The sequence below is a fragment of the Chelonia mydas genome, chromosome 6 (genome assembly GCF_015237465.2).
Source record: "Chelonia mydas isolate rCheMyd1 chromosome 6, rCheMyd1.pri.v2, whole genome shotgun sequence".
In the NCBI taxonomy this organism is placed as follows: Eukaryota; Metazoa; Chordata; order Testudines; family Cheloniidae; genus Chelonia; species Chelonia mydas.
In genome coordinates this window covers 90,473,286-90,757,162 of record NC_051246.2, presented here as the reverse complement: position 1 = coordinate 90,757,162, position 283,877 = coordinate 90,473,286, and the positions used below count along the sequence as shown (strand labels likewise).

The 283,877-nt window shown below is 49.6% G+C and overlaps 5 protein-coding genes across 20 annotated transcripts; 3 read left to right on the top strand and 2 right to left on the bottom strand.

Annotated features, from left to right (window-relative positions):
- Positions 1–945: 945 nt before the first annotated feature.
- On the bottom strand, positions 946–9,090 carry FCF1 (FCF1 rRNA-processing protein). The gene is made up of 8 exons (XM_037900692.2): positions 8,949–9,090; positions 8,566–8,633; positions 8,028–8,099; positions 7,473–7,621; positions 6,813–6,885; positions 4,246–4,333; positions 3,418–3,512; positions 946–1,927 (listed from the first exon to the last, which is right to left on the bottom strand). Exons 1-8 carry the CDS (start codon positions 8,949–8,951, stop codon positions 1,879–1,881), a joined length of 597 nt encoding a protein of 198 aa, XP_037756620.1. The 5' UTR covers positions 8,952–9,090; the 3' UTR covers positions 946–1,878.
- On the top strand, positions 9,025–64,456 carry AREL1 (apoptosis resistant E3 ubiquitin protein ligase 1). 8 transcript variants are annotated; one of them, XM_043547858.1, is made up of 20 exons: positions 9,025–9,144; positions 15,899–16,165; positions 17,366–17,425; positions 18,110–18,336; positions 19,039–19,276; positions 20,311–20,480; positions 20,568–20,748; positions 21,614–21,861; positions 24,008–24,085; positions 25,078–25,219; positions 25,671–25,792; positions 27,678–27,753; positions 28,560–28,669; positions 29,371–29,550; positions 29,717–29,842; positions 30,068–30,197; positions 30,278–30,336; positions 32,382–32,471; positions 33,468–33,643; positions 63,944–64,456. In XM_043547858.1, the coding sequence occupies exons 3-20, from the start codon at positions 17,410–17,412 to the stop codon at positions 63,999–64,001; spliced, it is 2,427 nt and encodes an 808-aa protein (XP_043403793.1). In that variant the 5' UTR covers positions 9,025–9,144; positions 15,899–16,165; positions 17,366–17,409; the 3' UTR covers positions 64,002–64,456. The 8 variants fall into 8 exon arrangements, with proteins under 8 accessions (XP_043403793.1, XP_037756613.1, XP_037756616.1 ...); XM_037900685.2 differs by lacking the exon at positions 63,944–64,456 and adding an exon at positions 38,680–38,779; XM_037900687.2 differs by lacking the exon at positions 63,944–64,456 and adding an exon at positions 33,956–37,194 and having other exon boundaries at positions 9,027–9,144; positions 18,110–18,306.
- Positions 64,457–83,906: 19,450 nt separating this feature from the next.
- Positions 83,907–216,288, top strand: LTBP2 (latent transforming growth factor beta binding protein 2). 2 transcript variants are annotated; one of them, XM_027827546.3, is made up of 36 exons: positions 83,908–84,850; positions 96,383–96,453; positions 111,547–111,790; positions 139,976–140,154; positions 141,686–141,856; positions 143,338–143,538; positions 144,850–145,115; positions 147,032–147,134; positions 168,820–168,894; positions 177,222–177,344; positions 178,279–178,443; positions 179,571–179,765; positions 181,081–181,100; positions 182,693–182,732; positions 183,420–183,509; positions 185,118–185,243; positions 185,706–185,834; positions 186,710–186,829; positions 187,528–187,647; positions 187,927–188,049; positions 188,307–188,432; positions 189,075–189,200; positions 198,576–198,698; positions 199,018–199,143; positions 199,549–199,671; positions 200,064–200,195; positions 201,805–201,930; positions 202,686–202,829; positions 203,409–203,600; positions 203,733–203,816; positions 209,696–209,824; positions 211,249–211,389; positions 211,848–212,015; positions 212,895–213,182; positions 213,461–213,610; positions 215,193–216,288. In XM_027827546.3, exons 1-36 carry the CDS (start codon positions 84,327–84,329, stop codon positions 215,363–215,365), a joined length of 5,436 nt encoding a protein of 1,811 aa, XP_027683347.2. In that variant the 5' UTR covers positions 83,908–84,326; the 3' UTR covers positions 215,366–216,288. The 2 variants fall into 2 exon arrangements, with proteins under 2 accessions (XP_037756605.1, XP_027683347.2); XM_037900677.2 differs by lacking the exon at positions 188,307–188,432 and having other exon boundaries at positions 83,907–84,850.
- A 488-nt stretch (positions 216,289–216,776) lies between these two features.
- NPC2 (NPC intracellular cholesterol transporter 2) lies at positions 216,777–237,058 on the bottom strand. Of its 3 annotated transcripts, none has more exons than XM_027827550.2 (4): positions 236,843–237,058; positions 218,829–218,936; positions 218,324–218,496; positions 216,777–217,591 (listed from the first exon to the last, which is right to left on the bottom strand). In XM_027827550.2, the coding sequence occupies exons 1-4, from the start codon at positions 236,859–236,861 to the stop codon at positions 217,505–217,507; spliced, it is 387 nt and encodes a 128-aa protein (XP_027683351.1). In that variant the 5' UTR covers positions 236,862–237,058; the 3' UTR covers positions 216,777–217,504. The 3 variants fall into 3 exon arrangements, with proteins under 3 accessions (XP_027683351.1, XP_043404506.1, XP_037756611.1); XM_043548571.1 differs by lacking the exon at positions 236,843–237,058 and adding an exon at positions 231,099–231,147; XM_037900683.2 differs by lacking the exon at positions 236,843–237,058 and adding an exon at positions 226,584–226,916.
- On the top strand, positions 232,110–241,635 carry ISCA2 (iron-sulfur cluster assembly 2). 6 transcript variants are annotated; one of them, XM_043548569.1, is made up of 4 exons: positions 232,110–232,351; positions 238,244–238,415; positions 238,983–239,098; positions 239,303–241,635. In XM_043548569.1, exons 1-4 carry the CDS (start codon positions 232,344–232,346, stop codon positions 239,475–239,477), a joined length of 471 nt encoding a protein of 156 aa, XP_043404504.1. In that variant the 5' UTR covers positions 232,110–232,343; the 3' UTR covers positions 239,478–241,635. The 6 variants fall into 6 exon arrangements, with proteins under 6 accessions (XP_043404504.1, XP_037756607.1, XP_037756608.1 ...); XM_037900679.2 differs by lacking the exon at positions 232,110–232,351 and adding an exon at positions 237,197–237,337; XM_037900680.2 differs by lacking the exon at positions 232,110–232,351 and adding an exon at positions 237,251–237,762.
- Positions 241,636–283,877: the final 42,242 nt, after the last annotated feature.

Below are 283,877 nucleotides of genomic sequence, written 5' to 3'. Positions count from 1 at the left end.
GGGACCTTGCAACAGAATGTAGGTCCAGCTTACTGCAGAGAACATGGAGTCTCTTATCTACTGTGCTTTACATTATCAATTAGCTTAATGAACACAAAAAAAAGCATAACTGTTAATGGGATAAATTTACATATGTGTCAGGGGAAAGATGTGGTGATGGATCAAAGCCCTACATATCTAGCCTCTGCTTCATGGACTTGGACATGTGAAGCAAGAGATTATACGTACATTCATGAGAGGGGAAAAAGTTTCATAATAATTACACATACCATTCTAATAGAGATTATAGAGTTGTGGGTCTGGTAGTTTTGGCTACTTTGAGCAGATAGTGTGAATCTTCCACAACCCTTCTGACAGATCACTAAGAAAGGGATTTTTAAAGACAGTTCCAGAGCCAGCACTTGATTAAAACATTTGAAATCTACATGAGCTATTCAAGCCCTAATCTCATGGCTTTCAATGCCATGTTAACTAAAATGGTGCAGATTTTTTTATTATTTTAAAACTACTGCATTTATGACCAACTTAGTGAAAACTACTGCAATTGCTAATGAAGTCTGTGGGAGTTAGCCCAATCCACATGAGGGCTGAACGGGGACTCATCTTTGTTTTTCAACAGGGCTCTGTTTATACAACAATCAGTGCCTGCTGCCAGCCTAAGCAGGGCCCTGGAGCTCAGTAAGGGGTTTAATAGTAAGTGCTGCATCAGTTTGGCACCTTTTCTCCTCTGCCCCAACCCCTCCCAGCAAGAGGAGGGTAGAATGCTGAGAAGAGGTGCCCTGTGCCCAGCTATGAGTATACTGTGGAATAGTGCCTGCATCAAGCAGGAAGTGGGAGGACACACATGAAGACATGCAGAGTTTCCGGAATGCACGTAAGACACTACCATGTTTAATTCATTATGCTGACGATATAATAGTTGAAGAAAAGCTGACTAATTCGAAATAAAGACTGAACACCTTTATTATTGCCCGTTTAGTAGAGACACTGCAGTTTGCCTACGGCGCTCTCATCAACCGTCATGCTTGCCAGTTTTTCCTTCAGCAAGGACCCCAGGATGTTGATGACAAGTGAATTTAAGTTAGTTTATCCTAATGCTTGACAGTCACATCTAGACAAAGCATCTTCTTAATTTGAAACTTGATGGGAGATTTGACCTCAGAGACATTGGCCTCCACGTTCTCACATGGAGGAAAGAGGAGAACTTTGTCAGTTTTGTTCAGACCCAGAACACACAGAATTTACTTAGTCAGGGATTTGGAAGGTGGGATGGTGGTGTTCTATTTACGTCCCCACAACCCAGCTTCTTGTGTTGATTTTTTTCAGAGCCTCTATCTCCACATGAGGTATATCCACTGCCATGGCCTCATAATTTTGCTGATTCCCTACCATTCAGATAATGAAATTCGAAGTGTGGGGCAGACTTCAGCTGTGCTAGGGAAATGAATGTCCTGCTGCAGGCAACATTTTTTCAGACTGAACTGCAACTCCAGTTTCTAGGAACTTTTGTTTCCATTCTGTTCCGTTGCTGGATCCTTCCTTGGCCCTTTCCCTAAATATCCCACCTACAGAATGAGGAGGAAAATAGGCAGATGCACTCTCTGGGTCCTAGTATCCCCTCCCACGCATGCTGATGTGACAAACGGGTTTAGGCAGAGCAAGGATGAATAAAGGTAGACAGATCCAAAACGGCTTTTCATTAGAAGACCAAAGCTGCAAAGCCAAGGCCTAAGAAATCAGTCCCGTGTCATCTGCAGGCCTGGGAGCAATCCCAGCAGAGGGAGGGAAGGGGAGAATAGAAACAGAGGAGCCCTCTAACTGGGTTTAGGGTCCTGGCGCTTGATAGCAGGATGTGCTGGGAACATCTGTAGCAATGGGTTAGAATCGAGGGGCTCCATAATCATCTGGCATCCTCTCAATGTTATACCTGAAGGCAACAAAGAAAAAAAATGTGAGTATAGAACATCCTGCTTGGAAAGCAGTCTCCTCCAGTAACTGCCTTGCCATCTCCCCCTTCAGCACGCAGCAAATGTGGAGAGGAGCCTAATGCATTCAGGCCCACAACAAGCAGCTTCATGGCATTTTGACCTGCAGCCTGAATACCCAAGGAGGGCAAAGAGTGGCAGTAGTGGAACTGCAAAGAGACTTGGAGAAGTCCCCACCAGTGTTCCAGCATTACAAAGCTCCTCAAGACAGATCGATTGGGGTACAGGCACCCCAGAAAACTTATCACTGCCGTGGGAGGAAAACAGCTTCAGACCAAGGTCTTACATAATAAGTAACATTACTCCTTTCAGCCCTATGACAGAGCAGCATGGAGAGCAGAGCACTTCAAAGAGCTGCTATATTAGTCACCCAAGCTGCATTCAAGGGCACAAAAGTATGACAGCAGGAGACACTTTGTGAGAGAAACATACAAAGCTACATTCCAGTTATGGATCAATTAAGATGCTTTGTGAACTTGCCTCAGCCAATCTTGACACACTGCTCCCCTATCACATATCACCAGACTCCTCCTCTCTTCACAAAATCTTACCACTACTAGTACAAAAGCTTTCTCTCTGCTGCCCTTAGGATCTGGAATAGCCTCTCCCTCCCTCACCCCCATTTCAAATCCCACCTGAAAACATCATCTTCTCTGCCCATACCGTGTTTTCTCTCCCCGCCTCTATTTAACAGGGGGTATGAAAGATACAACTGTTGTATTTCATGCAGAAGATCATATTAAAATATTGAAGGTGCCCTACAAAGGTAAATAAAGGCCTCTTTCTCTAGGTCCTTATAAACACTTTAGGAAGGCTGGGATTGTTGCAAATCCTTGCACATTTAGATTATGTTAAAGCAGATTACAGCTCCTGAAATGTTTAAAGTAACTTTAGATTAAGCAAGCAGCCCCAAACAACACATGCTTGGAAAAATTCACTATTTCAAAGTCACTAAATCAATTTCTTTCAAAGTTGTTTTGTTTTACATCAGAAACTAGGTCAGCCACTTACTTGTGTACACTAAATTTGTGACAGACGTGAAAAAACCCTACTCTTCAAGGAACTTCTGAGTACATTTTGCTGATATTTCAGAATCAAAAAATAAATAAGCCACTTCTTGGCTGATATCAAATAATGAAAACTGACCCCAAGGAAATTATTATTCCAAATTACGAGCAACTGAATGAAATTGTTAGTAATGGAAATGGCATTCCAAACTTAGACTACTAGGTACTCCTGTTACAACAGTGTACAGTCCTTTCTTCACACAGGCAGTCATACCACTTCCGTTTATAAAGACTCAATGACACTACAGTTACAGGCACTATAGAAAACCACAAGATAGATAGAAAGACCAAACATGTTTGGGAATAAACTGCTAAGACAGCAATGGTCAAAGTCAGTGTTGTGTCCTGCTAGGGAGGTCTCCCACCTGTGGTTGGAAATATACATGATAGGGACTCCAGGAATCTTCCGGATTCTCCGCTTAAGGTCTCTGTCCACCGTGGCCACTATGTAACACTTGTGCTGCAAGAAAGGGAGGCATGTCAAACTCTAACAGTGACCCAGCCCAGTGGAAAGAAGGCCAAACAAATGATTCTGTTCACTTAGTCATAACGCTGTGGGGCACCAATTCTAAAAGAATTGGACATTACTAGGATAAGATGCTATTCTTATTCATACACAGTCCTACTACAGATTAGCTGTGCTCTTCTTCTCATCATAGTGTCCAGGTGACTTACAGATGGGAGGCATTGTTGCCTAATGGATAGAGTGTTGGACTGGAACTCAAGTACCTGGGTTCTATTCTTGGGTCTGCCCTGGCCTGCTGGGTGACCTTGGGCAAGTCCCTTTGCCTCTCTGTCCCTTAGTTTCCCCATCTGTAAAACGGGGACAGTGATATTGACCTCCTTTGTAAAGTGCTTTGAAATCTACTGAAAAAAAACCATTATATAGGAGATTGGTATTATCTTTATTGCTACTAAAGCTACTGGCCTGCCAGCTGGAGTATTCAGGAAAGAATTTCCCATCCCATACGTATTCCTTCAGATAGAATTGCACAAGGAGGTGCATGATAGGGATGTTATATCTTCCTTTGAAGCAAGTAATGTTAGAGATTGGATACTGGACTAGAGGAACTTTGACTGGCTCCCACAGTTTCTCAGAAGGTCTCAGATTTTATAGGTCATTAGTGCCAACAGGAGTTCAGCAAGTTTTCATGCCAACAGTGCAGAAGAGTAATCCTTGGAATGGGAGGTACCTGAGTGACCCTCTGCACCAAGCAGTCATCTGCATAGGTCCCTTTGTGTGTGCAAGGCAGGCGTTCAAATCGTGGGTCCTTGGCTATCCTGTGGGGTCATAAAAGATGTCATTAGGAAGACTACTGAGGACACTTGACCTATACAGAGGCATCTTCAGATAATTCCAGGGTGAGGAAGTAGGAACAACCCCCCTTCCATTCTGGGCAATTTCCAAACCTCAAGACCACAGCCAAGACCAGGGGGTTAAAACCTCTTCAGGCCAATTTCAAATGAGGAGCAAGGAAGGTCAAAAAGCACAAGTTGGATTAACAAATATTGTGGCTAATTATCGTTGTTTATGTATTACTTAGTATTTATTGCAGTAGCCCCCAGAGAGCACAATCAGGATCCGGGTTCTATACAAAACGGAAAACGGTAATTAGAAATGTCAGTTCTTTGGACAATTCCCCTACAGAACCTCAGTATCATGTCCAGGTGGCAAGAACAAGCCTCAAACATAGCCAATGTCTTCTTGTGACAGATCCAACAGTCCAGCCTCCTGGTTTTGGTCTTCCAAGCCATCTTTGGGTAAAACTCAAATCAATTTAGATGTGCTGATAGTGACTGTAAGTGGGGTCTTTGTGACGCCCCCTTTTACAGCTGTGGTCAGTTAGAAGATGTAGGCCACATATTTGCAGGTTGCATCCATGGTGAGGGCTGCCTGGTTCTATCATGGACTTGCATAATGCCCTTCCCTCAGCTACTGAGTGATTAAGACATTTAGACTAACACGCTTGCCTTGATTGTCTATGTAGATGGAATCACTACATAGATATCAGGGGTAGGGATCATATTTCCCTTTAGCACCTCATCTCAAAGTGCTTTACAAGCTATATGCAGAAATAACTTCCTCTCTCAAGAGGGCTCTCTTTTAATGGTGGGTGAACACAGCAGCTCTTTACTAGCTGCACTGCAATACTACATATTAGGTCAAGAATGGAAGTGAATAACTATGACTGATTGACAAAGCAGAGGAAAATTAGTTATCTGACTTGGACTAATGTTGTATAGACAATGGAACTATGAATATAATTGCAGGCCAGTACCCTGATTCTAGGATTACCAGTTCACATTATTATGCTGCTATAGGACTGAGATGGAACTCAGCTGATAAATCCCTGAAAACATGAACTAATCTTGAAGAAGAAAAAAAAAACCCCACAGACACCCCTCCTTTGGGCAGAGGTTTCTCTCCTACTTATTCTCAGCTGCAGGGAAATGTTCTTTTGGAGAGTTTGCTGCAAGTATAAAAAAAATATGTCACATAGATAAGAGATTTGAAAATTGAAAAAGAAATCTTTACAGGATTCACTCAAAACTTGTTCCAGACCCACACCTTAATGCTGGCAGGTGCCTTTGATGTGGTGGAAGAAATATGAATTAATTATAAGAACTGGAATGATTTCAAAATCCTCTGCAGTATGGATGTTGTAGTGGAAAGTCACAAACATGTCTTTTTTGCTGTGCTGATGTACAAAGCTCTGGAAACCCTGGAGAAGTTTCTCAATGATCATGCTAGCAAATATCACAAGTTTGCAGAAGTATGACGATGGATTTTTTAACATAAGATGCAAGAAGTATAAATGAATGCCTCATTGTCAGTGTGATCATTTAAACTGACATAAGTCAGGAAATTCAGAGTTACAGTTGGAACATCAAGGATCCAGCTGGTGCAGGCTGACGCCAGAATCATCTTTTCTCCTGCCTTGATGCAAACCAGTTTCTTTGTATCATCTCCTGATATTAAAAGGGATCAAGTTGATTTAAGAGCTCTCAGTGCAAGAACACAGTGCAGCCAGCAAGACTATTACGGGTGACCTCACAGGACTTTATAAACATCTTTTGTCCTCAGTGTAGGAACTCCTAAATGCCCTCTTCTCAACAGGTTACCCACTACAGAAAGAACAAGCACAAAGGAAGAAGAACAGAGTGCCAGTGGCAGAGATCTCATTATAAACATGGCTGATTTGGATAAAGATTTTTTAAAAAATATGGCTTGCAATCGTGGCAAAGGTGGTTTTATCATCCTCCTCCAGAATATCCATGTGGTCTTGAGAAGCAGAACTGTCCAGGATGATGTACAAATTGGCGTATATAGAGTCAAATGTTTTTCTCATGGTGGATTCCTCCAATTTAATTCAGACTGGATTGCTGCCTCCATTGTAGCAGGCCTTCTGTGAATGATCTGTTAATGTCTTTTCTGGGTGTTTTGGCCAGTCTTGCTCACAATGACTGTACATAAACTGGAGCTATGACTTGCACCATAATGACTAGATATTTTTTAAATAAAAGCTTACATTGTGCAGGAATTGATAGGCCAAGAAGATAAGCTTTTGCAAGACTTTCCACCCTAGCCCAAGCTTTGGGAACAGAACTTTCCACTTCCCCATCCCTATTTAAAATTCAACCATAATGGTTGTGATTAAGTGATATAAAGTGCTATAGTACACAATCTAGTCAGCGATGTGTCTGAAGCAGCCAGGTAGACAGATGGACTAAGGAACAGAGTTGAGTGTCCTGCACCTACCTTAGTGCCACACGGTACTTCTGCCCTAGCTTCTCAATTTCAGCCATTACGCAATCTGTGATACAGGGGATACCTGCATGAACAGATTATTATCAATATTAGTTATTACATCTATAGTGCCAAAAGTGTATTAGCTCTTACCTTACAGTACTTCACTATGACAATGTGCTCTACAGAAAATACTAAGAAACTATCAAGATCTCTGCCCTGAATTGCTTACAGTTTAATTAAACATACAAAAAACTCATGAAGGGGGAGGAGAAGGATGAAATGCAAAGCAACCTAGCAGCTAGTTGGCCATATCTTGTTAAGTTTGTTGATCTTTTGAAGGAATTTGGGGTTTAAAATTTTTGTTTTTATTTTTTTTTATTTTGTTAAGATTAGTATTTAAGACTCATCTAATTATTAACTGCATAGAGTTCTAAGGTTAATGCGGATCAAGAATCCCAGGTTCACTGAACATCATTAAGCTCCCTTGGCCCCTGTACTTGGCCAGCAGCATAAATCCTTTTAACTGGACTTTTGTTACCTTAAGCTAGTGCTATGTGGCCTGCAAAGTGTTTGTGGCAGAGTGAGGGATTGTTGCAGGCAAGAGCAGACCTCACCATACCAGGGCACCATGCTGTTTCAGGAGAAACTCTAACAGGAACAGACACTCACACTTGGCATAGAGACAGTCCATCATTGACTGCACCAGGTCCAACTTGGCTTTAATGGAGAAGTTGATGAAGTTTGTATCAATCAGAATATAATAGGGTGGGCCCAACTGCATGTTATACTGGAAGAACAAACAGGAAGGGTGCTGAGGGCTGTCAGGAAAGAAACAATTCAAATCAGTTACTTTAAACTGACACCACCAATGCATCAAATCCTATGACCTGGACAGATCTGCTAGGAAACACGCCCAGCCAGGAGCAGTTTTGAGATAATGCCTGGAGAGAAAGATGGTGGCAATTACGAAGCAGCCCACCTCCACCTCTCTTCCTTCTGAGAGCCCACTCCCCCTTTCCCAAGTATACACATCAAAAAGTTCAGGCCAGGGGTGGGGCGCAAGTTCTGACAATCTTTAGAACACTCCTCTAAGTGAAAGAGATGGGGAAAATATTCTTGCAACTGCCCAGAGCTGCCTCTCCTCTGCTCCCAAGTGCAAGGCAAGGCAGAGGGCATCTCCACTCTCCAAGATGTAAGGCAGAGTGCAGCTCCTTGGGTACTTACACCTCTCTTTCCTTGATTGCACTGGGATCATCCTTCTTTTTCACATTGGATTTTGCTCGCTCCGACTGTTTGCTAAAGCAACAAAAAATAAATTACGTTTTTGTGTGACACTCACAAGTATGTTAGTATGGAGTGTGTGTGTGGGAAAGACGGGGACAACAATGGATAGAATATTAAAACAAAAATGCCTTAATGATGTAAAAAACAAGGGAAAAAAGGAACAGCTAAGAATGATACTAGAGAGTAAAACTAGAAAGTTTGGACTGAAATTATGAAAATTTAGGTTAGCTCCCAGGAAGACTCCTTGACAGCAAAATGGATAAAAGTGGGAAAACATCTTCTAAAGCAGGAAGGGAAAGCAATCACTCGGGATCCTGAAAATAGGACAAGACACTGGAGAACATTCAACCCAGACTCATCCCGCACTGGCCTTCAGAGATTGACTAGGGGGAACCTAAGTTTCTCTGCAGCTAAATCTCCAGTACTATGAATGGGTCCCCGATAAGCTGTTCCCACACCCCATTGCTGCGAGGCTCACATGCGCTGGTCTCGGAGGTTGATCATGCGTTTCACGATGGCGTATTTCCTCGCTTTCTTTTGCTTCCCCTGCAAGGAAACAGTGTTAGAGGAGAGGAGGAAAAACAGACACCCCGCAAACCTGCCCCCCCCCGTGACTCCCCGGCATCCGCTCCCCAAACCCATCCCCCCTGCCCCCAGCGGCCCCCAGCAATGCATCCCCTCCACAGAACCACCCTGCAGCATCCCCCACCCCGCCGCGCGGGAACCCTGCCCCTCACGTAGAGAGACCCCCGAGACTCGGGAAACCAGGCGCGGGCCAGCCCCGCGCGGAGGCAGCCAAGCCCCACAGCTCCCGTCCGCGTGCCTGGGAGCAGAGCGCCGCCGCCGCCGATCACGACTCACCATCCTGCTCCTCGCCCGCCTCCTACTCGGCCCCCCGGCCCGACCACTTCCGGCGCTCGCCTCGCTCGTCGCAGCTGACCTGCCCGCGAGGAGCTATCACTTCCGGCCGCCGGCTCGGAGGCGGGGGCAGCGGGAGCCCGCGCCGGCCGCGCGCACGACCAGGGCCCAGGCTCGGAACCGCTTCCCGCAGGCTTCGGTAACTGTCTCTCTTCAGGCCTGTGAGCCGGGGGCTGAGCCCGCGTCCCGGGGAGCCCCGGTGGGGGCTCGGGAAACCCCCCGACTCGCCTGTGGGGGGAGGGAGACCGGCCTCGGGCCAGGGCGGCCTGGAGCCTGCGAGACGCAGCGACCCCCGGCAGGGGTGGGGTTGTGCGCGCGCGCCTGGAGAGGCGGTGCCTGGTAGTCCGGTTACAGAGCCCCATCAGTGCGCCTCGCTCCCGGGGAGCCCCGGTCCGGGGGGGCAGAGGAGTCCGGCCAGAGCGGCATGGGGGGCTGGGCAGCGGGTGCCGAAGTGCGAGGACATGGAGCCCTGCACCCGCTGCGGGATGGGGATACAGCAAGTGTCCACCCAGCACAGGTCTTCGCAGTATTTTTACTGACTGATTCCCCAGTACGTTAAGCCTCTGCCCAGGATGAGGTTTCCTGGCATGGCTGGGACTTGATCCCCTGTCTATTTGCGTTTAGTGTTTGTTCCTGACTTCCTAGTGCAGTGGTTCTCAAACTTTTGTACTGGTGACCCCTTTCAAATAGCAAGCCTCTGAGTGCAACCCCCCCCTTATAAATTAAAAACACTTTTAAATATATTTAAGACCATTATAAATGCTGGATGCAAAGCAGGGTTTGGGGTGGAGGCTGACAGTTTGTGACCCTCCATGTAATAACCTTGTGACCCTCCATGTAATAACCTTGTGACCCTCCTGAGGGGCCCCGACCCCCAGTTTGAGAACCCCTGACCTAGCGGGTTTGTGAGCCTGCTATCACGCAGGTTGGGAGAGGGTGGGGTCATTGGGTCAAGTGTCTAATATTATGCACAGATACTCCCCTCTGTCCTTGGATTAGAAGTCATTTCTGATCTTTAGAGGAAGTGAGTCTGCAGTGGAGCGGGAAATAATTTGGACCTATTCTGTATCACATGGGAAACTTGGTTGTTCCTTTCTGTTTCTTTGGTGCCTTATTACTAAGGCTACGTTTATGTCATGGAAGTCAGGGAATCATCCAGAGACCTCAGTGACATTCTCTGCTTCAGCCCCAGGGACTGTGGGACTGGAGCTGGCAGCCAGTGGGGCCCTGACAGGGTTCCAGTGACAGGCGACAGCCTCGTGCAGGGGAGGGGAATGCCTGGGGTGAGCGGCTGGGGGTGTCCTGTTTTCTCTTTGGGAAATGTGGGCACCCTGCAGCTTCCAGCTGCTGTGGGCAGAGGGGGAACCACACAGCTCTTAGCCATCACAGTGGCAGGGAAAACCTTGGAGCCGCAGCAGCAAAAATCACAGACAGGTCACAGCTTCCATGAATTTTTGTTTATTGCCTGTGATCTGTCCCTGACTTTTACTAAAAATAACCATGACAAAAGCTTAGGCTTACTTATTACCTCTCACTTCTGGTTTCCAATCTGTGGTCTCTGATTTTGCATTTGAGGAAGTCTGCATGCATTTTGCTCACCTCATTGTAGTGAAGTATTTGTTGGTGAGAAGGTTCTGTTTGGCATCTGCACTTGTCTCACTGGTTGTTGTAGTTTGTATCTGTCCTTAATGATTGCTATACTGTAAAGTTTTTTTAAAGTGATTTACATTATTTGGGCTTAGGTGAAATTGATTATTTCATTGTTCTGAAGGTTAGATCTTTTGTTGAGGTTTGGCTGTGCTGCTGTACCTGCAGTCATTGTCAGGTTTCTGTTTTTTCTTCTCTAGTGCTTTGTGGTGAGCAAAAAGTTTGTGGCCTTGGCTGAGGTGTCCCCAGAATTTGTCCTTATTGTGTGTTGATTAGCAAAAGGTATCTCTAGTTCTGTCCTGCTGCTGTCTGTTCCTGTGGATGCATACTATTTATTTGCAGAACTTGTAAGGTTTCTCTTGTGGTTTTGTCCTCTTCAATGAATGTTGCAGATACAGATGGGTCCCATATTTCACTTCTCTATAGTAAAATGGCTTGGATTATGTTACCAAATACTTTTCACAAGACTCTAAGCGTATGTATGTGTGTGTGTCAGGGGATATTCTATAGCTTCCAATCTCTATCAAAATTTGCTAGTGGTTTTGAAAGGGGAGCACACTCCCATTTCCCTTCTCCCTTTCTCTTCCCTCCCACCTCATTGCAAAATGGAGATATCCCCTCTCATATGGAGCTGTTTTACTTGGCTGTCTCTTGTAGGTGAAACTCTAGGGTCTGAAGAACTTGTTTAGCGTTGGTTCTGCAGGACCCTGACTCTGGATGGTCCAGTCCCTCATATAAGAGAAAGGTATTATCATCAAACATACTTCCTGGTAGTGGCCATTGCCTGAGGTCCTAATAAATGCATGGAACTTCATTGGGTCTGCCCGCAGAGAGTGATAGCTAGTGGGTTGACACATTCCCTTTTCTGGCTATAGGTCTTTTCTGAGACCTCTTACTGCCATGAGCCAGTTTGTGGCCTATGTCCCTGATGCCTTGTGAAAGGAACAGGGAGTTAAGCCTTGCTGTGGTGTCTCTTCTTCATGCACATCCTGGGATTGCTGTAAGCTTGGAGGCGGAGCTGATGGTGCCTTTCAGATGCGACCTAGTACTCCTTTTCTTTTTGCTGATTTGCTGAGGTGATCATGAAGCATGAGGAAGACAAGCATCAGCACAGGCTGAGTTACAGCTAAGCCACTTCTCCCCAAAGTACTTTCCTCAGCAGAACTGTAATTAAGGAGCTAGTGGTATGGAAGAGAATCAAAGACTGGAAGGAGAATTGGGCTTGGTAAGGAAACGGGGGGGAGAGGTAGTTGAGAGAGGTCAAAATATGGGCAATTTTACCAAAATTAATTGTTGGATGAAGAGATGCATTCTCTAGTGCTTTGCTTGTGATGTTTAGATGGTCCGAGTGACCCTGCTTTGGGAAGAGCTGGAGGGCTGATCAGCAGTGGTGAGTGGATGTTCCCCTGTGAGCAGTGGCTGAGGCTTATTTTTACTTGGAAAGTGAATGTTGTGTTATGCAATGAATGAAGAAGGCTGACCTGCTGTATCTGTGGAGGAGGTGAGGAGCACATGTGTACTGACATTGATTTAAGATCTACTTTGGAATAGAAAGAATGGGGGATCTTAGATTTTTGGTATTGATCTGGGATCTCTTGTGTGTGTTTTATTTTTTTCAAAGCCAGCATTTCACCTGGACCTTGTTTAAAGTTTCCAATGGCATGGTCCAATCCTGGAGAGAGAGTGACAGATCTGTTTGTGTTGATCTTGGCCATCGATGTGGCTTTCTGTCCTTGCTGCTTGATATTGGAACCTGCCCAGTGCCCTTGAGCTGACTCTTCTGACTTTCAGGATCATATTTTAAAATTAAGTGCATATGTGCAATTGCACTGATACCCTTGCACACATTTGATTTATGTGAGAAAATACTGGATATTCTCACTCTAAGGAGAATCATCTTCTTGTGCATGATCTGAGAAGAACTGACCATTGTCAGTGGGTATTTGTCCACAAGGCTAGGTATGCCACGTAAGGTATTCTGTTTACAAAGTTGCTGAGGTGCTCTCTCAGCTTGGTTTTTATAATTTTGAGGCAATACTCTCCTGCAGAAATGATTCGTAATCCATTTTTCCTGAAAGCTGTTGGAATTCGGGGTGGGGGGGGGAGGAGGAAACCAAGATAAATATTTATCAGTGCAGGAACAGATATCAAAAGAAGGAAAATCTGATGTGTTCTAGGGCCTCAACAAGTCTTTTTTATATAGTGTGTGCCCTCTAATGGCTCTGAAACTTCAGTTACATTAATGTACCAGTGCTGGCTAGTATTTCCCTTATAGCTGCAATTACACTTGCGCACAGCTCTCAGAGCTTTGCTGCATACTCTTCTGTCTCCACCACAGTTCTCTCTGTGGTGCCATGCACTCCATCCTGGCTCTGCAGGTAGTTCAGGAGGGAAATCTGGATTAAGTCTTCCAAATTCAAATTCTTCCTGCAGGCGGCAGGAGGCCATCACTTGCTGTGTCCTTGGATCAAGCACATAAGGCCTGTAGGAGTGCTGGGTATTTTCTCTGCCCAGTAATGAGGTTGACTCTGTACTGGTATCTTTCACAAAAAGGTTAGTTCCCCACCTTGTTAGCTGGTAGCTTTTGGCACTGCCTGATGCTCATCTAAAATAACTTGTTCATCTTGTGAATAAATTACATATCTGGGTACCAGCTAACCATGGCAAGAAGCTTACCCCACAGTACCCTGTCTGAGTAAGTATCTTTGGGGCTGGTTCTAATGTACATGCTAGAAAGAAGCTGGCTGTGAATGTGGCAGCTCCTTTTGTCTCTGCTGGCCATCTGACCTGGTGCCTTGCCTGCCATTTCATGCAGCGATAATGAAATAAGAACTTGCTGGGCTGATTAAGGGAGACAGCTTGTCAGACACAGGGAATTAATTCTGAAATTCTGTAACCAAGACCAAATGGCCCATTTTCATATTGGCATAAAACTCCTTGCTCATTCTGGAGGTTTCAGGCACCAAACTTAGAACAGACAGTAACTTTCAGCATGAGTTGGGGAAGGGAAGAAGTTATGGGCTGAGACTGGGGTAGCTTGTGCATATGGGCCCAGAGTGCCAGTTTTGTACTGAGGTTTTTCACTGTGGAGAGGGAACTGATTCTGTAGATGCTGGTGAAACATTTCCTTCGAGATTCAAAAACATTTCAGAATTGCACAGTGATAAGAGTCCCTGTGGAATTTACAAACTGCTCTTGGATGGAGTGCACTCCATATTTGGAGGGCGAGCCGGGTACAAAGGGAGCACTTATGGAATGCTAGGAAGAAATGTGTAGAGAGGTGGAGGCAGGAGTGTGTTACTGTGTTTAAAAACATTTCGGCTACCAGTGTTAGAAATAGTTCTAGAAACTATACCCTGCACTGTTTTCCTTCCTAGACTGCATTGCAGTTTCAAAACGATTTATGCTGGTGGGTGGGCAAAACCTTGTAACAAACTAGCACAGTTGGAGCAGAGTTTGAAGCCAGACATCGAGGCCATATGAATGAGCATCAAGGAGTACAGGTTTGGGGTGAAGTCACTAGTACATATGTGAAAGGTTTTGGGTCAGAGCCATGAGTCAATTACCCAGCCCACATCACAGGGCATTAGCTAGATTAACAGCTTCTGCCTTGCTGTGTTAAGAATAGAGAATTCAAAGGCCTGAAGCTGTGTAGGGAAGAAATTGAGAACTCATGGCCTTAGGGATGAGGGAAGGATCTCAGCCAGAGAGGGAAGGATAAAATAGCTGAGTGGGTGGGATTTTCCCTGAGATGACACAGCAAGAGACTGGGGTTTTCTGTAGCACATGTAAAGAACTCTACAGATTTGCTCATCTGTTTGCATATGTAGGTGGAGAGCTTTGTGCCCTGAAGGCAGCAGGCTCTGTACGGTGGAGTTGTGGGTTAAGAGGTCCTGGGGAGGCAGCAGGCACGCTGAAATAGATGGTTTGGAAAGGATGGGGTAAAGGTGGCAGACACCCTGAAGTGGAGGATGGGTGAGTGGGGAGGAGCAGGTATCTTATTGTGGAAGGTAAGGAGAACACCACTATCAGACAGCTAGCTGATGTGATCTGTTTTGGGAGAACTGCTGTAGTATGCTGTCATTCATAATTTATTCTGGTCTCCTCCTTGCACTCTGCATTCTGAAAGAACAGATGTGAGCTAGGGAGGTGCATGGCCCCCTGGGACATTTCCTATTCTCTGTGTCAGAGGTCCCCAACCTGTGGGGCATGTCCCCCAGAGGGTGTGGAGGGGGCGGGGAGTGAGTGCCCCTCAGCCCCACTCCGCTCACAGCTCTGCTCCGGCCCAGCTGCAGCCCTGGCTCCGGCCCTGGCTCCCAGCTCCACACCCAGCCTTGCCCCCAGCCTCAGCCCTCCTCCCGGCTGCAGCTGTGTCTCTGGCCCTGGGCCCCAGACCCACCCCCAGCCTCAGCCCCCTTATTACCCGTGTCTGCGTCCCCTCCCCCTACCAGGAGCCCCAGCCCCACTCCCAGCCCCGGCTCTTGGGGGGAGATGTAGACGGGTTAAGGGGTGGAGCGAAGCTGTAAAGTTTGGGAACCACTGCTCTATGAGTTACACAGATCCTATCTATTATGGGGTTTGTCTCCAGACTGAGATATTTGCTGCTTTGCAACTCAAAGAGTTTTAGCAAGGTGGACGGTGCTTAAAATGAATTGTTTTGTGAGGCCACCTGCTGTTCAGATCTGGGACACCTGTAATGTGGCAGCAGCAGAGACATTTGCCCCATATGTTTTGGGGCTCAGATTCCTTGTAAGACATATTACCTATAAATGTCCCTGCAGCTGAATATCCTTCACCTGGGATTGGTGCAGTCATATTTTGCAGGACACCATGCTTTTACTAGCTTTATCTCCACCCCACTTTCTCTGAGGGGCTCAAGTGGTGCCCAGTCCATAAAATTTACTCTTGGGTGGGAGCCAGGTACCTGGCTGCCCTGCTGAACCCCTCAGCCTGTCAAAATCTATCTGGGCTGGCAACGTTTTGTTCCATCTTGGACCTGCAGGGTTTCAGGGGCATTGGTGTTGACTGAATGGCTCTGCATATCTAGGCTGTAAAGTGAAATGAGACCAGGGTACATTCAGAGTACTGGGACATGGAGAAGCCTAGCACTTCACTCATTTTGTGGTGCTTTATAGCAGCTATGCTTGTGGCAATGACCTGGAGTCAAGTTTTTTTTAATCCCCTTCTAGGCTGTCCTTTTCATCTGACAGGTGTAACTGATTTTTCTTCTTCTTGTCCCTTCCCAGGCAGGAAGGCTAGCAAGCAATTGGTGGCTGCACAGTGCTACAGTGCAGATATCCTCTTCCCGGAGTTGGGGGATAAGTTGCTGTACTTGAGTCCCTTTCCTCCAGCCGTGAATCTAAGATGTGAGTTCCAGGAGCCTCTTTTTCCACAATGTTCTGCTGCTCGGTCCCTTCCTGTTGACCCTTGCCCCACCTCTGGAGCCAAGAGGAAGGATGTGGAGGAATGAGTGCCCCCCTGTTGGCTTTTAGAACATGGGCACTTTTGTAAAGGTATGTGACTGCCATTGGCTGGAGAGTTGGGAGGATTCACAGGGCTGGAAGGTGATAGCCATTAGATAGGGAAATGTCTGGCTTAAGCTTTCTGCATGGTGGTGACTTTTGTTGCTGCTGTTGTGATAACTGATAAGTAACTTCACCTCATGCATAAACCAGCTGTATGCACATTGTAATTCCTCATCTAATGGCTGGCAAGCTACATTGCATGCACTAGTGTGTGTGAAACTGTTATTTTCACCCCGGCTGTTGGGCTAAGTACTAGCTTCTGGAGCAGGTGGGTTCTTGCTCTGCTGCATGATGACACAACCTGAGGGTCCCTGAGGCACCTGCAAACTCCTTTGTAATAATTGAGAGTGCATGGTGTTTACTCTTTGCTGAAGTAAGATGGAAGATGTAGGTGTACTTCCTTATCCCATTGTCCCCCTGTGGTTCAGCCTCAGAAGGGCCAAATATATTTCATCCCTATGCTAGAGGGCTCATTTGGGGGAAGAGGAGTGGCGGAGGGGAAGAGGTTTATGCTCCACAACCCACTTATTCCGTAGTTTTTCTGCTGAGGCTGCCAACCTGAGGGCTAGTTGCTACCAGCTATGGTGGTGGTTTTGTGGTGTGCCCACATGACCTGTGGGAATGGAACTCAGATCCATGCAAACTCACTTCACAGAGCCGTCAAACAGATAGGAACTACTGTCAGTCATTAGTATTGGAATTGGTGACCCCAAGGTGAGTGACCGTATTGCCCAGTCCCCGAAGCCTACTTGCCCACTCCCAACACAGTCTATGAAGCTCATACTGTATTGTCTTTATTTCAGGTATCACTGGTTCAGAACAGGAATCTGTGATGTAATTGTTCTTTACAGTAAACTGGGCTGATCGGGTGTTCCATAGCCTTTTGGTATCATGCATTAGGGATCTCTTTAGGAAGAAGACTGATTTTCTCAGCTCCCACTGAAGCATATAATGTGTGTGGGGGAAGAAGAGATGGGGACTCCTGCTGGCCCCTCAGAGTTTTGGGGCACTGGGTATTTGTTGATGGGAGATGTAAGCTGTGTGGATTTGAGAAAGAGTCACTGAACTAGACATGGAGTACTTGTGGCACCTTAGAGACTAATAAATTTATTTGAGCATAAGCTTTCGTGAGCTACAGCTCACTTCATCGGATGCATTCAGTGGAGACATGGTGTGTTTGTGTTCTAGATGCAGCTGTAATCCTCAGCTGTGTGTCTCACCGAAGGGACCTGATGTTTTACATTATTGGTAAGTGGAGAGGTGGCCCTAATGTCAGTTTTCAGAGCAGCAGCCGTGTTAGTCTGAATCGTGTTAGTCAGTGCATCTCACTGTAGGATCCTGAGGGTTTCCCTAAGTCTTCTACTGTCTTGAATGCTTTCACATTGGTTTAGGGTCTATCTAACAAACAGAAAGTTTTCTTGCCACATTGCACTCTTCTTCAACCCCAAGCAGAATTATCCCATTGACCTCACTCCTGGCTCATCCCTCCTCTTTACCTTTATGGCCTAGTGGGGTTTGTTTCCTCCACGATGCATGTTTGTCCAATTTTAAATACTACAAGTGGTAGTTGCCGCATTGTTTCCTGTGGTGGAATCTCAGTAGTTTTATGTACGTATTCATAGAAAACCACTTGCAAATGTATCTAGATTCTCCTGTGCCATACTTCAGACTCTGGGCAGCTACAACCATCTCCACTCAATTCATAGTCATTCATACAGTCTAAAACTTAGGGACCTTTATGGTCATCTAGTGTGAACTTCTGAATAACACAGGCCACTGAAGTTCCCATAGTAATTTCTGCATCTAGCCCATAACTTCTGGTTGAGTTAGAGCGTATCTTGTAGAAAGACATCCAATCTCAGTGCAGGTGGGATCTCAGTGCCTTGCTGGGCCATGCTACCATAACCATCCTGTATTCTTTCCCTGCTGCAGGTGGGATCACAGTATCCATTGTAGTCTTCTTCTTCACCATTAAGTTCCTCTTTGAGCTTGCCGCACGTGTAGTCAGCTTCCTCCAGCATGAGGACCGGGAGCGCCGAGGGGAGCGAACTATTTATGACTACGTGCGAGGCAACTATTTGGACCCCCGCTCCTGCAAAGTCTCCTGGGATTGGAAGGACCCCTATGAGGTGGGCCACAGCATGGCCTTCCGAGTGCATGTAAGGGAATGTTTCTATCTCCACACAGATTGGGGGGTAGGCCTTCTATCTCTAGGAGATGAAGGGGAAATTTCTTCCTGTTTCTTCCTTTTGATTTTCTGGAGGGTGTGGGACAGGGTGAGGTCCTCTCCTGTTTGTCTATTAGGACATTTTCATGGTTGAGCTGAATATAGTGTTTGTGTCTAACAAACTCCTTTCATGCTGTTGCGTGTCATCGCCACAGACTAGGTCAACTGCTGGGGTGAGTGTCTCCTATGCACCTTCCTTTATGGTGAATTGGTGGGGGCACTACATAGTTCTCTCTGGGGACACGTGGACAAGACCTAGTGGTCTTCCTTTAAGGATGTGGCTTTCCCTGCTCTCCTTTTGGGCTTGGGTTCTGTTGATTCTGATCTGAATGCACACTAACAATTCAGGGATCAGTTGCCCTTCTTGTTCTTCTCAAGTCACTTTTTTGAACCTGAGCACAATAAGGAACAAGGGAGAGGGGTCCAGGGCTCAAAGGTACTCACTGTCCCCTCTCTCTGTAGGAGAACGGTACCCATACCATGGGGCCGTGGGGCCTTGTCCTGCATTTGCTGTCCCCTCACTCCCTTGCTGAGGCAGGGCTCCATCCTGCCCCTCTGTTGCAAGGTGGCTGGTTTCTCTCTGTCCCTGCACCCCATATCTCTGCTGACCTGGGCTTCTCCATTCCCCATGCAGTTATTCTATAAGAATGGGCAGCCCTTCCCTGCTCATCGGCCTGTGGGGCTGCGAGTTCAAATCTGCCATGTGGAGCTAGCAATGGATATTCCTGTGACCCAGGAAGTCCTTCAGGAGCCCAATTCCAATGTGGCGAAAGTGGCCTTCACTGTGCGCAGGGCTGGGCGATATGAGATTACCATAAAGCTCGGCGGCTTGAATGTGGCCTACAGCCCCTACTACAAAGTGTTTCAGCCAGGTAAGGTCTAGGTGAATCGGTAGTGAGCCTGAGTGGATATAGAGGTGTCGGACACCCCAAGGTATATGTGTTGGGAGCTGAGATAGATATTTGGGGAGGATTTACCCCTTCTGCATTCTGTTCTTCACACATGCCACCCCAAGTAGCAGAGACTCTTGGTTTAAGCAAGCTTATGGGCAGCAAACATAGGAAAACAGAAGCTGCTGTATACTGGAGTAGGCTGCTAGTGCCTCTCAGCCTACATAGCTGTTGGCACCATATCATGCCTTGTGGGTAACTTCATCCTGACCCTGCTGAGTGGTTAGAGAATGCCTTTATGCACAACGATTGAGAATTATAATTTATCTTAGGTAATGTCACTGCAAGTGCTATTTTGATTTGACTCTAATCCTCTTGGATCTTCTTAACTTTGCTTCATTGATTTCCTCTAGCAATGAATTTCACAGATTAATTATCCGTTACTTGGAAAAGTTTCCTTTTTCCTTTTAATTATTTTTTTTTCTGTTTGATTCCAATCAGCATATTGTATACCCTCTGTGCATGTACAATAAAAAATACATCCATTAAATAATTTTACAAATAGACACGGTACCAGTTAAGTTGCCCCCTTTATTGCCTCCAAAAAAAAGAGGATGCCCAAAACTTACTCAGTACCCTTCTGGCTAAAGCTTGCATTACTAGCTGAGGCTTACAGATCCACTGATCTGTACTTTATTGGACTGGCTGTGGGAATGAGTTCCAGAGTTGAGGGCTAAAGTGCTAGCATGATTGGAGTGGAGGACACTCTTTTAAATGTCCTTAATAAAGCTGAGAGTTAACCCTGTTCAGCATGTTGGGCCTCTATCCCCTGGCAAGCTCTTTCCTCCCCATTCTATGCATTTCAGTGCTTAGTGGCTTGGTTCTCTAGCTGCAGAGGTGGGGAATGTATTAAGAATTCATCCATTCTTTACAGGGCATTGTGCTCCTATCTTGTTAGCTCTCTGCTGCTGTACCTAGGGCAGTCTCTGATTCTAAATTGTCTCTCTTTGTTTCAGGGATGGTGGTTCCTTCCAAGACCAAAATCGTCTGCCACTTCTCCACTCTGGTGCTGACCTGTAGGCAGCAGCACACCTTGCAGATTGTCCCCAGAGATGAGTATGATAATCCTACCAGCAATTCTGTGTCCCTGATAGATGAGCAAAATTACAGCCTTTCCATCCATGAGGTGAGTTGGACTCCATCCCTCTCTCCCAGTCTCCTACTGAGCTAGAGAGTGTTGTCCTCTCCACTGATGTTCTCTCTCTTTGTCTAGCTGGGTCCTCAAGAGGAAGAGAGCTCTGGCATTTTGTTTGAGAAGTCCGTGGTGTCCAATCGGCAGACTTGCCAAGTGTTTCTGCGACTTACCCTGCACCATAGAGGCTGTTTCCATGCTTGCATCTCCTATCAAAACCAGCCTATTAGCAATGGCGATTTTGACATTATTGTCCTAAGTGGTGAGTTAAGAGATGTTAGGTGATCCCAGACCAATTGCACTTCCTACTGGATGCCATATGGTCTAGTCAAGTAGAGCTGGTTTTTTATTTAAATGTGGCTTCCCTCCATGCCAGCCACACTCAGTTGCCCTGGTAATGTCCATTAATTTAAAATATTATTTAAATAAGGTAAATTTGGTGCTGGCAAAGAAAGCTAGATGGAGAAAACTCTGGAGACAGACATTCCCTATCCCCACAACAGGTATAACGCAGGAGCTGTCTCCTCCCCTGCCTCAGAGGGGAATTTTTTAGAGATTGAGCAGTTGACTGTAGCCTACTCATTCCTTTGCATCTCACAGGTTAACAGTAGGGGAGCCAGTTTTGGGCGTGCTTTGCGATCTACAGATGAAGAGTAGTATGTAAAAGATAGGTGGTATTCTCATTCCTAATTGTTTTGTGATGTGGTTCTCTGTCCCACAAGGAGAGAAGCTATCAATTTATTTCACACAAGCTACTGAATGACTGTCATATGGTTATGGCTTTTGGTCACTACAGGCAGGAGTCAGGTTAGAACTGGTGCCCTAGAAGTAAAAGGTTCTGTATTCCTTCTCTCTCTCTCCTCCCCCCTCCCCCTTCCCCTCTCCCTCCCCCCCAGCCTGTCTCCCAGGCCTATGGAAAGGCTTGACATACTGATGTCCTGGAGGTGAAAGGCTCCATATCCCATTCTTGAGCCTCTTTCATTATTGACTCACTTTACCAGGTTCCCACTTAGCTGGTTAGACTCTTTGCTTAGTGCCGTTCTGTGGACTCTGAGCTTAATGTGAGATGCTGAACTTCGTTTCTTGGCTGTATCAAACTTTACATGTGTTCCATCTGTGTCCTTTAGAAAATGAAATGAACATTGTAGAACGCAATGTGTCCACGTCAGGGGTGAGTATCTACTTTGAAGCCTATCTTTACAACTCTACTAGCTATGCCAACACACAGTGGCACCTCCCACCCACTCATCTGGGCTCCTCCCAGCGCCGTCCTTCTACCGCAACTGAGGATGAGGATGAAGACTCTCCATCTGACAGCCAGACTCCTGAGAAAGTGAAGAAACCCAAAAAAGTGTATTGCTATGTGTCACCCAAGGTAAAGCCCACATGATTGCTGCTCTTTAGCTTTTGATTCAAATGTTCTTGCATTTCAGAGCTTGCCTTGCCCATCACTTTGGGCTCTGCTTCTAGACACGTCAAACTTGGCTGGTAAAGTTTGTCGAAACTAAGTGTTTGTTTAAACTTGTTATATCAGATTCCTTTGCTCTGTTTTTTTTTTTTTTTTTCTCCCCTAAAGGGTCCAAAGATGCCGCTGCAACATCTCGGGAAAAATGATCCCCCACCTAGCTAATCAATGGGAGCGAGAAACCTGGAAAGCAGGAACAGCTGAGGGAGACCAAGAGAGGGAGTGGGCAGAAAATTTAGATTTTGCAATTCAGTATCAGTTAAAAAGACTGCTTCAGTTTTAGCATTGCATATGTAGAAGCATCATATCACAGAGCAGGGGGATATAACAATATCTCTGTCTGATCCAAAACCCATTGAAGTCAATGGGAGTCTTTTCATTGACTTTAGTGGGCTTTGAATTAGCTCCTGTATGGGTCTGGTGAGATTGGGCATCAAGTGTCCTCAGTGTTGAGTACTTATAGATCGTGATCAGGAGGAGGAAAATCAGATTAAAAACAATAAAACTGATCGGGGGCTAGGAAGGCTGATTTAGGAAGAAAGATTAGAAAAACACAATCTGTTTAACAGCTAAAGTGAAGGGATTAAAATATAAAAACCTAGAACTGAGAGTGGTTGTTTAGTTTGATACCTTGAGGTATAACTAGGAGAAATGGCAGGAAATTAAGAAAAGAACAATGTAGTTTTTGCCTTTGTAACCAGATCAATATTTACAGCAACCATTGACCCTCCACTCCCCACCAAAACCCCTATCCTAAGCAGAGTGCCTAGGGAAGCCAGAAGAGCAGAAAAGTGCATTAGAGACCTCAATTTGCCAATCCATTAATTTGGGAGGGGTTCAAGTAATACAGTAATAGGTACCCATGTAAAACCCTAATCTAGGAAAAATCTTCCTGACAGAGAGAGAGATGAGGCTGTGAAACAGTCACCAAACGGTAAAGGGGAAGGCACATTGCTTGGGATATTTAAACCTAGATTGGATGCAGTATTAGAAAATGTGGAACTGGGAATGATGTCTGAGGGGGAGGGGGAATGACCCAGTAGCCCCCTCACTCTGATTCAGGGAGACAATTTTGGACTTTCATCAAGCTTCACTGTTAAATTTCCTGATATTGGAGATCATTCTGAATGCCTTCTGTTGTAGCTACTGCTTGGGCTGGAAGAGAGACCCCTTGTGCACCTATCTAATCTGTGTATTTTTTATGCACCCATAACTGTAGTGTTTGGGCACCATATACATAAATATAGACCATCATTCCTGTCCAACAGATCCAGGCTGTCCAGCCCAGCAGTCCCAGTCCCTTACACAGGGCTGTTCTCGCTTGCTCAACTCCAGGAAAATTGCTGCTGACTATTCCCCAGCCATCTGCTGAAGGAGGCCTGTGCAGAAGGGAGTCTTGTATTGTGCCCTAAAGGAACTAAAATTGGGGCTTAGCCTGCTCTCCAATGAGAGGGAGTTCCACAGCTAAGGGCCTTCTGCCAGAAACGCTCTGCATGGTGAAGACAGCAAACTGGCTTGGTCACTCCAGCTTCAACAATTGCAAGATTTTTTTTTTATTTGTTTGAACTTGATGTTCATGACATTGAAGGAGTAACAGCAATAATTTGGCCCATGCAGGATAACTTTCCTCAGGACTTTCCAGCTCTGTCAATTCATTGCAGTCCTGTACTGTAGCATCCCTTGCTATTTGAATCCTGGCTTCCACCCTAAATTCCCATACACCAACTATCTTTTTAAAAGCTAAGGTGTGCGCCGTTGGCCTGTTAATGCATGCTCTGGTTTACTGCTATATTTATGTCACATCAGCTTGTCCTGGGAGCTTCACAGACAAGTGTAACAATTAAGTCCTTTTGCCAAGTTGCTTACAATCATTCTTCTCTCCCATGTTACTGCGTAGTGGAGGTTTGAAGGGCATGCGTATTGTCACAGGAGAGGTTTTGGAAGGAGGCTTTTCCTGTGGGTTTGTTCATCCTGTGTCTTGAGTCTAGAGTACTTCAGAAAAGAGCTTTAGTAGAAATATGGCTGCTAATGATCTCTCTTCCCTACGGCTCCCCAGCAATTCTCAGTGAAGGAATTCTACTTGAAGATCATTCCTTGGCGCCTCTTCACCTTCAGAGTATGTCCTGGCACCAAGGTGGGTTTGTCTCCATCCAGTTATTGTTGCAGTTTCCACCCTATCACCCCTTGTTGCTGAATAATGAATAATAATGAATAATAATAATGAATAATGCCTGTTAGATCTGCTGTTGGCGAAGTGCGGTTATTTCCACTGAGCAGCTAGATACGTGAAATCCAGGAACTCAAAAAACACCTTTCCTACCAGAGTACTGGAAATGTGTGCGAGCAGGTGCTAGCCATGTCTCTTCTCCTCACCCTAACATCAGGATCCTAGATATCATTCTCAGTCCTGTATCACACTTCTCCTAATTGCTTTATTGAAGGAGGAAGAAGGCATCTAGTTTTGGTCCCCCTGAAGCCCATACTGTTTGAAGTGGGCTTTATAAAGGCAACATCCCAGCTGGAATCCAGACGCTAGAGCAGGGTTGGCCAACCTGTGGCTCCGGAGCCACATGCGGCTCTTCAGAAGTTAATATGCGGCTCCCTGTATAGGCACCGACTCCGGGGCTGGAGCTGCAGGCACCAACTTTCCAATGTGCCGCGGGTGCTCACTGCTCAACCCTTGGCTCTGCCACAGGCCTTGCCCCCACTCCACCCCTTCCTGCCCTCTCCCTTGAGCCTGCTGTGCCCTCGCTCCTCCCTCTTCCCCCTCTGAGCCTCCTGCACACCACAAAACAGTTGATTGAGAGGGAGGGGGAGACGCTGATCAGCCGGACTGCCGGTGGGTGGGAGACGCTGGGGGCGGGGCGGGGTGGGGGAGCTGATGGGGGGCTGCCGACGTATTACTGTGGCTCTCTGGCAATGTACACTGGTAAATTGTCTTGTATCCTTCTCAGACTCAGGTTGGCCACCCCTGCTCTAGAGGCAGTGTGCCTGTTATTTGGTTCTGTGTGAGTGTGCAGATGGGAAGGTGTGTGTGCAGAAAGTGGTCTTGGTATGTGTATACCACACTCTGTGCTTTCTGCTGCACAATAGTTTGACCCCTGTCCTGTGTCTCTTTGCTGCTAGTTTTCTTACCATGGGCCTGATCCTGTGCACAAGCTGTTGACACTGGTGGTCGATGATGGGATCCAGCCCCCTGTGGAGCTCAGCTGCAAGGAGAGGAACATCTTGGCAGCCACTTTCATTCGTTCTCTGCATAAAAACATAGGTAAAAGAGGCTGGTGGGATAGACACTATGATTGGGGGATTCAGGTTGCTGCATCCTCAGGTTGCATGCATCACGGGGTGGCAGGCAGGGAGTTAGCACTTGAGGTCATTTATTCCCCTTTACTTAGAGTTCTGTAACCCTTCTAGGAATTGTAGAGTAGTCCTCTGTCTCTCCTTCTGCTTCTGATAACACTTCCAATGAAGGATTTCATTGTCCCTGGCTTCTCATGCTCAGCAGGCTTTTCTGTCATTCCTCTGAAGGCATCTCCATGAGTGGCTGGATGTCTGAGAGACTAAACCACAAACTGTCCCATGGGAGTTATGCTGTCCCTGCCTTCCATGGCAGATCACTTGATTATAGAGCAGTCCTAATCAAATTGGGATGGGGACCCCATCCTGACACGTGAGGTGTTGGCAGCTCAGATGCAATCATAATAAGATCGCTGTTTCAGGAGGCTCAGAGACTTTTCAGGACAAAGTGAACTTCTTCCAGCGGGAGTTGCGTCAAGTGCATATGAAGAGACCTCACTCCAAGGTTACGCTGAAGGTCAGCCGCCATGGCCTGCTGGAATCGGTGAGTGAGCTTGTGACAATTGGCACCTGGGGGGACAATAGGCTGTTCCCACTTGTGCCCAGGACCCATCCCTGCACCTTTCGTTGCCACTCAGTTACTCTCTAGTGAAATCCAAGTTGACACCAACTACGGGAACAATGACAATTTTGAGCCTCTAGCTCCAGGAGATAAACTGATCACCAGCTTTGGGAAGGGAAGCAAAAAAAAATTTCCCATTTGATAGTGTTACATAATTAGATATATGCTGAAAGCCTTATACCTTCTTCTTAAACCTCTGGCATCAGTCACTGATAGTTGCTAGGACTCAGGGACAGTTGATCTCTCCTGGTATGGCAGTAGCAATGTCCAGGCTAGAGGGGCAGTTGGTTTGTGTGTGGTAGAAAGAGCCCCGAATACTGCCTTCGTCCAGTGTGCTTTGTTTGGGTTTGGTAACTGTTCCTGCTTACGGGAAGCTGTGTACCTCCCCCTTAAACTGTAAGAGCCAGTGATGCTCTGAGCAGGGAGGAGGCCATGGCCTGGCACTGTTGTTTCCTTGCACAGTTCTTTAGAAAAATATAAGAAAATCCTGATCGTTGTCCTATATCAGATGCTTACTAATCCTTGAAAAATGGGAACCCACCTTAGATACTCTGAGAATTACTGTCATGTCCGTTAGGATAGACCAAGCCAAAGAATGTGGAACTGTGGCAATAACAGCCCCAGAGCACTGGCTCACTCTGTTTGCGAAGTGTTCTGCAGAGCATTAGCAGTGAGACTTGACTCAAACTCACCTGTTATAGTCCTTAAATGACCTTCTAAATTAGATGCAATAGAGCTATCAGTTGCCATGACTTGTGATGCCATGTGTGTTTTGGGACAGAATTGTGACAGAAATGGAAAAGACCAGTTGTGGGGGAGGGAGGACTGGTTGAGATTCTCTTTGATATAGTTGGTAAATTTAGATTTGGGAATATTTTCTGTAGATTGGACAGGCTGTACATTATATGCACTGAGGCTTCAGGTACTGATTCATTATCCAAACCATTTTTAATTCCTAAAAGCATTTTCAGAGACTCCCTCTGTACCCTGTTATCTTGGAAATTGCTGCAGAGCCATTAGCTGTAGCATTGCAGGCAGATAAGATCAAAAAAATTAAATGTGGGGGTGAGAAATGTAAACACTTGAAAAATGAGGACAACACACATGGCAAATGCAACCAGAGAAATAAGCACTAATCAGGGGCTAGCATGATGCTCCAATTTATTTAATGATCAACTAAGTCTGAGCTTATTGTTGCTTTCAGGGTTCTTTCGGGTACAGGTTTTGCACTTAGATCTTTAATTGGGATTAGGAATGTGGGCCTACATATTTCCAGTCACTTGAAAGATTTTGTTAAAGTAAATCATGCTGTAACAGGTAAATGTAAACCGGCAAGTTCTCCCTAGGCTTCTTTCTTCTACGTTCTTTCTGAGGGGCTGTTTTCTAAACTGGACAGATGGGCCAGAGAGAACTAAGACTTCTTTACAAAAGTTGCTCCTAGCTACAGACGGTTTAATAAACTCTACTGAGTTGCTGCCTCTGGGTAGGAGAGGGGGCAGTTTTGGGGGAAGTGCTGTGAATGGGCAATGCTTAGGCTGTGGCTATTGAGCAAACTTTGTCTTGGTCTTGAGACCAGGAGCTGTCAGATGTGGGGAACTTTTCTCTTAAATTCTGTAATGGAGAACACACCTATGGTTGAGACTGAAAGGAAAGTGACCTGCCTAAGATTAGTTTCTGGCTCCCCATCCTGTATTCAGATTACTAGACTGGGCCCCTCCCATTCTGCTTTACTTAAGTCCTCCATGCATGGATGCTGAGCCCTGGGCAGTGACCGCTGCTGCTAATGCTTTTCCTTTCACTCTCTCAGTCTCTGAAAGCAACACGGAATTTTTCCATTTCCGACTGGAGCAAAAACTTTGAAGTGGTTTTCCAGGACGAAGAAGGTAAGGGAATTTGCTCCAGCAGAAACTTTTATGGGCTTGAGGAGGGTGTGCCAGGAGCATACTGAGAGTCACTTGCTGGTCTGGAATTCTGGCTGCCTTGCAACATATCCATCTGTGTCTAGATCCTTCTATGGCCTCCATCCCTGTAGTTTTGAACAAACGTTAATGAATTTAGCCTCCCAACCCCCTATGAGGTAGGGAAGTATTATTATCCCCATTTTACAGATGGAGATGTGAGGCACAGAGACTAAGTGACTTACCCAAGGCCATACATTTGTGTGTGTGGCTGAGTTGGTATCAGAACACATTATTCTTGAGTCCCCGTTCAGTGCCTTCATTACAAGATCATCCTTTCTTTTTTGCAACTGGGCTTCCCATTGTGTCACATGTAAATAGTGGCTGGTTTGATATTGGTCACCTGGGTGGAGAAGGGGATGTGAACGTGGTGGATAGAGAGGTTTCACCAGTCACTTGTGTATTTAAATGTGTGAAAATGAATCTCCTGCATTTCGTGCTCACTTAATGGATGTGAAATCACAGGTCTGAGTGAATGGAAAATCATTCAGCAACAGGAGTCTGATATGAGCAGTTATAGGAAAATTAAGTGAACGGCCATCTCTGTACTTATTTTCCTGTGATCCCATTCCCAGAGGCAATGCTCTGCCCATCACAGTGACTTAGAGATAATGATGCTCTAGCCAGAGAGATTATTCTGTTTTTCTGGCAGCTCTGGGTGGGAAGAAGAAATGGAAGAGAGCTGGATGTGGCCCAGAGCTGACTGGTTTTGGACTTATTTTATCTTGTAGCTCTGGACTGGGGAGGCCCCCGCAGAGAGTGGTTTGAGCTGATCTGTAAGGCTTTATTTAACACCACCAATCAGCTCTTTACCCGCTTCAGTGACAACAACCAGGCACTGGTGAGTCCTTACCTTCCTACTTCGGTGGACAGAACTTGACATGTAGGCATGCTGTCAGCTAAACAGCAAACACATCAAAACAGCCTCCGTGCCTGCCTGCTTTCCCCGGCTGCTGGCACGCCTGCCCCAAATCCTCCTAAATTGTCTCCAAATTCTTGCTTGGATGTCCCACCACGTTGCAGAGTTAAGAGCACTGGCTCATAAGCCAGCAAGGTACACCACTAACAGGGAAGTCAAGGCTTTCAGGAACTGGGGTTGGCACTACCTAAGAAGGCCTTATTGGGCACAAGATGCAGTCTGTCTGCCTATTAGAATCCCTTCCTCCTGTCATGAAGTGGAAGGCAAATTTTTGGGACAATGCATGTGGCTCATGTTGTGTCTCTGCTGGCTGGATTCTGGTTTTTAATCTCTGCTGCTGCGCTCTCCGAGTGTCATTCCTGAGACCCACAACAGCTTTACCTTAAGCACTGGGCCAAATCTATGGTCCATGTTATGAAGGAGGTCAGACTAGAAATGTGATTGTAATGATCCCTTCTGGCCTTAAAGCTATGAATCTATGTTCAGATTTAGGGTGTAGTTCAAGGGCTGTGAGGGCATCTTGCTGGATGCGGTGTGCAATGTGAATGCCAGTTGGGGTCATTGCTGTAACTTCTGTTAACTATGGCTGATACTATAGTAATTCTGATTCCCCTCCTTTGCAGGTGCATCCCAACCCTGACCGGCCCCCACATCTACGGCTGAAGGTGTATGAGTTTGCAGGCCGCCTGGTTGGGAAGTGTCTCTATGAGTCATCTCTGGGAGGAGCTTACAAGCAGCTGGTGCGAGCTCGTTTCACCAGATCCTTTCTGGCTCAGATCATAGGACTGCGAATGCATTACAAGGTAAGGCCACACAGCCTTCTGTGCTAAGCCCAGGTTGAAGTGAAACTGAATGTGAGCTTGCTCCCAGCAGACCCAGAATTCCTGCTCAACAGTGTATGTTAAATCTCTCTCTCCCTCTCCCCCCCCCCCCCCCACCCGCTGTACCTCATCTACCTTTCTTCCTCAGTATTTTGAAACAGATGACCCAGAATTCTATAAATCCAAGGTTTGTTTCATATTGAACAATGATGTGAGTGAGATGGAGCTCGTCTTCGCTGAGGAGAAATACAACAAATTGGGGCAGCTGGAGAAGGTGAGAGGTGGTGGGTGAGGGTGGGACAGTCTCCACTCCTTTCATCTGTAGTAGGAGAGGCTGGGAATTGTGTGGGATGTCCCTGCAGCAGTGGCCACAGAAGAAGAGTATCAGTAACGTAGGAGTAGGGAGAGGTTCTTCAGGTGGGGGTTTATGCTACAAGGAAGATACTGCTCATCCTCACACACTCTTACACTGACATCCTTGTGTGGCCTCTTGTTTCAGGTGGTTGAGCTGGTAACTGGAGGGGCTCAGGTCCTAGTAACCAATGAAAATAAGATCTTCTACCTGAATCTGCTTGCCCAATACAGACTGGCCAATCAGGTTAGAGAAGAGGTGGATCACTTCCTGAAAGGTGAGGTACTGTGTGCTCCCTGCTTGGCTCTAACTCCCTGTTCTGGAGGCACTGCCACTTATTCTCTTCTTGTCTTTCAGGTCTCAATGAGCTGGTTCCTGAAAACCTCCTAGCTATTTTTGATGAGAATGAGCTTGAGGTAGGTGCTGCTGATCCTGAGCCTGCCTGCCCACTGACCCTCCTTTTCAGAAGAAAGTAGGGCTGGTTGGGGATGGGAAGACTCAACACTTGCAAAGTGTGTCTTCCCAAAACCTTCCCCCCCTCCTTCCCTTCCCTCCATTGTGAGCGTATGTATCTGAGGGAGAAGGCACTGAGTGTTGTTGGGGAAATCCTTCTTCTCTCATGTATGTGCAGGCTTCAGGGATAATAATGTATCATTATTGTTTATAGTCCTAATCAATGGGTATTTGAGTCATGGGTTCAGATGCTCTTAATGTCCCCTGGGGTAGTAGGAAGGCTAGCCAGACTGTGAATGACGCTTAGGGCAGGTGGGATGATATTTAGAGGACAGGACCAGTTCCTTTAGGTCACTCTTCTACCATAATATTGAGCCCAGGGCAAAACAGAGAGGCACTGATCAATTTCTCTGCTTCCCATTTAACATCAAAGCCTAGATTCCTTGGTGCACACATCCTAGTTCCAGCTCTGAGACTCACCGCTTTGCATAGTCTGTCAAGTACTTTGCTTTGTACAGTGGTCATTTGGGCAACCAAACGTGAGTTCTTGTTTTCTGGGTAGCTGTTACCCCAATCAATTTAGGGTACTTCAAGAGGGTGCGCTCAGTAGGTGACAAGATTCTAGAATAGCAATGGGGTGCATAGGACTCTTAGCCAGTGGTGAGCTGGAGCCGGTTCGCTGGAACCGGTTGTTAAATTTGGAAGCGGGACAACCGGTTCTAAAAGGGCTTCTAAATTTAACAAATGGCCAAAAGTGGCCCCTTAGGCGCTGACTCCGTGGGTGCTCCGGGGCTGTAGCACCCATGGGGAAAATTTGGTGGGTGCAGAGCACCCACCGGCAGCTCCCCGCCCCGCGCCTGGCCCCAGCTCGCCTCCACCCCTGAGTTACGCTCCGCCCCGCTCTGCTTCTCCACTCCTCCCCCCCACACACTCCCCCCCCCTCCGGTTTCCTGCGAATCAGCTGTTCGCACGGGAAGCCTGGGAGGGCTGAGAATCAAGCAGCAGCTTTGTGCTCAGGCCCGCGGAAGCGGAGCGCAGGTGAGGTGCGGCGGGGGGGGCGCGAGGAGGGCTGCCCGTGCCGCAGCAGGTAACTGGGAGGAGCGGGGTGCACAGGGGAACCGCTCTGCGCCCCAGCTCACCTCCGCCTCCCTGGGTCTGAGAGCGAAGCCACCGCTTGCTTCTCAGCCCTCCCAGGCTTCCTGTGCAAACAGTTTATTCGTGAGAAGTTGGGGGGTGGGGGGCGGAGAAGCAGAGCGGGGTGGTGCACTCAGGGGAGGAGGCGGACTGGAGGTGAATGGGGCCAGGCGCGGGGCAGGGCAATTTTCCCCGTGGGTGCTCCAGCCCCGGAGCACCCACGGAGTTGGTGCCTAAGGCGCCACTTTTGATGTGATCAGTGGCGGGAGCGACCGCTACCCCTGCTCCCCCCCAGCTATGCTACCCCGCCCCTAGGAGCCAGAGGGACCTGCCAGATGCTTCCTGGGAGCTGCCCCAGGTAAGCACCGCCGTGACTCCCCTCCTCGCCCCGCCCGGCAGGTCCCTCTGGCTCTTAGGGGCGGGGTGGGCACCCACTACGGTGGCCCATGAGACCCTCCTGCCCGGTTCTGGAGGCAGTCAGGGGACAGGGGAGGGGGGTGGATGGGGCGGGGGCGGGCCATGACTCCCTCGTGGGGTGAGGAGTGAACTGGTTGTTAATATTTTGGCAGCTCATCACTGCTCTTAGCCCCCTCCTCTCAGTGTTGCCCCTATTTCCTGGTCTGGCAGCTGTTTTTTCCTTCACTTAACCTATCTTATATCTAACAGGAGAAGCTGGTACTGCATGAGATACCATCCTATCTCTTGATTGAGATCATGAGGTCTTACTAGATTTGCATATGTCCTGGGCCCAGCACTCTGAGCATCCTGCATGCCTCTTAAGGGCACAAAGCTGACTATTGTAACCAGAATAATGGTTGGCTTCATGGGTACTTTGTGCTCCTGTTTTTGTAACTGCAGGTCTTTTTCCTTTCAGTTGCTGATGTGTGGTACTGGAGACATCAGTGTCTGTGATTTCAAGGCTCATGCTGTGCTGGTGGGAGGATCCTGGCACTTCCGAGAAAAGGTAGGTGGGAAGTTTTCTTCTTCCTCCACTGAAATGGGTTGACTGTCTTCTGTGTCACTTGGGCTTCATATGGAGACTGCCTGCTGAAAGCAGGAGAAGCTTCCAGAAAGAAAAACTGGAAAGAACTTGGAGAAGAGCAGAGTGGAAAAGCAAGACCTGGGCCTGGAGGTGTAGAAACAGGAGAGCAAACTTTGCATTTGGAAAGGGAGCTTACAAAGAGGACAGAAGCCACTGAGGGCAGAAGAGGAATGGCGGCACTGCAGCTGCAGCAGGGGAAAGTTCAGCGTTTGTATTGAGAAAAGAAAAGACAACTGTAAGGGCATTTCAGCATTGGCCCAATGCTGATGTTGGGAATCACATCAGTGAAGATGTTCAGGATGATATGCCTATATATCAGGGATGGTTTGAGGATTTTTCAGTCCATATCATTGTGAGGTAGAAGGTTGGCAGCCAGTAGAGATTCCTGAGCAAGTGACCCGGGACTTATTCCAGGAGCACATCCCACCCTGATGAGGGGGGCACATGAGACTGTCTAGAGAAGTGATGGGAACTGCCAAAGTGTCCAAGAGGGAAACAAATTACATTAGTGACAGACACTAGAACTGTTCCCCCCTCCAACCTGCCAAGGCACCAGAGGATGTGGGAGAGCAAAAGATTAGCCTAGTGCAGGAAGCAGATATGATTTGTATCCTAAACCTTAATTAGCTTTCCCATTAAGCATTTCCAATAGAGAGGAGGACCTATGGTGTGGGAGATGGATGAGACATTCCTAGTGTAATAGAGGTGGGTGTAGCAACAAGGGGTAAAGGTGGCTGGTGAGAAGTGACTATGCAATTGTTCCTTTTCTGGTTTGCCCTCATAATAGGGGTGGCTGTGGCAGTTGGTAGAGCTACTTTCTTGCAAGACATTTTGCCTGCTCTTCTTCTGATAACCTGCCATTGTACTTTTGTGACTATGCTTCCCTGACCTGGCTCTGCCATTACTGGTCCCTATCAGGTCATGAGGTGGTTTTGGACCGTGGTCTCCAGTTTCACACAGGAGGAACTGGCCCGGCTGTTGCAGTTCACAACTGGTTCCTCTCAGTTGCCTCCTGGAGGGTTTGCTGCACTCTGTCCATCTTTCCAAATCATCGCAGCTCCAACTCATAGTACTTTGCCGACAGCCCACACCTGGTGAGTGCCCTGTCTGTTGAACTCCCTGCAGCATGCGTGTGGGATTACACTATGTGCTTCTGAGTGGCAAGTACTTCATCTAATGGCATGCCTTGTGGTGAGCTGCCAACACTGTATGCCAGGTGTGTTGGCCCCTCTGAACTGTGAGCTGCTGGTAGCAAGCATGTGGTGGGTAGCCTGTATATAATGGGTGACAGACGTGTGGAGGACACCATGTCATCTCACCCAAGGGCAGTGAGCAGCTGGAGGTGCCTGTGGTGGGCATTCCCCCACTGCACAAGTGGTGCGTATTAATTATTTTTCTTTTTTCAGTTTTAACCAGCTGTGCCTCCCGACTTATGACTCTTATGAAGAGGTGCACAAGATGCTGCAGCTGGCCATCAGCGAGGGATGTGAGGGCTTTGGCATGCTGTGATTCCCTTTCCCATCCCAGCTTCCTGGCTCTTCAGGGCAAGGCGTAGCTTGTGTCCACTGCTCATTCTTCTCTTCACAGAGCAATGGAGACAGAGCACAGACTCTGTGCAAAGAGGACTGTTGTGTGGTCTTTCCATGTCCAGAGTACATCACCAAGAGCTCGCCTCACACTCTCCTCTCACTCCCATCTCAGTTCAGAGTGGTACGGCAAAAGAACTGTGGTACATTTGTCAGGGTGGTGTGGCACTGGGATTTCCCAGGACTCTGTGCCTTTGTCCCTCTGGAAGGGGAGAGAGTCCGTGAGCAGGAGTTGCAGTGTGGCACAGGAGGACGTCTATGTAGCAGCCAGTACTGTAGCTGTTTTGGGCGAGGACCAGCTTGAAGCTCTGTTGGAGATCTGGCATGTGGGAAGCCTTAACACCTTTCCATGCTTTGGCTCAAGTCCTTCTGCTGATGCTCCCCTGTAGCTTATGTAACTCCCCCTGAATTGCATGTCTCAGAAGGGCACAGGCTTGTTTTCCTATTCAGTACCTGACCCATTAGGGCTTCCAGTTCTCTTCCTCTCGCTTGCACTGGAAGCTGCCATTTCTTGCCCTTGCTGGAGAGGAGGGAGAGCAGCATCTGCTAGAGAGAGCAACCCAAAGGAACGCTCTCTCTTTAGAGCACAAGCGCTGGCCCAGGCAGTGACACTGTACTACCTCCGCCAAGGGCTGGCAGCAGGAGCGTTCTTCTGTACTGACAGTGGCTGGTACAGGCCTCTGCTACTAAGCTGGAAGAGGAGATTCTCCTTCAGTGAATGTTTCTGATGGTGGTCCTAAAGTTACACAGGAAGCTGTCCCACACCCCTTGCCTTCCTTTCCCTTCCTCAGGAGAGGGGATGGGTATGAGAGTGTGAGCCCTCAATGCTGAGCACAAATGCCTCTCCAGCGTTCACCTTTATGGCACGTATGTAGTATGTGATAGGCCAGCTGGCCAGCAGGCAGCTACTACTGTGTGCAGTGGGCTTCAGAATTACAGTTGGGGTAATGGTATTGGATAGAATCCCGTACCTCAGCCCCTGACATTCCACAGGGTCTTGGCTTCTACCTCTATCACATGGCAGCAGGAGGCACTGCCTGAAGTATGCTGGAGGAAGAGGAGAGTGTTTCCCAAAGGGGTGTTGGTGCCTGGAGAGCAGCTGGCCTTCTCTCCTCCCAATCCTCTGCTGTTCTCTCCCTGAGCGCTGTTCCTTCTAGTGTTGCTGGCTTTCCAGCACACAGGGTACGAAACTGGAGCGTCTCCCAGACAGACACTGCGTAGCCCATCAGGTGGCATGTTGCACTAACATTGTCCAGATTACAGTTTGGGAGACAGTATGAGCAGCAAATTTATAACTACCAGGTTCTGTTACCTCTGACTGTCCGCTCAGCTCCTCTCATCCCAGCGAAGTAAAGGGGTGAGGAGTCAGGGATCCTGGCTGGCAATCTTTCCAGTTTCAACAGTGAGGCCAAAATCTGAACAGATAATTGAACTCCCAACTTGTCCCTAAAGTACATCTCTTCAGGTCAAGAGTGGAAGCTCATTGGTGAGTGGTTGGTGTGTGAGAAGAACCGGCACTGCCTGTGCTGAGTGCAGTCACTGGAATGAGGAGGATTCAGGATCCTGGGTTGGGATTTCAATCTAGCATCTCTCCCAAGAGCTAATTTTAGAAAAATAGATAAAACAAAAAATTGTGCCATCACCCTCAGTCCCTTCATTCTGCTGGAGCTGGAGCTGCCCTGAACTGGGCAGGACTTGTGAGGTGTGGCTTTTAAGTTGGCTCTTCACTTTTCCAATACAACTTACTAAATACGTTAGGAATCTTGGGAAATATTATAGAAAAATGTCTTTTTTATTAAAGCAGTGTCTTAACCATTCTTAGGGAGCGTGTGCATCACGTCTTTAAGACGTATAAGCCATTGTGGTGCCCAACACAGCTGGAACTCCAAGCACTGTCATGGCTCATTGGGATTTCTCAGTCTTGTGGGTTAATTCCCTCTCAGGCACTGAAGTGCTGGGAGACAGCCTGCTAAACAGCTGGTGCATTTCATCCCTGACTGATCACTTCAGCAGTGGCTGACTTGTCCCTTTTTTAAAACAGGCTCCCTTTTTGTAAGGTTCTGACCTCTTCTGGGGTTCCAACTTATTTGCACTCTGGATGGCTTCTGTGGTCAGTGCAATTGGGGCTCTTGTATACTGTTCCACCCATTCACTGCTCTCCCTAGGGACCAAAAGAAGGTGGCGGTGTTCTTCCGCTCAACTCCTGTTGGTTGGGGAGGCGCAGCGTGGTGCTGTTCCCTCATTGCTATCTTATGTCTTGTTCTTTGGCCTGGCAAGGGCCTTTCGAACCTTGTGGTTATAGGCTTATTCTGCCAATGACATCTTCCTCAGGAATCCTCTCCCTCTTTCTCTAGAGCTGGACTGTTTCCACATTGAGGACTGGGAGGCTGAACACCGAGTAGCTTCATCTGCTTGAAACAGCTCCCTAATCCTCACTGCGGGGCAGCCAGCACCCCTCGCCTCTCTGCAGTTATACAGATGCCAAGGATTTTCTTTCAACACAAGTGCAGTCAGAACTGTGGTGGATGCTGTTAGTTCTTATTTGATAACCTTTCTTTATTGTTTCCATAAGCTGTTAGCTGGTCCCATTTCCCCAGGGCTCCACCACTTCAGTGGTAGAGCCTCTTTGTCCTTAAATCTCTTCCTTCCTCTTCCAAACACATCCACCTTATATGCTGCCCTTACAATGACACCAGTGTGGGGGCAAGGTACAGAATGCACTGTGGTCACCTGTACTGTATGTTTTCTGCTGCAGAGGCTCCTTATTTTAGTTGGTCCCTTAAATATTCCCACCTAATTGAGGCGCTTCAGTAGAAAGTTTTTGATGCATGGTACTATCTCAGACAGATTCCTCACTCTCTGGAGCTGCTGTGGACCTCACAGGGCCTGTCCTCTGCCTGTATTTGAGAGTCATGTTGCATGTTTTAGAAACCAGAGACTAAGAGAGAGAGGCCAGGCCCCAGTTCTAGCTGGCAAGTTCCAAGTGGAGTTCAGCAGGTTCTGGAAGCCCATGGATTTTGTAAATAGTTTGTATAATAAATAAAATATTTTAAAAATGCTGTCTTGGTTTGGAGTTGTTCCTGAGAGGCACAGAGATGACCTAAACTGGTTAGCCTTAGTGGTGAAGAGTCCTCTTCAGATCTTCTAGTTTCTCACCAAGTATGTCCCCAGGATTGGGCAGGGCATCTCACCCATCCCACTGATTTCTGGTAGGACTGACTAAATCAAGGACCTGGAAATTGAACTGAATTCTGCAGCAAGACTAGCTGGCTTCTGTGGTGCTTCAGGGCAGCAGGCTGGAAATTCTGCAGCACCTTCTGGTAAATCCAGAAATGAGATTTTTAGTAAACTTACTATACAAATGAATAATAGGGTCAGCTTATGAGTTAATTTTTATATAAATGCATTTCATTATATTTTGTGCTGCTAGTATTTGCACTGAATTTGTTTAGCTGCATTGTAGAAGTTGTCAGGGGAGAAGCTGGAGGTTTTGGTTGGAAGGGTGGACAGTTGGAGTTTATGGCACCTGGGAAGTTGTGGCCGTTTTGGAATGTGGGATATAAACTTAGCATCTGGAGGTTTCTTCTAAATGATCAACTAAATAGTTAACAGTAGACAAAATGTTTACTATTAGGCCTCAGGGTCAACATTCCTTTACCATGAATCTGAGTGTTGTTTTCAGGCTGTCTGCAGGCTAAGATTAACAGCACTATATTTGTCATTATGTTCGTGTTTGGAAGATTTTTCTTGTCAACTATAAGAACTAGAAACATAACTTGAAAAATGAAAAGATTATGGAGGGAGTGGATTCTGTGGCAACTGCCTTGTGGGCTTCTGACATCAGTATTGCTGGATGTAATGCTGTCAAAGTGTATTTTGGAATCAGCCCAAAGGCTTTGGTTGAGTTCTTCCCTCTTCTCTGGTAGGTATAGCTCTGATGGTTTGTATAAGTCCTACTATGTGCTGGCAGGTATCCTAATGTGTAATGAAATCGGCATTCCCTTCTCTGACTTTGGCCAATATTTGCCTTTTAAGCTGTGAGTGAGTGCTGGCTGCTGGATAGTGTGTGAGCAGAAGGTGTGGATCCCAGAGTCCCAGCTGTAGTATTGCACTACAGAGTTCCATCTGGCAGCCTTCAACAGGAGCAAGCTCTCATTTTGTCTGGTTCAGAGAAATCTGAGCTCAGTTACTGCAGTGATGGGTGCCATGAAGAACCTAGAGAGACTGAGAGTCACAGTATCCCCTTAAAGTGGATAAATCTGGGGTTCATGGTGTTCGATCAAGGCTCTCAAAAGTGGGTAAATAGCCCGAATACCCCCTGTGGAATGATCAAAATGATTTCCAGCAGTGACTGTATTCATGTTCCAGACAAGCACATCAGCAAGCCACATGCATTATAACTAGTGTGACCATGCGAAAGGATCAAAGTGGAGGGAAGAGCTTTTTGAAACGCTACCTGTTTGGCTGAACATGAAGGAAAGGGAGCAGCAGTCTGAATTATTTTAGCATGAAGTAGGTTCTAAAGTTTCTGCCCCTCTTTGCAGCAGGTGGTGTGATGTCATCTGGCCATCTCCATTGTCTTGTTCACCAATTCCTTATGATATCATGGAGATGGAATGGTGCCAGTGACCTATAGCCAGGTCTGCAACCTCGGTTCATCCCAGCATCTGTGAGTTTGCCTGGACCTGGGACGGGGCCAGGAGACATTCTAGCTATGCATGCATCTCACAAGTTCTGCACGCACTAGCCTGTGTTCTTTGTGCCTACAGGCAGCTGCACAAAGGGAAATACTGCAGGCTCCCTGACTGTCCACATACACAGCCCCTTGGCCTGGTATGCTAAAGAGTGAATGTGTTGCTTGGGAACTGCATTGTCTGCAGCATTCTCTCCCCCTCCTAAGTTTTGTCTGCAGCACTAGAAGCACAAAGCACTCACAAGGCATCAGGAGTTTTTTCAGCCGTACTAAGGGAGAGACTGGTTCAGGGAGGTGCTGCTTTGGGGGATTCTCACTATATAAAAGGTTGTTACAAGGAGGAGGGAGAATAAGCAGAATAATTTATCTCTGAGGATAGGACAAGAAGCAATGGGCTTAAATTGCAGCAAGGGCAGTTTAGGTTGGACATTAGGAAAAATTTCCTAACTGTTAGGGTGGTTAAGCACTGGAATAAATTACCCAGGGAGGTTGGGGAATCTCCACTGGAGATTTTTAAGAGCAGGTTAGGCAAACACCTGTCAGCAGACATGCCAAACCCGTGAAAAAAGCATGGAAATTGGGCTTGTTTTTGGCTTAATTGGCTTGTGAGTTGCTTGTTGGCTAGTAGCTTGTTGCTTCTTCTTTTTGATCAGCTCCTGGCAAAGGGGGTCAAGCAGGGGCAACGGGGAGAGAGAGGGGTGCACAGTGGGCCCACCACAGTCCCAGACTGCACACTGGGGGGATCTAATCACATAGCGTGTTGGGGTTCTTAGGGATTGGCTTGTTTTGGCCTTGTTTTGAAATGGGATTATTGATTTTTGGCTTATTGTAAAAGTTAGGGTGCTTATTTACCGCATGAAAGTTGGCAACTGTGCCTGTCAGGGATGGTGTAGATAATACTTAATCCCGCCATGAGTGCAGGGGACAGGACTAGATGACCTCTCAAGGTCCCTTCCAGTCCTACAATTCTGTGATTTTTCTGATTTTTATAATATATTAAGACAGGTTTCAATCAATCTGGCAGGCAGCTGTGCCACCTCCTAATGATGCTGTTTGTATCTTCTCTGCTGTGCTTCCATCTCTTCTCTGTGACATTGTGCCAGAAAGAAAGTAAAGGGGGAGAGCCTCTGACCTTACCTTTCCTGAGGATGTGTCAAGGTTCCTTCCCCACTCTGAACTCTAGGGTACAGATATGGGGACCTGCATGAAAGACCCCCTAAGATGATGATTACCAGCTTAGATTAAAAACTTCCCCAAGGTACAAACTTTGCCTTGTCCTTGAACCCTATGCTGCCACCACCAAATGTGTTAAACAAAGAACAGGGAAAGAACCCACTTGGAGACGTCTCTCGCCAAAATATCCCCCCAAGCCCTACATCCCCTTTCCTGGAGAAGGCTTGATAATAATCCTCACCAATTGGTACAGGTGAACACAGACCCAAACCCTTGCATCTTAAGAACAATGAAAAATCAATCAGGTTCTTAAAAGAAGAATTTTAATTAAAGAAAAGGTAAAAGAATCACCTCTGTAAAATCAGGATGGTAAATACCTTACAGGGTAATCAGATTCAAAACATAGAGAATCCCTCTAGGCAAAACTTTAAGTTACAAAAAGACACAAAAACAGGAATATACATTCTATCCAGCACAGCTTATTTTACCAGTCATTAAACAAAAGGAAATCTAACGCATTTCTAGCTAGATTACTTACTAGCTAGCAGAAGTTATGAGACTGCATTCCTGATCTGTTCCTGGCAAAAGCATCACACAGACAGATGAACCCTTTGTTCCCCCCCTCCTGATTTGAAAGTATCTTGTCTCCTTATTGGTCATTTTGGTCAGGTGCCAGCGAGGTTATTTTAGCTTCTTAACCCTTTTCAGGTGAAAGGGTTTTGCCTCTGGCCAGGAGGGATTTTATAGCACTGTATACAGAAAGGTCGTTACCCTTCCCTTTATTTTTATGACAGCATGTGATTATGGGGCCTGTAGAAGGAAACCCCTTAGACTAGAAAGCAGAGTCTGGTAGATTCTGCTCAATTTGCCATGGAATCCATCCTTTGCTGCAGAATTCTGTGCCAGAATCTGAGTTTTCCGCTAGAAACTTTTAATTTTTTTTAATTTATCCCCTTCCCCTCCTCGATAGGTTCTGGGCCCTAATGTGCTGTGCAGTTACATGAGAAGCCATTATCTCTGCTCTGAAGAGTTTACAATCTTATTGTAAGATGGGAGGGGTCACCATACTAATTGTGTTACTCATTTCAGGCCTAACTGATTACGAATCTCCATTTAAAAAAAATGTAGCTGAAGCTGGTCTTGGAATTTTCCAGGTGCTGGACCCGCTAGGAACTTTGGAGTATGCCATTGCCTGAGTCTTGGGGTACTGCACACCAGATCCAAACTCAAGGGAGAAAGCTTTGGCAGCCTTTTGCTTCTTTTGTAAGGCGTCAAACAATGTGAACAAAGAAATTTGAGTCCTTGAACTCAATGAGAAGCTAGAATTGGCCTAATGTTGCTCAGGAGAGTTTTCTCAGATGTCAGTAGAGGCCAGGACGAGATGGAGGCAGTTCTTTGGAGGAGAATCTCTGGCTGTATCTTTGGTGGCCACCACCTGACTTCTCTCTCCCTCCCCACTCCAGAGACAACTCTCCAAATAAACTGGAGGGTGGTGCAGCTGTTCAATGAATTTTCGGGTTCTGTCATACTAACATTTTTTATTTTACAGAGACCTCAAAACTAATATATTTTTTTTAGGCTGGTCTTAAAGACCTTGTGGACTAAATAGCTGTCAGTGGGGTCATCCTGTGCTCCACTGACTGAATTGTGATGATGCGTCAGTGGGTCATGCCATTTGTCACAATGACGAAAAAATACACAGGAGAGCTATAGAAACTCCCTACAGTCACTTTGAGGAAATGCTGCTCCTGGGGGAATTTTGCTCCACTGCGCATGCTCAGAATTCATGTCCCCCACAGATTTCTTTGCTTCTCCGCAGAAAAATGACTTTCTGACAGGGAAGTAAAGGGAAGCTGCAAGAGCAGTCATGCACCACTCCCAAGCTGCACAGGTACATTGTTTCAGGCACCCGGAGGAGCCGGCGGAGAGGTAGATCACCACAGGGCTGGGGTACCCCAGCCAGTGGCTCCTACCCTGAGCTCAGATCAGCTGCTAGTCCTGGCTGGGCTGGAGGCAGGAAAGGACGGGACTTCCTCTTCCCCTGCAAGGAGTGGCTGGGGCTGTGTCAGACCCACCCCCAGAAACCTCCCACAGCTGCAGCAAGCTCAGTATCCTCCCCTGCTTCCTGCTCCCATCACTCCTCAGCTGTGGGGGGAGAAGTCACTGTACGGGGAACTGCTCCTCCATCCGCCCAAACCCCATGCATCTGGATCTCCCATACCCAGACACCCTCACCAAGCCTCGCCCCGTACGCCCAGGACTGCCCTAGCCCTCCATACCCAAACTCCACCCCACTGAACCTCAACCCTTGCATCTGAAGCCCCCCTATACCCAGACCCCCTACCTCCACTCCTGAACCCAGACCACCCCCCACTGAGTTCCCTGCACTTAAACCCCCACCATGATGAGCCCCCTACACCACTGACCCCCAACTAGCTGCACCCAGAGAGCTTACCCCACCAAGTCCCACTCTCCTAGCACCCAGAGCTCCCTGCTGAGCCCCCCACACCCAAACCCCTCCACTGAGCCCCAACCACTTTCAGCTGGAAGTCCCTGCAGAGTACCATTGCCTCTGCACCTGGGAAAAAACACCCCCCAACGAGTCTCAGTGCATCCAGATCATCCACACACGCCTAGACCCCCCACTGAGCTGCCTGCACCCAGATTGTCCCACACAGAATCCTCTCACCCCATACCTGGATCCCCCCACACTGAGCCCCTTCCACACTTGGATCCTGCCTGGTTGAGCCTGCCTGCCCCACGCCTGGTGTGCTTGGCGCAGAGGGGCAGGGCCCCAAGGTGTTTCTGGGGCAGGCTTAGGTTTTGTGCTGTGTCAGGGTCGGGTGCAGCCTCACCACTGAGTCCGTGTGGGGTGCGGAGGCTGTAGGGTGATCTCCCACTTTTGTGTACCCAGTGGCCAGTGCTCCCCACTGCCATGTTGGAGCCTCTGCATTTATTTATTTATTGACAAATAAAACTTGCAGAATTTTAAAATATTGTGCACAGAATTTTTAATTTTGTGGTGCAGAATTTTTAATTTTTTGGTGCAGAATGCCCCCAGGAATAATTAAATGGCTGTAAAACAAGCAATGGGAAAACCCCAAATGTGAGACGCTTGGGGTTTGTTTAGAGCAGAAGCCTAATGTTCAGGTACTTATTCAAATCTATGGAAGCCCCTGTCCTCACAACCCTCCCCATAAAAGGCCCTGACTCCTTCCTGCTATTTACTTTGTGAAAACCTGGTGGCCTGCTGCCCTCAGCAGGTGTGATTGAAGTGACCAGCAGGCCCCTTCCCACCCCCATGCCAACGTCCCCTCCAATCCACCATTGCCTGACCTCACATCTCTTCCCATTCTCAGTCTCTTCTATCTAGATACTTTATGGCCCTGTGACAATAATAGCAATTGTCTAGACTAGAAATTAATATTAGGAAAATATTTATTTTTTTTAGCACCTTTAAATGTGATTTTATAAGCTCCCTTTGTTCTCAGCCAGCTCTCTGGACCCTCATGGATCTTATGCTATATGGACCACCGTTTGCTAGTCACTAGCGATAAAGGGAGAAGCAGTGGGTGGAAGAAGAACATCTCTCTAAGATACAGCCTTTCTTGTCCATCCACAGAACTGAAATTTGTCCAGATTCTCATCGTGTGTCCTGATTGCTGCAACATCCTTTTCTCTGGCCCTGACAATTGCAGTCTTGCCCCACGCATTTCCATTTAGAATGCTGCTACCAAGATCACTTTCCCATTCCGTTGCTTTCACCATGTCACCTGTCTCTTTGCATCCCTCCATTGGTTCCCCTTCTCTATTGCATCAAATGTAAGCTACTTGTCATTTTCCAAGCCCCTTCGTGACCTATCCCCACCTTACCTGTCATCTGTCAGTATCAAAACCTCGACTCCCACCTCCAGCTGACCCATGATACCAACCTCCATCTCCTACTTGTTAAATTTTCAAACAAGGACCATAGTGCTTTCTCCCGTACTGCCACTCATGCTTGGGAGGAGCTCTCCATAAACATCTTCAAAGCTATCTCATTATATTCCTTCAAAACCCTCCTTTGCCATGATGCTTACAGAACCCATATCTATGGTTAGATTGCTGGTACACTGGGACCGCAGCTTCTCATGGTGACCAGTATAGTTTCATGTTTCCTTGTACTCCCCCAATTGTCTGTCTGTACCCATTAGTGTTGGATGGGCCAGTGTGGCCCGTGCCCAGGCGCCCCTGGAAAAATGGGTGCCCTGGCGCCCCGACCCGCTCCGCTCGCCCACTCGGTGCTCATGCTGGGGAGCAGGGTCAGGGTGTGGAGGCTTCCCCCGCACCCTCGGCGCTCCTGTCGGGGAGTGGGGTCGAGCCATGGGGGCTTCCCCCGCTCCCTGGCAGGAGCGCTGGGTGGGCAGAGCCAGGCAAGCGCCCTGACCCCGTTCCTCGGCAGGAGTGACTGCAGGCAGAAGGGATGGGGAGAGGCCCTCTCTTGCTCAGGTCCAGGACCCCAAAAATCCCTAATCCACCTCTGGTACCCATCTCTTTGTAGCTTGCTTTAGTCTTAAGAGTGTAAGCACTTTGGGGCAGGGACCATCTTCTTATTCTGTTTGTAGAGTGTCTAGCCCAATGGGGTCCCGGTCTATGACTAGGTCTCTGAGGCTTTGTGGTCTGTTGAAAAGATAAGGTATAATACAAACCTCAGTTAAGCAGACTTTGGAAAATCTGGCAAAACCTTGCCATTGGACCTTGAATTTTTATTCTCTCAGGTCTCTGTCCTATCTCATCTAAAAAACTTTGATGCCTGGATAATTCTTGAATAGTAGTAATTCATAATTTTGGGGCCTTTAGTTAGTACAGGTCATAATAGTATTAACATGAAGAACTGAGTTGAAGATGATTTTAAAGCTTAGGGGACAGGGACAATGAGAGATTCTCCTAGTAATGATTCAGCCTCTTCTAAAGTGACTTTCAGCACAGCATTAGGAAGTTTGTGCCTTGGTACTCTAACTTCTCCACTTTGACACACTTCCTTCCCTGACGGCACAATAGAATCCTAGAAATGTAGGACACCGAGCACGAATGTCTACCAAATTAAGAGCTCTATTCCCCTGTGCTGAGGGCCCATACCTGGACCATACCCGTCAGGTGTTTGTCTAACCTGTTCCTAAACACTGTGAATGACAAGGATTCTACAACCTCCCCTATAACCTATTCCAGGATTTAACTATCCTTATAGTTAGAAAAATTTCCCTAATATTTCATTTAAATCTCCCTTGCTGCAGATTAAGCTGATTACTTCTTGCCTAATTTCAGTGGAAATAGAGAACAGTTAATCACCATCCTGTTTATAACAGTCCTGAATCTGAGATTTTTGCAGCTGTTATCAAGCTATCCTGCCTCAAGAAGGAATGCAGCAGTGAGCAGAAGGATGGCCAAAAGGGGATGCAAGAAGGGAGTGATAGTAATATCCCCTAAAGCAGGGGTGGGCAAACTACGGCCCACCGGCCATTTTAATCCGGCCCTCAAGCTCCCACTGGGGAGGGGGTGTGAGGCTTGCCCCACTCTGGCGCTCCAGCTGGGGAGCAGGGTTGGGGGCCGCTCCACGCAGCTCCTGGAAGCAGCGGCATGTTCACTCTCCAGCTTCTACGCGTAGGGCTAGCCAGGGGGCTCCGCACTACAGGCAGCACCTGCGGACGGGGCAGCACACAGCAGAGCCGCCTGGCCCCACCTCCGTGTAGTAGCCAGAGTGGGGACATGCTGCTGCTTCTGGGAGCCGCTTGAGGTAAGCGCTGCCTGGAGCCCGCACCCCTGAGCCACTGCCCTGTGCCCCTGCCCCGTGCCCAAGCCCTGATCCCCCTCCTGCCCTCTGAACCCCTCAATCCCAGCCCAGAGTATCCTCTTGCACCCCAGCCCCATCCCAGAGCCTGCACCCCCAGCTGGAACCCTCACACACACCCCACTCCAGCCCGGAGCCACCTCTCGCACTCTGAATTCCTCATTTCTGGCCCCATCCTGGAGCCCACACCCCCAACTAGAGCCCTCCCCAATCCTGAAACCCCAGCCCCAATTTTCGTGAGCATTCATGGCCCGCCATACAATTTCCATACCCAGATGTGGCCCTCTGGCCAAAAAGTTTGCCCACCCCTGCCCTAAAGTATCATAGCATATCATTTCACATCTCATGGAGAAGCGCCCATTGCAGCAGCTTGACCACCAGAGGGCCACCTGTGATTGACTTGAGATGGTGTAGTTCATTCATTTGGAAGGATTGGTTATTGGCTATTTCCCTTTTAATAGAGTTCTTGAATTGGTAGACATTCATGCTTGGTTTCTTACCCCCAATCTAGAGAAGAGTGACTCTAGCAGAAGTACACCCTGTTCCAGCACAGTCCCCTTTTACATAAACCCCTCTGTTTCTAGCTGAACAAATTTAAAATGCATCAAAAGGAAATTATCTTTGCACAATATACAGTTAACCTGTGGAAAATTTTGCCCCATTTTGCTGAAGGAAAATAGCTTTAGTAATTATTTTTAAAAATTTAGAATGTCATGTAAATAAATAGTATCCGCAGTAATTCTAACCAGATGAAAACGATCCCTCAGGCTTCAAGGCACAGACTGGTCACTAGTTTGGGGAGGAAGAAGGAATTTAATCCAATCAGCCAGGAAAGCTCAACTGATTAGGTGCGTAGGAGGTGAAATATTCCACCAACACGAGACAGTGTCAGCATTTTAGAAGACAATAAGGACTGAAGGCATTTCATTTTGGAGCCACAGAAGAGGCCATTTGAGCATTGCAGGTCAAGGAATTGTAAGGAGCCAAGCATAGGGAACTGGGCACCAGAGGATGCTCCTCACCATAGCCAAAGTTGGACCTGATCCCATTCTGCCCTGCTGCCAACCACAGACCTGTTGTTCTGAAGCAGCTAGTATACCAACTCTGTTGGTGTCTAACCCTTCCTGCCCTCATATGCTACAGCTTCCTCGAATACAAAAGGTGTGACCTGTCTGATCCAGCACATTTACTGTAAGTAACTTCAGTGTCCCCAAGCTTTGGAAGAAGATAGTGCCCCGGCTTCCAAAGTATGTGTGTCCGAGTGGGCCCTGATATTCCTGAGCCCTTTCTAATTGTCCTCTTCCTGGGCTGAGAACAGTTGTGATTTAAGTGAGAAGTGACAGATTTTCAGTGGAGCTGCATACCAGGATTATTAGTGAGGTGTAAATCACTTGGTGCTGCCATGCTGTCCACAGGCCCAGGACTCTGACCTTGACAGATCTGGTCTTAGACAATCTGAAGAACAGAGGGAGAGACACCAGCTCAGACAGCTAACACCAGCTAGTGGGAGGTGACAGGTTACAGTGGGAACAGTAATTTTGGACCCAGGAGCTCCTCACAGAACCAGGGGGCAACAGTGTGCAGTCTGGAAGGAGTTTTGTGGTTCGATTTTCAGTTGCGTGTTTCTCTTATTATTGCCCTTGCTGAGACTCAGCGGTGCATTCTCAACGCTGGTCATCTTATAAGGATTATAGCAAACATAGAGGGGGTGGGGCTTCTAAAATAAGTAACAAGAATAGGTGCAGGCCTGGAAAGATTTTAATCTGAGGAGAGGTTGTTGCTATTTAGAGAAGAGACAAAGAGAGGGATAGGATAGAAGTATGCAAAATAGTGAACAGTACAAAGAAGGTAAATCAGGTGCCCCTGTCTGTGATGCAAGAGCAAGAGCACAATAAATTAGACAGGCAGCAAGTTTAAACTTGATCCAAGGAAAATATCCTTTTCCACAATGAGCCTGTAGCAATGAGTTCCACAGTCTAACAGCACTGAGGCCAAGAGCTTAGCAGGATTAAAAAGGTGTGACATTTACATGGATAATGACAACAGCTACAGTTACATTAAATAGGATTCAACGCAAACCCCAACCAAAAAAAACCCGTCCTGCTTCACAGCATAGGCCAGCCTTTCTGATGGGAGGATGAAACTTCCTCTGCCATTTTCTTTCACCTTCTACTGAAATACCGTAGACTAAAGTCATCGGGCTCAACAGAGGTATGTCTGGGTGAAATGTAATGAGTGGCCTATGCTATACAGGAGGTTAGATCTGCTCATCTAATGGTCCCTTCTGGCGTAAAACTCTGTGAATCTGTGAAGCATCTGATACTGGCCACTGTCAGATACAGGATATTAGGCTAGAGGAGTTTTGGGCTGGGCTGGTATAGGAATTCCAGTGTTCTTAGGTAGAAAGAAGAAAGCCAAATCTGGCCACCTTGTACTTCGATCCCATCAGATCTCTCATGCTAATCAGGGTTGGGCCAGTTTAACACTGCTAAGAAACAACTAGGTGCTTCAGGAAGTGGTGCTGGTGACTCAGTAAGGGGCACTCTCCTCTATGAGAAAGTACTGACCCCAATACCCCAATGCTATGGTAAGGGGTGCTGTGCTGAAAGATGTGTGGGCAACAGAATAGCAGGCACTCTCCCCTCTGACCTAGTGTCCCATGCTGATGCCCAGTGTGCTGCTGGAGGTGCTGTCTTTTGAATGAGTGACTAAATGTAGATCCTGACTGTGGTCATTCAGGAATCCTTGGCACATTTCCAAAGTGTCTAGGTATTAAGCTGAGTCTTGGCCAAATTTGGGCAGTTTCATTCTATCCCCCTGCAGTTTCTACTGGACATGGTGTTTGCCTTCACAACCTGCCTTTTGTGTAGTGTTGCTATGTGCTGTGAAACAGCTGCCACACCGCACCCCAGAAGAGGCTGTATTTCAGTGGTGAGTGAATAATCCCTGCATGTATGGTTTGTAAAGTGGTTTGCAATCCTTCGGGATGAAAGGCACATGGAAGGGTGAGAGTTTATCATTCTAAAAGTGCCTTGCCATCTGTGTCCCCCACTGGGGAGGGGCTGCTGCACTTAGGGTCAGCAGACATCGTCCCCCATTGACCTGCATGATGTGCAGTGTAGAAATGTGTCTCATAGGCTTGGAAAGGTAAGGAGCCCGCCCTCTCTAAATTCCTCTTTGGTACACCCCGTGGGGAGCCCCTCTTATCACTTTCTTCTCTGTCTCTTCACCATTTTCACTTTGTTTGTTTGTATCCCATACTCCACAGCGATTTTTTCAAGGGGGCCCCTATAGCATGGGTTCACAGCTCACTGGTTACTGCTGCCCAAAACACCTGCTCCCTCTTCTTTCCTCTCCCACACTATTCACCTGCATCCCCATCCCTTCAACTAGTGTTCCTCACTTTTTCTTCACCTTTCTCTCTCCTGCCAGCATGGCTGCACAGAGGTCAGAGTTCTTTACATTTGGCTGTGGTGGGGATGGAGCTGGGTCTGACATGGCAGAGCGCAAAGCACTAACCGTGGCTGCTCTGAGGTTGTCTATGGTTTGACTTTCTCTATTCTCCAGGGTGCTGGGCAGAGTGTGCTCCTTCTCCAGCTCTTCCTGGCTGCCTTTTCCCTCTCCAATCAGTCATGGTAATTCACCCTGGCACTGTTTGGCAGGGACTCTGTCTTGGCATCACGAACAGCCAGGGTCAGCTGTCAGCCTCAGAGCCATGAGCCTAATTCAATACAACAGATGTAGGTATTTTTTCCAAATTCCCTCTGGGCCACAGGATTAAAGTCTCTGTTCTCAGCCGGGGTCCCTATTGCAGTCACTTCCCTCTGTGTTACACAACACCCCATTAGGAGGAACAGCACAAACAGATCTGTAGGGGCCCCTCCCTCAACCTGGAAAAGCCAGGGGGCCAGATTTCGAAAGGCTGAGGAACAGATTGTGTTAGTCCCAGGGGCTCTGGAATGGTTCTGCCTTATCCTCTCTCCCCCTGCCCCCCATGAAAGGTCTCTACAGCACCCTACTGCCTCCATTCTAGCCAGGGAGGAGGCAGGATGTGGAGGACGAGGAGTGTGAAAATACTGGAGCCTTATTTTCCATGACCTCTCTGGCTGTGCATAAACCTGAACCTCATACAGTTGGTGTGAGAGTGGCCAAGGTGCAATGTGCCCACCTGACCACATCCCTGGGCCAGGGCACCCATCTGCTTGCATGCTCATTGATCAGGAGGCTTCTGTATGTTTGTGTACAAGTGATACTTGTGATATCTCAGTAGGAGCCCCAGTCAGGGAAGGAGTGGGGTGTAGCAATAGCACTGAAAGGCCGATTGATTTCCAGAAGCCTCCAGTGCAAACAGGAGGGAGATCGGGTAGTGAAATAATCCATCACATAAAACAAAATAACATGCGTGGTAGAGACCAGAGGGGACATGCCCTAACAAGCTGCTCCCCAGAGCTGGGCTGCAGGACTGAGGAGACTTTGGTCTCTTTCTGCTGGCTGGGAGGATGAAGCTGGAGCTTGCTGAAAGCCGAGGAGGCTGCATACTAGGACATGTCTTTGTCCAGCTGCAGGCTGAGTGTGAAGTGAGTCTCTGCTACTTCATCTGATTCTGAAACTTTTGGGAGCAGGAGTAAGGGCACCGCTTGTCTGAACATGAGGCACTGGCCTCACTGACAGACATGGGGGAGTATTCAGTGCATTTCCATGTGCCCACGGGGAATAAAGATTTAGGAGGATAGATGTCCGTTCAGTCCTGTCCGATGCCTGAGGTGCTGCTGTGTTCAGCTCTGTGAGAGCCCTCCCCACCAGCTGAAGCTCCTTGCACCAATTACAGTACTGGCTTTAGTGACAGAAAACCATAAATGAAGAGGCAGCTAAGTAAGTACCCAGCAGGCCAATTTGGAGCTCTGCAGGGCTGAAAAGACTAGAGCTGGTCCAGGTGAGCTGAGGAAGGAGAAGATTTTTGGCTATGTGACAGGCAAAGGAGCTGCTGGTCCTTCATGGTCCATATTGGGAAGTTCCTTGAGGAACTGTCCTCAAACCAGAAGGACCAGGCCCCATGAGGGGAGAGATTCACCCCTGGTTGCCTCTGTTTATTCAGAACCTGGATGGAGGGCTTAAACAGCATGTTAATTCACTCTCTTGTCCAGCTGCAGAGTGTTAGTCACTCAGAAAGAACTTCCAGGCCAGTGCAGATATTTAGGGGCTGGCCCCAACTACCTCTGTGCTCTCTGGGTGCACTGCACAGTTCAGAAGGGAGTCGCACGGTCTGGAGACCCTTCTGATTTAGGCACAGCTTCCTTTCCCATCTCCATTAAAGTGCTTTATGGCAGGTTCTCTCCATCTGCCGCTTGGTGTTTAGAGTGGTCACAACTGCTGCGGTGATCTGAGCGGGCTCCATGCAACTGATTGGCCTTGGCCTGAGGGAGACCTGCAGCCCCCTTGCTGTGGCAGTTGCCCCAGCTGTGGATGGGGAAGGCTGTTTGAGAAAGAAGTGATTGAACTTGTATTAAAGAGATATCCTGACCCAGTAGTGCCTCTGGCTCTGACACTTACAGAAGTGGGGTCCTTGTGGTACCATCTGTCCACTATGTCTTTTCCTGTGGGGCTCTCATCCTCACACATCCCTTCCTCCCCCTCTCCAAGTACTATTTATTCCTCTATCCTGAGCTTGGGCTGGAACTTTGGAAGGGATCCAGCTGGAGGAGAGCCTGCCCCAGCTATGCAGTCTAAGTAAGAAAAGGGCATCAGCACTGCAAGGAGGCCCCCCAATGAAGAGAGGAGCACAGCACTTGTGTTCCCAGTAACAGCAACAGGGCCCTGTAGTCTAAGAGCCTGGGGCAGATGCTCTCCACCACCACAGGAAAGGTCTTTCAATGACCTGTTAGAACAGCTGCTGGGTTTGGCTCCCATCAGGTACCATGCTCAGAATGGCTGTCTCTGGGAAGGGTCATCATCTCCTTACTTCAGATATTTATGTTCTGAAGCAATTCTGGGGGCTGTGGGAAGACAGGAGTTTGGCCCACTGGTGAAGAAGTTTCAGCTCAGTGAGGGTGTTTGGGGTAGGGGGCAGGTCGGACAGCTGGGCTGTGTATCACCCACCAGGCCCAACCAGCTGCTTTGGAATCAGAACTCAAACCACGAGGAGACTGGGTTAGAATTCCAGACTTTTCCTTCACCTCATTTGTAAGCAGTTTCAGATATGGATGCTGTGGCCGGGACACAAAGACCTGACTAGAATGCAAGGCACCGATCCAGTTGACCTTGTTCAAACCTTGTCCTCTGCAGGCCTGTGTGGATGTGAACAGTGAGAAGGCCTCTAAGAGGGAACTCTGGATATCATAATGGACTCAGTTCATCACCATGTAAGGGCAGTGGTATAATTTAGATGTGTGAGATGGACATGTTCCTGCATGCTGGTGCAATACAATGATGTAACACAGCAGCAGTTTGGCCCCAACTCAGATCAGGGCCCCATTGAGCTAGGTGCTATACAAATGTGTAGCAAGAGACACTCCCTGCCCCAAAGAGTTTACAGTCTAAATATACTTTCTTACCTTCTCTGTTTGTTTCATCCCCATTTTACAGATGGAGAGCTGAAGCACAGTGAGATTAAGTGATTTATCCAAGGACACACATCCAGTCTGTAGCAGAGCCAGGAACTGAACCCAGAGTTCTAGGGTGCTAGAGCTTCCTGACACAAGTAATTGGGGTCTTAGTCCTTTAGTTGGATGGTAGGATGTAGATAGGGAAAGAATGTCCTACAGGCATGTACAGTGGCCACTTCAGAGCAGAGCCCCTAGATGTTAAATGCTGCCTACAGTTCAAACCTCTGGTATCATGTAGTGAGTTGGCCCAGCCTTTAAAGGACTTTGTCTCATTTGCCTGGCTTGGAGGTACGGGAAGCAGTTGTTGTGATGTTCTGAGTATTAATGTAATTGTTGTGTCTTAATCCCCCCAGGAAGGTGTTTGCATTCAGGCGTGTGTGTGTGTGTGTGTTTGTAAGTGAAGTGTGTTTCATGCCCCAAGGTATGCTGGGTTTATTGGCAGTGACAGTGAGTGATAAGCATGAGGTGCTACTCAAACCCCACACCCAGCTCATTTTTGAGCCAGTTTCTAGAGAGAGCAGGACTGGAGCAGGGTAACCCATGAGCATTGTCTTCTAGCAGCAACATGGCTGAGTAACCCCAACTCTGCTAATACATGCCTGTAGGGCTTGGGGGGATATTTTGGGGGAATAGGACTCCAAGTGGTCCTTTCCCTGATTCTTTGTTAAATCACTTGGTGGTGGCAGCGTTTACCTAATCCAAGGTACAAAGGAGAATTTGTGCCTTGGGGAAGTTTTAACCTAAGCTAGTAGAAATAAGCTTAGGGGGTCTTTCATGCGGGTCCCCACATCTGTACCCTAAAGTTCAGAGTGGGGAGGAACCTTGACATGTTGGCAGAGCGGAGGGATCATTTTGAACCAGAGATCATTTTGAACCAAAAGCACAGACCTGAGGAGTTTTTCCTCTCTTTGCCTGGATGCAGAGGTGTTAGGTTACAGCCAGGAAAGTCACAAGCAGTTTCCCCCCCCCCACCTCCCTTTCTAGCTCTCAGGTAACCTAGGTAAGCAGGAGCTAGGATGACGAAAAGCAATGTGCAACAGAAACTAAAATTAGCCAGATCTGAAGCTGAAGAGAAACAAAAAGAATATGACAGATAGCCTTAGAACGCTTGGAGATGGAGGCAGAAAAAGCCAGGGTGGAGGCAGAGGAAGCTGACCACAAGAGAGCTATGGAGGAGAAAGAAAGAGGAAGCATGCACTGGAGTTGGAGATGGCAAGGGATAAGGAGAATATAGCAGACAACCCTAGCAATCCTTCTCCAGGTACCGCTTCCCATCCCAGAAAGTTCCCCAACTACAAGGCAGGCGATGATACTGAGGCTTTCTTAGAAAATTTCGAAAGGGCCTGCCTTGGGTACAGCATCTCTACAGACCAGTACGTGGTAGAGCTGAGGCCGCAGCTCAGTGGACCCTTAGCAGAGGTGGCGGCTGAAATGCCTAAGGAACACATGAATAGCTACAAACTTCTTAAAAACAAGGCCAGAATTCAAATGGGGCTAACACCCGAGAAGGGCTGTCGGCGGTTCAGAGCCCTAAGGTGGAAAACAGACGTGTCATTTACCCGACACGCCTACTACACTGTGAAACATTGGGATGCCTGGATATCAGGAGCAAGTGTTAAATCTCCGGAAGAGTTGCCCTTCCTAATGCAAATGGGGCAGTTCTTAGAGGGTGTTCCTGAGGAAATAGAAAGGGACATCCTAGATGGGAAGCCCAAAACTATAATTGAGGTAGGGGAGATTGGAGCCAAATGGGTGGAGGTGGCAGAAAAGAAAAAAACTAGTAGCAGTTGGAGCGAATATCAGAAGGGGCAACCCGAAACAAAACCCTATCACCGGGGGCAACCCAAGGTCCCACCTACATCCCAAGGAAAACCCCAGACAACTTATCGTCCCACCACACCATTCTCCAGCAACCCACCTCACCCCAGTGACCAGTCAGCTGGACGATGTTTTAAATGTAACGAGCTGGGGCATGTAAAGATCAACTGCCCCAAGAACCCCAACAGATTATGGTTCATTGCACCGGGGTCACACTAAAGTTCCTCAGGCCCAGATGCCTCCCAGATACCCTCAGAGCAAAGGGAAACTGTGAGTGTGGGCGGGAAGAAGTTTACAGTGTGGAGGGACACTGGAGCACAAGTGTCGGTTATCCACCAATCCTTAGTGGACCCCAACTTAATCAACCCAGAGGTCCAAGTGATGATTCAACCCTTCAAACTCTTTTGACTTGCCTACAGCCAAGTTGCCTGTCCAGTACAAGGGCTGGTCAGGAATGTGGACTTTTGCGGTCTACGATGATTACCCCGTTCCCATGCTGCTGCGGGAAGACTTGGCCCACCATGTGAAGCTAGCCAAGAGGGTGGGAATGGTCACCCGTAGCCAGACTAAGCAAGCTGTCACACCTAGCTCTGTTCTGGAAACTTCTACCAGGGCCCCTGTCTGTGTTACCAGAGACCCAGATGGAGGTGATGGAACCAGACCCCATGCCAATGTCTACAACAGCCGTAGTGGATCCAGTCACAGAGACCCAGCCAGAGCCAGTCCCGGAACTGGTGGAGCAACCAGCACCAGAACCATTGCCAGCACTGAATCCAGGGCTTGCAACCCCAACACCAGAGGGCACCACTGAGCCTGCCCTGGCAGCAGCAGCTAAACCTACACAAGAGGCTCAGCCAGAGCCTGAACCCCAACATAGTGCACCAGGGGAGAGCGGTTCACAGTCAACGGAAACAGCCCCATCACCTGCATCGCTTCCAGAGGGACCAAGCCCAAGTCCACAATCCAGTGAGGAACTGATGTCTCCAGCATCAAGGGAACAGTTCCAGGCCGAGCAGGAAGCAGATGAAAGCCTCCAGGGAGCTTGGACAGCAGCATGGAGCAACCTACCGCCTCACAAGTCTTCTAATCAATCCCGGTTTGTTGTAGAAAGAGGACTTTTATACTAGAAAACTCTTTCTGGTGGGCACCAGGAAGACTGGAATCCTCAGAGACAGTTGGTAGTTCCAACTAAGTACCGGGAAAAGCTCTTGAGCTTAGCCCACGATGATCCTAGTGGCCATGCTGGGGTGAACAGAACCAAAGACTGTTTGGGGAAGTCCTTCCACTGGGAGGGAATAGGCAAGGATATTTCTACCTATGTCCGGTCTTGTGAGGTGTGCCAAAGAGTGGGAAAACCCCAAGATCAGGTCAGAGCCCCTCTCCGGCCACTCCCCATAATTGAGGTTCCATTTCAGCGAGTAGCTGTGTATATTCTGGGTCCTTTTCCGAAAAACACACCCAGAGGAAAGAAGTACATACTGACTTTCATGGATTTTGACACCCGATGGCTGGAAGCAGTAGCACTAAGCAACACCAGGGCTAAAAGTGTGTGCCAGGCATTAACAGATATTTTTGCCAGGGTAGGTTGGCTCTCTGACATCCTGACAGATTCGGGAACTAATTTCCTGGCAGGAACCATGGAAAGCCTTTGGGAAGCTCATGGGGTGAATCACTTGGTTGCAGTCCCTTACCACTATCAAACGAATGGCCTGGTGGAGAAGTTTAATAGAACTTTGGAGGTCCATGATACATAAATTCATAAATGAGCACTCCAGTGATTGGGACCTAGTGTTGCAGCAGTTGCTCTTTGCCTACAGAGCTGTACCACATCCCAGTTTAGGGTTTTCACCATTTGAACTTGTGTATGGCTGCAAGGTTAAGGGGCCATTACAGTTGGTGAAGCAGCAATGTGAAGGGTTTATGCCTTCTCCAGGAACTAACATTTTGGACTTTGTAACCAACCTACAAAACACCCTCTGAACCTCTTTGGCCCTTGCTAGAGAAAACCTAAAAGACGCTCAGGAAGAGCAAAAAGCCTGGTATGATAAACATGCCAGAGAGCGTTCCTTCAAAGTAGGGGACCAGGTCATGGTCTTGAAGGCACTCCAGGCCCATAAGATGGAAGCATCATGGGAAGGGCCATTCACAGTCCAAGAGCACCTGGGAGCTGTTAACTATCTCATAGAATCCCCCACCTCAAACCTAAAGCCCTTTTATTCCAGAGAATTAAAGGTTTGTCACTTTACAGCCTAGGGAGGAGATGACGCTGAGTGGCCTGAAGGTGTCTACTACGAAGGAAAAAGTGATGGTGGCTTGGAAGATGTGAACCTCTCCATGATCTTTGGATGTATGCAGTGACAGCAGATCCAGGAGCTGTGCGCCAGCTTTGTGCCGATGTTCTCAGCCACCCCAGGATGAACCGAACGGGCATACCACTCCATTGACACAGGTAATGCTCACCCAATTAGAGCCCAACCTTAACGGGTGTCTCCTCAAGCAAAAACTGCTATAGAATGGAAGATGCAGGATACGCTACAGATGGGTGTAATCCACCCCTCTGATAGTGCATGGGCATCTCTAGTGGTTCTAGTTCCCAAACCAGATGGGGAGATATGTTTTTGCGTGGACTACTGTAAGCTAAATGCTGTAACTCGCCCAGACAACTATCCAATGCCACGCACAGATGAACTACTGGAGAAACTGGGACATGCCCAGTTCATCTCTACCTTAGACTTAACCAAGGGGTACTGGCAAGTACCGCTGGATGAATCCGCCAAGGAAAGGTCAGCCTTCATCACCCATGTAGGGCTGTATGAATTTAATGTGCTCCCTTACGGGCTGCGAAATGCACCTGCCACCTTCCAAAAACTTGTACATGGTCTCCTAGCAGGATTGGGAAAATATGCAATAGCCTACCTTGACGATGTGGCCATTTTTTCTGATTCCTGGGCAGAATACCTGGAGCATCTACAAAAAGTCTTTAAGTGCATCAGGGTGGCAGGACTAACTGTTAAGGCTAAGAAGTGTCAAATAGGCCTAAACAGAGTGACTTACCTTGGACACCAGGTGGGTCAAGGAACTATCAACCCCCTACAGGCCAAAGTGGATGCTATCCAAAAGTGGCCTGTCCCAAAGTCAAAGAAACAGGTCCAATCCTTCTTAGGCTTGGCCGGATATTACAGGCAGTTGTACTGCACTACAGCCAAATCGCCGCCCCACTGACAGACCTAACCAAAAAGAAACAGCCAAGTGCAGTTCAGTGGACTAAAGAGTGTCAAAAGGCCTTTAACCAGCTTAAAGCGACACTCATGTCTGACCCTGTGTTAAGGCCCCCAGACTTTGACAAACCGTTCCTAGTAACCACAGATGTGTCCGAGCGTGGTGTGGGAGCAGTTTTAATGCAGGAAGGATTGGATCAAGAATTCCATCCTGTCATGTTTCTCAGCAAGAAACTGTCTGAGAGGGAAAGCCATTGGTCAGTCAATGAAAAGGAATGCTATGCCATTGTGTACGTGCTGGAAAAGCTATGCCCATATGTCTGGGGACGGCGTTTCCAACTACAAACTGACCATGCTGCGCTGAAGTGGCTTCACACCGTCAAGGACAATAACAAAAAACTTCTTTGGTGGAGTTTAGCTCTCCAAGATTTTGATTTTGAAATAAAACACATTTCAGGAGCTTCTAACAAAGTGGCTGATGCGCTCTCCCGTGAAAGTTTCCCAAAATCAACTGGTTAAAATCGTCCTTGAGATGTGGGAAATATTGTTAGTTTTTATATAGTCAGTAGTATATCTAAAGGTACATGTGTCTTATTAACTCTGTTTTCTCCTAAAGCTCCAGGAAGAAATCACAGCCAGTGTGGAACTGGCTGTCCAGCACTATCTGTGATTTGGGGGGCGTGTCATAAAAATAAAGGGAAGGGTAACCACCTGTCTGCATACAGTACTATAAAATCCCTCCTGGCCAGAGGCACAAAAACCTCTTACCTGTAAAGGGTTAAGAAGCTCAAGTAACCTGGCTGGCACCTGACCAAAAGGACCAATAAGGGGACAAGATACTTTCAAATCTGGGAGAGGCTTTGTCTGTTCCATGTGGCTTTTGCCAGAGACAGAACAAGAAAGCAAGCACTCCAACTCCTTAGTAAGTATTTAGCAAGGAAATGCATTAGATTATGTTTTGTTTTGGCTTGTGATTTTCTCTGTGCTGAGAGGAAGGTATATTCCTGGTTTTTCTTTTTGTAACTTTAAGGTTTTGCCTAGAGGGAAATTCTCTGTGTTTTGAATCTAATTGCCCTGTGAGATTCTCCCATTCTAATTTCACAGAGGTGCTTCTTTTACCTTTTTTCTTTCTAATAAAGTTCTGTTTTTTTTAAGAATCTGATTGGTTTTTTTAGTGTCCTAAAAAAACCCAAGGCTGATCTGTGCTCATCTTGTTTATTCTCAAGCCTCCCAGAAAAGGGGGTTGTAGGGCTTGGGGGGATATTTTGGGGGAATAGGACTCCAAGTGGTCCTTTCCCTGATTCTTTGTTAAATCACTTGGTGGTGGCAGCGTTTACCTAATCCAAGGTACAAGGGAGAATTTGTGCCTTGGGGAAGTTTTGACCTAAGCTAGTAGAAATAAGCTTAGGGGGTCTTTCATGCGGGTCCCCACATCTGTACCCTAAAGTTCAGAGTGGGGAGGGAACCCTGACAATGCCACTAAGCTTGAGCCAGGAAGCTGGGTTTGTGAAGCCCTTTTTGCTCGTTGGGTGGAATGGGCTAGTGACCATTAGGGTTCTTGTTAGCGTTTCCTGTTGATCACTCATAGGGTTTGTTCTTATTCAGCATCTGGCCCTGGACCCGTCCTTTATCGTTATTTGTATTACCATAGTGCCTAAAAGCCTTAGTCAAGGTCCAGAACCCTACTGTGCTAGGCACTGTGGCAGGTTCACGTTAGCTGGGAAAGTTCTGCTTTTGAAAGGAGCTGCAGTGATTAATGACCAGGAAATAATGTTACCAGCAATGGAGATGCCCTGCAAATGCTCCCACATCTGGGAGGAGGGGCAGTGGCCCTGGCTGTTGTGAGTGTCCTGCTTGCTTGGGATCCCCGTGGGTTTTCACAAGCTCGAGGGAATGGGGCATCCCAGGTTTTCAGACTGACAGAGTGTTAACAGGTGAGAGACAAATGCAGGTGCTTAGCACATCCATGGCTGCATCTCATAAATCAGATTTAAAATGCCAGAACCTGATCTGGGAAGGAATCACCAGGGAGATGATATGTCTATGTCATCGGCTCTTCAGAGATAATTAGAACCAGAGAAACATCAGGAAGTGAAATGGCACAGAGAAACCCTGGGCCTGCCTGGGAGAGTGCAATGTCTCTGAGCTGCCACTGGGGACAGTGGGGGTCCAAAGTGTTCATGCGAGACTGGGGTGTTTGGTTTTTGAGGGGATTGAGAGGATTGCTAATGTTGAATCTGAGAGGCAGCTGAGCCTAAAGGAATAATGTCTTCATGCCCAGTGAAGGCCCCTCCCTCCACATGGACCTTTGGCTCCTTACAGCAGGAAACAATAAAAACCACTAAGGGTCCAGTTGCTCCATTCCTATGCTCAGCCAAGCAGGTGTGGGAGACTCCCCCTACTCTGGACCAGGCCCCTGGCCTCAGTTCATCTGCATAGGTAAAGCACCGTACCTGGGCATTAGTGATAGCATTCACTGTAGATGTGACTGGGGTGTTTTAGTCGAGCACAGGAGTGGGGGTGCTCAGGCCTGGAGTAACTGGCTTATGAGTAAGACTAAGGTGAGTTAGCAGGTCTGTGTGCTGTGGGGACCCAGGACTGAGAGCAGTGGGCTCTAAAGGATGGAACCGAGGAGATTCAGCAGAGGTGGTGCGCACAGGCCTGGAATAGGTCAGGGCATGGCAGGTCAGGATTGAGGGGCACTGGCGTAGTAGGTCTGTGAGGAGTAGCGTGCTCAGCTCCTGTCAGCAATCCAGCAGTGCAGTTAGTCCCTGAGCCTCAAGACCAGCAAACTCCTTTTCTCCCTCCATCTCTTCATCTGACTCTGTGTGTTTAGTTTTCAGAGTAGCAGCCGTGTTAGTCTGTATTTGCAAAAAGAAAAGGAGTACTTGTGGCACCTTAGAGACTAACAAATTTATTTGAGCATAAGCATCCGATGAAGTGAGCTGTAGCTCATGAAAGCTTATGCTCAAATAAATTTGTTAGTCTCTAAGGTGCCACAAGTACTCCTTTTCTTTTTGTGTGTTTAGTGTCACCAGGTTTCCATGCTCTGGGCATCCCAAGTCTAAACTACAGGGGAGTCCTAGTAAAAGCCCTGCTGTGGCTGGAGTGAGCCTGGAATGCGAAGAGTTAAATTCCTAAATGTGGCTCGAGTTCCTTGCAGACCAGAATGTCTTTGCCTGAGGGTTCCTGACTGAGTGGCTTGAGATGTTGGTTTCCCAGGTTGCTACTGCTTGTTGTTAGGGTCAAGTTGTGATGTGTGTGCACGTGAAAAGGAGCTTTGGTGCGTGCACATTGTGCTGGATTCTATTGTACTGAACATGGCCTCCCCTTTCTCAGCTGCAGCATGAGACAGGGCCTCTCTGGGAGCTGGGAGAGGAGCTGCTCCCAGGGCCACCCAGAAAATTGTGTGTAGAATAGAATCCTCACAAAAGCTCCCAGCCTGGGATCCCTGCATTCCTCTGCCAGCCTCTCAGGGGTGGATTGTTTTCAGCAACGTCCCTGGTAGACAGGCAGCTTCCCAATACAATGAGTTTCCAAGACGTTAAAGCTGCTCTGTCCTCAGAGAAGGGACCTGTCCCCCTACTCCTTCCATTGTCTTGTCAGTGCTCCCCCTCCACTTCTGTATTCCTCTCCATGCCTCAAGGACAGAATGCCTTGAGGCCCCTCCTCCCAGGGAACAGGACTGCAAAAATGTGAAAATGGGCATTTCTAGCTCAAACAGCGACAGGTTGATGGAAGAGCCCATGCTGCATGTAAATCAAAGGCAATGAGATGGACAAGACCATTTAGGTCGTTAGTCCATTCCCAGGGGACAGGGCAAGATGGTGCCCTGCAGTACTTGTACTTGTGCTTTTAAATGGCTCAAGGGAGGAGATGATTCCAAAATCTAATAGCGCTCACCAGCAGAGTTTTCTGGTATTTGCCCTCTTCATTTGCTGTTGGATCCAATCACATCCCTTCCCCCTGGGTGTTCACACCATCCAAGGGTTAGCAGGCTGTTCCCTGAGGCATTGCTTAACCAGGACATACTGAGAGCATTCTTCAACCATTCTCCTAAATAAATCTAGCCCGTCTGCTAATTGTTTTGGTGACCTTTCTGGGTGCCCAGAATTGTGCATTAGGTCATGTCTCACCACTGGGTCATGGAGTTGCCCTCTGCATAACTGAGAGACCACCTTGACAGTCTGTTTATTTGTATGTTTCCCAGCAGATGCCTGAGTAGTTAAAGTCCCTCTTGTCTGTAATATCCTTGCACTCCTCTATAGATGGTGCAGGAATTGCTCTCTCTCTCCCCCTGTAGTGCTGGGGCTTTGCCCACTGCCTTTATTATTTTTTGTTTATCTTGTAGTTCGCTGCTACCCAACTCAGTAGTAACATATGGGATTCATATAGTATGTTCCTTTGGACTCTGTGTTCCTTGGACCAAATGTAGGCCTGGTGAAAATGCAAGTTCACCAACTGAAAGGGAGCCACACTCAGCTAGAGTGGGCACTGAGGGGAGCCACGATGAGGCACTGTCATCCCAAAATTCTTTGCACCACAAGCACAAGGGGCAAGGGTCATGCTGGCCACCTCCTGGGGAAAGCAGAAGCTGGAGCCAATGGGAAGCCCTTTCTTTATTGACAAAATCTAAATGGTGGCATCACTTCCCTCAGTGGTTCCCCCAGGCCTGTAGTGACACTCACTGGACACCAGCCCCATCTCACGGCTGTCCCCTGGTCTTATGAAGTGTGATGTCACCATGCTGTCATTCCAGCCAGGTCACTAATGGCACCAGAGGCACTCTCAGCACTTAGCTCAGATCTCCTAGGTCAAATTGAACCTGATCCAGCCCCAACATAAGGGCCACAACTCCGAATGAAGTCCAGGAGAGATGCATCCATTTACAGCAGGGCTGAGCTTCACCCAATAAGGATTCTCTGGCCTATATTTTTCTCCTTGGAAAGGAGTTAATTCTGGAGTCACAAGAGGGACTAAGCCCTGGTCTACACTAGGAGTTGAGGTCAAATTTAGCAGCGTTAAATGTATTTAACCCTGCACCCGTCCACACGACGAAGCCCTTTTTTTCGACTTAAAGGGCTCTTAAAATCAATTTCCTTACTCCACCCCCGACAAGGGGATTAGCGCTGAAATTGGCCTTGCTCGGTCAAATTTGGGGTACTGTGGACACAATTAGACGGTATTGGCCTCCGGGAGCTATCCCAGAGTGCTCCATTGTGACTGCTCTGGACAGCACTCTCAACTCAGATGCACTGGCCAGGTAGACAGGAAAAGGCCCGTGAACTTTTGAATTTCAATTTCCTGTTTGGCCAGCGTGGCAAGCTGCAGGTGACCATGCAGAGCTCATCAGCAGAGGTGACCATGATGGAGTCCCAGAGTCGCAAAAGAGCTCCAGCATGGACCGAACGGGAGGTACGGGATCTGATCGCTGTATGGGGAGAGGAATTCGTGCTATCAGAACTGCGTTCCAGTTTTCGAAATGCCAAAACGTTTGTCAAAATCTCCCAGGGCATGAAGGACAGACGCCATAACAGGGACCCGAAGCAATGCCATGTGAAACTTAAGGAGCTGAGGCAAGCCTACCAGAAAACCAGAGAGGCGAACAGCCACTCCGGGTCAGAGCCCAAAACATGCCGCTTCTATGATGAGCTGCATGCCATTTTAGGGGTTTCAGCCACCACTACCCCAGCCGTGTTGTTTGACTCCTTAAATGGAGATGGAGGCAACACGGAAGCAGATTTGGGGGACGAGGAAGATGATGATAGCTCACAGCAAGCAAGCAGAGAAACCGGTTTTCCCGACAGCCAGGAACAGTTTCTCACCCTGGACCTGGAGACAGTACCCCCCGAATGCACCCAAGGCTGCCTCCCAGACCCGCCAGGTGGAGAAGGGACCTCTGGCGAGTGTACCTTTTAAAATACTATACATGGTTTAAAAGCAAGCATGTTTAATGATTAATTTGCCCTGGCATTCGTGGCTTTTCTGGATATACTCCCAAAGCCTTTGCAAAAGGTTTCTGGGGAGGGCAGCCGTATTCCATCAACCATGGTAGGACACTTTACCACTCCAGGCCAGTAGCACGTACTCGGGAATCATTGTAGAACAAAGCATTGCAGTGTATGTTTGCTGACATTCAAACAACATCCGTTCTTTATCTCTCTGTGTTATCCTCAGGAGAGATATATCATTCGTGGTCACCTGGTTGAAATAGGGCTTTTCTTAAGGGGACATTCAGAGGTGCCCGTTCCTGCTGGGCTGTTTGCCTGTGGCTGAACAGAAATGTTCCCCGCTGTTAGCCGGGGGGCGGGGAGGGGCTAGCTATGCGCTGCGGGGAGGCAAAATGCGACCTTGGAACGAAAGCACATGTGCTATGTATGTAATGTTAACAGCAAGGTTTACCGTGAAAGAGTGTACCCATTGTTCTATAAAATGTGTCTTTTTAAATACCACTGTCCCTTTTTTTTTCTCCACCAGCTGCATGTGTTTCAAGGATCACAGGATCTTCTCCTTCCCAGAGGCTAGCGAAGATTAGAAGGTGAAAAAAATGCACTCGTGATGAAATGTTCTCTGAGCTCATGCTATCCTCCCACACTGACAGAGCACAGACAAATGCGTGGAGGCAGACAATGTCAGAGTGCAGGAAAGCACAAAATGACCAGGAGGAGAGGTGGCGGGCTGAAGAGAGGGCTGAAGCTGAAAGGTGGCGGCAGCGTGATGAGAGGAGGCAGGATTCAATGCTGAGGCTGCTGGAGAATCAAACTAATATGCTCCAGCGTATGGTTGAGCTCAGGAAAGGCAGCAGGAGCACAGACCGCCGCTACAGCCCCTGTGTAACCAACCGCCCTCCTCCCCAAGTTCCATAGCCTCCTCACCTGGATGCCCAAGAATGCGGTGGGGGGGCCTCCGGCCACCCAGCCACTCCACCCCAGAGGATTGCCCAAGCAATAGAAGGCTGGCATTCAATAAGTTTTAAAGTTTTAAACTTTTAAAGTGTTGTGTGGCCTTGTCCTTCCCTCCTCCATCACCCCTCCTGGTGCTTCTCTCCTCCACCACCCCTCCTGGGCTACCTTGGTAGTTATCCACCTATTTGTGTGATGAATGAATAAAGAATGCATGAATGTGAAGCAACAATGACTTTATTACCTCTGCAAGCGGTGATCTAAGGGAAGAGGGGAAGGTGGATAGCTTACAGGGAAGTAGAGTGAACCAAGGGGTGGGGGGGTTTCATCAAGGAGAAACAAACAGAACTTTCACACTGTAGCCTGGCCAGTCATGAAACTGGTTTTCAAAGCTTCTCTGATGCGCACCGCACCCTCCTGTGCTCTTCTAACTGCCCTGGTGTCTGGCTGTGTGTAACCAGCAGCCAGGCGCTTTGCCTCAACCTCCCACCCCGCCATAAACGTCTCCCCCTTACTCTCACAGATATTGTGGAGCGCACAGCAAGCAGTAATAACAGTGGGAATATTGGTTTCGCTGAGGTCTAACCAAGTCAGTAAACTGCGCCAGCGCGCTTTTAAACGTCCAAATCACATTCTACCACCATTCTGCACTTGCTCAGCCTGTAGTTGAACAGCTCCTGACTATTGTCCAGGCTGCCTGTGTATGGCTTCATGAGCCATGGCATTAAGGGGTAGGCTGGGTCCCCAAGGATAACTATAGGCATTTCAACATCCCCGATGGTTATTTTCTGGTCTGGGAATAAAGTCCCTTCCTGCAGCTTTTGAAACAGACCGGAGTTCCTGAAGATGCGATTGTCGTGTACCTTTCCCGGCCATCCCACGTTGATGTTGGTGAAACGTCCCGTGTGATCCACCAGTGCTTGCAGCACTATTGAAAAGTACCCCTTGCGGTTTATGTACTCGCCGGCTTGGTGCTCCAGTGGCAAGATAGGGATATGGGTTCCATCTACGGCCCCACCACAGTTAGGGAATCCCATTGCAGCAAAGCCATCCACTGTGACCTGCACATTTCCCAGGGTCACTACGCTTGATATAAGCAGATCTTTGATTGCGTTGGCTACTTGCATCACAGCAGCCCGCACAGTAGATTTGCCCACTCCAAATTGATTCCCGACTGACCGGTAGATGTCTGGTGTTGCAAGCTTCCACAGGGCTATTGCCACTCGCTTCTCAACTGTGAGGGCTGCTCTCATCTTGGTATTCTTGCGCCTCAGGGCAGGGGAAAGCAAGTCACAAAGTTCCATGAAAGTGCCCTTATGCATGCGAAAGTTTCGCAGCCACTGGGAATCGTCCCAGACCTGCAACACTATGCGGTCCCACCAGTCTGTGCTTGTTTCCCGAGCCCAGAATCGGCGTTCTACTGCATGAGCCTGCCCCATTAGCACCATGATGCCCACATTGCCAGGGCCCGTGCTTTGAGAGAAGTCTGTGTCCATGTCCTCATCACTCTTGTCACCGTGCTGACGTCGCCTACTCGCCCGGTTTCGCTTTGCCAGGTTCTGGTGCTGCATATACTGCTGGATAATGCGTGTGGTGTTTAATGTGCTCCTAATTGCCAAAGTGATCTGAGCAGGCTCCATGCTTGCTGTGGTATGGCGTCTGCACAGAAAAAAGGCGCGGAACGATTGTCTGCCGTTGCTCTGACGGAGGGAGGGGTGACTGACGACATGGCTAACAGGGTTGGCTTACAGGGAATTAAAATCAACAAAGGGGGTGGCTTTGCGAGAAATTGAATGGCCCCCTCAAGGATAGAACTCAGAACCTCAAGGATAGAACTCAAAACTGGGTTTAGCAGGCCGTTGATTTCACAGAGGGAGGGAGGGAGGAGAAAACGAATACAAAACAAATCTGGTCTATTTCTTGTTTTGAGCCACTTCATCTATCTTTATACATCTTGCTGGCAGCAGACTGTGCAGTACGACTGCTAGCCAATGTCAACACCTGGGTGCTCGGCAGAAGACAGTGCAGTATGACTGCTGGCCATCGTCTTCTGCTAGCTGCAGATTAAAAGACAGTGCACTGCCGGTAGGACTCAATCGCCATGAGACGAAACTTGAAAGGGAAATGACCTGGCTGAGTCACTCCCATGTTTGCCCAGGTGCCCGGTTAAAAGAACACCCAGGACTACGTCGATGATGGCTACCAATCATACTGCACTGTCTGCTGCTAAAAGGCAATATACTGCTGCTGTGTAGCAATGCAGTACCACGTCTGCCAGCACCCAGGAGACATACGGTGATGGTGAGCTGAGCGGGCTCCATGCTTGCCATGGTATGGCGTCTGCGCAGGTAACTCAAGAAAAAAGGCACAAAACAATTGTCTGCCCTTGCTTTCACGAAGGGAGGGAGGGAACAGGGGCCTGACGATATGTACCCAGAACCACCCACGACAATGTTTTAGCCCCATCAGGCACTGGGATTTCTACCCAGAATTCAAATGGGCGGCGGAGACTGCGGGAACTGTGGGATAGCTACCCACAGTGCAACGCTCCGGAAGTCGACGGTTGCCTCGGTACTGTGGACACACTCCGCCGACTACCTGCACTTAGAGCATTTGTGTGGGGACACACACAATCGACTGTATAAAAACGCTTTCTACAAAACCGACTTCTATAAATTCGACCTAATTTCGTAGTCTAGACATACCCTGAGTCTCTAGAGTCTTCCTTCTGAGGCTCTCAAAATGCTTTCAACCATTACTGCATTCAGCTCCCTGCCTGCTCTCAGGTCCATTGGGGCGCAGGAGCCTGTTACAGTGTGGGCTTGCCCCCCCCCCCCCCCTTCCTGAAGTCTGTGAGTGAGGGTAGCCTGCTCCATGAGCATTAAGCAGTTTGTAGGGTGTCAGAAATCTCTGGCAGAGGGTAGTCACGTGGGAATGAAACCTGTGACTTGGAAGGACACTGATAGCTGTATCCAGCCTTCCTGGCTGCAGGCTCACCAGGCTTTATTCGAGCAGCTTGTCCTCTGACACTGGCCCCAGGAAAGCACAATAGGAGATGGAACGACCTCCGCTTCAGCTGCAGGGACTGCCCTGCCCTTTAGCCTTGACTCTAGAAGGAGAGAGGCATGAAAGGAACTGGAGTGTCTGGCACCAACTCCCTGGAGCTCACTGTCCAGTCGTTGCCCTCCCTGCTCTCCATCCTGCAGCTGGAACAATCCCAGGCTGCTGCAGATGGCCTCAGACACAGAAGGAGCTAATGAAAGTCAAAGGATCAAATGGAGGAGGGCTGGCAGCTGGAGCAGGGGTCTCCAGGGTGAGTCCCAGCTCTGCACAAAAGGGTTTGGTGAGTGTGGACAGCTCCATGAATGGAATGTGACTTGTGGGGAGAGGGGAGAATATCTCTGCACAGTCCCCACTGCCTGGCATGGTTTCATGCCTGCAGTCTGGACGGAGCATAGGATCAAGGTAAAGCCTGGGGGAAAGGGAGACTGCTAGGGGAGCATACAGGTGTGATAGCTTTGCTCTGGTTGTGCCCTCTCCACCTCTGTGGGGAAAGGCCAGTGGAACTATGCAGTCAGGGATCCACCAGCCCTGCCCTGCTCCAATACACAACTCCAGCACCAGCATGACAGGATGAGCCCTGCCCTCCAGGGCTCAGAGGGCATATCCATCCCTGCAAAGGGTTCTGGCCTCCTCTCAGGAAGCTGCATGGGTTTCCAGGCAGGCAGGCAGGACCCTCTGTGCTGTGAGCATTGGTGGGGGTAAAATTTGCCCCTTCAAAGAGCTGCCACATTTCAGCCCTGGCCCAGGGATGTATCTAGTAAAGTTAACTGCATGACGCCTCAGGAAAATATTGCTATTGACAGTGGGTAACTTGTTGCTAATTTTGCATCTGATCTGTGTTCCCAGGGATTGTCTGAGCGGGACTGTTAGCTCTTTGGGACCAGGACTGGGTCTCTGACTGGATTCTGGGAACTTCTACACTGTCTGATTATTACTAATTGCAGTATATAAATATTGAAGTACTGGCCAACCTGCCAGGGGGCTGTACAGACACTCAGGAAAAAATGCTCCTGGCCTTAGAAAAATTACAGTCTTAGGCCTTAATCCTGCAAACAAGCACATGTCTAATTTGGAGCCTCTGAGTTCCATTGAAGTCAATGATTTGAGGACCCTTTGAAGATACCCCTGGGAACCTTCCTCCCTATCCTGGTAAGAACACTGTTCTTGGAGACCCTGAGCATTTTGCTCCTGAAGTTGGTGCCCCAGTGGCTGTGATGATGGTGGCTTCATGAGATATGTGGGGGCATTTATGTCATGGTGGCATTTGCTTTGTGGTCTAACTAATGCATCTCACCTGGCTTGGGTTGGAAGAATGAAAGGGGGTGTCATTAAACGAATCTGATAGAAAGGCTGGCAGGGACTTCCTAATCCCACACTCCCCATGTGAGCGCGCTCTCATATCAATGGCCAGAGCTGATGCTCTTGCAGCTCTGTAGAGTGTGAGCACTCTTGGGAGCATCGGAGTGCCGTTCTAAGCCAGCTGGAGCACTGCGTTAATCAGACCTGCTCAAAGGAAGTCTTAAAGCTACAGCGCTGCAAATAGCCTTAATGGAGTTAGGCCCTTAGGTAAAGTGGTGGTGGAGCTGAATTGGTTGGTTTTAGACAATATCCCTTCTGTAGGTGTTCGTTTTTTTGTTACTTTTTAAAATTGTGGCTGTCTCCACGGCTGGAACCCTACAGCCTGGTGGTGGGGAGAGATGTTCCACTGTCTAATCATTCTCACCTTTGGAAGGGTTTCCCTTCTCTCTTGCCTTGCCCCTGCTTCAGGGTAAGGCTAATGCTGTCTGTCTCTCTCCCCTGACCCCACTCCCCATTTCTCTCCTGGAGCCCGTGGTGGCAGCTCTCCTATCTCTGTAAGGGAAGTGTCTTTCCTGCATTCCCAGCCCCAGGAGAGGCTCAGAAATCTCTGCCCTGTTAAGTGGTACAGTGCGTGAGTCCTCAGCTTTGGGAAGGACACACTTGACCTTTGTCCCCTCCGAGATATGCTTTCCCTGGGTAGGAAGTTTTGATTCAGCCCTTAAACAAAGCTCTGCCTGTAGGGAGCAGGGGGCCTGACCCTGCCTCGGAGATTGATGGATGGGAGGGTGGGTCAGCTTCACCCTCAGTGAGAGTGAAGAGACAAAAGGCCCAGTGACCAGCAAGCAAAGAGGACCCAGCTCAATTTATCAAGTAGCACAAAGCCACATCCCCTCCCCCATTGGCAAGAATAAGCTGCCCAGGATCAGTCAGATTGTGCCTCTGCCCAAGGGAGAAGCAAACTTGCTGGATAGGAGCAGATCAGAATGATGCCTTGAAGGTCCCTTCTTTCCTTTGTATCTGCAACCCAGTTCCCTTTTTTAGGGTTGTCTCCTGTTCCACCCACTCTGTCTGAACCAATACTAACTTCTCTGCAGATTCTCCAGGCGCCGTGGAAGCTCCTGTGCTATGTCTAGTCCAGTTCACTGCACCTGTAGCAAACTTGGCCCAACCGTATCCATTAAGCAAACACATACCGGCCCAGTGTAACGTGCAGCTCAACATCTTCATTTCTCCTAAGCAACTAGCAGCAAGGCATGTGGGACCTATGTGCACAGTAGCACAATTGTCCTCCTCTGTAACACACCTCTCCTTTACTATAGGTTGTGTTATGGTAGTGCCTAGAGGTGCCAGTGAAGATCCCAAGGCCCCATTGTGCAGACACTGGGGAGGAGAAAAGAAGTGATGATATTGCCATTCTGTAAACGGGGACCTGAGGCACAGAGAGGAGGTGTTTGAACCCAGGTGCCCAGTGCCTTACCAGGAGACCACCCTCCATCTCTATGGGATCTAGGTGCCAGAGGTGCTATTTAGAAAGGAGCAGCTCCGCTTGGCCCAGGCTCTTTGTTGCACCTCTGACGTTGGCATTCCCTTAAGTGGAGCGCCTCTTGCTCATTGGTTTCCGCAGGGAAGGTCCGCCACAGTCCATTCTGTGCTTATTTGTGTTGTGCTGACCGTACTTAGTACTACCCAGCATACATAACGCAGAAGCCAGTTCCTGCCTGGAAGCTGTCTGAACCTAAAGGAGAGACCTAGAAGACGGGACCCACTGGGAGACCTACAGCGTGGAGTGACTCCGGCTTATTTTTCATTATTTGTTTCTTTAACGTGTAAAGCTCTTTTCTTGTAGGAATGGTGGCAGAAGTGAGTTTCTGGAAAGGGTTTGCATGAGAGAGAGGGTGGCCTAGAACCCTGCTTGTCTGTATGGTGGGGAGACCTGTGCAAAGAGGTGAATGTCCACCATGTTCTGGGAGGCAGGCTTACCAGATCGCCAGTGCATGAGTTCTCATCGTTAGACTCTCAGATGAGGATCAATTTCCTCACCCCTGCTCCTGTGTGTGTTTCCCCTGAGTTCTGTCAGCTTCCCTCAGTGATCACAGCACTCAAGATAAGTCTCACACAGTGAGGCAGCTCTGTGAGAGCTGGGGTCAACCCATGGGGAGCTTTAAAGATTAGCACCGCGACCCTAAAGCAGATCCCGTAAGGACTGAGGAACTGGTGTTAGGCACAGGCCACCGGAGTGATGTGCATGCACCTTTTTCTATTGCTGCAGGTTGCTGAGTGCTGGGCTTGTTGAAGCTTTTATTTGGCCCATGACCTTCAGGTCTCAGCTTCTCCAACACCGTCCTTTAGAGGATCTCAAAGCACTTTACAAACAAGTTAATCCTCTCAACTCTCCAGTGAGGTAGTTTGGAATTATTGGCAAGCTGAAGCCCCGAGGTGGTAGTGATGTACTTAGTATTGCACAGTACCGATGGCAGAGCCGGCGCTAGAGCCCAGATCTCCACAAGATGCATTTAAAAACAAGGCCGAATATGCATCTCTGGAGCGTCTCAAAGTAAATGTGGTGGGACCCATTTATAGTCCGATGGGTTATAGAGAAATGGGGAGGCAATTCTAGATTATTTCCAAGGCTAATCCCCTGGAATGGCAGCCTGGTGTGCACAGTGCTGCAGTCTACAGACATTATCTTCACCTCCTGAGTGAGCAGAGAAGGGAGAGGGTGAGAGGAGAAATTGCCTCTATCCAGTCAGGATGAAGTGAGGTGGGGTGGGGTGGGGGATGGATAAGGAGTGACTTCTGATGTGTGCAGTAGCTGCTTCTGGCAGGGAATAGATAGGAGCCAGGCTGGCATTGCTATAGCTGGGAATGAGGAGCTGGACTTCCAGAGTCTCCATCCTCACTGCACTTGCCATGTTCTCAGACCTGGTATGAAGGTCATGTGCACCCTGTTACAGTGACAATGTGCTTCTAGTTACCCCGTGTATGGGGAGGGTGAATGAGTATGCTACTGGTGCACACCTGGGGTCTAGCCGAAGGCACTAGGGGAAGGGTACAAATCAGTAGCCTGTAGATATACAGTATGTTGTGGGTCCTGGCTATATTTTACTTCAGCAACTAGTAGGTCTTTGAGTTTGTTATGTGTATGGTAATTAAAACATCAGCTATCAGCTGTTTCTATAGCTAGAAATGCCTGGGAAGAGAGGAAATCCAATAGTGTTACAACTAGTGTTCTAGCTTGCACCTGTGTCTGGTTAGCGCGGGTGTGACTGCACATGTTGTGACTTCTGAGATACTACTGAAAGGGGAGGGGCTGTGCTGCTGGAGAGAGCTCCAGGATGCCATACTGTGTCTTGCTCTCAAATCTCATTGAAGTTTCAACACTGAATTAAAGTTTCGTGTTTGAGAAGGAAACCGGAGCAGGTGTGCCTTGCAATCCTGTAGTAACGAGAATAATTAGATGCAATTCCTATCAGAGCCAACAACCCTTAGCTCCAGCTTGGCACTGTCTCTGGTAATAGGTTACTGGGAGTCGGAGCCCAGACCGTGGCTCTTTGGAGGTTGAAAGCTGCATGTAAGTGATCAGGCAGACCAGGCCCATCTCCCCGAACGCACCCCGCACGGCTGATTTGTTTACAGTCCTCACCCATTTCGTTTCCCACAGTTGTTTTGCTACAAGTGGTGCTGCTGAATCAGCTCTTCTGGATGTGGCTTCTCCTATCAGTGAATGCTGCTGGAGCTGGGGCCTGAGAGACCCCACTTTGCTGAAAGAGCCTCACTGGTAGGGTGGAGCGGGATTGGTGTCAGGAAGTGACTTGGACAGGCCATCTTGTCTCTGGGGGTTCCCTGTGTGTGAAGCCCAGCCCAGCTTGCTGTGGTGTGTAAGAAGGGCACTGACCATCCTTCCAGCCCTGCTGCTTCCTCCACTACAGAACTGAGACTAATTCGCTGCCATGTCCAGACTGTTTGAAAACATTGTGATAAACTTCCAAACATCTGTTTTACAAACCAGATGTGCGAGCCCTGTCTGTGAATTCTCTTCTGAAGAACAGGTGTGCAGTAATAACTCTAGCAGCAGCTCCAAAGCCAGCGGGGTCATCAAACCGCATATGAGCTCAGAGCCTGGTGCCTTCCCAACCATGCAGCGTAGGAGAGATTTGCTGGGAGCGTAAAGCACGTTAGGTGTTTGCATGCCAATAACGGTTAAGATCAACACAGATTTGGTTTGTAGGAAGATTGAGGACTGGAATGAGCAGGACACAAAAATCCACAGCTCCAAAGCACCCTGCTCTAATTTGGGGTCAGAGTGCCCCCTGAAGGCTCTTTGCCCTGGTTGCTAGGGCAGCACAGTGATGTCCATGGGTACATTTGGTTGGGAGGGCCCTATCACTCTCATGGATGGAGCACTGAGCTAGGTTTGGCCAGCATCCTCGGTGGTAAGTGGTATTCTATATGGGTGTGATTCTGACACCTCCAGTGGCTGTGGGGTTTGGGAAGAGATCCTATGTCTCAGATCTGCTCCCTGTTGTTTCTCACCAGCTCTGAATCACCATCAACTCCAACTCTGCTGCTGCAAGAAGATGTATGCTAAAGTGAGTCAATTTATTCCAATGTCCCCAACCCCTGGCAGGCCCTGTCCTTGAAATCTGGGAACTGGGGTGTGGAGGAGGGAAATGCCTGAGCTTGTGTCCTCTGTGGGGAACTGTACCTTTAAGAGGCTTGGGCAAGGGCTAGTTGGAATCCGTTTTATTGTTATGCACAGTCTTGTGTTACACAATGCTGATCAGTTGGAACTCAGACATTGAATGAAGTGGACCTCCATCAGATTCCTTGCCTTGGCATGCTCTCCTGCTGGGTCTGGATCCCCAAGGTCTGCACTGTTCTGGGGAGGAGCAAAGTCCAGTCCCAGGGAGAGAGTGAGATGTAGAATATGGATTGGCAGATGAGCTCCTGGGAAGACAATGCAACACAATGGTGTGTGTATAAGTATTAGTGCCCTCTGTTGGAAGGAATGACAGCCATGCTCCAGTGTCAGCAAGTGACACTTGGGAAGTGCTTGTGTTGCTAACCAGCTCCTGTTTGACACACATGAGCTAGGATGCAAGGAACAAAAGAAGGGAGACCTAACTGTAGACAAAAGCTGCAGCCCCAGAGGACTGGAGAGGAGAAAGCATGCTTCCCAGACCATCTCCCACAATACCACAAGATCCTGCACTCTTGAGTGGATTTTAACTCCCGATACACCATTGGGTGACAAATGTAGCCAGCCAGGCACTGGCAGTGATGCTCATACATTCCACAGCCACCTCCATAACCAGAAAGGAGAGAGCTGAGCTAGAGGTGGGAGGCGAGGACTGACTGAGAATAATAGGGCTGTTTGCAGCCATGCCCCTGGAGCCCTTAAATGCTGCATGGTAAGTCTCGAGGAGTGCACTACACCATTAGCATTTAGGAAAGCAGATGTGGAGGAATTAAGAAATGTAGGGTCATGTCAATGCCTCTAGTCCTGCCCACGGAGGAGATGAAAGGGACATTAAATTGGGGCTGGGAAGGGACTGAGCCAAAGTGATAGCACTGTACCCCCACCCACTGGAAGCCGCTAGATGTGACCTCCGCACAGTTGGGGCTTTGAGGTGCTGCTCTCGTTCCTTCTGATCAACCCAAGACAAGCTGCCTTTTGGTGCCATTCCATGGGGTGAGTGCTTTGATCTCCCCAGGCTGTGTCCCTGGCTTCTGTGAGTGCCCTTCCCCCAGGCTGATACAGGACAGAAGCTGCCCCACTCATTCAAGTGTAGCAATTGCTGTCTGGGGATTAGCCTAGTTCAGGCTGCATTGGAGTCCAGTGCTCTGGCTTTGCATTGATGTGCATTAGCAGGGATGTCCCCAGTTGTGTCCTGATAGCTCCCCCCACCTCCCTGTGCTCTGCTACCTCTCGGGAGTTTGCCCCACTACGCAATCCAGGGCCTTAGAGTAGGGTATGTTGTGGGGAGGGGTGTTACAAGGAAGGTGGGGAGGGAATGTCTCCTATCCTCACGGCTCGTGCTGCCCTCTTGACTGCTAGCCCTAGTTCTGGCACCACTCCCTACTGTGCTGGGCTTGCCAGTCTCTCGGGATTTCACACAGTCACCTGGGCTGTTAGCATTGCTTGTGTGCACTTGGCTGTGGAAAGCTGCCTAGTCAGCTGGACAGAAAGAGAGTGGGAAGAGGGAGGAGGAAAAGAAAAAATACTGTGAAATGGATGGGCTGAGAGTGTCCGAGCCCAGGACAGGGCTGGGGTAATGACCAGAAAACATTCTAGGCCACTAGGTGCAATTCAGAGCTGTGGTATGAATATCCCTGATTCCACCTCATATCCCTATTGTCCGGTTATTCAGTCGTCTGAGCCAGGGTGAGGGGTGGGGAGGTGGCTCCCATCTACACGGGAAATGCGTGCTGCCTCTCTGCAGCTTCTAGCCCTTCGCAGCATCTGGTGACCAGACCCTGTGCAGAAGTGCAAAGCGGCTTTGCACCTCACATAGCAGCTGCCCATGTTTGCCATGTAACTTGCCATTTCTAGGTCCTTCATGCTAAGTCCAGTTAACTGTGCTTGAAGATTAATCCATGGATAAACCATAACAGTCACTGGACCTTGTTTCAGACCCTGCAGGAGTGTGCCACACACACATGGGTATACAAAGGGCAACAGCAGAACCCTTTGGCTGCTAGCAAGAGAGTCCTTTTGCATTAGTGTGATGTCGCTGGGCAGCTGGTTCCCCAGCCTGTGAAGTCACAGCTGGGAAACTGGAAACCCAGCCTGGTGCCTCCACCTTTTATCCAATGGGATTGTAATATGCAAATGAACTACAAACTCCCTAATTGCATGACAACTGACTTCCTTACCTCTGATGTCACAAATCCACCAGCCAATAGCAATGTTGTTGTTTGCTCACCCCCAGTATTAATTTATTAATGAGCTCTTAGCAGTGACTCAAAATCACTCTGCCATTAATTGTCAGCTGAGATACTGGTCTGACCTTTCATTCTGCTGGTTCAGCTCCCAAATCGGCAGATCAGCTAGGATTCTGCAGTGGGGGTGACTGATAGTCCCAGGCTGGCAGAGTGCATGAACAAACTAAAAAACATGGTTAGAATCAACCTGCTGAAAATCCACCTTGTCAACAACCAGCTTTTCTTTTAACCTGAACCTGCCATAGTGGTGACTTACGAGCTTCCCAATCTAAACCAAAACTGGTGGACAGCCAAGCGGAGTGTTTTACTTTAAGGGAACTGGAAAGCCGTCACTCCTTGTTTGGTAAAAGAGAAAAGGAATGAAACAGCTTTAATCTGAAGCACGAGTTCAAAAAGTGGTGAATGGTGGTTTTGTTCTTGTTTTTAATAATACTTAAGATGGTACTGAAGAAATTCAATGGTTTTTTTTAGAAAAGTTTAATATAGTGAAACAGAAGAAGACTTTCCACCTGAGCCCTGACTTTCCTCCTGTTTCTTCTCTGTCACTGATATTTGTCCATCTTGCTTGAAGTCCTTGGGTCTGTTCTCTTCTGAGTGTTCTTGTTGCCTTGGAGAGCTGCTCCTCAAAAAACAGATGGGGAAGATCAAAGGGGCCAGGCTTCCACTAACACAGGCTGTCTGGGTCGCTGCATATCCTAAAATTGGTCTCCTGTTCTCAGGCCTCTTGAGAGTTAAGGCTCATTTCCCCCTCTCTTCCCTCCACCTGTGCAATGAATATTGATGCTTCAACTGTCCTCTTGAGGCAGCCGTCAGAGTTAGCACCCTACCGAGATGCAGAAAAAACAAATTCTTTCTGTCCTTTTCATGGTCCTTCTACAGGCAGTGCAGAGACAGAGATGTGCTGCTGTCCATTCTTTGTCCTCTCTATATACATACCCTGCTAGAAAATGGGGAGCACACCCCTCTCTTGGAACTATTGTTTCAGGCATGTTCTCTCTATACTGCATTGGTTACATTCGAGTCACATTCCAGCTGCTGGTGGGAATAGTCAGTGATGGAGCAAAGAGGCTCGAAATAAACATCAGTGTGATCATTAAACAAGGAGCCCGCTGGATTTCAAACAGCAGCCTCACCAGCGCCTTTCTCTAGCCATATCACATGGCAAGCTCCTATCTGACTTGCTCTTCACTCTTGTCCCTAGGGGTCTCTCATCTGTTCCTGCTGCCCAGGTTTCTCCCTCCTTTGTATAGACATGTTTATGTATATTTTCTTGTGTTCTAACCTCCTTCACTGTGTGTGGTCTGAGCCAGTGTTAATGTGAACACACATTTTTAGACAACAGTATCCCCAAAGTGCCGGGCCATGGGGCACCCAAATGGTTGGCCTATGCCTCCTTCCTTCCTCCGTCTTGGGGCTGGTCCTGTTTAAGTGAAAGCAGAAGGAACACTAAAGCCAACAAACCCAGCTCATGACTAAGAGCTGCTGGACAGCTTCTCTCCTCTGTTTCCTGACAGCAGCCCATCACGGACACATACGGCTAGTCTGCCTGCTGAGCTCTTCCCCAGGCTGGAGTGTGCTCTGGGGCTCTCAGAGAGCTGGCGGATGTGGCTGCACTCTCTCTGTGTGGAGCTACTCCCCTATTGCTCAGTAGCTGCCCACCTGCCTAGTGGGAATGTCGTGTTTCTAGTGGAACAGTGTCCCGTAATCCAAACACGCTGAGCTCTGTGTTTCATGGCAAAGTCAAGGGGCTGGAGTTCTATCCTTGGAGGCTTTTCTGGATGCTTTATTGAGTCTTGAAGCTGTCTCTGCTGCTTGGTGATGTCCTCTCTGCAGGGTCCTGTCCAACTGGCTCTTGGGCTTTCTTCATTTTGTACTTTTGTCTGATTGCCATGGCCCTGGCCCTGGCCAGCTCCCCTGAGGTTGCATCTGCTGTCTCTGTGTGAGACATCTGTTCTCTGAATGGTCCCATAACATCTTGAATGCCTCTAATGCTGTATGGTTTCAGAGTGGTAGCCGTGTTAGTCTGTATCAGCAAAAACAACGAGGAGTCCTTGTGGCACCTTAGAGACTAACAAATTTATTTGAGCATAAGCTTTCGTGGGCTAGAACCCGCTTCATCGGATGCATGCAGTGGAAAATACAGTAGAAAGAGATATACATATATACACAGAGAACATGAAACAATGGGTGTTGCCATACACGCTATAACGAGACTGATCAATTAAGTAGGATACAAGCTCACCTTCTTGTCAACTGTTGGAAATAGGCCATCCTGATTATCACTACAAAAGTTTTTTTTCTCCTGCTGATAATAGCTCATCTTAATTGATCGCTCTCATTATAGCGTGCATGGCAACACCCATTTTTTCATGTTCTCTGTGTATATATGTATGTATCTTCCTACTGTATTTTCCACTGCATGCATCCGATGAAGGGGGTTTTAGCCCACGAAAGCTTATGCTCAAATAAATGTGTTAGTCTCTAAGGTGCCACAAGTCCTCCTCGTTCTTTTTTCTAATGGTGTATGTTACCTACCGCACCCTAAAGAAGGTCTGAGCGTCTCCATTTGCTGAGGGATAAAACCTCGTGAGACGTGTCAAAAGGCTGATTCCACTCCCTACCAACAGTGGCAGCGTGGGGGGGTTCCACCAGAGGGAGTGCAGGCTGTGACTCAGGGCCCCCGTAGGCTTTGTCCAGCCCTGTACATAGTAAAACATTCTCCTTTTCCTCTCAGCAGCCAGCTCCCGAATCTGTGGAATGCATCCCATCTGCAGTGTGTTATGGATGTGCTCAGCAGTGGAGGAATAAGCACATGTGGGTTCTGAACCTTTCTGCAGAGAATGAAAAGGAGCTAATTAATCTAAAGAACGTGGCACCAGGAGCCACATCTGGGGGCCAACTGTCCCTGGGAGTGGGAATCCCAGGTGCTATATAGCTTTAGAGTCAATTTGCAGGGGTGATGCAGTCACAAAGGGCAAGAATGTAGTGGCACTGAAATATGTAAACTCTGTATGTCTGAATCCAAGGCTAAAGGGACCCTGGCCTCCACCATCTCTGCCCTGAAGGGCCTCCCTCCCACAGGCCTGAGGGCTAAAAGGGAATTGATTCTTCATGCTAATCCCTCTAGGGAAAATTGAAGTTCAGGATTGGACCTTGCCCTCCTCAGCTGGGAGGTGAATCCGGCCTCCATGTTCTTCCTGTCTTGAGTTCCCTAACACTTCACGCACCCACATCACTCTGTTCTAGCAGTGGCCTTAACTCTGCCCCTTGAGCAACCCTCTCTCCTGTAGGAAAAGGAGAATCGCAACACTAGCATAGCTACACTCTGCTCCATCTGTCCCCTATGCTGCTCTGAAGAACGCACTCATCCAGTGGTGTCTCCATGGTCAGTCTTGTCCTCTGCTTCGTGGCAGCTCATCAACTGGGACTTGGAAAGCATGTGGGTTTTTTGGGGGGAGTGGGGGGGTGGCCATCTAGGTCAGCCTCTGAGCTTGTTCTTTCTTTAGACACTGCCTTTCTGGGTCTAGGAGCTGTTGATCTTTGCAGCTAAGCTGAGCTGATGCCAAGCACTACTACCTAAGTGTTTGTCTACATGGAAAATTAACAAATAACTAAAGGTGTGAATTTAAAGTGAAAAAGTGAATTAAGCTGAAATGAACTAAGGCTGCTTTACATCTGTATGAGAGCATCCACGCAGGGGTTTAATGTGTTTTATCTAACACGCAAAATTCACATCTTTAGTTAATCTGCCTTAACTTCCTAGAAAAGCCCTCTGTTCCCAGCAGCAAATGGCCAGATGGCCCAGTCACCAGAGATCATCTGTCAAATTCAGGGTTGTTGTCTAACAGTGGAACGATGATGAGAAAGCAAATCTCTGCAAGGGTTTGATCTTGTAGGTGCATCGTCCTGAACTGTCCAAGCTTTGCTGTCTGGGGAGTTCCTGAGAACTGAGCTATTTCATGTTTGTCTGCTGAGCAGCACATTGAAATCCAACTCCTGTTGCAATTCCCCATGGACTCTGTGCTTCCCCATTTCTGACAGACAGGATGAGTACGAAATGAGTCACTGCAGCCAGAGAAGTGCCAATGCCTAGAGGGCAGCACACGGAGCCCTGCGCTGAATGTTAGCCTGCAGCGTGGGCTGAAACAACACTGCCTCTCGACCCACACCTACCAACCGCTGTGGCTGTAATCAAGGCTTCAGGTGTTTGCATAGCACCTGTGCTAGAGATGTGTAGAGAGAAACAGCTTGCCTAAGCAAAATGGCAATAACAAGCCAGGGGGCTCAGCCTCATGCTCCCAAGCACCCCCACCATAGCCCAGGGTGCCCAAAAGCAACTCTGCAGTAACAAAGCAGGAACATACAGCTTCATGTCCCACACTCATGAGCAACTCTAAATCCGAAATGGGGGTGTGTGGCTCCAGAGCATCCCTACAATAACAAGCTAGTGTTTACACATTTAACGATGGAAAGAGTTTAATGTCCAACTGCTGAGGGGTTATTGTAAACAGGGAGTAAAAATGATTTTAAAAGTTATGCAAGCTCCCTGGGCCTGGCTCCCCAGGAGGCAAAGCAGCCTCTGTGAGATGTTGGAGGGATGGGACCATTAATTGCTTTGCTTGCTTTATACTTCTCTCTCCTTCTCCTTCTCAGAAAGGAAACTGATCCCCTCACCCCCCTTAACTCTCCCTGGCCCATTGGTGGCTCTGGGCTGGTACTGGCACCCAGAGAGGTTTAATCAGCTGGGCAAAGAGCAGATTTATTCTTTGATACAAATGGGAGCAGCGGTGGCAGCACCTCCTGTGCTCATGCCCCAGCAGGGCAGGAGCTAGAAGAATGTCTGCAGTCGTTTCAGCAGAATCTAGTTTTGAGCAAAGCCTTGGGCTCCAGCTCTTTGTTTTCTAAGCCTTGTTTATGGCACTGATAATTCTTTAGTGTCAGGTTTAGACACTAAGCATTTTTTCCACTGCTGCATAAGAAAGTAATTAGGTGAAGATGGAGAGGAGGTTCTCCCTTAGAACAAAGAAACCAGCAATGGCTTTTATCAGGCTGGGCTCTCTGGATCCAATAGCTACGTACATGCTATCACAAACTGCTTCCTGGGCAGAGACTCAGCCTCAGCTACAGAGAGGGAGGGGTTGATTGCGCATTGGAAAATCCCAAAGCACCCCTTGGATTTCGTCAACAAACGGCTTCACTGATAAACCAACAACTGCCAGCAGGGTCAAATGCCAGTCCAGCCAGCTCCCTTTGCTCCTCACAGACTTGGGTGGACACAGGTAAGTGCTGTAAGGTCAGCTGTTATAGCACATCACTTCGTCTCTCTCCCTGGTAGTTTGGGCCAAAAAGAAAAGAGACGCTCCTATGGACTCCAGCTTAGCCCATGTGTTTCCACTGCCAGCTCATTAACCCTATAGTGGCTGGATGACTCGATAACATCCTGCCCAGAGCACTCTGGTTTTCTCTGGCCTAGCTTTAAGATGAGATATGAAGAGAGGATGTGACTCAAGGGCCTGTAGGGAGCGGGTAGGTGGGTAGAGAGAGAGCACCAGCTACAGAGAGCAGCAGAAATGAGCAAGCGGTTTTCCTCCCTTCTTTGTCTGGTCCGTCCTCCCTTGCCCACACCATAGAGAGGGGCAGGAAGGAGACTAAGCGCAGGAAAGTGGTGAGAGCGGGCAGCAGAGCAGGTGGCTAGGAAGGCAGTGGTGGAGAGCAGAAAGGTAAAGTGGAATCAGGAGAGTTCTGAAAATGAGGAGCAGGCATTAGAATTGGCTGTAGAGCTGGGTGGGCGGTGACGGTGGTTGATGGAGGGTCTGCAGGGGCTGTGTGGGGCGGTAACCTGGCCCCACTTCCTGGCTTGAGGGAGCTAGTAATTAGCTTTGACTGCACAGGAGGAGATGGATGTTCAAGGACTAGGATGACTTGAAGCTTATGGCCTTAGGGGCAAAGTTCTGGCCCTGACTGAGGAGCTCTGAGAGAGCAAAGAGCAGGGGAGGGCAGTGCTTAAAGTGGGTTGTGTGTGTGGGGGGTGTCCTTTATTCTCTACAGCAATGAAAGTGACATCCCATGTGCCTGTCCCTCTGCCTCCTCCAGTCCCTACATCTGTTCCTCCTAGCCCTACCTCTGCTCCTGGTGCAGCTCCAGGGATTCTTCACACCCCTTTCCACTACCCCTGAGGGCTGCAGCAGAGGAGGAGCAGAGGATCCATCCCTGTTGCTCACTCTAGGGGGAGGGAGGAGCATGACTGCCCTGAGCTATGGGCACCTGGGCAGGGCTGAAATGTGGCCCTGCAGAGGCCAGGCTCAGCTGTAGAAATGTCACTTGTTGGGTTTGCTACTACTTCAGACTGGGCTCACCTCAGCCCTGCTTGCAGGTGGCCCTTAGTGCTGGGGTTGAAATAACCACTGGCAGGGAGAACAGAGCGCTTACATCAGAAGCAGGGAAGTAGACAGCTGGGACCTCAGCTTCCATCAGGAGTTACCCGGGAGAGTGGTGGTACTGAGAGCTGCCCCAGCGTTCTGGAGGGTCCGGGCAGCATGGGGAGTGGGTGGGAGGAGAGGTTCCCTGCTCACCTGTACGGAGCAGAGCCTCTGCTTCTAGTCTGTCTGGAAGCAGTTGGAGCTGGGTGAGGTGAGAGGCAGCCCCTGCTGCTGAAACACTGAGGGAAGGAGGATGCAGAGAGGACAGGAGTGGGCGAATGAGAAGGGCCAGCTGAGGTGAGCTGTTGTAGGGGGAGAGGGCCTTGTGTTGGTAAGGCTGGTGATGGGAAGGGTCTGGATGCAGCTCCCCTGGATCTGCCAGTTGTGCAGAGGTCACAGACCTGCCCGGCCATCAGAAGCAGGTGGATGTTCAGGGCGGGGTGAGTCAGACTCTGGCATGGGCTGGCAGGAGCTAGTCCTGGGGTCCAGTGGGGTAGTTTTTCCCACTGGTGAGTCATGTAGGAACAAAGTGGATATAAGGGTGGTCAGGTGACCTGCTGGGATTTGTTGAGACACTGACCACCTGGAGCTGCAGTGAGGTCTGCCCCAGATATTCTAACTGGCAAACACCCTCAGCAGGTCCCTCCCAGCGGCAAGTACTAAACAACGCCCCTCTCCTCATGGGCACACGCCACTCTTCTCTCTGTCCTCCTTGTGTGCTGAGATACCACGAGATCCCAGTATGCATTTATCAAGCTTGTGCCCGTAAGTGAGGAGAGAAGTCAGACCACCGCTAATACTGCGTGCCGCCGGAGCCCCTTCCACCACTGGATCGCCAGGGAACTGAGTTCAGCTTCAGACCCTCCTGGGAGGAAAGTCTGTCCTTGTCTCCGTTGAGGGATGACCACAGTGAGCAGAGGAGTGGGGAGGCGACCTGGCGTGGACGCAGTCAGTTGGTAGAGCTGAGATCAGGACCCTTGGCTCTGTTTTCCCGCTAGATCAGTCCCATCTCTTGGCAGTAGAGGTGGTCTTTTCAATCACTGCTTAATTGAAAACACCAGCTGCTCACGTTGGAGGCAGATGAGGAGGAGGCTAGTGCTTCTCTTCTCCATCCTGCCTGGTACTTTCCCTGCCCTCCTCTCCTGGTAAAAAGACTGGTCTCGTAGCTGAAGGACGTAGAGCTTTGGCTAGTCTTTTTTTGGCCTGGCACCATGGATGTGAAGCGATGAAGACAATGAAGCACGGAGCTGGGGACTTGGGGGATCTAGCTAAGAGGCTGGTCCACTGTGTGACCTTCAGCAAGGCAAACTTCCCCGCTCTGGGCTTCAGGTTCGCCTGCTGGGAAATGGGACTAACACCCCTGCTGCCTTCTCCGGGTGTGCGGGCTAAATGTGTTGGGGTTCATTCAGAAGATCCTAGCCCCTGTGGCATAGGGGTGAAGGGCCCTGGCCCGGGGTATATTCTGTCGCCGGGGCTCCCCCAGGTGCCCCTCCCTGCCCACCTTCTCTGAATGCTTACAGCTGTTGTGAAATTCTAACACTTGCTGTGAGCTGGGGAAGCTGAGCCACAGGCTTGTTCAGCAGCAGGGAGGCTGAACACAAGCTCTCTGAGCCGGCGGTGGAAGGGCCGCCCTCCCCGGTCGCTCATGGGTTAATGTTTCTCTGTTGTAGTTTGTTTCCCTTTGCCAAAGTGGGTGTTGCTGGAATGTCTCCTCTGGTAAGGAGGGGGCCGAGCTGTGTCCTCTGCAGAGGGGCGATGTCAGCATCAAAAAGACACAAAAGGGGGAGGTTTCCAAAAATAAAACCCTCCATCCCCTCCAGACTCTGCCAGTGCCAGAGGCAGGCGAGAAGGTGCTTGGAGCTGTCTGCAGAGAGCGCAGGCTCTGACAACCAGGGGAGAGGAGGGATTGGGAGTTCTCCTTTCAGTGGTAGGAGGGACGGCTGCAGCCGCTCTGTGCAGCCCACGCTGTTGGGTTTGCTGTGTTACCTTCGCCCCAGGCTCCCCTGCTCCTGCAGGCAGCAGGTACTGATTAAGTGCCCCCCGCACCCCCACCCCTCAGCACATGGCAAAGTGAAGGACTTGGAAGGCTATTTCAGGGGACTTGCTCAAGGAACTTTGCCTAGACTCCTTCCCACAAACTCCCGTTGGATACTTGGCTTCATGGGGCTATCAGCCACACGCTGAGCGCTCTCTGTTCCCTTCAAGACTGGCCTTTCCTCTCAGGCAGGCACCATGAGGGGCTCCTGGCGCAGTTTTCTCCCTCTCACTTTAGCTCTTTTCCTGGGGCTTGGGGATTCTCAGAGAGACTTTGCCGGAAGATTTGATCCAAGTTCTTCATTCCGAACCGAAGCTGGGAGCAGAGTCACAAGTCGGCTAAGGCTGCGGAACCCGGGCAGTAACTTGGGACCCACGGGCAAGGTGTACAGCCTGTTCCGGGTACACAGCCCGCCTTCTGCCTCGGAGCACCTCCCAGCAGCCTCTCCTATGGATCGCCCAGCCCGGATGAGGAGCTTGACAGGAGGGGACAACAGGGAGCAGCCGTCTATTCCTCCAGATCACAAACTACCTGCTCCCCAGAGCGCCCGAGGCCAAGCCAGCAACCTGAGGGCAGCTGCAGACTCTCCAGATGGGACCCTGCTTCAGACCCCTGTGCAGAGGCAGAAGACTGACTCCTCACGCCAGCGGCAAAGAAATGGGCTCAAAGCTCGGACAGTGCCCAGGGCAAAGGTGCAGAATGCCAGAGGCCGACTCATGGGGTAAGTGCAGCCAAAGGGGTCTCGCTGCAGGACCAGGTGCCTAACGTGACTCCTTCTATTGCATCGACTAAGAGGTCTGAGCTGGGAGCAAAAGGGACAGAAAGGTCCCATCTTCAGGGGACCTCAGTAAGTGGAGACTCCAGTCCCAAAGCTCCAGCCACAGGAGGGACCTCTGGTATTGGTCCCATATCCACCCACTATTTGCTCACTAACCAAACAATCTGTGCCCACTGCCACAGCACCTATGCAATTCCTAGGAGGCAGAGCTCCAATTGTTTCTCTCTCCCTAGGTCACTTACCCACTTTCTGTCCCATGTGCAGTAAGTAATAAGGGCCAGTCTGTGCTCAACTTCAGCTGTGCTGACCCTCGCCTGCCCCTGGCAGACAGCCCAGGCCCCAAAGCAGCTTAGGAGTCAGCTCAGTTACTTGCTGTAACAATGTGTGTATGTCCCCCACGTGCAGGAGGAGTTTGTGCTCCGTCTCAGCACAGAGAGCGTGTGTGAGAGCAGGCACTTGATGTGTTGTCTGCGTCATTTCACCTGGGTGTGTTGCCTTGGAACGTGCTGGTTGTGCTGCCCTTCTTGCGTGGGTTTGCGGCACGGCAGGGTTCCTGTGGGCCACACAACTGTGTTGCATTGCAGGCTATGGCTTTTGTCGCTCTGCTCATATGGGTGTTTTGTGTGTAGCCTTGCAGGGAGTTCAGGAGGTTGTTGAGTTGCTGTGCAGTGTGTGTCCATGGGGCAGTGCAGTGGGGTGGGCTGTTGTGGCCCCTGCTTGGCTTTGGGGAATGTAGCCGGGTTGCCATGGCCTCCGACTGTAGGTACCTGCCTCTTGGTGCATTACACCTGGAATGGGCCCCTTGTCAGTTCTGCGTGCAGTAGCTTCCAGCTTCCCACAGCTCCTGCTGGCTCAGCTGGAGGAGGCTTCCTATGACTTGCCCGGCAGAGCTGCCTCCAGTTCCAGTCCCTGGCATGGTAATGTGGAGGCGGGGGAAGGGGACATGTGGCATGCCTAGAGGCTCTGCAGAAGAGCACTTGGCCCTGTGCTTCCTCCCTCTCCTGCCATTCCCCTCCATGCTCCCCTGCCCAGGGTGCACCTCTCAGCCCGCTCTACTGGTGTAATAGTGCTCATGAAGCCACCCTCCCTAATCAGTTAGGAACACCCAAATTGCCACTCATAGCCACCCTGTCAGCATAGTCACAGGGTAATTGCAGAGAGGGCTGCCTGTGGGCTGATTGCTCAAGTGCCCTCTGACGTGTGAGCTTAGTGCAGACTCAGAGAAACGCTTTCTTCCAACACTGAACAAGAAACCTGACTAGAGTAAGGAAAGCAGCACTATTCCTAAAGCTTCCCTCCCCCAGCCTCACTGCAGAGCTCCTGCCTAGAGCTTTCCTCTGCCCCATCCTACCGGCTTCCTGCAACTGATTCAAAGTAGTAGCAGGCACAGCCTACATCTCTTCCCCTCCCCCATCGCCCCCATTGCTCTGTAAACATGGTTAACAATAGTTAAGAACAAACTATAGCTCTGGACGAGCCTCTGGCTTCCTCACTCATCCAGTTCTGCCCACCTTGTGGCCCTGAGGAGGGGCTTGTCCAGTGGATTCACTTGGATTATCAAATCCCATTCATAGAATATCAGGGTTGCAAGGGACCTCAGGAGGCCATCTAGTCCAACCCCCTGCTCAAATTCAGTCAGTTCAGGGCACTTCCTAGCAGAATGATCACCCTCCACTAAGGTTGTGGTGTAAGCATCATTGCTCTTAGGATCACATGGCAATTCAGCTGGGCTTGGGGAATCAGCTGGAGATGCTGCCTGCTTCCTCTGTAATGAGTACCCAGATCAGGCTCAACCATGTTCTTGGGCTGCAGCTACTTAGGGACAACAGCTGATGTCCAGTTTTATCAGGAGTGGGCGGCCTGGTTTAAGGTTAGGTGGTGGGTCAGGCTGCAGTCAGATGGCTAAAGAATAAAACCTGAGACCTCTTAGAAGTAGCAGCTCTCATTCTGTGAACAGGATCACTTAGGATGAAGATTTTCCTGTGAGATTGGCAGTGTTGACCCACAGGCAGCTGAGTTTAGTTTACTCTCATGACTGATGTGGGGAAGCCATATAGCTCAGAAGAGCTAATAGGTAAATTTTTGTTGTAGCATTCTCTTAGCAATCTGAACTGCTCCCTCCACCAGTCTATTTACTTGCGGGTGATGAGGGCTGGAAGTAAAATCCTTGAAATCACACTGCATTCAAAAAGCTTGGAACATGGAGCTGGCATCTCGTGGGTCATTGTCAGTGACTATTTATTTTGCCCAGATGCCAGGACAAGAAAAGTTGCCGTTGTTAACTTTTCTCTGACCTGCTCACTTTGCGGGGGGGGGGCGGGAAATATCTAGTGAGGTGGAGAATTTTTGCCTAACTGGAATAGTCAGTGGCTACCAATATGTTCGTTTTCCTAACACAAGCCTGGTGCTATTCTTTTCCAAAGCCTATTGGATATAATGTTCTGGGTAGGAAAGTGTCTTTGAGTTTTGGCTTTCTGGTCATTCTACAAGATTCTCATGATTCCATCTCATCTGTCTGATTTTTGCCTTTGTTACATCCACCGTGTTTCTGCCCAGGAAACTCTGTGATTTGAAGAGGCTTTATTTTATGGTGTTTTCTACCTGCATCACACTTGCACCCCTTTCCTGCAGAGTGCCTTTCATTTTCACTCACTCAGATGATAAGGCAAGATGAACCAGCCATTCCACAGTGGCTCAGACACTAATTCTTATAATTCTGAAAGTTCCTTGTTTAAAACCCCAGTTTCTAGATAGTGTCTTATTTGTTTTTTCTTACCAATTGCTGAGTTTCGGTGCTCTGATTCTCCATACAGGGCCCTAATACAGGCCCACCACACTTTGGCTCCAGTGGAGACATACCCTGAGGTTTAATTTCCAGCTTGGGCAGACATACCTGAGCTAGCTCTATCAGTGCTAACTATAGATGTATAATTGCAGCAGTGTGAATATCGGGAAGGTCTAACCGCCCCAGCTAGGTACCAAGGGTTTCAGATGGGTGGAACCTGGGGTGGCTTGCCCATCCCGCCGCTTGCGCTGCCAGAGCTACACTGCTATACTGTGTGTGCTAGCTTGATCAGAGCTAGCATGGGTACGTCTGCCCGACCTGGGAATGACATCTCCAGCTCCAGTGTAGACGTGCCCTCATGCTGTGACTCTGCACCCTTTGTCAGAAACACCCCATTCCTTTCTGCAATAAAATGCTCACCCTCATACTTCCTAGGAACGATGGCATAGCTGTCTCATCTCTTTTCTCTGGGACAATGATGATCCAGACGTGTGTTTAGCTTCACTCCCTGTGGTAAAAGTGAATGCAGTGACATATCCTGGGGCCTAGGCCATGCTTTGTGTTCACTGTGGCTGCAGTGTGAAAGCTAGGGAAGGGCTCCTTCCACCCAGGCCATTGAGCTAAGCCAACTTAAAGTCTTAGGGAGAGCTGAACTTTGGTATTGTGTTTTGCTGGCTTGGAATGGGTCAACTTCTGACACCATGTCCTGCGTCAGTAGCAAAGAATCACAGAAGCTGCTTTTTTCTAACCCTGAATAAGGAGCTTTATTAGAATAAGGGAAACAGAATGATCCTGAAAGCTGCAGTCGCTTTGTGCAGCTTTGCTTAGAACCGACCTTTCCTGACTGGTATCCGTACACACACCCTTCGACCATGGATCAGAGCATTCCTGCCCACTGCCAAGGATCAGCCCATGTTCAGGTTGGGTGTGTTCACGTTGATTTTAAAATGTTTGTACATCTTTTGATGTAGTCCTTGGGCTTTTGCCAGGTTCCCACCCTGGGCCTTGGTGTCCCAGAGTCGGGAGCCTCTGAGCCATTGAAATGTCTCAGATGCACCCAAGGTGTAAATATGCCACAGAGCTGGGTGTATTGCGAGCAAAAGCTGGCCAGCTCCTGACTCAAGGCTGATGTGTTACAGTGTAGCTGGGTGCATTTCCATTGCACAAGCTGCTGAGAGTGTCGGCATCCGATGAAGTGAGCTGTAGTTCACGAAAGCTTATGCTCAAATAAATTGGTTAGTCTCTAAGGTGCCACAAGTACTCCTTTTCTTTTTGCGAATACAGACTAACACGGCTGTTACTCTGAAACGGCTCTAAAACTGCGGAGCCTGTGCTCCCTACTCTCTCGGCTCCCCCCTCCCAACAGCCAGCTGGCTCCTGAGATCAGACCTAATCACACAGCTCCTATTATTAGTGCCCGCGAGGTGCTCAGTGCTTTCCAAATGGAGAACAGCATCTTCATGAGCCTCCCCCGGGGCTGTTGTACTGTGAGCCCCTCCTTCCCCCCACTCCTGGCAGCGGGAGCGGTAGGTCAGTGGAGATTGGTTAGGACATGAAGAGTGGAAGTTAGCAATCCTGGCATACATGCATGCACAGGCATGAGACTGACACACTGCATGTATCCCTCAACAGTGCTTGGATACTCCTGCCCTGACACATGTTGCTCCTGCCTCCCCTATCAACACCATAGGACTCGCCCTGTACCATGCTTTGGTTGATGCAGTTTATGCCCATCTCTTCCCTGTCACCCCTACCATGGCTCCCTCCTCCTCTAGCAAAAGTGACATAGAAAAGATAGGAACAGAGACATGAAGGTTTGCAGGGCAAAGCTTTCAGAAGTTGGGAAACACCCCAGTTAGGCTTACACGGGCAGCCTTAACTCTGCCCCTAACACGCCTGCCTCATTCCAATACGATCTTCAGTCACATAGTCATGTGCCTTTTTCGGAATAATACAATACCACTTCATACAGTGCCCCTACAATCTTAGGGCACTTTCAATATACAAGAAACTGCTGCTTAATCTTTTTTGTTCACACTGATGTCTTTGTTCTTTATTCTACAGAATCTGTTTATTCAGAGAGCGTATATGGTGTGTTCTCTCTCCAGCATGTGTTCCTTAATAATGTAGTCCGAAGGCTACTCAGGAGCTGAGGCAGTTAATGATGCTAACTCAGATGCATATTTTCAGAGGCTTGTCTATGCCAGCAGCTTTTCACTTTCACTCTGTGTTGTGTAAGAAGGGTTTACGGTGAACTTCTCATATAAAGTTGGATGAAATTCTCTGGCCTGTGCTATACAGGAGGTCAAACCCTGATGATTTAATGGTCCCTTCTGGCTTTAAATCTATGAATGACTTTAATGGAGCCTGTGTATTAGTAATACATTGCGCAGTGCCCTGTACTACAGGATGATGCCTAGAAGGTTGTAAAAAATGTATACTATTGTAATATTTGGGAAAGCATGTGATCACATAAGGAAGCTATGCACACCATTAACGTGTGCAACTCCATGATCTTATTGCTGCTTCTCTTGTCCTCCTTCCCCCTAGTGTTTGTTACACTTGCTTGAATCTGGTGTCCAATAAGACTACAGACTCTTCAAGGCTTGTGTTGTCTTAAGTGTGTGTGGAGCACACGGTGCAGTGGGGCCCTGATCCTGACTGAGGCCGCTATGTGCTCCTGCAGTACTAATAATTAATAAGGAGGGCTGTATTGTAATAAGCCAAGGGGGCAGAGTTAAGGTTGCACATTCAGCCGTGGCTGTGGCATTTCCTGATGTCGGGGTCAGAGGGGGCTTTGCTATGCAGACTGTGCATTCTTGAAGGTTTGTTTTCACTGTGGACACGTAGGAAGTTACCCGCTAACTTTGGAGATGAGGCTGTGACAGGAACTCCAGAGAAACAAGACAAGGCTTCTGTCTTTCTGTCTCCCAGCACTTGTGGACCAGGGAAATGGCATCTGGAGGAAAGACAATGACTAAAGCCCTGAGCCTGGAAAGAGAACCACATGGGTGGACCTCTGCCCCTGCACAGAGCCCTAGAGATCTCTTGGCAAGATCAGGGCAGGAATGGCTCTGTCAAAAAAGGGAACCCTCTTCCCCCTTGTTGCCCCAGATGCTGCTTGTTTCTTAGAGCACCTGGCAACCCTACTGAGTGAGGAAGGGGCAGCTTCTCTTGTGCTCAGTTTGAGTGCAATTTGGGGCTGCTATCTCCAGACTGTGTTTGGAGATAGCAGTGTTTGGAGATCACAGAGCATATCTAGCATCTCAGGTGAGAGCTGTACCCTAACAAACTCTTCCCCATTCCCCGCAGCCCTGCAGGTACATAAGTATCGCAGCTCTGTGTTACTGGTGGGGAAATGGAGATTGAAATGAGGTGACTTAGCAAAGACCCCCTTGACACTCAGTGGCAGAGCCAGGATTAGAGCATGGGCCCTCCTGAGGCCCAACCCCATGCGCATTTCTGCCATTCGCACAAGCACCTGCTGTGGCTGACCTGATAGGGCTTGGGCAGGGAGACCTGCTTGTGGAAGTGTCTTTTTTACTCTGGGCCTTTTGGGCTGTGTTGAGCTTGGTACCACCTGGTGGTGATACTGGGAACTGCTGGGCATTCCTGCCACAGAATGGCCAGGCTGTGTACCTGCCGTCTGAGTTATATTATCCGTGCGCCTCTCACCCCCGCTAGACCTGCATGCAACAGAATGGGCACCAGTCACTGCCTTTCTCCAGGGCTTGATTCCCTCCCTGCTGCTTAGTGCAGAGGGTGGGACTCCGGGTCTCTGCTTAATATTCTGCACGCAGCTGGAAATGCCATTCTAGTTTGCTTCCCTTCAGCAGGGCACAGGGAGCATGGATTACATGTGGCCAACCCACTGTGCCCATGCTGCCATAGTGGGCCTTACATACATGGTGACTGGCAGCACAGGGGACAGTGGCATGGGGTAGTCTTCCAACAGGGCTCGTGGGTTCAAAGGCAGGTGGCGCAGGGCAGCCCCCAGAAAGGCACTGTGCCTAGGCTATAGGGTTCAGAGGGCTAGTGACACAGAGCTAGTCCCCATCCAGGATCTGGGGATTGGCTGATGCGTGGTGGCCTGGGCTGGCCCCATGGCTGGGCATTCTTGTCTGTGCTCTCAGGTTTCTGGGTGGGAAGCACTGGGCAGCCCCGGCAGGACACCATATTTGAGATTGCAGGGTGGGTGGGTGCCTGTCATGCAGGCTGTGTGTTTAGCTGTGGCTGGTGTTATTCACAGAGCACTGGGGGCTCAGTGCTGCACAGAGCCCAGCATGGACCCATGTCACTCCATGCAGCCACTTCTGACCTGCTGCCTTTGCCTCAGTTCAGAGGCCCCATCACCTGCGTAGCGGTTGACTTTTCACACATACAGAACTCCTCGTTGTGGGGCAGCCCCAGAGCGACCTGGCCTAGAGCGTTGCCCCCACAGCACCGAGTTGTGAGCTGCGGGTGAAGGAACCCCAGCTCCTGCTCCATGTGAATGCCCTTGGCTGGAGAATGCCAGAGGAGAAGGCACCAACCAGAGGGCTCCTCTCTGAGTTGCGTGGTTGCTGGGAGGCATTGGCCATGGTCGCGCAGCGAGCTGCGCGCACCTGGGGGCTGCTATTCTGCCAAGCTGCAGGAAGCCAGTCACTCCCTGGAGCACCATCCCTCTGAGCTGTAAACACGCCGTGCTCCTTAAACCTGCAGGGGTTTATTTGGAATTCTTCATAAGACAACAAAAACCACACGGCGTTCAAGCCATGAAAATGTCAAGTAAATGCTTTAAATGTAACCAGATGCTCCCAGGGCTGCTTCCTGCTCAGTGAAAAACCAAGACCACTTTGCCCAGCTCTGTAGCCCCCAGCCATCCTCTCCCCCAGTCTCCCAAGGCTCCAGCACACCTGGCTGTCCATTAACACCGTCTCATCAGGAGGTGAGAGAAAAGTTCGCTCCATTGCCCACCCGTGGCCCCAGCAGTGCGGCCCATGCAGTCTGGGATAAGAATAACCCTTAGCACCTCGCTAGCATTTTACTGCTTCCAAGAGCTTCACAAATATTTGGCTAATCAACCCTCCCCACTCTAGAGTGGCACTGGGGCCTGGCGAGTTTGGCACCACTTTGGGAGTTGAGATTTTCCTAGCTCTGTTACTGACTCACTGTGTGATCTTGGCAAGTCCCTTTCCCAGCCTCAGTTTCCCCATACGCAATGTAGTGCTTATGATACTGACCTGCCTCTCGGGGTTTAGAGGATATGAGATCGTGTCTAGAAAGTGCTAAGGATTAGGATTGCCTATGAGCCTGGAGGACACAGCAAGGCTGTGACAGTGAGTCTGTCACTACAGGCAGCACCAGGTGCAGTATAGAGGAGCCTTGGGGCAGGCACTGAGAAGATCAGCAGCAACAGGACAAGCCCAGAGGGACTGGGCCGGGGGGAATGACACAAAGCACCTAGTGATCATCACCCTTTTGCATGCACTGCTTCACATGTGCTCCTCAGACGTGATTCTGCTGCCAAGATAACCATGACTCCTAGTGAGTCAGCCCTGGCCTTTCACTCCTTTCTGTGCTTGTTCTTTGTGCTTCTGCTTCATCCCCACAGCCGCTGGCTGCTCCTGCAGGCCTGGCAGCAGCAGCCTTCCAACAGAGAGTCAGACCAGCCCCCAGGGTGCTGGGGTGCAGCTGTCCCCCTGATAGCTCACAAGAACCAGGCATGTTGATGCGGTGCCCTCAGAGAGTGGGAGGGCCTGCTAGGTACTGGGCCACCTGCTCTATTCCAGTCTCGCACTCTGCACCCCAGAACGTCTTGCCCACCCTATGGTCTGGGAAGAGATCTACTCTCACCAGCAGACACTGAGAGGCGTTCTCTCTGTGTGTGCGTGTGTGTGTGAGCAAGCGAGCGAGATCTAGACAAAGATTCCGGACTTCATTCCATGAGGAATTGTTGGCTTGATCTGAGGCCAAAGCAGCTTCTCTGAGGGCGGCGCCTGCTCCTGCCTGCAGAAACCACCTTCTGATTGTGCCAGTAATTTGAGGCAAGAACAGGAAATGTTTATGCTCCTTCACAAACCTGCTGAATGTGATTTGCAAAGTGCATCTAGGCCACCTCAGGGAGGAGGGGGAAGCTGTGGTGATGTCCCACCTCACAAAGCAAGCGGAGTTGGGTCTGGTCAATAATGGAATGGGAGTCCTGCAACAATATAATGATTGGATGTTTTTAGACATCTAAAGATAGGGTCCAGCTAGGGTTGCCAGGTGTCCGGTTTTCGACTGGAACGCCCAGTCGAAAAGGGACCCTGGCGGCTCCGGTCAGCACTGCTGACCGAGCTGTTAAAACTCCGGTTGGCAGGGCTGGCAGGCTCCCTGCCTGGCCCCGCATGGTTCCCTGGAAGCGGCGACATGTCCCTCGGCTCCTAGGCGGAGGTACGGCCAGGGTTGTTCCGTGCGCTGCCCATGCCCTGAGTGCTGACTCCACAGCTCCCATTGGCTGGGAACCATGGCCAATGGGAGCTGCAGGGGTGGCGCCTGCGGGTGCAGGCAGTGCGGAGCCACCTGGCCATGCCTCCACCTAGGAGCTGAGGGACATGTCACCACTTCTTGGGAGCCCCCCGAGGTAAGTGCCGTCCGGAGCTTGCACCCCTCACCTCTTCCCGCACCCCAACCCCCTGCTCCAGTCCTGAGGCTCCTCCCACACCCAAACTCCCTTCCTGAAGCCTGCACCCTGCATCTCCTCCTGAGCCCCCTCCTGCATCCCAAACCCCCCATCCCTGGCCCACCCCAGAGCTTGCACCCTTGCCCCAGCCCAGAGCCCACTCCTGCACCCTGAACCCCTCATTTCTGGCCCCACCCCAGAGCCTGCACCTCAAGCCGGGGCCCTCACCCCTTCCTGCACCCTAACTCCCTGCCCCAGCCCAGTGAAAATGAGCGAGTGAGTGAGGGTGAGGGAGAGCGAGCGACAGAAGGAGGAGGTATGGAGTGAGTGGGGGTGGGGCCTCAGAGAAGGGGTGGGGCTCAGGAGGAGAAGGGGCAAGGGTATTCGGTTTTGTGCGGTTAGAAAGTTCGCAACCCTAGGTGAAGCCTAAGCAGACTAGATATGGGCTTGATGCAGGATTTCCTTCTATGGCCTGTGTTATGCAGGAAGTTAGCTAAGATGACATAATCGATCTTGCTTGCCTTAAAATCTATGAATATTAATAAGAGCTTGATCCTGAAGGATCGGTAAGTGCTTTACAACAAGTTACTCAGCTACAGAAATCACGCTTTCTGCCTCTACTCGCACACAGTGAAATGCAGCCCGTCCTGTGGTGAGCTATGTAGAAACAACACTCCACAACAGTTTGAAGCAGGAAATGAAGAATAGTACCGTATCCATTTGAAGCGGCATGGGAGATTTATGGGAGCAAAATATAATTATCAATGCTGGATTAGACCCAATCCTAGAAAACCATGCTGTGAGATCTTTAATGGCCCCTGATTGTCGGGACCTCAAGTTACTCATAAGAACAGACATACTGGGTCAGACCAAAGGTCCATGTAGCCCAGTATCCTGTCTTCCAACAGCGGCCAGTGCCAGAGGGAATGAACAGAACAGGTAATCATCAAGTGATCCATCCCCTGTCACCCATTCCCAGCTTCTGGCAAATAGAGGCTAGGGACACCATCCCTGTCCATCCTGGCTAATAGCCATTGATGGACCTATCCTCCAGGAATTTATCTAGTTCTTTTTTGAACCCTGTTATAGTTTTGGACTTCACAACATCCTCTGGCAAGAAGTTCCACAGGTTGACTGTGCGTTGTGTGAAAAAATACTTTGTTTTAAACCTGTTGCCTATTAATTTCACAAACCCCTAGTTTGTGTGTTATGAGAAGGAGTAAATAACACTTCCTTATTTACTTTCTCCACACCAGTCATGATTTTATAGACCTCTGTCATATCCTCCCTTAGTCGTCTCTTTTCCAAGCTGAAAAGTCTCAGTCTTATTAATGTTTCCTCATATGGCAGCCGTTCCATACGCCTAATCATGTTTGTTGCCCTTTTCTGAACCTTTTCCAAGTCCAATATGTCTTTGTTGAGATGGAGCGACTACATCTGCAGGCAGTATTCAGGATGGGGGCGTACCATGGATTTATATAGAGGCAATATGATATTTTCTGTCTTATTCTCTATCCCTTTCTTAATGATTCCCACCATTTTGTTCGCTTTTTTGTCTGCTGCTGCACACTGAGCGGATGTTTTCAGAAAACTATTCACAATGACTCCAAGATCTCTTTCTTGAGTGGTCACAGCTAATTTAGACCCCATCATTTTACATGTATAGCTGGGGTTATGTTTTCCAATGTGCATTACTTTGCATTTACCAACATACTCATGAGCAAAATGGCACCTCTGGCAGGACAGCACCTCCTAGCAACCATGCTAGGGCATTGAGGTTAGTACTGATTCAGGAGGGAGAGCACCCCCTACTGAGTCACCTTCACCACTCCCCGTAGCACCTGGATGTTCCTTCCTAGGGGGTTTCCCCTCCAAGCATTTAACAAGCCCAGCCTGGGTTGGCTTGAGAGCTCAGGCTGCAGTGGTCTGGGTGCAAGGAAAGCTCAGATGTTGTAGGAAGTGGTTCTGTTGGTGTCTCCGGAGGTGCTGGCTATGGGGAGACCTCGCCGCCTCTCTTTTCCTAATCCTGCTGTTTGTGACTGCTTAGGCCGAACGTCTGCGGGGGACAGTGCTGCTCCGGGTGGACAACTGCTCCTGGCACAAACCGATGCATCAAACGTGAGTACGAAAGAACCATCGATTAGAGATGTCAGTCATGGCACTTAATGCATCGCTGGCAGGCACTCAGCTGTCCCAGTGATGGGTGTGGCAGGAGGGCCAGAGGATGCCCTTTCCCAGTCCTTTGGCCCTGAAGCCCCCTTAGTCGTTACACTGATGTCTTTGAATTTCTCTACTGTTTGGTTGAGACATAAACAAGGAGAGAATTCCCTTCTCTGCCTGACTCACCCCACCCCCTGTTATGGGCATGGTTTGCTTCCCACGGCAGAGAGAATGGAGCGCCCACTGCGGGTGCTGTTACATATATAGTTCCCAGAGCTGGGCCGCATGTCCCCTGTTGGTGCTGCAGCACTTCTGGCCAGGTCAGCAGTCCATGCTCACATCGACTGCGTCAGAGACCAGCCCCCTTACCCTTGTTAATTTGTTATTAATCAGGATCGGGGCCCCACTAGGCTGGGTACTGCACATACACATTCAGAGACATGGGTCTGTTTCTAAGAGCTGATAAATTTGAAACAAGACCCAAGTGATTGTGATAAATTGCAGGAGGGAGAGTGGTGAGGGAGGGTAGTGGAGATACGGTCACATGGCAGCTGCTGCCCCCCAGATTGATGGTTCCAAATGATCTGAACTTTTTTTTACAAAAGCAACTAACTAGGTTGGCGAAGGGGCTGCCCTGGGAGGGGCTGGGGTGTGGAAGCCTGCTCTAAGGGGGTGTGCACACTAGGGAGACAACAGAAAATGGCTTGAACGCTCAATCAATCCCTGACCAGCTCATTACTGGGGAGCTGCTCTCCCAAGGAGGCTGTGTCCCTTCATTCTTTCCCAAAGTAGGAATTACTGGAGCTGTGTGAGCACAAACACCTTCACCCCTATCCCTCAGTTCTGATACAGCACCCAGGGGGCCCTCTGTGTGGGGAACCCTCTTCCACTCCCTGGCTGTTAATTCAGAACTCCTCTCTTGCCTGTAAATGCAGGGCCCTCTGGGCTGGGGCCTCCTGCAGGGCAGCTCTGCTCGACACAGTCATAGGACTAAAACAGAGTGCAGTGATTTACAGGGAAATAATCCCATGGAGGGGGCTCTGGTGACGTCATTAACCACATGAGCTGGAACCCCTGTGATGCAATTAATTACATTGTAAATCAGGGCAGCTCACTGGCTGCTGGTGAGTTTTCTTAACCTGTGGATCCAGCACGGCTTGCAAGTTTCCAAACACATAAATCCTCTAAAACCGCAGAATGAATGAAGAGCGGGGTTTATCCTGCAAAGGCCTCAGCTCCAGCATTCGCTGCGGCCATGCTTCGTGGACCACCCGCAGAAATCTGCCTGTTCCCCTCTGACCTGTTGCCCAAATAATCCCAGAGAGACTCTGTGCAGAGAACATTTGTAAATCCAAGCAGCAGTCTCTCTCCTTTCCATGCCTGTCTTCAGTGGGCCTGACTTCTGGAGTTGGCCACCTGGGAATTCTGCTTCACCCGTCTGTGATGCTGTAGTGGAGCTGGGTCTGCATCTGGGGTTTATAAAGTGCAGTAGATTGCAGCTGCTCTTCTTGTGAGCCCTGTAAATCAAACCTCTGTCACAAGCAAATAAGAAGAGCAATAGTAAGAGGAAGGAAAGTCTGGAGGAGACTGGGCTCCTGAGCAATAAGCAGCATTACAGGGAAGCGGAGGAGTGGCTAGTTGTCCTTGTCTCCCCTGCCCAGGCATTCAGGGTCAGCATTGTGTCCACAAACTTGTCTGGTCTCCTCATAGCCCTGTTTAAACACAACAGGACAGCCTGGTGCACACAAGCCATGAGTGACCACTGTAGGCCCACACTGGCCAAGATCTGTAGGGAGAGAGATGAGTGAAATGTGTTATATGGGACTGACATGAAGGGTAATGGCAAAGGACTGAGGAAGCGTAGGCAAAATATCCGGAAGATACTGCCTGATGGTGAAATGGGTCAGGCTGAGGAACCGTCTCCCAGGGGAAGGGATGGGAGCCCTGTTTAACAGTAGACTGACTGAGAGGACAAGACAGCTAGATGAAGAACCTAGATCTTATCCTTCTCTGGATTCTGTGACTTAATATGGAGAGGCAGCCCATGGAGACTGTAGGTCCCAAACCCAGAAATGTGGCCTGCCTTGAAGAGCTCTCTGTTGTGCACATCTCTTGGACTGGAGGCTGATGACTGCCCCCAGAAGGGAAGGGGGAGTACCTAGCCGTTATGATAGGTCTCAAAGTGCTTTACAAATGAGGTCAATATCTGACCTGAGCTGGGAATAGAACCTGAGTTCCAGTCCAGTGCTCTGTCCACAAGGAACCACTGTCAGCAGTGGTCTGGTGACTGGCCTTTGGTTTCTGGCTGGGCTAGGAGGATGCCACGGCTTGAGTCACTCTACAGGCCAACTCTTCCCAAGCCTTTCAGAGCAAGGCTTCCTCTGAACCGGTGAGAGCTCAGCCAGGACCTCGGTTGTTGCTTTGGTTGTCCTCTTTAACGTCTGCAGGCGGCTATGTCCTAACCCTGGGGCTTTTGCAATAAGGAGCCTCAAGTTTTCTATTCCCATCTCCTGCCCCAGCAATTCTTGCTTAACCTTATTCTTGCTTGAAAGGAGGCTGGACACACAGCCCCAAATAGGGTTGCTCCAGGCTCCTTACCCCTTTCAGGATCTTGCAAACCCACTTGGATTTAGCGTGTTTCCTTCAGCCCATTCAGGGTCTGATCCTTTCCCCAGCTCAAAGATGGAATAAGTGCCCTGTCCTTGGGGGAACTCCCTGGAAGTCAGGGATGGGCCAGAATCCTCCTCCTACCCACACTCCATCTCTAGCTCTCTCTCTCTGCCTGTGTTTCTTTCTTCTGTTTGTCTGTGCCTCTCCTCCCTAAACCACTGAGGTCAAGCCCTAGTGTCCCTCTGGGGCTCCTCACCTGCAGAGTGTCACACATGTGAGTGCTTTGCCCCCTTCTGGCTCATTTGCACGTTAGGTTGATCTGTGCTAATTAAATTTAGCTCTTGGCATCGTCTTGCTGCTGTTTCGCTGCTAATGAAACATGCAGATTGGAAACAATTTTCTGAACTGCAGCTGACAGATCCTTAAATCAAAGAAAATTGAGATCAGGCCTGTCGAAAGCGGAGAGGCCTGCAGATGCCCCCCACTGGCACTGCAGTACCATGCCCTCTGTTATTCTCACTGCCACACTGTGCCTCCCACGTCCTCAGCACCCTCTGATGTCCTTGATTCCTGGCTGAGAATCTCCCCTGCTCTTGCCCAGCAGGCGAAGGGGGTGAGGGATTGGCGCACTGTGGCTGGGAGACTGGTTAGAACTGTGGGTAACTGTCATTAATTTTCCCACCTGTTCCTGCTGAAGTCACTGCTCGCAAAAACTGTTTGTGCCAAATCTGGACCTGATCCCCCCCTGCATCTCCTTTTAGATGAGCCTGACGGGAAGACACATGTCCATACGGGGACATCACAGCCACACCCTGGGCAACCATTTCTGATGGGGGATGCAAAAGGTGAGGGTGGGGGGAGCCTCCTCACTAGAGACATTTTCAATAGGGGCAAAGGGAACTTGCTTAAATGTGCAGTGAGATGGTTCCTCCATCCATGCTGGGGCCCAGCATCCCTCTCAGGTGACAACTCCCTTTCGGTGAGAGTGAATCTTGGGCCTGGCTGAAGTGAAGAGAGGAGACTGACCCAGCCTTCCACAAGCTCTGCTCTTGTCTGAGCTGCCCCTGGGATCTCTTTCCAAGGGACATTTGCCCTCTGAACACTGATGTATCAAGTGCTCCCCCTCTTTCAATCTCTTGCTGGGCTGGACCTGAGCTGTTTCCATGGCAAAGTACATTCTTGGCCCCTGGGTGGTGATGCTGGAGGGGATCTGGTGCTTGCCATGCACATGGGAGCCACTTGTCATGAAACATTCTTGTTCTGCTGCTGGACACTAGTCCCCACTGCGAGAATGGGGCCCTGGAAAGGAATAGGGTTTGATTTTGTCTTACTCTGGGTGGGCTCCCCACTAGTGCCACAGAGCCTGGGGGGAAGGGCAGGGTGCTGTGTGGGCAGTGGTAGGAGCTGTAACAAAGTGGGGATTGGGCAGAGGTGGGAGCTAGTTTGAGGCCTGTGGAACGTGCAGGTGGGAGGTGAGGTGGAGGAGATCAGGAACTCCTCAGCACAGCCAACAGTATTACTAACATGCCCATCCCTGAATATCCAGGCCCCCTGTTTCCAGCTCCTTTGTTCCTGCCTGGTTCCAGTTCTAGTGACCCCCTCCGCGTAGTTCAGAGTGAAAGTATCTGCTGCTGCCAGAGCGGGGTGTGCAGGGCACAAAATGATGTGTGGGTTGCAATGGAGCCTGAGTCCAGGAGCTGTCTGTGCCCTTGCTGCATGAGGCTGTTGTAGCTGGTGGGTCTGAAGCCAGTGTGCACCAGAGTTCCCAGAAAACCTCCCCTCTGGGTTGGCACCGTCTGACTCCACGTTCCAAAGCCACCTCCAGCTAAGCCGAGTTCTCTTTCCATTGTAAACACATGTACGTTCCTTTCTTTAGCATAAAAATGCAGGACTCTTGAGTTCTTTCCTGTTCGGGGTTGAGTTTCCCTGGGCCAGCGGTGCTCCTGGCCTCTGAAATCTCTCCTCCTTCCTCTCCTGGTGAAGTGCGATTCTTCCTCTCCTCGTCTTTTTATAGCCCTCTTGCTGTGCTGTCACTTCCCAGCTCGGAGTTCCCATCGTGCTGGCTGATTAAAGCCTTCCGCTCGTGAAGTGTTCCTGCTGCTGCACCGAATGTGCCAGGACTTGTGATGGAGACGGAGACGGCGTCTGCTCTGCAAAAGCCATTTGCAGGAGTCAGAGCAAGGGCCTGGGAGAGTAGGTGCCACAGCTGTGCCTGAATCTTCCTGATTGGAAGGAACTGGAGATGGGGGCTGTACTAGGCAGCTCTGGGGCATGCGGGGGGAGCTGGGAAGGAATCTGTGCTGCTTGGCATGTCTGTGTAGCTGTTTAGATTTATGGATGAGCAGGTTAATGTATCTGTTTTAGAACATTTCAGGCTCCCAGAAGCATTTGAGTAGCAGTTAGAATTCATGAATGTGCCAGCAGCAAACAGACCAGAGGAGCTTAAACATCATCGCTGGCCCCAAGAGGTTTCAGACAAGACAGCCCAGTAACCCGCATTAAGTGCTGCCTGTGGGGCTTTCCCCCTCCGTCCCAGGCACCCCCTCCCCACCTGTTCTGTCCATCTGGCTGTAAGAGTGCATCTCAGCGCACCTGCCCCAATGTTTTTATCCTGGTCTCCAGTGGGGTCCACTCTACTGCAGGTCAGGGTCCAGAGGCGGTTAGAACAAACTCGGGCATCAGGGGAAACCTTTGTGGATAAAAGTTCAGCCTATGAAATCTGCCCAGAGTATCCCAGAGCCCCATCGACTTCACCTAGGTAACAGGACCTGCCCAGGTCGACAGTGAGAGAATGAGGCCCCACTTTGTTCACTGCAGGATCTTGTGATTGTTAATGTAATTATTCCAGAGAAGCCAAATAATTTCTGTTCTGGAACAAGGGGCCAAAGGCTGACTCACCTCCCTTCCCCACCCCACCAGCAGCCAAACAGTAGAGAGCATGTTGGGCTGCCAGACGGTGTCTGTAAACAAAGTGCGGGGCCAGCATCTTTCTCTCATTAGGGACTTTTCTGTGAGCAGCACAAATGCTATCTGGGAGCTGGGCTCCTGCCCATGTGGGCTGCCTGTGACTGCTCAAGTGCCTGACCATTGTCGGCAAAGATTAATTATAAGGACACTTTTCAGAGTAACAGCCATGTTAGTCTGTATTCGCAAAAAGAAAAGGAGTACTTGTGGCACCTTAGAGACTAACCAATTTATTTGAGCATAAGCTTTCGTGAGCTACAGCTCACTTCATCGGATGCATACTGTGGAAAGTGTAGAAGACCTTTTTATACACACAAAGCATGAAAAAATACCTCCCCCCACCCCACTCTCCTGCTGGTAATAGCTTATCTAAAGTGATCACTCTCCTTACAATGTGTATGATAATCAAGTTGTGCCATTTCCAGCACAAATCCAGGTTTTCTCCCCCCCCCGCCCTCAAACCTTCCTGGACACTACAGTGCTAATAAACAATGGTCACATAAACACCACCCTATACCGGAAACCTACTGACCGCTATTCCTACCTACACGCCTCCAGCTTTCACCCTGACCACACCACATGATCCATTGTCTACAGCCAAGCTCTGCGATACAACCGCATTTGCTCCAACCCCTCAGATAGAGACAAACACCTACAAGATCTCTATCAAGCATTCTTACAACTACAGTACCCCCTGCGGAAGTGAAGAAACAGATTGATAGAGCCAGAAGAGTTCCCAGAAGTCACCTACTACAGGACAGGCCTAACAAAGAAAATAACAGAACGTCACTAGCCGTCACCTTCAGCCCCCAACTAAAACCCCTCCAACGCATTATTAAGGATCTACAACCTATCCTGAAGGATGACCCAACACTCTCACAAATCTTGGGAGACAGGCCAGTCCTTGCCTACAGACAGCCCCCCAACCTGAAGCAAATACTCACCAGCAACCACATACCACACAACAGAACCACTAACCCAGGAACCTATCCTTGCAACAAAGCCCGTTGCCAACTGTGCCCACATATCTATTCAGGGGACACCATCACAGGGCCTAATAACATCAGCCACACTATCAGAGGCTCATTCACCTGCACATCTACCAATGTGATATGTGCCAGCAATGCCCCTCTGCCACGTACATTGGTCAAACTGGACAGTCTCTACGTAAAAGAATAAATGGACACAAATCAGATGTCAAGAATTATAACATTCATAAACCAGTCGGAGAACACTTCAATCTCTCTGGTCACGCGATTACAGACATGAAAGTTGTGATATTACAACAAAAAAACTTCAAATCCAGACTCCAGCGAGAAACTGTTGAATTGGAATTCATTTGCAAATTAGATACAATTAACTTAGGCTTGAATAGAGACTGGGAGTGGTTAAGTCATTATGCAAGGTAACCTATTTCCCCTTGTTTTTTCCTAACCCCCACCCCCCCAGACGTTCTTGTTAAACCCTGGATTTGTGCTGGAAATGGCCCACCTTGATTATCATACACATTGTAAGGAGAGTGGTCACTTTAGATAAGCTATTACCAGCAGGAGAGTGGGGTGGGGGGAGGTATTTTTTCATGCTTTGTGTGTATAAAAAGATCTTCTACACTTTCCATAGTATGCATCCGATGAAGTGAGCTGTAGCTCACGAAAGCTTATGCTCAAATAAATTGGTTAGTCTCTAAGGTGCCACAAGTACTCCTTTTCTTTATAAGGACACTGTTAACATGGGGAGGCCTGACAGGGGATGGTAAATCTCAGGCAGGCCTTAGAGCAAAACCTTTCTCTCCTTGAAGCTAAGCTAATGGTTCTGCTGTGTAAACATTGCTTGGTCCCCAGCAGCCTCCCTCCCCAATGCTGTTCTGCTGGAGTTTGGGTTGCTGGGGACACTCAGGCTGATATTTTTAAAGCTGCCTAGGGGACCCTGGCATCCTGTTCCCATTCATTTCCCAGCTATAATGTGTTTTTGTTTAATTTTTGATCTCCTGATCTCGTACATGGAGCAAATCGGGGGCTCTATCCAGATGGAAATGCAACCAGAGGCAATGTGTCTGTGGGAAAGGAGGGGGGAGGAGCTTCTGTATATGTCTAAAAGCCATAGGTTGGGTCTCAGCATTGGGACAGGAGAGAGAGTATGGCCAGAATGTTGCCCCTGTTCTTTGAGGATCTAATGCCTGTAACATACCAAGCACAGGTGTCAGAATAGCAGCCGTGTTAGTCTGGATCCACAAAAAGAAAAGGAGGACTTGTGGCACCTTAGAGACTAACACATTTATTTGAGCATAAGCTTTTGTGAGCTACAGCTCACTTCATCGGATGCATTCAGTGGAAAATACAGTGGGGAGATTTTATATACACAGAGAACATGAAACAATGGGTGTTACCATACACACTGTAACGAGAATGATCAGGTAAGGTGAGCTATTACCAGCAGGAGAGCGGGGGAGGGGGGGAACCTTTTGTAGTGATAATCAAGGTGGGCAATTTCCAGCAGTTGACAAGAACGTCTGAGGAACGGTGGGGGGGCGGGGGGGGGGGGGAAGAGGGGGAATAAGCATGGGGAAATAGTTTTACTTTGTGTAATGACCCATCCACTTCCAGTCTTTATTCAAGCCTAAATTAATTGTATCCAGTTTGCAAATTAATTCCAATTCAGCAGTCTCTCCTTGGAGTCTGTTTTTGAAGTTTTTTTGTTGAAGAATTGACGCTTTTAGGTCTGTAATCGAGTGACCAGAGAGATTGAAGTGTTCTCCGACTGGTTTTTGAATGTTATAATTCTTGACGTCTGATTTATGTCCATTTATTCTTTTACGTAGAGACTGTCCAGTTTGACCAATGTACATGGCAGAGGGGCATTGCTGGCACATGATGGCATATATTACATTGGTAGATGTGCAGGTGAACGAGCCTCTGATAGTGTGGCTGATGTGATTAGGCCCTATGATGGTGTCCCCTGAATAGATATGTGGACACAGTTGGCAACGGGCTTTGTTGCAAGGTTCCTTTTCTTTATACCGAGCACAGTGATTTTCTCCCTTCTCCAGCTCACAGTTTTCCAGGGATTTTTGTTCTTCATTATCTGTGTATACGACTGAATCCAGATCTTGAGCAAAATTCTCTGGCCATGTGGCTTTTTCCAGTCTTGGGGGTTGAAATACAATGGGGAAAAAATGAAATTTCCTGAGACTCAAAGGCTGGGAAGATGCAGAAACATACAAGTATCTAATTCTGGGACACCTGGACACTTCCTGCTAAACTGAGAATTGGGGATGGGGGTGAGCGAGTTTTAAGTTATGGGACGAAGTTTGCAACCACTTGGAATGTTCCTTAGTTCCTACCCAGACAGATCAGCAAACCAAGCTATATGCAGAGCATCCTAAGCTACGGGACTCTTAAGGGCTTTGTCCTCAGTGAAGTGCAGCAAGGGAATGAAGATGAGGGATAGTTCTTTGTACAATGCTCAATCCCAGCACCCACTCTGACTCCTTCCTCCTTGCCCTAACTCCTCATGGCCCCACTCCTCTCCACTCATTCCTAGCTGAGCAATCCTTTTGCCATCCCCGACAATTGTTTGACATCAACAATTTTGACATCCCCAATTGTTACGCTGTCCCACAACCACCTCGTCACAGCCTCTCCATCGTGTAGCTGTGGAACTCTCCCAAGAATTGCCCTCTGCCCCCCCACCAGCCCCCAGAACAGCTTTGGGAATTGGGCTACTTGCCCAAAGTAGGGGAGAGGGTGTTCAGCAAATGTAGACGTAGAAGTGAGGGAGGCAGTTTGATAGGAGGACAGAAAAAAAGTGGGATTGTCTGCCTTGTCTCCACCTTAAGGAACAAGTCCTTGCCATTCCCTGGGGTGACAGCACTAGCTGGTCAGGTACAGGGTGGGTGACGGGGACTCCCTTCTGAACTTAGCCTTTTACATTTCTAAAACACACTTTTAATTTGAGCCTCCAGGGCTTAATAAACAACTATAGGTTGCAATGTTGTGAGGCTGGGCTTAGGGTTGAGGCACTTGGGCTGAGTCTCAGAGGATCTGGGATTGGTTCTGGTTCTTCCACAGACTCCCTGTGTGAACTGGGGCAAGTGATTTAATCTCTGTGTGCCTCAGTTTTCCCTTTGTAAAATGGAGACATGCAAGGGGCAGGGGGAGAAAGTACTTTTGGCTACTCAGACTGGTGTGCTCTTTGGGGCAGGGACTCTCTCTCACTAGGGGTATTTCTTCACTGCAGATTTAGCCTGGGCTCTGATTCATTTCTTGCGCTTCTGCCCCATCCCATCCCGGCACACATGCTTCTGTCCCAAGGTTAGTGGTGCTTTGAACCCGGGACAGCTAGCATGGCTGGGAGTGTGGCAGGTGCCACATTCACTCATGCTGGTAACCTGCCCACTGTGCCATGAGGACTCAGGCTAAATTACTCAAGTGCTGATAGTCCTCCAGTGCCTTCCCACAATTTCCCTTGTGGGCCTAGAAGTTCTCCCACAGTTCATTGGAAAAGAATCATAGAGCAGCTCATCTTATTCCAGCGCAAAGAACCATGGGATATGCCCCCAAAAGCCCTAGTGACACACATGGTTAAGTGCAGCCCCAGCAACTCAAGCAGGGCTTTGGAGTGTGGCTGCTCGCACTAGGGCAGGGGTTCTCAAACTGGGGGTGAGGACCCCTCGGAGGTCACGAGGTTATTACATGGGGGGGGTCGTGAGCTGTCAACCTCCACCCCAAACCCCGCTTTGCCTTCAGCATTTATAATGGTGTTAAATATATAAAAAAGTGTTCTTAATTCATAAGGGGGTCGCACTCAGAGGCTTGCTGTGTAAAAAGGGTCACCAGTAAAAAAGTTTGAGAGACACTGCACTAGGGTGACCAGAGAGCAAGGGTGAAAAATCGGGGTGGTGGAATAGGCTCCTGTATAAGACAAAGCCTTGAATATCAGGACCGTTCCTATAAAATCAGGACGCCTGGTCACCCTAGCTTGCACCCAGCTTAGGCTAACATGGATGCTCAGATCTTGGTGCTGATCACCCAAGTTACCTCTGCAATGAAGAGTTATCATATGTGTTTTGTACAGCTTCTGGCACAGTGGGGCCCTGATCTCAATTGGGAACCTGTAGGTGCTAGAACGGGGTGGGCAAACCTTTTGGCCCGAGGGCCACATCTGGGTATGGAAATTGTATGGCGGGTCATGAATGCTCATGAAATTGGCGGTTGGAGTGCGGGAGGTCTCCAGCTAGGGGTGCAGGCTGAGGTAGGGCTGGGGATGAGGGGTTGGGGGTGCAGGAGGGTGCTCTGGGCTGGGACCGAGGGGTTTGGAGGGCAGGAGGGGGGGATCAGGGCTGGGGCAGGGGGTTGGGGTGCAGGAGAGGGCCGGGGGGCAGGGTCCGGGTGGCACTTACCTCAAGCAGCTCCCAGGAACAGTGGCATATCCCCCCTCTGGCTCCTACCCCGAGGCGCGGCCAGGTGGCTCTGCGTGCTGCCCTGTCCGCAGGTGCCGCCCCTGCAGCTCCCATTGACTGTGGTTCCTGGCCAATGGGAGCTGCTGGGGTGGCGCTTAGGGCGCGGGCAGCGTGCAGAACCCCCTTGCTATCCCTATGCATAGGAGCCAGAGGGGGGGCATGCCGCTGTTTCTGGGAGCTGCGTGGAGTGGGGCAAGCCCCTGATCCCACTCCCCAGCTGGAGCGCTGGAGCGGGGCAAGCCCCAGACCCCGCGTCTCGGTGGGAGCTCAAGAGCCAGATTAAAACGCCTGGAGGGCCAGATGCAGCCCCCGGGCCGTAGTTTGCCCACCCCTGTGCTAGCCCTACGATTATTTTGATTATGTTGCAGTGTTGTCAACTCTCATGATTTTATTGTGAGTCATGCAATATGTGTTGTTTTTCCTTAAAGCCCCAACTCCTGGAGACAAGTGATTACTGGAAAATCTCAGTTTTCATTTTAAAAGAGTACGTTTCTAGCCCTAATGGTGCAGAGAAAAGCTTGAAACGTGACCTGGGTGTAACTTAAGAGCTGGAAGGCAAATAAAAAGAATCCAATATTCATAATTTTTTTGAGAAGCTTGTGATTTTTCAGGGCCTGACTCATGATTTTTAAATTCTGAGGGTTGGCAATGCTGCTGCTGTCAGGTGATCAGCCCTCTGTTGCGCATCTGGAGTGGGTGAAAAACAGTTTTCAGAGGGCTTTTAAGTTCTTTTCTAAGCCTGCTGGGACAGCTTGGCAGGGGATAGATCCAAAGGCTGGAATATGTCAGCTATGGCAGTTTCCCTAGTGCCTGAAGAGAGAACGGGTCTGACCCCACTCCCCTCCTTCACTTGCTTTATCTCAGCAGCTCAGGGATTCCTAGAATGGCTAAAAGAAAAGGAGGACTTGTGGCACCTTAGAGACTAACAAATTTATTTGAGCATAAGCTTTCGTGAGCTACAGCTCACTTCATTTGATTCATTCATCCGATGAAGTGAGCTGTAGCTCACGAAAGCTTATGCTCAAATAAATTTGTTAGTCTCTATGGTGCCACAAGTCCTCCTTTTCTTTTTACGGATACAGACGAACACAGCTGCTACCCTGAAACCTAGAATGGCTAGTCTCTGATGGCTGGGCTCCTGATAAAGTACCAGAGTTTAAAGCTGACGTGAATATACTATATGTGGTGTAATTGTAGCTGTGTCCATCCCAGGATATTAGAGGACAAGATGGGTGAGGTAACATCTTTTATTGACCCAGCTTCTGTTGGTGAGAGACACAAACTTTCAAGACACAAAGAGCTCTTCTTCAGATCTGGGAAAAGTACCCTGAGCATCACCCCTAAATACAAGGTGGAACAGATTGCTTAGCATAAGTAGTTAGCACACATTCTAAGGGACTATTCAAGGCAGAGTGGCCTGTTAACACCTCTGCAGACATAGGACAAAAAGAGAGGGTTAGTGGGTTACAGATTGTTGTAATAAGCCATAAATCCAGTGTCTCATTCAGTCCATGCACTTAACCACCCTTTTTATACTATGACTGCAGAGATATTAATGGGCCACTCTATCTTGAATGGTCCCTTAGAATGTGTGCTAACTACTTATGCTAAACAATCTGTTCCACCTTGTATTTAGCTTTGATGCTCGGAGTACTTTCCCCAGACCTAAAAAGAGCTCTGTGTGGAATGAAAGTTTGTGGCCAGGTCTGCCCTACAAAATTATGTTGACCTAAGTTACATCGGCATACAGCTGTTGCAGTTATTCCATCGCTACGCTCCTTGTGTTGGCAGTGCGCATCCTCACCAGAATTGCTTTTATCGATGCAGAATGCAGTGCACTGTGGGTAGGTATCCCACCGTGCAACTCACGACCATCCAGCACAGGGTGTTTTGGGACGTTTTTGCAATGCCTATTGGGGCCAAAACAAGTCATGCAGGGGTGACTGGGAGCATGGGGTCAACTTCCCATAATGCAGTGTTCTGCATCCCGTAATATTTCACACCTTCTTTTCAAAATCCCCGCAAACTCGCACGTCCTTCCTCTAGCTACCCTCTCTGACAGAAGCATGGAGCCTGCACAGCTCTGCACTCTTGTCATGAACTTTGCAAGCACAGGGTGCATGATCCTCTAATTCTAAATGACATCGAACCCCGGAGTGTCAGACTTCACTGACATGGCGGAATTCTTGCCTGACTGGGACCCTGGTTGTGCTCTGGGATCTGCACTGATGGCCAATTCACTTCACAGAGGGGGTGTAATTCCAGTTGTTAGCTTTAGCCTATACAACCCTAAGTGGTTTGTGTTCTGCCCATCCCTGAGACCTGCCTCTCTCCCAGTACAGTAACAGAGCGGTCAAGGTCAACTTAAGTAACCATGCCAACATGCCGATGATCTCCCTGGGAAGGGGCTGGTGGCAGGTCATTTTCAGACAGGACCCATCCCCACTGCTCTGATAGGGCTGCAGGGCCTTTCTGTTCTGGATTCTGGGGGAGGAGGTATTTGGGAGTGAGTCAAGCTGGGTGAGGAGGTGGCATGTGTGGTCAGGTTTGTAAATGTTTTCTTCGTCCATGTGCCTTTAGTGATGAACTGGCGCTTGGATACCGGTGATGAGTGTTGTATGGGAACCCGAACAGAAGGGAGGTGCATTAAAAGTCTACGTAGCTATTTGAGAACATGACTGGTATGTCAGAATGCCTTAGACACCCGTCCCTTCTGCTTGGCTCATGGAGAAACTACACAATCTAAAATAACTGTGATAGAAACGTTCACTGCACATTTCAGCCCCCACAGAAAGGGTCCATTTCGGCTCAGGTTGAGCTGCAGGTGAAGGTTGAATTGTTCTTGCATTATCCAAACAGGTTCCCCTAGACCTAAAATCCGAACCCTCCGGCGGGGCTTCTGTTGGTTGGGGCTTCCTTTCCGTTAAGGGAGATGCTTCCATTTGGTCTCCTTTAGCCACGAGCCATGTAGCTGTTGTCCAGTGGAGAATGACTAACTTGGTCCCACTGAAGTGAACTGTGATTTCCTGACTATTACTGACTGGATTATAAGCCCAATTTGGCTCCTCTTAACTTGGGAAGCATTAGGGCCTCCAGCATGTAATTAATGGCACTTTCCTCCCAGAGTCAGAGCTGAAGCTGATGTGCTGTAATTAGGAACACACACAGGCTGTGAGAATGATTTGGGCATGAAGTTAATGAACTGTAAGTCCCTGTAACTGCTGAGGAATTTGGGCATGGTGACTTCAGAATTAGCTGGCAGGGGAAGGGTAGGAATGTTCCAGAGAGGACAAGAGAGCTCAGAGGGATTGGGGAGGGGATCCATAAAATATAACCATGAAATAGAATAATAAAGCAATATCATAAAATGAAACCTAATACAACAACTCCCAAGGGATCCCAGAGCCATATTGTCCTCCGCCTCCCGCTTTCCTTCTCCAGTCCCTCCCTGTGCTATTGCAGCTCCTGTTCTCAGTTTAATTGAGACCTCCTTCTTGCAATGAGCTCTCTGTGGGGATCAGGGCACTGGATTGTAAGCTTTTTTGAGCCCATTTCTGCTCTCACTTGTACCAAAGTAATTCAGGAGTAGCCCCTTTGTGTTCAATGGAGGGATGAGTAGCAGCTCTCAGCTCTCTCTCTTGTAGATCATATTAGTGATCCATGGTAACCACAGTACTGAGACTTTCACCTCCAGGGTGCTGGTTCCAGTCTAGCCCAGAGCTGTAGCAACCCAAAAAGATGTGACCTGTGTGAAATGTCAGTCTGACCTTCCTCTTCACCCCAGTCTTAGCAGTTCACCTGCCCTTAGGAGTTGACTGAGGGAAGGGAAGGGTCTCTCCTGAAGCTGGGATTTAGCCAAAGGGTGGTGGGGAAGGGAAGCCTCCTTTAACTGTCTGTGTCAGGGGTGGGACAGGTTGCGTTATCCCACTCCTTAAACTGCAACTGTATGGAGAGGGCAACATGGGCCTGTTGCACTGGGAGCCATGTATCTCTGTTCACTCCTTTCCATGTCCCTCCAGCTGTCTGTGACCCTCCATGCCAGAACAAGGGATCCTGCAGCCGACCCCAGCTCTGCATCTGCCGCTCAGGTTTCCAGGGTGCCCAATGTGAAGAGATCGTTCCAGAACGAGCATACCATCCTCCTGGCTCTGTGGCAGCCCTCCAGCCTCCAGCAGGCTCCCTTCCGAAGAGGGCTGGCAGTGCAGAGAGAGAAGGCTCACCCAGAGGGGCCCAGACACCTATCCTGCAGCAACCACGAGCTGGGTAAGTCACCCCAGTTATCAACAGGAACCAGGTTCCCTTGACAAATGAAAATTAACCCCAGGGTTTGTGCTGTGCTGGGCCAGGCCCTGCTTCCATTCCAGGCCCCAAGCTCTCATTCCCGAGGCCCAGCCAGTGCCCTAGGGAACAGTGATTTGCTTTGCTATGCAGAAGATCTAGCTTCCTTTCCAAGTCACAAGCTCTTCCTTGGGGCGATTAGAGCTGCAGAGTACTGGTGCAGGGGCGATTGCCCTGAATCCACTCTAAAGCAGAACTAGGTTTATCTCCATCACCATCTCCTGGTTCCTGGGAACAGGTGCGACTGTGGGGAAGAGCCTGTTGTGGAGTGTTCACCCCACACTGGCCTAGGAAGGGTTAATGAGACTGAGAAGGAGCCAGATAAGCACATAGGCCACACCTGAGAGGAACTAGGTGGCCTAAGTAGCCACAGACTGAGGAAGGAGCCCAGTGAGAAGGAACAGGCGGGGCTAGTATAAAGCCAGGAAATTGGCAGCAGAAAAAGGGCTGCAATGAGGGAGCCTCCAGCCACTCTGGTTGTTAATGAGGGAGGGAAGGAAGGAAAGCCAAGGGGGGAGAGCAGAAACCTCAGGAGATTGAGGCCCTGAAGAAGGGGTTTATCCAGAAGGGTGGTGGAGTGAAAGCCTGAGAGAGGTCGAGTAGGAAAAGGCTCAGGGAAGTGGTAGCAAGGTGGGACATTGCAGACCTTGGCTGCTGATTAGAGGGTCCCTGAGCTGGAAGCTGGGCCCGGGTTCCCCTGCCAGCCACGGGGGAAGTGGCACAGTCGGAGCAGTGGATTTGCAGCCTGCCTGGGACTGTTCATCCTGTGGGACTTTGATACCCCCATAAGGGGAAAGCACAAAGTGACCTGGCCAGACGGCCAAGCCATGAAGAGAGAGCACCCTGAGTCTAGGGTGACCAGATGAAATGGAGAAAATATCGGGACACATGGGGGAAGCAAAAAAAAAAAGCGGCTGGAGTTGCCAAAGCAAAAAAATACACCGGAGTGGCCAAAGCTGCAATATCGGGACAAATGGTGTCTCGACCGTGCATCAGTCAGGACACGAGACAAAGACCTAAAAATCGGGACAGTCCCAATTTTATCGGGACATCTGGTCACCCTACCTGAGTCAGAGAGAGAGAGAGGTGGCAGGGTGCATGAGTGAGCAACAGAAGGGAGCGTCAGACTTGGAAGGAACTAATCTTCAGGGCAGCCAGGAGGAGGCGCTCTCGTGGTGAATGTATCCCAGGACAGAGCCTCCCCAAGGTTTAATAGTGTTATCCTTTGTCCAGTTCAGTAGCATCTTTACTGGTCTCAGCCAGGAAGACAGGCTGGTGGCTTTTTGTGTGTCCAAGCAACACCCCCAGGTAAGAATATTGGTTAGAGCTGTGCTATTATTATATGCAGAGAAGAGCACAGGTACTCGGGATAGTATACAAATGTACGCAGGCGTTTCCAAGGTGCCTATCATCATAGATCCTAGGAGCAAAGGGTTGGTGTAACTGTTACGCACTTATATCACACAACTGTATACAGTTCTTATATATCGTAGTGTAATATAGTAGGTGCATGGGCATCTGGTGCAGGATTATTATGCTTAGGTAACTCTGCAGCTTTTGTTTATTTGATACTGTGTCTAAGCGAGACTAACCCCCTTCTAGATTGAGTACTGTGTGGTAGGGGCTCAAGGTGGTGGTTGTTTCTTTGTTTCTTGTGTGTTAAAAGTAGCTCATTGGCTACAGCCCAGTTCCCTCTAAGCCAAGCTGTAATCTATCCCACAGCTCGTATTTTGTAAGTCCCTGTAAGTGTAGGCTTTTTCTCTTGTAAGCCTTAGGGTGGTCATACACTTCCCAGCTACTACTGGGAATATTCCAAAAAAGTATCTCTTTGTTGTTTTGTATATTTGTGGAGTGGCGGTACCTCCTAGAGTAATGTAATGGGTGGGAGTTTTGCAGGATCCATATCAGTGTTCTTCTGTAAGTGTTTATGGATGTCTGAGCAAAGTGCTTGGCTTTGTGTCCAGCTCCAGAAAGCATGCCTGCATCCTACCTGTGTCCTCTCCAGCGGGTTTGTTTCTGTGGAGGCTGCAAGATGACCCTTTCCCCAGCACTCTGAGGAGAGCATTTCATTCTTGTCACTATTATCGCTTTCATATACGTGCATCTTATACAATTGCAATAGCTGGAGATTCATGTACGGCCAATGCTGACTGCTACCTGCAGCTGGCTCTTCCTCCAGGGTGAGGCGCCCACCATTTCCCTGGGAGATTATTCCACCACCTAATGCATCTCCTTGTTAGGCAATATGAAGTGGTACTGGTAGCTGTGTTCTGCCAGAGAGGCGTGAGGCTACTGCAGGCCTAGCTACAGACAGGCATGTGGTCCTTGCATGTGCCATGGTCTGTACTGATGTTCAGTCCTTCAACCTGGGGTCTTTCACAGAAATCTAGTAAGTGACTGATTGCAGGTGACTGTAAAGCTTGTTATGGTGATGCAGCTTCCCAAGGCTGTAAAACTGACTCTAATACTGTCCGGAGCTTCCCAGGCTGGGCCTGTAACCCCAGAGAAGCTGAAGCAAATAAATCAACCGTTGTTTGTTTAGCAAAGCCAAGTTCTGCTTGTGGGGTGTTGCTCATGTCCCGTGAGTCGAGCCAGATCCCTCAACAACTGGCTTGCCAGCACCCTTGGTTCAGAGAGAAGATATGGAAGAACATCTTAGGAGGGTCAGGAGTGAGGGGCCACTGCTGGTTCCATGTCATAGATATTGTGAGGCAGCTCTGAGATTCAAAACACACTGTCAGCCCCAAAAGTTCCAGCACAAGGTTATTGGTAATGGGGGGAGCTCAAGCAAGAGCAGGGGTTTGTAACTTTGAAGTCCAATCCTCACTACAGGAAATGCCAGGACACGAAACCAATCTTCAGACCAATTCTCACTGCAGGGTTTCCACTACTCTAAGGTGGATTATTTGTATCTAGTAGTTGTATTACCGTAGTGCCTTGGAACCCCAGTCATGGACCAGGACCCCGGAGTGTTAGGTGCTCTACAAACAGAACAGAAAGCTGATCCCTTCACCAAAGAGCTTGTGATCTAAATAGGGGTGCGGCAACCTTTGGGTGCAAGGGTTTTTGAAGTAGTTCTTGACACGTAGGCAGTGAGCCTCTTCTCATGTTGTTCAAAAACTGTCTGCACCAAATATAAAAGGAGTACTTGTGGCACCTTAGAGACTAACCAATTTATTTGAGCATGAGCTTTCGTGAGCTACAGCTCACTTCATCGGATGCATACTGTGGAAATTGCAGAATATCATTATTATATACACAGACTGAAACCTGCACCAAATATGTTCATTCTCACAGGAGGATGGACTGGTTTTAGACCATTTTCTGACCTCTCCTGTCACTAGCTGGCTGGGTTGCTGCCGCACTAACATGCTGGCTGTCAATGTAGGTCTGTAAGGAAAGAGTTTTCAGTTTCAATCTGGTGCTGCCTTGTTAGCAGTGTCCATGGTGTTCAGTGTTGTCTTTTCCTTCTGTGTGGTGAATCCCACCCCACTGCTGTGGCATACAGGAAGGGCTTTGTGAGGTACCCCAAGGAGAGGTCTCTGCTTACAGGGCAGATTCCCTCACAGGCCCCAGGTGGTGATTATAAATTCTGACTGGCTGTGTTGCAGAGTTGAATAGTGAGTGCCCAGCTGTGTCTCTGGGCTGTACTGTGGGGGGATTCCAGCTGTCATCCTAAAACAACTGGCTGGTGTTGAAATGAGGAGAGAAACCTCACTCACCACCGAGCCCATGGAGCTGGCTCTTGCAGCTTTTCGCACAGTGTCAGTGCTGGTGCTGCCCATTTCCTTTGCTGGTTACTTCAGTTTGACCTTGGATGTGCTGGAATTGTCTGCTCTGTACTGGTATCCTGGCCTCGGCTACTCTACCATGGTGACGGCTCCGTCGGGGTTCCCTTCAGGACATGCTCCAGATAGGTACAGAGCTTGATAAGGAGAGATGGCAAATTCCTTTTCATCAGGCCCTTTAGTGAAAGTTAGAGCCCAGTTGCCGCCAAGGGTGGTTATAGGCCTGTCTGAGATGAACGATGCTGACTGCGATCTAACTACGGGGATTAGCCTCACTTGCACATTTGGTCTCAGGTTAATGAGCCTTGGGAAGTTGTTGGAGGAGCCCACGTAACCACAGTCCTGACCCCCAGTTTGTGTGGGCTCCTGTTTTTGTGGTTGACTGCAGTGACTGATGCCAACAGCTGTCCTGGCAAAGAGCAAGGATGGAGTGGTGGAAACACTGTTTTTTGGGATGGAAACCTGCCCTTCAGCTGCCTGTCCTTATGGACAAGCTCCTAGTGAACGTGCCCAGACTGCTGGTCACCTCACACCTCAAGGTCCTAGCATGGGACACAGGTGCAGTGATTTCTGGGGACCAGGCCTTAGCATGCGTCCCGATTGAGTGCTCCCTGAGAGAGTCTGGAAATTGTGACCCCCAACAGTTCTGAGAATATATTATTTATGTGTATTACCATAGACCCTAGGTGCGCTAGTCGTGGACCAGGACCTCGCTGTCCTTGACCCTGTACAAACATAGCACAAAAAGACAGCCTGCCCCAGAGAGCTCACAAGCTAAATATAAGATGAGAAATGGATACAGACTGAGGGGGTAGAACAAAGACACAATGAGACCCTGTTGGTCAGCATGAGAGGCTGCGTACTATCGCAGTTATACCCTCAGCCTCAGTAAGAGGTAACTGTCCTGAACTGAGGGGATTAGAAACCCTTTGACAGACAGACAAAAGGTTTGGTAGATCAGGTGTGTTCTGGGGTAGGGTTTCCATCTGCGACTGGCAACTGTTGGAAACAGGGTGCTGGACTAGATGGACCAATGGGTTGGCCTAGTATGGCAATCCTTGGTACTTCTTTGAGTGAGGTAAGGGTCCCAGGGGGATTGGGGTCCCAGTGATCGAGGGCAGTGGTACGTCAATGGGCAATCCAAGGAGTGACTCCCGGTGATAGCCATCTGCATCCTTGATTGGAGTCTGATCAATGAGGTAAAGCTGACCTGAGCTGGGCAAAGGCTCAAATGATGTCTTGAAGGCTGAGCCCTTATTGCCAAAAGCCCCCTGTTGCGAACTGGAGACAGCAATGTTCTCTAGGATAAAGGCCTTTCCCCTCTTCACACTCACTGGCATCAAGTGTGTTTGGAGTTAAATTGTAAAATCATCTCCTAATTCCCATCCCTGGGAGAAAATTGTGTCCACATCAGGGGTAATCACATTTACCCACATCTGCTGCAGAGGGGAAGTTGCATATTGGCCTCAACCTTGAGTGTCCTCCAGTATTCCCTAATGGAACCCATCCCTGCCCTGTCAGGACAATCTTCCACGGCTTTCACTGAATCCTTGGCTTCCCCACACTGCTTATTACTGTACTCCCTTCCCCTGGAGGCTAGGGGAGAGTCCATGTTTCTGCATGTCTGGTGGTCCCATACTTGAAGACACATGCTTCTGGGAGAAGGAGGTGAGTTTTGAATTCCTGTGCTGTTTTCAGGATTGGTGGGACCAGAGCCCCCGTTCCCAAAATTCAGACTGGGAAAGAGTAGGCACTTTCCATGCCCCTTTATTACACGCCATGTTTGACAGAGGTTCAAAGCTGGTAGTGGGCTGGAGGCAGCCACAGGGAGCTCGTCCTGTACAGTGTGAGAGCTGGGAGGTATGGGAGTGGCACCCTTTGACATGCTGAGTGCTAGAGAGGAGTATTCTGGGCTTGTCAGTGACTGGGAAGCGTTGCCCTTCTGGCCTGGCCTAGTCACAGATCCTCTGTTGGTGCCATACTAGCCTGAATCCCTGCCCAGAGAGAAGGGAGGTCCTGATAGTCCACCAGGCAGGCGGAGCTGCACCTTGGCTCAGAAGGCAAACTAAATGGAAACAGTTCAGTTTTTCTACTTTTGAAGTAAACAAACAGTAATTCTTTGGATAAGAAGGAGCTGCAGGGAATATAACCCCTGCCCCTCCCCCAGGAATGGCCTGCTGCCCTGCAACCACTTGCATGTTAATTCGAGGCCAGTGTGTGAGGAGGAGGCCCCCATTGCTGGGACCACAGGAAGTTGCTTCCGTGGGAATGCGGTGCATAAATCTGTATCCAGAATCTATCTGGTGGGCTCCTGCTGCCCAAATGACACATGTGCTGGACTGTGGCTGTATATCAAGCAAGGAAGGGCTACTGGGACCTGCAGAGCAGTTTCCCAGCAGCCCAGCCATGGGAATAGGAAAGAGCTCTGTTTTAAGGTGCTTAGACACTGCATGGACATCTTGCTGGAGCTGAACTGTGGAGACTAGAGAGCTGCCTCTGGGAGGACTTTGTTTCGACAAGGTGGTTGTTAGGAGCATGCTTGGTGTTTCAGATCTAGAGGTGTGGGGGAGGACTTATTCACAACACCCTCACTTCAGTGGCACCTCTTCTTGGCCCTGCCTTCTCCCCAGCACTCACGAGACACCTGAGGGGAAAGAGTGAAGGTTCTGTCTCTACCTGTGCTCTCTGTGTTGGGGTTAGGAATACCATCTGTAGGGAGCAAAATTTATGGTAGGATCTCGAATGAGGGGAGAAGGGCGAGTGCAGCTGGGGTTGGTGGTTGGGGAATGTGTATTTTTCTCCCTCTAAAAATTAATTGAAATAATCTGTGATTGTTAAATTTCACCATAACAACACAACAAACCTAGAGATGGGTTCCAATTCTGAAGGTGAACAAAGGGCTAGAACACTTATTTGAAAAGAAAACTTAGATTAGGTGGAGGGGAGCCTGCAACAATCTTCAGATTTCTCATGGAAATTACAGACCGTGGCTCAAAGGCAGCCTCTAATAACCAGAAATTTAGAATCCCACCTTGGTAAAAAGAGTCAACTGGTCCAGGACTAGCAGATAAGATGGCTGTCAAGTTTTGAGACCCAGCTGGCTTTAGAAGATGCCACCCCAAAAGAAAATTAGACCTTCTGAAAAAGTAAAATCCTAATTTTTTTTCAAAATAACATCTCTAAAAGCTTTTGTCCAGTTAACCCTGAATTTACACATTCAGGATTAGAATGGATGCTTTCTTGCAACCTTAACTATGGTGTTGCCACTGCTGAGTGTCCATAACTATGTTAAATAATACAGTACACACAGTGCCAACTGGAATTTCTTATTTAGCCTTACAAATGGTGTACATATTGTACACACCTTATGCTGTTCTGTTCACTTAAGGCTGTCACTCAGTTTAAGTTAATGAGAAATACTGTTTAGTAACACCAAACTAGCTTCTAAAAATGGGACCTTAACTTGGCCAAAAAGCCACGATACGCAAATGCTTTTCACATGCATATTCTACTGAAGGTTTCACACACTGCTGAGTTCAAAACCAAAGCACGATATTCACAACACCACACATACCCCAGTAAATTGAGGGTAATATTTAAGGGTAAGTCATAGGGGTCCAAGCCCCACTTTACACCTGTGCGGCATGCTTATGCACAGGGCTTACACAACACAAATGTAGCTACAGTGGACATTTGCTTAATGCAGACAGGCCCTTATTCACAACTTTCTAGGGCACTTTCCTTTAGCAACAATTTTCCCGAGGCAGCTAAGCATTTAAGTTTCTTGATCCAGCGCCATCTGCAAGTGGATATTTGAAACCTTGTTAAAAACATGAAACTAAAAAGCCAATGCCAGTCTAAATGGAATGATGTGAAAAAAGCAGTTCTGCTTGGAGCAAAGAGAACTTTGAGTCTCAGATCTCAGCCCCTGTCCGGTTTTGACACAGTTGAAAGCCTTTGGCAAGCAAGCTGGGAAGCCTATAAGAAAAACTAGAGCTGCCCAAGAGATGTGTAAATGTCATTTTTCTTACATAAAAATACTGTTTTAAAATCACATGGCATGTAACCCCATTTCGGCACTATAGACAATTGCTTGGCTTTCTAACATTTTAAACCTGTCAGCACTTGTGAATTAAACTAAACTGAATTAAGGCCACTTTAATTCTGATTAACAGCATCCACCCAGGGATTGAATGGGATTTAACTAACCCACTTCAAATTTATGCCTTTTAATTAATTTGGATTATTTTTCCTGGATGTCCCTGTGTAGACAAGCCCTAATCCACTTTTTCATTCTCATTTTTCTAGCTGAAAGAAAAACTGTCAGATTATCATTTTAGACTCTGTATTGCAGAGCAGGGTGACACTGGAAATACGGCATGGGTATGCTATGTGAGGCTATATTAACAAATCTGGTTCACAGCATATTTTATGTATAGAATATTTGACATATAATCTATAACAACACCGTTTGAATGCATCCAATGAAGTGAGCTGTAGCTCATGAAAGCTTATGCTCAAATAAATTTGTTAGTCTCTAAGGTGCCACAAGTACTCCTTTTCTTATTACAGTTTCAATAGTAATTACAGACAAAAAAATCTATATTAAAAGAACATTAAGGCCACAAGGTCAAGCAGTGAAAAGTTAGGAACTGCGGAATGAAGGTTGTCTGTGCTATCTTAATTCAGCCTTCTCGTGTGTATGGCTCACAAACCCCTTTGAGTAAGCTTTGGTAAGGAACAGTCAAAGCAGAGGGGAAGAGAAGGGACTGGGAAGTGGTGAGCAGAGGTAGAGTAGAGAGGGAAAGTAGAAGGAGGGAAGAAAAACTGGATTAATTCACAGTTCATTCTGAGAGACAATACTTCACATAAAATTTCTTTTCAATTTTTCCCTACTGGGCTGTGGGGGTCAAGTGAGGGAGAACAGAAAATACAAAGGTTTCTTTTTTTTCCCTGGAAGTTTCCGGTTTTTTCCCCCTGGACCCTCACATCTCTAGCTACAGTCTTTAATTACATATCCTACTTTTTGGTTAAAAACTTGTTTAATAAAAAAGCTGCTTAAGCCAAATCAAAATGGGAGACTTTTGTTATTCCAAAAGGAGAGTTTCCACACACAGACTTGCACTGAAATAACAAACAGTGTGAATTAAAACCAATTTAGTTATTTCGGTGCAAGCTTGTGTGTAGAGCGTGCATGAGGGACCCAGAGGGATTAGAAACGTAGGCAGGAAATAAGAGAATGTGATTCAACCTGGAAAAATGGTATCTATTATGTCTGGAGGAAAAAAAATTCCCATAGCCTGAGTCTCAGTGGGAGGGAGAAACCTGGGAAGGAGGAAGACCTGAGAGAGATGGCGGGATGGTAGCAGGCAGCAAATTGAACAGGCAATGACAGTGTCATGTGGCTGTATGAAAGGCCAAGCAGCTTTGGGCTTTGTAGTCAGAGGCATAATGTCCTAGAGCCCCTCTGTCTATGCATTTGGAATATTGTGTTGAGTTTGGGGCACCTCCTTACCAGAAAGATACTGGCAATTTGGGAGGAATTCAGAGAGCAATAAAATGAGCAGGGGGCTGGAGGGAGTTATGAGGAAACATCAGTAGCGCAAAAACTTTGTAGCTGAGTTAAGGGATGGCCGTAGGGCATGGGGGGACATACTAAGCATTTGTAAATAGCTGAGGGGAGTAACCACTGAGCACTAGATTGCCCTAGTCCTGGCAGGGGTGCATACTTATTGTCCAATTGCGAAGGGACTTTTACAACTCTTTCTGGTGGCTCTGAGCAGGGTGTGAAGGCACGGTGATGAAAACACCTGAGACCTGTCTACCCTGGAGCTAGCACTGCTGGAGCTGCACTGCCTGGAAATTTCATGCCCAACTTTTGCCAGCACAGATGCAATCCTAGTGCTTGGTTCAGCTCCCTTCACCCTGGGTGATGCTGGTCCCAGCCCTGCGCTCCTTGCTGGTCCCTGAGATAAATATTGAGGGCCTGGCGGGGAAAGGAGCAAGCGCAACTTTGTGATGCGGAATCCTCTCCTTGGAGAAACTGCCTATTCCTTCAGCCAAGGGGCTATCAGGTAGAATGCAAACGGAGATACGGACGTATTCTTGGCCCAGACGCTGACTCTAATCCCTCCACTAATGAGCGACTGGAAGGATGGAGCTGGTGTTGATAACAGAGCAGAATCCCCAGGAGGCTTGTTCCCTGAATCCCAGCAATGCCGAGACTTGGACATCTGAGAAGAACATAGTGTAATTCCCCAGCATGGCCGTAATGGCCCATAAACCAAGGATGGGGCAACAGCACATTAGGGGGAGTAAGAGGAAACCTAATTAAAGCAGAGCTCATGGATCCAAATGCCAGGTTCCCTCTGAGCTTCAAGCTGCAAATGAAACTCTATTGGGGAATGTCATTTTAAATTAAAACACCCAAAGTCCTCTTCAATCTGTAGCATTTTTAGGAAGATCGGGAGATTTCCCAGCATTTCTACTTTCTAGATTTCTACTTTCCTAGATTCAGGGCAGAAAAGAGGCCACTTCCACCCCACACTCCCCTGTGTTTGTGGAGCAGCAGCCTCTCTCTGCCCCTCCTGCAGTTTGCAAATAGAGAGACCCTCTCGGTCCCAGCTGTGCCCAACGTAAATGGGGGAGGATGTTACTTATTTCCCTGCCTCCTGAGGGGGTGTGTGGGTGTGGAGATGAATCGGCTGATCTGTTTGTTCAGTGCTTTGAAGCTGGGAAGCCCAATGGAGGGGATGGGTGTTGCTAGTGAACAAGATGCAAATGTGACTAAATGTGCTTGTTTTGTCTCTGTGTGACATGGAGATGAGTGACCCTCTCCCGTGAACCCAACAGGAGCATTTCCTCTGGTTAAGGCCTCGCCTATGCAGTATGTTTTCAGCAGGGCGGGATTGGGTCCCCAGCCCACTGTCATCGGATCCCACTCTGGCAGTCAGGGTCTCTGGAATGGGATGCTCAGCCTGCTGTGTTTGCCTGCAGAGGGCCTGCACGCATTGGGTTCAGGCGGGCTTTGCTTCCATCATGTCTTTGTACTCAATCTGTTTCCTTTCTCCAGTGCCTGCCAGGTTCGGCCCCTCCTGCATGCTGTGCTGTGAAGTTTCTCATTAGGGCACGTGCTTGCTCAGAACCGTAGTCAGGAGCCATGCCTAGGCTTGGGGAGTTTAAAGTGCTGGCTGCACTAGGAGCCCACATTTGGCTTAGGCCTAGTGATCTTTATGGAATACCAGGGGAGCCCAAGCTTTGCCCATCCAAGAGCTGCGCTGGCATCGTAGCATGAACCAAGGGCCACTCTTAGACCTGGTTTACACAGTTTTTGTACCGGAATAACTATTTCAGATGGGGTGATTTATTTTTATCAGAGTAGTTATATGGGCACAGCCTCTTGCGTGGATGCTGTTATATTGGTATGAAGGTGCCTTATGCCAGTATAAATTATTCCCCTTCCCCTTCAGGGATAGCTATTCTGGTATAAAACACCTCTCTATCAGTATAACTGTGTCCACACTAGGGGGCTGTACTGCTTTACCTATGCCAGTGTAGCTAAAGCAGTACAGCTTGTGTGTGTAGATAAGTTCATAATATGCATGAAATGAAGCCAACTGGAGCAACTCATTATTAATGAATGCTGCAGCCTATGGGGACAACAGGTTCCAGCATGCAATGCCCCATCTGTAACTGAACAGCCTGGCCTGATGTCTCTACCAGCTCCATCTCTGTATTGGAGCTGAGGATGGCTGAGGACTGTGTTGTGAACCCCATCAGCAGCATTTGGACTGCGCTTTGCCTGTTGGGTTGAGCAGATTTCAGATGTCCTTGTGTTTTGTCTTCAGGGGGTCACAGTTCTGTCCATCCTGTGGATCAGCCCCAATATCCAGTAGAACCAGTTAGAAACAAAGGCAAATCCTTCCTCCTGGCAGCAACAGCTGTGTGCCATGTTCTTGAATCCCCTTCCTGTGCCACCTTCATGCCATGCAAGTGTTGCTCCCCTACTGAGGAAGCTGGGTTTCTGCTATGGGGTCAGCTCTTTTGCTCACTACTGGAGCAGCCAGCCAGCCAGAGAACAAAGGAAACTTAGGGCTTGTCTACACTACACAGCTTTTAGAGACAAGGCTGTGTCGACACAGCCTTGTCACTAAAAGTCAGCGTGTGTGAATGCTCTTTTGCGGTATTTTTGTCAGCACTTTTGCCGACAAAATACTTCCAGCCCCACGAGTGGCATAAGCTTTGTCGGCATGAGAATGCTCCTGCCGACAAAGCTGCGTTCACACTGCTGCCTGCTTCTGCAAAACTTTCGTCTTTCGCGGGGGGCTTTTTAAAGTACCCCTGAAAAACAAAAGTGTTGGCGACAACTGTGCAGTGTAGACATACCCTTAGTCACAGGCTCTCTTTCTTCCTTCTCAGCCTGTGGAAGAAATAAGTAGATTAGCAGATTTTTGTTTGCTTGTTTATGTTTAGGCTTGATAGAATTTGATTTTTTTAAAAATAATTTCAACAGATAATATGGATGTTTATTTCTAATTTTTTTTCTATTTTATCTATTTAAATTTTCACAGTTGCAGGAAATTATGGGGTGGGGGTCAGACAACAAAGCAGGTCACTCAATAATTATTTAATGACAGTAGATATTGATTTCAAAAAGTAAAAGCTTTGTAACCATTAAAACACAAAATATCAACATCACATGCCAAAATATACAAAGTAAATAGCCTTCCATCAAACCCAATGCGTTCTCACACAGCATTTCTCTCACTTTGTCATGGATCTGCAGCTGTGGGAGGGAGGCCATTTTATTTAGGGAGACATTTGTTGTTGCCTTCTTTGGTGCTTGTTGAGTGAGTGAGCGAGCTGGTGCCATTGTCAGCCACGGACAGGTCCCAGTGGGCATGGAACATAACAGTACTACTATGTTGAGGTGTTTAATGCCTATTTTGCTTCAGTCTTCACTAAGAAGGTTAATGGTGCCAGATACTAAATGCAATTAATATTAACAACAAGGGGAAAGGAAAGCAAAGCAAACCAAAATCAGGAAGGAACACATTAAAGACAATTTAGATAAGTTAGATGTATTCAAATCAGCAGGGCCTGATGAAATTCATATGAGGGTGTTTAAGAAACTAGCTGAAGCAATCTCAAAACCATTAGCAACTATCTCTGAGAACTTCTGGAGGACAGGTGAGGTCCCAGAAGACTAGAGAAGGGGAAACATAGTACCGATCTTTAAAAAGAGGAACAGAGAAGACCTGGGGAATTATAGATCAGTCAGCCTATCTTTGTTACCTGGAAAGATATTGGAACAAATTATTAAACAATCAAGTTGTAAGCACCTGGAGGATAATAAGGTGATAAGCAATAGCCAACATGGATTTGTCAAAAACAAATCATGCCAAACCAACCTAATTTACTTCTTTGTCAGGGTTCCTAACCTAGTGGATGGGAGGGAAGCTGTAGATGTGATATACCTTGATTTCAGTAAGACTTTTGACACAGTCCCACATGACATTCTTATAAGCAAACTAGGGAAATGTGGTCTAGATGAAATTACTATAAGGAGGGAGCACAACTGGTTGAAAGACTGTATTCAAAGAGTAGTTATCAATGATTTGCTGTCAGACCCAGTACTGATCTCTGCAGGACCCCACCAGAGATGCCCCACAAGTCTATTTAATATATTTATTAATGACTTGGACGATGGAGTGGAGAGTGTGCTTATGAAATTTGCAGATGACACCAAGCTGAGAGGAGTTGCAAGCACTTTAGAGGGCAGGATTAGAATTCAAAATGATCTTGACGAATTGGAGAATTGGTCTGAATTCAACAAGATTAAATTCAATAAAGACGAGTGCAAAGTACTTCACTTAGGAAGGAAAAATCAAAGCTACAAAAATGGGGACTAACTGGCGAGGTGGTCAGACTGCTTAAAGGGATCTGGGGGTTACAGTGTATTACAAATTGAATATGAGTCAACAATATAATGCAGTTGTGAAAAAGACTAATATCATTCTGGGGTGCATTAACAGGAGTGTTGTATGTGGGAGGTAATTGTTTTGCTCTCCTTGGCGCTGATGAGGCCTCAGCTGGAGTACAGTGTCCAGTTCTGGGTGCCACACTTTAGGAAAGTTGTACACAAATAGGAGAGAGTCCAGAAGAGAGCAACAAAATAAGAGATTTAGAAACTTTAATCTTTCCTCATAGGTCAAAAAAACAACTGAGCATGTTTAGCTTTGAGAAAAGAAGACTGATGGAGAGACCTGATAAGTCTTCAAATATGTTAAGGGCTGTTATAAAGAGGATGGTGATCCATTGTTCTCCATGTCTACTGGTGGTAGGACAAGAAGTAATGGACTTAATCTGTAACAAGGGACATTTAGGTTAGATATAGGAAAAAATGTTCTATGTATAAGTGTAGTTAAACTCTGGAGTGGACTTCCAAGGGAGGTTGTGGAATCCAGTGATGGGGATTCAGAGGTTTTTGAAAACAGGCAGAACAAACCCCTACCAGGGATGGTCTAGGATTAGTTGGTCCTGCCACAGTGCAGGGGGCTGGTTTTGATGACTTCTTGAGGTCCCTTTCAGCCCTACGTTTCTATGAGTCTATCTACAGGAGCAGTGTGCCTGTACTTAAGAGTCTCAAAGAGAAGAGAAGGGAGGCTTAAGTGGTATTGAGGGAATGTGCAGATAAACGCTTGTGCCCCGTAAAGTCAGTAAAAGTCTTAATAGAACTCTGGGGCCAGCAGCTGGACCCACTGTTCATACATGGTAATGGCAGTGTCTTAACAAGGTACCAGTTTGCCCCGGTACTGAGAAAAACCATACGCTACAGTTTCCAGAGGTAAAAGACCTGGGATTTTGGTAATGAGCCTTGAGCCCATGAGATAGGGTGAGACCTTGTAGGCTGAGGTCCCTACCCATCTTTCTGCACCCTCAGAGCGAGCTGAGTCCTGGGGGGAGGCTGAGGAGCGTCTGGCCTCATTTTGCTGCTGCATCCAGATCGATTCAGAATCTGACAAAGGGGAAGTTTCTGGTCTGTGGGCACTTGAGGCTTTCTAAGCCTAGCAGCCTTCGGTCCCTGTGGACGTGGACATGGACATTGGTGTGATGAGAGCTGTCTGTACTGCTCTGGTGCTTTAGTGGAAATCTGAGATTGCGAAGCATTACAGAGAGGTAAGTGATTCCCTGGCTCACCCTATGCAGAGTGGAGCTGGGAGTGTGCCTGGCTGAAGGGATGGGCAGATGGACATGGCTGATACTGAGGAGGATGTTGGTGTTATAAGACAGAGGTGAATCTGCCTGTTGTTCTGGCAGATTGTCAGGAGCTGAGTGTCACTCAGCTGCTGTCCTGGCTCAGAGCTCTTCTCTTCGAGCTGTTTGCACAGACTCTGGCCTGAAGAAGCCAGGATGGAATTACCAGCACATTAGTGGGGTGTGTCATTAGAAGGCCCTTACTCTGGGGCCTTGTGTGGGGAAGGCCATATGGCCCATCAACAGGCAGTGGTCTTGTGTGGGGGTCTGTGACCCTTGGCCTCGACAGATCTATCTGAACTGAAGGAGCCAGTTGAGTGCTCGTTGTCATACTGACTGCACAGTGCTGGTCCCATGTGTGGTTAATATCTTCTCCCCATGCTGTCCAGTAACCACTCTCCACAGTCAGTACCTCCTGCTGGTTCTGCCAGCTGCTCTTGGTTAGGCGTTGATTAGGCAGATGGTGAGGCAACATGGACTAAAATGCCAACAATACCCATGTGGTACCTGGCTCTACAAACCTTCACACGAGCTCTCCAAAGGCCTGGCCTAGATCAGCAAGTGGACGAAGAGCTGGATGGAAGCTGAATCCAGGAAAGATGGAGGTGATTGTGATGCATTTACCCACAGTGCCTCGGATGAGTCACTGCCATCTGCTTACAGTGTGAGAGCGCCTTGTCTGTGCCCCCAGGGAAGCCCTCTCCACTTACTGGCTGCTGGCAACTCAGGTGCTCTATTCTGGGCTCCATACGCCCCGCTCTTTCCCAATGCAGGCTAGCAAATTACACACCCAACTTTGTTACACTTGAGTGCCCAGTCCCTTATCTTCTGGATACCTGCAATGGTCACCGTTTCACTGCCTCCAGGGAAGCAGTGAGCCCCAGTTCCCCTGGGTTTCACCTCAGTTCAACACTCTCCTTACCTCAAGGCTCTTAGAGGTGTCTATAGTAAAACCAACTGGACACTTACTTAACAGGGCTTGAGACAGGGATTCAAACAAAAACAAGAATAAGGGTTTAAAAACATAAGGTTACATGGAAAAGAAAAACAAAATGCAATCTGTAGCCTATGCTTGTTAACAAGTTACTTCCCTGTCTGATAAGGTATTTCTCTCCCAGGGGTTAGTTCTTACAGCGCTTGTCCAGTTTGAAAAGCTGGGGTCCACCTTTCATGAGGCACCCCCCCGGCAGAGTCTCTCTTCTGTAGTGGCTAATAACTGGTGCTCTTTCTTCATCGCTTACATAGTTACAGACTACTGTCTCTTACCCCAGGGGGTGCCCTATATCAGAGACTTTTCTTGGGGGTTCTTGTGTCTCTGTAAATCCTCAAGCCTCCACCAGGCCCAGACTGAAAACAAAGTGCTGTCTCCACAGATGTTCACCGCTCTCAACATTGATTGAATTAGCCCTGAGACCTGCCTCACTCAGGAGACAAGTTTTGCTTCAACAGTTTGAACCCCAATATCCCACGTGTTATGTAACTCTACAGTTATTTCCTGTGCAAACATCTTGCAATACCCATGACAATCAGCTAGTTCTTAGGTTTCAGCAGAGGCTGCACATGACCCCTGCCGGTGAAATATTGAAGAAGCTGGTTGGACACCTGTGTATGCCTGTGTCACACTGATGTGGTGGGGAGAGGGGAAGCACTTGGAGGAATTTTCCACCTCTATGACATCGCCCTACTGAGGGCATCTACCCTCAGACCATTAAGGTAAGCCACAGCCTGGTGTCCACCTAGATTCTTCACAGCTTCTAGATACCCAAATAGCTGTGGTCATGAAAAATGCCCTCTTCTATCTCCAGCTGTTGAGAAGACTAGCCCACCTTCTGTCAGATGCAGATTCAGCCTTGGTGGTCCAGGCTTGGTCTTGTAATTCCCTATATGTCTGAATAAAATTGCTGACCTTTAAAAAAGCCGTAATTAGTTCAGAAAGCAGCAGCCTGACTGCTCAGCAGCACCAGCCTCCAGGAGCCTATCAACCCAGTACTCCGCTCTCCATTCTGGCTCGCCGCAGAATGCAGGGTCAAATTCAGGGGGTCAGTCCTCAACTTCAAAGTTTTTCATGGGATGGATCCAAGTTGCCTTGTCTATGCAAGAGACAGAGCTTTCTCGGGGCTGGTCCAAGACTGGAACAAACTCCCCAGGAGCCAAGGACCATCACAAACCTCACCTCTTTCCTCTCCAAGTGTAAGGCACGCTTCTTCGACCTGCCTTCTCTAACATAAACACAGAGCGGCATGTACCTAAGGGGGGGAAAATGACCACCAGCACAATCCTACCAAAACAAAACACTTCAGCATATACAATTCTCCTTTTGGGAGAGGGCACCAATCATATAGATGTTAGCCACCTCACTTAAAGCAGTTCATCCGGGAAGGTGCTCAGGGGCTACAGCGACACGATAGAATAAGAACCTCTATAGAATACCCGAGGGACCAGCTCTCCCTATGTTTTTATTTCCTGCAGTGGCAGCCACGTTCCACTGATGCAGTGGAGCCATCACCCTTAGGAGTGAAACTCCTGTGTTTAGGAAACTGAGCTTTGTCAGCAACTCGCCATTGGATCTGGATCCCAGGAGCGATCAGGATGAGCACAAACATCAGCACCTTCACAGCAGAATGCCATTGCCACTTTGACCCAGCCTTCCCATAATAACACTGCAAGTGTTAGCCAGGTGCTCAGATATCACTGTGGTGGGTTCCCTAAAACAACTGAGAAGGAGGGAGGCTGTCCCACGTGCTGTTTCTGTCACATGTGCTGGGCCTGACTGGAGAGTGCTGTTAGCAGCCCTGACAGATGAAGAACAGGGAAACCAGCTGCTTGGCAGCCAGTCCCATTTTGTAAGGAAGAGACCATTGTCTGTAGGCAAAGGCTCCAAGCTGCAAAGAGCTGTGCTGGCCATGTGCCTGGCTGGAAGTGTGGAAATGAATAACAGTGCTGAGGGATTCTGAAGGATTGCCTGAGGCTAAAGCCCTGGGCCTTTACTGTCTCACTGCATAATCCCTGGGGCTGTCCCATCCTCATAAGCTTCCGGGCCTGTCCTTTGAACAGGTGTGGGCACGGACAGTGGTTGCACAAGCTCCCCAATTGCCTCTCAACCCCTACTCTGGCCCAAAGCAGCCCCAGCTAGCAGTGAGAGGGTATGTCACTATTTTCAGCCCTTAGTCTCACTGCTGGGACATTCAGCAAGGGGCGAGGGGGAATGTGGTTTTTGCGATTCGGACCGCTGGGAACTGGACTGAGACTCAACACCTGTCACGTATCCAGGGACACCAAGTGGCTGCAAGAGGGTGATGATTTCTAGCCACTACTGACTCAGGCTGCATTTAAACAGATGAACTCCAGATGAAAGGTTCCATTCCCCAACCTCTCTGAGCCAGTCAACCTCCTGACCTGGGGCTTGATTGTAGCTGGAGCTCTAAAGGTGAAAAGCTCTTTTCTGTTCCCTGACCTTGAATCTGAACCAGCCAGTAAGCCTGACGGGGGGCTGGATTTGAACTGGCAAACAGAGCTGGAAAGAGACTCCCTGCTAGTTGCTTTCTGTGACTCCCGCAGCGGACGGACGTGTTACCTAGCTTAATGTACAAATCCTGGAATGCATCTGCCTATAATGGAATCAAATAAACAAGTTAATTCAAAGCAAATCAACATCCCCCCTGCCATGCACAGACACAGATCCTTCTCTGTAAACAGGATCCTAGCTGGCTGCCTTTTCCCCATCGCTTTTCATGCAGGCTGTCTTGTTCCATTTTTATTTGCCTTTTGCAGGATAGGTGCTGGCCCCATGTGATGAGCACATCTCACAACTTTTATTCCTAACAGTAACAGTCATCTCTTTTTTGAACAGTCCATTCATATGGGTGTTTTAACTGCATGTAACCCTTCTGCCCATCAGAGTTGGCAGCAACAAGGGCCGGGTTCAGTATCTAGGGTTCCGTTCCAATACCCCAATGCAAAACCAGCTTGAGCCCCCAACCAGTGACCTGGGACAAATATATACCACCACCCCCCCTCCCCAGGTGCCTCCAAGAGGCAATACTTCCCCTCTCGCAAGCACAGGGGCTGAGTGTAGCAAAAGCCTTTTAATAACAGAGAGAAACAATGTGGATTATGTTGGGGAAACACCACCAACAGGATTCATAACACAAACCATGAGCAAAAACCCACCCCAAGCAAATCGGGCTGTGTCCTTTCCCTTTGGTTCTTGAGTCCAGCAATCCAAAAGTCACCCAAAGTCCCAAAAGTCCAGCAACCCCAAAGTCTCTGTCTCTGTCCTTGTTGAGTCCAGAGTTCAAAAGTTCAGCTGCAGAGTTTTAACCCCCCCCCCCAGCCTGTGTGGAAATCAGGGGGTGGGGTGGAATAAAGGGTTACCTACGTGCTCTGACAGCCAACTGCCCCACCTCTCCGTGGGTTTCCGCTGCAGCCTTCATCACCAGCAGCCGCTCCTCTTCAGTAGCCATCCTGTAAGCCACTCACCAATATATCTTCAGGCCCCCTACTACTTAACACAGTACTCAGTGATTTCAGCTCATAGTAGGGGAGCCCCAGTGCTGGTACACCATTAGCCCAAAAATGAATTCAGCTCTGCAATCTGTAACCAGACTCCTAGTAGAATCAAAATTAGCTCTGCTATTACACAGTAGAGAAACAAGAAGGTACAGTTGCCATTTAAAACCCTCAGAAGGGGCACAAAGTACAAATATCTGTCCCCAGCCTTTTCCCCTTTGCTGAGTTTTGGAACCCATGTCATAGAATCATAGAATCATAGAATATCAGGGTTGGAAGGGACCCCAGAAGGTCATCTAGTCCAACCCCCTGCTCAAAGCAGGACCAAGTCCTAGTTAAATCATCCCAGCCAGGGCTTTGTCAAGCCTGACCTTAAAAACCTGTAAGGAAGGAGATTCTACCACCTCCCTAGGTAACGCATTCCAGTGTTTCACCACCCTCCTAGTGAAAAAGTTTTTCCTAATATCCAATCTAAACCTCCCCCATTGCAACTTGAGACCATTACTCCTCGTTCTGTCATCTGCTACCATTGAGAACAGTCTAGAGCCATCCTCTTTGGAACCCCCTTTCAGGTAGTTGAAAGCAGCTATCAAATCCCCCCTCATTCTTCTCTTCTGCAGACTAAACAATCCCAGCTCCCTCAGCCTCTCCTCATAAGTCATGTGCTCTAGACCCCTAATCATTTTTGTTGCCCTTCGCTGGACTCTTTCCAATTTATCCACATCCTTCTTGTAGTGTGGGGCCCAAAACTGGACACAGTACTCCAGATGAGGCCTCACCAGTGTCGAATAGAGGGGAACGATCACGTCCCTCGATCTGCTCGCTATGCCCCTACTTATACATCCCAAAATGCCATTGGCCTTCTTGGCAACAAGGGCACACTGCTGACTCATATCCAGCTTCTCGTCCACTGTAACCCCTAGGTCCTTTTCCGCAGAACTGCTGCCTAGCCATTCGGTCCCTAGTCTGTAGCGGTGCATTGGATTCTTCCATCCTAAGTGCAGGACCCTGCACTTATCCTTATTGAACCTCATCAGATTTCTTTTGGCCCAATCCTCCAATTTGTCTAGGTCCTTCTGTATCCTATCCCTCCCCTCCAGCGTATCTACCACTCCTCCCAGTTTAGTATCATCCGCAAATTTGCTGAGAGTGCAATCCACACCATCCTCCAGATCATTTATGAAGATATTGAACAAAACCGGCCCCAGGACCGACCCCTGGGGCACTCCACTTGACACCGGCTGCCAACTAGACATGGAGCCATTGATCACTACCCGTTGAGCCCGACAATCTAGCCAGCTTTCTACCCACCTTATAGTGCATTCATCCAGCCCATACTTCCTTAACTTGCTGACAAGAATGCTGTGGGAGACCGTGTCAAAAGCTTTGCTAAAGTCAAGAAACAATACATCCACTGCTTTCCCTTCATCCACAGAACCAGTAATCTCATCATAAAAGGCGATTAGATTAGTCAGGCATGACCTTCCCTTGGTGAATCCATGCTGACTGTTCCTGATCACTTTCCTCTCCTCTAAGTGCTTCAGGATTGATTCTTTGAGGACCTGCTCCATGATTTTTCCAGGGACTGAGGTGAGGCTGACTGGCCTGTAGTTCCCAGGATCCTCCTTCTTCCCTTTTTTAAAGATGGGCACTACATTAGCCTTTTTCCAGTCATCTGGGACTTCCCCCGTTCGCCATGAGTTTTCAAAGATAGTGGCCAATGGCTCTGCAATCACAGCTGCCAATTCCTTCAGCACTCTCGGATGCAATTCGTCCGGCCCCATGGACTTGTGCACGCCCAGCTTTTCTAAATAGTCCCTAACCACCTCTATCTCTACAGAGGGCTGGCCATCTCTTCCCCATTTTGTGATGCCCAGCGCAGCAGTCTGGGAGCTGACCTTGTTAGTGAAAACAGAGGCAAAAAAAGCATTGAGTACATTAGCTTTTTCCACATCCTCTGTCACTAGGTTGCCTCCCTCATTCAGTAAGGGGCCCACACCTTCCTTGGCGTTCTTCTTGTTGCCAACATACCTGAAGAAACCCTTCTTGTTACTCTTGACATCTATGTCCCTTGCCTAGCTCCTTAGTTAATGGTGAGTCCCTCCATCATAGCAAAAAGCCAAGTACAGTTCCACTGTCCTTGATGCACATAATCAGGATAATAACACTTTATACTTCCTGCCCCGATAACAGAGAAACTGAGGATTCCACAGCAGCCAAAGTGACCATCTAGGCGGGGTGGGTGTGCCTATGCAAATGAGATCAGCCCCTGAAGTTCTTTTCCAAAACCTGCCACAACTCACCACCAGATGTCAGGGTAGAGCTCATCCTGACTTTGCTTACATACACATATTGGTATTTCTGAAAATCCCTGGAGTTGTCCCTCAAAACAAGAGGTCATATGCCAGACAGAGAAAAGAGCATGGCCACTCCCTACTTGTGGCACATGTGCTTCCTCCCTCAAGGATGATAGGTGCTCAGTATGTTTTGAAGTACAGGGGCTGTAGTTTCTATTAGTTCATGTCACTGGCCTGCTCCTCTGTGCTACTATCCAGAGAGCCCCTGCTGCCCAGGGCTGAAATTGCTCTACAGTGAACCTATTACCAAGGCAGTGGGTGTCATCATACTTGCTTCGTGAGATCTCAGAGTGTCCCTTCTTTTGGGGTGCTCCCATATACACACCAGAAGCTTTTAGAGTTCTGGCCACACATGGCCACAGCAGTCATTTATGGATAATAAGAAGGCGCAGATATCTGTTGTTAGACCTCTAGGCACTTGCCATTGTGTGCGAGGCTCCCAGGAATGTCATATGGCTTCCAGCTCTTCCCTTGTCACCCAGATGGCCTTATTGGAAACATATGGCCTCATCTCAATGACACCTAAGAGAGCTGTGGGAACATTGGATGGGCTTTTCCCAAAAGGGCTATGTTAGCAAATTGGGGGCATTCATAGCTGTGTGCAGAACATCTGAGATCTGCAGGCTAGCCATGCCATGGCTTCTGTGGGAGATCAGGGCTGGATAGGACTGTATGAATTTCTCATGGGAGATGCTTGGAGAGACTGATGGGGAACACTAGAAGAATAGCAAAAATGCATATTTATGCAGATGTGTCAAAAAAAGCTGAGGGAAAGATTTCAAGAACAAACACTGCTTGGAAGGGCCAGCGTGTTGGTGTCTTGATATAGACTCAGTCCTGGCTGGTCTTCTACTGTCTGTATGCCACTGGCTGCTCCTCACCATGGAAGAGTCTAGCTGGCCGCAGCTCTCTTGAGCGCTGTACTGTCACATAGGGCTCCCAACTTCACTGTTGCTCTCTGTATGAAATGAGATGGAGGCAAGAAGCTGAGCCTAGACTGGATGTTAAGGGACGTGCTGACTGTGACATTGGATGCGGGGACTGGATGTTGTGGGACCCCAACTTGGCTTTATATTTCATCACCCAGCGCTCATGGAAAGAACAGATTGTATTTGTTTACATAGATTTATGAAAACCAGATCCTAGTGCTCAGCCCAAGTGCTAGGAGCCCCTCGTGGATCTGAAAACTCACAATCTTTAAAAAATCACATTAAACTACTTAAAGGGAAATAAAAACTGGATGTGGGCCTTTGTGCTGCTTCATGAAAAAGGCCAAAATGTGTTGTTAAAATATTTTTTTTTATTTTTACCTTAGAAATTCATTAGAGGTTTTGTCTGCCCTGAAAGATGCAATGGCCTTGTCTCTTTCTAGTCTTTTTCCCTAAAATTTCCCACTATTCACACTTCTGGTGAGTTCCACCAGTGGTAGCAAAGTTGGCAGCTGTAGTATAGACAAGACTCTAAGGGCTGTTGGCATTTTACCACAGTGTCAACTATGTTGTGCTTTTAAAACACTGAGGTTCCCAAAATTACTAACACAAGGGGAGGGGAACCTAGAGTAGACAAGGCTTTGGTCATCTGTTTCCCCCAAAGGATTGAGCTGAAATGGAGACGCCCAGCTAGGTATTTCCTCATATTGTGAATGCTGTCACCCATGTCTCCTTCTGAACCCTCCTAGTGGCCTCTTGCACAGAAACAAGAGAACATTTGCTCCTAATCATGCTCTGGGTCCTTCTGAAATGCTAATCATGCTCTGGGTCCAACTTCAAACCAAGTCCATCTATTCTTGCTAAGGACCACAGCCTTGGTAACACCACCTCATTGTCAACCACAGCCACAGGCTTCATAGCATAAGCACAGACATGCTGCCTTCATCCATAGCCAGGAGGAGATCATCAACCAACACTACTAGTGCCATTTCTGTCCCTTACCCAGGTCTAAGCACAGACAGACCATCTCAGGGGAATCTGAAGATTGCAGATATTGCCACAAGAATCCTCAAGAATCTTTCTTTAGAGATTAGATACCTGTCAATAGCAGGCAAGATCATTAGCATCAAGAGTTGGTTTCTTGTGTTAAGGTCTCACCAGAGCCTCCTAGAGGCCACCTGACACTAACATTCTCCTTGAACAAAGGGCCCATTGTCTTGCTGCTGGCCCTTACCAGCCCAGAGGGAGCTTCTTCCATTACACATGTAGTGACCTGAAGCACCCCAGTGCCTTTTTGACCACAGCTACACTTTGAGCAGAGGTTTTCATTGACTTGGCTATAGTGATGCCCTAGTCTCCTTCCTGAGTGGTTACAGTTAACTCAGAACCCCACAATGTGTGTGAGTAATTAAAATGACTACTTCAGACCTGCATTAATTTGCATTACTCAACACTGAATCCCATCTGCCCTGGTGCTGCCCATTCACCTACCTTTGTGAGGTCTCTGAGGAGTTTCTCACCATCCTCTGTAGTCTTGCATAACCTAAGTAATTCTGAGTTAACTACAAGTGCTGCTGCCTCTTTGTTCATTTCCTTTCCCAGATCAATGATAAATACATTTAAACAACAGTCCCAGCATAGAACCTCGGGGCACTCCACTGTTAAGCCTTTGCCATGCTGAAAATTGACCAATTATTCTGACTCTGTTTTCTGTCACTTAGCCAGTTTCTGGTCTGTGACAGAACTTAACCTCTCACTTTGTGACTACTCAGTTTAATGGCCTCTTGTGAGGAACTTTGTCAAAGTCTTTTTGAAAGTCCAGATAAACTGTGTTAACCAGCTCTCCGTTAGCCACTCTTTTGCTGACATGCTCACAGGATTCTAGCAGCTTAGAGAGGCATGCTTTTTCTTTACAGAGGCCCTGCCATTTTTCCCTATCATGTGTACCTCTGCAATTTACAAATCTATTTTTAATTACCGACTCAGCCAGTTTACAAAGTACTGACGTAAAGCTCACCGGTTTGTAATTCCTTGGATCACCTAGTGGTTTTTTTTTAAAGATCAGTACAGACGCTCCCCGGGTTATGCAAGACCCGACTTATGCAAATCCGCACTTACGGAAAAAATTCCATAAGCTAGAAATAGGAGGGGTTTTTTGTTGTTTTTTTTTGTGTGTAATACGTTCCCGACTTACACAAAATTCGAGTTACGCAAGGCGTTCCAGAACAGAACGATTGCGTAAGTTGGGGAGCATCTGTACAGCATTTGCTATGCTTCAGCCCTCCCAGTATAGAAGCTGATTCTAATGAAAGAATGCATATTTTCATTAGCAACTCAGTCACTTCATTCTCCAGTTCCTGCAAAAAAACCCAAAACCCTCTTGGGTGAATGCCATCTGGGCCTGCAGACTTCTGGCTTTATAATAAATCTGTTTCTTCATAGATTCATAGAGTTTAAGTCCAGAATGGACCATTAGATCATCTAGTCTGACCTCTTGTACATCACAGGCCATCAAATTTCACCAAGTTATTCCTATATTGAGCCAAATAAATTATGTTTGACTAAAACATATCTTCCAGAAAGGCATTCAGTCTTGATCTGAAATCAGAGAATATGGAGGATCTGCCACTTCCTTGGTAGTTTCTTTACAACAGTTTGCTCACTATTTAAAATTTTGTGCCTTATTATTCCTAACTTTGTCTGGCTTCAGCTTCCAGCCATTGGTTCTTGTTATGCCTTTCTCCAATAAATGTAAGTACACTTTGGTACCTGGAGTCTCTCCCCATGAAGGTACTTCTATGCTGTAATCAAGTCATATGCTGACAAAGGCAGCGTGCTCCTGGTGGGTTGGTGCTGTTGGTCAGCAGAGGGGAGCCAGCATGACAGCAAAGGTTTGTGACAGGAGCAGTGGGAGATGTTAACCCAAGAGCTGCTGGATGCAAGAAGCTCTGTGCTGGGGACCAGAATGCCTCTGCGATGGGCAGTAAGGAGCATGGCCTTGGAAGATGGGAGCAGCTTTGTACTCTCCCTGCTTGGCTTCTGCAAAATGCCCAAACCCATGAACCCCCAAAGCTGTAACTGCACCAGTGGGAGTTTGTTCCCTGTAAAGTTTCCCTCATTCGTGACTTTTATGGGCTGTGTGTTTTGTTTATTTCCTTGGCCCAGCTCCTCTCCAGGCCAAGTCTCTGGTCTTGTCAGTGCCCAGGACTCAGGTAGGGTTGAGGACTCATTCCCCAAGGAAGTGAGAGGAACTTACATAGAGACACTTGTGTCTGGAGTGAAAAGGGTAGATAAGAGGAGCTATAGGATTTTCCTCCATCAGCATGATCCCATCTGATATAGGCATCCCCCACCGTAGTGATGGAGCTGGTTCCCAGAGGCTCAGGGCTTTCCTTATGCTAGGAGAGAATTGCTTTATTTCATGAATGATTTATCAGAGGGTGAGTGGCTTGTACTGGGCTAACAGGGGGAGGGATAGCTCAGTGGTTTGAGCATTAGCCTGCTAAACCCAGGGTTGTGAATTCAATCCTTAAGGGGGCCATTTGGGATCTGGGGCAAAAATTGGGGATTGGCCCTGCTTTGAGCAGGGGGTTAGACTAGATGACCTCCTGAGGTCCCTTCCAACCCTGGTATTCTATGAACCCAGCTAGGCTGCACAAATGGTATGTATGACTGCAAACACCCTCCAAGGATCAGGCTGCAGATGCTCCAAGATGCCACCTCACCTGACTCTGTACCATTCATCCAGTGGATGCAGGCGTTTGTGTATTAGCCCCAACTTGGGTTCCTTATTGGAATGCTTCCCTTTTTACAAGACAGAAGAGAGATCAGGCTGGCCTAAGCAGCAGACTGACCAGCTCCAGAGGCAGCTCCCTTCTTTCTAGCAGATTTTAGGCTGCTTTTCTGCATAGCTCTCTCCAGAGCAATTCATTTAAAACAGGTGCAAGCTAGAACATCAGTTGTAACAATGTGCCATTTTTGTCTGTTTGCAGGAGCTGGCATGTGCAAGTGTGACTGACTCAAAGATAACTAGCTTCTGGGCTGCTGGATTAAACTCTAGTACACCCCATATTATCCCACAGCACTGAATCTGTTCCCTGCAACAGTCCTACTGAGGCAGGGCTGCTTCTTATTTGCTCTGCTACTGTGAGTGAGCAGTTAGTGCTGCTCTGTGTGTGCCTCTGCACAGACGCTCTGGCACACAGGTCTTAGGTCCAGAGAACTGTTTGTCTGGAGCACGTTGGATGAGAAGAACTGGGTCTCATGTTTGGTGCCCATCTGGTTGCTGTGGTATGGTCTTCCATTCCTCTGCTGGGCGTTGGACAGACAGGCAGGCAGGCAGACAGAAGGACCTGCACAGGGCTGGCACTGCAGGCGGAGAGGACAGTGAATAAGGCTGGGAGCAGCTGTTGCCTCTCCTTGCACATTTCCCAGACTGGCTTTCTTGATTACTCTCAGCAGGTTCATCACCTGGCTGTACAGTGTTGGGGCATGGTGAATGGTTCCAGCATCATCTCTACTTCAGGTGTCCCCTGTGTTCATGGCATTCAAGCTGAGTGCACCAGGAGGGGAAGAGGGTTACCTCTGAGCATGGCCATGTGGGCAACAGGCTTTGTGTGACTGCCCAGGTGCTTTTGTGGCTGGGCAGGGGGTTTCTGTGACTGTTGCAGCCCATCAGGCTCAGTTCAGTCTGCAACCTCAGACCTACTACAGTCCGTGCTGCAGCCTTCCTCGTGCCGCTGCAGTTTGCTCATCTCCTGGGGCCGTGCTACCCCTGCCCAGGGCCTGCAGGGACTCTGCAGCCCCCTGGTACTCACAGCAGCTGCATGCTTTCTTCAGAGCGTAAGACGTGGCTGCATGTGAAGTGCGGAAAGAAGCCATTGTGCCCCCTGGGTTCGGTGCCTTTATACTGAGATGTTTCCCAGGGGAGATGAGTGTAGTCTGCCCAATTAGCATCCAAACATTTGTTTAGTGACAGAACCGGACTCTGTGTTATTCTGGAGGGTGACAGGCTGCTACAACATGCAGAGATCTGAGCCAGGAAGTCCTGTGGGAGATGCATCAGGAGAGGCGCCAGGAGGTCGCTAGCATTGCGGTGAAATGGCAGGGTGGGCAGTGGTCTGGAGGGGGTGAAGAGCGGGCGCTGCTCACCCTGACTGGCAGACAGGAGGCTGGGGTTTCGAGCATAGCAGTGCGGGTTCGTATAGAATACACAGGGCACAGCTGCAGGAGCACGGCATGGTCATCTGTAGTAAATATTCTTTTCCATAGAACTCAAGGAAGAATCGGCTCCCCCGTCTCCCAGCACACTGGGTCTTCACGCACTGTCCGGCGCTACCCAGCTGGTAATACTCAGCTAACATCCAACGCTCTACCCAACGGGAATGGGCATGAACAGAGCAGCTCTGGACAACACGCAGCCTATCAAGAGCATACGCTGTCTCTCTGGGGTAAGACCTACTGGGCTGCCAGTATCTCTCAAGGGCCTCCTTGGGAGGGGCTGCATTTGCTGATGACACCAGAATGATAATCAGAGGGGTAGCAAATACACAGGAGGCCCAGATCATCGGCCTAGCACCTCACAGAGTGGAGGGGCTGCAGGCAATACACTGGGATTCAGCTCTAGTGAGTGAGTGGAAAATCCAACCCCAAGGAGAGGGAAGTAAGCAGCATGGAGAGAAACCTAGGGGTGGAGGAGGAGTCTGCGGCGAACAGCAAGTGCAGGAGATGGCTTGGGTGACAGGATATCAGCAAATGGAACCTATGCTCCTAGGAGCACAAAAACCAATAACGGGTGCATGCATGTGTGTGAACCGAGCGAAAGCATAATGCTACTCACACTGCTCTGGAGCCAGCAGCGCCCTGGGATGGTGTTGCAGCTCTAAAGAGAGAGAGAAAGCTTGAGAAATAAAGTACGAATGCTGCAGGGATTGGAGAAGCCCCATTGCACAGGGATGGACTGAGGGAGCAAAATGCAGATGGTAGGGAAGAGAGAAGGCTTTGGGGGACATGATAAATGCTCCCAGAGATAGTAACTTGGGATGGGAATTTCACACTCAGGACATTGGCTAAGTCAATTCTCTCTCAGTATAATCAGAGAGCAGGGATGCAGCAATTCTCTGCCCCCTGATTTGGCTGTGGATGTCTGATTTGTGTAACCTACAGGTGGTTATTTCTTTTGGCTGGCCCCCATAGGCCTAGTAAGGTGCAGAGGGGCAAGGCTGCTAGAGACAGCTTGTATGAGATTGCGAGGAGAGAACCCCACCCTGACACACCTAGGGAGGTTTCAAAGTGTCCTCTGCAGCTCCTAAATGGGGGCTCTCTCCTGTGGGCCTCCTGAGATGTGGGGTACAGAGTGTTCAGGTGGCGTCTAGCCGAATAGCTCCAGATTGTGGGCTGGCCGTGCCCTGTTGCCCATTTGTTGCCAGCCAGCAGAGCCCAGCAGGCTTGGAGAGAGAGCCTGCTCCTTTTTCTGGTTTGAATAGTTTAATTATTTTGTTCTATCTTTAAAAACAAACACCTAGGACGTTCTTCACAGAAAATGCTGTTAAGGAAACGAGAAGGGCGCACAGTGAAACGTCTGGAAGTCAGGAAATGCCACAGTTAGGGCTTGTCTACATGGGGAAATTTACTGGTATAATTATATCTGTACTGGTATGACCCCCTGTGGGGACACTCTTATTCCATTATGAGTGGCCTTTTCCCCGTTTAGCTTATACTGCTTCTAAAGTGACATTAGCTAAATCTGAAAAAGAAGCAATGGCCAGAATCACAGAAAGTGTAGACCCCTGGGCAGAGAATGACTCCCTCTCCCCACAGTTCTAGCAGAGCAATGGTCCAACCAGAGAGCGTGTGCAGCAGTGCGCAGCCACAGCTGCCCTGGTGCCTGGCCTGCCATGTGCAAGTCCTGCAGTTAGGGTGCAGATGCTCGTGGGGCTTGGCTGTGCTGCTTCCATTCTGCCCTGGCTTTTTCCTTCACAGGGGCCAACCTGACAGAGAAAATCCGAAAGATAAAGATTGTCTTCACCCCCACGATCTGCAAACAGACGTGCCAGAGCGGCCGCTGCTACAACAGCTGTGAGAAAGGGGACACCACCACCCTGTACAGCCAGGGGGGCCAGAACCATGACCCTAAGTCTGGCTTCCGCATTTGTGAGTATCCCAGGGCTCCAGCCTCCTCCCTGCCTGGACTCCTCCTCGTGTCTCAACAGACTCAGGCCATGGCTTCTCCCTGTGCTCAGAAGAATGTCTCACTCTCCCAATCAGGAGCTATTTCAGCTTCTCTGGGGGGCCGACCTCACCCCCCCACACACACTTCCTCCCCTGGGAGGGGGGAACCTCATCTCCACCCTACTCCTCCCATTCTGGGTGGGGGGAGAACGGGTTTCAGTCAGAGCCGCAGACAGGCCTCACAGTCTCGCTCCCAGTCAGGGCCAGCTTGCTGCTTTCATTGGCATCCAGTCTTGGGGCTGCCTTTCATCACCTAATTTCATCCCACCCTCTCCTTTCACTCATGTGGTAGCCAGGAGAGCTGGCTTCAGGTTGTGAGTTGTTTCAGTGAACAGGGCTGCTGAAATCTTTCCTCTTGTTTCCTGGATGCTGGGATTGCCTGGGAATTTTCTGTGCCATCTAGTGAGTTGGGCAGGCCGTCTGCCCCTCACACCAGGGATCCACTCAGGCTCCGGCCCCCTGGGTGGTGGGATAGGGCTTTTCATTTGCTAGCCTCGGCAATCCCGTGGCGGTGAGATGAGCTGTTTCAGAAGCACAAGAGTCCCTCCAAAACCAGGGGAATTTGAGAGAAGCCCTGGCAGAGGTGGGGACTGAGCCAAGCAGGCGGTTTGTGTGAATTACCCTAATGCCCCAACACAGCTGGGTGTCTCCTCCCAAAGGCTGACTGAGTAGTCCCAAAATCTCCTGACTTGTGAGTGATTTCTAAGTGGTGTTCTTGGAGAATGGTGGGTGCCCATCTGCCAGGCACACAGCTTCACCCCAAGTCTAACAGGCCACCAGGGGACCTGAGGCAGGAATGTCTCATCGAGCCAGGAGAGAGAGTTGCCCAGTGAGCTCCCCTGCCCCTTGGCTTGTGAATAGTAACCCCCGCCAAACCAGGTTTCTTGGAAACTCTGATGCTGAGGGCAGGAATCATGCCAACTCCTCTCCGACTCCACTGTGTGCTGTTACATTAGCCCCCAACCACCTCTAAGAGATCCTGCTGGTGCCAGCAGTATCACCCTGGCTCTGTGGGGCTTTGCAGAAGGGTGTGCGTGTGTCTGTCTGTCTCTGTCTCTCTCTCTCTCTCGGTCACCAGCCACAATGACAAAGCCCAAGGGAGAGCAGATCTTCCTGAGCCTCTGACTGAAAGAGACTTGCTCCATTCTGAGCTAAGGGAGGGTCTGTGGTTTCTCCTCTTGCTCTGGTTAGGGTGACCCTCAGTGGCGAACCCCCAGGCTGCCACCAGGCTGCTTTCAAGAAACGAGGGGCCTGCTGCTGTGCTGGACCTGCTGCTTGGTTATTGCAAGGCTGCTGCCAGGCCAGGCCACTCATCTGGGATCCCAGGGCTGATGCTGGGCCACTCCCTGGCCAGAAGGAATAGCTAGGCTCCTCTGTTAAGCCGGTCTCTCTTTGCCTTACAGATTTCTGCCAGATCCCCTGCCTGAACGGAGGGCGCTGCGTAGGCAGGGATGAGTGCTGGTGCCCGTCTAACTCCACAGGGAAGTTTTGCCACCTGCCAGTTCCAAAGCTGGAAAAAAAACAGGTGGGGAGAGTCCTGAAGACCCTGGCCAGCGGCTCCATGAAGCAGTCCATGTACACACTGCCTCTGTCCAACCAGCTCGGTGAGTGCAGGCCTGGGCCACCCACCCTTTCGGGCTGCCTGCACGTGTGGTTTAGAGAGCAGCCCTGGCTGAGTATCTGGGCCCAACTACCCTCCAGAGCATGGGCTTGCAAAGCTAGTGCCAGGCTGCTTGTGCCCTGGAGACTAGAACATTTCTGGACAGGGGTGTGTGGAATTCATGGGGAAGGGGAGGGAGGGCTCTGGTCTGGGAGATAATGGGGGGGGAAGCAGTGGGGCTAGCTCTGGAGTCAGTGGAGGAAGGAGGTCAGGGGTTGGTCCTAGTGACAGTGGATCCCTTAACCCTGACACACTCTGTGCACTTTGGACAGCCCCCTCCCTCGCACTCACCCCACATTCCACACGTGAAGTATGGGATGGAGTGATTGTTATTAGATTAAAATATTGTGCCTTCCCTTCTCTCAAGCCTGGTGCCAGTTTTCTCCCAGGAAGCCCATGACCTCCCCACCTTGCTGCCAAACCCTTCAGGTCTCTCTCTCGCCCACGAGTGAGAACACACCTCTGAGCAGGTCCAGGTATCTTGGTATTCCAGCGGCTTCACCCTCTTCTCTCTGGACCAGTCAGTTATTAGAACGTGGGCTCTTTGGGAGGGCCCAGGAAGGGGTGCAAGCGCTCGAATGTGCGTGTGGGAGCTTGTTGTAAGCACATGGTGTCAAGGCCGTGTGAGAGAGCGTGCAGATGAGCAAGTCCCGCGTGTACAAGGCCTCAGCCACCCAGAGGCAGCAGGACCTGAGTGTTGTGCCTTTTCCACGCTGTGAGAAGCACCCACAGGAATTAAACCCCACTGCTCTGTTGAGGCAATGCTCAGGGTAGGAATTTCAATGCACGGCTCTCAGGGAGTATCAAAGTTCTGGTGCCCACAGTGCCATGGGCGCAGCCACAAGGCTGAAACCAGTGGGAGCTGGGCATGTGCCTCTAAGTGTGGTCTGCGCGAAGGCTGCCATGGGAACACTGGACTCTCCTGGCTCGTGCATTTAACCCCCACCCCCACCGTAGTGTGGCATTAACCCAGAGTGTTGCACGTAAGCACCGTCCTGTGGGTTCTTGACGAGCTTGTCTCAGGTTGCGCAGGAAGGCTCTTCGGGGTTTGCCCAGCTGGGAGACTAGGCAGACGTTTTCCTTCATGACACAGGTTTTCTCTGGATTTCCCATGCGGTCATCCCAGAGTGGCCCCAGCACTCAGTGTCCCCTCCACAGTGACACACTGGCAAATGAGGAGCTGCTCCCAGTGCCAAGTAGGTCACCTGGGCAAGCGTAGCTGAACTGTCAGTGTTGGTCTAAACTCATCTTCCAGCTTCCTTAAACCCTTCCCTGGTGAACGTCCACATCAACCACCCACCAGAGGCCATTGTGCAGATCCACCAGGTGGCCAGGGTGAGGGGCGACTCGGGCCAGTCAGAGGAGAACAGTGTGGAGGCTGTACTCATGTCTCAGCTACCCACTGGGCTACAGTACAGCTACAGCAATGGGAACAGCAACAGCATCACCAGAGAGAGCGGCCAGCAGCAGCGGCCCCCGGAGCTTATGGGGAGGTGTTTCCGGGAGACGCTGCATGGACAGGTAAGGGCTGCACCTGTCCTGCTTTGGGGGAGGGGGTGTGTGGAGCCGTGAGGGTGTGTGAACATGAGTGCAGTCCATGTGGCGGAGTGCATATGCGGCGTGCTGGTATGCAGGCTGTGCGTGCAGAGTGCAGTGCCTTTGAGAGGTGCAGGTGCTGCATCCATGTGCTGTGGGTGCAGCTGCAGTGACGTAGTGGATGCATGTGACCCAAAGATTGAGAAAGAGGGCATGCCAGTGGGACCTGGGGTCGCCGCCTGGACCCCGTCACGCCCTGTGCCTGTGTTGCTCAACCCTGACACCTCTCACATACAGTCTCCTTTGAATAGGTGCCCTATTTATAGAAACATTTACAGCAAGACTCTGATTCCTGGGTAGGAAATGTAGGAAAGTTCCCCTCAATCTCACACAGTAAGTGAAAGTCTGATTTTCATGGACAGTTACCTTCCTAAAAAGAAAAGGAGTTCTAGTGGCACCTTAGAGACTAACCAATTTATTTGAGCATAAGCTTTCGTGAGCTACAGCTCAGCTCACGAAAGCTTATGCTCAAATAAATTGGTTAGTCTCTAAGATGCCACAAGTACTCCTTTTCTTTTTGCGAATACAGACTAACACGGCTGCTATTCTGAAACCAGTTACCTTCCTGTGCATCTTGGTCAGAGCTAGGGAAGCAAATGCTCCTGGCGAGTTGCCTAGCCCTTCCCCTGCACTGCCTGGATTTTATTATTTTACCTTTCCCTGTTGGAGATTTCTGGCCCCCAGTCTAACACCTGTGAATTCCCAGGGGCGAGCTCTGAGCGAGACCTATAGTCTGATGGACCAGGACTCTTCCTTCTCCCCCAACACCATGAATACAGCCCTTGCTCTCAATCTATTCCTGGGACCTTTCCCATCATTTGCTCTTTTCCATCCAAGACATTTTTAGCTGGATTTAATTCTCAGCAATTTCCTAAAGCAAAAATAAATGAGATCAGGCCCCAAACATTTGACATGTGAATACGGGGCTGGAAAAGCCCCATTCAGCTATGTGAAGATGGAGAGCTCTCTAAACCCAACCTCAGTCCCAGGGGACTCTCCCTCCGAGGGGCCAAGTTAAAGGAGGCCCCGTAAGAGATACGATGGTGCTCTCCTGCGACCCATAAATCTGCGGAGGGGAGCTCTGCAGTGGGAAGAGGGGCCACGCTTGCTGGGAACGTGCCTTGTTTAACTGGAGCTGTGGCTGAGCAGCCTGGGTGACGGCAAGGAGCCCAGGCAGGAAGCATTTGTCTCTTCTGTCTGGGTCTGAAGCAGAGGTGATTGGAATGTGAGCACTGGGCATGTGGCCATGTGTCAGATGGATGGGGGCCAGATTTGGCCTGTGGGCCGCGACATCTCAGCTCTAGTGGGGAAGCCTGTAATCCAGAGGGGGAAAGAGAATCATTAAGCAAACAAAAGCATTTTACCACAAGCTCCCCATGTGGGCTGGAGCTGTGCACCCATCTCGATGGGTAATCCCCGGGTGGCTCACTGGCCTTATCCCGGGCTTTGCTGGGTGATCATCTCTGGGTCATCCTCTGGTCTGTCTAGCACCCCCAGCTCCTCCAAGGGGGCAGTCCCGGGGAGGCTCGTGTTTTTCTGTCTGTTAGACTGTTTACTGTCTTAAACTGTGTCCCTGGCCCCGCTCTGTCCCTGCAGGGAGCTTTGCTGTGACGGCTGTGTTAGTGTCTAGCACAAGGCAGTCATCCCCTGTGCTGGCTCTGCTCCCCTCCTCTGCAGTGAGCCAGGGCTTTATTCCTCCTCCTTGCCCCCCTCATACTACACTGCTCCCACACTGCCCTCCCTTGGACACCCTTGCCCTGGAAGGGTGGAGGGGCTGGGAATGGTGCATGGCATAGTCCCACTCTGAGAATCCTGATGCCTCCTCTCCTCCTCCCTTTCAGTGTGCTAACCCACTGGCGGGCCTGGCCAAGTTCGAGGATTGCTGTGGCAGTGTAGGGCTCTTCTGGGGGGTGAACCGGTGCATCCCATGCCCCCCGAGACCAGGTAAGTGCTGCTGCAAGGGAAACTTTAATGGGGACAGTCCATGGCTTCTCAGTCCCCAGAGCTGAGCTTTCTCCACACACGCTACAGAAGGTAGGGGGATCCAGAGAGAACAGAGGGCTGCTCCACTCAGCTCAGAAAGCACAAGGCCCCTCTCATTTCAGGCCTCTTGGAATGTAGGTGTCCTTTGCTGAAGGCCTCTGGGAAGGAGGGTGCATCTAATGTGGTGTCTTCGGTGATGCTTGTCCTCTCCAGCCTCAGCCCATGCGCTGGGAGGATCGGTTTGGTTTGAGCCCTGGCTTGGAGCCCAGCACTTTCCCCACAAACCGCCTCTGTAAAAGTTCAGTGCAGCCAGTGGCTTGCTGCGTGCCAGATACATTAGGAGGGCGAAACAGGAAAACAACGGCCGAGGTTTTAGGAGGTGCAGCCCTAGATTAGCCGAGGAGGCTGCAGACTCAGCTGATAGAGTTACGGACCTGCTCTAGGTCCAGCGCGGGCTTGGCAGGGGCTCTGGAAATAACACTACATCAAACAATTGGCAGGAGTGTGCTTGGAGTCCGTTCCAGGGACACAAGAATCCAGCTCAGGTTTTTCTGCTCCCAAGAGCTGAGCAGACTGACCCAGCACAGCTATAGGGGAATCCTCAGCCACTTGGCTAGGACCTTGGACCCTCACTATGGGGCTCATTCCTTGGGGTGCTAGGGTTTCTGGGAAGGACCCCCCATCCTGGGGAAGGAGAGGGAGTTTCCCATGGACTAGGTGACTCCTGCACTGTTCAGGACTGCTGCCCTGCTTCCCTCCTTGTGGGCAGACACATCTGTGGGCTCCAGCCTGAGATGGGGCAGGAAGCTGAGCCCCCGGGAAGGCCAGTGGGGTGGGATGTGCTCCAGGATGGGAGGAGTGATGCCAGTAAGGGTGAAATAGTCTCTAGCCTTGGGGGGAGTGCTGAGCTCTTCAGCCCCCTCTCTGTGGGAACATGGAGTTACCAGCAGGTAGTCTTCGCAGCTTGGCAAGATGGGCTTAGTGTTGTGCCCCCATGCTGCTTGTGGGATGGTGGATGGGGTCTGGTGCTTGCCCCCCTCCCCCATCCTTAGTGGGACAGGGCCTGGGGCTTGCCTCTCCCCTTTCGGCATGATGGGGCCCAGTGCTCCCCACCCACCGGCAGGACAGGGCCTGGTGTCATCCCCCTTGGCAGGTACAGGGCCAGTAAGATGGTCCTGGCACTCTCTGAGTGGAGGTCAGGTTTCAGTCCCATAGTAGGGTGAGTGCATAAGCTGGTGTGCAGTCTGGGGAGAGGATTATTGCATTGGAAAGGGGAGTCGCATGTGACAAATAGCCGCTGCCAGTAACCACTCAAACCTGTGCGCAGCCAGCCGGGTCTGCCCCTGCCTCCCAGGCTCCTTCCATCCCAGCCGTGGTTAACCAGCTAGAGAGCTTGCCAGGGGAGATCGTCCGGGGCTGCTGGAATCTCTACAGCCCTCTCCACCTATGCCCTGCATGAGCCTCGCTGGATGGCAGGGACACCCTCTCTCCAGGCTCAGTGAAGTGCGATGCCAGCATTGGAGTCACAGGTGCTAAGTCCCTGCTCTTAGCATGTTGTGCATCAGGCTGCAGCTCTCCCAGCATGGCTTTACGAGAGCAGGGAGCCTGTGCCCTGGGATTCCTTATTAGGATTAGATCAGCCTCTGTTCAGAGCCCCCATAAGAGATCCCCCCTGATTCTGGGCAGGACAGACTTCATTCCCTCCATCACAGTGATCTGCAGCAGGCAGCCCCCAGGCACCATCAGCCCTACAGACAGAGAAAAGAATGGAAGCCTGGTGGTGGAGATGGCCAGGCCAGTGTGGTGTGAGCGGTCCTGAGTGCCGTGGAACTGAGGTCAGAGAGGGTGTGCTGAGAGGGGGTGGGCTTATTGGCAGGGCTGAAGCCAGACTAGAACGGCCCTGGGGTACCTAGTGTGGGGAGCTGGGAGAAAAGGATGTTCTCTGGTATTTGGTGAGAAAGGGGAGCTGGCTGTGGGATAGTCCTTTGAGTGCAGGGAATTCTGTCCTATGCCCGCTGCTCTGCGGAGTGCAGTGGGCACGGTGCTGCTGAGCTCACGCCTGCTTGCCTCAGCCAGACATGGGGCTCTCGCCTGCCTCCCCTCTCTTCACCTTGTCTGTCTGTCCATGCTTGGCACTGTAGTATCAGAGCACCTACACCTCCCCTCCCTCCTTCCCCCACCATGGGGACTAGCAGAAATAGACCCCTGAGAGCTGGATGACAGGAGTAAAGGGGAACAGTTACATGGAACAGGATTATTGGCACCTTCAGGTAGTGCCATGAGTCAGACCCACCTCCTGCTTGTGTGCATTTACATAGTCATTTAGATCTTTCTGTCTTCCCTTTGCTGCCTGTTGCTGGGATGACATTTGTCTGAGATGCGGGACTGGTTTCTCCTCAGTCATGGGCCATGCTAGCTGGAGCCGTGTTCCCTGAAATGTGGACTAGGGCCTCAGCATCTTGGCACCAATGTTAAAATGAGGTGCTCTGAGTTGCTGTGACCCTCTTGCCCTGTGGAACTCTGCTGTGGCCCCGCTTCTTGCTGCCTGTTTCTCTCTGCTGGCCCCGGTCTGCTCCAAGGGATGAGCATGTGACTATGCGAGGGATCGCATGGTTGATGGGTTCAGTACAAACAGGGAAATACACCATAAAGGCATTCTACGCACACACTTTCTCCCTTCCCCAGCCCCCGTATTTGGTTTCTAGTGATCCTCCGAACTTTATCTCCTGTGACAAAGTTCCTCCTCTGCCTTGGTGGGTCCTGCACTTATTCGCGGATTTGCTCGCCTCAGAGGTTCACGGCAGCCCTCAGTTTGGCCACTTTTGTGGCTCAAATCTGCCGTTCACTCAGTTAGCCTCATCACTGGCCAGCATGGGGAAAAGGAAGAAGAACAATCCCCACAGTCTCTGCTGATCCACCTAGTGGATCGGGGAACAGGCCAGAGACCTTCCCTTCTGGTGGAACCCACAGTCCAGGTCAACTCCTCCGGTATCAAGTAGGTAGTTGGGGGGATAGAGGGAACCTAGGCCCTGGGCCCGGGGCCCTGTGGACTGCAGCTGTCTACAGTGGCTCCTGTAACAGCTGCATGACAGCTACAACTCCCTGGGCTACTTCCCCATGGCCTCCTCCCAACACCTTCTTTATTCTCACAACAGGACCTTCCTCCTGATGTCTGATAATGCTTGTACTTCTCAGTCTTCCAGTAGTACGCCTTCTCACTCTCAGCTTCTTGCAACTCTTGCTCCCAGCTCCTCACACGCACACCACAAACTGAAGTGAGCTCCTTTTTAAATGCAGGTGCCCTGATTAGCCTGCCTGTCTTAATTGATTCTAGAAGCTTCTTGATTGGCTGCTGGTGTTCTAATCAGCCTGTCTGCCTTAATTGTTTCCAGAAAGTTCCTGATTGTTCTGGAACCTTCCCTGTTACCTTACCCAGGGGAAAGGGACCTACTTAACCTGGGGCTAATATATCTGCCTTCTATCACTCTTCTGTAGCTATCTGGCCTGACCCTGTCACACTCCGTAATTGCTGTCTTCACACCCTTCCCATCCCCATGTTCTCTGTGCACATCCTCCATTTCCCCTTTCTCTCTGCTCCCTTTATTGAGAGCAGGGCTGCACGTGGCATCTTCATTGGGTACCGAAGGCTGTAAGAACTTCCCACCTCCCTGCCCCTTGCCAGGCGCTGGGTATCCCATACCAATGAATTCTACAAGCGTGAGGCCCAGCAGCTCCCCGACCCCCCCAATTTACACCCCTGGATCTCAGAGAACTGCAAGGGCTAGGGGGACACAAATTCCATAGACTTTCAAGGGACCCTCATGGCTGGATTGGGTGCCGCCCTTCTACTGTGCATGGCAGGTGAATGTCAGTGAGAGAATCCCAGGTTACTAATGTGTGTTGAGTTTTTCACTCAGGGGGGCACAGAGTGCCCCTGATCCCTGCGTGGGAAATCTTGGCCATCAGTGGCAGCAGGGAGCAGACAGACATCCCATAGGAAGCAGGCTTCACCCCTGCAAACACGAAATCTCCATCTGTGCTCTTAGCAGATAGCTGGGGAGGGCACTAGCTTGTTAGAAATAACCATTAACTCCCAGTGGCTCCCGATTCCATGGCTTGCCACACTATGTCCCTGTAGCAGCTGGGGCTCAGGGGAGCGTGACATTGGTTCAGATGGCTGTTTGTCTGTTGATTGAGCTCAGACAGATGGATGCTTGTCTGGCTTTCATCAGATTAATTCCATGTGGACGTGAAAGTCGACAGCAAAGAATGTATCCCCCATGTTCTTCCTTCCCATGCCACCAGGAAATCCCGGCCTCAGTCCCTGGCTTTGGGCTACGGTCTCCCCTTGAAGGCCAACAGGCCCTTGTGTACATTGGCAGAAATTCAGGTTAGCTGGAGAGGCCCAGAACTTCCATTTTTCTCTCTAATTCTGTGCAAGTCTCTATCTCTGTTGAATCCATCTTAGCTTTGCTGCTCCTTAAACGGCCCTACGTGGTGGAGACCACACGGTGTGAGAACAGCCAGACAGCTGCCATGTGCTGGGGCTGGTGCAGCGGGAAGGTTGCACTGCTCTGAATGAGGGTAGTGCCACTGAATTGCTGATGTGCTTTTCCCTGGAACGTGCTCTCAGCATCTTATGCCAGAGGTCAGACAGAAATGGGACAGGGGCACAGGTTCCTCTTCCACATTCTCATCTCTCTCCTGGAGGCACCAAGTGCTATAACCTCTCTTCACCCCCAGCTTTGCTCCATGCCTCCTCTCCTCAGGGCTCTCAGCGTCTATGGAAGCTCCTTTCTCCACCCAAGGTGCTGGTATAAAGAGGCCTTCAACCTGATGCTTGGGGTGTATCACTCTGCATTGTGCCCACCAGCAGAGACTCCACATCCCATGTTCAGAGCCCAGCTGTTTCTTTCAGACTCAGACCTGGGCTCTGCACATTGTTCATGTTGTTGGGCTGTAGCTCATTGACCCGGTCAACCACTTGCGCAGCAACAGTCATCCTGCTCACATACCGCTTTCCTCTGGCACTGGGGATTTCCAAGAAAGCTCCCCTCTGTGCCCTCCTGTCCTGGGGAGCTGTGCACCAGAACCCAGTCTCGACAGCTCTTGGAATTTCAAGCATTCCAGCAACCAGAGACGGAAATGGCAGAAATTAGCTCAGCGTAAACACTTACAAATGTACGGCAGGGCAGCCAGGCGAGAGCTAGACAAATGAAGAACTTGTTTGGATTGACTTGCTGCCTGAGACACTGGATTATTAGTTGAGTCTGGAGACAGCCGGACGTCTCTGCTGACTTGCAGCTTTTATATTAGGTACACATTAGTGTGTGGGAAACATCAGAGAATCGGATGGAACCAAGGCCGACAGCTCTCTGAACTCGCCCGCCACGCCCGTCCTGCCCGTTCTTCATTCACCTAGCACCAGCAGTGGTAGGGGCACTTCATACGCCACATCTATGTCCAGTGGAGGCTGGGGCTGGGATGTGCCCAGGTGGGGTGTATTTTACTCCAGGCAGGGTATCAGCCCCACAGCTTTCATTTGCATGTGTGATTTTCAGTTGCCTGGTTTGTCCACTCTCTGTTGGGGGGACATGGATTTCTATGCCTCCTGGAAGAGGTGTGTATGAGAAGGGATTTGGAAGAGGAGGGCTGAGGTGTGGCAGAGTGCGCAGGGAGCGGCTTTTGCCCACGTTAAGTTGGTGGTAAGACATCCAGGAAGAGAAGTTGGAGACAGGCTGAAACATGGGATTGGGTGGGGGTCAGGAGATATGTCAGGAGGGGTGAGGTAGATCTGTGAGTCACTGGTGTACGGAGGGTAATTAAAGCTGTGTGAGTGGATGAGATGATCTAGAGAGAGGGTGTGAAGGGATCAGAGGATGGGGCCAAGCATGGAGCCCAGTGGGAGCCACTTGCAGAGTGGGAGGCGGGAAGGAGGATCCCCTGGAACAGTTGCTGATGGAATGACCAGAGAGGCTGGAGTGAACTGAGGCACAAAAGCCAAGGGAGGGCAAGACTGCAGAAAAGAGGATGTGTGACTGGCAGGGTCAGAAGTAGCTGAGAGGCTGAGGAGGAGGATGTTAGATTGGAGGCCCTGGGATTTGGCTGGGAAGAGGTCAACGCCTGTGGGGAAAGCAGTATCAAAGGAGTGCGGAGGGTGAGAGCCAGGCTGATGTTTGTGTCGTGTTGGAGAAGAAGCTGAGTTACAGTGATGTTGTCAGCATCCCAGCATGAGGTCAAGAGGCCTATGACAGGAGGTGGAGTGTTAGGACCATTCACAGCAATGCAGTGACTCACCTGTCTAGATGACTCCTGGTTAGCTTCCAGCTTGGGGTTGGAGTGCCTCTGTGGGGTACGAGGGCCAGGGAGTGCAAAGAGGAGAAAGCGAGGCAAAGGAGATGGCTTTAGCTGAGGGTTATATCTTACTCTTAAGTTACCAACAGAGGCAAACCCAGGCAGGGCATCAGTTTGGCCACTAACCCACTGTGGCCTCAGAGCAGTGTCCCTTGCCCACTACAGAAGCCGTGGGATAAAGGAGAACAGAAATTGAGAGGTTTTCCCTACAGCTAAGGTGTTTGCTACACCATAAGACACAGCAGAAACTAACACAGAGGCCAATTCCCCAAAGTGCTCGGTGATAGAAACTCCAAGAGAACAGAAATTAAAGTCCCGAAAGCTTCTCCAAGCAGATGGACCCCCCCTCTGCCCCCCCGCACACACACATACCTCTTTTCCCAGCCCCACTGCATTTCCTGTGGGTTTTGCCTCCCAGGGCCATTCTCAGTCTGGCAGAAACCCTACCCTAACACCCTTGGTGCTGCCTGTTTCAGGCATTGTCCCCACCAGCAGAGGCTCAGAACACTGCTTCGTCTTCTCTAGGATGGGTCCACAGAGTGGGAAGCTTAGCAAGATAGAAATAGCACCCATCACTTTTCCGGAGAGCCTGGTTAGCTCTGTGGGAGTGAGCATCCCTGCGAGGATGGGGTGCTGCTGGATTTGTCCAGGTGTTGTGTACCGTCTTTTGCACTGACTAAATGGCTGGGAGAAACCACTTCCCTTCTGCCCCTCCCAAACAAGCTTTCAAGAGTTTCTGGCTGGAGCAGTAAACTAGTAAAGCAGCCCCTTTCAGACTCTGCCCCTTCCCTTCTCCCACAGGATAGCCAGAGGTCAGCCTAGCAATGGGCCCAGATCCAGCAGTCCTGCAAACTCCCTGCCCAGTAGGGTTCACTCCTGCTGCTCTCTTTCTCCCCGCCGACCCCACCCGGGAGGAGGTTTTAACTTCATTAAGATACCGTTCTTTGAAGGCCATCATTTTATTTGTATTTCTCCCACATTTTTCAAGGTTTTGTCCTAGAGAAGAATCTGAATGTACTGGAAAGTTGGATCCTGTAGTGTCTGGCTTGGCGTCTGCAATGTTCCCCATATGGACCTCCCACCGTGTTAGGCATAGCTGGCAAATGGCTGGCAGCTCCCCCAGCTGGAGCCACAGTCATTAGATCTATGGAATGGTATTGCAAGCCGCATGCCATTCTCCCTGCTGCACCCTTAGGCATTGTAAAAGCAATTGGAACCCTCTTGGAAACCAAACTCTGGCTGGCCTCACCACAGTCAGATCAGGGATGATGCAGAGAAAAGAGATTTAAAAGATTTGATGAAGCCTCCAGAAGGACCTAGTTCTACTGGAGTGGCACAGTCTGCCATGGACACCGCTCTCACCGTGGCGATGCACATGGGCATGGCTGGAAGTGGGGAAGGAGCTGAGGCTTACACATGATTACAGTTTCATAATGCTTCTCAGCCAGAGGGATCCCAACAGGCTTGAGACACATTCCTGACTTGCTCTCTGGAGGTTTCCCTTTGCCCATCACTCAGGGGTGGCTGAGTGGGCTGCAGCAGCTGGTTCACAGTGCACAGCAACACAACACAACCGGTTAGCACATTAAATGCAGAAGAATCTTGTATCCAGTTGGAACAGCTAGTAAAGTAGAGTGGAGTTACCCGAGCTGAAAGTTACCCCAGCCACCAAGGCTAACAATCCAAGGTGGGATCTTGGTCACAGCTCGCCTCGATGACAGCACCTCCAGCAACACAGCACCCCTTGCTGGGGCCGTGGGGAATGTTGTGACTCATGGGGAAGCTGTCTGTCACAGATCATCTGGAAGCAACACATCTGGAAAGCAGGACTCTTTAGCCCAACACCCTTTGGGCAGCTTTAGAGATTCCTATTCTCAACTGTCCCAGAGTCTCTTGGGCCTTGCCATTGTCCACTGGCTCCAAGAAATGGACTCATTCCCTCGCCCCGTACCTAGCAGTCTGCCTGCTCCTAGGGATGCAGTCACTTGTGTGCTTTCCCTCTGGAGCCCATTGCTAAGGCTGAGCTGTCTGCTTTTCTGCTGGCAGTGGTTTCAGCAGCTGGGTCAAAGTTTCTCCACTTGGGGAGCAGGTCTTTTCTGCTGTGTGTTAAACCAGGCTGAGGTTTCAGTGACATGCTTGGAGCCTTTACTCAGTCCAAGGAGAAAGGATTTTGCAGTCTGGTTTCGATTAACCGCGCATACTCCAGCCTGTTTCTCTCTGGCTGTCTCCATCCCTGGGTTGTTTACTGAGGGCCTATTGACTAAAACCCAAACTAGGCTGAATGCTAGAGATAGGGTTTCTTGGCGGCAGAACACTGGGCTCCCACTAGCCATCGACTGCCTGTCACGCTGATGCCATCCCTAGGTTTCTTGGGCCCGTGCTGCACATTCTCATTGCACAGCCTTGGTTCCTTGCCTGTCTCTGCTGATGCCGCTCTGAGAGCTGTACTCTCCTTTTGTTGGAACCTGCCTCCTTTTTTCTCAGGAGGCCTCCTGTTTGCTGCACTCTTGGTTCACTGTGTGCTGACGGTTATACCTGGCTCCGCTCCATCACCTCATAATCAGCAGTGACTCATAAGACCCCCTCCCCCAGTGGCTCTCCCTTCGCCTACAGGGCTTCCTAACAATCTCTGTTAAACACCCCGCTCCCCACCCCCACCCCCCCCATCCAGTGCCTGCACCAAATCAGTGTGTCCAGCCATTCATCACTCTCAGTCTCTTCTGACTTCTGTAAACCCTTGGGCCTAACTCATTCCCCTTCCACACACAGCTGCCATCACTGTCTTGGAAGGTGCCTAGAGCACTAGAGAAGAGATGTAACCTAAAAATACGTTCATCAAAGTGTGCAGAGACCTGGCCAATGGTGCTTCCATCCAGTGCAGTGTCTCCAGAAGGGCTGGCGTTAAGTGGCTTTGTGTCCTGAACGTGGCCAAGGAATCCAGCTCATTTTTGATTCACCGCCAGTCTGGGGACCCTCTCCATCCTGCCTGGGGCAGCACTGCCCATGTGCTGTGTCAGTACCCCAGGGGCAGTGTGGTATAATGTATCTGGCACTGGGCTGGGAGCAGCTCTATCATTAACCTGATGTACAGGACGGCAGGAGCCCAGGGCCACACGCTGGGGAGGGGGGCAGTGAAAGCCAGGGCCCTAGATTCTCCTCTCCTGGGATGGTTGTAATTGGGTGGCAGATGAGAGAAAATAGTATCTCGAGTCTTTCTGGCTGCGTAAAGGTCAACTTGATGGACTGAAAATCCCCTGTGACTGATCTTCTCGCTGGTGGTTTCCTTTTTCATGCTGACAAGCTTGACTATTTTAACAGCCGAGGAGATAAGCGGCTGTGTGAGCCCTGGGAATCCAAGGCTGTCAGTCGAGTGCACTCACTTCCCTCTGTCGGAGGCTGTGAGCTAATGGCACCTGCCTCCCAATGAGATCACCGAGAAAGCACGTACCCCTTTGCCGATGTGGAAGGCAGGCCTTGCTTGGGACGCTGCTGCATTTGCAGCTATAACAAAGACTAGGCTTGCTCAGAGTTGTTAGCCTGGTTGACAGGGGTCTGGGGAAGGGCTCTTTGGAAAGAGCTCCTCTCTGTCCTGTCTAGAAGAAGTCCTGTTGCACAGCCACGTGGAGAGCACTCGCTCCTTAAATGTAGATCCTGCTGCCTGAAGAACTGGCAGGGAGGCAGGGCTCAGCAGGCACAGCATTTTAATCTGGAGCCAGACCACAATGCCTTCAAACAAGCCTGAAATCTCCCTGCCCAACAGGTGCTGCTCGGCTGCTCCCTAGGGTATGTCTACACTATGGGCACTATAATGGCACAGCTGCAGCACTGCCATGTAGACGTTTCCTGCATCGATGGCAGGGTTTCTTCTGTCAGTGTAGGCAATCCACCTCCCCGAGCAGCAGTAACTAGGTTGAAGGAAGAATGCTTCTGTCTACACGGGGGGCTAGGTAGCTTAACTTCCGTGCTCAGGGGTGTGAATTTTTCACAGCGCTGAGCGCCACGGCTACATCAGTGTAAATTGTAAGCATAGACCAGGGCTAAGCCTCACTCTGACCTTCTGGAAAAGAATCAGACACAGACACAGAGGAGCCCAGGACCTTCTGGCAGCCTTTGCTGACCGTAGCACTGCCACTATTCAATCTGAGCACCAGATCTATTTTCTTCCAGTCACTACCCACTGTTAAATTCCAAAACACTAACCTACCAAGCCTGTCTCCCGTTGCCGAGAGCTGGGAGGTTAAAAGTGGATGGTTAAGTTCAGATGCAGTTCTCCTTCACTTTGCTCGCTTTCCGATTGGCCTTTTGTTGATTTCCTTGTCTCAGTTCACATCGTATTTCAAGGAAGGAAATTATCCTCTGAGTAACCAAGTCCAAGCTGGCAGTCAGTTGACATCCTCCTGCAGCCATAGGGTCTCATCGCTTTGTGACCATATCCTGACAGAAAGAGAGCAGCCTCCATACCAATATTTCAGACATCGTGTCTTGGTTCCCCTTGGTGCAGATATCTGCTCATGTTACACAACAGTTGCTCTTTCAATGAACATGGGTTACTTTGCAAAATTAATCTGTTCGTCTACAGCAGTGGTTCCCAAACTGGGCTTCATGAACCCCTGGGGGTATGCAAAATGTTACAGGGGGTTCTTGGGAAAAAATTCCCTAATGGCGGACAGAGCTGTCCCTAGGAACCCTGGGCAGCACAGGGCCAGCAGCCTGGAGCCCCTGGACTTCCAAGAGCTAAGCAGATCAAAGCAAGCATATCTACCACACCGAGGAGATTTAAACTTCAAGACTCCTTATAAGAAATGGAAAGGGAGGCGGATATTTGTTGCTGTTTTTAAAATTAAATAGGCAGCTAGTATTGTTTTTTAAATTATTATGAAGAACAGGTTTAAGCTTTGTTGTAACGTGCGTTGTTTGCCTGGGCTATTCAAGACCTGAATGCTTGTGTAGGAGGAACTCTCTGAGTTGGCTTCTTAAATACCTTCATGCTGTTTCATATCTGATACTTCTTGATGATACATAGGAGCCTTGTCTTATAATAGGCTTATTCAAAGTGATACAAGCTACGAAAGTGAGATCTTGGAAGAGTGTTGCCGTTTTCATAATGTAATAAAAATACTGTAATGATAATTAATAATAAATAGTGTGTAACAAGCATGTCATAAAAATTTATATTTCCAAGATCACTGCTTTTATAATTTATACTCAGGTAAAGTGATCAATGGCTCCATGTCTAGCTGGCAGCTGGTATCAAGAGGAGTGCCCCAAGGGTTGGTCCTGGGGTCGGTTTTGTTCAATATCTTCATTAATGATCTGGAGGATGGCGTGGACTGCACCCTCAGCAAGTTTGCAGATGACACTAAACTGGGAGGAGGGTAGATATGCTGAAGGGTAGGGATAGGATACAGAGGGACCTAAACAAATTAGAGGATTGGGCCAAAAGAAATCTGATGAGGTTCATCAAGGACAAGTGCAGAGTCCTGCACTTAGGACGGAAGAATCTCATGCACTGCTACAGACTAGGGACCAAATGGCTAGGCAGCAGTTCTGCAGAAAAGGACCTAGGGGTTACAGTGGATGAAAAGCTGGGTATGAGTCAACAGTGTGCCCTTGTTGCCAAGAAGGCTAACGGGATTTTGGGCTGTATAGGTAGGAGCATTGCCAGCAGATTGAGGGGCGTGATCATTCCCCTCTATTCGACATTGGTGAGGCCGCATCTGGAGTACTGTGTCCAGTTTTGGGCCCCACACTACAAGAAGGATGTGGAAAAATTGGAAAGAGTCCAGCGGAGGGCAACAAAAATGATTAGGGGTCTGGAGCATATGACTTATGAGGAGAGGCTGAGGGAACTGGGACTGTTTAGTCTGCAGAAGAGAAGAATGAGGGGGAATTTGATAGCTGCTTTCAACTACCTGAAAGGGGGTTCCAAAGAGGATGGATCTAGACTGTTCTCAGTGGTAGCAGATGACAGAACAAGGAGTAATGATCTCAAGTTGCAGTGGGGGTGGTTTAGATTGGATATTAGGAAAAACTTTTTCACTAGGAGGGTGGTGAAGCACTGGAATGGGTTACCTAGGGAGGTGGTGGAATCTTCTTCCTTAGTGGTTTTTAAGGTCAGGCTTGACAAAGCCGTGGCTGGGATGATTTAGTTGGGGATTGGTTCTGCTTTGAGCAGGGGGTTGGACTAGATGACCTCCGGAGGTCCCTTCCAACCCTGATATTCTATGATCCTGTGATGAAAGGAGAAAATCCCTGGAAATATTCATTTTTAGGAGGGTGTTCGTGAGACTTGACATTTTAGTGAAAGGGGTTCACAGGTTGTTAAAGTTTGGGAACCACTGGTCTAGAGTCTGACCATTAACTTGCTTCATTAACGAGCAACAGCAGTCTGCCCACTGCAGATAAGAGTCACACTGGTGCTAAGAGGGAACAAGACTCCATGACTTTCAGTATCTTTCAGCCTATTTATTGTCTTCAGAATGGAGTCTTTCTCCCCAGCAGTGTCTGGCTGATGGTGCTGGGTGTGGTCTATGTCTCTGTAAAGGCCTTTTGGAGAAGAAGTTGAGCCTCACTCTCTATTCATGTTCCATCATCGTCTGATTGCAGGAACACCTTGCTTCCTGTTGGAGTGCTTCCGTGTTACAGTGCTGTGACATTTGTGTGTTTGCTATCACAATTGTGCCAGGGCTGACAGATGTCTCTCCAGGCACTATTGTGTCCTGCAGTCAGCCCCCAGCATATGGACTAGGCAGTGGGACTGGCCTGGAATCTCTTTAACGGTTCCAATCCCAGTGGGTAGGGTGGGGCAGAGAGTGTTTTTTTTAAAGTGTTGTAACTTCAACCTCAGTGACCATGCCCCCACCCTCACACTTTCAATGCCACACCCCCAGCCTCAGCATCCTGCAGTGGCCACACTCCCAGCATCACTAAAACTTATATTCTTTGAGCATCTCTGGTTACTTTTTAGTGCTGAACTGGTGGGGAGGTGGATGAGCTTCTACTTAGTCTTTAGTTCTGGCTGCAGCCCAGACTTGCTGGCACAGAGTGCATCTCTGCCTCCCAAAGGGTGTCCCTGGCCTTACCAGTGATGTCACATGGCTGGGGAGGTAGGTTACTGTCTCCCCTGTGTCTGTCACAGGCTCATAGACTCATAGATATTAAGGTCAGAAAGGACAATTATGATAATCTAGTCTGACCTCCTGCACAATGCAGGCCACAGAATCTCACCCACCCACTCCTGCAATAAACCTATAATCCCTAAATGCATGACCTTACACTTCTCACTATTAAATTTCATCCTATTACTATTACTCCAGTTTACAAGGTCATCCAAATCTTCCTGAATGATATCCCGGTCTCTCTCTAAATTGGCAATACCTCCCAGCGTTGTATCATCCGCAGACTTTATTAGCACACTCCCACTTTTTGTGCCAAGGTCAGTAATAAAAAGATTAAATAAGATTGGTCCCAAAACCGATCCCTGAGGAACTCCACTGGTAACTTCCCTCCAGCCTGACAGTTCACCTTTCAGTATGACCTGCTGTAGTCTCCCCTTTAACCAATTCCTTATCCACCTTTCAGTTTTCATATTGATCCCCATCTTTTCCAATTTAACTAATAATTCCCCGTGTGGCACCGTATCAAACGCCTTACTGAAATCTAGGTAAATTAGATCCACTGCATTTCCTTTGTCTAAAAAATCTGTTACTTTCTCCAAGAAGGAGATCAGGTTGGTTTGGCACAATCTACCTTTTGTAAAACCATGTTGTATTTTGTCCCATTTACCATTGACCTCAATGTCCTTAACTACTTTCTCCTTCAAAATTTTTTCCAAGACCTTGCATACTACAGATGTCAAACTAACAGGCCTGTAGTTACCTGGATCACTTTTTTTTCCTTTCTTAAAAATAGGAACTATGTTAGCAATTCTCCAGTCATATGGTAAAACCCTGAGTTTACAGATTCATTAAAAATTCTTGCTAATGGGCTTGCAATTTCATGTGCCAATTCCTTTAATATTCTTGGATGAAGATTATCTGGGCCCCCCGATTTAGTCCCATTAAGCTGTTCGAGTTTCGCTTCTACCTCAGATATGGTAATATCTACCTCCATATCCTCATTCCCATTTGTCATGCTACCATTATCCCTAAGATCTTCATTAAAGACTGAGGCAAAGTATTTGTTTAGATATTGGGCCATGCCTAAATTATCCTTATCCTCCACTCCATCCTCAGTGTTTAGCCGTCCCACTTCTTCTTTCTTTGTTTTCTTCTTATTTATATGGCTATAGAACCTTTTACTATTGGTTTTAATTCCCTTTGCAAGGTCCAACTCTACTTGACTTTTAGCCTGTCTCACTTTATCTCTGCATGTTCTGACCTCAATAAGGTAGCTTTCCTTGCTGATCCCTCCCATCTTCCACTCCCTGTATGCTTTCTGCTTTTTCTTTCTGAGATGCTTGCTCATCCAGCTTGGTCTACAACTCCTGCCTGTGAATTTTTTTCCCCTTTCTTGGGATGCAGGCTTCCGATAGCTTCTGCAACTTTGACTTGAAGTAATCCCAGGCCTCCTCTGCCTTTAGATCCATAAATTCTTCAGTCCAATCCACTTCCCTAACTAATTTCCTTAATTTTTGAAAGTCAGCCGTTTTGAAATCAAAAACCCTAGTCGCAGATTTATTTTTGTTTATCCTTCCGTTCAGTTTGAACTGAATTAGCTCATGATCACTTGAACCAAGGTTGTCCCCTACAACCATTTCTTCTATGAGGTCCTCACTACTCACCAAAATCAAATCTAAAATGGCATCCCCTCTTGTCGGTTCAGCAACTACTTGATGAAGGAATCCATCAGCTATCGCATCTAGGAAAATCTGAGCCCTATTATTATTACTAGCACTTGTCCTCCAGTCTATATCTGGGAAGTTAAAGTCTCCCATGATCACGCAGTTTCCATTAGTATTTACTTCATTAAAAACATTAAAGAGGGCTCTATCCATATCCAGATTAGATCCCGGCAGTCTATAGCACACCCCAAGCACTATCACAGGGGAGGCTCTAGTAGTTTTCTTCCCCAGTGTGATTTTTGCCCAGACGGACTCTGTCTTATCCATTCCAGTGCTTCTTATTTTTTTACATTCTACCTCATCATTGATATACAATGCTACTCCACCACCTTTACCTTTATTTCTGTCTTTCCTAAACAGCACATACCCTTCAATACCTCTAGTCCAGTCATGACTACTATTCCACAATGTTTCTGTTATCCCAATAATATCTGGTTTCACTTCCTGCACCAGTAGCTCTAGTTCCTCCATTTTGTTACCTAGGCTCCTTGCATTGGTGTACAAACATCTTAATTTTTGCTGTTTGGACTTGCTCACATTCTTTACCCGATTAGGCACGGACATTCTTCAGCCCATATGACCTATTAGACTGGTATCCACACTGCCCTTCCTCCTTATGTCCATTCTCCTACCCATGGCTGTATCCTTTCTTACTTTGTTTTCTTCCCTCTCAATGTTAAAATCCGGCGTGGCGATTACCTGGACATCTCCCAACCATCTCCCCCAAATTCCTATTTTAAAGCTTTCTTAATCAGTTGTGCCAGCCTCCATCCTAGAAGTCTATTTCCTTCCCTACTCAGATGAAGTCCATTCCGAGAGAACTGTCCTCTATCCATGAATGCCTCCCAGTGGCCATACATCCCAAAGTCCTCCTTATAGCACCACTGCCTGAGCCATCTGTTGATAGTCATAATCTTGTCACATCTTTGTTGCCCTTCTCTAGGAACAGGCAGAATTCCACTGAAGAACACCTGAGCCTCAATTTCCTTAAGCGTCTTCCCCAGCCTGGCATAGTCTCCCTTGATATGTTCCAGCGAGAATCTACTGGTATCATTTGTTCCCACATGAAGGACAATGCGTGGATTCTTTCCCGCTCCTGTTAGGATCCTCTTCAACCTCAGGTCCATATCCCGTATCTTAGCACCTGGAAGACAGCACACCCTTCTGTTCTCTGGATCAGCTCTGGTTGCAGGCCTGTCCATCCTTCTCAGTAAGAAGTCCCCAATCACGTAGACCTGCCTTTTCCTGGTGACGGTGCGATTCTTTGGTCTATCCCCTGTTCCCTCTGGCTGCAAGTTCTTTCTATTCCTATTCTCCCTTGTAATCCTCTTCAACCCATCCTGTATCCTCCTGGGGCTCATATTTGGTGTAGTCTTCATTGACTCTTCCCCTTTTCCTATAGGACTAGCCGCTCGTCTTTTCTTCCTTGCCCTTCCACCTTCAGTGACCACCTGTTGAGCCCCTTCTTCATTTTCCAACTCTGCAAACCTGTTCTTGAGCTCTATTTCTCCTTCACTACCCTGTCTTTTCCTCTGCCTGGTTCTCTTAGACACATGCTTCCACTGTCCATTTTCTTCACCTAGCAGTCTCCCCTCAGAGTTTTTCGGTCCTGCTTCCATCTGCAAGTCTGAGCTTTTCCCTTCAGCCGCCTCATGTCTTTGCTCCATAATCCGCTCGAATCCCCTTCAAAACTCAACCAGACTTTCCACTTGCAACTCCAATCCTCTGATCTTTTCTTCCATCAGCTCTATCAGACGGCACTTCAAGCAGACGAAACTCTTTCCAGGTACCCCCTCCGGGATCATGTACATACCGCAGCTTCCGCATCCAGTCATCTTCATTGTGTCTTCCACTACTTGGGTCACTACCACTGGTGAATTAGCTTTGTGTTCTCTTGCCATTAGTTTCCCTAATTCCTCTTCAGTGAGGGGAGTGGGGATCAACCTCCTAAAGGCTTAGTCCTGCCCTGCACTAAGTCTCCTGTGGTGACTTAAAGCTGCCTTAACTGGGTGGCTGAGGGCTTTCCTCAGAGAGTGTTAGGTAGGACCCAGGATGATCTTCTGCCCAAGCCCTGAATAGCCCTTGCTGTTGTGCTTTTTTTTTACCCATAGTAGGGTCCTTTTATGGCCATTTTCACAGTCCACTGCCTTGTGCGTTGTCTCAGATTTGTCCCTTATTTATTCTTGGCATCCACGATGTGCTAGGTGCCTCACAGGCGCTAAGGACAGACATGTTCCCTGCCATGAAGAACTTGCAGACCTGATACTACAAGGAAGAGCTACAAGTGCTAGATGGGGGACTAGGAAGCGGGGCAGATGAGGGGTGTCAGGATATAGCCATATGGTTACTTAGTTGTTACGCGCACGTCTTGTTCCAAAACATATTCCACAATACATGGGGAAAAAATCCGTCACCCCACAAAAATCTCTTTCCAGGACAAAGTGCCCCTTTAACCACTCCCCACCCCAGCCTGGCTCCCTCCCCAGCTCCTCCCACTCCTTGAAGTTAACTTTCATTCACTCCAAAACACGGTACCTGAATTGGGCCTCTTTGGAATTTATTGGCAGGATTGTACTCACCTATAAAAAGTTTGAGAGACTTAATTATGTAGGTTATGGACCACTTTTAAACCCACCAAACTATTTTAAGACACTATTTAAAATTCTGTGTAGTGAGAGTGAGTGAGTCAGGAAATCATGTGCAGCCAGAGCAGAGAGCTCCTTGTAAAAAGGAGGAAAAGGTAATAAATGTCCCCTCAGCTGTTATTTCAGCATCTCGTTGGGGCCTATGTCATTCCTTCCATTTCCCTTGTCAAGTGCCCATGGACAGTCCAAGCAGAGGACCCGAGACATCGCAGAGGTGGAGAGATGACTGATTGCAGGTGTTGTAACTGTGCTGCTTTGCTGGCACTTGTCAACGGTAGAAGCAACTGGAAAATGTTGCAATTCATCTGCCCAGCCAGGCCATCATCCAGGCACTCTCTGCCTGGTCTGGGTGCTCTTTGCTATTTTTCTGCCCTGAGAATCTTCAGACCTGTAGCACAGCCAGTTTGGGGGCACCTTCTCAGGTCTGAGTTGCAGGCTCCTTAACTAGAGGAGTTGGTGTATCTAGGAGCTGCCTGTTAATTGTCCTACCCATTTGCTTGGGATACTGAGGCTGTTTTCAAGGTAAATTTTCCAATAAGGAGCAAGAGGCATGTGCATGAGAATAGAAATGTGTGGGGAACCCTAGGCCTGATGGGCTGTCCACCCTCCTGTTTCCACTTAGGCCATATACTTACATGATGAATCACTGGCTGCAAGGTTATGATTCATTGGGGGTGAATGATGGTGGGGCTGTGGCTTACACATCCGCACTTGAGACCTTTGAGATCCAATAGTAACTTATTTCATAAGGAAAAAAACATTTGTTTATCAGTGGGAGATCGGCCAGCATGTTTGTGTCCAGGACGGATGGAGTAATCCCTCATCATGCTGTATGAAATTCACACTGGGTGCCCAAGTGCATCTACTGCTCCTATACATTAAAAGCCCAGCTTTGTATGGAGACCAACTCTGCAGGAGATGGCACGTATAGGGCTGAGCTTGCTGCTTGAATGCTCCTGGGGTGAAAAGGGTTCTTTGCATGTCTCCTGAGTCTGACTGGTCTAAGCCCCTCACTAAGCTCCAGCATGGTCTGTGTCGTGCCTCTCTTTACAGTTTACTCTGTGAGGTCCAGGGAAGACACTAGATGCTGTTGGTGACTTTTCCTTCCTGGTCTCTTGCATCCTGAGCCTTATAATAAGAACAGTGATGCTTTGCACTCCAATAATGCCTTCCATCAAAGGAAGTCAAAGAACTTGACAGTATAGCTTTACTGGTATCTCCATGTTACTGATGGGGAAACTGAATCAGAGAGGGAGAGTAACCTTTGCAAGGTCACACAGTGATTCAGGGACACAGCTGGGAAGAGAAGTGGACTCCTGATGCCCAGTCCCCACTGCTCTACCCAGTAGATGACAAGGCTTCTCAGTGTGTAGGGGCCTTCCTTCTGCTGACCTTAGCTCCCAAACGGCATGATGGGAGAGTGATCATTGAGTTGTATGCACTCTGCTAATTTTCTTAGTCAGTCTAATCTCTGACTTGCAGGTTTCACTCACCTGTGGTTGCCCAACATGAGTGACATTGTTGACATATTTTACTGGAAGGTGGTGTCAACAGGCCCAGGTTCATAACTCTGGTTTGTGCCCCCTCTGGATGAGCCTGGCATGTATGACTCTTCATACAGGATCCTGTGCCTCTCTGAAGGTGTTAGGGGAGCAGCAGGAGTCAGAGCCTTGCATGTGACATTAGTGATAACCAGGTCCTGCTTCAGGGAAGGTTGTTGATGGGAGTGTTTTTTTGTGGGTGATGACATTGCTCCAGAGAGGTGACTGTGTGAAGAGATTGGGCTCTTCCCTTTGGGACTCAGCATCAAACTACTATTCATGCTCCCCCCAAAGCGGGGAGATTGCATTCCTCCCTCCTTGAGGATCTCAAAGCACCAGCACATGCCTGCGAGTTGCAGCCAATTTGCATCCTAGTACCCTTACAGTTGCTTGGGTTTGGAAACCAACTGATAGAAGTCTGGGAGATAGCCAGATAGGCTGAGACCAAGGTCACAGAGGATACTCAGACACCATGGAGGTAGGTAGGGACTGCTTCAGACCACGCAAAACTCATATCACACTGAGGGCGTAGGTCAGAACTAAGGCTGATTGGTTGTTGAGGTAAGAAAAGGGCAACGTCCTTATGTTAGGATTTCTTTTGAAAAGGAAAGACATGGCGCAGAATATGTGAATTACTGTTAAAGCTGTTTATCATGGGGAAAGTATGAGAAACGTGAACTGACTCCTCTTTATTTTACAATAAAAATTGTAAAATAATTCTGATAATATTTCATAATAATTTAAAACCATGTAAAAATCCATCCAGACTCCAGCATGCTGCACATAGAGCCTGGTTTGGGAAAGTTCCTGGGGGAGTCTGGATTGTCAGCAGGCCGGCTGGGGTGACAAAGACTGAAGAAATGTTTTCGAAAGCGTTCAAGTCCCATTTTCAAAAGGGGAGTTGGGCATTGAGGAACCTATGTTTCATTGAAAGTCAATGGGATTTGGGCTCCTAAGCCACTTTGGGCACTTTTGAAAATGTTACCTGTGGGCTTGTTGTGAAACCCACTTCAGAGCCATGACTTTTGTCACATGCAGCCTTACTCCTAACCCTGCCCATGGCCTGCAGGTGTTAAAGGTGAATTGTTTAACCACTCAGTTGGAGGACAAACTTATGAAGGGATCAACTAATGCTTGGAAACGCTACATGGTGAAGTTGGGTGTCTGAAACGGCTGCTCTTGGGCCACTCCCATTCTCCATCCTGCTCCCCATCCCACCCCAGGAGGCTGGCTGTGGTGGGTTAGTGTGGTACAATCCAACTTGATCCTGTGCGGTATGTTTTATGGACTCTTTGGGCCAGGCTTTCGGAAGTGTGCAGTCTCCATTTAGGCCAAAAATAAATCACCAGATCTTTAAAAGAGCCCAGTATATTGCATGTTGAATTCTTTGGAAAATCTAACCATAAATCTCACACATAGGAGGTGCTGAGATTCTTATGAAAATCTGGCCCTAATCTCTGTGCTGAGCAGTGGGAAGTCCGGCCATGAGGACTCTTGAAAATCTGTCCTGATCTGTGTGATGTATTTCTGATGCATTGATCACCATGAGCTGTAGGTGCCTTTAATATAGACTGTGTCGCCTAGTCTGCTTTATAGATTTAACACCAAGTACTATACCATCAACGAAAGACAATAAGGGCATTGGGCACCATTGGACAGGCCCTTCACTTGCAAAACTGCTGTTGAAGTCATTGACAGTACATGCTCAGAGGGCTTGCAGGATCCAGTCCATTGTATAGTGAATAAATTGAAACATCTGGTTGTGAAGTAATGGTGGGGGAGGAAAAAATAAAGTAGTAAGCAAGGGATAAAAACATCTGAAAGGGAGATTTGAAAAAGGGTGGAGTTGATGGTGCAGGAGGCAATTCCAGATGGCAGCAGCTGCAGAGGTGAAAGCTCACACCAGCAGCAGACACTGAGTGTAGGGATGGAGAGAAGGCCAGTGGAGTAGCAGAGGCTGTGGAAGAGAGGGCTCTGAGGTGTGTCAGGAGCACCTCCCACTTCACTGTGGGACCACCGCTGAGCAATTCGGTAGCATGAGTGTGAGCTGAGTTTCTGGTGCACATACCCAGTGGTGTGGAGGTAGTGACAGGGGACTTATTGACAGAGGAGGTTGGAGAAGAAGAAAAGGCAGGGACAAGAGTACACCAAGCTCACAGGCTGGTGGGTGTAAAGGAGAGACTGGGGTCAAGGAGAGAGAAAGAGAAGATGGGATTGTGAAGTTTAGCCCTGGTCCCTAAGCTTACTGTTTGCTGTCATTCTAGCTCATCCAGTGATTGAAAACAGACAGGTGGAGTGTCCTCAGGGATACAAGAGGCTGAATCGGAGCCACTGCCAAGGTAAGGATGCCACTCTGATCGCTTTCTCAGACTCCTTATCAGGTAGAGTAACAATCATTCCTGTGTAAAATGAGTTCACTTCCTGCCCTGGGACCAACCTACTGGGAACGTTACAGTTAAAGAACCCTTGGCCTTAAAGTGTGAAAGTAACTAGCTACATTCCACTAACTGTACAGAAAAATTGCATGTCCCTGACAGCTCAGGCTGTTTCACAGCAAAACCGGTCAAATTTCCCAGATAACAACCTTATCTCTAACCCACAAGACCCACCTCTATTCTCCCAACATGTGCATGCACTAGTGATTTGCATCTCTAAATTCAGCATATACTTAGTGGTGTTAAAAACAGGACATCTGTATATTTCCTGTAGCCTGAAGCAACTTTAACTGCAAGTTACCAGTGATTGTGGCGGGGTGGAAGGGGGAGAGAGTTTGTTTGGGTTTTTCGAGAGGAGTGGTGAAAGTGAGTTGGCTTGAAAATCTGTCTGCACCAAGTACATAAACTTTATACTCTGCCAGGCTCCTCAGAGTCTGCCTTGCTCCAGGGTGGGGCCCGTCTATGCACCTTTCAACCCTAGAGTGTCCTCTGCCCCACATCGGGGGGGGGTGGCTGTGTCTGGACCATTCATCCCAGGGGTCCCCTCTGCCCCACATTGGGAGTAGAGAGTGTGTCTGGGCCATTCACCCCAGGGGTCCCCTCTGCCCCCACATTGGGGTGTGGTGTGGTGGGGGGAGCATTCACCCAAGGGGTCCCTTCTGTCCCACATTGGGGGTGTGTGTGTGTGTGTGTGTGGGCGGGCCATTCAACCCAGAGTCCCCTCTGCCCCCATTCGGTGAGTGGGTGTGTGTCTGGGCCATTCAACCCAGGGTCCCCTCTGCCCCCATTGCGGAGTATCTTATGTGGGCCATTCACCCTGGAGTTTCCTCTGCCCCACATTGGGGGGTGTCCATGTGTGGGCCAATCACCCCAGGAGTCCGCTGTACCCCACACAGGGCGGCGGGGGGGATGCCTGTGTCTGTCCCATTCATCTGCTCCACCTCAGGAGGGCGGCTTTTTCCCTGTTCCTTGTTAGAGGAATATCTGACATTTTTCCAACCGTAAAGTTTTCCATGCAGTGATTGGGAGCTAGAATTTCTTGGTCACATTGTCATGATTCCTGATAAGCCATGAGGTGTCCCTTAGAGGATGCTGTCTGGGCCTGCCCGGGCAAGCTCATGGCATGCAGTCCAGTGACTCATCTCCTCTAGCAGGGACTTTCCATCTGACTGAGTTAAGTAATGAGTCACCTGAGAGCTTCACCACAGTGTCCTAGAGGAGAATGGTCACCAGAACAGTGGCCTCAATTCCCTGTGACAATCAGTGTAGGGCTAGTGTCAGGGTTTTGTGCTGGGCCCCTGTGTGGCTCCTGGCATGGGGACATGTTGGGAGAGAGAGAGAAGTGGCCATGAGTGCTCTGCCTCCCCAGGGACCTTTCTGAGCCTGGCAGGAGACACACTGTCCTGGCAGTGCCTTGGTGCCTTGAGGTGCCATATACTTACATTCCCATGTCCTTGCTGTGGCCATGGAACGTGTGTCTCGGACCCCAGTGCTAATCCAGGACCTGAATTCAAAGGCAAAGAGACCAATTTGGCTAATAGAATGTTGGAGAAGGATCCCATGGGTAACATGGGGTCCTTCCCAGCAGATATGGAGGAGGGAGTGGGATGATGGATGAGAGCCCCTGGATGTTCTCCAGGCCTTTGTCTATAGGAGTGGAGCCCAGCTGAGAGGGAGCCAACAGGCTGAGTGATCCACTGAGCTTTGGGTTTTGTTAAAGCATTGATTAGAGATGGCAGCAGGGCCCAAGCTGGAGTTGTGGGGACCTCAGGGAGCTCTCCTACCACTGCTCTGTCTGGCTGGCCAGGAGGCCAGCATGGGTCACTCTTGTGCGCCCCCACTGCAGAGAAGCAAACCTCTTGGCTCCCTTTGCAAGAACGCCTCCTTGCCTTTGCTTACTAAATACCAGAGAACAGCCTTGCGACATCAGCACTTTTACGGAGGCCAGATCGAGAGTGGCTGGAAGTTCAAGTACTAACTGGCATGAACTCTGGCAATCCAGCTGATCCCAGGAAATGCTGTGCCTCTGGAACTGAGTTTGGCTGTGCAGCACAAATACCCCAGAGCTAATAACTGGGAGCCACAGCATCTCCAGTGGATTTGCTGATTGCCACTGATGAATGACAACCCAGGGGCCTCAGGTCCACTTCTGTTAATGAGAACAGCACAGGTCCTGGAGAGGCCACCTCCTGTTGCTCCCGGCACCCAGCTATTCAACAACAGGGAGAGTGGCAGCCAGCTTCTGAGCACGGGGCAGAGATTGTCATGGAAACTGGTGGCTGATGCTGGGTAGGGGAAGAAGATGGGGATCCCTCCCGCAGCTGGGCTGCATCCTGTGGCTGCCAACTGGAAATGCACAGGGGGACTGGGCAACATGTAATCATTAGGACCCAGAAACCCCAAGCAGCCTGATGAAGGTGTCAGTGCCAGTGCCAAAGCCAGGATCTTGCTTCAGAATACACTGAGGACAACGTGTGTGACATGTTGGGTGACCAGACAGCAAATGTGAAAAATCGGGGGTGGGGGGGTAATAGGATCCTATATAAGACAAAACCCCTAGTATTGGGACGTCTGGTCACCCTAGTGACATGCATGAGTCATGGAACACAGCATCTCCAACTCGGCTCTGGTTTCCTCTTCAGACACTGACCGTGTCGGCCCCACGGTAAACTCACTAGGGCCTTTGTACTATGTGCTCCCCCTTCCCTGTGCACCTGAGGTTATTACTGAGAAGCACCAACAGGCATAAGAACCAGCTATGTGCAGAATGGAAGAAATGGCCAGGCTGCTTGTGGTTCTGGGCTTGTGGGCTCCCCTTCCCCAAGGCACTGTGTCATGGGTCCAGCCACATCCCTGACTGGGGTGGGCAAGGATGGGTAGCGTACAGCTGGCAATGCTGCTTCTGTGTCACTTGGGGATTCCCATGTGGTGGGAGTCCTCAGCTGCACTTCGGGTAGCTTTACTGCACTGACAGAGAAACGTGAGAGGGATGGAGCAGGGGATGGGATCTAGCCTTCTGGTTTAAATTAAAAGCTCAGTCCCCACTGCCAGTAAGAACATAAGAACGGCCATACTGAGTCAGACCAAAGGTGGTCCATCTCGACCAGTGGCCAGTGCCAAGTGCCCCAGAGGGAATGAACAGACCAGATAATCATCAAGTGATCCATCTCCTGTTGCCATTCCCAGCCTCTGGCAAACAGTGGCTAGGGACACCATCCCTGCCCATCCTGGCTAATAGCCATTGATGGACCTATCCTCCCTAAATTTTTCTAGTTCTTTTTTAAACCCTGTAATAATCTTGGCCTTCACAACATCCTCAGGAAAACAGTTCCACAGGTTGACTGTGCGTTGTGTGAAGAAATACTTCCTTTTGTTTGTTTTAAACCTGCTGCCTATTAATTTCATTGGGTGACCCCTAGTTTTTGTGGTATGAGGTCACCCAATGAAACTTCCTTATTTACTTTCTCCACACCAGCAATGATTTTATAGACCTCTATCATATCCCCCCTTAGTCGTTGCTTTTCCAAGCTGAAAAGTCCCAATCTTATTAATGTCTCCTCATACGGAAGCTGTTCCATACCCCTAATAATTTTTGTTGTCCTTTTCTGAACCTTTTCCAATTCCAATATATCTTTTTTGAGATGGGGCGACCACATCTGCACACAGTATTCAAGATTAACAAATTTATTTGAGTTTAAGCTTTCGTGAGCTACAGCTCACTTCATCACTCATGAAAGCTTATGCTCAAATAAATTTGTTAGTCTCTAAGGTGCCACAAGTACTCCTTTTCTTTTTGCGGATACAGACTAACACGGCTGCTACTCTGAAAAGGATTCATGATGTGGGCATACCATCGATTTATATAGAGGCAATATGATATTTTCTGTCTTATTCTCTATCCCTTTCTTAATGATTCCCACCATTCTGTTAGCTTTTGTGACTGCCGCTGCACATTGAGTGGACGTTTTCAGAGAACTATCCACAATGACACCAAGATCTCTTTCTTGAGTGGTAACAGCTAATTTAGACCCCATCATTTTACATGTATAGTTGGGGTTATGTTTTTCAACATGCATTACTTTGCATTTATCAACATTGAATTTCATCTGCCATTTTGTTGCCCAGTCACCCAGATTTGTGAGATCCTTTTGTAGCTCTTCGCAGTCTGCTTTGGCCGTAACTATCTTGAGTAGTTTTCTATCATCTGCAAATTTTGCCACCTGACTGTTTACCCCTTTTTCCAGATCATTTATGAATATGTAACTTGTGCTGCTTGTTACTATAATCCCTTGTATCCCTCTGCTCATTCAGACTCCAGATAAGTCAGATCCATTCAGTGCCTCAGGATGACAAGTTAGATATGTGCTGCTGGCTTATGTCAGAGATGCGCCCTGTAGCCTTTGTAAGGGATAGATACACCAAGCCTCTGCCCTGGATGGGGTTTGCACCATGTTTGGGGTTTGGTCCCCACTGCATCAAGCGTCTGCCCTAGACAGGAATTCCCAGCTTGCTTGGAGTCTGGGCCTTTGGTTCTACATATCACAAATCTCTGTTCCTGACTCAGTAACAGGGTGCTACTTAGCATGGCTCTATCCTTGCCATCTCTCTCGCCAGCAGAAGGACAGGAGTGGCAGAGGGAGGATGGGCACAGTGGGTCAGGTGCCTGGCAATATGCCCGGGTTTTCCATCATCCTGGGATGGGACGTCATTTCTGATTACTTGAGGACAGAGGAGTAGGAAATGTCTCTTGGGTTGGACCTCTCCTGTCCCATGGCATGCTTGGTTGTTCCTCTCTGTGGTTCTAGTTTCTATTCTGAGGGCTCTGGCTTTCCATTGGAAGAGGGCCTGCTGTGCTTCGCATGCCACTGTGGTGAGGTTCACCAGTGAGAGGGCTCTTTTTGGCACCTCCACCTATCTAGCCAGGGTGGTTTGTGATCTGTAGGATTTTCTCCAGAGATTTGACTCTGTCACTGTGGTATCTAGCCCAGGGAAAGCTACTCCTCATCTCCGTCCTCTGCTGGAATGCAGGATCCAGGGTGCTGATTAAGATGCGTGCACCAGATGGGTACATCCATGCCTTGTGTCTCCAGTCACGAGAGCTGCATGTGCCCCAGTTACCCCCTGTGAAATATCCCACACCCCGGCCTGTGACCCCCTCCTCCCCGAACATGGCTGAATAGGGACACCTGGGGAATTTTCCCATTTAGAAATTTTTACACCTGGCAAAGATGGGGAGGCAAACTGCTGCTGCAGACACGTCCACTCAGGTACCATACACTGGAGCCCAGGTTTATTCCATTTCACTATAATGCCCAACGCAGCTAATCCTGGGCTCTGCTTCGATGTGCCATGTTCGAAGGGTGAAAAGCACCGGCTGGATTCTTCCGTGCTGTGAAGGGGGTGCTGGGTCTGTCTGAAGCATGCAGCGGGGACTCTCTGCAGCAGGGGAATCTGCTCTTGCCTGCTGTGTGCCATGTGACCGTCTGGGAGCTTACTCAGTTATTAGGACCCTATTGGATGGGAACTGTGGGGAGCTGTGGGAACAGCAAGGAAATGATGCTTGTCTGTCCTGCTGCACAGGTGGTGGTGATAACAAGTACTTAGCCAGCATTCCTGAGAGCTTCCAGTTGGTTTTAAATCATTGTCTGACCTTCCCAGCCCCCTGTCAGTATCTTATGGATGGCCCAGAGGGGAGAGGGAATTTGCTTGAAGTCATACACTGCATCAGTGGCAGAGCCATGGCTTGGACTTGGGAGCTGCTAGCTCTCACGTGTGTATCCCCAGAATCAGCAGCACCAGTGACAAGCTGGAGACATGCCTTCCACTCATCCGACTGATGCAGGGCTGTCAGTGCAAGGGCAGGTTCCCCCAGCCCTCACTGTGCACCTGCACTCTTTGATTCCTGATGATGCATCCTTTGCAGACAGTGCCCCAGTCTGGCCACACAGGGGATTTGATTGAAAGGAGGAGACTTGCTCATAAGTCAAGTCCCGCCAAGCTTTGATCTGGCAGCTTTAAAAATTACTTCGCCCGGATAGCCCTGTGAGATGCAACATCTGGTGTCCACGGGGATCCCAGAGTAGAGCAATCATTTGAGCCATCTATGCAGCTGCACCTAACAGGCTATGCACAGCGGATGTGGGATTGCAGTCATCACAAAGGTTCCTGTGAAGCAGTTTGCAAAGCAAGTGTCCTACGGGACACTGGACTAGCTGAGACTAGTGTGCTGATGCTGTATGGCAAAGGTGGGGTATGGGACTTGAGGGACTTAGAGGCCTGATCCAATGGAGCAAGTAAGATGCCTGACTAACAGTACCAGTCACCTGATCTGATAGAGCAAGAAGAGGGGCCAGTAACTTTCCCAGTCATTCCTTTCCATTAGCGAAAATCCCCAAAATAAGCTGAAGAGCAATTGAATCTGAAGGCAGCTGCAGGGAGGAACAAAGGGGACATAGCCAGGGCAGGAGGCAGGAAGCAGACTGCAGGTGAACCTGGCTAGGAGACAGGCAAGGCAGGACTCTGGGACAGAGGGGAGGAGGTTTTTGAAAAGTCTGGAATCTCCTGGCACATTATTGTACCCACCTGGGGCTCAGCTAGCAAAGGCAGGCTCCCAAATTCCTCCCTAACCCATGGCATGCTGTACAGCTTCCACATCTGGATGGCACATGGTGACTGGACCCAGCTGGATGAATCTGGAGCATCAGCAGCAGGGAAGGGGAGAGGCGAGGCAAATGAGACGTTCTGGGTTGGCTGTTTGCTCTTGACATCCCTTTTGCAGATTAACACGGCCCATGGGACAAAGTGTACTTACCCCTGCCTTGGTGTGGGAGGGGGACTAGATGGCCTGCTGAGGTCCCAGCCAGCCAGGTGAGGCCCCTAGAGAGAGCATCAGCTTGAGAGAGCAGCACTTTGTGGAGTCAGGTGACCTTGCGATACAGGACACTGCCACTGTCCCTACCAACAGACTAGCTGGGCATCAGTGTCATCAATGGCAGGTATGAACCCCTCAGGCCTGGAGCTGACTGTCCCAAGCTGTGACTGAAGAAAGAGCCAGGCCAGAGTCGAGATTGTTTCATACTGTTTTGGAAATGGAACAATTGGAAATCTCAGAGGGCACCGTCCATACAGTCAGTGCCTTGAGGGGCCCTGCAAGACCCTGGCTTCGCTCTGATATGGGGTCCCCGCCCCTAAAAGCCTATTGCTTGTTGATGGGAAAGTATGTGAGAGAGCCTGGGAGGACTGTGCTGGCCCTGGAGTGGAATCCTGTGCCAGGGGACTGAGGGGACATTCTTAGCTGACAGTATCCAGGAGGGGACAGAGTGTCTCAGGAATTTCTGGAGGGGGCCGGGTAGCACAACAGTGCCCTGCCCTCACCCCTTCTGTCTGAGGTTCCTGAAGGCTGAGCACATTTGACCCTATGCCCCTTTCAGCCTTCACTCTGATGCAGCACTCCCCCATGGAACGGCGGGGGGGGTGGTGGTGGTGGTGGTGGCTGACCCAGAAGTTACCTCCATTATCAGAGGGACAGAAATGTTAGGTGAGAACATGGGAAGCCAAATGCTACCGGCAAAATTCTCCTACCCTGTCTAGCTACAGAGAGAGACTCCCCAGCTCTCCCATGCTGCTAGGTCTCCTGGTTAATCATATTTTCTACCAGTGTGGGAGACAGCAGGTCTCCGGCCAGGGCACTCTAGGCAGACACTGATCTCAGTGACTCTGCAACGCACCCCTAGCAGCCCCTCACATGAGACCTTCCCCAGCTCTGTATGTGGGGAAACCCCATGGGAATTTACTCTGGTGACTCCTGCTGTCACCTCTCGACTGGTTTAGTGCTGGAGAGACCAGCTGTGTTGCAGGAAGGTAAAGACTTCTGCAGTTTGCTGGTTGCATGGGGGTCAGTATCAGCCCGTGGGGTGGGGGGCTGGGAAGGGTCTCAGAGAGAAAGTGCTGTTTGTGCAGCTGTTGGACACATGGTTTGATTTGTCAATTTGCTGTTCAGTGGGCTGTTCCCTGCCCTTCTCTTCGCTTATACCAACCAGGCTATGGGAAGGGAGCACCAGCGATTTGGCTACATAGCAATAGGGGACGTTACAAGTCCCTGCCCTGTTGAATTGCAGCCCCTTCCCTTGCCTGCTGCAGTTCCCTCTGCCATGTGCTGCTGTCACTGACTTCAGTTAATGGGCAGACCCAGGGCATTGTGGCTGATTCTGTTCTCTGCTTTCACCCTGTAGATATCAACGAGTGCCTGATGCTTGGCCTGTGTAAAGATGCCGAATGTGTGAACACCCGCGGCAGCTTCCTCTGCACCTGCAAACCCGGGACCATGCTGGACCCATCCCGCAGTCGCTGTGTCTGTAAGTGCTCTGGAGACCAAGCCCTGCACAGCTGCTTGGAAGCAGCTGCCCAAGGTACCCAGTGACGTCCCCCAAAGCTTCCCTGGAACTGTGAGCAGGAACCAGCAGATCATGAGCCAGATGGAAACAAGATATCACGTGTCAGTGTGTCCCAATGCCCTGAGAGAGTGTATGGGTGGGCGATGTGAGACCCTGCATGTGTGCATTCATGCCCTTGCATGATGTGTGTACATGGACGTGTACCCATGTGTCCCAGCACCCTCCTCGTACAGGGCCACTGGACTCAGCTCCCATGGGATTCTCATTCACTTCCCTCCCTTGTTCACATCGGATTGTTGAGTGTGTAACTGAGTTGACATGACGGTAGTGCTATGGCAGAGAATGCAGGAGATAGGAAGCCTGCACCCAGCTTCTGCAGAGGCTGCTGTGAAAGCAGTGACCTCTCCCCAGGAGTGCAGTTCTGAGGAAGGGGCTTGAGAGCACCTGCACTGGAGTATCTGGAATCGAAACAGAAGCCCATCTCTTCCATGCCACTTCTGTTGGATCTGCCCGCTCCACTGAAGTCCTAGGGCAGAATGCCCAAGCAGGTTTAGGCTGGGGAGAGATATACTATGGAAACCGCAGCTTCCGGGAGAGGGACCTGCAGCTCTTCACCAAAGTCCTCAACAGCCAGGGGCAAAGGCCGTGTGGTGTGAGTGCGGGGTGCTAACTTGTAGGGGCAGCATGGAGACCGTTGGGACAGAAGCGGACCAGTGGGGTGATGGCGGCTGTATGGCAGCAGAGGAGGGATGCGATAAGGCCCTGGGGCTGGGGACAGAGAGCAGAGCTGGGAAGGACCTTGAAGGCGACGACAGGCAGCACTTTTCTTTGACACTCTGTGCCCGGCAGAGGTGACAGCTTGGCCTCCAACACTAACCCTGGGCTTGTGTTTCAGCGGATAAGGCTGTGTCCATGGAGCAGGGGCTGTGCTATCGCTCAGCAGCGGGAGGCGACTGTGCCCTACCACTCGCCCAGAGCATCACCAAACAGATCTGCTGCTGCAGCCGTGTTGGCAAAGGATGGGGGAGGAATTGTGAGAAGTGTCCTGTGCTCGGGTCAGGTGAGAGCTGTGCTTGCTGCCCAGCTGTGCCCAGAGTTCTAAGCCTGGAGCCTGGCCTTCACCTTACAACTTCTCCCGACTCCTCGGCCCAGAACCATCGCAGGCTCCTTCCCACGCACTAATGTGTTGGGATGTGGGTGTAAACAGTCTATGGGGGACTCAGTGCAAGGGGCACAGGCCAGCACAGAGACTGTGGTCTGCATGGCTGCTTGCTAGAAGGCAGAGTGCACTAGCTGAGAGTGGCCTGCCGCTCTGGAGGCTGGAGTGAAGCAGAGCAGATTCCAAACCTGGGGGATCTGCAGCACAAGTGAGTGCATCTGAGCCTGGAGGTGGGGAAGTTCCTCACCAGGCAGCCATCATGCAGCACTGCCCCAGAGGGAGACCACAGCCTTTCCCATGCCTGGGTTAGCCTGACAGTCCCTTTCATCTCACTCTGCCTCCCGTAAGGTTAAAGTTTCCTCCTCTCCTAAAGTGTCAGCCTTCAAGTGCTCCAACACACCAAGCAAGGATGGGTTTGGCTTTTACCGGTGTGTTAAGTACTAAAGAGACAAGCACAGAACCCCACAGGGCTGGGAATTCCTACACATCCCCCTGGACTGGGTGGAAGGCGTCTTTGGACATGTGCATCAAAGGGCCAAAGTACTAGAAGGTCCCCAGGGCTTGCAGCATTGTAGCCATTTATCTGGTCCCTTATCCAGCCTTGGCAGGCTGTGCAGCCCCCTCTGCCCATTATACTGCTCTCTCCTGTCGATGAAGTGATAGCTGTCTTCAGATGTGGGAGAGTGTTTCCTTGGTGCTCCCCCAGGGAGCTTTGAGCCAACGGAGAGATTCAGTCTCCAGTAGCTGTGAATGCTAACCGGTATCAGTTACAGACACACCCAGCGCTGGGAGCAGATTCTCTCTGCTGGAAACATCCACCCTTCACACCATGCTCTAACGTACGGTGGCTGATGGATGGAGGGTGTACACACACACAAACACACACCTGGCCATTCTCATCTGTGTAGCAGAAGACAGCATCTTCAGTTCCTCCTTTGGATCTTGCCAGAAGGACAACCTCGTGTGCTCGCAACTGGTTTCTGCCCCTTTCCCCCACATGTCAGCCTTGCCCTGTGTCTCCCTTGCAGAAGCCTTTAAGGAAATTTGCCCAGCAGGACATGGCTACACCTACTCCAGCTCAGATATCCGTCTGTCCATGAGAAAGGCGGAGGCAGAAGAGCTGCCATTCAGCTCAGAAGAGCAGGGGGAGAGCAGCAACCGGACGCACAACTGGGCAGCAGAAAGGCCGCAGCTGCAGGAAGCCCTGAGTGGTGGAGTCACAGGTATGCTCCTCCGTGCTGGAACCTCAGCAGCAGAAGGTAGATTGGGTTGTGATGCAACATTAGTAGTGGCTATGCACACAGGTGCCCTGGATGAATTCCCTCTTTCATCCTCAGGCTGTCTCTATCCCAGGGACTGTGGTTCCAGCTGAAGTGGATTTGGGTCAGCTCCAAAGCTATGCAAGGCTCTCTTGCCCCTGTATCCCAATGGCATAGGGTATGACCTTTTCAGAGCTCCCTGGCCCTCCTGGGCAACCTTTGAGTTCCAGCCTCAGATCCTCATGTGCTAACAGGTGCTGCTACTGCCAGATGGCCATGCTGCCTCCACACTTGGAAGCTGCAGTCTGATTCAGATGTGCCCTGCTGAGTGGGGCTGTGGGTCCAGCTGAGTTTAGGGCTCAGTGTGAATTCTGGCACAAGTATCCCTGGGCGGTTATCCCAATGCACTCAGGCTGGGAATCTAAATCCAGAGAGGGGAGTGACAGTTGTCACTGGAACCAGGGTCTATTAGAATGTGAGTTCCCTGCGGACGCTGGGGGAGGAGCCAGGACTGGGGCAACTCAGTGTGCTAGGTTTGGAAGGACAAGTTCCCATCTTGTGCTGGGAGAAATGGGGGGCTCCTAGCCAGCATCAGGGAAGCAAGTGAAGTTAGTGCAGCCTGGGCTCTCTGAGGTATGTGGGGTGCTGCCGCTTCTGCTTTAGCCAGCAGATCGAGGGACGTGATCGTTCCCCTCTATTCGACATTGGTGAGGCCTCATCTGGAGTACTGTGTCCAGTTTTGGGCCCCACACTACAAGAAGGACGTGGATAAATTGGAGAGAGTCCAGCGAAGGGCAACAAAAATGATTAGGGGTCTGGAACACATGACTTATGAGGAGAGGCTGAGGGAACTGGGATTGTTTAGTCTGCAGAAGAGAAGAATGAGGGGGGATTTGATAGCTGCTTTCAACTACCTGAGAGGTGGTTCCAGAGAGGATGGTTCTAGACTATTCTCAGTGGTAGAAGATGACAGGACAAGGAGTAATGGTCTCAAGTTGCAGTGGGGGAGGTTTAGGTTGGATATTAGGAAAAGCTTTTTCACTAGGAGGGTGGTGAAACACTGGAATGTGTTACCTAGGGAGGTGGTAGAATCTCCTTCCTTAGAAGTTTTTAAGGTCAGGCTTGACAAAGCCCTGGCTGGGATGATTTAGTTGGGGATTGTTCCTGCTTTGAGCAGGGGGTTGGACTAGATGACCTCCTGAGGTCCCTTCCAACCCTGATATTCTATGATTCTATGATTCTTGTTCTGAAATTCACCATGTGCTGTTTAATTTTCCAGGTCATTCTCCAGATAGTGAGGTGAGTCAAGCCCATGCTGCTGGCAGATGATGGGGTGGGGATATGTTTGTGTTGTACTTCACTAGTGGTAAAGGGATCGTTTAAAAAAGTAACCAGAGGGAAACACTGAATGTGTTGGAGTTGGAGTAATGAGGGGAAGTGGTGCTGGAGGAGGTTAGAAAACACCCAGACAGCCAGGCATTTTCACTTACTGCAGATCAGCTGCAACGTTCAAGCCGCAGCTGATGCTTTGGGCTTGGGAGCAGCTGACACCCCATTGTTGAGGGTTGGGAGAGAATGGTGTCTCCCCCCTACTCCTGCGATAGGATTTGGGGGTTTGCCTCCTTGTGCCCTAAACCTTTAGGAATAAAGCTTAAAAGTAAGCTGTGAAGGGAAAAAATGGGGCTTGTGACTTTGTTGTGTTGGCTTCTTTGGGATGGTTTGGTTTGGTTGTTTCAGTTTGACAGCAGACGTTCACATCCAGTCTGTCTCCCCGGTGTGCTCCTATGGCCTGCATTGCCATAGTATCTGAGCACCTCACAATCTTTAATGTATTCAGACTCACAACACTGTGGGGGGATAGGGAACAGCTGTTAGCCCCATTTTACTGATTCCCCACCAATGGAGAGATGAAGTGACTAGGCCAAAGTCATGCAGGGCTCTGGGGTAGTGCTGGGACTTGAACTTAGGTTTCCCCAGTCCTGAGCTAGCCCCCAGACCGCTGGTCATCCTTCCTTTCTAGCTGGGAAGAGTCTCTGATGACTGGAGAATTAGTGAAATGATGACAGTCCGAAAGAATGAAAGTCGAGCTATTGAGGGGGAAGGAGTTTAGCCAAACTATAGGAAACTGCTTTGGTTTGTGTTTAATGCCTGGTTAATGCCAATGACTAATTAACATCCTGAATAAGGGAGTCTTTTGCCAAAGAGTCGGTACTCTTGCCCTTTGAGTTAAGGATTCAGAGCTCACAACAGGCATCCCCAGGATTTCCCAGAGGTTCTCCAGCAAAACCAGGAGAAACCACACTGACACTTTGGAGATTGTCCTTGGGAAAATCTCTGCCAAAGGATTGCCTGCCCAGTTCAGGTTCTGGAGCGCCTCACAAGATTAGCCAGGCTCCCATCTGGGGCACTAGGTAATGCAGATACCTGACTCTGAGGTTTGTAGCTATGCAGTCGGCCTGTGAAGGAGACTTGGAGGGAACTGAATGCAGAAATCTTAAAAAAAAGGATTACTTGTGGCACCTTAGAGACTAACAGATTTATTTGAGCATAAGCTACAGCTCACGAAAGCTTATGCTCAAATAAATTTGTTAGTCTCTAAGGTGCCACAAGTACTCCTTTTCTTTTTGCGAATACAGACTAACGCGGCTGCTACTCTGAAAGAAATCTAAAAGGCTCCTGGCTAGGCATAATGCTTTGTATAGGGTCCAGCACACGGAGGCTCCAGCCGTTCCACACACTAGCAGCTTCACCTGCCATTACAGTACCCTTAGTGTGAACCAGCAGCCAGGATGGGGCAGGAAGAAGCTCACCTCTCTCTTGCCGCTTGGCTAAATACATCCCTGGGCGGTCTAGGCAGAGCCAAACTTTGTGTTTGTGTTTCTCACCCACAGGGCACTGCTGATGCCACCCAAGAACCTGCCACACACCCAGGTGCGTAAGTGCTCAATTGGCTTGTGAATAAGCTACAAATAGAGAAGAGAAAGGAGGACCAGGATTGGCCCAGCTGGCAGCTTCAGGCTGTGGTGATAACCTTAGGGCCAGGGAAAGGCAGCTTTATTTCATAGGCACCTCCTAATCTCCTTCTGTGTCGCTCCAAATGGGGTGTGCTGCACAGAACCGGGAGGCGCTGCAGGAACGGGGCAGCCCCATGAGATGCAGGGCAGGGAGGGCCACACTCCATTTCATGTATTGGAAGAGCTGTTCCTCCAGCCCGGGGATGGGGCTCTGTTATTGTCTGCCCACATTCATGGTCTCTGCATGCTGGGCTCTGTAATGGGCACCACAAGGTGGGGGTGGGGTCAGGTTGCAGGGGTCTGCACCCCCAACATGCAGCAGCAAGGTTGCTGGCTGTGAAATTTCTCAGCCGTAACACGAATGAGGCTGGATCAGATGATAACTGGTCTCAAGATGTCATGTGGTAGAACATATGCAGCAACCTAGATGCTGGGCTCAGAATTGGGTCTTGGCACCCACACCTGCTGCTCCGCAGCTGATCCCTCCGTATTGTGAGGTGCTGGGACGTAGAGGTTGGGGGCTCATGAACAGGGCTTAGGCTGACACTTGCTCCTGTGTCTGACTGTGATCCCAGGCTGGTGCTCACATCTCTCTCATCTGCAGGGGATGTAGTGGAGGAGACATTCTCTCGTCCTCCTGCCCAGCCAGGCCCAGAGGCTGCAGGGGAGGGCACTGCTGCAGCACAGATCACAGGTTCGTCAGCAGCTCTAAATAGGGTTTACCTGCCTCACCTGGTAGGCCCTAAAGAGAAATGTGATCCAGTCAGAATATAGGGCCCTCCCCCCACAAGGATCCCTGGTATGCCAAACCCTGGTAGATCCTACCAGGCCTGGGTGTGTGCTGAGGGATCCAGGCAGATCCCAGTGGGTAGAAGAGCAGATGCTTTGGCTTTCAGTGCCCTTCACTGTCTAATTTGTATCACACACGACCTTGTCTGGATCCCATGGAAGGGAAGCTTAGGATTCATGCCATGAATGAACACAGCCCTTCATTGCTGCCCAGCCAAGCGCAGAGACTTGTCACCCAAGAGAGCCCTCACTTTGATTCATGTGTTTAGCATAGGTCAGTGTTATTTCCCTGACATACAGCTCCTCCTGGTGCGCACTGCGTCTGCTGTGCCTGCCCAGGGCTATGGGGACGGAGGCGGTCCGCAGAATACGTGAGGCTAGCTGGATCTCTGCACTGTGAACAGCAGGGTCTCTGAGCAGAGGGGAAAAGGAAGGGCTCCCCGGGGAAGAGAAATCACAGAGGAGGTGGCAGTGACTCCCAAGGAAAGGGACTGGCAGGGTCTCACTGGTGGCTTTGGCCCAAGCCCTGCTGCAGTCAGAGTTGAGTCATCTGGAAGCTGTGGTGGAGCGGGAAGTGTGTGGCTCCCAGGGGAGGCTTGTTTACTGCATGAATAATAGCAGTTCTGTTATTCTAGGGTTGTCTAAGTGTCTGGGAGTGCTGCCCCTGCTTGGGGCCAAAAGCACCCTCAGAAGAAACCCTGGCACAGGCACCTTGCTGTGGAATGCGCCTCCCACAATAGCCTTTTGTTTGTGTGTGTTTGTGTGTTGGTTTGGTGATGGGATTGTTTCACTGTTGGGGCGTGTGTGGGTCTCTGCTGGCCTCTCCTTGCCCTTCCTGCATTCACTGCTGCTAAGCTGCTTCCTCTGGCTGCCCTGGGATTAGTGAGACCAGGCTGGAGGCAGCAGGAAGGGAAGCAGCATGTGAATGGCCCACACTGAGCGGGCACTAAATCCCCGGGGACTGTGCCTGCCCTGCCTCCCTGCTCCCAGTGGCCAGTTACAGGGCTGCACTGGCTCCTCGGGAGCCGCTTGCCTGCCCAGGCCAGATAGAGCTGGTTTGCTGTTTTCTTCCGAGCTCTCCATGGGCTTTCCCCGCTTTCCAGCGCAGGGGTGGGCCAAGGTGTCTCAGCCTCCTGCTCTTGCTCAGCCCAGCTAGGAACAAGTAGAGACGATAGGCAATGCCTAGCTGCAGGGCTCTGGAGCCCCGGGAAGCCATGTCCGCCCTGCTAGGTGCACTGACCCAGGCCAACCCACAGGTGCTGGCCATTAGCGCACCCTCTCCATTCTTGGGCACTGGGGGTCCATTGCTGTCGTGGTGGCTGGAGGCTGCTGAGGCCCAGCTCTGGCAGCTGTCTGAGGTGCAGAGGCCTTGCAGCTGTCTCCCATTCTGTCTGTGAAGTGGGGGTGGTGCTAGTAACTGGGCGGGGGGCTGTGGAATAGGGAAAGCCCTGTACTATGTGCTGGGGGACTGGGGAGCAGGGGCCTGTGACTTCACCCTGTCTGTCTCCCTCAGAAATCGATAGATGCTCCTCTGTACCCGATCCGTGTGGCCCAGGCACTTGCGTGAACCTGCCCGGCAGATACAGCTGCATGTGTGGCCCTGGCTATCGGCTAAATCCTGGCCTCCCCCGATGCATTGGTATGTCCCTAGCTCTGCTGTTTCTAAAGGGGACAGTGGGGAGACTTCCACGTCCGGAAACGGGGCATGTGGAGAGAGGCTGGCTCCTGAGCACAAAGCCTGGCCGAGCCAGGCCCCTTGCAGGGCACCAGCCCCGCTGCCTTCCTGAGCAGAACAACCCTGTGGCTTGGGATCATTCTCTCTGTCCTGCTTCCCCAGTTTTAGTAGCCAGGGGACTTTTGTAGGGCAGAACCCTCCCTCTCTCGCCATGTGTGGGGATGCGATGCTGCCCTCCAGTGGTGGATGGCAGATAAACGGGGGGCCCTCCCATGTCATCTATCAGGCTCCCTGGGGAGGGAAATGCTGAGTGGGGGAGATGGGTCCCCTCAGGCCCTTGCTTATCCCATCTCCAGCAGTGTCTGTAGGAAATGGGAGGGCTAATGGTATTTCTCAAGTGACTCTGTTCCTCTGCTCCGGACCCAGATGATGATGAGTGTGTGAGAGATCCCTGCGCTGGGAAGGGTCACTGCATCAACAGCGTGGGCTCCTACTCCTGCCTCTGCTACCCGGGATACACCCTGCTCGCCTCCCAGGACGCACAGACCTGTCAGGGTAAGTGACACTCCAGCTGGCACACGCCTACAGCCCCGGTGGGCACCTTGCCCGCAAGGTTCCTGTGATCTCCCTCGGCTACATGTTTCCTTGGTAATGGAGGTTCCAGGCTCCTCCTTTATATGGGCTTCCCCCCCCCCCCCCCCGCCACTACTGCCCAAGCCTTCCCTAGAAGGACCCCTCATGGTGGGGCAGGGGAGATTGCATTCTCCTTGCTCGTTCCCCCAGCCTCTCGCTGAGGCGGGGCAGTGCACTGTGCAGACTGGGGAAGACTCTGCAGAAAAGAGTCAGTCAGCAAAGGCTTTTCCTCCAGAAAACCCCTCAGCTTGGGGCCTGTCTGACCCAGAGGCCAGTGGCGTGGAGCCCAACTAGCCCTGCATCCCCTGCCCTGTGTCCCAAGCACCCTCTCCGAGCATCTGGAGAGGGCAGGAGGCAGCTCGGCAGAACGTCACCCACTGGTAGCTGGCAAGCAGCCTTGCTCCTTGCTCCGCTGCTTGTCTGGGCTCATTAGCTGGGCCCTCTGCCAAGCAAACAGGAAGCCCTGGCCCTGGCTCAAACTGCCTGCAGCCTGCTTTGGCATGTGGGGGTGACCAGCAGCAGCAAGGAGGGGCTGTGGCATGGCAGAGTGGAGGTGTGAGTGACACAGACCCGTGGGGACTCTGGCCCTGAGTACAGCGTGGCACTGCCTTTCCTCCTTATTGGCATGAGGGCAGAGGTTGGCTCTCAGGAGGGATTTGAATGAGGGGAGGGGAGTGGCCATTCCGAGTGGGTTTGGGACAAAGGGACAGGGAGGGCCCTGCACACAGGCAGAGCTAACTCTGATGCCCTTAGCTGAGCCCAGTTCCCTGACGGGACCTATCCTTGGGTGCTAACAGATCTGAATGAGTGTGAGCAGCCCAGCATGTGCCTGGGGGGGCAGTGCACCAACACACCTGGATCATATCACTGTGAGTGTGCCAGGGGCTACATCATAGGCCGCAGAGGACAGTGCGAAGGTGAGTTTGCTAACCTCCCCTACATGAGCATCTCCAGCCATTTTGTGCAAACCTCAGCTCTCCACACCCCCCTCCCTCCAGATCTGCACTGAGGTACCTGCGCCTTCTCACTTTGTCACTTCAGTCCCCTGACACAGGTCTTCCCCTGCTTGCCTGGGGGAATCCCCACCCCGCTGCGGGAGTGGGGAGCTCTCTCCCCAAGTTCATTCCCCTTCAGGCTCTGACTCACCCCTCAGGCCCAGTGGGACCCATCCTGAGCCCCGTCTTCTGGACTGGAAAGGGAATGCGTTTTGTTCTTGGGCTGGTGCTTATCTTTGGAGGTTTGGCATCTGTCATTGCTTGCCCCTGTTTGAGCCCTGGGCTGGCAAGTACATTGAAGGTATGACGTCTACAGCCAGCTGCATGTACACAGCATGTCACAGTGATTGAAAATCAAAATGGGCATCCTACCAGGTGGGAGAACAGGCCACAGAGACAATGAATGACAAATGGGACTCATGAGAACGTCCTTCTGAGCCCCAAACTCAATGCACCATCAAGCCCATCCGCTTAGAGTCACAGTCACTCTTACTTTGGCCAGAGCTGGCTGAGAAGGTGAGATGCAGGTGACTGTGGTCCCAGCTGCGAGGACGTTCTGGATGGGACTCGGTCTGTCTCTCTCTTTTCCTGGAGTCTGAAAGCAAGGGGTCTCTTTGCAGATGTTGATGAGTGTGCTGATCCCAACACCTGCCCCAGAGGGAGATGTGTCAATGCGCTGGGCTCCTATGAGTGTCTCAGCTGTGCAGCCGGTTACCAGCCAATGAATGGAAGATGTGTTGGTAAGGAGATGAGAGCTGTTCCCCGCAAGACCTCTCCCCACCTTGTGGAAACTCCCTCTTGCATGGCAGCAATTCCAGCCCTAGCCAACCCCTCCTGGGACTGTAATGGGCCACACAAGCCTTGTGGGCAGGCACTGGCTATGGGAAATGGCAGGCAGGAGAGGCTAGTGTGTGTACGGTGAGTGCCACGCCCTGCAGGATTGGGTTGTGGGGAGATCCCTGGGGATTTTAGAGCACCCCTGTTCCTGGCTTGATGGGCCCCTTTGCTGTGTCTTGCAGATGACGACGAGTGCTTCGCCGTGGGAACCTGTGCTCATGGACTGTGCATCAACATGGTCGGCTCCTTCAGGTGTTCCTGCTACCATGGCTATGAGGTGACAGCCGATGAGAAGAGCTGCCAAGGTATCATATCCTCTACCAGATGCTTTTGGACCCAGTCCAACGCCTAGTGAAGTCTGAGGCATTGTTTCCATTGAACCTGGGGCATTCCTGAGTGCATGGCCTGGGTAGCTAGGTCCTGAGATCCTGTGGGGCTAGCCCCTCTCCCTCCTTATCTATTATTGATCTATTCCCTGCAACACACCTGGCTCTGAGAGGAAGCCCCCCCTCCGTGGGCTCCTCCCTGTCCAGCTCTCACTCTGATTTATGGGTTTATTTAGATATCGACGAGTGTGCGACCCACAGCACCTGCCCCATGGGACTCTGTATCAATACCGAGGGTTCCTTTTCCTGTGCAGCCTGTGGTGCTGGATACACCGTGTCCAGAGATGGCAGCATGTGTGAAGGTATCTCCTGTGGATGGTGAGATGTGCGGGTGCCAGGGAGACAGGATTCCGTGGGAGGACGTGCTTGCAGTTAGGAGCAGGCCATTGGTGGTGTCCGGGGCTGGCTTTCCAGCTGTGGCTGCAGAATCTTGCAATGTGCGTGGCACTCGGGTCACTGGGGATCCCTCAGCCCAGCTGAGGCAAAGCTGCCAGCTTGTGGCACAGTATTTGCAGGCTGCAGTTGTAATCAGTGCCCCTAAGGCTGAGTCTCTGGCCCTGGGTCTGCATCACTGGTGACCTGAGCTGAGCCACTCTTCCTGCAGCAGCTCCAGCTGAGCTCCCTGCACTCAGGAGAGCTTCTGGGGAAAAGCCCCCTGAACCCCAGCGAGACCTACTTGGAGAGCAAAGGGCCTGCCTAGGAAATCTGCTTCAGCAGTTTAGCTTTTGCAGTGCAATAGAGAGCAAGAGGGGGTTTTGAGGGGAGGTCACTGGGGGTGACAGGTGTTCAGAGAGGGACCACTGCAGCTTTGGAAAGGGGTCTGTGAGTCACAGAGCTAATCCCCCTGCTGGCTTTGAGTACCTGGCGGGCAGGGGAGCGGGGGAGCAGAGTAGGCACGCCCTGTCCTTTATCCCATCTGGAGTTCCAGTCTGTGCTCTCCCCAGATATCGATGAGTGCAGCTCACCCGCTGCCTGCCCCTTGGGAATCTGCACCAACATGAATGGCTCCTTTGCCTGCCGAGCCTGCGATGCTGGCTACATGCTCTCCTCCAACAGACTCACCTGTGAAGGTAAATCACCCGGACTGCTCTCTGCCTCTGCTGGGAGCTGTGGCTGCAAGTCAGGCAGTAATAAGTGTGTCTGTAGTGTCAGACTTGGAAGCTAAGGGTCTTGCTCCTGTTGGGTCACACCCCCAGTCGGATCACGCCCCTGCTCAGGTCAGCTTAGCCCTGCACATTGGCAGCACATAGTGTTTGGAGGGGCAGTGGGTATCTGAAGGGAAATGATCAGATCTGGGAAGGGGTACAGGTACAGAACTCATTAATGAGATTCTCAGATGATACTAATTTAGGGGGAGCTGCAAGCCCCAGCGAGGACAGTGTAATACAAAGAGGCCTTGAGAGAGCAGAACCACAGGCAGGGAATAGCGGAATGGGATTCTGTTCAGAACAGCATGGCTAATATGTCTGGAGAAAACAACCCCGAGCCTAGGTAGTCAATGGGAGGGGGAAGGCTTGGAATCCGGAGTGTCTGAGAAAGGCATCGGGCAGTAAATTAGGAATTTCTGATGCAATGTGGAAGCAAACAGGGCCCATTTGGGCTGCAGGCAGAGCTATTGTGTCTCTGAACAGGGGGAATAGCCAGGTCCTACTTTGTTTAGCGCTGGTGCATTTTGTTGTGGGCACCTTTTTATCAGAAAGATATTGGCAAATCAGAGGGAGTTCAGAGAAGACCAACCAAGGTGATCAGAGGGCTGAGCTATAGGTAAGGCTACGATTATGTCGCAGAGGTCGTGGAAGTCACGGAATCCGTGACTTCCAGAGACCTCCGTGACATTGGGGCACCATAGCAGCCCAGCCACCGCCAGCAGTAGGGGGCCTTCCTGCAGCAGCCAGCTCAGCTCTCTGCCCTCGCGGGTGGCAGAGGATCCCCAGCAGGCGGCAGGGGATCCCCCCCAGCTCCGTGCCCCCACAGGCGAGGGGGATTCCCCCGCAGCTCCCCAGCCGCCGCCGGTGGAGGGACCCTGGCAGCTCCCCAGCTGCCGGCGGTGGTGAAGGATCCCTCCCAGTTCCCAGGCCCCGCAGGTGGTGGGCCCCACTCTCAGCTCCCAGCCCTGCAGGGCACTGGGGGATCCCGCTCAGCTCCCAGCCACTGGGCAAGGAACGGGGGCCACAGCTCCCAGCCACTGCAGTGGGACAGGGTGCTGGACCCTCCTCCCTCCCCATTTTGTCAGGGATACTTTTAGTAAAAGTCAGGGACAGGTCACGGTTTCCGTGAATTTTTGTTTTTTCCCCATGACCTGTCCATGACTTTTACTAAAAACATCCATGACAAAATGGTAGCCTTAGCTGTAGAGAAGTGTGAAATGAGTTAAACCTGTCTAGTTTGGCTAAGCCTCAACTCTGGGGGTAGGGGGACCTGGGCGGAGTTTATAAATGTCTGCCGGGTATAAGCTCCAAGGCAGAGAGGAATTATCTAGGACCATGGTGCAAGGGTTCAAAACAAAACAAAACAAAAATAGGCAGAGGGTTAACAAAGACACGGGCAAGCCAATGAAAGAGAGAAAGCTGGCAAAAGGGTGATGAAGTAATAAAGGCCGCAGTTCAACAAAGCAGTGAAGCACAGACTTAACTTCAAGCATGCAAGTGGTGGTATTGAAGTCACCAGCACCGCTCTCTGTGTTAGGGTACATCCACACTGCAAGCGCTACAGCAGCACGGGTGGGTTTCCGTTGCTGTAGTAGCTGGGCAGTAGCAGTACGCCCTGAGCAGCATTGCTAGGTGGTCTACTTAAGCTTTAGGTGCAGGCCTGCCCTGAGAGCGCTTTGCTAAATAGGGATAGGTAAGCATGTGGATAAGTGTTTGCAGTGTCATGGGCAATAATAATAACAAAAGTAATAAGGGGGTTAGACTAGATGACCCTTGCAGTCCCTTCTAACCCTGTGGTTCTATGAACCAGGAGGACTGGGATGAAATTGAGGAAGAGAAACCAAATGCTGGGCCTCAGCAGAAACTCCCAGACAGTGAGATCTGTCAGACTGCAGCAGACCTTGTGGAAGAGAACTCCAGCCTTCCCTAGTAACTGCTAAACCTGTGGTTGTTAATTGTTCTGTTCCCTAGGCCCTGTTGTAACTTGTGTGGGTTTTTTTTTCAAGTGTAGCTCTAAGGCTGTGCTCTGTTGTGGGTACCTGAAATTGTGGTGTAGAACATGAGTTATGTTGCTAAGTTACCCAGGAGTGGCAGAGCCACATGTAAGGTGTGCAGAGACTCCTGCCAACCGGTCCTCTATACCCAGCTACACCAGCATATGTTCTGGATCAGCCACATATTCAGCAGGAAAACTGCCTTAGGAGTGTGACTGAGAGAGTTTAAGGTTATTTGTTTCTCCCCTTTCTGCTATTCACCCAGCTGTACAGGCCTCGGAGGAAAAGAAAAAATAGAACTAATATTATTTAGACCACCCCCTGAAAATGACCTAAAATGAAATTTCTGTATCTCCTAATGCCTGAAATCCTGCAGCCTGCTATGGTCATAACTGTGTGCTGCATTCCATTGGGGATACCCTCCCCCAGCACCTTTCTGCTAGTATCAGGGTCACCTTTAGGATCCGAGATATTGGACCTTAAATCTGTCTCTGCCCCAGTGCCTGTCATGGGTCTTCAGCAGGGATATTTTTGGAGAGAAATCCCACATTTGAGGGCAAAGAAGGAAACATTTTTGTGGCAGGTTTTGTTTGTTATGTGAAGCAGTTCGGATGGCTGGAATGGTGGAGAAGGGCCCTTCGGAGATGGATCAGTGGGCAGAGTGCAGATGTAGTCCAAGGTGCTTGATAAAGACCCCCTGGTGATGAGCATGGCATGAAAAGCTAGTGAGGGAGAACTGTAGCTTCTCTCATGGCTTGGCAGTGGAGTACTTGGGAACCACCAGCACACAGATGGTAAATAAACCCACTAACAGGCTGTTTGTTTGGGGTAAAACTCATGGGCAGAGGCACACTGCAGCTGGTGATTCCTCATAGAGAGGGAGAAGGCGTCTTGGCCACTTTTCTTCTTCCTCTAGGTTTACAGCTGGGCCTGAGGCACAGGAAAATGAGGTAAAGTTTCCATGCTCCTGATGGGATGGAAGGATTGCACATTTTGTTCCATTTGCGGGCTAATCATGTGACTCCCTCCTTAGATGGGTCTTTCCCGGCATGTCACTTCCCCATGCTCGCCGCTAGAGCAATTGCGGGAGAGAGCACTGAGGGAACATTATGAAGTGTTTGGTGACTGACCCCAGGAGAAACTGTTCCAGTCTTCCCTTGCTGGATTGGTGTCCATGGCTCTAGATTTTGGGTTTTGTGTATAAAAAACAATAAGGGTTTTGTGATGGCTTACAACAAATGAACTAGGGCATGGATCATCTGCTAGGGAACTGGTGGAAGCTAGGGATGTTTTAGAACTGAGTGTGGTAGGAGTAATCTTGCCCCAAGGCATAAATGAATGGTGCCCTGTTGTGTACACCATGTGCTTGGCATTTAGCAGCGGCAAGGTCCCTGCTCTGCCCTGAGGAGCTTTCAGGCTCAGTGTTTCCATCTCTAACTTCTGTGATGGGAACAGACAGAGCAAGGGAGATAGGGAATGTTGTTGGTGCCCTCTGCAGCCCGCAGGCTGGTACTGACGGGGAATCAGTCATAGAATCATAGAATCATAGAATATCAGGGTTGGAAGGGACCTCAGGAGGTCATCTAGTCCAACCCCCTGCTCAAAGCAGGACCAATCCCCAATCAAATCATCCCAGCCAAGGCTTTGTCAAGCCTGACCTTAAAAACTTCCAAGGAAGGAGATTCTACCACCTCCCTAGGTAACGCATTCCAGTGTTTCACCACCCTCTTAGTGAAAAAGTTTTTCCTAATATCCAACCTAAACCTCCCCCACTGCAACTTGAGACCATTACTCCTTGTCCTGTCCTCTTCTACCACTGAGAATAGTCTAGAACCATCCTCTCTGGAACCAGCTCTCAGGTAGTTGAAAGCAGCTATCAAATCCCCCCTCATTCTTCTCTTCTGCAGACTAAACAATCCCAGTTCCCTCAGCCTCTCCTCATAAGTCATGTGTTCCAGACCCCTAATCATTTTTGTTGCCCTTCGCTGGACTCTCTCCAATTTATCCACGTCCTTCTTGTAGTGTGGGGCCCAAAACTGGAAACAGTACTCCAGATGAGGCCTCACCAATGTCGAATAGAGGGGAACGATCACGTCCCTCGATCTGCTCGCTATGCCCCTACTTATACATCCCAAAATGCCATTGGCCTTCTTGGCAACAAGGGCACACTGCTGACTCATATCCAGCTTCTCGTCCACTGTAACCCCTAGGTCCTTTTCCGCAGAACTGCTGCCTAGCCATTCGGTCCCTAGTCTGTAGCTGTGCATTGGGTTCTTCCGTCCTAAGTGCAGGACCCTGCACTTATCCTTATTGAACCGCATCAGGTTTCTTTTGGCCCAATCCTCCAATTTGTCTAGGTTCCTCTGTATCCTATCCCTGCCCTCCAGCGTATCTACCACTCCTCCCAGTTTAGTATCATCTGCAAATTTGCTGAGAGTGCAATCCACACCATCCTCCAGATCATTTATGAAGATATTGAACAAAACCGGCCCCAGGACCGACCCCTGGGGCACTCCACTTGACACCGGCTGCCAACTAGACATGGAGCCATTGATCACTACCCGTTGAGCCCGACAATCTAGCCAACTTTCTACCCACCTTATAGTGCATTCATCCAGCCCATACTTCTTTAACTTGCTGACAAGAATACTGTGGGAGACCATGTCAAAAGCTTTGCTAAAGTCAAGAAACAATACATCCACTGCTTTCCCTTCATCCACAGAATCAGTAATCTCATCATAGAAGGCTATTAGATTAGTCAGGCATGATCTACCCTTGGTGAATCCATGCTGACTGTTCCTGATCACTTTCCTCTCGTGTAAGTGTTTCAGGATTGATTCCTTGAGGACCTGCTCCATGATTTTTCCAGGGACTGAGGTGAGGCTGACTGGCCTGTAGTTCCCAGGATCCTCCTTCTTCCCTTTTTTAAAGATTGGCACTACATTAGCCTTTTTCCAGTCATCTGGGACTTCCCCCGTTCGCCACGAGTTTTCAAAGATAATGGCCAATGGCTCTGCAATCACATCCGCCAATTCCTTTAGCACTCTCGGATGCAACTCGTCCGGCCCCATAGACTTGTGCACGTCCAGCTTTTCTAAATAGTCCCTAACCACCTCTTTCTCCACAGAGGGCTGGCCATCTACTCCCCATGTTGCGATGCCCAGCGCAGCAGTCTGGGAGCTGTCCTTGTTAGTGAAGACAGAGGCAAAAAAAGCATTGAGCACATTAGCTTTTTCCACATCCTCTGTCACTAGGTTGCCTCCCTCATTCAGTAAGGGGCCCACACTTTCCTTGGCTTTCTTCTTGTTGCCAACATACCTGAAGAAACCCTTCTTGTTACTCTTGACATCTTTTGCTAGCTGCAGCTCCAGGTGCGATTTGGCCCTCCTGATTTCATTCCTACATGCCCGAGCAATATTTTTATACTCTTCCCTGGACATATGTCCAACCTTCCACTTCTTGTAAGCTTCTTTTTTATGTTTAAGATCCGCTAGGATTTCACCGTTAAGCCAAGCTGGTCGCCTGCCATATTTACTATTCTTTCGACTCATCGGGATGGTTTGTCCCTGTAACCTCAACAGGGATTCCTTGAAATACAGCCAGCTCTCCTGGACTCCTTTCCCCTTCATGTTAGTCCCCCAGGGGATCCTACCCATCCGCTCCCTGAGGGAGTCGAAGTCTGCTTTCCTGAAGTCCAGGGTCCATATCCTGCTGCTTACCTTTCTTCCCTGCGTCAGGATCCTGAACTCAACCAACTCATGGTCACTGCCTCCCAGATTCCCGTCCACTTTTGCTTCCCCCACTAATTCTTCCCTGTTTGTGAGCAGCAGGTCAAGAAAAGCTCCCCCCCTAGTTGGCTCGTCTAGCACTTGCACCAGGAAATTGTCCCCTACGCTTTCCAAAAACTTCCTGGATTGTCTATGCACCGCTGTATTGCTCTCCCAGCGGATATCAGGAAAATTAAAGTCACCCATGAGAACCAGGGCGTGCGATCTAGTAGCTTCTGCGAGTTGCCGGAAGAAAGCCTCATCCACCTCATCCCCCTGGTCCGGTGGTCTATAGCAGACTCCCACCACTACATCACTCTTGTTGCTCACACTTCTGAACTTAATCCATAGACACTCAGGTTTTTCTGCAGTTTCATACCGGAGCTCTGAGCAGTCATACTTCTCCCTTACATACAGTGCTACTCCACCACCTTTTCTGCCCTGCCTGTCCTTCCTGAACAGTTTATAACCATCCATGACAGTACTCCAGTCATGTGAGTTATCCCACCAAGTCTCTGTTATTCCAATGACATCATAACTCCTTGACATCACCAGGACCTCCAGTTCTCCCTGCTTGTTTCCAAGGCTTTGTGCATTTGTATACAAGCACTTGAGATAACCTGCTGATTGCCCCTCCTTCTCAGTATGAGGCAGGAGCCCGCCCCTCACAGACGTTCCTGCCTGTGCTTCCTCCCGGTATCCTGCTTTCCCACTTACCTCAGGGCTTTGGTCTCCTTCCCCCGGTGAACCTAGTTTAAAGCCCTCCTCACTAGGTTAGCCAGCCTGCTCGCAAAGATGCTCTTCCCTCTCTTCGTAATATGGAGCCCATTTTAGACTCATGTGCTTTCTCGCAGTCAAAAGAGCTGCACTCGAAGGTACCGGGCCCTGCCTGGCAGGCTGGGGGGACTGAAAATGTAGCAGAAATGTTGTTTCCTTCTGAGGGCCTGGAGCATCACACCTCCCCTGGATGGACCCGTGGAAGGGTGGGAGTAAGGAGCTTTCACTGCCCTGTGGGAGGGTGGAAAGCTGCCTCCTGCCCTTGCCCCCAGCATCCATTAGCTGAACTGAATTGTGTTCCAAAAGAGGCAGGTGAATGGGACAGTCCAGGGTGACAGAGCCAGGTGAGGCCGAGGCTATGTCTGGCTTTCTGCAGTGGACATGGTCATACTGGGATATGGAAGCCCATTTCCCTTAGTGTTACCTGCACACTCTAGGGCACCCCACCTTTACTATTCCATGGGCTCATGGCGTAACCCAGTTAATTTAGGCACCCCCACCCTTTCCCAGGTTCTAGGGCTCTGGGTGAAAGGCACCTACCCTTATCCAGCTCCTATGGCTCAGGGCGTAATTTTCTGCGGGTTTGCGGCGCCATTTACCAGTGAAAGAGCCTTACACAGTAATATTCTTAACCTCTGTTTATTAACAGTTACCAAAACAGAATACACATGCTAAGCATACAATGCTTCCAATAAGGCAGACAAACTTTTCCTGGTGGCCAGTCAGGATCAGGTCGTCTGGGGCTCCTCCAGCTTCTGCACAGTGTGATTGCAGGGTGTTGAGATCTGGCAGCTCTGATCTTGGGCTGTGTCCTGGAGTTAGGTTCCAAAGAACTTCCTTTTAGACCCCAGTTTATATACTTAAACTTGAGTCCTGCTTAACCCAATGGTTCTCAATCTTTCCAGACTACTGTACCCCTTTCAGGAATCTGATTTGTCTTGCGTACCCCAAGTGTCACCTCACTGAAAAACTACTTGCTTACAAAATCAGACATAAAAATACAAAGATGTCTCAGCACACTTACTGAAAAATAGCTTACTTTCTCGTTTTGGCCATATAATTATAAAATAAATCAATTGGAATATAAATATTGTACTTACATTTCAGTGTGATACTTGAGCCTGTTTTTCACTTGTGAGCCTTGTCTGAAGCCCGAGCCCCACCACCCAGGGCTGAAGCATGTAACTTAGCGTTGTGTGGCCCCCTGTGGCATGGGCCCTGGGCAACTGCCCTGCTTTCCACCCCCTAATGCTGGCCCTGCACTTGCAACCCCCCTAAACCCATCCCATGATCCCCCTGGGGGCTACAACCCCCAGATTGAGAAACACTGATTTAGATGAGTTGAGTACTCCCTGAAAGACCTCTGAGTACGCCCGGGGTACATGTACCCCTGGTTGAGAACAATTGTCTTAAACAATCATTTTAAACTAAAGAACTACAAAATAACTCTTTGACCAATCCTAACATACTGTGAAACAATTATTTAGCCAATCATACCCCACCACCTTAGTTGATTTAAATCTTGCAAAATTAGTTATGGACCAGACAGAAACAATCAAAGAACCAGACAGAAACCATGCAGATAAACAATAGAGAAGTAGGGACCATAAAGACAAAACAATAAAGTATAGCTTTCACAATCACAACTGTTGAAAAGTGATTCCTTGCCAGACAGAATGCTATCAAACAAAGTTTTCTTTAAACATCTTAAGATCCGTTTCTTTATCTGGTGATCTGGTGGTGGTCGGTACTATTAGGACAGGATTGCCTTCTTAACAGCCCGATATTTCATTGGTTTAATATAATTTAGATGGAATGTGAGGATGTGACTTTCTGCTTTTTAGCTCATGGCTGCTGCTGTCTTAATGTGGCTGCAGAAAAAGGCCTCAAACCTTACATTAGGGTCATCCCATCCCTCCTCCTTACACCCCCACCCCCGTACCATCACTCCCTCCTTAGAGCTTACATCCTGCAGGTAATAGCTGGTTGTTGGCCTGTCCCCCAGCCACATCTTAGCCCAAAAGAACAGATTTAATTCCTTCAACCTTTCATTATTAGTGAAACTCTTAAAGCACTTATGACAGCTGGGGGAGGGCCCGGACAGATTAAGGGATGACTGGTGGGGATGAGGGTGGGGAGTTTCCACAGACGGGAGAGAATGAGGGGCGCCTGTCAGGGAAGGGTTAGGCAGCCAGGAGAGTGGGGTCTGATGGGGTGTTTGGGGGTGTTGGGGCACTTCACTGACATACACTCTTGTGCCGTTAGCTTGACCCTTGTCATGGCTCTTCTCTGGTTTCGCTTCAGTTTGTGGCCCAGTTCTGAACTAACTTGGGGACGGGCCCAGGAAACTGGGGCCTGGGTTTGGTTTAGCAAAACCTCCTTGGTTGGTCCTGTTTTGCCAAGGCAGGACTAGCTCAGATCTGGGATCCCTGAGTAAAAAGGCACCAGAGTCTGAGGGAGCGCTGGAAAAGGTGCTGCTGTAGCTCCTCTAATCACAGCATTCAAGAGCTGTATAGAGCCTCTCCGCTCAGCACCCCTTGACGGGATCCCTCTTTGTAGGCAGCCCCAGGATCGCACTGTGGGCTGACAGCCAGGGGCTCTGCGCTCAGCGGGCAGGAAGGTCTCTGAACACTGACCTGCCTGCGGCTGTCAAAGGCCTGAACGGCTGCTGCCCTCGGCCTCTGTTTGTTTGTAGCAGTTGCTCATTGCACACCCGTACTGGCCCTGACTCTTAATTCTGTGCCTCTCTACCTGGGCAGATATTGATGAGTGTGAAGACCCCACCGTTAGCTGCCTCGGGGGAGAGTGCCTGAACACACCGGGCTCCTACGGCTGTCACTGCCGCCCTGGATTTGAGCTGCTCAACGGCACTGTGTGTGAAGGTACAAGCACCTCCAGGGCCTGTCCATTCCGTTCCCCTTTGGACTCCACCAGGGAGTCTGGGGCATCTGCTGGGAATTCCCATTTCTACCCATGCAGCGGGCATTGTAGTGCAGCCTGGGACGATCAGCCTGTGGAGTGCTGCCCCAGAGCATTAACCAAACATGAGGTCACCACTGATGCACTCCCTGTGCCTGCGATGAGAGGGCTGGATGGGGCCCTAAACCCGCCCGGGGCCTGCCCTGTGTGGACGAGGGGAGGGGCCCTCCTGCCATCTGCCCCCAGCCGATTGTGTGGAGCTAACTCACATTTCCCCTGCAGACATGAACGAGTGCTTGGGCAGTGAGATCTGCGGCCCCAATGGCGAGTGTCTGAACAGCCACGGATCCTATTTCTGTATTTGTGCTCCTGGCTTCTCAAATGCGGCTGGGGGAGTCAGCTGCCAAGGTGAGGGACTGGGAGAAATGGCAGCAGCTAAATGTGCCTTGGACCCTGGCTATCGCCCTGGGCTCTCCCTTGCCCCTGACTGTCCTCTGGCTCTGCCCCGTAGCTATCCCCCTGGGCTTTCCCCTGCCCCCTGGCCCTCCCCTTGCCCATACCCCTGGCTCTCTGCCTGCCTGACTCTGCCCCGTAGCTATCCCCCTGGGCTTTCCCCTGCCCCCTGGCCCTCCCCTTGCCCATCTCCCTGGGCTCTCCCCTGCCCCTGACTATGCTCTCTCCTTTCCCTGGCTGTGCTGCCTTGTCCCCTCTGCCGTGATCCCTGCCCGCTGTGAATAGTATTCATTGTGCAGGGACCAGTGTACACCCATCAGACAGCCTCTGTGCTAATTCTCATCATGTTGTCTCTTCCAGATGTGGACGAATGTGCAGACAAATCTCGGTGTTTGCAAGGCCAGTGTTTCAATACGGAGGGCTCCTACAGATGTTTGTGTGAAAATGGCTTCAGGCACTCGCCGGAGACCGATGACTGTGTAGGTAAGCAGTGGTTTTGGGAGAACACAGGGCTCTCCTCAGATCGCTGGTGTATGTATGAGGGTCTCCTTCCCCACACAGAGGGAACACCTCTACTTCAAGTACCAGTGACACTCATCACTTCACTCCTGCTCGAGAGCCATGAGGCCTCTGCCCCTTCATTGGTTCTCCCACTAGCTGTGCCATGACAGAGGGCCCCAGGGCCCAGAGTGGGTTTGTGGGTTGGGAGGCCTAGTATCAGATCATTCGTGGGTTTGTGGGGGCAGTTGCCACAGGACCCCAGTGTGGTTGGGGTCTAGTCGCACGAAGGCTCTCTAGTGGGGTTGTGGGGTTCCCAGTTGACTGTCCCATCTCTTTGCCCTTCTCCTTCTGTGTCTGTTGTCACCGGGTGACAGATGTGGACGAGTGTGCAGATTTCGGGGACACTGTGTGCGGCACATGGAGATGCCAGAACACTGTGGGTTCGTACCGCTGCATTATGGGCTGCCAGCCTGGCTTCCACCAGACCCCGCTGGGTGACTGCATTGGTGGGTACCGCTGCGTGATCTGTGCTCTCTCGTGGGGGTGGGATGGCTGGCTCAGTTGGCATCCTGAGGGTAAAGCTTGCTGAGGTGCCTGTGGTCCTGTCCCCGGTTAGCAATGGGGAGGAGGAAGTGCTTGGCCAGTGTCAATGTAGATAATGCTGAGTGCTTGTTTTCCTGGCTGTTTGTGTCTAGACTTCTCTCTTCTTGGCATTTGATAACAGACGCTGCATTGTGCAGCTTTTCCTCTCAGGGAGATTCCTGGGGAGGTTACAGTCCATTCCAGGACTAGGATTGTATTGCAGCACAGAGTCCACCAAGAGGCAGCTGCCTGCTGGGGTTCCTGGCTGTGTCTAGCTGCCTCCCTCCCTCCCTGGAGCTGCTGGATGAGCTGTGCTCTGACAGAGGCTGGTAGCTTGGCTCTGGGGTTGATGCATGGAGATCCCCCCTGCAGAGCCCCGGGGTTGGATTTAGAGCTCCCAGCCAAGGGCAGCATTGAAAGGTGACACTACAGAGGGATTATTGTGGCACTAAAGAATCCCCCAAACTCTCATAAGATTGTGAGGGGGAGCTGTCACCAGCCGGGGCCCAGTGTTGCTGCTAACACCATAGGTTAATGCCATCTGAGCTCAGCTTCCGCTCCTTAATGTCCAGACAATGCCAAGCTGCAAACACGCAGCTTCCTCAGCTGTTGTGAGGAAATCTCACACCCCATGCAGCAGTGCATCCGGGTGCACTGTACAGCCCGGCAGCCTTCTTCTGCAAAGTCACACCCCCTACCAGGCGAACCAGCCCCTGCAACCCTGACTCCTTCCAGCTTTGGGGCACCCCAGATGTCTGTGGGTGTAGTTATGGACAGGTGAGGGGTCCCAGCAAGCCTCCGATTATGCCCGAGAGGCCATAAAGCCAAGGTTTGGGTGCTTGTGGGGTCTATGTGTGCGAGGAGCAGGCTCTGCACAGCTGCAGGCAGAGCTCTCCATGGGTCAGGGTGTGGAACTGAGGAAGGAGAAAAAGTGCAAGTCTGCCACTGATCAGCAAGGAGGTCAGGAGCAAGAGAGCAAAGTCCCTATCTGTGTTCATGGCCCCCATATGCTCCCACATTCTCCCATAGGCCCCTATATACCGGCCCATAACACCTCATATTCAGCTTATTCTATCCTGTATCAACCCAAACTCCCCTATCCTTGTCAATAACCTCCATATTCCTCTATACCTGCCCATGGCCCCATACCCATTTGCACTCCCCCTGTCTCCTATACTTTCCCATATTCATCCCCTATACCTCCCTTTATCCATCCATATCGCCTCTCCCCCTAATTCCCCAGCCCTGCCTGTGTCCCCTGTATATTTTTCATCCCATCTCTACCCAGTTGGAGCACTGAATTATATTGGAGGTTGCCCTTATGGTGGCTCTTCCCCTGTGCTAAGTTGTTCCCCTTCCTTCTTGCAAATTAGGGAGGGGAGCTAGGCAGGCCTGGCCCTGTGATCTTGCGGCAGCAGGTGTTGAGAGCTTTCGCTCTGGGGCTGATCCAGGTGGGAGGGCTCTGGGAGTGTGATGGGGATGGCCTGGGGAAGGGAGGTTCTGCAATGACCCGGGCCCTCCTCTCTCCTGCAGACATAGACGAATGTGCCAACGAGACGTTGTGTGGGAGCCACGCCTTCTGTGACAACACCGATGGCTCATTCCGCTGCCTTTGTGACAGTGGCTATGAGAACTTGCCCCCAGGCCAGGATTGCGTGGGTAAGAGTCACTCAGTGCTTCTGGCACGCTGCCTTCACGCTGACTCTGTGCCTGTGCCTGTCTCTCCAGCGCATGGGTCCCTGCAGCCTTTGTGCTGCACAGATCAGTCTGTCCACATCTCAGTGGGGGTGTCCCTTCCCGGCAGGGGATGGGAAAAATCCTTTCCCTGTGGCTCCCTCAGGATCCCTAGTAATGGAAGGTGTTCACAGGTGGGTGGGGCTATGAGCAAGGGCAAGAGAGGAAAGTAGCTACCAGGTGAGTCTCCAGGACATGGGCCCTTTTCAAGCAGATGGACACAGGGGCCCCTGGAGGTCAGAGCAGCTCACTTGGGGGATCGAAAATGGGCAAGGCCAACACCTTCCACCAGGGAGGGGGCTGCAGGTGAATGGCGAAGAGATCGATTATTGGGTATTTACATTGGAGTGTGCCTGAATTGCAGCAATTGGAGGAGGAAATGCCCTGTCAGATCCCACCTAGTCCATTCCGGAGGGCCAGGGCAGGGTCTGTTCCCAGCACTGGGTCCAGGTGAAATTTAAATGCTCCTGGTGAAGGTGCTTCCTGCATTTCATGGATAGGGAGTCCTCTTGGTGTTCAACACTGTGCAGCCTGTCCACAGCCTTGTTCCCTCCTACCACGGACACACATTGAGACACAGCCCCTCTGGGGCAAAGAGCATCCGCGACTCTGAGGACTCAGGTGGATGCACTGTCCCACTCTGGAAGCCCTAAAGCCGTTTCCTTTGCCTTGTGTTACAGACGTGAACGAGTGTGAGCTGATGGTAGCTGTGTGTGGGACCGCGCTCTGTGAGAACGTGGAGGGATCATTCCTGTGCCTGTGCCTCAGTGACCATGAAGAGTACGACACGGAGACAGGACAGTGCCGGCCACGAGCTGGCATGGGTGAGATCTCACTGGGGCTTGAGATGGGTGCTAACAGGGCAGTGCCGGCCACGAGCTGGCATGGGTGAGATCTCACTGGGGCTTGAGATGGGTGCTAACAGGGCAGTGCCGGCCACGAGCTGGCATGGGTGAGATCTCACTGGGGCTTGAGATGGGTGCTAACAGGGCAGTGCCGGCCACGAGCTGGCATGGGTGAAATCTCACTGGGGCGGGAGTTGGGTGCTAATAGGGCAGTGCTGGCCATGAGCTAGCATGGGTGAGATCTCACTGGGCAGCAGCTGGGTACTCAGGGGGTAGTGCTGGCCAGGAGTTGGCATGGGTGAGATCTTGCTGGGATGGAAGCCAGTTGCTGCCTAGGCATTGTTGACCATGAGTGGGTGTGGGTGAGATCTCACCTGTGGGGATCTGTTCTGAAGGCTGAAGAGTCGTGCCAGGGAGGCCACATTGCCAGTCCTGTTTTCATCCTGGGAGATTCTGGATGTGGGGTGACCTTCCCTAGGGCTCCAGAGTTCAAGCTGAGAGCCCGGCATGTCATCGAGGCCTTCCGTTGCACATCTCTTGTGTTGTGTTGTCTCTCAGGGGACCCTGAGCGGCCCATAGCACCACGTCCCCCTGGCTCGGAGCGGAAGGAGTGTTACTATCACATCAGCGACGTCCAGCTATGTGACAGCGTCCTGGCCAAAAACACCACCAAGGAGGAGTGCTGCTGCACCGAGGGGGCTGCTTGGGGGGACAACTGTGAGACCCACCCCTGCCCTATCCTGGGCACAGGTAGGGCACCAGCCCCAGAACTCCTCTCCTCATGCAGATCAGAGCAAATAGCGTGCTCGCCGTGTCCAACCTAATCATAATACAAATTCCTGGGTTTTTTTCTCTCTGCCCCCTTCCCTTCCTGTGTGCCAGTGGAATACAGCGAGATCTGCCCGAGTGGGAAGGGCTATATCCCCGTGGAAGGGACTCTGCTCTTTGGACAGACGTCATACACAGGTACCAGCACCTTTTCTCCTCTGCGGGGCCTGGGCTACTAGAATGGTCGTCTGTACCCCACACTGGCTCTGAATGGGTTCATGTGGGCCTGAGAGACCAATTATGTTAACTGGCTGCACCTGGAGGGTAGGCCAGGCTCACTTAAAGAGGTGTCCCAGCTGGGAGAAGCTGTTGGTGGTTGCTATAAAGGCAGGAAATCTGACACAGAAGGGAGCTGGGCTGGAGCGAGGGAGGATTTTCTGACACCAAATGAAGTCCCTCTGGTCACTGAAGAAGAGTCTATTAGAGAGAGAGAAAATGGACACAATGTGGGAGGGGGGGAAAGAAAAGAATAGAAGCAGAATCAGGGGATGATCTCAACAAAAAAGCAAAGCTGAGGAAGGAAATAAACCAAAATGCTACAATTATAAGATCACTAGTCAAAGAACAAGATTCGGTAATGTTAACCCTTTGAAAGTAGCTGACTGAATTAAAAAAAAGCATAGGGGATATTGTAAGAGCCAAGAGGCTGTGAGATGGAGATTTTTTTAGTTGAATGTAAAAACAAAGAACAAGCTGATATAAAAACTAAAATGCTAGGGAAAGTTAAAATAAGTTACCAGAAGGTAAAGTATGGCATGCCATTAGAGCTGACCAGTGATGAGAAAACCAAAAGCAGAGGAGAAGATAAAATGTTAGTAAGTAAGCAACTAATCAGTAAACCAGGAGGAGAAAGCAAAGCCATCAACAGCCGTAGTGTTGAGGGATGGCTCTACCTAAGAGAGTAACTCTAGGGTTTCAGATATTCAGAACCAAGTCATATATCCCCCTCCCCTAAGGTATTATAAGTGCCAATGGCATGGGCATGTCGCAAATGTTTGTCAAGGGAAAACGAAATGCAGTAACTGTGGAGGAGAGCATTCCTATGAGGGGACAGAAATCAAATGTAATAACTGCAGTGGTAATCCCAGTCCAGTATATAGAGGATGTATTGCATCAAGACAAGCTACTGAGAGACAAAAGACAAAAATTGTTAATAACATGCCTTATGTGGCAGCAGTCAGGAGGCTCTCAAAGCATTAGGAAGAGAAGGCAGAGACAATCAGCCCAGGAAAAAAAGAATTGCGGACACAGCCTTATTCGATAAAGAGTATGATAAACACTGCAGAAGGAATAGGTGACAATATACTTGTAGTGAAAAAAAATGATGAACTGTACATCACAACGGGGGAAAATCAGAAAAAAATGAATATTGTAGCAAGGGCAGTAGGAAAAATACTTATAAGTTAGCAATTTGTCAATGGACCGTATTCATGCAATTTTGAATGAGGTTAATGGTGAAAGGTGACTAGTATGGAGATCTCAGTCTTTTGCTGGAATGTTAACAGTCCGATCGTACATGGTCAAGAACTAAACGAAAATATCCTGGAAATGAAAACTAAACCAGATCTCATATCTATCCAGGGAACGTGGTTGCTTGGAAAGTTTGCTTTTAAAATTCCAGGGTATAGTGCCTTTAGGCAAGACTGAAAACTAGGAAGAGGACAAGGTGTTTGTACTTTCAAAGGGGAAGGATTAAGCTACAGAGCAGTAGAGAATGAGGAAGTAAGCCTAGAATATAATGTTGTTGAGATCCTCATGCAGAAGAGAAATATTTCTATAAGGATTTATGAAGTCTACAACCCTTATGGGAAATTAGAAAGTTTGGAGCTACAAGAAATAGTGAAGAATGCTAAATGACCATATATTATATGTGGTGACCTAAATAGTGATGATAAATTGTGGGGAAGTAAGACAACTGATAAAAAGGGTGCATACTTAGGAAAGTTCATGGATGAAAACAGTGTAATGGTTTTAAACGATAACACCTCAAATAGATTTAATGCAGCAGATGGTAGTTTTTCCTATTTAGATGTGGGAATTATAACAGTAGATATTGCAATTAAATGCAACTGGGAAATATATAAGGGAGAAGGAATGGGGAGTGATCATTTCCCTATACTTATTATTTTTCAAGGGCAAGGTAAGGTTGAAGATAATGGAAAATTACCCACCTGGAATCTTAAGAAAGCTAACTGGGAGCTGTTTACAAGTAAATGGACTGAATTTGTGAATACTCATTGTGTGAGTGATGACAGAGAATGTCAATGATAATAATGGGATTAATAGCAGCAGCTACTGTAGCCATGCCTCAGATATTGAAGTACCCTCAAAACTCAGTTGTATGGTAGAATGAGGAGTGCAAAATGGCGGGTAAAGAAAGGAACAAAGCCTATAAAAAAGTGAAAACCACAGTGACTAGTGACGATTGAATGAAATATAAAAGAAGTAAGACAAAAGCACAAGGAATTACAAAAAATAAAATCAAAGAAAGAGTTGAAGGAAGTACTGTGGGTGGATAAAGAAAGATGCCACCACATCAGAAATACAGAGGCAAACTAGAAGAATGAATGGAATTCAGACTAAAGCTCTGTCTACACTAGCACTTTTGTCGGCAAAACTATTGTCGGCTGGGGGTGTGAAAAAACACCCCCCCCCGACTGACATAAGTTTCACAGACAAAAGAACCTGTGCGCACAGTGCTTTGTCAGTGGGAGAGTGTCTCCAGCTGACATAGCTACTGCCCCTTGTTGGGGGTGGTTTAATTATGCTGGAGGGAGAGCTCTCTCCTGCCGGCATAGAGCGGCTACCCAGGAGACCTTACAGCTGTTCAGCTGCAGTGGCACAGCTGTGCTGCTGTAAGGTCCGTAGTGTAGACACAGCCTAAGAGTAGCCACATCCCAGGTCTCATTTGGACTGACAAGATAATCAAGTTCTGATCATGAGAAAGCAGAAGTTTTAGCAGAAACTTTCCAAGGGATGAGTAATGATGGAAATCAAAGTGACATTTTCCACCAGAATAAAAGACAATTCATTGATGAGAGCCATGATCTATTATGTAGTTGAGGTAAACATGAAGATACAAAACCATTCATTCAGTACAGTATGGGAACCTGAGGAAGCTATTGATATCAGCAAGAATACCTACCCGGGTAAATTTAATGTATTTAACATAATGTTTAAATATCTCTCTGAAAGCAGTTTGTGGGTTCTCTTGGAATTATATAACACTAGATGGGGGAAAAGGAGTTATTCTGGTAGAGTGGAAACATGAAGTAGTAATTCCAATACGAAAACCAGGCAAACTATTCACAAAAGTGGGTATCTATAGACCGATTGCTTTTACATCCTGTCTGGATAAAATTATGGGGAAAATGGTGAATGAAAGATTGGTTGCCTATTTGGAAAACAATGGCATCATAGGTAAGGTGCAAAGTGGTTTTAGGAGAGGAAGATGCACCATTGATTACATTGTTATATTAGGAACTGAAATACGAAAAAGTCCGAGGGACAAAGGTTTTGTGATAGCTGCCTTTCTAGATATTGAGAAGTCATATGATATCCTGTGGAGGGACAGCTAGTTGTACAAAGTAGGTGCACTAGGGAAAAGGGGAAGAATGTATGGATGAGTTAGAGAATTTTTGAGTAAAAGGACCATGCAGGTCAGAGTTGGGAAAGTTATGTTGAATATATACAACATTAAAAATGGCACACCACAGGGAAGTGTTATTTGTTAAATAAGATTGGGCTGATAAGTGCCGAGGTAGGCATTGCTCTGTATTCGCAGATGACTGTACTCAGTGGTTTAGAAGTAGGCATATTGAGGTGGCAGAAAAGGGAATCAGCAAAGAGTTACGAGAAACCTCTGACTGGGGAAATGCATGGGGTACATGCTTTCCATTGATCTTTACGAAAAGGAAAGTTACAAAGGAATGTAAACTGTATATGTATGAAAAACAAATACATAGAATACATAAAAGATTCAAATTCTTCGTGGTAACTTTTGATACTAAATTACTTTGGAAAGATCTTATAAACCAGCAGTTCTCGAACGATGGGGCGGGCCTCCCAAGAGAGGCGCAGGAATGTGTCAAGGGAGGCACGAGCTGTGTGCTTTTTTTTTTTTTTTTTTTTTTTAAAGAGCTCCGGCTGTCAGCCCCAGGTGGCTGGGGCTCATGCAGAAGGGCCATGCACACCCGGGAGGCAGGGATAAAGGGAACAGCCGGAGCCTGCTGCTTGGCTGCCCCTCCTGCCCCTCCATCCCCCACTGGGAGGCAGCCCGGACTTAGGATCTTCTCACCCCTTCCAGTTCCTCACCGGGCAGCAGCCCAGGCTCAGGCTCTCCTCTCCCACCAAATCCCTCTCCTGAAGGCGGCGGGGCTCCAGCTGTCAGCCCTGGGGTGGCAGCAGCAGCATAGAAGAGTGGCAATGGGGCGCTAAGTTTGCTATGAAAAGTGATATTGACAAATACCACTTTTCACATTGCCACCTTTACTTCTGTGCTGCTGCTGGTGCGGCGCTGCCTTCAGAGCTGGGCGCCCAGCAGCAGCTGCTGCTCTCCACTCTGCCTTCAGAGCTGGGCGCTCAGCAGCAGCTGCTGCTCTCCACTCTGCCTTCAGAGCTGGGCGCCCAGCAGCAGCTGCTGCTCTCCACTCTGCCTTCAGAGCTGGGTGGTGGTATATGTACCTGGAGGGGAGTAAGGTGTAAATGACTACAGACACAAAGAAGGGGGCGCAATCAAATATGTTTGTGAACCAGTGTTATAAACTGTAGTAAAGGAAAAATTAATCTGCTTAAAAGTCCTGCTGGGACTAATTGGGGGACGGATAAGAAAACGCTCCTCATGGTATACAGAGCCTTAATCAGAACAGTTACTGACTATGGCTGCCAAGCTTTGGGTCAGCATCAAAATCAGAACATAAAAAATTTGATTTAATACAAGCCCAGGCACTATGAATTATGTACAGTGCATTCATTACAATACCTATAAGCATGCTACAGATCGCTTCTAGTGAAATGCCATTTACAGTACAAATGAAACTATTGGACTGTCATTTGTGGGATTTCCTTCCCCAGGAAGAAGTGGACTGAAACCAATACCTGGCTGGAGGGTCAGGTTACAGGAAGAGCTATCACCCCAGGGCCAGAGCAGCTGTCAGCAGCGGGTGCCTGATGGGGAAGCAGCTTGCTATGCCACCCCTACCTATGAGGAAGTGCTCTAGCACTGAGTGCACTCCTTTACAGCATTGCACTGAGAAGTAACTCCCCAGGACACCTTTGGGATGGCCCTCTCTGGCCCTAAATCCAGCAGAGTCGGTGGTGGGAGGTTCTGAGACAATATTGACAAACGTGGTTTTTTGACTGTTCAATATAGCAGGAGTGTGAGTGACTCCCAGCATTAAGACTGAAATGCCCTTTCCATGAGAAGCCCCCTCTTCCCATTGCCAGTAACTCTGGCAAACTAATTCTTTCTGGGCTGATATTTCTCAGGTTTGATTCCAGCCAAGAGACAAAGGTTTTTGGGAAGTTTCAGCAGAATCCATGCAGCCGTTTTTGAGTTCTGCGTGTTTATAAACCAGACTTCCAGTTTGTAAAGATTTAGCTCTTTCTCCTCCTGGTTGCCAAGCTGGATTCCAAGCTTGTGGGTTTGGAATGTGGACTTGGCTCTGTCTCTGGCCCTTTAGCTTCACGGAATGGATTTTCAAACCAGTTAAAAATATAATGGTGCAACTTGTTTGTGTGCACGTCTCAGGGAATTGCATGTGCAGTGTCCGTAATGAGCTCTGGGCCCATGACTTCCCCCTATTCCCACTTTGCCCATGGTGATTCCCTGCCCCTGCTCTACTTACAGGCGATTCTCCCTCTGTCTGAGCTCAGGACCTAGATGCTGAGCTGGTTTTCCCCAGCCTTTGCTCATTTCGACCCCAGGGATGGAAGGAGCAGGTTCCCTTCCTGCTGCTGACTGCAAGTCACATGGTCTCTGTGACTGACGCAGCCTCTCCCGCCCCCTCTCTTGGCAGATGCAGACGAGTGTGAGATGTTCGGCTCCGAGATCTGTCGGAATGGGCATTGTGTGAACACGGTGCCCGGGTACAAGTGCTTCTGTCGCTCTGGCTATCTCTACGACTCCAGCCGGCTCGAGTGTGTGGGTGAGATGGCCCTTCCCCTCTGGACGGCTCCTCCCTCCCTCTGTCTGTGCCTCTGCTCCTCACTGGGGGAGGCAGGCCCATTCTGTCCTTATGTGGCACCAGTGCCCTTGCTGTGTGGGTGGTGCCAGTGCTGGTGCCCATGTTATGTGAGGTTAGCAGTGTTATGGAGCAGTGTCCTCCAGGCCCTTGTTTGGGTAGGAGTTGGCAGAAGTGTTCCACAGGGCCTTTACACAGTGTGTGTGTGGGATGGGGCTGGGGGGGGGGGGGTTTGGGAGTGGCAGAGTTGCTTCCTGGGGCCCTTGCACAGTGTGTGTGTGAGGTGGGGGTAGGGTGACCAGGTGTCTGGTTTTCAACTGGAAAGTCCGGTCGAAAAGAGGACCTGACAGTTTTAGGTCAGTAGGGTAGCCAACTTTCTATTTGCAGAAAACCGAACTTCCTTGTCCGGCCCCTGCCCTGCCCCTTCTCCGAGGCCCTGGCTCCACTCACTCTATTTCCCCCTCCCTCTGTTGCTCGCTCTCCCCTACCCTCACTCACTCACTCATTTTCACCATGCTGGGGCTGGGGTGCAGAGGGGGGCTCAGGGCTGGGGCAGGAGCAGGAGGTTGGGGCGCAGGAGGGCATGAGGAGTGTGGGCTCCAGGTGGCGCTTACCTCAAGTGGCTTCCAGAAGCTACTGGCATCTCCCTCTGGCTCGTAGGTGGAGGCATGGCCAGGCGGCTCTGCGTGCTGCACCTGCTTGCAGGCTCCGTCCCTGTAGCTCCCATCGGCCACGGTTCCCAGAGCCAGAAGGAGATGCTGGCAGCTTCCCAGGAGCTGGGAAGGTACCTGCCTGCCCCGCTGCAGGCAGCCAACCAGACTTTTAATGATCCGGTCAGCGGTGTTGACCGAAGCCAACAGGGTCCCTTTTCTACTGGGCGTTCTGGTCAAAAACTGGATGCCTGGCAACCCTACTGGTCAGATCTACTGAGTGGACACCCGAAGTCCTGTTACTGCGGATAGGGGAGGCAGGGAGGCGCCGAGTCATCACTCGCGCCTGCCCCTACTCTGCTGGGGTCGCCCTCTACCTGCATTGGGTGGCTGCAGCTCTCAGGCTCTGCAGGCAAGTCCCTCCTGACCCACGCAGGAGAGGTGGGAGAGGGGAAAAGGAGTGAGCGACAGATGGAGGGGGAAAGAGGAACGAACAGGGGGTGGAGCCTTAGGGGGAAGGGGCAGAGCAGGAGCTCGACAGAAGAGGCGGGGCAGGGATAGGTCCTCAGGGGGAAGGGGAGGTTCCGGTACTCCTGCTGGAGTGTCCGGTTTTTAAACATTACAAAGTTGGCAACCCTAGGTGGAGAAGAGGTTGGCAGAGGCACTCCCTGGGACAAGGGTTGGGGTGGTGCCCTCGTTTGCCAGTGTAAGGGTATCTCTGCCTTCCTGTGGCTGCAGATCAAGACGAGTGTGAGAATGAAATGTCCTGCGTGAATGGCGAGTGTCTGAACACAGCAGGCTCCTTCCACTGCTTCTGCAGCCTCCCCCTGGTGCTGGATGTGACTCGCAACCGCTGCATCAACGTCTCAAACAGGGCTGGTGAGTGGGGCCAGCCAGCAGGTTGGGTGCTGCTGCAGGGCCTTGGGAGATGGGTTTGCTCCTATGATCTGCACCATCTTGGCCTGGGACTGTAGTGCAGGCTGTGCCCCAGGACCTCCATGCATGCCTCCTTGGAGTGGGAAGCATTGACATAAGGTGCAGAGTGGTGGAGTAGTCCATAGGCAAGATGGTACTGCACATGGGGGGAGCAGGGGCTGTGGGGTACAGGGCTGGATTCAAGGGGGAATGTTGCATGCAGGGATCTGTGCTGAACCTGAGGAGCGCTGTGCATGAGGCATGTTGTGGGAGGGGCAGTGTGCTCGCTGGCTCTGAAATTCAATGCCTGGGGTGTGAGTGCGGGGCACAGTCTGGGAGCAGGACACTGGGCACGGCGCCTTCCTAAGGGATCCCAGGAGACCTAGGGGATGTCCCCCATTCTTTGCCCATCTCACTAACAGAAGACCTGGATGAACATGAAATCCACCTGGACATCTGTTGGCAGAGAGTCTCCAACTACATCTGCAACCAGCCACTGCGGGGGCGACGGACCACGTACACCGAGTGCTGCTGCCGCTATGGCGAGGCCTGGAGCCAGGACTGTGCACTCTGCCCCCACAGGGCCTCTGGTGAGAATCGGGGGAGGAGGACAGGCTTGCTCAGGGACTGTGGAGCCTTTGGCCTCTCGGCTCCTGCTAGTCAGACCCTGCAACGGTCAGCAGTGAGTGAAAGGTCGTTGTGGGCTGTGGATGAATGGAGAGAGGGCTCTCCCAGCAGGTCCCAGTGAGCAGGTGTCCACATCCCAGAAACCAGACCCACAATGTGTTATCAAATGCCCCCTTATTAGCAGCCCAGGACTGAATGGGCCACAGGGAATGAATTCTCCTGTCGCTCCTAGGGGAGTTCCCTCTGGCTGAGGTGCGCTGGCAGAGGTGGCATGTGAGTCCTTTGCTTGATGGTATCTGAATGATGGCACTTAATGGCACAGCACCCCTAGTACTGCGCTGAGGCATTGGAGTTAGTACCGACTCCGAGGGGAGTCTCCACTACTCGGTCACCCTCACTGCTCCCGGCAGCAGCTAGGTGTTCCGGAGCAGGAGGGGTTCTCCTCCAAGAGTGTACAAGGCCAAATCCTGCTTAGCTGGTAAGATCTGACACAGACCCAGACTCTTTCTGGCAGGTATCCAGCCCCCTTAGTCATGGCTTGGAGTGTCGGTTCCACACCTTGCAAATCCCATAAGGACCCTGGGACCCAAGGGGGAAGCCTCCTCCTACAAGAGTTGGACACAGAAGTACAGCTTCAGAGCCTTTTCCCATTGCTTATAGGTGCCCTAGCTCTGCCTGGCCCTTGCCTGACCTTTGCTCTTCCTGGGCTTGGCCTTTCTTTGCCCCGCCTGAGTCCATCCCTGATGCAACCCCCCCACTTAGCTCATCCTTAGACAGTCAGGGGCTTACCCTCCTTCGTGCCATGGTGCTAGGCTGCCCCTTCCCTCTCTCTCCACCTCCAGAGGACTTTGCTCACCTGTGTAACGTGGCCTGGGGAGAGACTGAAAGGGAGGCTGGACTCCAAGAAAGGCCTGGATACGAGTATGGACCAGGCCTAGAAGACTCTCATTATGGACTCTATAGCCCAGACTTAGGGCCCTATTACAATTACCTGAGTTCTGAGTATGGAGCCCCTGATGCCAGCTTCGCCCAGAGAGAAATGAGCAGCGAGGTTGGTGGCAGCACATTCCTACGCACTCCTCAGCTCCATCCAGAGCAGTCCCAGCCCCGCTATCTGCCCAGCCAAACTGGTGAGTACTGAAGAAGACCAAGAGATGTCCTGGCGGCTTCCTCTAGGTTCAGGCTGTGCCCAGAAAGTAACCCCCCCGCCCCCTCGCTTCTCCTAAAGCCAGCCTGGATGGGGCCCCATCTGTGTTATCCAGACCAATATCCATATCTGCTGCCCCTGGCCCCTTTATGTGACCCACCTGCCAGGCTGATGGTCTTCTGTTCCCCTGTGGGCAGACAGCCTCCCCTCCCCATCCCGCAGCGTGTTCCCTGCAGGCTGATGGCCCCTCTGTATCCACAGGGCACTTTGACAGCTTTGAGGGACTCCAGGCAGAGGAGTGTGGCATTTTGAACGGCTGCGAGAACGGGCGCTGCGTGCGCGTGCGGGAGGGCTACACCTGCGACTGCTTTGACGGCTTCCAGCTGGACATGACCCACATGGCCTGTGTAGGTGAGTGGCCCCAAGCAGTGAGAGGAGTGGCCCCACAGAGGGTAGGGGGTGGGCTAGCTGCCCTCCACCCCCGCAGCTGGGCTCCCATAGGTGCTAAGATACTGGTTTTGAGGAGCGCTGGCCGGACTCTGCAGCTCCCAGTCACTTCAGCTGTGGAGCTCAGCACATGCAGCCCTCAGCCATTCCTGACCTGCTGCTTCCCCCTAGGGTCACTGCCTGGGGATGGCAGTTGTCACTGGAGCTCCATAGGAGCAGGCTTGTGAAACCACTCCCCACCCCAACTCCGACTGTGTTCCCATCACAGAACTGCAGGGAAGAGAACTAGGGTCCGGCCAGTAGGGACCCCTTTCCTCAGCACCCAGGGCTGTCACTGTAATCAGGGCATCAGCCACTTTCCTGGCACGTGTGGCTGGGTTATACAGCCTGACTGAGGCTGAGGGGAGATTCACACAAGGCCTGGGTCTGTCATGGGAAGGGGGACCGCTGCTCACTCAGTATGGGGGAGCATTGTGGGGAACAAGGGGGAACCACACTCAGTATGGGGGGCATATGTGGGTAATGAGGGAGAACCCTACCTGCTCAGTCCTGGAGGTGGGGGTGCTGTGGGGAATGAGGGGGAACCCTGCTCACTCTGTGTGTATGGGAGCTGTGGGGAGAAACACAGGAAAATTAAAAGTTCAGGAAAATGAAAAGTGGAGAAGGAGAAGGGATCTAGGAAACAAAGTGAGGGCAGAACGGGTTGGAGGTGTGTGCGCTCTCGTCAGTCTGGGCAGGCTCCCTGTGGTGCTAGCACACAGAGCACTGGTACAGACCTGGTACAGGTGCTTTGGCCACCTGTCACATAGCAGTGCTCTCAGCAGGTCTAATCAACATGGTGTTTAAAAGCCAGTGGTTCTTGGGCCTCCACTACACTAACTCTCCTGCCCCAGAAACACTGGTCTAGACAAAAGGCCTCCATCAGCACTCTGGAACAGCTGTAAGGTTAATAAAATGCTCATTTGTTTGCTCAGTGCAAGGTTCCTTGCCTGTGTTTTGGTCCCTGAGGTGATAATTGGCCCCTTTCAGGGCCACCCCAGAGATGCCCTCGTCTCTGTTTCCCGGCAACCTTGCCAAATCAGCTAGAGGAATTTTGCAACACCAAAATCACCCTTTCCCCCAAATCTTGTTGTTTAGCTCGTCTCATTCTTGAGAGGGAGCACAAAGCATTCTTCTTGGGATGATCTGTATGGGGGGCAGTTTATATCATGGGATGCTTTGTTCAGTGTGGGGGAGCCCTATGCACTGTGAGGTTGCTGGGCATGAGGGAGCACTACAGCACGGGGTTGCTTTGCAATGTGGGGGTGCTGGGTTTGGGGCTGCTTTGTGTGGCTTGGGGGCTGCTGGGCATGGGGAATTGGGTGTGGCATGGGGGTGCTGGGTGTGGGAGGCTTGGAGGGCTCCTTGCAGCGGGGGTGTTAGGTGTGGGGGAGCTGTGTGTGCTGTGGGGGCATGGAGGTGCTGGATTTGGAGGTATACTGTGCAGTGGGGGTGCTGTGCTACAGAACATGGCTTTCAGGCTTTTTTCTCATCCCTCTCCTTTCAGACATTAATGAGTGTGAGGTGGTGAGCGGCCCTGGGCCCCTGTGTGAGGCCGGCACCTGTGAAAATACAGAGGGCTCCTACCGCTGCAACTGCTCGCCTGGCTTTGTGGTGCAGGCTGAGCCCCACCGCTGTGCTCCTGCACCGACCCAGAGCCCAGAGGCAGCACAGCTTTAGGGGACTGACGGGGCAAGGGTGGCCCCCCTCAGACACTCTGCTGGTACCTGGGATCCATCGGCTGGAGAGAGGCCCCCTGGGACTTCAGTAGCTTTGATGCCCTTTGCTCATCCCCCAAAGCGCACAACCTTCTTGCCATACCGCACCTGGCTGAGCCCATAGGGACACAGTCCAGGGTAGAGAGCGCCAAGCATCTGCAGCCACCTCCCTGCCTGGTCTGCTCACCACCAACCTCCTGCTTCTGCCACAACATGGACCCACAAGGCCCCCCCACTCCTCTCCCCGACCAACCCACAGGGCCCCCCTACTCCCTGCACTGCAGACCTGTGAGGTTCACCATTATTGAAATGGCTAAACAGGCCTTAAAAAAGGAACTCTAGCAGCTGAAGCTGCAGAAGGGCAGCACCTTCCCCCAGCTCCTCAGTAACCGGTGTAAATAGCGGAGAGTGGCGAGAAGCCTCAGCCCTTCCCCAGTGCCTGGCAGAGGGGTTGATAGCAATTCATCATGCTATCCTGTTTGAGGGCTCACAGGACACTTCACCCCACTCCCACCCATAGTCCAGAGCCTTCATAGTTGCCAGTGTTACCCCTCATTGCTTTTGCTGGTGTCTTTGCCCTGCCCCAAGGCACAGCCTGGTGCATGAACCCCCAGGCCTGGGAGCTTGAGTGTGAGGAGGGCCAGCTCCAGCTTTGTACAGATGCTGCCTGTCCTCTGACGGTGGCTTGGACGTGGAGCCCAGCAGGTTTGAAAGGCCTGGGGACCCTGCTCTCCCTGGGCACAAGACTTCACCCCTGCACTTTGTATGATTGCCTCGCAGGGGGATGGGGTTCCAGCTTTGTAAAGCTGTTGGTGGCTTTTCCTAATGGAAGCTGCTAGGGAACATCTGTCATTGTTAAATAAAATGTTTATTTTGGACCCTGTGGCTCAGACACTGGGGTTGGTCAGGACTATCCCTGCCTCATCTCTGCCTAGCCTGACCGCTCAGATCCTGGGAAGAAGAGTCCATACATGGTGACGCACACAGTGCAGCAGGAGCACCTTTCTTTAATTCCCCAGTGGAGGGCCACTGTCTTCTGGCAACGTTTGCCCAGACTCTCTCTTTAGGGGGAGGTGGCCCTTTTAAATTTAGGGTACACAGCCCTGAAGGGACATTTTACTACTAGCTGGTGAGTAGCCTGAACTCCTATGTTTTTCCTTTCCTATAACTGAGGGGAGATCATATGTCCAGCCTGGCAGTGGGCTGTGGCATCAAGCTGCTTCCTCATAGCAGCACGGTGCAGGGACTGGCTGCATCCTCAGCTGGGCCGTCATCCACTCCTCTCGCATAATGATAGTGGCATCTCTGGCCCCAGCTTGAAGATGATACCTTACACTGGCCACCCCATCACACAAGGCAAAACAGGCAGGTGGTAGTTTTTATTGAGCCTTTATTAAAAAGGAAAGTTATAAAAAGAGGTTAGGGGTGAAGAGCCCCCAGCAGCAGCTCCATGTGAATTAACAGACAGTGCAAATCACTGGTTAGTTAGAGTCATCCCTGCAGAGATGCTGCATGCGGTTTGGGTTTGCGCCTGCACAGAGGAAGCATTCTCCCAGCTGTAGAGCTGCTGGCCACTGCTGGGCCAAGGAAACACCAGTGCTCATGGAAGACAAGTGGCAGGGCCAGTCCCCTCTCTTCACCCTCCATTGGCTCTGGATGGCAGATGCAGGTCGCAGGAACACTCTGGTCATGACTGAGCAGGAGAAAAGCAGAGGGATGCAGCAGCATTCTATCAGGACAGGCACTCAAGGGTTAACAGGCAGTAGCTGACACCAGCCCCATTGCATTAGAGAGAAAGAGAGAGAGAGAGAGGCTCATTTCAAGGGACAGACACCACCGCAGAGCTCCAGCAATGTGCTGCTCAGCCACTGCCACCAATGGCTGCCAGACTCTGCCCCCTCTTAAGTTGCAGGGAGTTGAGCCCTCTGCCTATTGATGCCCCTGCAGCAACTGCACCTCAGCTTTGGGACAACACAGTGCCGGCTGCTTAGAGGCTGCAGAATTTTGAAGCAGATGCCAGGAAATGCCCATTATATAAGAAGAGTCTGACCTATGTTTTCACTTCTACTCTCCCCTCCCCCAAAGCGGCAAGCAGGGCTCCTTAGCTGGTGATCTGGACAGGTATCTTCCAGCAGAACAACATCTCATTTTGGTCATCAATCAGTTCCCACTTGACGATCAGTTTAATCTGGAAGAGACAAAGGATGTGAGAGTGTGCAGGGAGTTGCTGGTCCTCAGGCATGGAGGCAGCCTAAGTTTCTTTGTGGGGTGGGGAAGGAGAAAACCCACCCCTCTGCCCCCAGTTATAGATGGAACTGCACCTCTGGAAGCAGACTGGGAGCCAGGTGAGCTGCATCAGGCTAATTCCAGCTATGCTGTACACCCAGAACATCTTGCATGCTAAGCAGGGTTGGCTGGAAGATCTCTAAGGACTAGCACTCCACCCTCCAAGTCAATACTGACCCTACTGCGGTGATAGAGGGACTTGCACTGTGTCTGTTAAGAAAAGTCCTGGCCCTTTGAGCTGAAATTTTCATTAAGCTCCCCATCACCATGAGGCACTAGGGCTAGGAGGGAAGAGCTGGTGCAGGGCCATGACTCTCAGAGTCACAGGCTCTGGAAGGAGGTTATCTGGAAGCACTGCCCAGAAAGGGGCCTGCAAACACTGTACACACCTTCCCCAACCCCTGCAGTCACAACCAAGCTGCTCCCTCTGACAGGCCTAGCATGGGATCAGGAATTGGAGACCGGTTTTGGAGAAAATAGTGCATGGAGCAGAGGTGACTCCTGACAGGTGACCTCCCATGCACCCCCTATTCCCAAGGGTAAAAGGGCCTCCCTGCTGAAAAGCATGCTGTGGGGCTGAGCCCTGACCAGGCTGGGTAGCTCTGAGACTTGGAGCTGGCTTGTGGGTACTTACACTGGGGTACTCGCTTTTCACAGGCAGCTTGTTCAGGTAGCTGTAGGAATGGCCTTTCTCAATGGGACACTGGATCCCACACTTGCATCCATCAGGCTCAGGGATGGGAAAGGGTATGTCCACATGGAGCATCTCCCCATACACCTTCGCTGTGCTGCCCTGGCTCTCGATCTCTGCAGACAGGGAAAGGGATGAGAGGGAGATGAGCAGCTGCCCACAGCTACAGAGCTATTAGGGCAGGGCACCATTTCCACCCCATGCAGTGTCCCCTGCAGCTCACAGGGATGCAATGTAGGATGAGGTCATCAGTAGATGCTCTTCATTTCTCTCCTGCTGTGAGGACACTTCCCAGCCATCCTTCCCCACATCTCCAACTGCTGCAGGCAAGTCCCAGGGATGAAAAGTGGTTACCTCCCCTTCTGCCCTCCCATCTCCACCCACCGCTGCAGAGAAGCCACCACCCCCATAGAAGCTCAACCCCTAAAGTAGCATGTTCTGCTCTTACTGCTGGAGAAGGTGACATTGACGCTGTAGGACATCCCTTTCTGGAGCTGGCAGGGCTGTGTGGGGCAGGGGCTCACATTCACTTCTGTGATGCTCCCATCTTTGGAGCCTGCAAGAACAAACAAGAACTTGGTTATTTTAGGGCCCTGTTACCCATAGTCAGAGGCCTCCAAGCAGCGTAACACCCAGTCCTAGTGTACATGACATGCACACACCAGCAATGCCAGACATGGCATAAGACATACATGCCCCTCAAAGCAATGAGTCTTGGAGACTAAGGAGGCTCCAGCTAGAGTTACTTTGTGAACAAACTGGAGAGAGTCCAGAGCAGTTCAACAAAAATGAGAAGTTTAGAAAATATGACTAATGGCCAATTCTTTCAACCCTTCCTCCTGTTTAGTCTAAAGAGGAGAGGGCTGAGCAGGGACCGGATAAATCTTCAAATATGTGAAAGGTTATTATAAAAGGACAGTGATCAGTTGTTCTCCATGTCCACTGAATGTAGGACAAGAAGTCATCAGCCTAGTCTGCAGCAAGGGAGATCTAGATTAGACACAAGCTTATTAATGAGGAGTAAGGCTACGATTTAATCACGGAGGTCGCTGGAAGTCACAGAAACCATGACTTCAGCTTGTGGCGGTCGGGAGCTGCAGAGTTCCCCGACTCCTGTAGGAGCAGGGGGTTGCAGGTTACCCCCACTGCCTCTGGCGGTCCCCTGGAGTTCCAAGCCATTGCAGACAGTGAGGGTACCCCACAGCTCCTGGATGTGGCAGGGCACCCCACCGCTCCTGGCCACCGTGGGCCCAAGCTGCAGGCGGTGGAGGTACTCTGGAGCTCCCGGTCACTGTGGGTGGTGGGGTGACCCCGCAGCCCCCAGCTGCTGCAGGGAGCAGGCCCCCACATCCAACCCACAGTGGGGGCCCCCTCAGCTCCTAGCCATAGGCAGCAGGGGACCCTGGAGCACTGACACCCAACTCATGGTGGGGGCCCCCTCAGCTTCTAGCCCCGCTGCAGGCCATGTGGGGACCTGCAGATCCCCATTTTGTTACAGATTTTTTAGTAAAAGTGAGGGACAGGTCACTGCTTCCCTGTACTTTTCTTTATTGCCTGTGACCTGTCCCTCACTTTTACTAAAAATATCCGTAACAAAATCTTAGCCTTAATGATGAGGGTAGTTAAACAACGGAAGAGGTTAACTAGGGAGGCCATGGAATCCTCATCTGTGGAGGGTTAAGACAGGTTGGACAAAAACCCCTATTATGGATGCTCTAGGTTTACTTGGCCCTGCCTTGGCAGAGAGAGTGGGGATGGGGATGATGATGGACTAAATGACCTCTCTGATTTACATGGCCCAGAGATGTTGGGAGCTTTGCACAATGAGGAGACTCACCCTCTCTGCACAAAGAAGGTGCTTTGTGATTAGGTTGAAGTAGGACAAATTGGGGGGTGAAGAGGAGATGTGGATTGCTTAGGTTTGAAAGTTTCCCTAGGGAAGGAGTGGGAGCCCTATTAGGTGGGACAACTATAGACCTTGCCAGGGCAAGGTCCATACTGGCAAATTGGGTGTTAGCAGCTCTAGCTCTCTGAGTTTTGCATTATTTGTATTCAGTGGCACCAAGTCAAACTTTTGGGAGGGGAAGCAAATTCCAGTCCCCACTCCTCCTCCATCAGGGACCCCATTCTACTCCCCCCTCTCTCTCTCTCACCCCCCCCCCCCCGGGACCCTCTCTCTCAACCAGGGAGTCTCCCCTCTCTCTCTTTTTCATAGATCCCAACCCAGAAGGGACCATTGGGATCATTTAAGTCCAGGGGTTCTCAGGGGTCAGGAGGTTATTTACAGGGTTATTTAGTCCAGGGGTCAGGAGGTTATTACCTGAGGGGTCACGAGCTGTCAGCCTCCACCCCAAACCCTGCTTTGCCAACGTTTATAATGGTGTTATAAATTAAAAACACTTTTTAAAAATATGTAAGGGGTGTCGCACTCAGAGGCTTGCTATGTGAAAGGGGTCACCAGTATAAAAGTTTGAGAACCACTGATCTAGTCTGACCTCTTGTATCACACAGGCCATAGACCTTCCCCAAAATAATTCCTGGAGCATATATTTTAGAAATTGCCAGAGAGCGAGAACCCACCACAGCCCTTGGTTGTTCCAATGGTTAATTACTTACACTGTTAAAAATTTAGAGTGTCAAGGTGCGTGAGGTAATATTTACGCTTTATTTCCAGTCTGAATATGTCTAGCTTCAAGGTCCAGCCATTGGACCATGTTATACTTTCTCTGCTAGACTGAAGAGCCCATTATCAAATGTTGGTTCCTCACTTAGGTACTTTTAGACCATAATCAAGTCACCATTGCATGAGTCGATGCTATCAGGAAGTGAGTTCTTGGCAGTCCCTGTGCACCAGGTTGCAAAACCATTTGGCTTGGCAGCCCTCCATCTGGACAGAGAACGGTCTGGGCCAAGTTTGAGTGGCATTGTAACCCTACGCATCAGGTCACAACGCCACTCACTGAAATTTGGCCCGGCTGTGTCTCTGTCTGTACAGGGGGATGGCTGGGTCAAATTTCAGTGGCATTGCAATGCTCTGGACCGCTCCTGCAGCAGAGTGCTGATTTAGTACAAGACCATTGCTTAAGGAAGTGCAAAAACCAGGGGGGGGGGGGGGAGAGGGGAGAAGGGGACATGACATGTCCCGTCCCCATCCCCCCCCCCGAATTGGCACCACAGTTTGTACTGGGCTATAAATGATGCTTTTCAACGGTCCATAGAGAAAAGCAAAACCCTGCTCTGGAACACAGGGAATCCGACTGGGTGAGTAACAGCGACAGACCCCGGGTGTTGGCGGGCGGGATTGAACCTGGGACCTCTGGAGCTCAGTGCATGAGCCTCTACCACAAGCTAAAAACCATATGGCTGTTAGCTAAGGCTGTAGAGCAAACTCATTAATCTCTAAGTGGTCCAAGTGCCACTAGATGGGACAGAACACCACACCCATGAGGTGTGTGGGTTACAAGTGCAGGGCAGCATGAAGCAGCCAGGGCAGCAGAATGACCTGCTGGGGTGTAATAGGTGGGGTTTCAGGAGATGGCAGCACAATGTACCTCTCCAAGTCTTTTCTCTAACTCCATTCACAGGAAGACAGTGCCAGCCATGGGGGCAGCATGGGCCTGGTGAAGGAGATTAACTAACACTTAGGACTGGAAGAGACACTATTAGGGACCATCTAATCCAGCTCCCTGGTACTAGCACAGGATTGTTCCTCACCTCTTCTAGCACAATGGCCTCCAGCGATGGATCTGAGGACAAGGCAGTGGGCAGAAGAAAATACTGGGTGAGGTGCAGGGAAAGGTGGAAATACCAGCTTCTTTAGGTAAGCAGGGCTAGAGACAAGAAGGGGAAGCTTGGGTTTAGTGGGAAAGTCAGTGCAGAGATTCAAGGAGGAGGAAACATGGTAAGAACAGCCAGAAAGGAAGATCACGTGGGATGAAATGGAGGAGAGAGGGAGGAATCTGCAACTGTCACAACAGGAAAACAGAGGATGAACTAGCGGATGAGCAGGGGGGAGAGGAAAGGACGCTGGTAGCAGAGAAGGGAGTTATAAGTCAACCCTGGCCTTGGTAGGATAGAAAGGAGGCCAGGCTCTGCTTGGTGACAGACATGACACATGACAGCAGTGTCCACAGAGGAAGAAGGAGGCTATTTAAATGGCCAAGTGTCCTCACTCTGAGTTCTAGTGACTATGAAGGGTTTTGTCTTGTCTATACCAACGCATGCCCTGAAATACACGTCCTTCGGGGGGGGGAACAGACTACATGCTGGGCCTCTCTCTGCAGCCACTTCCGGGTATACACAGACAGACTCTGCTGCTGTTTGTCAAGACTGAATGGGACAAGGCAAGTTTAGTAATATTTTTCAAATAGTGTTTCACCTGGGAGCACTGGAGTGCAGCACAAGATCAATTAAACCTTCCCAGTGCCCAAAGGCCCTCATCAGCAACTGTAGTGCTTTCAGTGGGTGGGCATGCACTAAGTAGGCCCTAAAGACAGGCCGTGGAAGACAAAGAAGTGAGCTGTAGCTCACGAAAGCTCAAGCTCAAATAAATTGGTTAGTCTCTAAGGTGCCACAAGTCCTCCTTTTCTTTTTGCAAAGACAGCATTGAGTATTTATCAATACCAGGGAAGTCCCAGTCTCTTGCAGAGTACAATGCTATGACAAAGCTTTAGAGTTCTCTGGCTTCACTGCATTGGGGGAGAAATTTATCTTTATCTTAGTTACTGGGATATCAGTTAAGAAGGTTTATTACTAAACTCAATGTGACCAACACAAAGCAGCCTTGGAGATATCTTTCTAATTAGCCAAAAAAGCCCTGCTTTCCAGTCTCTTCTCGCCTTTGAGAAAGAGCAATCTGTCATTTTACAACGGCCACCCTATCTTGTTTATGGAGGCCAGAGGTGAGTTAGATTGGAGGGAGGGAAGGTCACTTCATCCCTTTATTCCCCATATCGTCCTTGTCTTTATTTTAACAAACACTGTGTCATTGTGACCTCCCCTCAGAAGCTACATATTGAGCCATGGTTCATATAAAAGCCGATACATAATGTTTGTGTTGGCTTATCAACAGCTCTGCCATCATCCATTAGGATTCCTAGGTCTTTCTCAGCATGACTGGTCACTGGTTTCTCCCTCCTCCACCCTGGGAGGGGGTGAGGTTCCGAATGTGACTTCTCCCCTATCTGAATCTTTAGGCATCTAAATACCTTTAAAAACCAGCCCCTTCCTGCCTTTATTCTCCGTAGGCCTCTGTGTTATTTCTCTGCCCCGACTGGTCTCTGAACACTACCCAATGTAGTGTTATTGCTCAACTTTGCTGATATGCTCTTTATGCACCTCTTTCAGATTAGTGAGATTGTTCCACAAGATGGCCTGCCTGGATCAATGTAGTTTACAGAATCCCAGTGGATACCAGCCCCCAACTTGGTATCTTGCCATTTATCATTACCCATTGTTCAGAGGCGGTTATCACCCCAGCAGCCTCTCTACCAGACGCAGGGCCATAAAGTACAAGGTGCAGAATAAACAAGACAAGTCACTTTGTGAATCTAGCTCCTTAGGTGCCTAACCGGCCCTTTAGGCCCAACATTTAGGTGCCACTGGCACTAACAAAACCCCTGCTCAGCTGCTGCCTAACTCTGTAGGCACCTATAGGGATTTAAACTCCTATATTTCTGCCAGCGGGCATGCATAAAACCACCTCAGTCCTGATGCCACCTCACAACTAACAAGGTGCTTAGAGTTCTTGCTCACACCTAAGCCCCAATGGGATTCTCTTCTCCCTCTTATGGGGCCCAATGCATTAGGCAGGCTCACAGTACACTTAACTCATACAAAGGACAGCTGGGGGGCAGCAGGCATGGGTCCCAGAATACCCACTAGCCCTGTGGTTACCGTACTCATCTGGGATGTGAGACACTTGGGTTGGAATCCCCATGCTGCCTAATTTGGAGCTGAGAATTGAACCTGATTCTCCCACAGCCCAGCTGAGCACTCTGACCACCAGGCTATAGAGGAGGGGTGGACAAACTTTTTGACCTGAGGGCCACATCGGGGTTGCGAAATGGTATGGAGGGCTGGGTAGGGAAGACTGTGCTTCCCCAAACAGCCTGGCCCCCGCCCCCTCCCCACCCTTTGATTGCCTCCCTCAGAATCCCCGACCCATCCAACCCCCCTGCTCCTTGTCCCCTGACCGCCCACTCCCAGGACCCCCTGCTCCAGGACTGGCTTATTGGAAAGTCTGGGAGGTGGGCGGGCGCAAGAGGAGTGGCCGGGGGGCTAGCCTCCCCAGCTGGGAGCTCAAGAGCCAGGCAGGACAGTCCGGATGTGACCTGTGGGCTGTAGTTTGCCCACCTCTGCTAATAGAGTCAATCTCCCTCTCCAGCCTAATGAATATTTATACAAAGCAGAACAGCTTCCCACATAGCCTGGCAGTTAGGGCAATCCTCTGGAACACAGGAGACCTGGGTTCAAGTTCTTGCTCCAAGTCAGGCAGAGCAGGGACTTGAAATCAGGCTTCCCACATCCCCAGTGAGGGCCCCAGGCACTGGGCTATTAGCTGTGATGGGGTGGGGCACACTCCAGGCTGACCTGGTTTAGGCACCTAATACCAGGAGAAGGTTCATAGCTGAGAATTCCAAACAGAGAGAGGCCTCCGGCCTGTCAATCAGGTGCTTAGGACTCAGATCAATGGGGGTTAGTTGCTTAAGTATCTTTGTGGATCTGGGCCTTAATCCCCACCCCTTTCCCTTGCATTTCACTCCTGGCTAGCTTAGGTAGCACTCCCCATTCAGCTCGCTGGCTTCTGAGAATCCCTTACATAGGTCCCTAAATCTCCCCTAGGTGAGACTGCAAATTATTCCACTGGGTGACAGGTCACCTAAGCATTGCAATGCTTAACTCCTAAATCGACTTTGTGAAAGTAGTCCCTACTTGGAAGAGCTTTCAGTTCTAGGATGGCAGCCAGAGAATTGCTATAGGTTTGTTGTGTATATATATATATATCACACACACACACACACACTTCCATCATTGGTAAGTGTAGATTTTCCTGAACTGCCTCCTTTCAGCCTGCTTCGGTGAGTGTTTGCTGATTTCTTGTAAACATTGTGGCAGGAAGCTTTCAGTCCCGTGACAGTATCAGCTCCAAACCACTTTTAAGTTAATGTTTCAGGAAGATTGGGAAACACTGTTGAATGCAGACAGAGATTATATCTCCGGCCCTCCATTAAGCTATTCATTTTGAAATTCTAACAAAAGCTGGCTAAATGGGGAGAGAGTTGGATGCACATGAGGCTGAATAAGAGAGGACTTCCCATTGCTCTCAAAGGGGCACTGGGAAGCTGAGCTGGAAACTCCAGGAGTTACTTATTCAATGGGATGTGCATGAATTTTCCATGGCTGCTCTCCACAGAAAGAGAGAGAGTCAGAGGCTGCTATCTGTACTTAGTGCAAGCCTAACAGAGAAGAGACTGGCTCTGTATGACACCTGGTACAAATCTGGACACTCACTGAATACTATTTAAACAATTAACATGGAGCAAAATGGTTTGGAGAGCCGGTGAAGCTTGAAGCAAGAAATGCAGGTACTTTATGGATCTCCTCACTGTAGTAGCCCAGGCCCTAAATTCACCCTTAGCTCAACAAGCAGAGAACCGCTGCTAGGGAAAGTCTCTCCTTGGTTTCTCAACAGACCAGAGACATACCAGCCACCAGTCTGTAGCCTAGGACCTAAAAGAGGAACACGGAGGGAGTTTGCAGTGTCTTACAAGTGCTGTCAGTCAGGGAGCAACAAGGTTAACCTGCGTAGCTAAGGACTCCGCTAAGTACTGGAGAAGGGGGTTACAGACACATTAAGTGCTCCCTATGGGGGCCAGGGGATGCTTAGAAAGGGAAAGGTGGAGGAACCTTGACAGCAACTCCCAGGTGGGAGGGGAGGGCGCTAGGAAATTTTCCAGGACCCGAGCCAGCCAGCCAACAGGGAAAATACCCTCCCCAAGACTTCCCTGCACCTTTCACCCCCTCCCCAACCCTCCCAGGGGTTCGTGGGCTCCTCAGTTCCGAGGCTGAGCCACCCCAGCCTGGCGTGGGGAGGCGTTGTGCGGCACCCGACCCAGCTCGCACGCGGCCCGGGGCTGCAGGAGCGGGGCTTGGCCAGGCAGCGCCAGAGCCCGTGGAGCCGGGCAGGGCAGGAGCCACTCACCGCAGTCCACGAATCTGAGGGGCTCGGCCCGCGCCACAGAGCCGAGGGCCAGGAGCAGAGCCACGGTCAGGGCGAGCATGGTCCCAGCCGGCATCTGAGCGGGGAGAGGAGAATCCGGGAAGTGCGGCGCAGCCTGAGTCACCCGCAGGTCACCTGAAAGCCCGCGGCCCTGGCGCCGCCCCTGCGCTCAGCTGACTGCGAGGGAGCCGCCCCACGGTAGGCGGGGCCGGGCCAGGGGGTTCGGGGGGTTCCCCTTTGGACTCCTGGCCCTAGGCCCCCGGGCCCAGCCACATCACAGACAAGAACCTTTCAGCGTGACCCGGCCAGACCTTCATGGGCCCAGCAGAGCCAGAGATCCGGGCCCGGCCGAGGCGGACAGAGGGCGTTGCCAACCCCAAGCGTTCACACGCCCCACGTCAGAGACCTGAGAATGGATTTCTGTACATACATTCGGGAGTGTTTAGTCCCTTGCTGGTTTGGGACTGCAGGGGCCAGGGCCGTCCCTTGCCATTTGAGTGCCCTCCACAGCCCTCCACGCGGGATAGGGCTGGTTGCCAGAGCTGGTGCTACTGGGTATGCAGCACGCAGCTGCCTAGGGCACCATAAAATTTGGGGCTATTTGGTGCCCCAAATTTCATAGTGCCCTACAGAGCTGCATATTCTGCGCATGCCTAGGGACTGCCTTGGCAGGGGTGCTCGGCTCAGGCTCTCAAATCTTCCCCCACACAAAGCCAAGGGCTAGATGCCTCCTTCCCCCACCCTGCCCCTGGTTACAAAATGGGAAGCAGAGGTTCTTGTGTGATCTCTTGCTGTCAGGAGTGGAGCTTAAGAAAGACATTATCACAAGATTTATGATTTTAAAAGTCACAAGAGCCGGTAGCACTGCTGGTCTCTGCTGCTGGACCAACCTATCCCCTGTAGAAGACATGCCAGAGCTTGTGACTAACATTTCTGAAAAGCACTGACCCAGGAGCCATCTTTCACTGAGATTTAACCCCAGAGCAGAAGTGGCAAGGAACAGCTGGGGTGTAACGCAGCCAGTAATTTTGCACGCTCAGTCGTTCAGGGATTCTCAAACTTCATTTCACCATGACCCCCCTCGGGCAACAAAAATTACTACACGACCCCAAGAGGGGGGACCAAAGCCTGAACCCACCCAAGTCCCCGTGGCCTGAGCGAGAAGGTCCAAGCCCATGGGCTTCAGCCCTGGGCAGGGGGGCCTGTAACCTGAGCCATGCCACCCAGAGCCAAAGCCAGAGGGCTTTGGCTTCATCTCCGGGCCCCAGTAAGTCTAATGCCCGCCCTAGCAACTCCATTAAAATGGGGTCCCAACCCACACTTTGAGAACTGCTGGTCTAGTTTATGGAGATTAAGACAGAACCCCCAGCCCTGCCCACCCCATCCCAAAGACTCCTCACATGGTTCCTGGGTACCCTACACAATCACCCTGGCCAGCACACTCAGGAAGCCAGTTTAACTGGGTGGTCAGGGACACTCCCTTCCTGTAACTGATCAGCATCAGGCCACATATGGGATTCATTCCTGCTGCCCTCTTACCCCTGTCACACATATAATGGGGCTGTAGAGAGGCATCAGCAGCACCCTTGCAGAGTCTCCTCCACGTTGGAGCTGCTGTGGCAGGTGTTCAGCAGGCAGCTTTTCTCAGTGACTGTCAGCAATCCAAGGTAGGGGATTCAGTCTGAGCCCTAAACTCCTCCCCTCTCTCTTCCCCACATGATGGCTCCACATGCACACTCTTTTCCATCTGCATCAGGGCAGTAGAGAGGAGTAGGCTCCTGGCATTTCCACCCACTGCGCAGGGAGAGGAGAGAGATTGGTATGTGTCTTCTCCGTCTACCTACACCTGCTCCCCATATGGCATTCTTATGTACAGCTTATTATCGTACTGCCACACCCTTTGCTCTTCCTGTAGCACCCCTTTTTAATGCCATCCCCTCTGCAGTCTCCTTTGGAATGGAAACTCCTCAGGGCAGAACCTGACTGCCTTTTTGTCTGGCTAGTGGTGTGTTGGGTGCCAGAGTAAGGTTACACAACCTTTGTTGTTCACCGGGATGCAGTGTTTTACACTGGATTTAGCAAACTTGACAATGAGGTAATTAGTTTGCTATTTGGGAATAAGTACTCCTGGTTAAATGCTGACTAAGGAGAGAAGAAGTTATGCAATTGTAGCATTGAAAGGGTGTAAACAGGAAAATTGGAGCAGTTACTGAACATGATCCAGTGATGGAAGGATCCATAGGACTAATGTGATTAAATTAAAGAAAGAAAAATGCAGGCTGGATATCCCAACAGCAAGATGGATTAGGCTGCAGAGTGGTCTCCCATGAGAAGTGGTGGTAACCCCAGCCCCTGGGACATTTAAACTAGACGGCTCTGGACTGGAGAGGGGGTCCAAAGGAGAAGTGGCCCATAGTCCTTTTCCATCTCTCACATCCAATTTGAGCCTATGGAATGAGATCAGGTGGAGGTGTGAGCAAGGCTGCACCCTAGAGGAGATGAAATCTAAGATCAACAAGGAAAGAGCTGGTTTGAGAGGGAGAGAAGCTGGTGACCTGCACAGCATATCCACTGGGAGCAGAACCATAGTGAGAGAACCAGGACAGTTATACTTAGGCTTCCTCTCCTAGGCCCTCTCCCCAACGCCTCTACTGGAAAGCCACCCATTCCTAAATTCTTGATTGGTAAATTCAGTTTCTAAGCAAGAGGAGAGGAACAGTTGATGAGGGCATCCACATGCAACAGATGAGGAGCAGCCCAAGTGAGCAGATCCTAGCTAGAGCAGTAGAAGGAGTTCCTACAAAAGCAAGTGGAAATGTTCGTCCTTCAAGCAACAGTGAGTGAGCATGTCAGCAGGCTGACCTGTAGCCTCATTCATTAGTCAGACTTTGTAAAAGGGATTTCAGCACGTAGGGCACATGCTAAGTGTTATTTTGAGAAGGCAGTTGCACTCTTTGACCTGCACCAGCTATACCATGAGTCAGTTCTGCTTCATAATCCTCCAGTAACACTCAGTGATGGGCTCCAAATTTACTCCATGGATACTAGAAACAGGTGGCTACAAAAAAAAAAAAAGCCAAACAAATACATTTTCACCTGCTTCCTAATAATATTTTAAAAGGGGTTTAATCTGGCACCCTAAACTAGATTTAAAGTCACTCTGCACTAATTTGGTGCTGTAGGAAATAGTTGGCTCATTAGGTCATGCCAATAGCAGATCAAAGACACCAACACTCACATGCCTTGAGGCAGCAATATGGCTCGAGAGGGATGAGGCAGCCTCAATCCTTCCCTTTTCAGACCTGTCAGTGGTATCCACACTCAGCTTCATATCACTCAGATGTAAAGCCCCTGCTTATACAGATGATCTGAGTATCTGTCCCCCAGACAAGAATCTCTTGATGAAAAGACTGCAAGAGAATTACTACAACTGTGGAAGACTCTCCAGCAGCCACCTTTTTTCAAAAAGTTCCATCACTCCAGGAAACAATGTTTTTCTTTTAGATTGTAAGGGGAATTTTCCTGGGAGGTTCATCAATGGTTCCCTCTACAGAGTCTCAAGTAAACAAAGATCCCTTAGCGCCTACGATAATCCTTTCCAAAGTAAATGCTAAGGGAGTGGCTTGTCCCCTCAAAACACACCTCCAGAGATTTTAACCCACTCAAGTATCTCTTCTGGTCCAGCTGCTTGCAAAGTTATTTGATTTGTGTATCTTGAGTTCTTTCCTCAGGGCCCTCAGAAAGAATTTCCTTCTTTCCATCTCCAGACTTTGTGCTCTAGCAGCACCTATATGGGAGTTTTGAGCAGAGTTACTCTCAACTCAAATAGCAATATCCCCAAACGATTCTGGAGCATTCTCAATAAAGCAAGATAATAGGTCACCTTCAGCAACATACTCCGTGAGAATTAAATGGGACTCCTCCCTGATGAGCTACCCACCAACCACATCTTTACTTCATCAGATGCTCAAACATAGTAAAAATAAAGGCACATTTTCTCTTGTTCTATTTCATAGACTTTGAGACAAAAGATTTGTTTAATCTGGTACCAGGACTAACTCTTAGAAATGCTACAAAATAGATTTGTTATAAAGGCATCAAGTACAGAATAACGTTTCAAAAAATAGTTCACACCTTCTGACAGTTACTGCAACACAACGGCCTACTGGTCAACTCAGAAAAAGTGCTTCAGACAGACATTTTAGAGCACTCCAAGATAACACAGACTAATGTTGTATTACACACATGGAGATTAAACACACCCTAGTTTATGCATACCCAGGTAGTCTCATCATAAACACAGATGGGAACAAAAGACTGTTTACAAAACCACTGAATAAAGACCTGTGGAATGAGGTAGACACACTATCCATCATTAAGACTACTGCTAGAGCTGTTCAGTAGTATAACCCAACCAACTGAGAGTAAAGTCCAGGGCTCTAGTTTAACAGCCAGTTATAACTATAGCAACCTATAAAATCCCTATAGCAACCTTACATTTGCAGTCCAATGACAAACGCTTTATGTACATAGCAACAGTCCACCACGGAGCAGAACTGGATCACTTCCCTCATCCTGATCACCAGCCAGAAAAGAACAATTAAGTTCTCATGCTACATCAACCAGGACAGCAAATAAATATGCCCCTCCCCCACAAAGCACTATACAATCAAAACTCAAATTCAAATGAAAGTTTGAGCCTCTCATTATATAGCTATTCACTCCTTACACCATATTACAACCAGCTTCCAAATCATTAGAGCAAACCCCACCCAAAGCCAAAATGTGCTCAAAGTGCTTTATTAACCAATTAAAACAGCTGGACTACCACAAGTCCCCACACAGCTCATAGTAGCAGATGACCTCACTACAGCAAACTGAGCTGAGTTAAAGCACATGTTCACCCAGTAAGGAACCAACAACCAGATTAGGGAAGGAAACACAAAGCACAGGCCAAACCCAGAAAATAGAACTAAGCAAGCAATCAAGGTGATAAAGAAGAGTAGGGGACAGAGACATTCTCTGCTCCAGTGTCTGAAATACAAGGGAGTGCAGAAAAGAGACATCATCATTGCCAGGAATCAGAAAAGACTTTTAAAAAATAAAATTAAAAGAAAAGCCATGAAGGGAAAATCCTGTGCATGACCCTAGATGAGAGAGACAGCAGTACACTGCTTAATGACTAGTTTAGGAATGGCTACTAATAAACTAGGAGACCCAAATACAGCATGAACCCCTCTCTGGTCATAGTATCAGAGGGGTAGCCGTGTTAGTCTGGATCTGTAAAAGTGGCAAAGAGTCCTGTGGTACCTTATAGACTAACAGACGTATTGGAGCATAAGCTTTCATGGGTGAATATCCACTTTGTCGGATGCATACTCTGGTCATACTTACTTCTAGCAGATATCTGAGGGGTCTATTTCTTATACATGACAACACCTTCTTATTGTAACCCCTTTGGGGTTTAGAGAGCATGGCCCCTTTAAATCATTTTCCTAAGGGGCAAGGGGGAGCAGTGAGAGAAAGGAGGGAAACTCCAGGGTGTGGCTCTGGAGCTCCTGAGAGAGAAGGGCTGCAGCAAGCAGGCCCTTGCAAAGTAAACCTGCCTGAAGCCTGGGAAGGACAGGGCGGCCAATCGGGGACACCCTAGGACAGGAGCCAGGAGGAGCACTGTGCCAGGGAGAAATTGCCCAAGAAGGACAGGCCGGACCCGGACCCAGTTTTACTGCTGCCCAGAGCTGCATGGGGCTGTGAGTACTGGGGCTTGTGACTCTGCATTGGGAATAAGGAGGAAGGCTGCTAGTTAGTTAAGTGGGGAGGTGGTCGCTCTGTGTGGCTTTGCAGAGAGCGGCAGAAGAGGGCACCGGAAGGGTTTGTTGGGGAAAGTTTACTGGTGTTGAAGACGACCAGGAGCACCCAAGACTCACTGCCAGATTGGAACTTTGGTCAGGACTCCTGAACTCTGTGTGCAGACACATTGCTCAGTGTCTGCCCTTTCAGACTGTGCTATAACTGGGCCTGTGGGGCCTTGGTTTGAATGCAACCCTATGTTTTACTGCTCCCCCTGTATTTCCCCTTGTTATTTTTCTCCTCTCATCCCTCTGTAAATAAATATTTCCCTTTCTTATATCCATTGTACTTTTCCGGTGGGTTCACTCTGTGGGGTTTGGAACAGATCCCCTGGGGTGGAAGGGATTTTTCCTGTTGCATTCCTGCGCGCGCCTTCTCTTGCCCAGAGCTGCCTGCAGAGCAAACTCCATCTTGGCCATGAGGGTGCTAAAGTTACACCTGGTGGCCCGGATAAGGATTTGGAGTACACACATGCACACAACTACGTTGTGCGCCCTGGACTCTCCTTCACAAAGAAACTCCTGAGTGACTTAGTTAAAAAATAAATAAAATAAAATGGAGAAGGAATTACTAGAAGACCTGTGCCGAGGGGCATGAATCCCAGTAACCAAAGCTGTGCTGGTGGCGGGGTTTCCAGAAGAGATGGAACCGAATGAAATTGAGGAGGGCCTAGATGCAGCTGAAATACTGGGGAGAGTGAAGGTCCACCCTCGTATTTACAACGGCAAAGTGAAGGGCATGGTAGCACTATGAACTCACTCCTAGGAAGCAGATCTTGATAAAGTGCCCAAAGAGGTGCAAGGAGGCGGTATCCCCTGGACAATTCTGGGGGCAGAGCAGTCCCCTACTAGTGTGCCCGTGTCACTTGAGGTGGATTCTTTAGTGCAGAAATTGCAAGCTCTGATGGTGGATGAGAAGCGGATAAGAGAGGAATTAATTTTGGCATTAGGAGGGGCTCCAACACCCGCAGCACCCAGCCTGGTTGGATGGGCCAAAGCACTGGGAAATGCTCTCAAAGATGCGTTGAAGCCGGCATATGAAAGTGCTCCATACAAGCGGTTACGTTCTTTCTCAGGGGGTGTCCCCTTTACCCTCAGGGGAGGATAATTACAAGACCTGGAGGGATTTTACAGTGCCACTTGTCCAAGAGTGGGAATGCTCTGATGCTGAGAAGCGGAAACGTGTGCTTGAGAGTCTGAGGGGATCTGCCATGCAAATTGTCTGAGCCCTGAAAGACTCCCAACTAGCTGCCACAGTGCAAGACTATTTAACCGCTCTTGAGAGTGTCTACGGTGCTACTAATTGCAGTGAAGATCTGTATTATCGTTTCAGCCATACCTATCAGGAGCCCCATGAATGATTGTCAGATTTCATCAGGAGACTAGAGGATTTGCTACGGCAGGTAGTGCAGAAGGAAGGCATCCCCACCAAGCACATTGATTCCACTAGGTTGGACCAGATCCTTCAGGGCACCCAACAAGATGGGTTGATGTGGTGGCAACTGCAGCTGAGGGAGTGGGCCCAAAACCTACCCCCATTCCACAAGCTCATTCAAGAGATACGTGAAGAGGAGGAGTGATTGTTGCAAATGGACGCAGTGGTGCAGCCGAAGAAGGCAGGGAGCCACACCACCACAGTGCTTGGAGAGATGGAAGATGCCCCATCAGTGGCAGCGGCACTGAGAGATTTGACCCGAGAAGTGGCCATACTTTGCCATCCTCAAGAGTATCAGGAGGGGTGATAGCCGGCGAGAAGGTTTCTGTTACAACTGTGGGAGAGATGGTCGCTATGCCTTAGATGCCAAAACAAGACAGATCATGCAAGGGTATCTCAGAGATTGCAGCAAACCATTAGGGAGCTTCAGGGAAACACCAACAAGGCTTTGGGGAAGGAGCAACCCAAGACCCTGAAATTCCAAGGCTCCCCAGAAAAAAACACAAACAGGGTTACATTATGTTTTATGGAGAAGCACACTTACCTACTGAGTCTATAACTGCCACTTCATAAGTACATTCCTTGTACATTCATGCTACTACACTCTCTTATGCTGCTTGATATCCTTAAAAAACACAGTAGATATTTTTTAATATTACCCTACTTTCCTGAGGTTCTCACTAAACCCTCACAGTATATTCTGTCTCCCGAAAACATAAATTTTTCATAAAGAGGCTTTCTTTCCTGGGGAACACTCCCTGCAGTCCCATATCAGGTGAGCAACCATTTCTTTAATCTTACATATGTTACATAACGCATCTTTATGTCTATTCAATAAATATAAATTATCATTATTCAAACCACAGTAACCAGTTAATGGCCTAACTAGAAGTACTTCACCTTACATACCTTTGGAGTACAGTAGCACATTATCCTCTATTTTGGGGTATACTTCATAGAATCCTCGTCCTCTTTTCTCCTTGGTCCACAATTCCTGGCATACCTTTTAAAATCCTTTTTAACTAAATTTTCAAATTCCTTCTCACTCAAAGGACTCTTTATATCAATTGCTGCATTTTTAAAGCATTTTTTTGCTTCCTTCTCTGCTATTTCGTTGCCAGGCATGCCAAAATGTGCTGGAATCCATGCTAGTACTATGTTCACATTCAAATGACATCTGTCTAGTTTGTCTTGCTAATAAAGTATTAATGACATTAGTTGAAAATGAGCCCAGCTGGCTCACCCTTGCTTCTCTCTAGGCCTAAGTGACGTTGCACTTCATATGTTTTATGGAAATATGCTAATGAGCGTAAATATCATGTAACTGGAATATGCTTCATGCAAAAGGTCTCTTGTAAGGTATCATTACAAAGCTTATAATCTACTGAGTGTGTTCATCCTATTTGTATGAATGTATCGTTCTTAGAAGTACTTGTGGCACCTTAGAGACTAACCAATTTATTTGAGCATAAGCTTTCGTGAGCTACAGCTCACTTCATCGGATGCATACTGTGGAAAGTGTAGAAGATCTTATATTATATTATATAATATATATATATTATATTATAATATAATAAGAAGATCTTCTATACTTTCCACAGTATGCATCCGATGAAGTGAGCTGTAGCTCACGAAAGCTTATGCTCAAATAAATTGGTTAGTCTCTAAGGTGCCACAAGTACTCCTTTTCTTTTTGCGAATACAGACTAACACGGCTGCTACTCTGAAAAATGTATCGTTCTTGTGTCTGAAACTAGGAATATGAAATATAACTCTGGGGTCACTGTAATTATGCAAAGTGTGGGCCATTAATAGCGGCTTGGAATCTTGATGGCTCCTATTAACTAGGACAATTGGTTGTGAATGGCTCTGTTTACTTGCAGGCCAACCCTGAAAGAATGGAGAATGAGGTCTTAGTGACGTGATCATGTCACCTGGTACTGGAATCCATCTTCTAAATGGAAAAGCACCAGGTTTAAGGAAGGGTGGGGACCCAGAGAGACAAAACATTCCCGCCTTGTGCAAAAGCTATAAAAGGGGGTGGGACAGAACAAAGGAGGCTGGCCATCATGAGAAAACCCCTAGTTACCACCTGAGCTGGAACTAACAAGAACTGTACCGGGGAAAAGGATTGGGCCCAGACTAGAAGGGAGTCTAGTCTGAGAAAGAAGCTTACTGGAACATCACTGAGGGGGAAATTTACCTGTATTCAGTTTCTTAAATGTATTAGGCTTAGACTTGTGTGTTGTGTTTTGTTTTGTTTTGCTTGGTAACTTACTGTGTTCTGTTGGTTATTACTTGAAACCATTTAAATCCTACTTTTTATACTTAATAAACAAAAAAGTGATTTTATTAACTCAAAGTAAGTGATTAATACCTGGGGGAGCAAACAGCTGTGCATATCTCTCTATCAGTGTTATAGAAGGTGAACAGTTTGAGTTTACCCTATATAAGCTTTGTACAGCGTAAAATGGATTTATTTGGGGTTGGATCCCATTGGGAGCTGGGTGTCCGGGTGCTGGAGATAGGTGACTTGCTGAGCAGTTTCGGGTTAAAGTCTGCAGCTTTAGGGCGTGGACCAGACCTAGGTCTGTGTTGCAGCAAACTAGCATGTCTGGCTCAAAAAGACAGGGTTCTGGAGGCACAAGCTGGCAGTGGAAAATGCGCTCAGAGGAAATTCCAACACATCAGGTGTCCGCCTCAAGGGGGTCTCTGTGACTGAACCTGTCACAGCCTATATTAACCTTATCGTCTGGTTGCAAGGGGATCTACAGTCTGGGCAACATAGAAAAACAGAAGTCATGTTGTCAGATTTTTACGACTACTGTTACTAAAAACATCTAAAATCACTAACACTAAAAGAGATTGGATTTCCCCTCCTGTTTTTACTCCCTCTGTGAGTCAGTTTCTGTTTCCTGCAAACTGTCCTGCAGAAATGAAGTTTGCCAAACACCTACCTATGTGGCATGCTGTCATGCAGCAGGGTAATCCAGTACACAGAGGTCAGCCCAGACACACTGTCGGCAAGAGAGAACTGAAGGTGGTGCAGCAGTTAAAGGGAAGACAGGATTCCCGACCCCATCCCTGGCTGCAGTCCACAGGAGCAATCCCTCTGTTCCAAGGCGCCGACTCTGTGGGTGCTTGGAGGCTGTGACGCGGGTGAGCCGGCCCCATCAGCCAGTCTGTTGCTTAGCAACCAAACTCAAGACGCTACGTTCCTAAACCACTTCGCTACCGCGCCCGCGCACCTTCTCCCTGGCATTTCCGCCTCGGTAGCTGTCATGGCAGGTTCACGTCACCGAACCCGTGGGAAGAGGCGGGGCTCGGCGGGCTCTGCACCAATAGCGATGTGGCAGGTGGGCGGGGCATTCTAAGGGCCCCTGGTGCAAGATGGCGGCGTTGGGGGTGCTGCTGAACTGTCTGCGGAGGCTGCGTCCCAGCGCTCGGTGCAGGTAGCGCTGCGGCCCTCTCGCCGGCCTCGGGCGGAGCCGGGACACTAGCCCGGGGTCCCCGCTCCGTCCCTGGCGCGTGTGGGGGGGCCCCGCGCTGGCGCTGCGCGCCTGCAGCTCCCTCTCCTGGCCCTTGGGCAGCCTCGCCGCGAGCACCCGGCCCCTGCCGTGCAGCGAGCGGGCGGCAGCGCCAAGCCCCGCTCAGCGCCTGACTCGGCCGTTCCCCCGGGGGGCGGGGGATGAGGTGCGGGCCGGTGGCGCCCCTGGAGAGGGACACGGGGCCACTGCGAACCTCGGGGCCAGGGCGCGGTTAGCTCCGCGCCGCAGGCCGCGCGGTGTGACCCAGCCGGAGAAAACCGCCTTAGAACAATGCGCAGGTGCTCTAGGGACTCGCTGGTGCCCGGTGCCCGGCCAAGAGTTGGCAGCAGGTAGCAAAATAGTCTCGCCTGTAGCTAAGGTACCTGTAGTAGACAGGGTGTCAGACAGGTGATGGACACGGACACTCCTGGTTCAGGGCACAAGCCATCTCCCCAGGGACGCCCTCTGCGGGCAGGGTCGCCCAGCACAGTGGGCTGGGGCGTTCTTCGCTCCTGCCTCCAAAGCATCTGATAGTGGCTGCTGTCACATACCCGATACCAGACTAACCTGATCATTGCTGTGAACCAGCCTGTTTCTATAATCTCTCCGTGCTGTCACTAGCTATATAGATATGTACATCGAAGCAGTGTCAATTAGGCATTTCTCCTCCTTGACACTCCCCATCCATCTCAGGTTGTTTCTACTCTCTCATGAGAATTCCTCCCACCGCCCCCCCGGCATTCCCAAAATCTCCTTTCTGGAGCTCTGCTCTAGTAACCTTTGTGCTTTTCACCTGCCTTGCTGACTATTTCCATCCCCATCTTTTCACAGCAGCCTTTCTCCTACTTTGCTGCGCCTAGTAAGAACACCACCCTGTTCTTCTCAGAATGGAGTCCATGTACCAAGCATCAGGGTGCAGTGGGCATCATCCTCTTCTAAGCCAGGGCAACCAGTGTCTGACTCTAGCGAGGGACATATCTACCTCACCAACAGCTGTGTGAAGGTACAATTCTCTAGAAGGCGCTCATGGTGTGTCATTGTGTGCATGTCATTGAAAAGGTTGTTGCAGTGCCTGGCATGCTCTGAGCATGAAATTCTCTACAATTGACATCCCTGTAACATCATGCTACTTATAGCTACTTGACCTAAAGGTTCCCAAAGCTTTCGGTAATCATCCATAGGGTTCACTGATGGACACACCCCCCCCCCCCCCCCCCCCCCCCCCCCACACACACACACAGTCCTTTCAGACACACAGTGCCCTTTGAGGCAACTGCAGACTTCATGGGAGCTGAGTCTTGGGAAATCAGTGATTTCCCCCTCATCTCTCACATGAGCTGCATGAGGGATTCCCCACACATGGCTGTGGTGGACAGGGGTATGCTGCAGACCTGGCTGCTTATGAGTTACTTCCCCAAGGTCATACAGGTGCCCCTTCCATATTGCTCTGATTCTGGCCCTTGTTCTGTTGAGGCATCTTGTAGGCTTGATATGGGATTGGAAGCAGTTTCTGTCTGCTTGCACATGAATATTGCAGATCTTTTAATGCTCCTCCCTTTCTGCTTTGCAGAGGCTGCTGGAGATTATAGAAGGGTCTGAGTTTCTCAGGCTGCAAGTGGAGGGAGGTGGCTGCTCTGGATTCCAGTACAAGTTTTCTTTGGACACAGTTATCAATCCTGATGACAGGCAAGGACAGAGGATAAAGGAGTGTGGGTGTATGATGGTGGGGGGAGACTTCTGTGGACTAAAGTGGTGAGAAGGGTATGTGTGATAATATATGTTGAAGGGAGGAGGTGGGTGATCACAGTGTATTCCTTTATACTTCTGGAAGTGTGCTTTTCCCTTTTTTGTCTGTGGGGTTATAACAAGCCACATATGCTTCTTTCCTAGGGTGTTTGAACAAAGTGGTGCTCGTGTTGTTGTGGATGTGGACAGCCTGGCCTTTGTGAAAGGTGCAATGGTGGATTTCAGCCAGGAGCTGATCCGCAACTCATTCCAGGTGGTGAGCAATCCACAGGCTGAGCAGGGCTGCTCGTGTGGGACATCCTTCTCTGTCAAACTCTGAGTGGACTCCTCCTTGGGTGTTGCTTGGGTGGACATTGAGCCAGAGACTGTCCTCAGCATCATCTCCAAGGGTTCCTCATTTTGGTATTTTCTCAGCTTCCCCAATCCTCCTCCTCAATCTGTTATACAATTACTGCAAATGTCCCCATTTGCCTATCTGAACTGAGTCTGCAGCCAAGACCTATAGGACTCTCTCTCCAAGGGTTTGAAATAGGCTTTAAATCCCACACAAAAGCATCTTCTGTCCTCTATGAAGCTCCAGGAACTGCTGAATATAATGAGCCACCCTGATCTCCCTGAGCCACCCAGCACATGGGACTGCCTTTCAGGAGCTGCCTGTACATGTGTATTTGACTTTTTTTTAATATCAGTTTCCATTGTTTATTTATATTGTTCATGCTTTTCAAAGTGTGGTTAGAATGCAGATCTCTCTAGGGAGATGGTTGTTTCCCCTTTGTCCTTAAACTGGCTCTGGGATTCCTGTTGTGCCTGCCCTTTTCAGCTGGCTGTGGGTCTTCCCAGACAATTTGTTCTACTAATCTCCTTATTCTTGATGACCTACCTGCCTACAGGGAGCAGCCAGCAGCTGGGGAAGACTGGTCTAACTGGTACATGTAGGTGAAGCAGAGAGGTGGGTGTAGGGGGGAGGATTAAAGCTTTAGGGTTAGGGCTCCAAAAAAAAAAGAAAAAAAAAAGCAAGCAATTTGGTTTGTTTCCCTCCTGACTCAATTTTAAAAAGTGGTACAAATCAGCAAATGGCTTTTTAAACTCTCTCTACTTTTGCCAGCAGGGTATAAATTGCATGGTGGATTGGCGAGCCTGTGGTCACATCTAGGAGGCCTTGTACCCTGTCCTGCACATCGCTTTGATTTAATAATCTAAAGCATTTTCCTAATTTTGATGGATAACCTAATCTCTCTTTAGCCTTGTTTCTGTTTTTAGGAGAGAAACACATCTCTCATTCCCTTTGTAGGGTAGTGCCCAGACACAACTGTGCTGTAGGAAGGGTGGCCTAGGGGTTTCCAGTGCAACTTCATTTTCAGTTACTCATCACTTTGTGGAACTCCCATCTTATAGCTGAAGTTTTCCATGCTTAGTCTCTGCCTGAAGGTGAATGTTTGGTAAATTTGAGCCAAAATGCTTCATCTGTTTTCAGCTGACAGGAGGGATAGGGAACTTGTGTGCTTTTCCCATTATTATAAAAGAACCTACTTTAATAGTCTCACAACCAAATCGTGGGATTTAAAAGTGTTAGTTTCCCATGGAATGAGCTTGCGATTTGGGCAGATTTTAATCCATTGAAAATTGAATACCAAGCAGTAAGTTTTTTTTACTAAGTGTGTTAAATGCTTATCTAAAAAGGGTTTTTGCATGTGTGCACTGCTGAGTTACCTGTGTACTGATCTCTGAAGTGGTTGCTCCTAAACAGCTTTGATTCCTTCCCCTCCCCCCCCCCCAGTATTTTGAATCTGGATCTGCTGCAACTTTGGCTTTAGGGGAACGTGCAGAAGGTCCTGAGTTCTGCTCCTACGTCTTCCCTGAGTGGCTTTAATAATTTTCTGAAATTGACACGCCTTCTTTTGTTATGTCTCTTATTTGCCCTTCCTAGGTGTGGGACTAACATTAACCCATTTGGTAGATGGGGTTGCTGAAGGCACAGAGAACAGACTTGCCTAAACTCCCATGGTTAAGCTTGCAACACAGCTGGAAAGAGCATGTTTATCTCTGTGCTAGACTCTTGTTTTATCTACCAAACCACAGTGCTTCTCAGACAAAGTGTTTCCAATCTTATGCACTTAGAAGGTCAGCTCTAAAGCCTTGTGTGGATGCCGATCATTATTAACCCTGATTTTTAGGTAGGGTAACTAAGCCACAGGCATTGTTCTCTGATACAAGAAACAGGTTCTAATACTGTTTGAACTTGGGTAATTCCCTTTCTGTGCCTCATTTAACCGATACAGAAAAATAGGTATGAGTGATTGTAAGATGACAAAAATGGCAGGGGGCTCTGCGACACTGCAGAGCCTGAAATTACTTAACTTTTTTTCTAAATGGACTTGATTTTAAGTTGTCCCTTTAACCATATGACTTTAACATTCTATCAATGAGTTTGTTGTATGGAATTTAAACTGAATGTACCTGTTCTGTTCCACTCCTCACAATCCGTGTCTTTGCTCATTTTCTGTTCAGTGCTGTCGCTTAAGGAAACGCTCCCTATACGCAGACCATTTTCCCCCTTTTGCAGAAGCTGCCTCCTGAGCAACTTAAAGAACACTTTAAGTACTACCTGTAGTCACTTGTACACAATCCTGGGGGAAACCCACATATGCAGCTTTCTTCACCTGTAATGTTGGCAATATCTCAGTAACTTCACTAGATGGCGCTCTTACTCTTTGGGAGTCATGTTGTTGAACAACAACGTACAGAGACTTTGGGCCTGAATTTTGGTTCTGACTGAGCTGTGCCTGTCTCAGGCCCTAGGAAAGGGGCAAAAATGTATTTGCAGCTTCCCAGTTCCAGGGATGGCTGGAGACTAATTCAGCTCCCAGTGTAAGTTAAGGAGTACTTGTGGCACCTTAGAGACTAACAAATTTATTTGAGCATAAGCTTTCATGAGCTACAGCTCACTTCATTGGATGCATACCACGAAAGCTTATGCTCAAATAAATTTGTTAGTCTCTAAGGTGCCACAAGTACTCCTTTTCTTTTTGCGGATACAGACTAACACAGCTGCTACTCTGAAACCAGTGTAAATTAGAACAGTCTGGTTGTCTGTTGTTTGAATGGACGGGAAGTGGATAATATGAGTGTCTGGAAAGCCAGATAGGAGGAAGTTGCATTAATGGAAATGAGATGAGGATGGACTGGGTGAGTCTTGAGTGTATAGAGAGAAAAAGCTTGGTTTTAGAGCCTCTGGAGCAAGAAGTGGCAAGGTTTGGACACCGTCTGAATCTTTGGGGCAAAGGTGACACCTGGGTTGCTGGCCCAGGGGACAGAGCAGATATTCAGTTCATGGTTCTGGAGAATGGTGAGAGTGGAAACGCTAGTTCAGGAATTCAGTTTTGTCCATGTTGCATTTGTTAACATAATATAACCAGGAGAAGGTTGGATCGAGTGAGACAGGTCAGGAATGGGAAAGCAGATCGGAGTCATTGGCATAAAGATGATCACCTAATGAAAGGGTGTAGAGGGAAAAGAGGAACCAGGACAGACCTGCATGGGGGCTCATGGAGAATGAGTGATTGGAGGAAGAACATGTTTCTTTGCCTCTCACACCTAGGAGGAACACCTTACTCCACCTACTCCCTCAAGAGACAAAGAAGGAATGACCAGAGAAGAGAACCAAAAAAAGGGTAATTATGGAAGCCAAGCTGAGATAAAATTTCAAGAAAGGGCAAATGTAATGGACATGGTAGATAAATCCTATGCCTGCATCTCTGCTATTGCTTTGTTTAAGACAGTCAGTCAGTCACTGCCACTATGCTAGATCTCTCTGTCAGGGTTCAGGCCAGGGAATGATGCACAGATAGCATTTATTGCTCTGGTGGAAGCACTTTCCCTTCCCATAGATTAGGGAAGTGCATCACACCATCCTGCTGGACCTCTCTGCAGTGTTTGATACCACTGATCGCCAAGTACTCCTCTCCCACTTCCAAAGAGCTGCAGGGGTGAATGGACATGCCCTAAAATGGCTCAGGTCCTTCCTCTGAGATCCAACCCAGTGAATCATCATGAGCAACTGGCCAGAAGATGCAGACCTGGCCATAGTGAGCCATTCATTCTTGATCTTCAGGCACAATTATACAACTCATATCTAGGAATAAAGCCATGCACCCTGAGAAGGCTCGATTGGCAAAACACAGCAGCCAGTCTGCGTGGCAACACAGGTTATGTAGACACATCTGTCCAATGTTCTGCTCTCTTCTCTTGCTGTTTTTTTTATGTACAATGTCAATATAAGGTCCTGTGTCCTGATATTCCACTCTCTGTGAAGTTGGCCTTAACTGCTTGAGAGAGCTGCTCTATCTGCAACTATAAACTCCCATTACACTGGATCAATGTAATTGTCAGCCAACAGGTGGAGACTCATGAGTCCAGAAGACACAACTTTCATAGAAATGGACTGTGGAACTCATCTCTGCAGGAAGTAAGTGACCACGGACCTAACCTCTTTAGAGCTAAATGGAAAACTCCTTTATTTGACCTAAGTCTCCCTCTGTTTTTTCTCCTCACACAAAACATGCTCATACAAAAAGGGGAGTCTAGTTTGATTTGAGGATCTGGGTCTCAGTCCAAGGTATTTAGGTGTCTAGCTCCTATTGAAGTTAATGGGAGTTAGGTGCCTAAATCTGGGCCTAAGTCACTAGATGTAGTATCAGATGTAGGATTGAGTTTTGGCCTGAAGTGGAAGCATCTACTTTGGTTGGTGTTTGGGATTAGGATTAGACCAAGTCTGGGTTTGTGACAGGTTGAGGATAGGGGAGTGGTGTGGAGCTTTGTTTGGAGATCAGGTCTGAGCAGGTGATAGACTTGAGCTCAGGTTTGCATTTGGTTTGGGATTGTAGGTGTAAATGAAGTCTATAGAAATGGTTCACAGCTGGTATGAGTATCCCAGTGGGAGATGTGCAGCCATGGAGGCAAGTGCTGTGTTAAGGTAGCTTCCCCAAGCCCATCTGGGAGTAGGCACAGCAGCCTTCTGGATCAGTATGTGGTGCTGTTATTCCTCAGTCAAGGGAGGCAGTCTGTGTGCAGTGCCTCAGGCCTTCACACACATGAATTATCTGGGGTTTTTGTTTGTTTTTAATATTTCCTTCTGGAGCGATAAAGAGTTTCTGGCCTCGGTCTTTCTGCTCTTGTTTTTAATCAGTGCTCATTTACCTTTGGCATCCTTCAAAGGAACAGAATGGTATATCTTTCAGTTGCCATGGAAACAGAGACTAAATGCATATTACCATGGCAACCTGCCATGATCTTCAGCTTTATCTGTGGGTCTCATTTTCTGAACTTGGGGGTGGAGTGCTGATATTGATCTTCCACTGTTTTGAAAAATGAACCCTCCTCTGCTACCAGCGTTGGTTCAGTGCTTGAGAAGTGCAGTCGACAAGAGACCTGTGACTGCTGCTGCCACCACCCCTTTGGCCAGACTTGCAACCACAGGATCATCTGCAACTCCTTTCTCCTCCTTCTCCCCACTTACAAAAATACAGACACATTCAGAATGATCCAGTGTTGGCACTGACACTTTCCAAACTTCTCCTCTCCATCACCTCAAGCCACTCCCCCAGGTCAATAAATTCAGGCTCTTTTGGACCAATGGGCAGAGGTCAGAGACAAAAGAGTAAATTCCAAAGTGTAAGGCGCTCCCTGACAATCCATTCCCTCTGGGTGAATGCAGATTGGACTGTACACTTGAGCATCCCAATTAACCTCAACAGCCAGGTACAACACTATGAGAGAGGAAGGCCTCTAAGATGAGTAGAGGTCATACCCTTTGAAGCTGTGTAGGTCCAAAACAATGCTCTGAACTATGCACAGAAATTAATAGGAAGCCAGTGCTGATCACAGAGAACAGGTGTGTAATGTGCTTTCTGTGGAAGAGAAGTTCCTACCTCCAAGCCAAGACTGAATTGGGAGGGGAAAGGAGGGGAGCAGGGGGCGGGACGCATTCTTAGCCGCTGCTAATGTCTCTGCCTTCAGCAGCAGCCCAAGTTCCAAAAAGATTTCCAGTTTATGAACCTGAGAAACAAAAAGCTCAAGGAAGCTGCTCTACCCTTAGACTCCCTCCTGTTGTTCCCTTAGTGTATGCATATTGTCACTCTTATCTAGCTTGAGCTTCAGTCAATTCCTTCTCATCCAAAGCCTAATCTTGGTTATTCAGGGATAAATCCTATGTCTTGCGCTGTCCTAGTCTGATGCAATAGAGAGACAGAGCTGAGAGTCACTCAGCTCCCCTCATGGTCTTGCACACATGTTGAACAGTAGGGTGACAACAGAACTGTTGTACTGCACAGTTGTCCTCTGCTATCTTCTGGGTCCTGTCAGAGAGAAGAGCCACTAAGCCAGTAAAAGGCAGCTCTCTGTCCTTAGCAGGGTCTGCAAAGGTGCCAATGACACTTCTAGGTCACTGGTTTCAAAATCAGTGTGGACACATGGCATGTCACCAGGAAGAGCACACGTACCATCAAGTCCAGTGCACTTCTGAGCTAACTTCGCAGTAGAATAAAAAATGCTGCCCATCCAGGCTCTCAGACGTACGGCAGTGAGACTTGGCAAGTCTCCAAGTTTCAGTAGGGTAACCATCTAATTGTGTGGGTGCACAGTGGCTGAGGTGGATTGTGCTCTGCTGCTGCATGTGGTGGGTTGCATTCACCTCTGTGAGCACCCCTTCTCTCTTCTGCGCCCAGCACCCCCTCTGCAGGTCTTCTGTGGCTCACGCCTCCAGGTGAGAATCACAGTCCAAACCCCTTCTATTTTGACTTTGTTTTACCCTGCAAGAAGTTCCTTGCCCTTTAGGACCAATTGTAAATCAAATGGTTCATTACCCTTCTGGGGCTTAAATTCTTCTCCAGAATTAAATTCTTCTGAACTTCTGTCACCTGTTGTGGCCAGCAATTGGTCCTGGCCCAACCAGGTTCATTTGGCTGTGGGCTAGGGAGCAGCCTGCTTCACTCCACGGGTTCCAGCCAGAAATTCTCTTGCCAAGAGCTAGCAGCAGGCAGCTCCTTTTTTCAGCCTCGTGAGCCTAGATTGGCTGTTGCTGATTCCCAGCTGATATCCCTTCCAGTTGCTGGAGGACCAGATCTCAATGGTTCCCAAAATCACTGCTCCCAGGATGTTGCTCTAGGCAAGCCTGCAGGGTTAATACTCACTGCTCTTTTCCTCTCAGAGAATTGTTTCCTGAGGCAGGGTGCAGCAGAGCAGTGGGACCTCCAGCAAGGGGTCACAAAGGCCTGGTACACCCAGTCTGATTCTTAGAAAGGTCTTCGCTACACATCTGGGGAAAGATTGCATACAGCCTTATGTGGATCTGAGGAGCCTCCTCCTCTTTGGCTCTGAGGTCAGACACACTGACTATCCGTGCTACCTTGTCTAGATGAGATGTGTTTCCCTATGTGTCTCGAGCTGCCTTGGTGCAAAAGGAGTGCCTGCTCTTTCCTCTCAAAGGGTGAAGCAGTAACTGTCCTCCAGAGCTCTTGGAACAACGTGCCCGAGTGAGCCAATGGACCACTTTCACACCTGCTTCAGCAACCGCACTGGAACGAGGCAGGGAGAGACATTTTGTGCCTCCCCTGTTCAGGGACTGCTGTGGACTAGTTTGGCCACTGCTGCAGGCTGGAGCAGACTTGAGGACTGTCCTGATTTGTACCCTGTTGTAGCCTTATAGACTATTGCAGGGGGGCAGAATTGTTGGGGCACAGGACAACCCTGGAAACTCCCCGCATGCCCCCACTCTACTCCTGTCCTGCCCAGAGCAGTCCTTGCACCAGGGCCCCTGTGTGTGTGGGTTATATAGCTAGCTCTTGTAGAGGGCTTCTTAGGCCAGGGCCTTTGAGCCAGTGCAGGGGTGAACTGCCCTGACTGCCTTCCAGTGCTGTAGCTGGGGGTGTGTGGCTCTGCTCTTCATGCTTAGAAGGGTCAGATGTAGACTTCCCTCCCTCTTGTTATGCGTGCACGCTTGCTGAAAATGTCAAACCCAGCAGATTTATGTTCAGTGTAGAAAGCTCCTGCTGAAAAGCAAGGAAGAAATAATATTTGGAAAAGAAAATTCTGTAGCTGTCTGGTGACAAACGGAGAAGTAACAAGGAGACATTGTTAGTAGGGCTGTCAAGCGATAAAAAAAATTAATCGCGATTAATCGCGCTGTTAATAGAATACCATTTATTTAAATATTTTTCAATGTTTTCTATATTTTCAAATATATTGATTTCAATTACTATTTCTTTTGTTAACATTAACAGTGCAAATATTTGTAATAAAAAATACAAAGTGAGCATTGTACGCTTTGTATTCTGTGTTGTATTTGAAATCGATTATATTTGAAAATGTAGAAAACTAAAAATATTAAATTTCAATTGGTATTCTGTCGTTTAACAGTGCAGTTAATTGCGATTCATATTTTTAATCGTGATTAATTTTTTTGAGTTAATCGCATGAGTTAACTGCAATTAATTGACAGCCCTAATTGTTAGTAGAACTTTTATCTGCTTGCACCTGTGAGAACATGGTAGGGAGACAGGAAGCAGTGGGGCCGCATAGCAGATCCCTCTGCCTGCTAAGAAAACTCTTCCTCCACTGCTGCTGTCCTATATTCCCAGATAACAAGAAGAGGCCAGAAATAGGACTGATAGAGTGAAAGAAGTTTCCTAATCCTCTCCAAATTGAGCAGAAACGTATCAGTGAAAAGCCAATTCACAGGGCAGAGAAGAATTACATGAAAGAAAATTGGATCTACAAATTGAAGGGAGCTCCTCCATTGCTGGGAAATGAAGAGAAATAAGGGCTGGGTAGGGGAAGAAAAGTGACTGGTTCCAGAGAACCATGTTGCTTTGAAAGGAGACCTGGCTGGCTAGGCCTTTGGTGACTTACAATGAGAATGTGGGAGCTGCAGAGTCAGAAGACCCAAAGTGACTTAAGATATGGTATAAACCAGTCAGATGGATGCTTCCCAGGGCAGTGGTGGAACTTAGGGGATATGGAATGGTCTAGAGCAGCGTTTCTCAAACTGGGCTCTGTGGACCCATGGGGATCCGCAAGGGTACTCCAGAGGTCCGCCAGCCCCGCTGATCAACTCCTCCCCCTCCCTGCCAGTGCCTCCTGCACCCCGGGGAACAGCTGTTCAGCAGCGTGCAGGAGGCACTGGGAGGGAGAGGGGGTGAGAGAGGTTGGCCAGGGGTGGAGTGGGGGCAGGGCTTGGGGTCTGCGAAAAAAAATTAAATCAAAATGGGGGTCCTCCGATTGCTAAAGTTTGAGAACTGCTGGTCTAGAGAGGTTCTACCGAAGGAAAAAGAGACAGCAGGAAGGCCAGAGGTGGTCTGAACTTCAGTAAGCGTTCAGGGCCTGGGTTACCAGTCAGGAATATAAACCCCCAAAAGCAAAAAATCCCAGAAGTGTAAGGGACAGAGGATCTAGGAGGGTGTATGTTGAGCCCCTCCTACCCTTCAGACTCACTCTTCATAATAGTCAGAGACAGTAATGCATGGACTGATACAAATGTTGTTGAGGTTGCAGACAGAGATGCTTAGGTATCATGGAGATGAATGGTATAAATGCCTAGATAGATAGGATTCCTGCTTATTCCAGGTGTCGCTACAAGAAAAGACTAGTTTCAATAAAGACAAGACAAGCGATTCATTTAAGAAGAAATAATCAAATAGAAGATAGTGGCTGGGAAACTAGACCTCAGAGGTGACTCAAGGTGAGAGAATGAAGGGTAAATTGAATGAGCCAACAATACAATGCTGTCACACATGCCATATTGAGATCTAGTAATAGGAACATCAGATAGGAAACACGCGAGGTAAGCAGCTTGCTTTTCTTTGCCTTGGACAGGGATGGCCTACAGGGATGGGCTCCTAGTTTACAGAAAAACAAAGGGGGAAAGTTCAGAGGAGAGCAAAAGGTCTGGAAAATAACCTTCCTTCTTAGGGATGAGAGGTAGGCCTGCGGGGCAGGAGGAAAGAGTGAGGGGAGCCAGGAGAAAGAGCAGCAGCTCTAGAAAGAAAGATTACCAAGAGGACATGGGTCAATCTATTATTTGTATAGCAGCATAAGCGGACATGGCAGTTTCCAGAATATGTAAAAAGACAAACAGCCTGTTTGGAGCCTACAATACCCAGCAACTCAGGTCTGGTGTGAGGAGAGGCCACTTTTACAGTACACAGGGCATGGTAGGATCGCCTGGGGAGGACTAACTTTCCTTGATTGCTATAACATGACACTGATCTCCTTCCACAAGGAGAATAACATGATTGAACTGTCAGTTCAGCTGCGGTTGTGATAGATCCTGGTGGGAGGCCTAGGGCACCTGGCACAACTTGTAGCATCACCAGGACCTGATTGAGACCGGACTCTTGGTTAGATGCAAGGCATGTTAGACGCATGCTAGTGAGAACAATCTATACGGAACATGACAATTTTCTAGTGCAGACCAGGCCAGTGAGAAGTCAACCTGGGGAAACTTGAAGAAGGACAAGAGAGCACGCTTGGGATGGGAGACTATTCCAAGTAGCAAGGGCTGGCGGGAAGGAAGGTATGAATTATTCTCACTAATGGCCAATGAGAAAATAAGATGAGAATATAACACCAGCAGAGAGTAGGCTTGTTAAATGGGAATGTGACAAAGTTCCTGCTCTACCTTGGTGGGTCTTGTGCTTATTGGCAGATTTGCTCACCTTGGAGCTTCACGGCAGCCCGCAGCTTGGCCATTTTTCTGAATTCACAGTCCAGGTAGACTCCTCCTGTGTCTGACCAGGAGTTGGGAGGATGTGGGGGGAATCTGGGCCTGCCTTCTACTCCGGGTTCCAGCCCAGGGTCCTGTGGAATGCAGCTGGCTAGAGTGCCTCCTGGAACAGCTGTGCGACAGCTACAACTCCCTAGGCTACTTCCCCATGGCCTCCTCCCAACACCTTCTTTATCCTCACCATAGGACCTTCCTCCTGGTGTCTGATGATGCTTGTACACCTCAGTCCTCCAACAGTCCGTGTTTTCACTCTCAGCTCCTAGTGCCTCTTGCTCCCAGCTCCTCACACGCACACCACAAACTGAAGTGAGCTCCTTTTTAAAACCCAGGTGCCCTGATTAGCCTGCCTTAATTGTCTCCAGAAAGTTCCTAATTGTTCTGGAACCTTCCCTGTTACCTTACCCAGGGAAAGGGGACCTACTTAGCCTGGGGCTAATATATCTGCCTTCTATTACTCTGCTATAGCCATCTGGCCTGACCCTGTCACAGAGGAAAGCTCCCAGTGGGACAGGCCAACCTGAGCCTGAGAAGGAGCCAGAATTTAACAATGTACGTTGCCAAAGAGCCACAGTAATACATCAGCAGCCCTCCATCAGCTCCCTGCTCCCAGCGCCTCCCACCCACCGGCAGCCCTGCCAATCAGCGCCTCCCCCTCCATCCACGCACCTCCTGATCAGCTGTTTCGTGGTATGCAGGAGGCTCTTGGGGGGGAGGAGGGAAAAGCGAGGGCACTGCAGGCTCAGGGGAGAGGGCAGGAAGGGGTGGAGTGGGGGCAGGGCCGGGGGCAGGGGCAGGGGTTGAGCAGTGAGCACCCCTGGTACATTGGAAAGTTGGCACCTGTAGCTCCAGCCCCAGAGTCGGTGCCTATACAAGGAGCCGCATATTAACTTCTGAAGAGCCGCATGTGGCTCCAGAGCCATAGGTTGGCCACCCCTGGCCAAAGGAGACCTGCATGGTAAGCCTAGGCAGTGTCTGGATAATTTAGGCATACTGAAGTACATCCTGCCTTGGTACAGGGCAAGGACTAGTTACCCTAGCAGAGCACCTGACCCAATGCACAGGACACAAGGGTAGATTAAATATCATACCATGCTAGCAGTCCCTTCCTGCCTTGAGGAATCTGCAGGGCTCCTTGGGCAGAGAGGAGAATGCTGAAGTAGGATGATCCCCAGGCTTGGTGGATTTTCCCTGAGTTCCTTGGAGCTTGCACTCTTCCTGACCCTCCTTTTTCAGATGCATTTGATTAATGCATATACATTCCTGTTTCCCACATGAATGGGTTTCAGAGTGTATCAGCTGTGTGAGAAAAATTGATAGAGTAGGCTGCAAAGCAGCTGGAATCTCTCCTAGCGGACCTGGAGTTGTTAATTATAGGAGACTAGCTAAATCATGGCTGAGCCATCAGCCCAAGAAGTGCTTTCTAACCCTTTTCCCCATTCTCATTCTTTTCTGTTCAGGTTCTTATATTTGTGGCCATCATCATAGTATGATCCTAAGAGTCAAAAGTACATCTGCCTTATTTACATGCACACACACGTGCATCACACGTAGTTAAACCTCTCCTCCTTCTTCCCCCTCCCCAGCCAGTAAATTGTGCCCTTTCTGGCTCCTGCCTTCTCCCCCAAGCTGGACTAACCTGGGTCATGCCTCTCTTCTAGCAAAGACCAGATGCAGCGCTTGTGCCCATCCATCTCTGCCTCTGACTGTACAGACAGAGCGGCGGTTCAGCACTCTTGTCTCAGCCATTGCAATCCTAGCATTTCAGGTTATATCTGAGCTAGCAATGATTGAGCAAATTTTTTTTTTTCCTCTTTCGTCTCCAGGGATCAAATCTTAGCAGGACTTACCAGCTGTTTCTGCATTGCTTAGAGAGCCCGTCTTCCTGTCCCTTTTTTAATAGAGTGATCTCTGAGCCAGGGTTCAGTCCCAAGCGATTCAACACCCGTTATCAGGGTAGGGATAACATTCCCAGAGTGTCTTCTCTTCTCTGCATGGATCTATCCCAAGTGGAAAGGGGGCTAAAAGAGTAGAGGAATTTGTTTACTCACTAGTTCATCCCCATCCTACTTCTCAGTTTGGGAGTCACGAGACCTGGGTTCTCTTCCCTGCTCTGCCACAGACTTCCTGTGTTACATTGGGCAAGTCACTTAGTCTTTCTAGGCCTGTGATCCCCACCTGTAAACTGGGATAATAGTGTTTCCCCACCTCACAGGGGTGCTGTGAGGAAAAATACATTAAAGATTGTGAGGTGCTCAGACAGTATGGTGGTGGGGACCACATAAGTTCCTAAGATAGAACTGGTATGTGGCATCTCTAGGATTTGTTGCCTTTGCTATTGAAAGGTTGACATGTTCTCTCCAGGCTTCCTGGAGTTGCAGGGAGGAGCATGTGCAGAGAGAAGGTCTGTGCTATCATCACTAACTGGATTCAGTGCCTGGAATGGAGGAGGCCCCTGCCTTCTGCCAAGGCTCCTCAGGGACTTGGCAGCCAGAGACAGAGAGAGGGCACCAGGTCTCCAATTAAGGGAGCGTCCTTTGATTTCCACTGTTCTTACAAGGAGAGGCAGACTCGGGGACTGAGGAGAACCCCTCACCCATATTTGGGCCCAGCTTTAAAGCTGCTAGACGCACAAAATCTGCAGGAGCCTTTGATAATTCTCAGTCTAGAAAGTGACTTAGAAAAGCCTTTGAGCTGCCGGCTCAGCTTCCGCTCAGAGATGCTTGCACAAGAGAAACTGATGCACATCACAAAGTGGGGAAAGAGACGGAGGATCTGAAATCTGGCAGAAGGCGATTCTTTGAAGGGGCTTGGCTCACAGGAAGAGGAAGCACTTTTGCTTCCCAAAGTCCCTGTCACAGGCAACTTAGGAGGAAAAGGGCCTGGGACCACTTCTAGCCAGTAATTGGTACCAAGTTCTCAGCCTTTGAGCATTCACCCCCCAGTGCCTCAAACTCTGCTCAGGGTAGGGCAGGTGGAGACAGACAAATTACATCTTCCTTATTTCTGGTTCATCACATGGCATTCGCCAGAAGACTCCAGTCCTACTACTCTGCCTTCTCCACATGTGGGACGTGCTCCTGCTGCACACGCCTACCAGGTATGCTAACTACACTGTATGCACAATTGTCATAAATAGCCTCTGGGGGAGGCTAGGATGTGCGTGCAGAAAGAGCCAATCTCTTACCCTGGGATGAAAAACTAAGGAGAAATGACCATGAGTATCATCAACAGAACCCTGGGCACTGGAGGAGAGAGAATGAGAAAATAATAGATTGTCGCCCAGGGTGCCTGACATCCTGAATACCATCCCCTGACACCCTGATACTGTTGCAGGATGGAAAGCATCACCAATGCGATTCCTGACTTCTGCAGGGAATGCTTTGATCATCCAAAAAGGAGAAAAGCATGCCTTAGTACCATCTGGGAGGCCTCTGTGGCACAGGTGAGCATGCACTGGTGTGGTCTGAACAATGCCTGCAGCGCTCTGTGAGTGGTACCCACGGTGGTTTGGCACATGGGATTGTGTCTGGCTGGGAGCGGTACCCACAGTGGTTTGGCACATGGGATTGTGTCTGGCTGGGAGCGGTACCCACAGTGGTTCTGTGGCCAAGGGCAGCGTGGCTGGTTGGGAGCGGTACCCAGAGTGGTTCTGTGCCCAAGGGCAGCGTGGCTGGTTGGGAGCGGTACCCAGAGTGGTTCTGTGGCCCAGGGCAGCATGGCTGGCTGGGAGCGGTACCCAGGTGGCAATCTGGTTGCGCCTAGTGCCTTGGCTGATTTCAAAATTTGTTCCTTGAAAAATGTGCCAATTTTAGGTGAAGAGATGACAGACCTGAGCTTCGAGGGAGTGTGTATCAGAAAGGGTTGGAAGGCCGGGGATTAGTTTGTCTCTTCAGCACACCCTAGAGGCTCCATCAGTTAGAGTGGGACAATGATGCAAATGGTTTGCAAAGAGGCTATTATTTTACTGTGTCTTTAAAAGGCCCAACCAGTAGAACTCCCCTAAACCCATCAGAGCATTAGGAGGTTCAAAGTCCCATCTCGCTGAGACCTCAGGGGACTTAGACCCTTCCCCACACAAGAAAAACACTTACTGGGTTAAAAGAAAAGGAGTACTTGTGGCACCTTAGAGACTAACCAATTTATTTGAGCATAAGCTTTCGTGAGCTACAGCTCACTTCATCGGATGCATACTGTGGAAACTGCAGAAGACATTATATACACAGAGACCATGAAACAATACCTCCTCCCACCCCACTCTCCTGCTGGTAATAGCTTATCTAAAGTGATCACTCTCCTTACAATGTGTATGATAATCAAGTTGGGCCATTTCCAGCACAAATCCAGGTTTTCTCACCCTACGCCGCCCCCCCCCACCCCCAAACTCACTCTCCTGCTGGTAATAGCCCATCCAAAGTGACCACTCCCTTTACGATGTGTATGATAATCAAGGAATCAAGGTGGGCCATTTCCAGCACAAATCCAGGTTTTCTCACCCCCCCCACACACACACAAACTCACTCTCCTGCTGGTAATAGCTCATCCAAACTGACCACTCTCCTTACAATGTGTATGATAATCAAGGTGGGCCATTTCCAGCATAAATCCAAGTTTAACCAGAACGTCGGGGGGGGGGGGGTAGGAAAAAACAAGGGGAAATAGGCTACCTTGCATAATGACTTAGCCACTCCCACTTAGCCACTCCCGAAAGCTTATGCTCAAATAAATTGGTTAGTCTCTAAGGTGCCACAAGTACTCCTTTTCTTTTTGCGAATACAGACTAACACGGCTGTTACTCTGAAACTTACTGGATTACACATACACCCCCACTCTCCAGCTCAACCCCTGCCTTCTCGTTGGAAAATCTAAGTCTTGGAATGACAGGCAGTGCCCAGATGGGCAGGAGCTTGCACCAGTACTGGGGGCTTCTGGATTAGTTGGGCCCAAACAGGTCTTTGACATCTTTGACTCCACATTTCCTCCATGTTTCCCTGGCAAGGAGTTGGCTGCCTGTTGATCGTGTCCAGTAGCTGTAAGGGCCGTTTAAAGCTTCACAAGAGACACTTGGCATTTCAGCTAATATGAGACAAGATGAGGATAAATCACCTAATGCCTGGAGTGCAGCTGTCCCCAGGGAGCCAATTGCAGGCACAGGAGCACTCGTTCCCCATCCTCATGAAGAGGTGAGCACTTCACAGCGCCTCCACTTCAGCCTGCACATGCATCCGGCAGGAGGGACTTGCTAATAGGAAGCCTGGTCTCTTGAGTGCCCACTCCTCCCTCCTGTCAGCTGGGTTCCCTCATCAGAGAGGTGAATTATTAAGTCCTGGCTGCTGGAGCTGCCTGTGTGCAGGGAAACCCCTCCCCACAGCACCATACTGGGTAAACATTTCTCCTGTTCCCAAGCCAGAGGGGAGCAGTTGAGCTTCACCCCACACTGAAAAGGCAGCCAAGGTGCCTGAACAATTTGGGGGATGGAAGATGGCAGCCAAGCTAGAGGATGTTGAAAAAGGCCAATCTCCTTTTCCCCCCCACAAAGGCTAAATGCCAATGACCTTCCTTCAGCCTGGCACCGTGGCCCCACCACCCACTTGGGGTGGCAGTGTAGAAGGGGGAGCCCTTTGCTCTCAGTCAAGCAGAGGCAGCAGCATAGGGCCTCTTTCTCCCTCTGAGGAGTGGCATCTTCCCCTCTCTCCATCCAAAGAGGCTGGGGTGCTAGCCGGGGGCCTACCAGGTCTTAGCAGTCGCCAGAGTGTATCCGCTTGGGTGGGCCAGGCCTGGTTATTTTCTTCACAACCACGAAGGCTACTAGAAACTTCCTTTTTTGAATGAAAGCTGAAAGCCTGACGTAGTCACATGATTCCAGGAGCTCGGAGTCTGTGCCTTCATCCGTCCCTGTCTTCATCTGAGGCAGGCTGTGAGGGGCTCTCTACACAGCCTGTCAACACCACCACTCCTTCAGCCTGCCAGGGGGGCACACCAGAGAACAATGCAGTGCACTTCCCTCTCGCAGGGAGGGAGAGAGTGCTTTACAGAGAGGTGCAGGGCTGAGTGTGCTGACTGCAGGCTTCCCAGGCAGTGAGGGAAGAAGAATAGTCCCAAATTTAAATCCTGCTCCCTATCCCTTATTTGGGGTCCTGCCTCTTCTCTTCCCCCATTGCATCCCCTGTTCCCTTTTGGTGATTCTGGGGAGGTAGATTGCAGAAGAGGTGTGGCCAGGGCCTGACCTTTCTGTTTCAGGAGAATATCACAACAAACAGTGGGTTTCCAGAAGGAGCCTACTATAGAGCTGTATAGTGCAAGGAGTGTAGCTTCCCCGATACTGAAAGGGACAGTCTCCAAGATAGACGCTTGTTGGTACCTCCGACCAGGGAAAGGAGGAACTGAAAGGAGTGTCTGGTTTGCGCAGGCGACAGCTGCTGCAGGATTGCTATTTCTAATGAAAATTTGTGTCTACAGCTTTCAGTGTCTCACTGGGTGACCTTGGAGCCCTTCCACAGCCCCAGAATCAGGCTGGTTTGCGCTGCTCCCCATTACCAAAGATGACTGGCTTGTAGTTCCATGTCGGCTCAGGCCTGCATGTGCCTCGAGGGGAACGTCTATCTCCCAGCATCTGGGGGAGAGGTGATTGAACCCCAGGCTTTGCATCCAAGCAGGGAGGCGCTACCAGCCCCTGCAGCCCTCTCTGCTTCTCTAACCTTTGTGAGATGTAAGCATAAGGAAAAGCAAAGAACAGCAAATCTAGGGGATTTTGCTGGGCAGGCCCATTGGAGCCCCTCCAACCTGCTTCTGTCACACTCCTCAGACACACAGAGGCAGCTCTCTTCAGAGACTTTGGCAGTGATAATAGGGATTGAGTCTCAGCAGCGCTGGCAGAGGAAGAAGAAAATGTTCTTTGCCTTAATCCCTGCCTCTATCCTGCCTGCCTTGCCCTCAGAAACTGCTGTTTAACCAAAGTCAAACAATGTAAGTGGCTCAGCCCTAGGTGCTTACACTGGGGCTGCTCAGATCTTTTCAGCTCATCTCTGCTTTCTGCTCCTTTGGGCTGCCAGTCGCTATGGGGCCACACTCACCAACAGAACCCAAAAAGAGCCAGCTGGGGACTGGCTTCTCCCCTCCCCATGTTTGGGGATCGGGGAGGGGGAGGAAGAAGGCACTGGAGAGTGTGGTGTATTGAAAACTCTGTTAAAATGACTAGCTAGCACTTGAAATGTAGGGGGTTTCCTTGTCCTGCTTGCAAGCTAAGGGGCTCTGCAGGGGAAGTGTGCGATCCGAACTGGGTCTTGTGGAGTGAGTCTGCAGAAAGCCAGCTTCGAGTAAGGTGAAGTGGGTGGTGCCATTTGGTTTTTAGGGAGCAGCCTGCTTTGTCTCTCTCTGTTTTGGAGTTCTTGCATGTTGTGGTTCTGAAAAAGTAGTGTTACACTGCAACCTTCCAGGAAGTGTATTTTATGGCTTTATCTAACTTCTCTGTCTGTATGCTGGGAAAACATCAGAGAGATCCACGGATTTCCTCCCCAGAAAAGGCTTTGGGAAGACCTGCCAGTTGGTGCATTTCAAATGCAAAGTAATTTGCTCCCCAAAAGAATCTCTTATAAGGCAGCAGTAAAATCATCCCAGCAGAGAAGGGGTGAGTCTTTGGGGGTCTATCTACACTGCAATTAAATACCTGCAGCAGGCTCATGTCAGCCGACTCAGGCTCGAGGGGCTCAGGGTATGGAGCTATTTAACTGCAGTGTAGCTGTTCGGGCTCACACTGGAGCCTGGTCTTTGGGACTCCATGAGTGGGGAGGGTCCCAGAGCACATCTACACTGAACATGTACACTGCAATTAAACAGCCCCGTAGCCTGAGCCTTGCGAGCCCAAGTCAGCTGACACGGGCCAGTCGCGAGTGTTTAATTGCAGTGTAGACATTCCCTGAGAAGCAGGAAGATGCCACCCTGATTTCACCTTCTTTTAACTGCTGCCAGTGAAAAGGCCTCAAAGCTGCTTTATGGCCAATTTAGTGTTGAGAGACAAAGGGAAAATGGAATCAATAAAACAGAAAGGTCCAAGCTAGAGTGAAATGTCTCAGCCTCAAGCCTGTTGCCAGATAAACTTGAACCTCCACTTCAGAGGGCAGCCTGGAATGAGCTGGGATCAGTTCCAATCTGCTTCAGACTTCAGCCAGACCACCTTGGACTCTAATCTTGTCAGGTCTCGTAAGATAAACAGGTTTGGATGGAAGGAGGCCCCAGTTTGCTGCAGGAAGTGCTATTGGTGAGTCAGTAGGTGATGCTCTTCCCTTTGGGTCAGTATTAAATCCATACCACAGTGTGGTATGATGGGGCACTGGTCTGCTGGAAGTGAAGAAAACTGAGGCCCTGACCATTTGTATCCATAAAAATTCTCACGGTCCTTTGTGTGAAACAGCGGTGGGGATTAAACATTCCCTTTAATGTATGCAGCCATGTCGGCCCCAGCATATTAGAGACAAGGTGGGTGAGGTAGTATCTTTTATTGGACCAGTGTCTGTTGCTGAGAGAGACCTGTTCAAATGCTTGTCTCGCTCACCAACAGAAGCTGGTCCAATAAAAGATATTCTCTCACCCACCATTCCCTTTAATGGCAGATGAAGTGTGGAGTAACAGAGACAGTAAGATTTTAGGCACATTCTGGCTCTCTGAGTGAGTGGTTTCCTGACAGGAGAGAAATGAGTGGGCACAGGATACTGTATCCTAGTTTAATGTATTGACAAGTGCATATACTCTTTGGTGGGGCAATTAGATGGTAAAAGGAAATTGCAGTTTGTAGCTGACATACCTTTGCCCCTTTCTGAACTGGAACAAAACACCGCGGGATTCCAGTTCCAGCCACACTATTGGTCTGTCTGCAGCTTCTCCAGAGTCACAGCGTCTGCTGCCTGCTATATGTGTCTGTCTCAACTCCCCCATACCAAACACATTAGAACCCTTTGTTAAGGGCATGTGCGTGGGCTGAAGTCACTATGCCCAGCTGCATATCCGTCAGTGTCACCCAGCCAAGTCAGTGTGAGTCTGTCTGGGTGTGTTGGCTTGACAAAAGAGAGACATTTGCACCTTGCACCTTAGAGACAAGAGCTTTGGTAGACACTATATTAGATGATAGCCATTGTATCATTACCACTGGGCCATTAAGACAGGCCTGCAATGACAAGGTGGGTGAGGTAATATCTTTTATAAAGGGGGTTTCTCATCGCTGATCTGTTTCAACTAATTAATTATATTCATAACTTCACCACTTTTATTCCCTGCAGTTTAGTAGAGGGGAGGAGAGGACGGGCAGGGGAATTGTCTGGACAACATATATGAAGTGACAAGAGTTCAAAAGCACCCAGGAGAGGTGAATCCAGCTGTCTGTAAAGCCCTCAAGGTGCAGGAAGAATCTGCAAATACCCAGACTCCTCTGAAGCAACTTGGTCTAAGGAATTTATTACTAGTGTAATGAGCATGACTCAAGGGCTGAAGAAGCTAGGCTCTGAGGAAAGGTTAAAGGAGCTGGACTCATTCCCAGTGGAGGACACTGCCCAGCTCCTCAGAAGTAGTTAGGTACCTACCCCCTACTGATTTCAGTGCTAAATACCTTTTGATGATCTGGGCCTATGGTCTTGTCTGCACTGGGGAAATTTACCTAATGTTTAAGCTGGTTCTAACACCCATTCAGGTGAGGCAGGGTTAGCACCAGCGGGAGCTGCAGTGAGACGAGACTCTTGCAGCTGGCAGTTGTCTTCAGTTCTCACATGCTCCAGGGCTTTTCTAGGTCAGATGGAAGAACCATCATGTGCCCATGGAGAAGGGGTGCGTGGCAGGATGCTGGCTTACAAAGACTTAACGTTCTGCATCCCCTGCAGGTGAAGGGGGCTGAGCTACTCCTGCAGGGCTGAGGATCAGTCAATGCTTAGATTCAAACTCTATAACGTCAGCTCTGTGGGCACTGCCAGAGCTGGAGTCCCTAACAAGACAAGGTATTGTGCCTAGGCCTCTTCCTTTTCTGGGGGCTCTAAACCTTTAGGAGAAAACACGCGGGGGAGCTGGGCTTGCGATGGGGCTGGGTCAGCAGCTTCTAGGGACTCCAGGCTGGGAAGAGAACAGAGTAAGAAGGACTAGGCTAGGTAGAGGGGATGGGGCAAAAGGTACTTTACAGTTTGACTAAACAGCCCTTCCCACAGCTGAGCTTTGTGAGGTTCTGGTCATTCCAACCACCCAGGCTGAAAGGTGGATAGACAGGAGCAGGGCCTGGAGTGCCGCCTGCTCGTCTCCTAGCACTGTCAGCCGTAAAGGGTTTCAGAAGAAATGATGTTTGTTCTGACATTTAGAATAGATTAAAAATCAGTACAGGCTTTTCTGGGACATTTCAGAAGGTGAAGCTATTGATTTAAAAACTCAGCCTCAGTTTTGAGAGGCAAACTCTCCTCAGTTTCCTCCCATGAACACTAGCTCCAAGCATCTCCTTGCCTGGCAGGAAGACGTTAATCCCTGCGTCGTTCTGTATCTAGTAGCCCTAGAAGTGAAGCTGTGGACTGGTGACAAAATGCTATGCCTGGGAAGTGTGAGGCGAGCGCTTAACTGCTGCTTCCAAAACTTTCTAATAGGTGAATCAGTACAGGTGCATATTCCAGGTGCATTGCCCAACGTGCTGGTGTCAGGAAGCAGCATTTGCAGCCCCCACCAATCAGAAATCCAAGACTCATGACTCAATAAAAAAAAATATATGGGGGGTTCTCATGATTTGCCTTCAGGTGTGAGTCCTCTCAAAGCTACCACCCTCACCTTTCACAGCTGTCCTGTGGCTTGCCTCTTTGGTGATGCCAAACTCCAATCCCCGTGGAAACATCTGAATCCCAGTGATGAGTCCTTAGATGTACCTACCATTCCCCTGAGGCACTGAATGCTGATGATAATTAACTATAATAATTTCTGGTCCTGGTCTCAGTCCCACAGGGGACACTAAAGGTTGAAAAGTTCTTGTCTCCTACTTTGTGGCTGCTTCTCCACGTATCTGTATCTCTGTTCTGCATTTTAGCCACAGAGTTGGAGAGCTGGATTGGATTTTCCACCTACAATGAGCTGGTGGGTTTGGCGCTCCACCTAATTAGCTGTGGCAAATGTTTAGATCCCTCCTTTACCCCTCTGTAAGGGGGTGGGGGGGGGGGGTTCTTGCTCTGCTGCAAAGGGTGTGCTAGTTCAGTCTGTCTGATAATTATATTGCACCCATTGTGGTGACATCACAGAATAGCCGTCATGGGAATGAAATGCCCCCTGAGCATTGACTCCCGAAGACTGGCCTCTGTGTATGTGCTGGTGGAGCATGAATGCCAAGGATGACACGAGGGGGCTGTTATAGAGCTAGGCAGGTACTGGCTCTGCCAAGGGGAGAACACCCTGATAGGAGAGCCTTCTCTATCAGAACACTCTGTCCTCCCTTGCTAGTCTCCCCACAGTACTTTCCAAATCACAGCCCATCCAGAGGAATATAGGCATAGGATGCAGCACTCCCAGCTGCCAGCCCCATGCACGGGGACTCCACTGCTGGTCCTGTGCCCAGGGCTCTGCTGCCTCATGCCCGGGGCTCCACTGCCGGCCCCACGCCCGCAGTCCTGGCTGCTGCCCCATGCCCAGGGATTCCGCTGCTGGCCCTGCCCCCGGGGCGCTGCTGCTGCTTGTCCCACCCCCGGGGCTCCACTACCGGCCCCACGCCCGGGGTCTTGGCTGCCAGCCCCATGTCAGGGGTCCTGCTGCTGCCCCGCACCCAGGGTCCCGGCTGCTGCCCCTTGCCCAGCTCTGCTGCCACCCTGCTCCCAGAGTCTGCTGCCACCCCGCACCTGGGGCTTTGCTCCTGGCCTCACCTCCAGGGGGAGGGGTAGACAGGGGTAAGGGGGCTGGCTTTCAGCACCCCCACTATTAAAACTGTTTCATCGCCACTGTAGAGGAAGGCAGTGGAAGAGCCCATGGGGCCCCCTCTCTATGGGAGGAAGGAGCCCATGGAGCAGGGTATTAAAGCAGCAGCTCTTGCAGCAGTGCTCAGCCCGCCAACTTTCTCCACATATCAGCAGAAGTGAAATGAAATTGTGTCCGCTGCTGGCTATGGAGAACTTATATCTCACAGCCTCTAATCAGGGCAGATATGGCATTTCTTATCTGTTCTATAAAATGGTGCTGCGCTTCAATCCATCCAATTATTTTTTCCAATAAGTGTAAGTGAAGGGGGAGGGGAAGCTGACAGAGCGGGGCCAGGAGAACTTATTAGACTCAGCAATGAGCTGGCAGCACAGGGACAAGCCGCACCTGGCCAGGCAGTTGCCTTTGCGCTGTACACAGCAGCCTATTAGATAGATGATAACAGAACCAACCAGGGAGGGGCCCATCACAGAATGGAGCTCTCCTGGATAAGGAGTCATGTGGAGACCCCTAGTCAGCAAGGGGGTCAAGGGTGAAGGGCTGACACTGTCAATGGAGTCTCTGCAAAGACCCCTCCTGCACCCCCCATAGTGGGACAGTCAATGTGCCCCACCCAAACACTCCCCATAAGAAAAATAGTGTCCAGGGAAACACATGGGGATGTTTACCTCCTGTGCCCCCACTGTCCAGGGCTAGCGTAGGGGGACTGTTGGCTCCTTACTGAAACTTAGTGGGGTTTTCCAATAAGGCCAATATCCCAGTACCAAAAGAAAGGGGAAGGGCCGATGAGAAATCAGGACCCTGAGACTGACAGTCCCCAAGGCCAATGGGGAGAGGCCAATGCTTCCGGTCAGCTTGATTGATAGCTCAGCCAGGCCAATGAGGGAGTTGGGAGGCTGGGGTCTCATCCTCAGTGCGAGCTGGGCCAGAGCGGAGCTAAGGAACCTGAGCTGAGGTGGGGAGCAGAGTTGCGCCAGCCAGAGCGAACCAGAGAAGCAGGCTGAGCTGAGCAGAACCGGAGCAGCCCAGGGAGTTGTGCTGGAGGCAGAGCAGCAGCGCTGGGGCTGGGGTTGGAGCTGGAGCAGTCTGGAGCTAAGTGCGGTAGGAGCTGGGGAGAGCGAGGGGGAACCCTGGGCAAAGGGCCCAGCACAGGGAGATGCCCCCAGCCAAGAGGTCTTGCAGGCTGGACTTGGAGGGGGATTGTAACCCTGATGGGAAGGCCAATGCTGGGAAGAAGGGTCTGGCCACCTCTAGAGCAACTGTCTGACCTGCTGCATCCTTGCAGCACAGCCAGGGCCTGGGACATGTGAGGGACAGACTGTGAACTTCCATTACCTTCCTGCAATGACTGTTTGGGTTTCCCTGGGCCTCCAGGGCGGGGTTACATGTTGTCTTTTAACCTTTCCCATTTTTTCCTTATTTTTTTTAAATTGGTTGCTGTTTAATAAATTGTATTTTCTTGGAACATTATTCACTGAACAGTGGGTCAGGGAAGGATCCAGCACGGAGAGAGAGCACCCGGAGTGGGGACACTCTAGCCCCTGTCCTAAGCGACCATTACAAAATTGGGGGTCAAGCCCTCCAGGAATCCTGGGCCCAGCCTTTTGGGGGTTACGAGGATTCTGTCACACAGGAGAGTTAAAGGGGAGCCCTCAAGGTCAGGCAGGCCTCTGGGTAAAGGGAGTGGGAGCAAGGACTCAGATCCTTTCGCTAGCCAATTGCACCAGGGTAGTGTATAAGCCAGGAAAGTTCCCCACAATAGAGAGACCATTCCCCCGCTTACATATGGCCAGGCATTGCCCAATTTCTTGGGTGGGAGGGGACTCTGCACCAGTTTAGCACCGTGGAGCTTGGGGCCACCTGCTGTGAAGAGCTCGGCTGACTTCACTGGAAAACCCAGCACCGTACAAAATAGCAAAAGCGGAACAGCCTGCTGCCCCATGATCAGGATTCAGCCCAGTCAAACAGAGCCCCTGAAAGCACTTTGGCTGTCTGGGCCACTCCAATCTAGAGGGCGCCCCCTACCCAATAAGATCTACCCCTCTTCGTTGTTCCCTACATTTCCTGTAAGTTACACTTATACCTGAGGGAGGAGCAGAGAATATGGACTGTCAGCAGACAGCATTGGCTGTTGTATTGGTCGCCTCAGTGCTACAGTGATGTGGGCACCGAATAAATAGAGGGGGAACTTCAGGCAGAGGAGGAAAGAATATGGGACAGGAGAAAAGAGTGGGACACAGGGAGGGGTCAAGCAAAAAAGAGAACAGAAGAAAGGGTGCAAAGGGAAGAGATTCTAGTGTGGAAGACAGCAATGGGGCAAACAATAAGAGAGTGGAGAGATAATATGAAAGAAAGAATGGGGTGAAAGGAGATGCTGCTTTTCAGAGAGAAAAGGAAGAGTAAAAAGGATAGCAACAGCACAGTCAACAAATGATGTGGAGATGGAGAGAACATGTCAGAGATGGAAGGAGAGGGAAGAATACAATACATGAAAAAATCCCCATTTTCGATTAGTGACTGTAATTCATTCTGCTCCTCTCTACTTGCCCTTCCTTGGTAGATTCCTGTATCTCCATACATTTGAGGAATGGATGAGAGAGGATGACTATTTTGAGCACTTACCCCAGGTTATATTAATATTGGTGGCTACTCTTGATTTGGGCATTAACTAATTAGATAAGTAAGAGAAAACAAGGTAAACTTCACCATGAAGCCCCTTCCCCCCTTCCCCTCGCCCATGCCCTAGTTCTCTTGCTACAGGATCCCTAGAAACCCCAGCACACAGAGAGACTTGGCCAGTGAAAAAGTGTTCAAATGCTGGCAACCAACGCACAGACCCCCGCGCAAGCAACTGTGCTCAACTTCTGCTACAGGGACAGAGGAGGCAGCTGGCAGGGCAGAGAATCTTCCCAACCCCTTTGATTTAAAATAAGCCAGGAGAAGCCCCCTGAGGTTAATCTTGCAGGCTACTCCCAAAATTCACACGGAGACCTGGCAGGGAGCGAGGCCAGGTCCACTGTTGTTTGGACAGATGACCTGATCTGCAGACCAAAGGGGTCTGACTGTAGCTCTGTGAGAGGCAGGTGCTATCCCTACTGTTCATCTCCTGGTTCTGAATTCCAGCAGCGTTCATCCTCTCACAGCCTCATTCAAAGACACAGCAGCAAAGCTAAAGATAGAATTGGGGACAGTGTTATTAGTCATCAGAGATTTCAGACCTCATTAGTGTTCAAAGCGGCCCAAATCAGGCCTCGTTTCCTTTTCCCTCACACCTTATTGCTAACCCTCTGCACTGTTCACCCTGACCCTGAGTCACCGGGGTGCTGACTCTATACTGTGACAGAACATTCCTGGAAGAAAGCACAGCAGGGATTCGACTAGCTTTTCTGTCCTTTCATGTCCCTCATTATTTGTGTAACTCTGGCAACATGGAATCATCAAGTGAGGGGGGGTAGGAGAGAGCCATTGCCACAAATCCCTCTGTATCACTGAAATGACTTTGTCGATCTTATCTTTTACACTGCATCCTGGGCTCCCTCCAAGTTACTCCTGCTCCTGCTCCTGCCAGGTGGCCTGGCTTCTTAGTTTCACCTTTTAGCCTATAAGCCCTTTGGAGCAGTGACTGTCTCCTTTTGTATCTTGTACAGTGTCCAGCATGTTGTTGGCACTTACCCAATAACAATAACAGCTTCTTATGGGAGCCATGAAACTTCCCAAAAGGAGGTCAAATTCCAGCCATCCCAGAACCCTTTGTCTTCCTGGTAGTGAGAGCAAGCTGCAGAAATGCCTGGTCCTTTGTCCAGGTCAGGAAGATATTCATGGACTCCCAAATGGTGCTGTGACATAGTAGGCTGAGCACTGGGCTGGGAGCATGGAACTTCTGAGTGCTAACACCAGTTCTGACACTGATTTCTCTATAGCAAGTTTCTTCTGTTAAAGTTCAAATATTAACACTTGATGTCAAAAAAGAAAGTACAAATGGAACAGCTGAGAGTCCCACTCACTAGCACTGTAACCAGCTATCAGACATTATATTATGTGTCTGTCTCTCTGGGTAGTCCATCACCATGGTATCTGAGCACCTTCCTTGAAAAGTAAACACCAAAGTTCCACGTATAATGTAAAAGAGTCTAAGAATACAGAAAAGCAATCAGTGGCATCAGAGCAAAACCATTATTCCACTATTAAATTTTTCAACCCCTCACTGCTTGTTAAAATAGTGCCAATTAAAAAACTCTCTAAATCAAAAGAACTTAATGTAATTTAAAGATTAACATTCGTAGATTCACCAGTTAATTTGGAAACAGTCTTCAGCAAAGAATTCTCCAGTTTCTCAATTTTACCAATGGAAAAATAAAAGCCTGTTAATCCAGGTCATAACATTAAAAATGCTGCTCTTTCTTATTTAATTGGTAGACAATGGTATGTGATTTTTCTCTCATCCTTTAAACTCTTGACTTCAGGACTGAAAAGTAAAACCATTTTTCTCTGATTGATGGTAGCTGAAGTAGCATTGGGGAAAGCCAATACCTTTCCTCCGTGAAATAAAGTATCAGCCTATAAATCCCAATCCTGAACCACTGGATTCAATAGGAGCATTGCCATTGACTTTAATGGGAGCAGGATCAAGCTCTTGGCAAGCAAGTGTGTAATATCTGATCTTGCTCAGAGGCAACAATAAACAGCACAAGAAGAGCACTCTGAAATGTAGTACTGTTCTGTACTCTGTAAGGGTGTCTACCCTGCCATTGTACCCAGAGACATCCAACAAGAAGGAATACATAAAGATTTCCATATAGGTGATTCTGATTGTTCATCTGTTTCCAAAATGTCTTTTTGAATAAGGGTTAAATTAATTAAAAGTGGGTTTATTTTAGAATCTTCTGACTGAACAACAGGGAAATTAACAAAACCGAAGTGTAAATATCAGAGCGAGTTCCCAGTGACCTCTCAGCTCTTCACTAATAATGGGTTTTGTATTTGAATGGGGGTTACCTTGTTAGATTAGCTTGTTTCTTTTTCCATTAAAGAGGCAGGCTTTTGCTGACCCCCGGCCGTCTACAGAAGCACTCAGAGAGTCAAGCTTTCTCTCTGGTCTGACTAATACTGCTGACACTGACTCAAAGGGAACACCAGGCTGAACAAAATCTCTTTTTTGAGAATTGGCAGTTCCTGATTTCTGTGATGAAATTTCATCTGAGGGGTTGATACAGATGGACAGTCATACATTATCCTGTGTCCCTTTAATACCTCTGGGCACTTCATCAAGAGGCCTGGTGGGGAAGAAAGATTTTTTTGAGAGGAGAGAGTGAAATGCTAAGAATTGTGGCCTTTAATACCTGGCCATGGTGGCTATTTGAGTCACTAGATGGATTTGAGCAGTTCCCCTCCCCATCACTTATTTCCTTGAGACATACTGTTAGAGTGAAAATAACCCAGAACAACAACAGAGCTATTTAATACCAAAGCACCCTCGGCCAGATCTAATGATGGAAATGTTCATAGGATGCCAAGGGAAAATATCCTCTATGTGCTGGGTTAAATTCCAGAGGAAACCTCTTATAGAATAATAAATCCCTAGCAAAACAACTGTAAGCAGGCCTGTCCCACCGAAGATGGACCTGAAGGGAGGAGAACTGACCATCACTGAAAGGAGATCATCCTCATCGGCGATCTCAATTAAAGGATGGTCTATACCACAGATTTACATATGGGTCCTGACCCTGAGATGACTCAGGAGTCCGATCCTGGAACCACCGAAGCCTGCATGTGATTTCTTTTAAGGTGGGGAAACTGTTGCGCCTACAGCGACCACATAATCATGACAAGCTGGAGGTTTGGGGCCCAGTGGCAGGGAAAGTCCGAGACGACTGAAGATCTCCAACTTGCTGCAGCCTTCATCCACTTTCACAGCCATTGAGATCCAAAGACCCTCTTCCTGCCTGATCCACCACTGGGGACTTGATCGAAAGGAGAGAATCCCCTACAAGAGACAAGAACGTTTTTGTTTTTTTTTTAAAGATTTTATGTATTGATATAATTTACGTATGAAGGTCCCTCCTATCTGACATCTTAAACAATTGCTTTCTGGAACAGCCCTTTGTAGAGCACACAAAGGGAGTGGCTTACATACAAAGAATTGGTTCAAGAAGTAACTTTAGCTGAGTCACTAAGTAACGGTGACCACAACTCAGTGACATTCAGTGTCCTCAGGAGAGGGATTGTGCCAAAAACTGTGGCACTAAATTTTAGAAAGGGAGATTTAAAAAAGAAAATGAGGAAGCTAGTCAAAGAGACACTCATGTTAAAAGTGAGGAAATTAAAATCCTTAGATTCTGCATGAAGGTTACTTAATCAACCATAACAGCATTAGAGAATGCACAAGACGGGGACTGCTTACCTTGCAGAGGAGTCAGATAAGAGGGGACATGGTATAAGTTTACAAAATAATGAATGTTATAGAGAAGGCAGATTGTGAACTTCTATTCTCTCTTTCTGATCATAAAAGAACAAGGGAACAGTCAAGGGAATTGAAAGGTAACAAATATAAAATGAATACAAGCAAATACTTTTTCCTGCAACAGATAATGAACCTAAGGGACTCATTGCCACATGATATCACTGAGACCAGGAGCTTGGGAGGATCAAAAAAGGGTTGGATTTATAACGGGTAACAAGACTATCCAGAGTTAAAATGGTAATTTTTTTCTTTTTTTTAATTGGAAGGCATATGAACTCCAAGACTTCAGTTCATAAGCCAGCTTCTAACTATTGGGGTTATGAAGAAAACAGCCAATAGCAGTTATTCCATAACTGCCAACTGCAGAGTTCTTGCACATTCCTCTGAAGCATCTGGTACGAGTTACTTTCAGAGACAGGGACTGGGCTAGACAGAGTACTGCTCTGATGTGATATGACCATTGCTCTCCTCCTGTGTTTCTAAGGGCAGGAGCCTCTTCACCCAGGCAGGCCGACTCGTGCTAGCAGGGCTCCAGCTAGCACACTAGCAATAGCAGTGTGGATGTTGCGGCTCGAGCTGGAGCTCAGGCTCTCCAGCCTAGGTGTCAGGTGGGCTTGAGACCCCAAGCTCTAGCCCGGGCAGCAACAGCCACACTCCTACTTTTAGCATGCTAGCTCAAGCCCCTGCTAGTTCAAGTCTATACCAGGCTGGGACACTCACTTCCAGCTGCAGTGTAGGTCTAACCTAAGACATAGGTGCCAACTTCTTCTGGTGCTGATGGGTGCTCAACCCCGCTATGTCTCCGGCCCTGCCCCGACTCCATTCCTGCCCCACCCTCTCCCAGCCATTCCAACCCCTTCCCCAATGTCCCTGCCCCAACTCCGCCCCCTCCCTGCCCCTATTCGACTCCTTCCCCAAATCCCCGCCCCGGCCCCGCCTCTTCCCCATTTCCTCCCCTGAGCGCACCATGTTCCTGCTCCTCCCCCCTCCCTCCCAGAGCTTGCTACAGCTGTTTGGCAGCAGCAAGCGCTGGGAGGGAGTGAGGAGCAGAGACGTGGAGCGCTGGGAGGAGGAGGAAGTGAGGCAGGGGGGCAGGACGGGGAGTTTGGCTGCCAGTGGGTGCAGAGCACCCACTAATTTTTCCCTGTGGGTACTCCAGCCCCAGAGCACCCACGGAGTCAGCGCCTATGACCTAAGAGGCTATTTGAGCCAATCAGATACCCTTAGTGAAGCCAATAGCAAGGCTTCCTCAAAGCTTTGTCCCCAGAGTGCCTGTTTCAGCTTGAACAAGAATCCAGTTCCACACCCCATCTTTACTGCTCATTACCCTTACTTGTGGCTTCACATCTGTCATTAGACTGTAAGCTCTTTGGGGCAGGGCTTCCTTCAACCTGTAGAAATTAATAATAATAATAACAATAATAATGAATATTAAAAGTTTATCTTCCTCAAAGCATCATGTAGCTGGGGCAGGGGCACCGTCCCGGAGGAGGGAAAGAGAGTCCCGCAGTTTCTGCCTGACTTGAACTGCATTCCTCCTGCTGCATACAGGCTAACAGGAGTTTGGAGAACTGTTTACTGCTGGTTTGTCAGCTTGACAGCAATGTTTTCTTGATGGCCTGTCAGCTGCTGATAACAGTAACATCCTCATGCTTTGGAGCACAAGCCCTGGCATAATAAATCCCAAGCTGTTGTCTAAGGTTGAGCGGCAAAGAGAGATGAAATCAGGACCTTGCTGTTGTGGATTTACAGACAAACTAGGAGAAGCAGAAAACTCGTGGTTTGTGACATCTCTAATCCCACTGCTGAGAGCAACCTAGCAGATTGATCATCGCATTTATGGGCTTCTGAGACTAGGGAATGAGGTATGTGAACCTTCTGATTGAGAAAGAAAGGAGGAAACAAAGAACTTCGACTCTCTAAGAAGAGGACATAGCAGCTGCCATTGCAGGTGGCCAGACGAGTCATTCAGATGCAACATGTTGATGTAAAGCTCTGGTGTGCCAAAAGAGTGGTAAAAAAGAGACCCACTCAGTGCTCCTGCAAACAGAAGGAAATGGCTACAGGAACACATGGTACCTGAACATGTGGGTGGAGAGACAGGGAAACAGCCAATGAGGCCATGTCAAGAAAAGGGGCCTGTGGTCCCTGCCACAGAGCTGGGAAGAATGAGCAAGAGAGATGAAGAAATGGCTTTACCTGTGCTCACTGTCTCAGGATCTTCCCAAGTGTTCTGGGTGAGGATAACTGCTTTAAAGGGAAGTGGATACAGGAGACATGGTATCATCATGATATCATGATGTCACATATCTTAGCAAAAGGCACCGCCTTCCTCTGCGAAAGCTGTGCAGCAGATATGTATGGGGTGGTCGATGAACACACAGGTGTCCATGGACAAATGGCTAGATGGCTACTTTTTCTGGGGAAGGGTGATTATCCATCCCTGCTTGGTCAACTGTAGTTGGAAAAGATCTGGCAGAAATAGCCAGAAATTCACATGCTGGAAAACACAAACAAGCCTAACTGATCCCATGCTGTTATTAGGTAGAGCAGCAGTTCCCAACTGGGGAAGTCAGTAGCAGCGCGGCGTGGAGCTGAAGCCAAAAGTGGCATGGGACAGAAGCTGGAAGCCCTGGTGCCTTTCTCCCCCTCACCTGCTGAAGCTGGGAGCAGTAGGGCTGAAGCCGGGAGCCCTGGCGCCCTCCTTCCTTACCTGAAGCTGGCAGCAGCACGGGGCAGAAGCCAGGGGTGGCATCGGGCTGAAGCCGGGAGCCCTGGTTCCCTCCCACCCTCCGGGGCTGAAACCAGGAGCAACAAGGGACCCCTGGCACCCCACACCCCATCTGAAGCCAGCAGCAGCATGGGGCAGAAGCTGGGAGCCTCAGTGCCCACCTGCAGACTGAAGCTGGGAGCGGCGCAGGGTTGAAGCCGGTAGCCCCGGCACTCCCACCTCCTGCTGAAGCTGGGAGCAGCGGGGCATCCCTGGTGCCCCCCCTCACCAGGGCACCTCCCGCGCTGAAGCTGGGAGCAATGGGGGGCTGAAGCCCTGAGCCCTGGTGCTCTCCGTGGGCAGAAGCCCTGAGCCCATGGGCAGAGTTGGGGAGGGCACAAAGGTGTTGCACCTCCAGACTGCAGTGTCTTACCCAGAGTGGGGCAGTCCAGGGACAGCTCCAGCGCTCCTCCTCTCCCTTAGTCCCCGTCAGACCCAGCATTTTGGCCAGGTCATAGGTCAGAAGCCAGAGCCAGGCAGTGCAGGGCAGTTGCTCCTCCGGCTGGGGGTGCCATGGAGCAGGCAGCCAAGGCATTTGCCCGTCTGCTGCTAGTGCCTGGGGCTGCGGCTGCTCTTCAGCTCCCAACTCCCTTTGGTTGCTCACGCAGCCGGTAAGAGCTGCCCGGATTGGGGGACCCAGCTCTGGGACTGGCAGAGCCCACAGGGAGCAGCCACCGCAGAGGGAGCCCTCCTGGCACACAGCCCCTAGCTACCCTCTCCCTGCACCCTGAGCTACACCCCCTGCTCACACACAGCCCCTAGCTACCCCCTCCCTGCACCGTGAGCTATCCCCCTGCCTGCACACAGTCCTCAGATATGCGCTCCCTCACCCTAAGTGGTTTTCAGACTTTTTGAACTGAGTCTCCCCTTTAAGTTATATTTTTTGGTTGCATCCTCCCACAACCCAGACAGGCTGGGTGGCCTGCTGAGGTGAGTCAGGGAGTGGAAGTTGTGCTACCTCGCTGGACCCCGCTGTGAGGAGCTGGCCCGAGCCCCGCTGGCCCTTGGCCCCCCCCCCAAATAGAAGTCAAACTACACCTATGCCCAAGGCCCCTCCCTCCTGACCCAGAGCCCTGAGTCCCTCCCTGTCCCTTCTGGGCCCTGGAGTTTTTATAGCATAACGAGGGGGCCTCAGAGAGAAAAAGATTGAGAACCCCTGCAGTAGAGAACATGAAAGGCATCACTAAAGGGGGCAGTCATCAGACCAAAGGTCAAAGTGGATCTAGTCAAGCCATTACTTGTCTCAGTGATGGAGTGTATTGGCCCATCAGCATCCAGAGTAGAATCCTTCTTTACTGACAACACCCACCTTAACCTGGCCCCAGCCTTCAGCATCTCTACTTCTACTACAGTGGTTCATCCAGGATCCATGGGGTTTGTTTGACAGATATCCTGGTTATCTTGCCAACTAGGGCTATGTAAGTACTGACCTTGCTCTAGCAGGGCTGAAGGGGAAGTGCAGAGACCAGCCAGGCGTCTCTGAGTAAGGACACTAGAGCAGATAGCTGGGGAAAGCATGTTCCTGCTGTGTGTGCTGAGTTATTTTTGTTCCGTATTATAATTGTTGTCTGTGACCCACGATACAAGCATCCATCATGGGGCTTATGTTTTTTGTTTGGTTTGATTTGTCAAATGGCCTATAATAAATCCAGAGCTCCAGCAAGAGAAGTGTTATGTGATCAACCAGAGGGACTGGTGTGTCTTTCCTGAAGAGGCAGAATGAATTTGGTTATAGACACATATGGTGAATGATCATCTCTGATTCTGCTTGAGTATCTAAAAAGAGGAAGAAGGTACCTGTGACACAGAGGCCCGTTGGTGATTCATTACTCTGTTTCAGCAACTCTTGTGAGGCCTGACATACTCGCTGCACCTCACACACTGTTGTCATTATATATACTGAAAAGGTGGAAATTAATATATCATTGGAAAACTACTAACTCAATGATCATTAATATTCCTGCGTGATGTATGTACATGGTGTGTATGAAGAGTTATGGATATGTGCTAGAATTAGGTTCTTAAAATGTATTTGGTAAGCAATACATATGCACAGCAGGCCTTAGACAAACAAATGTGTATTTGCTTGTCCGACCACCCTGCAGGCAAAGAAGGTACATTTACAGACAAGGCAAACAAAGCCATCAACCTACTGAGCGGGGGAGATAGCCTTCTAACTATAAAGACAGGGGTCTGATCCTCAAATGATAAGCAATTGAATCAAATGATCATATACAATATTACTGTCATATAAACGTGTATCAAGCAAAGTCTTTTACAAATGCTTGTGACACACATGATTAATAACACAGACATTTCACAGTGATAACACTACATGAGGAATTATGGATACTCAGTGTTACTATGCTTTAAAGCAGTGGCTCTCAACCTTTCCAGATTACTGTACCACCTTCAGGAGTCTGATTTGTCTTGCATACCCCCAAGTTTCACCTCATGTAAAAACTACTTGCTTACAAAATCAGACATAAAAATACAGAAGTATCACAGCACACTTACTGAAAAACTGCTGACTTTCTCATTTCTACCATATAATTATAAAATAAATCAATTGGAATATAAATATTGTTCTTACATTTCAGTGTATAGTATATAGAGCAGTATAAACAAGTCACTGTATGAAATTTAACTTGTACTGACTTCACTAGTGCTTTTTATGTAGCCCGTTGTAAAACTAGATGAGATGCTGGAACCTCTGGAAGACCTCTGAGTACCCCCAGGGGTACATGTACCCCGGGTTGAGAACCACTGCTTTAAAGTCTGTGACCAAGCACCGGGAGAAACAGATTTTCTCCCAGACAGGAGTGAAGGCAGCTATTTATTTTTTGGAATCACAACAGTGGAAGCTCCATTTACATATGAATCTGCAGGGGGATAGGAAGTCAACAGGAAGGGAAGAACAAGCAGAAACCTTCCTGCCCCTTGTAGCAGGGTCAATGAAGTTTGGAAAGACAGCATGGCGTCTGCACCCCAGCAGGAGAGAAAAGCTGGTCTGGGCTTACTTTTCAACGAATACATTTCAAAGATTTAATGGGCTATAAAATGCAAGGGGGAGACAACCCCATAGTTATTATCCATCACTTGGGGGATTCAAGGGGCCAGAGCCCTTGGAACCACAGAACGTTGTATCCTTCAGCCAAGGGGGTCAAAGTCTCTGGGAACTGAGTTTAGGTGAGAAACCTGCTTAGGCAAGGATTGTAACTAGCTGAAGTTGAATTTTAGTCTTGGAAGTGTATTTGTGCTTTTGTTTGCTGTGACCCTTTCTATCTTTGTTCCTCGTGCTTGGTGTCACTTCATCCTATGTCCTTTTGTTAAATAAACTTGTTTTACTCTTACTGTAAACCAATTCAGGGCTGTGATTAAAATAAGATTGTCAAACCCCAGTTAAATAATGAGCTGCAGCATATTGTCTCTTTGCTGGAGCAATGAACTTAATTATGTCTGTGTTTGTTCCAGGAGAGGGCTGGATGCTGCAGGGAGATGTCTCTGGGGAGCATGAGTTCACTGATTGTTACCTGCAAGGCCAGATTTGGAGTGGCAGGGTCCTGAAGAGTTTGCTGACAAGCTGGTGTGTCAGGGAGCTGTCACATAGCTTAGCAGTAGCAAAACTCTCACTTGCTGAGGCTGAGGGGAACACAGTAACTCACAGCTCTGGGAACCTCAGCAGATTGTCACATTGGCAGACGATTTTGGAAAAATTCAGGACGAGGGTGTTGGATTCACTCTGCAAACAGTAACTGGGCAGTGGAAGTCGAGGTGTGGTCTGCAGGCTTGTAGGCTTGCTGTTGGGGTCAGGGCTGTTAGCCACGGCTGCATAGCACTGAAGGCACCCAGAGTGGCCGGGCAGGCGGTGACACAGCCCTTTACTGGTCTGGGTTGAATCCCAAAATGTCACAGTACGAAAACTGGGGTAAATCCATAGTTACTGTAAATTCAGTGCTATGTGCAGAACAATAGCCTCTCCCTTGTATTGAAGATCTCTTTACTTTTTAGCTGTGGGGCAGAAATTTACCAGTACTGATCTATGGTGGGCATAGGGAAGGAAAGACCCCAGGAGCTGCCAACGATAGTGACAAACATTGGGTTGGCATCAGCTTTGTTCCAGAGGGCATTTCGTCTATGTTGCTGACACCAATGGGCATCAAAGCCACAGTGGATGCCAGTGTTCCTGAAAATGTGAGTTAGGTACGTTCTTTTTCAGGGATTACTGAACTACTGTGGGTACATCTTTTCATCTGGCAACAGTAAAAATGGATCTTTTCCCCCAGTCTTGTAGCTCAAGGAAAGATCAGGACAAAGCCAGTAAGGTGAGAAGATACAGACATAGCAGACCCTGTGCTGTTCTGATTTTTGGACCTGGGCCACATGAGCAGACACTAAGAAAATCAGACCAGCTCCCACCCTGTCATTCCAAATGGCTGGAACTCCCAATTTAGTCTGAGTGTCTATAATGGGGTCTTATGCAGTCTTGCTGGAGCTGTGTTGGTCCCAGGATATTAGACAAGGTGGGTATTAACTCATTCACCTTGTCTCTCTGTTACGGGATCTTTGCATTTTTATTTCACTACCTTTAGGATGAGCTGCAGCCAGCAGCCTCTGCTCTCCGGCTGCCCAGTTCTTAAGGCAGAGCAGAGAGCGGTGGCTGCTGGCCGGGCACCCAGCTCTGAAGGTAGCGCTGCCGCCAGCAGCAACAGAGAAGTAAGGGTGGCCTGGTGTGGTGTTTCCACCCTTACTTCTCTGGTGCAGCTGGCAGTGGCACTGCCTTCAGAGTTGGGCGCCCGGCCAGCAGCCACCATTCTCCTGCCGCCCAGCTCTGAATATGCGCAGTGAGATTTTTTCCCCCCTGAATCTTGTCATGCCCCCTCCCGGGAATACATTCTTCCCCCCCAAAGGGGGACATGGCCCCTCAGTTTGAGAACCTCTGTCCTAAAGTAATTGTGATAGCCTGGATTGGATCACACCATTGATGAAAAGAAAAATGATGGTAACTTGTGTCACGCTATGAGAAATATGTCAGGACTATTGCTCCTGTATCCCTGGTGGTAGCCCAAAAATCCATGACAGTGTCTTCATGTACATTCTTCTGGTCCTCTGAAGGTACACATGATTTTGGCAGCTATTGCTTTACTCAGAGCAACCAGAGTCCTGTGTGATAGTGACTTTTATTATGTACGTATTGTTGTACAGTGCCCCAAGGTGGGTAAGTTGTTTTATGGTAGGAATAAGAAGATGCAATCCCAGCCCCGAAGACCTGTGTTATGTCTCATTTCAGACATAACACAATGAAGTAAAGTATGTAAGCAGTAGAAAGGAGTTGGAGGGGAAGAACAGGGGAGACAACAATAAAACTGCAGTAACTCAGCGCAGCTAGTGCAATGGTGCGTCAAAGCCATTTATTTTATATATACCATAAATAAATCTCCTTGTAGGCTAATTTCTCGTAGGTGTTGTAGAAGTGAGTCTCTAGGTGGTGGTGAATGAAGAGAGTGCAGCGGCTTCATGGACCAGCTCAGGAAATCTTTTCTACAACCTACTGAATCTGAATCTGTACAGCCTGTGAGAGGCATAAATGTTCAGCAGTCACGTTCTCCCAGAGCAGCTAATAAGTGACAATGGACTTCAGTTTGTAGTGCATGAGTCTGAAACTTGCATGAAGATGGATGGTGTGCGTCACATCAAAGGAGCACCATACCAGCTAGCAACAGCTTAGCAGAAAGATTTGTCCAAACAATGAAGCAAGCAGTGTGTTTCTCAGAAGGAAGAGCATCTATTAATAAACGCTTGGCTAATTTCTCATTATCTTATTAAAACAGCTCATGCCACTGCAAAGGAGCCTCTAGCATAGCTAATGCTTAGTTGACAGCTGGGTGCCTGTTTTGATCTACTGAGCTCACCCAGACTGACACAGGTGCTGAAAGAACAGGCACAGGTAGATCAACAGGAAAGACAAGTAAAAAGTAGTGATTTAACATGAGGATGTGCAGAACTAGCTTGTAAGTAGGCAATTGCCTCTAAATGGGCCCTTGCTGTGGTTATTGCCAAGCCAGGATCAGTGTGATGTTCACCTGCTGCAGGAACAGAAAATCGTCTCACAATGCCAGGGATTGTGTTGATCAGCATTTAGCAGCACCTACTGAATGAATCAGCTGAAAGTTCAAGAGTTTCTGTTCTGGAATTTGTGAATGATGATGAGAGGCCCCTTGTCACAGACACTTGCCATGCCAGAGCCTTCTCCAGCAGTGGTATCAGTGGATGAGCTGATGTCACCGTCTGCTTCCACATCACTAATTCTTCTCAGACATTGCTCTTGCATGCTGTGGACTGTGACGAAGGTCCCAGTTCCTGTTCCCCATGCACATTTAATGTGAGTCGACATCACATCCCTGTTCTTTGACATCATAGTCTGGAGGCAAAAGAATTCCAGGTTTAGATGAGAATTTGATGTTGTTGACTCTATTCTCTAGCTTTAACAGTTCTGTTGATGGAGTATTTCTATTGTGGGGCACAAGTGATTAGGTATTGGAGTACCGTGTGGTTTTGGGTAGTCCCCCTTACCACTATTTGACCGTACAATTCAACCTTAAAATATTGGACACACATCCTAAGTCTGTCTCTCTCGATAGAAAAAATATAAAGGTGTATTGACCTGCCTCAGTTTCCTATGAAATAGGGATAATGAGACTAGCCCACTGTTGTAAAGTGCTTTGAGATCCCGGATGAGAGCTAACTATTAACCTGGTTCATCTTTGTCATTAATTCTCTTGAAAGTGGGCTAGAGGGGGAATAGGCCCTGCTGAGTTATCTACTTTGTTTGCAATCTTTCCCCACCTTATGCTTTTGCTGGTGTGAGGCTAAGCCTGCCAGTGCATGCCTGACATGCAGTCCTGGCTTCTGTAAAAGGGAGAGGTGGGAAGATGAAATATATTTGGTGAAAGTGTGGGGAGCGGGGAGAGCAACTCCTTCTACTGTACTTCCCAAGTGCTGGGTATTTTGTCTTTATTATGGTTTGCAAATGAAAACAAACAAGGTACAACAAAAGATAAATTGAGGGTGAGGAACTGAAAGGGAGGCATTGGAGACAGAGAAGAGCAGGAGAGAAAGGAGTAAATGAAGACATGAGGGCACAGATTAACCGAACAAGAGTGAGTGTGAGGAAAAGAAAGAATTGTGATAGATTTTAGAATCTACAGAGAAAAAAAGGAGAGGTAGATAGAGATGTGGGACCTGAGAGGGGCCCGGTGAAGAGGAGGGAGCTGTTCTCTTTGAATTAGCTGTACCAGGCAGACGCCCGCTGTTCCACCTCAATTCAGGATTATTGATGGATTATTGATCTGGGAAGGTAACAAAATAGAATCTAGTGGAACTCTGCGCTTCTCCTGACTATTTCATAGCAATGAAAAGCAGATGCTATCAGAGAACAGAAGGGGTTTGGGGCTAGTTGGTAGCTTTCAGTGTCATGAGATTTTGGATCTCTGTTGTGTTAACTCCATGTGGTGGAAACTGTTGTGGGGATGCATGGAAGGGCAACACATTGTCTGGGAATTCAAGATTAGTCCAACATAGTGAGAGTTAAGTTTTTACAGATGTAGAGAAACTCAAGGGACTGACAAAAGTCATTTGTTTAGCAGAAGTGGCAGTGCAGGCCTTCTGATGTAGGTGGAGAAATCAACTGAAACCAAAGCCTGGCTAAATACTGAATAATATTTATGTAAAATCTTTTATTGTTTATAAAACCTTAATAAACAGTGCACCCAGGTTCATAGAGTTTTCAAATACAGGTGGAGAAGCTAAAATGCCAGCACTGAAATTAAAGTGCACTACAAACTGCAGTGCAGGACAGCACTTGTTTAGTTCCTATCAAGGTGTTGGAGTCTAATATTTGGGGTTTGGTTTCACATTTGAGCCAATTCTATGAACTTTTTAGACAAGCGTCTTGAATTGTGTTACTTGATCCCAGCACGTGCACCTGTGATAGCTGCAGCGCTCCCATCACAGCTTGGAATGACCCTTTGCAAAAGTCGCCTACAGATTTTTCCATTTGGTTTTCATGTTTTCACCCTCTGAGTCATTTTCTGCTTTCAGCAAATCTGCAGCCTTTTTATCCCCATTGACAGCATCAGTGCTGCAAGCAATCGGTTTCACGGCCAGCTGGCTGGTTGCTGACAGAAGGCGCTGTGTCTGAAGACAGGTAACTAAAAACCATGGGGAATATTTTAGGGGAGTGGGTTTCTTCACAGGACAGGTGATTGTTCCAGTGTGGGTTTCAGTGTACTTCTAGGTGGCTCCTCCCTTGTGGAAAGGATCTCTGTTGTAAGCTTCCTGGCAACACAGCAATAAGTCACACCCAGGCGTGTGCATTACATGCCGCTGGTGCCCTGTGAAGCACAAGGCTGAAGGCAAGTGCTGTGGAGGAAGGATGGTTCTGTGGTTAAAGCACAGATCTCAGAGGCAGGACTTCTGGGTTCCCATTGGGGCTCTGACAGTGGCTCTCTCTATTATGTTGTTACGGCCCCTCTCTGTGCCCCACAGAGCATCAATGGGGGCATGAACGCAAGCAGAGGAGGGAGATACATGTGAGCGTTGAGTGCTCTGGGGCCCTCCAGCTGTCCTGGAACGTGCTGGGCAAGAACTGAAGAGTGAAATAGGATGTTGTGATCCTTTGCTCAGCAACGCAGCCAGCAGACCTGGCCCTGCTCCTGCTGCAGCCATGAGCCAACAGAGAAAGGAACAGGAGATGAGGCCAGCACAAAACAGCATAACAGAACGTTTGGGCCGCAGGGAGAATGTGACACAGTAAGTGGCTTCAAGGCAGGTACGGAGGAGAGCAGCCAGCTGGCCGGATGCCTGAGCAGGAGGAGACGGGCCCAAATCCTTATCTGAGATTAACATGCAAGGACTTCTTTCCCAAACCAGAGAGTTCAGTTCACCAAATCAAATGTCCTTCTTGTAAGGGCTCATCAGAAAGCTCTCACAGTGAAGGATGTTCAGGGATCCCTTAGACCAGGGGTAGGCAAACTTTTTGGGCCGAGGGCCACATCTGGGTGGGGAAATTGTGTGCAGGGCCGGGGCAGGGAATTGAGGGGCGGGGTGCAGGAGGGGTTCAGGCTCCAGGGTGGCAGCGTCATGCACTGGGGCCAGGGCAGGCTCCCTGCATGCCTGCCCTAGCCCCACGCGGCACCGCTCCGGGAAGCGGCCGGAACGACGTCCCTTCGCGGCCCCTGGGGGAGGGAGAAGGGAGGGGAGGTCACAGAGCTCTGCGTGCTGTCCTTGCCATGCCTCCAGGTACCTCCCCCGAAGCTCCCATTGGCCACGGTTCCCTGTTCCTGGCCAATGGGAGCTAGGGGGAGCTGTGCCTGGAGGCAAAGGCAACGCACGGAGCCCTCTGTGTCCCCCCCACAAGGGCCCCAGGGACGTGCTGCTGGCCACTTCTGAGAGCGACGGGGGGTCTGCAGCACCACGGGGGGCAATCCCGCGGGCCAGATCCAAAGGCCTGAGGGGTGGATCCGGCCCACGGGCCGTAGTTTGCCCACCCCTGCCTTAGACAAAAGGGACTGCCAGAAACTCCACTTCTCAATGATACCAAGGGACCTGCTTCACAGGGGCCATGGCTCCATGGAAGCCAACAGCTGCGACAGAGCAGAGCACTAAGTGGGGGAAGGTGGAGGCCTTCACTCCTCTCTGCTGGGCTTATCCAAGTCTCCCTCTAGCAGCTGCTGGTCCTGAGGTGGGGGAGGAGTCTCAGAGCCTCTTCCCCATGCTCAGTGACAAAGAGCAGCACCACAGGGGAGCAGGATTAGGGGCTTCCCTTCCAGGAACAGCAGAAATTAGGAAGGGTGAAAAGGAAACCCCTAGCCCCTTCCCCCAGTCAGGAGGCATTGGGGGGTGAGCCCCTGAAAGCTCTCCTTCTGCCACAGAAGGGTGAGTGGGAGAGAAACGAGGAGTCCAGAGCTCCTTCCCCAATCAGGAACCAGCACAGGGCTGGAGAAAGGGGTTTAGGGCTTCCCTGAGCCCCCTTCTCAGCTCCATAGGGATATATAGGAATATATAGGCTCTAGGGTTATATAGGCCCTTCTCTCCCTGCCCCCTGGCAGGAGAGATTGCAGCTTGAATTTGAAATTGTCTCGTCTCCTCGGACTGTGGGCGTGCAGCTCCCAGCTCTGCTCATGCTGCAACAGGCTATTAGATCCTCCGCTCCCAACCTAACCGGGGCACGGAGGGGCCAGGAGGATGGGGGAGCTGGGAGCTGAGGCACTGTGAAAGCACAGTTCCCATCCCTACTCAGACTGTTGCAGAGAGAGAAGAGCTGGTTGTTTCACTCCCTTGGAGGAGCGCGAAGTGGCTAGGGCACTAAACCGGGAGTGTGGTGACCAGAGTTCAATTCCCTGTTCTGCGACAGACTGTGTGTGTGTCCCTGGGCAGGTCTCTGTGTCTCCGGACACCCTCTGTAAACGGGATAATTGCACTTCTTTCCATCCTCACAGGTGTGAGGTTACAGAAAGATTGTGAGGTGCTCAGATACCTCAGTGATGGGGCCCATTGAAGTACCTACGATAGAAAGAGGTCTGCAGCTGGGGGTGTGCAGTAGTTCCAGCTGTCTGAGGAGCTGGCCTGGCTCTCCCTGATACCTGAGGCCCCTCCTGCCATTCTCCTACAGATGTCCCAGCCAGGGGAGAGGAGAGCTTGTGTCTGAGGGTGGAGTAGTCACAGCAGGAGTGGAGCTCTCTGTGCCTGCCATAAACCAGCACCTGGATAAGAGTGGTTGGCTAAGGCTGTGCCCAGGCTAGACTGCGGTGATGCTGGTCTGAAGAGGGAAGAGCTTTGAAGAACTTGCCTCCTGTATCACATCAAAGGCATCTGTGCTCAGATTTCATAGATTCCAAAGCCAAAAGGGACCACTATGATCATCTGGACTGAGACACCCACACCCCGCCCCCCGTATAACACAGGTCATAGGACTTCCCCCAGATAATGCCTGTTTGAACTACAGTGTAGTTTTTAGAGAGACACTGGGGAGTCAGTCTGCAGCCTTGAGTCCTTTGGCTCTCCTCCCAGCTATTGGAAGTTGTAACAGGGGGGCCTGCTCCTTTGAGGGCTGAGGGATTGAGGCTAGCCACCCATGTTCATAATCAGATCCCCTGGGAAAGCCATCAGGCATTCTCTAGAAAGGGCTCAAGAGAGCTCCGTGTAAGGGTCCTGCAGGAGGGAGATGGGTGCCTGCCTCAGGTCCTGAAGCAGGGGGATTGCAGGCAAGGGAATGGTGGGTACTTTCAGTGCTGAGAGAGGCCATGGAAAAAGCCTCTGGGTATCATAGCCCATGGGTGGGGGAGGCAGAAGAACTGCATTGTTTTGATGTTGTGCCTAAGTTTTACATTTAAAGAATAAAACTAAGCCCTGAGGCAAGGATCTGAAATCTCTGGGCATGGCAGTGAGTCCTTCCTGGGCTGAGGAGACAGGCCAGCAGCCTGTACTGAATCCTTTCAGACACAGACCTGGCCATGGGGATCCATGCATTTGTGATCTCTAGGCTCAGTTACTGCAACTCATGAGATCCACAAATGAACCAAGAGATCCTGGCATAGCCCTAGCTGGTACCAAATGCAGCAGCCTATCTGTGTAGGTAGGTCCCCAAGAGCACATCGTCCCAGGCTGCACCCTGCGCTGGCATCCGATTTAGTCCAGTTTGAAGTCTCTGTCCTGCTAGTTAACCCCCTGATGGAACTAGCCTTAACTCCCTGAGAGATTGATCGCCTCTCCCTCTGGGATCAGGACCTCCAGTGACAGCTCCGTCCCACTAGAACAATGAAATGGGCAACCAATGGGATAGGCTCACAGGATTTGGGTCCAGACTATGGAACCAACTACCACAAGAGACAAGACTGAGCAAGGATCTGGCCGCGTTCAGAATACAAAGTAGAACTCAGCCCCTTAGCTTAGCTTTCCCTCGATAACTTCTGCACACAAAGCAACCCAACATTTCCACTCATTCCCTCACACAAACAATAAACAACCCAAAACCCCGTGAACCAACCAGCTCTTTCTTGAATGGGCTGAGGAGGAATAAAGAATAAGGTTATTTCTGTTTTTAAATGCTTGGCAGGTATCAGATACGACAGTAATGGTGGCCCGGCAGGTACCTAGATAGATTGTTCATATTGCTGTGTGTGGCTTACTGGCTTCTGCTGGGGCATCTTGCCCAGTCTCCCTCCTCCTATGGCAGGATTGTGTGGTTACTCTCACCAAACCCTTGCAGTTGGAGGCCTCTCAGGAGCTCTGGCATCTGTTTCTCCAGCCTCATCCTTCTTCCTTTTAGTCTCTTGGTAATGAACAGCACAAAATGGTGAGACAAGGGCAGCAGTAAAATTAGCGATGTGGTAAAGTTCACAGCTCTGCTCATAAATTTAATTTTAAGTGAGGCGAAGCATGAGACAAGAGGCCATAAAACTGGAGAGGGAAAGCTGGTGTCTGATTGAAGCTGCAGCTTTGTGCAGAATTGCAAGTAGCTTCCATTCAGTGGCCAGTTGCCATGGGGACCTTGCAACAGCGGGTGTAGCAAATCTTTCCGTTCCCAGCTTGTACAGAGCTTGGGATGAAATGGCACGGCGGGGGAGCGCAGCCACGACTCAGGGCCTGCTAAGACCCTTCCTCATTAGCAGAAACGGAAGCACAGGAGGTTGTTATTTTATTTATTAATTTCAATTGATATACACACAGGAAAAGTTCCCATCCTGAGCTCATGCTGCCTCAGGCAGCCTGTTCTAAACACAATCAATACAAAAGAATAGAT

Coding starts and splice junctions, on each gene's coding strand:
- FCF1 (XM_037900692.2), bottom strand. Junction 7,622..8,027: donor GCAATCAAGGAAAGAGAGGT/GTAAGTACCCAA, acceptor CTTTCCTGACAG/CCCTCAGCACCCTTCCTGTT. Junction 3,513..4,245: donor TGGTGCAGAGGGTCACTCAG/GTACCTCCCATT, acceptor CCTTTCTTGCAG/CACAAGTGTTACATAGTGGC.
- AREL1 (XM_037900684.2), top strand. Junction 20,481..20,567: donor ACAGCCTTTCCATCCATGAG/GTGAGTTGGACT, acceptor CTCTTTGTCTAG/CTGGGTCCTCAAGAGGAAGA. Junction 30,337..32,381: donor TTGATGAGAATGAGCTTGAG/GTAGGTGCTGCT, acceptor TTTTCCTTTCAG/TTGCTGATGTGTGGTACTGG.
- LTBP2 (XM_027827546.3), top strand. CDS start 84,327: ATGAGGGGCTCCTGGCGCAGTTTTCTCCCTCTCACTTTAGCTCTTTTC. Junction 186,830..187,527: donor CCGCAGAGGACAGTGCGAAG/GTGAGTTTGCTA, acceptor GTCTCTTTGCAG/ATGTTGATGAGTGTGCTGAT. Junction 188,433..189,074: donor AGATGGCAGCATGTGTGAAG/GTATCTCCTGTG, acceptor TGCTCTCCCCAG/ATATCGATGAGTGCAGCTCA.
- NPC2 (XM_037900683.2), bottom strand. CDS start 226,677: ATGCCGGCTGGGACCATGCTCGCCCTGACCGTGGCTCTGCTCCTGGCC. Junction 218,497..218,828: donor CAATGTCACCTTCTCCAGCA/GTAAGAGCAGAA, acceptor CCCTGTCTGCAG/AGATCGAGAGCCAGGGCAGC. Junction 217,592..218,323: donor TGAAAAGCGAGTACCCCAGT/GTAAGTACCCAC, acceptor TGTCTCTTCCAG/ATTAAACTGATCGTCAAGTG.
- ISCA2 (XM_037900679.2), top strand. CDS start 237,276: ATGGCGGCGTTGGGGGTGCTGCTGAACTGTCTGCGGAGGCTGCGTCCC. Junction 238,416..238,982: donor TCACCAACAGCTGTGTGAAG/GTACAATTCTCT, acceptor TCTGCTTTGCAG/AGGCTGCTGGAGATTATAGA. Junction 239,099..239,302: donor GTTATCAATCCTGATGACAG/GCAAGGACAGAG, acceptor CTTCTTTCCTAG/GGTGTTTGAACAAAGTGGTG.